Source organism: Eriocheir sinensis, chromosome 15, assembly GCF_024679095.1.
Source record: "Eriocheir sinensis breed Jianghai 21 chromosome 15, ASM2467909v1, whole genome shotgun sequence".
In the NCBI taxonomy this organism is placed as follows: domain Eukaryota; kingdom Metazoa; phylum Arthropoda; class Malacostraca; order Decapoda; family Varunidae; genus Eriocheir; species Eriocheir sinensis.
The window spans coordinates 5,073,009-5,332,580 of record NC_066523.1 but is presented as its reverse complement, the minus strand read 5'-3'; the positions used below and the strand labels follow the sequence as shown (position 1 = coordinate 5,332,580).

Here is a 259,572-nt window from a genome sequence, read left to right as displayed (position 1 = left end):
AGGAGGGGGAGGAGGAAGAGGAGGAGGAGGGAAGAATTACGATGATGAAAGGTAAATAAGACGATGGAGAGGCGAACAGGTAGCGTACGAGAAGAAGATGAAGAAGAAGAAGAAAGAAGAAGAAGAAGAAAGAAGAAAGAAGAAGAAAAAGAAGAAGAAGAAGGAGAGAGAAGGAAAGAGATACAAAAATAGCTTGAAGTCAAAACCCCATGAAAAAAATTGGAAAATGAAATAAAAAGCAAACGAGATAAAAGGGAGATAAAAGATGAAAGGAGAGGAAGGATGGGTGAATGGAGACGAGGGAGAGAAGGTAAGAAGCAGAAGGAGGAGAGGATGAGTGGAATTGCAGGGAAAAAATAAAAGGAAAGGAGATAAGAAGCAGAAAGGGAAGCAAAGGGAAACGAAGAAAAGGGAAATAAGGCAGAGTGGGGAGAGGAAATTAATAGAAAGACAGACAACAAAAGAAGGAAAGGAAAGGAAAGGAACGAGAAAGGGACAAAAGAGAAAATGAAGGGAAAAGAATAAAAGATAAATTAAAGGAAGGGAAAGAAAGGGAAGGGAAGGGAAGAGAAGGAAAGGGTGGGTATGGGAATGGAAGGGAAGGGTAGGAGAGGGAAGGAAAGGGACGGGAAGGGTAGGAAACGGAAGGGAAGTAAAGGGATGGGAATGGAAGGGAAGGGAAGGGAGGGGAAGGCAGGGGAAGGGAAGGGATGGGAAGGGATGGGAAGGGAATGGGAAGGGAAGGGAAGGGAAGGGAAGGATCAAGGATGATATAACAAATCCATTACGTAAAATCCCTTTGACTGACGAATGAGAGAGAGAGAGAGAGAGAGAGAGAGAGAGAGAGAGAGAGAGAGAGAGAGAGAGAGAGAGAGAGAGAGAGAGAGAGAGAGAGAGAGAGAGAGAGAGAGAGAGAGAGAGAGAGAGAGAGAGAGAGAGAGAGAGAGAGAGAGAGAGAGAGAGAGAGAGAGAGAGGATTACAAGGATCAGAGACACGGACAAAGGCAGAAGACAAAAAAAAAAAAGAGAGAAAGAGAAAGACAACAAAGACAAATAGAAACACTCCCCCAAAAAAAATAAGGGAAAAAAATAAACGCCCACGACTTGAAGTTAATTTCGGTTCAAGGAGATAAGAAAAAAAGAAGAAAAGATAAGGAAAAAGAAAGAAGGGTAAATAAATGAATAACAAGAGCTCGCGTACTGAAATACAAGGAAAAAGAGAAGGAAAATGAATGAAAAACGTAAGAACGGAAAGAAAAAATAAATAGAGAAAGAAAGAAAGGAAGAAAGAAATAAAAAAAGGGAAAAATGATGAGAGATTGCTGGGAAATGAGTGAAAGGAAAAGAAAGATAAGACAGAAATAAAGGAGAGATAAAAAAGAAGAAAAGGAAAAGAAAAAGATAGCGAAGAGAACGGAATAAAAAAGAAAGGATGAAAAAGAAGTTAAACAGAGAAGAAAGGAAGGAAAAAAAAATCAAGAAACACAACGCCAAGGAAAACTATGAAGAAAAGAAAGTGAAAAGAATGAAAGAAAAATAAAGTCACAAAGAAAGGATAAAAAAAAAAGAAAAAAAAGAAGCGCACCTAATGATGACTCCATTTACAAGAGAAAAAAATAATGACAAAAACAAACCAAAAAATAAAAAAAAGACAGACAAAGAGAAGATGAAATCCGATAACACTAAAAAGTACGATTTGGGAGCAGGGGATAAAAAGGGAGAGCAGAAAAAAAGCGGCATCTGGCAACTCAGGGGGGGAAAAATTGTGATGAAGGAGAGAGGAGGTAAGTAGAGGAGGGAGAGGGAAGAATGCAAGGGAGGGAGAGAAAGGAGGAGAGGAAGGTACAGAGGAAGGGAGGGAGGGGAAGGAGGTGGAAAGGAAGGTACAGAGGAAGGGAGAGAGAGGAAGGAGGAGGAAAGGAAGGTACAGAGGAAGGAAGGGAGGGAAAGGAGGAGAGGAAGGTATAGAGGAAAAGAAGGAGGGAAGGAGGAGGAGAGGAAGGTACAGAGGAAGGGAGGGAGGGAAAGGAGGAGGAGAGGAAGGTACAGAGGAAGTGAGAGAGGGAAAAGAAGGTACAGAGGAAGGGAGGGAGGGGAAGTAGGATGAGAGGAAGGTACAGAGGAAGAAAGGGAGGGAAAGGAGGAGGAGAGGAAGATTCGGAGAGGTGGATAAATAATGAGTAATAAACGAATGAAGGAATGAAGGAAAAGGAAAGGAGGGAATGGAAGTGTGTAAAGAAGGAAGGAAGGAAGGAAAGTAGAAAGACAAGGAGATCGTGAAGGAGGGAAAAGATCTAAAGAAATCAGTAAGAGAGAGTGGAAAAGGAAAAGAGGGGTGTGAAGGAAGTAGTGGAAAAAGTAAACCAAAAAAAAAAAGCTAAGTAGTGAAAGAAGGAAAAGAGTGAAGGAGATAAGAGGAAAGGGAGGAAAGGGGATGAAGGAAAGAGCAGAGATGGAGGTAAAAAAAAAAAAAAAGGCAGGTGAAGAAAAAGCGGGAAAAAGGAAAATGGATGAAAACAATATGAAGGAAAGGAAGGACGAGGAAAGGGAAGAAAATGCAAAGAAAGTTAATGTGGAAGGGAAATTATGATGAGAGAGAGAGAGAGAGAGAGAGAGAGAGAGAGAGAGAGAGAGAGAGAGAGAGAGAGAGAGAGAGAGAGAGAGAACACCTAGGTAAGGATCTTGGTAATGGATTGGGCAAGGCATAATTCTCTCCTTCATTACTGAGATGGAGGTGTGAAGGGAGGGAAAGAGGAAGGAAGGATGGAAAAGAGGAAGGGGGGCAGAAAATAAAGAAAAGAAGAAGAGAAAAGGCAATGGAAGGATGGAAAAGGGAGAGGAGATCGGGGTAAGAAATGAAGTGCAGGAAACTGAAGGGAAGGGATGAAAAAAAGGAAAAAAATAGAGAAAGAAAGAGGAATGAAAGCAAAAAAAAATAGATAGAAAAGAAAAAAACAATGGAAAGAAGATGGGAAAGATAACCAACAAGGAAAGAAAGGGAAGAATATGAAGAAAAAGTAGGGAGAGAAAAAGAAGAAAGGAGTGGGAGAGAGAAAGGGGGGTAAGAAAAGTGGAGAAAGAGAATGAAAGATGAAAGAAAAGAATTGACATAGAAGGGAATAGGTGGGAAGGAAAGGGAGGACGGAAGGAAACAAGGAAGGAGGAGGGAGGGCAAGGAGAGACAGGAGGAAAGGGAGAGAAAAAAGGAGAAAGGAGTGGAAAAGAGAAAGGGGGTGAGAAAAGTGGAAAAAGAAAGAAAATGAGAGAAAAGGAAAGAATTGCCATAGAAGAGAATAGGTCGGAGGGAAAGGGAGGACGGAAGGAAACAAGGAAGGAGGAGGGAGGGGAAGGAGAGACAGCAGGAAAGGGAGGAAAGAAAGGAAGGAAGGAAGGAGAGAAAAGCCTCATCCATCACGCGAGACAGTAAACAACCCTCATTTCCTCCTCCACTTCCTCACAACACTCATTAATGAGGGAGGTAATTTCTCTCTCTCTCTCTCTCTCTCTCGGTACAAACACACACATAAACAACTCAAATTTCTCAGTTTCAGCAAAAAAAAAAAAAAGGAGTAAAAAAATAAGAGAAAGTTGTTCCTAAAGTGAAATCTACTGAAGGATATACCGAAGAGGAAGAGGAAGAGGAGGAGGAGGAGGAAAAAGATAAAACCCAAAAATAGAAAAAAAAAGTCTCTCTCTCTCTCTCTCCTCGATATCTTCTCCCCCTCCCTTTCTCCCCCTCTTCCTTCCATCCTTCATCTCCCTCCTTCTCTCCTTCCCTCTACTTTATCTTTCCTTTCCTCCTTTCTCCTTTGTTTCCTATCTTTTATTTACCCCTCCTCAACATCATCCTACTTTCCTTCCCTTCCTCCCTTCACTCCTTCCTCTCCCTCTATTTTGCATTCCCTTTCCTCCATTCCCTCATTTTCCTCGACCTCTTCTCTCCCTCTCTCAATTCCTCTCTTCATCCCTTCTCCCTCCTCCTCTCCCTTTATTTTGCATTCCCTTTCCTCTTTTTCCTCCTTTCCTCGACCTCATCTCCCCCTCCTTTTCTTCCTCTCTCCTTTCCTTCTTTGCTCCCTCCCTCCTCCTCCTCCTCTTTTGTATTCTCTTTCCCCACTTCACTGCTGTTCTAGACCTCCTCTCTCTCCCTCCTTTTTCTCCCCTCTCCTTCCTTCCTTTCACTCCCTCCTTTCCTCCCTCTCTCCTTCCTTCCTTTCCCTTCCTCCTTTCCTTCGCCCTCCCTTGCCTAATTAAGCCGGAAGTTATTTTTTTTCTCCTTTTTTTTCCCTGTTGGCCATTAAGTGTTTGTTAGTGTAGTTTACTTTCTTTTTTAATTCTATTCTCTTACGTTTTCTTTATTTAATTCTAGGCTTCTCCCGTTTTCTTCCGTGTACTTAAGAGAAAATAATTAAGTGTATGTAGTCAGGAGGTCAATAATGAGGTTGATATTTTGTATTTATTTGTAACTATGAAGAAAACCGTTTATACTCATTTTCTTTTTTTGTAATCTTGATCTTAAATTGAGGTTCATGTCTTCGTAAAATAAATAAGAAAAATAATAATGAAAAAAAAAATTGATATCCGGTTTTTTTCTTTTTTTTTGGGGGGGGGGGAGGAAGTTTGAATATATATAATTGTTCTAGTGTTTGTATGTTTTTTTCATGTTTTTTTGTGGTTCTCCTTTTTTTCTCTTCTTTCCCTCGTTCTTTTTCTGATTTTCTCCTCTTATGCCTCTTTTTTCCCCTCTCCCTAATCCATTCTTCCACACGTTTCATTTTTTGCTCTTCCATCACTTTTCTCCCTTCACTTTTTCTTAACTGTTCTGGCCTCGATTATATTATTATTCTTGATGTTATTCTTGTTGATGTGGTTTTGACTTATTTTGCTGCCGCTTGTTATTTTTTGTCACTGTTCCTGTTCCTCTATTGCTTGCTCTTATTCTTCAGCTGTAGTTGGTGTTATATGTCTTTAGCTTGATCTGTTGCTGTTGTTGTTGTTGGTATTGTTGTTCTGGGTATTGTTGTTCTTGGTATTGTTGTGCATTTTGTATATTTATTTCAATACAAATTTAAAAATATAATGAGTATTTTGGTATATATATTTTCATAAGAAATGCGGTATTTTATAGGAATTTTACATCTTTATTTTCATACAAATTTACATTATTTTATTAATATTCGGTGTATTTATTTTGATACGATTTTATATTATTCTATTTGTTTTTTGTATATACTTTTTTATACATATTTACATTATTTAAGGTGTATCTTGCATATATATTTTATACAAATTTATTATCTATTATCTATTTTCATACAAATACACATTCTTTTCATGATATTTTGTTTATTTATTTTGACACGAATTTACATTATTTGATATGTATTTTGTATATATATTTTTATATATATGTATATATATTTTTCCCCTCTCCCTAATCCATTCTTCCACACGTTTCATTTTTTGCTCTTCCATCACTTTTCTCCCTTCACTTTTTCTTAACTGTTCTGGCCTCGATTATATTATTATTCTTGATGTTATTCTTGTTGATGTGGTTTTGACTTATTTTGCTGCCGCTTGTTATTTTTTGTCACTGTTCCTGTTCCTCTATTGCTTGCTCTTATTCTTCAGCTGTAGTTGGTGTTATATGTCTTTAGCTTGATCTGTTGCTGTTGTTGTTGTTGGTATTGGTGTTCTGGGTATTGTTGGTCTTGGTATTGTTGTTGTTGTTCCTGTTCTTGTTGTTCTTGTTCTTGTTGTTGTTCTTGTTGTTGTTGTTGTTGTTGTTGTTGTTTCTAGCGTTGTTCATCCGCGGCCCGACAGGTGTCCCCTCCATAAATATACAACAGTTAACACATTCCATTCACGTGTTGACTGGAATTTATACATCGATTCTCGTTCACATACACCGCGCCGCACACACACACACACACACACACACACACACACACACACACACACGCAATTATCTCTTCATGGGTAACAACTTGCGAAAAATTCTCTCTCTCTCTCTCTCTCAGGTAATAACGTGACAGGTTCCACAGAAACGGACATGCACGGAGAACCAAACACACACACACACACACACACACACACACACACACACACACACACACACACACACACACACACACACACACACACACACACACACACACACACACGCGCATTCAATCAATCAAAAAGAATCACATAGCAAGAGCACTGCAGCAACATGAAATTGAGGAGGAGGAGGAGGAGGAGGAGGAGAGGAGGAGGAGGAGGAGGAGGAGGAAACAAGCAAACGTGAAAGCAAGAGAGCAAGCAAGGGAGAGCCAGATGACGCGTAACGAGTCTGTCTGTCTGTCTGTATTGTCTGTCTGTCTGTGTTGTTTGTCTGTATGTCTGTCTGTCTGTCTGTCTCTATTGATCTCAGCTGTTCGTTCACCGGATGTAACGAACTTAAATTTCACTTTCCACATCATCCACACGACCCGCGCGCGTTACGAAACACGATATATTAATCCGGACCGGGAAATGGTTCACGGCGCCGGGAATCGAACCAACGACCGGCTAGATGGAAAGCCACTCCGTTAACCAGTCGGCCAAAGAGGTACCCCCCCCCCCCCCCCCCGGTGAGTGCAAGCAGACCACTACACCGGTACGTCTGCCCGTCACCTGATGAACGGAATAAAGCACTTGAACGGAGATCCAGGAAGCTATCATTCAGCTGCTGTAGTCTGGAAGTAACGACCAGAGTGAGAGATTAATGAGCTTAGGGTTTTCGCACTAACTACTTCAGGAAGGTATTTTACTGACGAATGAGGTGATTTGAAAGAAAAGTGTATTGGCGATGTCTGTATTGCATCGCAGGCCGCTGTTCTGTGTTATCGGGTCAATTTACAGCTTAAAACCTAGGAAATATTGGCATCACTGATCTTTTCCATGCACCTGAATACCTGTAATATGCGTTTCCATACTCGTCTCTTTCCCTGTGTAAAGAGTTTAACCCGGTAGCAGCGACAGGCCAAATTTGTGCCGTGATTTAAACCCCCAAAAATAGATGATACATAAACTGATCACAAATGCTTCGATATATATTATGAAATGGTTTGTGTGTGATGATTTTTTTCTCATTTTTTTCTCGCTTAGAGGTATCATTAAGAAACATGATCCCCGCTGCTTACGGGTTAAGTAGCTTGAGTATATATCTGTCTGACGGTTTCTAAGACGACAGATGCTGTAATCTCTTCTTCCTCCTGTCCTATTTACTCCTCTTCTTTTGACGATTTTCTCCTCCTATACGCCTTTCCTTCTTTTCTATTCCACTATTTCACACATTTCAATTTTTAGCTCTTCCATCACTCTTCTCTTTTCTCCCTTTACATTTTCTATCTTTTCCTCCCTCGCATCTCTGTTTATGGAAAATTCTGGAAAATGATGGACCAGAATTACACTGCGTATTCTAAATGATGTCTCACGAATGGGGGAAGAGGACGAGGACGAGGATCAGAAAGACGAGGAGGTGGAAGGCGAGAACGAGGAGGACGAGGACGAAGAGAAGAATGAGAAAGAGGAGGAGGACGAAGACGGGGAGCAGGAAAAGAAGGAAGAGAGCAAGAGGCGACTCCACAAAGACACATTGGGCAGCATCCTTTGTCAAGAGGAGATGACCTGCAGGCCGCCAGCATCTTGACTTGAGAACCTGAGCACCTGTCTCCCCTCGACGCACCTCACCTGACGCCTCACACCTACACACCTGACACGTAATTTTCCCAAGCCCACTCCAAGGTAAGAAAGTAAAAAAAAGGATTTAAGATGAGGAAAAAAGGGGTAACGAAGGGAGGAGTGAAAGGAAGGAAGGAAGGAAGGAAGGAAGGAAGGGAAGGGTAGAGAAGGGTACGAGAGGGAAGGGAAGAGAAGGGAAAGAAAGGGGAAGGGGAGGTTAGGGTAGAGAAGGATAAGGAAGGGAAGGGAAGGGAAGGGAAAGTAAGGGAAGGGAAGGGAAGGGAAGGGAAGGGAAGAAAGGAAAGGGAGGGGATGGGAAGGGAAGAGAAGGGGAGGGAAGTGAAGGGGAGGGGAGGCAAGGAGGGATGGGATGGGAAGGGAAGGGAAGGGAAAGGAAAGGAAGGGAAGAGAAGAAATATGAAAGAAAGAGATGGGAAGGGAAGGGAAAGGAAGGGAAGGGAAGGGAAGAGAAGGGAAGGGAAGGGAAGGAAAGGAAAGGGAAGGGAAGGGGAAGGGGAAAAGAGAGAGAGAGAGAGAGAGAGAGAGAGAGAGAGAGAGAGAGAGAGAGAGAGAGAGAGAGAGAGAGAGAGAGAGAGAGAGAGAGAGAGAGACAGGTGTGTTGTGTTACAGAATGGAGGAAAGGAAAAATGAGAGATGCGAGGGAAGAAGAAAAATGAGAAAAATGTGGAGGGAGAAAAGTGATGGAAGAGCTGAAACTAAAACGTGTGAAAGAATGGATTAGAGAGAGGGAAAAAAAAAAAAGAGGCATAAGAGGAGAAAATCAGAAAAAGAAAGTGGGAAAGAGAAAAGAAGACAGGAGGAAGAAGAAAAAGTACCAAATAAAACGTTGAAAAAAAATGAAAAAAAATTATGTAAAAGAAGAAAAGAAAAGAAGACAAGGAAGAAGGATCAAAACAAGAAAAGGAAAAACACGATGAAGCAGAAGAGGAGGGAAGGAAAGAATAAACAAAGAGAAAAGGATAAAAGAGAGAGAGAGAGAGAGAGAGAGAGAGAGAGAGAGAGAGAGAGAGAGAGAGAGAGAGAGAGAGAGAGAGAGAGAGAGAGAAGAGAAGAGAAGAGAAGAGAAGAGAAGAGAAGAGAAGAGAAGAGAAGAGAGGAAGAGAGAGGAAGAAAGTGCAATGAAATACAACAAAATACAATGAAATACAACAAAATACAATGAAAAAAGAAAAGAAAAGAAGAGAAGAGAAGGGGAAGAAAAGAGAAGAGAAAGGAAAGAGAAAAATGAGAAAAGAGGAAAAGAAAAGAGAAGAGGAAAAGAAAAGAAGAGGAAAAAAAAAGAGAAAAGAGGAAAAGAAGAGAAGAGAAAAGAGGAAAAGAAAAAAAGAAGAGAAAGCGATAGAAAGCGAGACAAGAGAAGATTGGGAGGGACGGAGGAGAGGAGAGGAGAGGATAAGCGAGGGAGATGAATGACCAAGCTCGAGATGAAGGCGTAAGAAGTTTCCCCACTCCCTCATAAATCTTTCCTCTTCTCCCTCTTCTTCTTCGCCGAGCTTGAGGACTATAAATAAACAGAGACACAAAGAGAAGAAGAGAGAGTGAGACAAAGGCGGATAAAAGGATGTAGACGGCGTGATAGTGGATGAGAATGACTGGAAAGGAAAGAGAGAGAAAACACAGAGAGACAGTGACGGATGAAAGAATGAAGTGTCTGAAAAGTGGATGAGAGACAGGAGAGGAAAAGACGGAGAGAAGAGAGAAGCAGAGACAGGTAAAAGTATGTTGAAGGTGTAATAGTGAATGAAACAGACAGGAAAGAGACAAGGAAAAAAGGGAGAAACACAGACGGATTAGTAAATAGAAGTTGCAAAAGAGGATGAGAGACAGGAAAAGAGAGAAGCAGAGGCAGATAAAAGTATGTCGAAAGTGTAATTGTGGAGGAAAGAGAGAGGAAAGAGACACAAGGAGAAAAGGGAAAAACAGACGGATTAGTAAATAGAAAAGTTGCAAAAATAGATGCGAGACAGGAAAGGAGACGGTAGAGTGAGAAAGAGAGAAACAGAGACGGATAAAAGGGATGTAGAGGCTGTAATAGTGGATGAAAAAGACATTGAAAGAACGTAATGGAGGCGAACAAAGATACATTGAGACAGACTAGATAGAGAGATAAGAGAGGCAAGAAGAAAGAGAAAAAAGAGAGGCAGGACAAAGATAAGAGAGAGAAATACAAAAACAGATAAAAGGAAGGAGTGATTGTAAAAGTGGATATAGAGAAAGGAAAGGAAGGAAAATGGAAATAAACGAAGATAAATAGACAGAAAGACACAAAGAGAAAGATGGAAACAAACACAAATAAAAGAATGTAGAGAGGAAATGAAATGAAAATAAAGATAAAGGAAGATGAACAGACAGACTAGGAAGAGACACAAAGAAAAGAGAGAAACAAACACGAATAAAGGAATATAGTCTGCAAAAATGGGTGAGAAAGACAGGAAAGAAAGCAAAACAAAAATAAACGAAGATGAATAGAGAAAGAGAAATACCGACGGATAAAAGAATGGAAAGGCTGTAAAAGTAGATGAGAAAGAAAGAAAGGAAAGGAAAGGAAGTAAAGCAAAGGTAAACGAAAAGATAAATGCACAGACTGGACAAAGACAAAGAGAAGGAAGAGAGAAAAAAATACCGATAAAAGTAGCGGCTGGGAAATTGAAAGGAAGTGAATGACAGAAGAGGAGAAATACCAAATGCTAGAGAAAGACACAGACGGAAGAACAGATGTAGGAGGGGGAAAAATGGAAAAATGGCGTGTAAATAAAAGAGCAAAAGGAAGCGAAATGAATATGAAGACAGAAACAGAAATAGCCACACAGACACAAAGAGAAACAGAGAGAAACACAGACGGAAGAACAAATGTAGGAGGGGAGAAAAAGGATGGGGTAGACATGAAGAAAGAGAAGGGAGAGAGAAAAAAAAATACCGATGAATACAGTGGCTGGGAAATTGAAAGTAAGTGAATGACAGAAGAGGAGAAATACCAAATGCTAGACACAAAAAGAAAATAGAGACACACACAGACGGAAGAACAGATGTAGGAGCAGAAAAAAAATGGAGTGTAAATAAAAGTGAAAGGAAGCGAAATGAAGATGAAGACAGAAATAGAAATAGCCAGACAGACACAAAGAGAAATAGAGAAACACAGACGGAAGAACATATGTGGGAGGGGAAAAAATGGATGGGGCAGACACAAAAAAGCAAAAGGAAGCGAAATGAAGATGAAAATAGAAACAGAAGTGACTAGAAAGACAAAGATATGAAAGAAACACAGGAGGATAAAAATGATGGAGAAACTATGATGCAAAAGGGAAAGACACAAAAGGAAACAAAATAAAAAGAGTGAAATGAAGCCAGGAACACAAATAAGCAGATAGATAGATAGATAGATAGTTAATTGACCACAGTTTATTTTAAATTACATAGAAAAATACGTGAAGCCTAAAATTCTCACAAAGTGCTGTACAAGGATAGAACTGTATCTTGTAGAAATCACATAAAACACAAATAAAAGAAAACTCATGAAAAACACGATAAAATCAATTAATAGTAATAACACATTAAATTAACATTGACCGACTGTAGTCCAGCTATACACACGAGAACAGAGAGAAAAACTAACAAATTAAAGGATGTATGATCAGAAAAGTAGATGCAAAACAAAAGAAAGGAAGCAAAGTAAGAGGCGAGGTGACGATAGGAAAACGAACTAATAGACACAGACAAAGAGAAGAGGAAGAAACTAATGAATGGAAGGGCGTAGAAACAGGAAAAAAGATGGAAAAAGACACGAAAGGAAGTAAAAGGAAGCGAAATAAGGATGAGGAGAGGAACAAATAATAGTCAGATACAGAAAACAGAGAAAATGAAACGACAAAAAATGAAGTAGAAAGAAAACACAGAGGGAAACTAATGAATGAAAAGAAGTAGAAACAGAAAATGTAGATGGGAGAGATATGAGAGGAAGCAAAGCAAAAGGTGAATGAAGATGGAGACAGGAATAGGAATAGCCAGACGGACGCAAAGAGAGTAGAAAGAGAAGGAGAGAGAGAGAGAGAGAGAGAGAGAGAGAGAGAGAGAGAGAGAGAGAGAGAGAGAGAGAGAGAGAGAGAGAGAGAGAGAGAGAGAGAGAGAGAGAGAGAGAGAGAGAGAGAGAGAGAGAGAGAGAGAGAGAGAGAGAGAGAGAGAGAGAGAGAGAGAGAGAGAGAGAGAGAGAGAGAAAAGGAATGTAGAAACAGAAAGTGTAGATGGGAGAAGACACGGAAGAAAAAATAAAGAGAAATAAAGATGGAGGAGGAAAAGAAACACCCAGACATAGAACAAAAAGAAAATACAAAGGAGAAAAAAGGGTGAAGAAACAAAGTGTGGGTGGGAAAAGACACGACAGGAAGCAAAAGGAAGCAAAATAAATATGGAGAGCGGAACAAAATTAGCCAGGGATAGAAAACCTAGAGAGAGAAAATGGACGTAAGTAAATAAAGTGAGCCGAGAGAAACTAAAAAAATGAAATGGTGGATAAACAGAAAAATGTATATAGGAAAGAAACAAATGGAAACAAAACAAAACGTCAAAAGGAAAGTGGAAATGAAGACATGAATGAATACGAAACGCCCGACAGATAAAAAGACAATAGAAAGGGAGAAACAGAAAAGAGGATAAAAAAGAAATGGAAAGAGAAGAAAAGGTAGTTGGAAAATGACTCTTGAAAAGGATAAACAAAAGGGAAAGGGAAGGGAAGGGAAGGGAAGGGGAGTGGAAGCGTAAAGGGAAGGGGAAGCGTAAAACGAAGGGAAGGGAAGGGAAGGGTAAAGGGAAGGGTAAAGGAAAGGGAGAGGAAGGGAAAGGAAGGGAAGGGAAGGAAAGGGAAGGGAAGGGAAAGAAAGGAAAGGGAAGAGAAGGGTAAAGGGATGGGAGAGGAAGGGAAGGGAAGGGAAGGGAAAGGAAGAGAAGAGAAGGGAAGGGAAGGGAAGGAAGGGAAGGGAAGGAAGTGAAGTGAAAGGAAATGAAGGGAAGGGAAGAGAAGGGAAGAGAAAAGAAGGGAAGGGAAGGGAAGGGAAGGGAAGGGAAGGGAAGGGAAGGAAGCGAAGAGAAGTGAAATGAAGAGAAGGGAAGGGAAGGGAAGGGAAGGGAAGGGAAGGAAGCGAAGAGAAGTGAAATGAAGAGAAGGGAAGAGAAAAGAAGGGAAGAAAAGAGAAGAGAAGGGAAAGGTAGGGAAGAGCAAAGGGGATGAAGACAGGAACATGAAAGCACCATACACACCACCAGTATCACTATCATCACCATCACAACAAATACGACCACCACCACCACCACCACCACCAAAACCACAACAGGACTAACTAAACCAAACCCCACAATCGGTGCATGCATGTATATATTCCCCCGACACCAAAAGCTCTTAAAATATGTTACAGTACACCCCCAAATTCCCCACCCCTCCCCCTCCCACCCCCTCCCGTCCCTCTGAAATAGCATTAAAAGCGTTTTCTACGAGTATGCTTCGCGAATTTCATGCCGACCGAACGTTTTGTTATTTGTGAAAACTGCCCGCACGCCCGCCGCGACCTTTTGAATCTTTCCGCTGTTATTTACGCAGATCGAAACGCGGTGAAAGGCTGCTGTTGCTGTTGTATGTATATATGTGGAGCGAAACGAAAAGGAGGAGAGGGAGGGGGGCAGAGAAGGAGAGGGAGAGGAGAGGGAAAGGGAAAAATTGCTGTATATATGTTGTTGCAAGTGGGAAAACATTTATACCAGAAAAGATGTTTAAAAGAATGAATGAAGTAAGAATGAAGTACGTGACGAAGAGGAAGGGAGGAGACAGGGACAGAGGAAAAAGAGAGAGAGGGAGATGGAAAAATTGGTGTATACATATATATATATATATATATATATATATATATATATATATATAGATATATATATATAGATATATATCTATTTATATGGGTGTGTGTGTGTGTGTGTGTGTGTGTGTGTGTGTCTGTGTGTGTCTGTGTGTGTTGTTGCAAGTGAGAAAACATTTATACAAGAAGATAAAGATGTGTAAAAGAATGAATGAAGTAAGAATGGAGTAACTTACGAAGAGGAGGGGGAAGAGGAGGGAGGGAGAGAGAGGGAGAGAGAGAAAGATCAGGAGAGAGAGAAAGAGCGGGAGAGCAGGGGAGAAAGATGTAAAATTATATATATATATATATATATATATATATATATATATATATATATATATATATATATATATATTGTTCCGGGTAGAAAATATTTATACAAGAAGAAAAGATGCATAAAAGAATGAATGAAGTAAGACGGGAGTCGGTAACGAAAAGGAAGGAAGGAGAGCGCACGAAATAGAGGTATAAATGTGTTGTTGGAAGTGGAAAACATTTATACAAGCAGATAAAGATATGTAAAATAATGACTTTAGTAAGAATGGAGCAGGCAACAGAGAGAGAGAGAGAGAGAGAGAGAGAGACTAATAAATATATAAATAATATATATATATATATATATATATATATATATATATATATATATATATATATATATATATATATATATATATATATATATATATATATATATATATATATATATATATATATATATATATATATATATATATATATATATATATATATATATATATATATATATATATATATATATATATATATATATATATATATATATTTCCGGGTAGAAAAGTGGAAAGGTAAGAGAATGAAATAAAGTAAGAATGAAGAAAGAGTGAATGAATGGAGAAGAAGAGAAAAATACGAAGAGCAAGAATAAGACTAAGAAGAGTAAAAATAAAGTAAAAATTAAGTTAGAAAGAAGAATGGAGTAATGAAGTAGGAATAAAGAAAAGGGGAGTAAGAATTAGAATAAGAAGAGTGGAAATAGAGTAAGAATGAAGCAAGAAGGAATGAATGAAGTAAGGAAGTAGGAAGAAGCATGAGAAAAAGAAAAATGAGAATAAGAAGACAGAGAATAAGAAGAAAAAGAATAGGAAGAGTATGAATAAGAAAAAAATAAACCAAAACTAAAGAATGAATAGAATAAGTAAACAGGCAAATAAAAAAAGTGGTGAAATAAAACACTGAAGACGAAGAAGAAGAAAATTTACGAAGCTTTCAAAATAATAACACTACAACATCAGCTTAAATACAAATCTAATTAAAAAAATCTAAGGCCGCATAAACACCATCATCCCCACAATTATACAATGATAAATCTTGCTACAACGATACCGAACACACACACGTTTCCGTAATTCCCGCCGCTAATATATAATCGGATAGACATCATTAATTAGTAGATTATTTGATCTAGAATTTAATTTACGAGCCGAGTTCCCGGTATTGTGATTTGAATTCTTGACTAGGATTGAATCGAGGGAAGGGAAGGGAAGGGAAGGGATTGGATGGGATGGGATGGGATGGAATGGGATGGGATGGAATGGGAAGGGAAGGGAACGGATGGGAAGGGAACGGAACGGAAGAGTAAAGAGAAGGGAAGAGAAGGTAAAACAAACGAGAAGTCTAAAGAAGGGAAGGGAAAGGAATGGAAGGGAAGGGAACGAAAGAGAAGAGAAGAGAAGGGAAGGGAAGGGAATAGAACGGAAAGGAAGGGAGGGAAAGGGAAGGGAAGAGAAGAGATGGGAAGATAAAGGAGGGGGTGCAAAGGGAAGGAAAGGGAAAGGAGAAAATTAAAGGGAGTGAATAAGAGAATAAATAAATAATGAAATGACAATACCGCAAAACAACCAATAAATAGGTAAAACAATAACGTTAAAAAGCAATAGAACTAGTAAATAAGTAAAAACTGTAATACTAATGACCAGGGTTGGTTTGATTTAAATCAAATGATCAAAATCAAATAAATAAAAATATTATATATATATATATATATATATATATATATATATATATATATATATATATATATATATATATATATATATATATATACGTATATAAGGAAGAAGGAAGTACATGTGATGTATTTGTACAGGAAAAGTATCAAGTCTACTTGTCCTGTACTGATCCTGTGGAGGTCCTGAAGCAAGTCAGGCACCAGTGAGTCATTGCCATCTCTTACAAGAGAAATATTCAAAAGCATAAAAAAAGAAAGTAAGGTCTTTTGCTGATAATAACAATAAATATAATTATGAAGTTTAATGAGCTTAATTCTTTTTTAATGCAAAGTAACATGATTAAATCTAATTTCTTATTAATATGATCCAAATTTGACAACATATAAATAGACAAGTTGGCAACTTGTGATTTTTATGGCTACTTGTGATTTTTAAGTGACAAACTCATCTTCGGTAATGTATATTATACTATGATTTCATTTAACATTGGCCACGTTTAATACAAGAAAATGGCCTCATAAGACTGAAACAATCAGTGGAAACAAAAAAAGTCATTTAAATCAAAAATATATATTTATATAAAAAAAAAAATCCGATTTAAATCAAACAAATCATTTATTGATTTTTTTTTAAATCAAGATTTTTTTCCAACCCTGCTAATAACGCTGTTAAATCAATAACAGGTAAATAGGTGATGAAAAGATAACACCAAAAATAATAGAGGGGACAAAAATAAACACCTGGCTGACTCCTATAAATTCAATAACAGGTAAATAGATAAACAAATGAATTAATAAAACAATAATACCGCAATAAAATCAATCACAAGTAAATAAAGATGACGAAAAAAAAAAAACTACCAGACTCTCCAAACGCCAATCTGTACTTTTTTCTCCCTCCCTCTCCCTTCCACTCCATCCCACTCTGCCCCTTCCCGACCCTTCCTTTCCCTACCTTTCCCTTACTTTCTCTTCCCTTCATCATCTTCAACTGCCTTTTCTTTCACCATGTCACCACTATCCCTTCTCTTCCCCTTCCCTCCCCATCCCTTCGTTCTCCCTTCCCTCACCGCCCTTTTCGTTCCCTGTCCTTTCCTCCCACCTCCCCCTGTTTCTCTCCTCTCCTTCGCTCATTTTCCTTACCTTTCCTCCCTTCTAGTCCCTTCCCACTATTCCCATCATATCCATTTTCTCTTCCCAACCTTCCCTTCCCTTCACCAATCTCTACCTCTCCACACACACCAATTGATCAGTAAAAAAATCCTTAAGACAAAAACTAAAACAGAAGGAAAAAAAATAAAACATCTCCCTTGTACTCTCCAAACACCGAAAATTCATCAGAAAAAAATGCGGAAAATAATAACAACAAAAAATAAGGAAAAGAAAGAAAACTGCATGACTCCCCACACAAGTTATCAGAAAAAATGCTGAACTAAAAAAAAGGGGGGGGAAAAAATACACATGGCCGCCCATCTACACACCAACAAATGACAAGAAAAAAATAATAAAAAAATAATAATAAAAAACAAAGCTAAAAAAAAAAAAAAAACGTGCCAGCCCATCCACACACCAATAATTGACCAGGAAAAATGGGTAAAATAATAACTTTCAAAAAATAGAGAAAGCAAAAAAAAAAACACCTGCCACCCTTTCACACACCTGTTGCCGCGGAAAAAAATGACTAAAATATAACCTTCCGCGTGAAGACTAAATAACAGAGGCGGTGACAGGGGGCACTTTGGCACGGGAGGGGGGGAGGGGATGGGAAGGGGGGTCTCTATATTTCTGTCTCTCTCCAATTCTCTTTTCCATTTTTTTTTTTCCTTTTTGTTCCTTTCCCTTTTCCTGTTTCCTCCTCTTCCTCTCTCTTAATTATTTTTCTTCCTCTTACTTTGTTTTTTCTTTCTCTTAGTTTCTCTTTTTTCTCTCTCTTCCTCTCTCTTTCTCTTAATCTATCTGACCCTTCCCTCGGTATCAATTATAAGAAAAAGACGTAGCAAGAATGAAATAGATACAGATAGATAGATAGAAAAACATATAGACAGATAAAGATAGATAAACAGAGACATATACAAAGACAGACAGAGATAGACAGAGACTGAGAGAGACAGACAGAGACAGAGACAGAGACAGAGAGAGAGAGAGAGAGAGAGAGAGAGAGAGAGAGAGAGAGAGAGAGAGAATGACAGATTGACAACAATGACACAATCCCGGGCCGACGCATTTCATCCACACAAACAACCCGTGAACGCCACTTTGCATATACACGCGAGGGGCGAAAAAATGATATATACACCCTGAAAATATATATGAACAGGAGGAGGAGGAGGAGGAGGAGGAGGGGGGGGGATAGTAGGCAGGGTAGAAGAGAAAACAGAGAAATAGAGTAAGGGGTTAAACGTAGAGGGAAAGAAGGAAAGGAGGAATGAAGATGCATAGATATAAAAAAGAAGAGTAGGAATAACAATAGTGAGAAAGAGAAAGAAGAGTATAAATTAGGAAGGAAAAAATAAACAAAATTAAGAAAGTCTGATGTCAATAGATAATAAACAAAGATAGATACATATATAAATAAATAAATGGGAAAATAGATAAGTAGATATAGAGAGGGGGGTTATGATAGAAATGAAAGAGGTAACGTAAGGTAAGGTAGGGTAAGGTAAGGTAAGGTAATATGAGGTAAGGTAAGGTAAGGTAAGGTAAGGTAAGGTAAGGTAAGGTAAGGTAAGGTAAGGTATGGTAATGTAAGGTGAGGTAAGGTAAGGTAAGGTAAGGTAAGGTAAGGTAAGGTAAGGTAAGGTAAGGTAAGGTAAGGTAAGGTAACGTAAGGTAAGGTAAGGAGGGAGGGAGGTAAGCACGAAGAAGAGAGAATGAATGGAGGAGAAGGTGGTGCATGAAGGAGGAGGAAGGGGAGGCAGAAGAAGTATCTACACACAAGGCAACTAACCCCCAACATCTCCACCCACTCCCCCCCCCCCAGCCCCCCAACCCAAATCATGGTAGACTGAACTAGGATAAAACGTTCCTTCCTCTCACAACTGCCTTTCAGCTCACACTTAACCCCCTCACCCCACTCTCACCTACACCTTCATCTCAACCCCCTCCCTCCCCCCTACCCGCACCTGCCTTTCAATTAACCCTCTCCCCCCTTACCTCCCCCCTCCCCCTACTCTTTTCTCCCACTGAACTCCCTCACCTTTCCCCCTTCCCTCTCATCTCCCCTCTTCACCCCCACTCCCCTCTCCCCTTCTCCACAACTCCTTTCTCCTATTACTGAATCTCGAGCTCCCCCTTCCCCTTCCCCTTCCCCTTCCCCTCATTCCCCCCCCCCCCCAAACAAGCTCAATCAGTTGACTCTTCTAAACAGGCGCGGCGAGCATGAGCCAAAGACCCATTGATTCGGAGGGCGAGGCGAGAGGAGACAAGATTAGGTGGGTGGAAGGGGTGAGGGAGGAAGGAGGAGGTGCGGGACGGCAGGTGAAGAAGAAAGGGTGGGGTGTGGTTGGGAGTGGAGGAGGGAAGGGGTCGGGAGAGGAAAGGCAGGTGAAGAGAGAGAAGGGTAGAGAAAGGTAGAGGTGAGGAAAGGAATAAAAGCGAGGAGAGGAGAAAGGAGGGTGAAGGGAGGGAAGGAGAGGTAAGGGAAGAAAGAAGGTTAGGGAAGGGAGAGGAAGGAATAGAGAAAGGAAAGAAAAGGTAGGAGAGGGAAGGGAAAGAATGGAAAAAAGAAATTAAGAGGAAAGGGAAGGGATAGTGGTGAAGGGAGGGAAGAAAAGGGTATTTAAGATGATGAAATGGAAAAAAAAGGGGGAAGGGAAGGGAAGGGAAGGGAAAGGAAGGGGCAGAGTGGGATGGAGTCGGAGGGAGAAAAGAAATACAGACAGACAGAAACAGTGACCCAGACAGACAGACACAGAGAGAGAGAGAATGCAAATCGACAACATATCATCTTTAACAGTGATTGGCTGCTTCAAATACAGGTTCACGCAGCGACCGCTCTTGATTGGTTGAGCGGCTTTAGGGGGGGGGGGGGGGGGTAAGGGTCCTCATCTCGCCCCCTCCCCTCCCCCAACCAGGTATTACCACTAATTAGGTCTCAGGCAGGTAAGAAGGTGGGGGGGAGGGTAAATAAGAGGGAGAATGAGGGATGAAGAAGGAGGAGGAGGAAGAGGAGGAGGAGAAAGGACCGCAGAAGAGGGATGCAGGAGGAGGACGAGGAGGTAGAGGAAGATGAACTGGCGGGGAAGAGAGGAGGAAGAGGATATGAAGGGAACAAAGAGGGGAAGGAAGAGAGGAAGAGGAGGAGGAGGAAGGAGGAGGAAAAAGAGGAAGAGGCACTGGAAGGAAAGGAGAGAAAGAAAAAGAAGGATGAAGATGAGAGAGAGAGAGAGAGAGAGAGAGAGAGAGAGAGAGAGAGAGAGAGAGAGAGAGAGAGAGAGAGAGAGAGAGAGAGAGAGAGAGAGAGAGAGAGAGAGAGAGAGAGAGAGAGAGAGAGAGAGAGAGAGAGAGAGAGAGAGAGAGAGAGAAATTTAAAGCGACACTCACTCTCAAGTCGGGTGGGTGGTTCACTGCTTCAGAATCAGTCTTGCTTTGAGAGTCGAAACGCTTCGGTCAACAAGAACAAAACAAAAACAACTTAAAATCCACTTAATTCAAAAAGTTGGAATTTTAAGAGTTCGCTTCAAATTATGAGTAAACGAGGAAAACATTTTATTTGTCTTCTTTTTCTTTATTTTTCTTTACTTTTTTCTCTTCATTTTCTCTTCATTATTTTTCTCTTCTTTATTTCCATTTATCATTCTCCATTTTTTTTCATACATAATGAGGAAAAAGGAAGGAGAGGAAAAAGGAAGGAGTGGAAAAGGTCTGTGTGTGTGTGTGTGTGTGTGTGTGTGTGTGTGTGTGTGTGTGTGTGTGTGTGTGTAAATTCATAGCACTCCATCATGTATGAATGTATATATGTATGTTTCAATGTGCATATTTCTATCTCTCTCTGGCGTGCGTTTCAATCTGCCTCGTGTTTGTGTTTAAATTTCACTTAGTTTTTATTTTTTTCATTCGGTCCAGTCATATTTATTTATCCGTCAATTTTATTTACTGACGTGTATTTATTTTGTCTTTCACTGAATCATCTCACTCGTTCACTCCTACCTCCCCTCACTCACTCACTCACTCACTCACTCACTCACTTCATTCCTCCCTCTCTCCCTCTTTCAGTCAGTCAGTCAGTAAGCCACTAACTCAACTAATTCAATTTTAAGAAGAAGATGAAGAAGAAGAAGAAGAAGAAGAAGAGCAGCAACAACAACAATAGCAGCACCAATGATGATGATAATAATAATAATAATAATAATAATAATAATAATAATAATAATAATAATAATAATAATAATAATAATAATAATAATAATAATAATAATAATAATATCCGTCATCATCAACACACTTTATATTAAATTCACAATCTGGAAAACTACTTCATCCAGATCATCTCACTTGTATATCAGCAGCACAAATAAAAATATAATAATAAATCTGATTAAGAAAATAAGTTTAATCCGTGTTAGTAAAAAAGTATTGAAGAATGTGACGAGGCGGCGCTCAAATACATAATAATAATAATAATAATAATAATAATAATAATAATAATAATAATAATAATAATAATAATAATACGATGGGACGAGTATTTTGAATTAGAGATGAATGTTCTGCACTGCTAAGCGTAAAAACAAACAAATGAATAAATGAGTGAATAGAGAATGAAAGAAGGAAGTCAACAAATAAATATCTCGTCCACTTCATTACTTATTTCAATTTCTTTCTTATTCTCTTTTTCTTACGTTATTTTTCTTTCGTCATAGAGCAGATAAAGAATGAAAAAAGAACGAAAAAAGAAAGAGAGAGAGAAGGAAATCAACAAATAAATATATCTCATGCCCATTGCTCTACTTATTTCCATCTCTATTTTTTTCTCTTTTCGTAACATATTTTTCTATTATTACCGAGTTCAAAAAGCCTGAAGCATCAACCCCCTCTCCTCTTTCACCTCTTATCTCCCTCCCTTCCCCCCTATCCTCAACCTCCTCTTCCTCCCAGTACTACCTGTCTTGCCTCCTCCCCATATCTCCTCTCCTTCCTACCCCCTTTCTTTTCCTTCATCTATCCCTCTTACGTTTACTCCCTTAACTTCACTTACTTCTTCCCTTCCTCCCTTCCAATCTCTCTAAGTTTTCAACACTCCTTACTTTCCTTTTTTATATTTCTTTTTTTTCCCTTTACTTCTTCTCCCTTCATCCCTCTCCTTCTCTGCAACCCACTATCATGCATTCTTATACTCCTCTTCACCACCAACATCAACACCATACATCACCATTTACCAACATCACCACCACCACCACCCACAACAAGTCCTCTTCTCCAATTATTTTCTTACTAATCGTCACGTTCCATCACCATTTACCATCAATACCAACAACCCCACAGCCACGCACATTACCATCATCACTACCACCACCAACCACCACCATCACCACTATCCACTATTACCAACACAGTTACCCAAAACGACTCCTCACCACCACCACCACCACCACTAACACCTCGGGAAGCCCTTCTTGAAAGCGGCATAACTCTGATCAACAAACTCTCTCTAAGGGGGAAGACCCGTAACCATGGCAACCAGAGTCCGTAACCTATATATCCCGACTACCTCAACACCACCACCACCACCACCACCATCAATACCAGCCACCATTAAAACCACTGTCGCCAATACAAACACCACCGCGTCCACTTCCACAACCACCACCATCACTACTAATGCCAGTTCCACCAATACCTCTATCACCACCACCATCACCATTACATTTTCAACTCCAATTATGCTCGCCCACACGTCAATCACCGCTTGTTCCATTACCATCACCACCACCACCATCACCACCGACACCAACAACAACAACCATCACCACCACCAGCACCACTATCACCATCATCACCACTTCCACCAGAGCAAGAAATGGTGATAACATTAATATTTTTCAATTTCCTTGCATCCACTATCACCAATATTACCTTCCTCCTCCTCCTCCTCCTCCTTTCTCTCCTCCTCATCCTGTTCTTGCTTCTCCTTCTCATAATACTCTTGTTTTTCATATTCTTCGTCTTCTTTTTCTTCCTCCTCCTCCTATATTTCTTCTTTCTCTTCTTCTTCTTCTTCTTCTTCTTCTTCTTCTTCTTCTTCTTCTTCTTCTTCTTCTTCTTCTTCTTCTTCCTCCTCCTCCTCCTCCTCCTCTCCGACACCCAGCATGGCTTCAGAAACAAGCGCTCCTGCTTAACGAATCTATTAGAATTCTTCCAAGGTATATATAAGAACTGGGATGAGCACATCCCCAGTGATGTTATATACTTGGACTTTCAGAAAGCCTTCGACAAGGTACCGCACGAGCGACTCCTTTAGAAACTACACTCGGCGGGCACTGGAGTCAATACCAACGTGGATAAGAGATTGGCTCACCGACAGAAAACAACGAGTACTACTCAACGGACAGCCTTCCGATTGGCTTCCAGTCACTAGTTGCGTGCCTCAAGGGTCAGCCCTGTGACCCATTCTCTTCATCATATATATCAACTACCTAGAATCAGGACTGAAATCCACAATATCGAAATATGCTGACGACACCAAGGTGGGTGGAAAGGCCCTCCCAAAGACCGACTGCGAAATCATTCAGAAAGACCTCAGTCACATTATCGAATGGACGGAAAAATGGCAAATGTCCTTTAAATGTTGACAAATGCAAAGTCATGCACATTGGGTCCAGAAATAGTAACCACACATACATCATGAATGGGAAACCTCTGCAGGCGATTCAGAAGGAAAAGGATCTTGGAGTCACTATCAGCAGTGACCTGAAGCACGCGAATCACTGTAAAAAATCATATAACAAAGCCAACACTATGATCGGGTTCATAGCGAGGAACTTCGAGTGCAAAACGCCAGACGTGATGCTATCCTTGTATAATTCCAAGACCGCATCTCGAGTATGCAGTGCAGTTCTGGTCTCCTAATTACAGAAAGGACATTGATTTACTGGAGAGGATCCAACGACGTGCCTCGAAGATGAATCCAACCTTAAGGGCTCAACCGTACGAGGAACGACTCAAGCGATTAAATCTCTTTATAATGGAGAAAAGACGCCTACGAGGGGATATGATTCAAGTCTTCAAGTATCTGAAAAGGTTCAATAACGTCGATTACTCCAAATTCTATGAAGTGCAAACCAACTCAAGAACTAGAAATAACGGTTTACCCATCCAGTCGTCGATGTAACACTGACATTGGAAGGAGTTTCTTTTCAAACCGAGTCATCCGCGACTGGAACAATCTTCCCTCAGAAGTAGTAAATGCGAATACCATCAACTTCAAATATAGAATCGACCGTCATTTCGCTGCGTTAAGAGTAAACTGAATTCCAAGGTGCATTAATCTGCTTCTCAGTCCCCAAGTGGCTATCGAGCAGATTAATTCACCAAAGCGGGCAACCTCATAATGAGCCAATGGGCTTTCTGTTGCCTGCATTTCCATGTTTCAATGTTTCCATGTTTCCTTGTGGTTAAATCTTCGTGTCTGGCGTGAAATATTTTTCTCTCTTCCTTTTTTCTCCTCTTCCCTTGCGTCTCCAGGCAGAAATAACTCTCCCTCCCGTTTGCTCAGGTGCTCTCTCTCTCTCTCTTTAAACTGACGAATCTAAAGTACACAGCATATTTGTATTTCGCCGACGACACTTTATGCGATCGTTCGAGTAGCATATGTCACTTTTTCTCGTGCATTATTTTAAAAGCCCTTTACACTTGCTCACTGTGTATTTAGCATCACTAGTGGTGTGGGGCATGTTCTTCGCCACCTGTGAGCAGCCACTTTTACCTGCTGGGTGGACATATCCCTCACTGTTGGCCCTGCTGCAGTGAATGTGTTCCACAGGCGGGACACCCTGGAGGTGAAGGTCCGTTGGTGCTGGCTGGCGCGTGACCTCGGCACCCCGACCTGCTCGTGGCTGGAGAGTACCGTTCTCGTATCTCTCACAGCCTCAGTCTCGCCAGGTGTGGTACTCCTTGTACCTGGGCCTTGTGGAACACCACCAGCGCAGCGACGTCCCGGCGGTGCTCCAGAGTGTCTAGATGTATAATATCCTGAGGGGGCGGCTGGGGGTTGTTCTCCTGTAACAGTCGCTGCACCCGTCGCTCCACCTTGTCCAGTCTCTGCAGGTGTGTGGCAGCGCTGGACATCCAGGTCAGAGCCCCGTACTCCAGGTAGGATCTTACCTGGGCCTTGTAGAGGAGCATAATTCCTCGCTTGTCGAGGAAATTAGCCACTCTACGAAGGGCAGAGACACGTAGGGAGGCTTGGTGGGTGACGTGTTTCAGGTGGCGGTCGAAGAGCAGCTCTCGGTCCAAGTCCACTCCGAGGATCCTGACGTAATCCTGGAGCGGGAGGGTGACGGAGCCAAACATCACCCTTCCTTCGACAGCTTGTGTGGCTGCCGGGGACCGAGAGATCACCATCGCCTGAGTCTTCTCAGGAGCAAAGTTCACCTGCCAGCGCTCCCCCCACTCCCGTATCAAGCGTAGTTGCTGGTTGATCTCAGCAACCGCTTGCTGGCTTTCTTGGCGAGGGTAGGAGAGGGAGAGTGTGCAGTCGTCAGCGTATGCAGAGACTGCTGGCACACTCTTGAGAAGGTCGTCGATGTACAGATTCCAGAGGACAGGTCCCAGCACAGATCCCTGAGGGACTGAGGCACCCACTGGGAGGTCCTTGGACTGCTGGCCGCTGACGACGACGTGGAGGCTTCTTCCTTGAAGGTAGTCGCTCATCAGCATCAGCAAGTGTCCTTGGATGCCTTTGGCACGAAGCTTCTCCAGCAAGCCCGCGTGCCACACCCGGTCAAAAGCACCCGCGATGTCGAGAGCGACGACAATGGTATCCAGGCCGGTGTCTAGTGAATCCTGCCAATCCCTGGAGAGGAGCAGCAGGAGGTCTGAAGTGAAGCGGCCAGATCTGAACCCAAACTGCTGGTCAGTGATGAGGGCGTTGTTCTCGAGGTGGCGGGTGATGGCCTCCACCACTATTCTCTCGAAGATTTTTCCAACTACAGACAGGAGGGAGATAGGCCTCTCTCTCTCTCTCTCTCTCTCTCTCTCTCTCTCTCTCTCTCTCTCTCCCTCATTTCCTTTCCTTTCAGTTTTTTTCTTTTCTTTTTCTCTCCACTGTCTTCTGTTTTCCTCTTCTTTACCTCTTCCTTATTCTCTCTCTTTCCCTTTCCGTCTTCCCTCCTCTCTCTCTCTCTCTCTCTCTCTCTCTCTCTCTCTCCCAAACCAATTTGTCAATCTGTCATTCTACATACGACTTACATTTTCTTTCTTTCACTTCACTTTCACTTTTCCTCAATCTAGGCAACCACTCCAGGCTTCCTTTCGTCCTTCCTTTATTTTTTCCTTAATCTCTTCCTTTTATCATTCGTTATTTTATTCATACATACATTCTTTTCTTTTTCTTTCTTACTTTCTTTTTTCTCCCATTTATCTTTCGTTCTTTTATATAAACATCGATACATTTTCTTTCTTGTTTTCACTTTCGTTTTCTTTCTTTTGTCTTACTTTTTCTTTCTTTCTTCTCTCCTTCATTTCTTTTCTTTTTCTTTATCTATGTATCATTCCTTCCTTCCTTCCTTTTTCGTCCTTTCTTTTTTATACATTTTTTCCCTCTCATTTTTTTTATTTATTTTTATGTCCCATCCTTCCTACCTTCCTCATTTGTTCTTTCTTTTTCTTCCCTTCCTTCCTTTCTTCCTTCCTTCCTTCCTTCCTAACCTTTCTTCCTAGGTCCTTTCTTTTTTCTCTCCCTCTTTCCCTCCTTCCTTCCTTTCTTCTTTCGTCCAGTCCTTTACTTTCTTCCCTTCAAATTTTCCTTCCATCTTACGGTCTTTTATTCATCCATAACCACTCTTCTTATGTTTTCTTATTTCCTATTTTTCCTTATTTCTCCCTTCCATCCTTCCTTCCTTCCTAGCTTCTTCTAATTCCTCACACTTCCTCCACACACACTCTCTTTCCACTCCTCCTTCACTCCATTCTCCTCAACATTATTCACCCTCACCACCACCACCACCACCATCACCACCACCACCACGATCACCACCACCACCACAAAGCCTTCACTCTCCCCACCAAATTTATTCTTTTTAATCGTTGTTTTCCTTCCCCCTTTATCGCCACCTCTCCTTGATAAGTCTGTTTTCATCTCAAGCTTCTTAAAGGCGAGAAAAAGAAGAATGGAGGAAGCGAAGAGGAGGAGGAGGAGGAGGAGGAGGAGGAGGAGGAGGAAGAGGAGGAGGTGAAATTGGAGAAGCGAAAGAGGAGGGCGAGAAGAAAGATGAGGAGAAAGAGGAGGAGGAAGAAGAGGAGCAGAAAATGGAAAATAAGAAATAAAGAAGAAAGAAGAAAGAGGAAGAAGAAGAAGAAGAAGAAGAAAAGAACAACAACAACAACAACAACAACAACAACAACAACAACAACAACAACAACAACAACAACAAGAGAATTGAAAACGAAAGTAAAAAACAAGAAAAAGAAAAATATCAAACAAGGGCAAAAAGGATAGGAACGAAAAGGGAGGAGGACGAGGAGGAGGAGGAGGAGGAGGAGGAGGAGGAGGAGGAGGAGGACGAGGACGAGGAGGAGGATGCGGACGGCAGTAAAGGAGAGTAGGAGGGAAGGAGAGACATAAAGAGTAAAGGCAGTGAGAAGAATTACCTTGACCACGCCCCCCCCCCTCTCTCTCTCTCTCTCTCTCTCTCTCTGCCCCCCCTCCCCCCAAAAAAGATAAATTATTTGAGTCTGTGTTCAAAATTTTCTACGACACAAACGCGACAGAAAATGGGAAAAGGTGAGGTTGAGAATTTGTCCGTTTTCTTATGATTTAGTTATTATTATTATTATTATTATTATTATTATTATTATTATTATTATTATTATTATTATTATTATTATTATTATTATTTTTATTATTATTATTATTTTTATTATTATTGTTGTTCTTACTAATCCGCCCTCCCTATCCATTTATCTCTATCTATCTATATTTTTTTATAATTGTTGTTGTTGTTGTTGTCCTAGTTGTTATTGTTGTTAACATTTCTTTTACTAATTCTCAAACCATTTTATCTCCCTCCCTTTCTACCTTTTCTCCTTCCTTCCTTCATCCCTTCCTTTCTCCTTCGTCTTCTTCTTCACCATCTTTTAACTCCTTCAACTCCTCCTCCTCCTTCTCCCCCCCCCTCCTCCTCTTCCTCCTCCTTCCCCCCCCCCTCTCCTCCTCCTCCTAATACATGCAGATTCACTCCTATATTTTAAGTCACGTTCTGTTCATTCTTCTCAAAGGCAACATTAATATCCATAAAGCGAACGAGAGAGAGAGAGAGAGAGAGAGAGAGAGAGAGAGAGAGAGAGAGAGAGAGAGAGAGAGAGAGAGAGAGAGAGAGAGAGAGAGAGAGAGAGAGAGAGAGAGAGAGTCAACGGAAGCACCTCGACCAGCTTCCCGGTGGAGGCCTCCGTTCCACAGGGGTCCGTCCTTGGACCTATTCTGTGGAACATATACTTTAACGACCTCCTGCAAACCATCCCGGCAGCAAGCGCTTACGCCGACGACTGCACCCTCTCCAGAACATACAAGAGGGAGGAAGCCCAGGACGTGATAGAGTCCGTCAACAGACAGTTGGCAGACATAATGGCCTGGGGAAAGAGGTGGCAAGTCAGGTTTGCCCCTGACAAAACCCAGGCCATGGTAATATCACGTTCTCGGGAGGACGCGAGGCAACTCCACGGCAGACTGAGATTCGGGAATGACACCATCCCTCTGCAGTCCAGCGTCGACATCCTGGGCGTGGAGGTGGACTCCCAGCTGCGGTTTGACCGTCACCTTGAAAGGGTGGCGCAAAAAGCCTCCCAGAAGGTGAACCTCCTGCGCCGCATGAAGAACCTCCTCGATGCTGAAGGCCTGAACACCCTCTATAAGGCACAAGTCCGTCCAGTGATGGAGTATGCACCGCTCACCTGGATGGCCAGCGCCCGCTGCCACCTCAACCTGCTAGACAAGGTGCAGAGGAGGGCTGAACGCCTCATCAACGGCACCCAGCACCACCGACCGAGCCAGTGGGAGACACAGCGACAACAACAACAACAACAACACCCACACGAAGGAAGGGCAAGACCAGCCACGAACCAGCTGAATAGCCTGGAGCACCGTCGCCGCGTCGCTGCCCTGACGGTGCTACAAGGCACAAGTGGGCCTAGTGCCCCACCTGACGGACCTGAGGGCTACCTGAGGAGGTCTGAGCGCAGCACGAGAACGGTGCTGAGCAACGCCTCCTCCTGGAAGTGCCAATGGCCCGCTCCAGCACCCACCAACGTGCCTTCTCCATCGCAGCGGTGGTGTGGTGGAACAACCTCACTGCTGATGTGGATGTGACACAACTGTCCACTCAGCAGATGAAGGTTGCGTCCCACAGGTGGCTACTCCTACACCCACCGTAAATATATATATATATATATATATATATATATATATATATATATATATATATATATATATATATATATATATATATATATGTATAATATATTGTATAATAATTGTATAATATAATCGGCAGAAGCTTTTAAATAGCTCCCCAACGGTCGGGGGAACTTTAGCATAGACAAATAATACTGCCATGTACTAATGTACTGAACACGTTTAAATAAAAAAATAAAAAATAAAAGAGAGAGAGAGAGAGAGAGAGAGAGAGAGAGAGAGAGAGAGAGAGAGAGAGAGAGAGAGAGAGAGAGAGAGAGAGAGAGAGAGAGAGAGAGAGAGAGAGAGAGAGATGGGAGGATAGAATGAAGGAAAAGGAGTGAAAGAAAGACTGACAATGAATAATGGAAAGAAAAGATAAAACAATGAAATAAAAAGACGAAAGATATGAAAACAAGGAATAAAAGAATATAAAAGAATAAAAGAATGACAAAAAAAGGAAGGAAAAATAGAAAACGTGAAAAAATAACTTAGAGAAAGAAAGAAAACGAAGAATAAAGGAAGGGAAAGGCGTGAGAAAACAGACGTAGAGAAGGAAAGAGAAAACAAAGAACGAAGGAAAGAAAAGAGAACTAAGAAAAAAAGGAAAAAGGAAAAGATAGTGTGAGATAATTGAGGTAAGGGAAGAGGAAGAAAAAACTGAGAATATAAGAAAGACAAAATAGAAAGATGCGAAACAAAGATAACGCGAGTGAAAACGTAAAGAAGAAGAAAAACAAAGAACAAAGGAAAGGAAAGAGAAAATAAAAGACAAATAAATTAAGAAGAAAAGAGTGAGAAAAATAACGAAGAAAAAGAGAAATAAAACTAAGAGCAAACAAAAAGGAAAAAAAAAGGAAAGATGTGAAAAAATAAAAATACAGAAAAACAAAGAAAAACAAAGAACAAAGGAAAGAATGAAAGAAAAGAAAAACAAAATAAGGAAACGAAAAGAAAAGGTGAGAGAAAATTGACGTAGAGAAGTAAAAAGAAAAACAAAGAACACAAGAAAGAGAAAAAGAAAGACAAAAGAAAGAAAGGAAGGAAAGGAGGGAGAAAACATAGTGAACGAGAAAGAAGGAAAATAAAGGAAAGAAAAAGAAGAGAATAAAACAGATAAAAAATAAAGGGGGAAAAGATGGGGTGTGAAAAAATGGACGTAACTAAAATCTACTTAGACCAATTATTTCATTAGGCGAAAGAAAAAGCTCCTAAACTGCTTACATAACACCCTCCTCCTCCTCCTCCTCCTCCTCCTCCTCTTGTTCTTGTCAATTTTCTTCCACTTCTTTCCTTCTTTCTTCCTTATGTTTTCCTCCTCACCCTTCTCCTGCTCCTTGTCCTTGTCCTAATCCTCGTCCTCCCCTCCTTCTCTTCCTCTTCCTTTTCTTCACGCTCTTTTCAGTTTTCTTTTCCTTCTTCTTTTTCTTCTTCTTAACTCCTCGTCCTCGTCCTCCTCCTCCTCCTCCTTTTTTAAAACCCAAAAAAACACAAATGCACGTTCTATCCATACGCATTCCAAACACACACACACACACACACACACACACACACACACACACACAAACACACACCATTCCTGACACCAACAGAAGGAAAAACCACACGCATTACCACTCACCACTACCACCACTTACCACCACCACCACCACCACCACCATTGCCGCCGCCGCCAATAGCAACAGATCTTTAGCTTACTTCAATTAGGACGTTTCCCTTTCCACATTTCTTTTTCCTGCGGCACATTTTCCCCCCCGCCCAAGCCACCGTCGGGGACCCTAATTGGAAAGTCGTGGCCGGGAGGGAGAGAGAGAGAAAGAGGGAGGGGAAGGGAGAGAGAGGGAGGGAAGGGAGAGGGTACTTGTGAGAGGAATGGGAGGGGAGAGGGAAGAAAGGAGAAATGAAAAGAAGCAGAGAGAGGGAACAGTGGAAGGAGGGAAGAAAGGGAAAGGGAGTGGGAGAGAGGGCATAAGGAGAGAATGAGGGAGAGAGAAAGGGAGGGTATAGAAGAGAAAGGCAGAAAGAGGGGAAAGTGCAGAAGAAAGAAAGGGAGAGGGGAAATGAAAGTAAAATGAGGGGATGAAGTAGAGAGAGAGATGGTAAAGAAAGGAAGGAAGGGAAGGAAAGAAAGAGGAAAGAGGAGATGGAAAAATGGAATAAAGTAAAGGAAAAAAATGAGGAGGAAAGAGTAGGAGTGTAGGAGGGATAGAAGGAAAGGGGAGAGAGAGAGGCAGAGGATATGAAGGAGGAAAAGGAAAAGGAAAGAGGAGATGAAAAAAGGGAAAAAAGTAAAGGAAAAAATTGAGAAGAAGGAAGGAGTAAGAGTGTAGAAGGGCGAGAAGGAAAAAGGAGAGAGAGGCAAAGGATATGAAGGAGGAAAAGGAAAGAGGAGATGGAAGCAAAGGGGAAAAAAATGAGAGGTGGAGGAAAGAGTGCAGGAGGGATGGAAGGAAAGAGGAGAGAGAGGCAAAGGATATGAAGGAGGAAAAGGAAAAGGAAAGAGGAGATGGAAGCAAAGAGGAAAAAAATGAGAGGTGGAGGAAAGAGTGCAGGTGGGATGGAAGGAAAGAGGAGAGAGAGGCAAAGGATATGAAGGAGGAAAAGGAAAAGGAAAGAGGAGATGGAAGCAAAGAGGAAAAAATGAGAGGTGGAGGAAAGAGTGCAGGAGGGATGGAAGGAAAGAGGAGAGAGAGGCAAAGGATATGAAGGAGGAAAAGGAAAAGGAAAGAGGAGATGGAAGCAAAGAGGAAAAAAATGAGAGGTGGAGGAAAGAGTGCAGGAGGGATGGAAGGAAAGAGGAGAGGCTGAGGAGATAAAGGAGAGAACCAGGCAGAGATGGGAAGGAAGGGAGCGAGGGAGCGATGGAGGGGGATGAGAAAAAGAGGGTGGGACACACGAGGCTGCTGCTGGAACGCCCTTCGCCAATGCACAAAGTAAATTTAACATTCTGCGACCGTGTTTCCAAAGGGTTAAAAATAAAATCATCCATTATTTTCTGGCTCGTTTGGAAGTTATGTGAGTTCGTGCGTGCGTGTGTGTGTGAGAGGGGCAGGAATACAGAGGACTATACATACATACATACATACATACACATATACATATACATAGAAGCATACACACCCTCTTTCCTTCTTCTTCTTCGTCTTTCCTCCCATTCCCTTTCCTTCCCCTTTACTTTTCTATCCTGTTTCCGAAGTGACCTTGAAAAGAAAACCGAAAATGCGACCCAAATGACCTTAATGACCTTTCTTATTATTTTTATTGAATGCTTACTACTAAAAACGATAAAATACGAATTCAAGTACACATGAAGAAGCAACAGACTAGTTTACCAATAAAAAAACAGACGATAGCAAACAGAGAATGGAAAAAATATATATAAAGAAATTAGAAAAGTGATATATGTGAACAGAGAAGGAAACAATAACCAAGTATACCATAGCAAATCGAGTAGTGAATGGGCGAAACAAAAAGAAATAAGAAGGGGAAAAGAAAAGAAAGATAGAGAAAAGACGAGTGCACAAGACGAAGGGAGAGAGAGCAAGTCATATAAAAGACCACGAATGAACAATAGCCTAGAATACCATAAAAAGAAGAGAGTTAATGTGCCAAACGGAAAGCAGACGAAGGAAAAAGAAAATATAAGCAACGAATAAAAACCAAAGCATAAGACGGAGAGATCGAGATAGAGAGATCCAAAGTCGACACAGAGAACGGGAAGGAACTGCTTAATTTATCTGGAGCAGCAGCATTTATGAGACACAGATAGAGTTAGACCCAGAGATATTGGCCCGGCAAAGCCCCCGAACACACGTCCTAGCCACGCCACGCCCACAGACATCACCAGCCACACCCACACCCATACCACACCCACAGACATCACCGGCCACACCCACACCCATACCACGCCCACAGACACCACCAGCCACACCCACACCCATACCACGCCCACAGACATCACCGGCCACACCCACACCCATACCACACCCACAGACATCACCGGCCACACCCACACCCATACCACGAACACAGACACCACCAGCCACACCCACACCCATACCACACCCACAGACATCACCGGCCACACCCACACCCATACCACGCCCACAGACACCACCGGCCACATCCACACCCATACCACGCCCACAGACACCACCAGCCACACCCACACCCATACCATGCCCACAGACACCACCAGCCACACCCACACCCAGACACATACAGCTACAGCCTCAGTTAATATTGAATTTATTGTAGCCCTCTCGTGTGAGGTTGATACTTCCGTTATGTATTGTATTTCGGTCTTTGAATAAGGTGCAGAAACTAATAGCTTCAAAAAAATTATGTAAAAAGTTTATGAGCGAACCCTAGCACATCGAATTTTGATATCAGGGGGGGGAGGTTATTTATGTTAGGTCAGGTTAGTTTAGATTTAGTTAATTTAGGTCATTAGGTTACATTTAGTTGTTAAGTCATTGTTAGTTAATTTAGTTTAATGTTATCTGTTAAGTTTCCGATAAATATGTGGCGTTGGCGATCTCAATATTCCCCATAGCTCCATCTATAGACACAGCCAGACACATCTCCAGCCTAAATATTGCAGATGTGGAGCAAGATGAAGACATATAGACAGACGGACAGGCAAGCAGGCAGAGAGACAGAGACACAGACAGGCCGACATATAGATGACCCAAGGGTGCTTAACCGCTAACCAGTTCAGTCCCACTCGCCAAATCACTTACCGTATAATTATAATCCCCCTCTTTTTTTTGGGGGGGGAGGGATAATATAAGCAATTGTGTCCTTTCGTGTCCCTATTTTATCATTTTCGTTTCTCAGTCTAGCGTCTTTTTCTCCGAGGTGGGCAAGTGCGGTACTTAGTGCGGTAGTGCGGTACTACCGCATCACAAAAAAGTACCGTACTACCGCAAAATTTCTGAAAATACCGCACTACCGCGGACCGCACTAAAAAATCCTGCGGTACTTTTTTGCGGTATTTTGAAAACTATCGAAGACGTCATTTGCAGCGCGGCATGCTCACAGAATTTTTTTTTTTTTTTTTTTTTACAGTGAATCGAACTCAATCAGTCAATCGGTATCAGTCATCAGAATCAGTGATTCAATCATCCTGACTTTTCAGTTATTGTTCAAAATTAAATACTAAATAGACAGACTAAACTACTACACTGCGAGTCTTCTTTAACCCGCGCGGTGCCGGCAATTTCAATCCCGGACCCGTCCGTTGTGCCGGCCGATTTTTCATTGTACTATTTTAAGCATATTTCCTTTGTTTGGATAGCCAGGATAGGCACTGAAGTATTTTTTTTTACTACCGCTAACGCAGTACCGCACACTGCGTACCGCACTGGGAAAGAAAAAAAAGTGGGACCGCACTACAGCAACCACACTACTCCGAAAAAAGTACCGCACTACCGCAACAGCACTACTGATTTTTTAGTACTGCGCCCACCTCTGCTTTTTCTCATACATATTTGTATACCACTTATTTCATTCTTTTATATATATATATATATATATATATATATATATATATATATATATATATATATATATATATATATATATATATATATATATATATATATATATATATATATATATATATATATATATATATATATATATATATATATATATATATATATATATATATATATATATATATATATATATATATATATATATATATATATATATATATATATATATATATATATATATATATATATATATATATATATATATATATATATATATATATATATGTGAAGCTCAGCTTTAACCCTTACCGTATTGAGGAAGCCCACCTTTAACCCCTAATATAACAGGGACCCCAACCATTAACCACCACCCATTACCATAAATAGTAACCACAACCACCACAACAGTCCTCTAGCTAGAGAGCACACGACAACCACCAGAGCCAACAATCACCCCTGATAATATATATACACCTGCAGTCCCCCCTCCCCCTCCCCCTTCCCCCCCTCCACAAACAGCTCCCCTCAATATATTACAGGTGGGAGATCGCGCATAGCAGGAGACAGATGACTGGTGAGATAAATGAATGGGCGGACGGCAGGATATTTATTGCTTTATTGAATTTGAAATGGTAACAGTGATGGAGGAGGAGAGCAGGGGGAGGGGGGGGCGATAAGGTGGGGATAGGGGGAGGGGAGGGGGGGAAATGAGGCAGGTGACGGGAAAATATAAATAGTGGAGGGAGATAGAAAAAAAAATGGTGGTGATGATGTATGTGGACAAAAATTAATGGATTGGAGTTTTGAGAATTGGTGTGTGTGTGTGTGTGTGTGTGTGTGTGTGTGTGTGTAACAGTGATGATGATGATGAAATAGGGTTGGAAATTAATAGTAAAAATAAAAGGTAAAAAAATTGTTCTTGTTCTTGTTGTTACTCCTACCACTACTACTCCTCTCCTCCTCCTCTTCCTACTACTACTACTATTACTATTAGGCCTACTACTATTACTACTACTACTACTACTATTTCAATCACCACTCCTCCTCCTACCACTACTACTTTAACTTTTACTACCTCCTCTCCTCCTCCTCTTCCTACTACTACTACTACTATTACTATTAGGCCCACTACTACTACTACTATTTCAATCACCACCACCACCACCACCACCAGGTCATAGCGCTACCCAGATTTAGCGCCAATAGCCACAACACAACCCGGGAATAGTCTGTGCCACGCTCCTCTGTCGTTACACTTAATCCCTAAGCACTCCCCCTCCACATATCCCCTCCCTTCCCCCCTTCCCTTTCGTCCCCTGCCTTCCCTTCCCCTAATCTCTCCCGTCCTCTATCCCCCAACATTCTTCCTCTTTTTTCTCTTCTTCCCCTTCCCCTTTTTTGTCCTCATCCATCTCATACTATTCAACTTATTCCCTCTCCCATTCCCCTCCTCTTTCCAGTCCTCCACCCCCTCCTCTTCTTCTTCTTCCACCTCATAGCCTTCCCCTCATTCCCTCATTCTCCTTGTCCTTATCTTCTTCCTACCGCTCCTAACCCCTCATTTATCCCCTTATACTCCTCCCCTGTGCTTCCCCATTTATCCCCACTTTACTCCTCTTCTCACCCATTCCCTTCTCCCTCCTTTTTTCAAGCTCTCTACCTCTCAATCTATATATCTCTCTCTGTATACACTCCAACTCCTTTCCATTTCTTTATATTCCCTCCCATCCTCCCCCCTTCCACCTCCCCCCCAAAGCACACAAGCTTAGGTAATATAATGTAATTCAGGTAATATTCGTAAGGTCCCAGGCAATCACCTTTTGGATATTAGCAATCAGCCATTGAGCAGGTGTCCCGCGGCCTCCAAATTACCTGGCTGTATTTAGTGCGTGCCTGGCGTGGCCTAATTAGACATAAGGTGGCTCATTAGGTGTTTCTCTCGGTCTCTGTCTCGGTCTATGTCTGTGTCTCTCTCGGTTTTTGGTATCTTCTCTTCTCTGTTTCAGTCTCTTCTCTTCTTCTTCTTCTTCTTTTCTCTCTCTCTCTCTCTCTCTCTCTCTCTCTCTCTCTCTCTGTCACTCTCTCTGTCACTCTCACTCTCACTCTCACTCTCCTCCTTCCTCTCTTTCTTCCACATTGCTTGTCAAAAAAATAAGTAATAAAAAGTATGTGCGTTGTGTGTGAAATAAGAAAATATCAAGAAAGAAAAATCACACACACACACACACACACACACACACACACACACACACACACACACACACACACACACACACACACACCCTGACCCTTCCCCCCACACTCCACCACACCTCACCAACCAACCCACCCAGTAAAAAAGTCTTGCATGCTGGAAAGTCTCGAAGCTGATTTATGAGCAAATTCCGCGAGATAGCTTCAGGAGACGTGAAAAGAGACAGCAAGACGCATGGGGGTCGAGAGGAGTCACCTGGCGAGCGGGGCGAAGGTGGCGAGCTGAAGGAGGAGAGGGCGGGAACGGAATGCTGAATAATGGGAGGGGAGAAGAAAGGCAAGGAAAAGTGTGTTAGAGGTATGGAAAAATGGAAGAAGTGTAGAAGTGTGGAAGGTGGAAGGAAATAAAAGGCAAGGAAAAGTGTGTTAAAGGTATGGAAAAATGGAAGAAGTGTAAAAATGTGGAGAGTGGAAGGAAATAAGTAAAAAAATATATGAAAAATGGAGTAAATGTATGAGAACTAAGTGAAGAAGGTGGGAAAGGAATGTTGAAAAATGAGGAGAGAGGTATGCAAATCAAAAATCAAGGAGAGAAGGATGAGAAGTATGGAAAAAGTGAAGGAAAGTACAAAAAAAAGATTGGGAAATGAAGGAATGTGGTAAAAGTGTATGGAAAAAGGGAGAATATATGTAGAAAGAGGTGAAGGAGGATGCTGAAAAATGGGAGGGCAGGAAAAAGGCGTGAAAGTGAAAAGGGAAGGAAAGATGTGATAAAAAGGTGTAAAAAGTATGAAAAATGGTGGAAATTACTAAAGAGTAGAAAAATTAAAGCAAGTATGTTAGAGAGGACGAAGAAAGGAATGTAAGGTTAAAAATAAGAAAAATAAAAATTCAGGAAAGTTGTAAAAGTATGTAAAAATGAAGGAAATGTGAAAAAATAGGGAAGCATTAAAGGAAGTGTGTTAGAAAGAGGTGAAGAGGAGGAGGCGGGAATGATGAAAAACGGGAAGGAAGGAGGAAGGCGTGAAAGTGAAAAGGCGAGGAAAGGTGTGAAAAGGGTATGGAATAATCGAGGGAATATGTTAAAAGTGTAGAAAAAAGTGCGTTAGAAAGAGAAGATAAAAAAGGAAAATAACGATGAAAAATAAGGGAGAGGAAAATATACAAAACTGAGAGGTGAGAAAGGCATGAAAAAGAAAACCAAATGTCTAAAAATTATTTAAAAAAAGGAAGAAACAAGCAAAAAATGAGGAAAAATTAAGGAAAAAGTTGGAGAGGTGAAGGATGACTTGGGTCGAGAAACATAAAGGTATAGGCGATAGAAGTTTAAAAAATGGAGAAAAGTTAAAAAAAAAATGTTGGATACGAAGAGGGAAAGCGTCAAAGGTGAGTAAAAGTAAGGGGAAAAGGAGTTGAAAATCTGGAAAGGGTGTAAAAATCGCGGAAAATGAAGGAAAAAGTTGAAAAAAATGGGTAAACAATATTGACAATCGGGAAAATATGAGAGAGAGAGAGAGAGAGAGAGAGAGAGAGAGAGAGAGAGAGAGAGAGAGAGAGAGAGAGAGAGAGAGAGAGAGAGAGAGAGAGAGGGGGGGGGGGGTCCTACGCACGTGGTCGTAGTCTTGCCAGTTTCCAATATCCCTTTCTTACCTGTGGAAGAGAAAAAATACAGTTACTTTCTGCATAAGGAAGGAATGAAGGGAGAATAATAACGCTCTTTACCTTTGATAGTTAAAAAAAAAATAAGGTATTACATAGATTAAACTTAATTTGAAGAAAAACAGATACAGACAAACTGACAGACACAGACACACACACACACACACACACACACACACACACACACAGGCAGGCAGACACAAACTGACGCAGAGAAAAATTTACTAGTAATAATGTGGAAGAGGTAGATCAACAGGCCACAGCACATTCAAATCACTGCGTCTCGTCTGATGACAGTAGTTAAGCAACATCGGGCATTGTGAGCGCTTGAATGAGTGGCCTGGGAACGACAGGTGTTGAAGCTCAAAACGTGGCGTTCCGGGACTGTGACCATCCACGTATTTATGAGACCCAACGCTGCCTGCCCGCGCTGATTAGACAAGCTGTGTATTCAACGTGCTGTGATTTTAGTCTCATCTCATCTACATTCTTCTCTTTCTTCTAATTCACATTATTATCATTATTATTATATACCCCTCCTCCTCTTCCTTCTAAAAAGAGCATTCCAATTTCCACTCAACAACGCTGCCAACCACACACTTCTACTCCTGCTTGTTGAGAGAAAACGACGCTGATGAACCACCTGAACAACACCACAGCCTCAGAACTTTCAGAGTCATCGTCCGCCAGAGTGTGACTATGAGAAGCAAACAGCACAAGAAGACAAATCTAGTCCATTTAAACAGATACCTGAAAAAAACAGAATAAAAAGTAATACTGTTCCCTTCGCAGATGGAAGCGGCGTACCCAGGACAGTAAACACATCGTCGAAATCCTGAACAGACACTTCGGGTTTGCGTTCTCAGTTGAAAACATGAAGTCTGTCCCCGAGAGCCATACTCCACCCCCGTGAATGATATCCCGCAGTACTGGCACAATTTACAAACAAGATATGCAAAAGTACCTTGACAGACTCGACAAGACTAGGTGAACCGTACCAGCATCTGAAACCGATTATTATAACTAAAAAAGGTTCCCGATGACTAGCAACAAGCGAACGTAACACTGATTTGAAAAGACGAGACAAGATCGTGGCCCGTCCGCTGCGATTGGCACGGATTTCGCCTTCACTGGTAGCCTGGTAACATATACTCCCAGGTCTTTATCTGCCTCTGTGGTGGGTAGTGGAGTGTTTCCCATGTGGTATTAAGTATGCTGGATTTCCCTTCCCAAGGTGCATAACTTTATTTTTCTTCATTGAATTGTAGCAGCCACTTATTGCTCCACTCCTGTAGTTTGGTGATGTCTTCTTGTAGGAAATCCGCAGCCAAGGAGTTAAACTACAGGCCTTAACATCATAAGTGGCGGGTAAAATATTCGAGATCATTAGCGACGAACTAGTAAAGTATCTAGAAAATAATAACATCGTCAAAGATCAGCTCGGTTTCAGAAATAAGCGATCCTACTTAACTAATTTAATGGACTTCCACAGCATATAAGAAAGTTGCGATAATCATATCCCCAGTGATGTTATATATGTATTTTTTTACAACAAAGGAGACAGCTCAAGGGCACAAAAAAAGGAAACAATAATAAAAAAAAAGCCCGCTACTCGCTGCTCCTATAAAAAGAATCAAAAGAGGTGGCCGAAAGAGAGGTCAATTTCAGGAGGAGAGGTGTCCTGATTCTATTCTAGACTCAAAAATGACTCTTAACAAGGTGCCACACGAACAAACCCTTATGAAACTTCAGTCAGCCGGCATGAAAACAATCTGAATGCGTGGATAAGATTTTGTTACCCGTTTTAGTAGGCAGTTTATATGTCTGTTTAGGGTAACACGTGTATTAATTGTCATATCTATATAATATACATTACTACCTTACAAGACTGCTGCCTACACCTCCATGTTTCCATAGTTCCTCCACCTCCTATTTTACGTATCCTTACACGAGAGTTCCACATCATTTCCCACCACCACCACCACCACCGCCGCCGCCGCCGCCAACACCACCACCGCCGCCCCTGCCGCCACGGTAAGTGCTGAGGCGCGTCACTTTGCCTCCCGTACGCACGCCGCCATTACCTGTGCGTCAGCGGGCGAGGGAAGCGTAGGCTGAACGTTCCCATTTGGCGGAGATGAAGGGTTTTCCGGTTTCATTTACTTATGCGTTTATTTACTTATTGATTTATCTATCTATTTATATATTTTTTCTTTTTTTTTTAATTGTAAGTATTTTATTCCTTCTTTCTGTCCCTTTTATCATCATTTGTCCATATTTTTTCTTATTTTTCTTTGTTTATTTGCTTACATTTCTTTATTATTTACCTCTGTTAATATTAATCTACTCATTCAATATATATACATTTTCTTTATCAACGTATCAATTTTGCGTTAACCATTAGCTTATCAATTAACTTATTCACTAACATAAAACTAACTAACAAAAACTAACATAAAATAGTAAAAGTTTAGAATAGCGCTGATAAAACTCTTTCCTAATTCTCTGTCTAAACGTATCAATTATGTGTTGGCCATCTTACCCACTAACCTAAAACTAACTAACAAAAACTAACATAAAACAGCAAAGTTTGGGAAGGCACACATACAACTCTTTCCTATTTCTCTTTCTAAACGTATCAATTCTGCGTTAGCCATTAGCTGATCCATTAACTTATCAACAAAAACTTATCCATTAACTAACGGGGCAGTGCGAAAACGATTATCATTGTAAATAGAAGTAAAAGTTTAGGATGGCACAGATAAACCTCTTTCCTAATTCTCTTTCTATGCGTATCAATTCTACGTCAGCCCGGAAGAGCCTTTAATATGCGGGGATTCCGGCTAACGCTTCACTAGTTACTTATCTCCCAACATCCATATCGCTGACGGAAAAAACGCATTAGCGAATACTTAATTGAAAGCAACACAATTACGCCCCGGCTTAAATTCATTTCTAGGGCTTGGCGACGCTCCGGGAAAGCTTTTAAGTGCAGGTAGTTGCGTTATTATTTAGTATTATTTCGTAATGTTAAAAGGGAGGGTTGTGTTAGCGATTTTCACGCTAAATCATATTACTTTGCATATGATTTGCAACGCTTTCAAGAGGGGAGTGTTAAGATGTCCTTCCTACCGAATCTAAACCTATTTTTGTTTATCTATACTTTTTAGCCTTTTTTCTGTCTTTAATTTGCAGTCACATCACTTAGCACAATTTTTATTTTATTTTTTCTTCCTCTTAATCTGCCTGTTTCTGTAGAAAAAGTTGTGTTATTCATAAAGATTAGAAAACCCTCCAACATAATCTGATCCTCTTTCTAGTCTATCTTTACTCTGACTAATTTGAAGAAGGACTTGGCATGTTTCTTACCTCCTTTACTGTATTAAAACTGTTGTGTTTAGAATAGACAGAAAGAAAATATAAAAAAAGAAATGTTAAAAGGTACGGTTGTGTTAGCGATTTTCACACTAAATAAAAATACTTTCCATATGATTTGCAACACTTTCAAGAGGGGAGTATCAGGAAGCGATGTTCATACCAAATAATGTAACTCGTGTATGACTCGTAACATATTCTCGAGGGGAGTATCAAGTCTCCCCTCCAACCGAACCTGGCCCTCTCTTTAGTCTGTCTTTACTCTTTACTTTTGAACTACCTTAAATTTGTAGGAGCAAGGCCCGGCACGCTTTTTATTTATTTATTTATTTCCTTTAAATCTGCCTCCTTTACGATAGAAAATGTGTTGTTCGGAAATAAAACAAAAGAAAGAGAATAAAACAAATGAAACGTTCCACATATACAACAACGGCTCCTAGTTCGGTATCATAAGACATACTCGCTTCTCACATCAGTATTTCTAAAGGTCAAAGAGGAGATTAATTGAGTTCTAATGAGTGTTTCTTTAAGTTCACGGTACAGAAGAAGGGTTACACTACCACAAGGGTCATAAAACTACTCCAGGAAATCCCCCAAAACTCCTACGAAAGCCTTGTCAAATATGTGTCCTTGGGCGGCGAAATATTTACAGTCCGACTAATCTTGGGACCTCTGACGTTTGAAAAAGTTACGGCTATCAAACAACTTTCCTCTACCTCCACGAACACCACAAAACTAGTTCGAAAAATAAATGGAAACAAATATAAAGATAATCTACTACATGTTAAACAATGCCTCGGAAGAAACTACGTATTACAAGCAGGGAAAAGGAGACAAAGAAGAATGGAAAGGATGATGAAAAAAATATATATGAAACGAAGTCGGGAAATAAAAACGAGAGAGAATGATTAAAGACAAAAGTGGATCATGAGAGGGAGAGAGAGAGAGAGAGAGAGAGAGAGAGAGAGAGTGTACGCATTCATCTTGTTCTGTATGAAATCACACCCCACTCCTCTCTCTCTCTCTCTCATGACTTTTCCTTGGTGTGAGAAACGAGTGAGCGAGAGAGTGAGTGAGTGAGCGAGTTTCTGAAGGCATGAAAGTGAGACAGAAATTGAGTGCCACTGTGAAAAGGAAATGAAGAGAGAGAGAGAGAGAGAGAGAGAGAGAGAGAGAGAGAGAGAGAGAGAGAGAGAGAGAGAGAGAGAGAGAGAGAGAGAGAGAGAGGTAAAATGGAGGATTATAAGCACACACACACACACACACACACACACACAAATAAAATCACACGCACAGTACAAAGTTTTAATAACGGAGACGAGAAAAATGTCCTGTATATGTGTGTGTGTGTGTGTGTGTGTGTGTGTGTGTGTGTGTGTGTGTGTGTGTGTGTGTGTGTGTGTGTGTGTGTGTTATAACATTTCGGAAAATCAACAGCGGAAAAAAAAAGTTCGCACAACGGGGCTTCGGGAAACACGAAACGAGGAGAGCCGACAACTTAATTTGCTTAGGAGGAGGAGGAGGAGGAGGAGGAGGAGGAGGAGGAGGAGGAGGAGAAAGAGATGTACGGAGGAAAAACAAGAATCAAAAGAAGAAAAACTATAACTATAACAAAAATAATAACAAGAACAACAAATGAAGGACGAGGGGAGGAAAGAGAAATGGAGGAGGAGGAGGAGGAGGAGGAGGAAAAACAATAATCAAAAGAAGAAAAAGAACCCCAAAACAACTATTACAAAAATAATAACAACAACAAAAAAAGGACGAGGAAGGAAAGAGAAATGGAGGAGGAGGAGGAGGAATAAGAAAAACGAAGGACGAACATATAAAGGAAGAGCAGAGAACGTGAAGACAGGGAACAGAAAATTTGAAAAAAAAGATTCAGAAAATGATGAGGAAAAGGATGAGGAGGAAGACAACAGCGAAGATGGAAGGAGAGAAAGGAGGAGAAAAAGAAGGAAGACGGGAGAGGCAGTTATCCGGACCACCTTCCCTTCACACATCTTTATCCGTTCCTTCCTTTTCCCTCCATTCCTCCTCCTCCTCCTCCTCCTCTTCTCCATTCCTTTTCCTCCTCTCCATCCCTCTCCTCCTATATCCGAAACACTAAAAGCTACGACGCAAGGAGGGAAAACCTGGCACCTCCTCCTCCTCCTCCTCCTCCTCCTTTTCGTATCTCGACTTAAAAATCTTTATTTGCCTCTCTGATTGGAACCCTGGCGACCCGGAAACGTGTATCGGCTACCGGAGGAGGAGGAGGAGGAGGAGGAGGAGGAGGAGGAATATGGGATAGAAGGGAGAGAGAACTAGATGGTATAGGAGACGACTGGAATGGATGGAAGCGAGCAGCCGAAACACACACACACACACACACACACACACACACACACACACACACACACACACACACACACACACACACACACACACACACGCCTGACAAATACAAATGAAGTGCTGAAACTAATAGTAATAGTTTTAATGAGAAACTTTTAAGGAGGAAGGAAGGAAGGCTTTCTTACCCTCTTGTTTTCCATCCAGCTACTTGCCCTTCCTTCCCTCCTTCCTTCCTTCCTTCCTTCCTTTCTTTTCTTCTTCCACTCATCCATTCATTCATTCATTCAACCCTCCTCTCTTTCTTTCTTTTCCTTCCTTCCTTCCTTCCTTCCTTCCTTCCTTCCTTCCTTCCTTCCTTTCTTTTCTTCTTCCACTCATCCATTCATTCATTCATTCAACCCTCCTCTCTTTCTTTCTTTTCCTTCCTTCCTTCCTTCCTTCCTTCCCTTTCTTCCAGTCATTCATCCATTCATTCATTCATTCAACGCTAATTTCTTTCTTTCTTTTCCTTCCTTCCTTCCTTCCTTCACTTCCGTACTCCTAATGATGTTCTTCTTTCCTTCTCTTTAACGTCCTTTTTCCATTTTTCTTTTCTCCTACTTTCCCAATTTATCCTAATTTACTTTTTTTTCCTTTCTTATTTGTTTCTTCCTTACTACTTTCTTTTTCATATATACGTTTTCCTTAAGGTATGTAATTTTTTCTGCCTCCTCCTCCTCCTCCTCATCATCATCATCATCATCATCATCATCATCATCATCATCATCATCATTCTGACCTCTTTTTCTTTGGTTTTAATCTTCTGGTTCCTACTTTCATTCTTTTTTTCTTCTTAATGTTTTTTTTATAAAATCGAAATAGAAGAAATAGTTCTCGAATTCACCTTTTCCCCTCCTCTTTTTCCTCCACCTTAATCTTTACCTCCTCTAATACTCCTCCCTCCTCCTCCTCCTCCTCCTCCTCCTCCTCCTCCTCCTCGGGATTCAGGAAGATTAGTCACGTCCTCAGAGGAAGGTTGGGGAGGAACCGTTACGTGAGGAGGAGGAGGAGGAGGAGGAGGATAGCCGTTACGTGCGGAGGAGGAAGGAAGAGGAGGGAAAAGGAGGAGGACAAGGAGGAGGAGTGGCAAAAGGTGAGAAAGGTGAGGAAGAAGAAGAAGAGGATGAGGAGGAGGAGGAGGAGGAGGAGGAGGAGGAGGAGGAGTGACTTGAAACAAACAAAACACTGCAAGTCCGCCTGTAAGAAAGCCAATACAATGCTCGGGTTCATAGCGAGGAGCTTCGAATACAAGACGCCGGGAGTTATGTTATCCTTGTATAATTCGCAGGTAAGGCCCCACCTGGAATACGCCGTGCAATTCTGGTCTTCAAATTACAGGAAAGACATTGAATTACTTGAGAGAGTACAGCGCCGCGCCACGAAGATGATACCATCACTGAGGACGAAGCCCTACGAAGAGCGACTCGAGCGACTCAACCTCTTCACGTTGGAAAAAGAGACGACTGCGGGGAGACATGATACAAGTCTTTAAGTACCTGAACAAGCTCAGCAACGTTGATCACTCAAAACTCTTCACGCTACAACCTAATCCGAGGACAAGAAACAATGGAAAAACAATTCAAGCAAAGCGATGCAATACCGACATCGGCAGGAGTTACTTTTCGAATAGAGTTGTTCGCCACTGGAACAGCCTTCCTGCAGAAGTGGTTAGCGCAGAGACCATCAACTCCTTCAAGAAACGCATTGATCGCCACTTTGCTGCATCGGGAGTGAACTGAACGTATCCAAGAGTAGGTACACAAGTGCTTTAATCCTTCCCTGCAAGCCACTCCTATGGCAAACGGATTGATTAAATCACTGAAAGCAGGCAGCCTAGTAAAGAGCCAACAGGCTTTCTGCTGCCTGCTAGTCCATGTTTCCATGTTTCTTCTTCTTCCTCCTCCTCCTCCTCCTCCTCCTCCTCCTCTTCTTCTTCCTCTTCCTCTTCCTCTTCCTCCTTCTCCTCCTCCTCCTCCTCCAAACTCCTGGAGGTAGAGAGAACGACTGTTCCCATGAAGACAAGGAGAACAAATAATGCCACAAGCACACCGTGGATGACTACCCAAGTTCGACGGGCGATTAATTTGAAGAAGAGAAAATACAACTTGCTAAAGGAAAACAGCACTGACGAGGCACGCGAACAGTACCATCAAAGCCTCAGAGCTTGCAGAACACTCATTCGCCAGAGTAAACGTGACTATGAAAAGCAAATTGCACGCGAAGCCAAGTCCAACCCGAAAAAGTTCTTCACGTATATAAGAACCAAAAAGAAGACAAAAAGCAATATCGGTCCCCTAAAAGATGAAAGTGACGTACTAACACAGGACAGTAGACAAATGGTCGAAATCCTAAACAGGAACTTCGCGTCTGTGTTCACGGTCGAGAATACCCAGTCCGTACCCGAGAGCCCTTCCCCACCGATGGGAATCACTCCCCTAGAAATTGGTACAATCGACGAACGGGATGTGAAAAAGTACCTAGACAAACTCGAGACAAACAAGTCTACCGGACCCGACGACTTGTCACCCAGGCTGCTCAAGGAACTCAAGCAGCAAATCCTCAAGCCACTCACCGCCATCTACAATCTGTCACTACAACAAAACAAAGTCCCGAAAGACTGGAAACAAGCGAACGTAACACCGATCTACAAAAGGAGACAAAAGTGTGGCCCTAAACTACAGACCAATCAGCTTGACCTCAGTGGCCGGAAAATCCTCGAGAAGATCATCAGAGACAAACTCGTTAGGTTCCTTGAAGACAACAACATCATTTCCGATGCTCAGCACGGTTTCAGGAACAAGCGCTCATGCTTAACCAATTTATTGGACTTCTTCCAAGGTATCTATGAAAACTGGGATAATCATATCCCCAGTGATGTTATATATCTAGACTTTCAGAAAGCCTTTGACAAAGTGCCACATGAAAGACTCCTCAAGAAACTTAAGTCGGCGGGATTAGGCGACGATCTGACAGCGTGGATCAAAGACTGGCTCACTGAAAGAAAACAACGAGTTGTACTCAACGGACAGGCCTCCGAGTGGCTCCCGGTCACAAGTGGAGTGCCACAGGGTCAGTGCTGGGACCCATACTTTTCATCATATATATCAACGACCTAGAACTAGGATTAAAATCCAATCTTTCAAAATTTGCCGACGACACAAAGGTGGGTGGGAAGGCCCTCACGACGGCAGACTGCGAAATTATCCAGAGAGACCTGGACCAGATCACTGGTGGTCAGAAAATGGCAGATGTCCTTCAACACTACCAAATGTAAAGTAATGCATATCGGATCCAGAAACAGCAACCAAATATAACACATGGTTTGAGAACCACTACATGTTGTGCTATAGGAAAGAGACCTCTGTGTCACCATCAGCAGTGACTTGAAACAAACAAAACACTGCAAGTCCGCCTGTAAGAAAGCCAATACAATGCTTGGGTTCATATCGAGGAACTTCGAATACAAGACGCCGGGAGTTATGTTATCCTTGTATAATTCGCTGGTAAGGCCCCACCTGGAATACGCCGTGCAATTCTGGTCTCCTAATTACAGGAAAGACATTGAATTACTTGAGAGAGTACAGCGCCGCGCCACGAAGATGATACCATCACTGAGGACGAAACCCTATGAAGAACGACTCGAGCGACTCAACCTCTTCACGTTGGAAAAGAGACGACTGCGGGGAGACATGATACAAGTCTTTAAGTACCTGAACAAGCTCAGCAACGTTGATCACTCCAAACTCTTCACGCTACAAACTAACCTGAGAACAAGAAACAACGGAAAAACAATTCAAGCAAAGCGATGCAATACCGACATCGGCAGGAGTTACTTCTCGAATAGAGTTGTTCGCCACTGGAACAGCCTTCCTGCAGAAGTGGTTAGCGCAGAGACCATCAACTCCTTCAAGAAACGCATTGATCGCCACTTTGCTGCAACAGGAGTGAACTGAACGTTCCCAAGAGTAGGTACACAAGTGCTTTAATCCTTCCCTGCAAGCCACTTCTGTGGCAAACGGATTGATTAAATCACTGAACGCAGGCAGCCTAGTAATGAGCCAACAGGCTTTCTGCTGCCTGCTAGTCCATGTTTTCCTCTTCCTCCTCCTACAGGTGTGACGTGATTCACCTGCCGCGACGCCTTCAGGTGAACGGATAAATTGGACTTCTTCTTCTTCTTCTTCTTCTTCTTCTTCTTCTTCTTCTTCTTCTTCTTCTTCTTCTTCTATTTCTTTTATTCTTCCGTTTTTTCTACTAATATTTTTCTGCTTTTATTTTCTTCGTTTTATTTTATTTATTCTTCTTCGTCTTCGGCTTCTCCAACTTTTTTTTCTTCTTTTTCTTCTCCTAATTCCTGTTCGTTTAGTTTTCCTTTCTTCACTTATTCTTCTGTTTTGCTTTCTCGTCTTGATCGTCTTCTTTCTCTTCCTATTCTTACTGTTCTTCCTATCCTTGTCATTCTTCCTTCCACCATTTCCTCCTCCTGATCATTTAAACTACCTTCATATTCACCATCCTTCCTGTCCTCTTTCTTTGCTCTTTGCTCTTTTCTCTTTCCTTCCCTTCCTCCTCTTTTTTCCTCTAGTATCACCTCCTCTTCTTCCTATGACTCGTGATTTTCATTATGTGCTCAAGAATAACATTAGCTAACAGACCCAATTCTTAACCACTACCATCTCCATCACCACTACCACCCTCCCCCTACCACCATCAGCTCGTCCACCACCACTACCACCACCATCCCACCTCCATCTACCACCACCAGCTTGTCCACCACCACCACCATTTCCACATACTTCACCCTCCCCTCTCTACCAACATGTCACCCTTCACCGTTTGTCACCATTTCTCACCCTCCCCCAAAGTCACTATCACGATCACGCTGCACTCCACCTCTTCCACTTCTACTTCGTCCTCTACCTCTATCTCTATCCACTATCCTTGGCCTTCCACTGGAGTTATCACTATTCACTCATTCTATTCCTCTTTCTCTTTTCAAACTTTATTTTTATTCCTCCTCCTCTTTTCAATCTCCTATTCCTCTTCCTCTTTTTAGTTTCCTTCTATTCTTCCTCCTCTTTCCAACATTATTTTATTCCTCCTCCTTTTTCCAATCTCATTCTATTCCTCCTCCTCTTATTCTTCACCTCCTATTCCTCTTTCTCTTTCCAATCGCCTCTTATTCATCCTCCTCTTTTCAGTCTCCTTCTATTCCTCCTCCCTTTTCCAACCTCCTTCAATACATCCTTCACATCCCTACCACTAAAAACTCACTTATTAAAACTATCCATCACCTCTTTCTTGTATTCTGTAGCTTCTCTTTCACTGTATTCGTTCTTCACTTCAATGCTACCTCCTCTTCATCAATCACCCATTTTCCACCTCTTCTGATCTTCCTCTCGATCTTCCTCCATTTCTTATCTTTGAACATCCGGCATCATCATCTTCCTAAACCACTACCAGCATCACTATCTTCACTATCCACTGCCTACTATCACTATCGCCATCACCCAGCCCCTTCCTTCCTTTCTTCCTAAATCATCACCTATTTCCAACACCCAATATCACAACAAACACTATATCACCTCCATTTCCTATTCCTCAACACCCCATTTCACCCTTACCCTCACCATCACCTTCACTATCCAGCACCTATTATCACCATCATCCCTTCCTTCCTTCATTACCACATCACCAACAGCTACCATCACCACAAAGTCCACCTCCATTTCCCACAGTTCAACACCCACCCTCACTGTCACTACCACTCAAACCCTTTCTTTCTTTCTTTCTTTTTTTCTTTTTTTCTTCCTTCCTTCCTTCCTTCCTTCCTTTCTTCTTTTTCTTTCTTTCTTGCTGTCTGTCTGTCTGTCTGTCTGTCTGACTTTCTTTCTTTCTTTCTTCCTTAATACCTCCCTTCTACATTACCACTTCTCACCAACACCGACCACCACAAACATCACCACCTCCAATCCCTACCTTTCAACACCCACCAGCACCACCATCCTCGACCCCATCAGCACAGTACACACCATCTGGCCCCACACAGACCATTTCCCTAACAGACAGGCCGAGAGACAGCCAGGCGAGGTGGGACACACAGCACACAGCCTCCCGGGACGCTGGTGTTGGAGCTGCCTACCTATTTCTACCTGTTACTTGGGCTGGGTTGTCTGGTTGGGTGGTTGGGTATGCTCGTGTTTGCTCTCTCTCTCTCTCTCTCTCTCTCTCTCTCTCTCTCTCTCTCTCTCTCTCTCTCTCTCTCTCTCTCTCTCTCTCTCTCTCTCTCTCTCTCTCTCTCTCTCTCTCTCTCTCTCTCTCTCTCTCTCTCTCTCTCTGTGTGTGTGTGTGTGTGTTGCTAGTTGTTAGTTATGTGCTCGACTTTTTCACTTCATTTTCGTTTTAGTTTGTTTTATTATCTTTTTTTCTTAGTTTTCACGTTTTGTTTTCTTTTCTTCTTCGTTTTCTTCTTTTATTTCTCACTTCGTTTTCGTTTTCTATCATTTGTTCTGCGTTTTCGCTTTCTTCCTTTTTTTTTCTTCTTCTTGGTAATGTCTCTCTTACTCCACTTTCACCTGATTTTTTTTTTTTTCGTTTTTCCTTATTTTTTCTCCTCCTCCTCCTCCTCCTCCTCCTCCGCCGCCGCCTTCTTAATCTCCCATGCATCACCTAGATCAGTGTCCTACAATATATTTATTCACAAAAAAGCGACTTCTCCCCGTAACCTAAAAACTTTTCACCAAGATCATAAAAAAAAGAACAAGTCCAACACTACTTTAAAGAGCCACGAAAACACTAAATTTCGTACCGAATACTCAACAGTTTACGATCTTGGCTCACCACACAACACTTGGAGGAAAACTAAGAAATACAAATATGAATAGAAAGAGACATGAAAAGCTGGGCGTAACATGGAGACACAGGAAGGGAGCATAATGGACTAAGGAATAGACAAAGGGTGAAGACACTCTAAAGAGGATTAACAAAAAGTAATGGACTTGGGCAGGTCATATCATGCGTAGAACTGATAGCAGATGATCCACAAAAGTAACAGAATGGCAACCCAGGAATTGTAGAAGCCAGGGCAGACAGACAGCAAAATGAATTAGGGAACAAAGGACAAAAATAGCCTTAAAAAAAAGACTAAGAATGAGAAATGGACTTAGGCAGGTGACATCACGCGTAGAACTGTTAAAAGATAAACAACCAAAGTAAGAGGATGGCAACCCAGGAATTCAAGAAGTAAGGGCAGGCAGAGAGCATAATGGATAAGGAAATGTGCCAAATCTATTTTTCGACTTACCATAGTAAATGTCAAAACCTTGCTTTCTCTAATTCTTCCAGAGACTTCTAGCACCTAGCCAAAAATATGTTATAACTTCACTTCTTCCTCTTTCCCTCCTCTCCTTAACCCTGATGGCAGCACCGCCGTCTCATCTATCTCTAAGGCTGAACTCTTCGTTCAAACTTTCTGTAACAACTCCACTCTGGACGATTCTGGGCATATTCCTCCTACTCATTCCCCCTCTGACTCCTTTATGCCTGTTATTAAGACTCTTAAGAACGATGTTTTCTATGCCCTCTCTGGCCTCAACTCTCAGAAGGCTTATGGACCTGATGGAGTGCCTCATATTGTCCTTAAAAACTGTGCCTCCGTGCTGACACCGTGCCTGGTCAAATTCTTTCACCTCTGCCTGTCAACATCTACTTTTCCTTCCTGCTGGAAGTATGCCTTCATACAGCCTGTGCCTAAGAAGGGTGACCGTTCCAATCCCTCAAACTACCGCCCTATATCTTTACTTTCCTGTGTATCTAAAGCTTTTGAATCAATCCTTAACCGGAAGATTCAAAAGCACCTTTCTACTTTTGAATTTCTATCTGATCGCCAGTATGGGTTTCGGTAAACTTTCTCAGTTGCGTTAGACATATCGAAAGCCTTCGATAGAGTCTGGCACAACTCTTTGCTTTCTAAACTGCCCTCTTTCGGATTCTATCCTTCTCTCTGTTCCTTTATTTCCAGTTTCCTTTCCGGTCGTTCTATCAACAGTGGTGTTTCACAGGGCTCTGTCCTATCACGCACTTTTCCTGTTATTCATCAATGATCTTCTATCCACTCATAAGCTGACGACTCCACTCTGCATTGTTCAACTTCTTTCAACAGAAGACCCTCTCAACAGGAATTACATGACTCCAGACTGGAGGCTGCAGAACGCTTAACATCAGACCTTGCTATCACTTTCGATTGGAGTAAAAGGAACCTTCTGTCCTTCAATGCCTCAAAAACTCAATTTCTCCACCTATCAACTCGACACAATCTTCCAAACACCTATCCCCTATTCTTCAACAACACTCAGCTGTCATCGTCTTCAACACTAAACATCCTCGGTCTATCCATAACTCAAAATCTTAATTGGAAACTTCACATCTCCTCTCTCACTAAATCAGCTTCCACGAGGTTGGGCATTCTGTATCATATCCGCCAGTTCTCTCCCGCACAGTTGCTATCCATATACAGGGGCCTTGTCCGCTCTCGTATAGAGTATGCATCTCACGTGTGGGGGGGCTCCACTCACACAGCTCTGTTGGACAGAATGGAGTCTAACAGCCGTATTATCAGTCAATCTCTTCCCCCTTCCCGCGAGGAAACAAGGCTTCGTGGACCAAACGGTATTATCAGTGACGAGGAGTGTCTTTGATGAAGCGCGCGAGGCGGCGAGCGGGAAAGAAATGAACTAATTTTCTCTCTCCAAGATGAGGTGAAGGCCAGCTCTTCGCTAATTTCTTCGCACATTTAATGCTTTATTACAACATTTTTCCATGTTGCCTTATTATTAATTGAGTATAAGAACAATCTAAGTTTTCTGGGCATTATATTAAAAGTCATACAATGTGAAAAGCAATATTTTTCAGTTTATTCAAGACTTTACGGTTCCTATAATAATATTTAGCCAACACTGGACCACGCCGCCCAACCAGCACGCCCCGCCCTTCACAGTCTCAACTATTCACAACAGTTCTCTTTTTTGAGCGTTTGTAGGGCTGAACCACAAGCATGGAGATTTCTGGGATGAATTTTAAAGTGACGGACCGACGGGCTCCAGCCTCTGGGGTTCATATTTAACAAGTGCTTGACTTCCCACGGCCAATCACCGTTGTCCAAACTCGTGACGTCACCTGTGGGTGGAGCTTAAGGAAAGCTGGGCAGAACAGATGATACCATTTTCCACCCACTGATAGGAGCTCTAAAACTAGTTACAAATATATTTACTCGAGTTAAATAACGAAAGGGAGAAAGATACGTCTCATGGAACAGAGGGAGAATAAAGAAAATATACACATTTTATTCACTAGCGGTCTCCTAAGCTCCGCCCACAGATGACGCCACGGATCGGAGCAGCGATGAATGGCCGTGGGAAGCCAGGCATCATACAGGCTGTGCGAGCCATATTTTTATCCCGTGTGAATATATTATGAACTAGCTGTTTAGGATAAACCTACTACAATATTATTATTTGCGGTTCCATAATATATGCATGTATATTACGTTAGTCTTGTTTTGGAAAATTAAAACAGCTTACTCTAACGACGTCTCCTAAACTCCGCCCACAGGTGACGGCACGAGCAGAAACAGCCACGGCCACGCCACACCACCACGGCTATCAACCAATTAACGCATCAACATAAAATTTTCTGTAATATAGCGTATGTCACTGTATCAAGCACTGTTTACATAAATATTAGCCACACAATATTTTCCTTTATAGAAATGTGCCTAAAATGCATTAATGTTTCGGTTTTCAACGTTTGTTTGATTTGCAGTAGTGCCAACACAACACGAAAACAACGCTTCCAAGGGGGAAGAGAAGCTAGCGTTTGCTAATACCTTCTAACGGAAACACACTCTCTAAGAAACGCTTCGACGAAGAGGGAAGAGGTTTACTGATAATCCCGCCGTAAGGCTTTTCGTCTCATCAGCTCTCCTATTCTTACTGATAGTCTTTTACCTCTTAAATTCCGCCGCCATGTTGCCTCTCTTTTTATCTTCTATCGATATTTTCACTCTGACTACTCTTCTGAACTTGCTAACTGCATGCCTCCCCCCCTCCCGCGGCCACGCTGCACACGACTTTCTGCTCAAGCTCATTCCTTTACTGTCCAAATCCCTTACGCACGAGTTAACCAGCATTTTCACTCTTTCATCCCTTACGCTGGTAAACTCTGGAACAATCTTCCTTCATCTGTATTTCCTCCTGCCTACGACTTGAACTCTTTCAAAAGGAGGGTATCAGGACACCTCTCCTCCGGAAATTGACCTATCTTTCGGCCACTCCTCATGAGTCTTTTGTAGGAGCGTTGAGTAGCGGGCTTTTTTTCATTATTGTTCCCTTTTTTTTTCCCTTGAACTGTTTCCTCCACCGTAAAAAAAAAAAGGAAAAGACAAAGGGCGAAGATACTCTAAAGACGATTAATTTTTTTAAAAAATGGACAGGTAATATGCGTAGGACTGATAACAGACGAACAACCAAAGTAAGACAATGGCAACCCAGGCATTCCAGAAGCCAGGGCAGACAGATAGCATAATGGATTAGGGAACAGAGGGTGAAGATGATCTAAAAAAAAGAAACGATAAAGAATAAGAAATGAACTTGGGCAGGAAACAGCACTCATAGAACTGATAAATGATAGACGATCAAAGTAAGAAAATGGCAACCCAGGAATTGTAGAAGTCAGGGCAGACAGAGAAAGAGAGAGAGGACCAGGAGTGGTTAGATTAGAGCCTTTGCCGGAGCAGGATGGAGTACACTGACATAAGAGAGAGAAGTGTAGTGTTGGGAAAGGCCTTTGTCATGCACTGAAGTGGTAATGGCTGCTGTTGCTTCTGCTAATGATGATGATGATAATGATGATGATGCGTCTGTCAAAGGTGCTTCCCTCCTACGTATAATGAACGTTACCTGTGTTTTCAGTGAGTAATTCCTGAGCCAAGTAACTCTCTCTCTCTCTCTCTCTCTCTCTCTCTCTCTCTCTCTCTCTCTCTCTCTCTCTCTCTCTCTCTCTCTCTCTCTCTCTCTCTCTCTCTCACTTCCGGGCCCCAAGAACAACAGAGTCACCAGGCTCACGCTGAAGGTAAAGCTGAAAGGTAAACGAGAAGTGAGGAGGAAAAGGGTGGAAAGGTGAGGCAGGTGAAGGAAGGGAAGAGGGAAAGATAGGAAAGGGAGGAAGGGAGAGAAGAGGGGAAGAAAGGTCAGAGGGGAAAATAGGGAAAAGGGGAAAAGTGGGAAGACGGGAAAAGTAAAGAAAGAGAGAAATGTCAGAATGTAGGAAAAATATATAAAAAAAAATGTAAGAGAAATGTAGAAGAATGTGAGATATGTTGGAATGAATGTAGGAAATTTATATAAAAATACGTAAGAAATGTAGAAAAATGTAAGATATGTAAGAATGATGGAAAAAAAATCGAAGAGAAATGTAAGAAAACGTAAGATATGTAAGAAAGAATGTAGGAAAAGTATAAAAAAAAATGAGAAACGTAAGAATATATGAAAAATGTATGACAAAAAATAAGAGAGAGGGGGAGGGAGGAGGAGGAGGAGGAGGGGGAAAAGGACGCTAAGGAGATGAAGAGAGAGAGAGAGAGAGAGAGAGAGAGAGAGAGAGAGAGAGAGAGAGAGAGAGAGAGAGAGAGAGAGAGAGAACGAGGAGGGAGAGAGACTGAAGAGAAAGCGGAGAAGGGAAGGAAAAGGAAGGGAAGGGAGGAGGAGAAGAGAATGAAAGGAAAAGAAGGAGGAGAAGGGAATGGAGGGAAAAGGAGGAGAAGGGAATGGAAGGGAAAGGAGGAGAAGGATGAAGAGGAGGAGGAAGAGGAGGAGGAAAGTTAATGAATGGTAAAGAGATTCAGGGCAACAGCTACTTTAGAAGGCCAGGCTAAAGGGAAGGGGGGAGGGGGAGAGGGGGGGAATGGGGAGGCAAAAAAGGGAAGAGAGGGGAGGTGGGAGGGGGGAAGGGATGAAGAGGGCAACATCAACACAACTTACACGAAAATTATGTTAAGTGTCTTCGTGTTGTTTTCTTTCGTTTTACTTTTGTTTCTTGTTTTTTTTGCGTGTGTGTTGATGTTGTTTATTGTGTGTGTTTGAAGTGTTTTTTGGTGATTTTTTTTATATAGTGATTATGTTCTTATGGCTTTTTTGTGTGTGTTATCTGGGTGTGATTTTTTTGTATTTGATTTTTTGTTTTGTTTTAAAGGTTGTAAGAGGTTTATGTGGACGATTGTTACGCTGTTGTTGATGGTGGTGTTGATGTTTTTGTTGTTTATATTGTTGTTATTAATGACGATGATGATGATGATAATGATGATGGTGGAGGTAATGATTAAAGAAGATTATAGTGTTAATCGTCTTAGCTTATACTTTCACTTATACGCTTATGCCATTGTCATTCCTCCTCCTCCTCCTCCTCTTCCTACTACTACTACTACTACTACTACTACTACTACTACTACTACTATTACTACTACTACAACTACTACTACAACCACTACTTACATCCCATTAAGCACACCCACTACTACTAAAATAATTCGAACATCAACAACAACAACAACAACAATACCACCACCACCACCACTCCTAATCCCTTTTCTCTTACCCCCCCTCGCCCTCGTGCGTCAAGGTGAGTCTAGGTTAATTACCGTGATGGCGCAATCAAGGCCGGCAGGTAACGGCAATAACGCAGGTGATTCGCTAATTAATGAGCGGCGAGCGTTAATCCATGGTAACTGTACACCATCATTAAGGGAGCGATTATTTCATTAACAATCTATTACGGGGCGGCCGCGCGGAATGACTCGTCGCCCGTAACAGAAATAACCTCATCCAGTAAGTGGGTTAATAATTAAGTCCATTAGTGGGAGAACAGGGCAAGACTCTGACGATGACAATGATCACAACAACGAAAACAACGAACGATTCTTAGTGGGGAGGCGGTGGTTGTTGTTGTTGTTTTTTTTACAGCAAAGGAGACGACTCAAGGGCACACAAAAATAGGAAACAATAATAAATAAAAAACGCTAAAAAAAAAATCAATTGCAGGCGCGGAGTCTATAGGAGGACACAAGTTCGCGTCCCACCCGCCGCGACAAACAAGGTGGCAATTTTTGACTCACCGCCGAGTGGCCTAAGACTACCCACATGCTGCCCTGACGACCACCTATCAACCCGGACTCTAGATTCTCTGAAATGAAGATCAAAGATGAGCTCCAGGGGGCAGCGTGAGCCAAACAATGTGGAGCCACTATACATAACTGCCTGCGCCATAACGGTCTGAGGCCGACCACCAGGCCCCACAAACAAGGCCAAGCGGCGCCATAGGCAGAACGTTAAAAAAAAAATAATAATAAATAAATAAATAAAAGTTTATGATAGTGATGGTGATGATGATGATGATGATGATGAGCTTTCAGAGACTTTTAATTACCTTTTGTTGACCTTTGGAGGTTTAAAGGAGAGAATGTTAAATATGTGCGCGCGCGCGTGTGTGTGTGTATGTGTGTGTGTGTGTGTGTGTGTGTACGTTCGAAGTTTACCACAATCATTTCAGTGATGACAAAGGGACTCATCACACACACACACACACACACACACACACACACACACACACACACACACACACACACACACACGAACTTTGAAATACATACACAGATCACACTAACGACAAAGACATCACATGACACACACACACACACACACACACACACACACACACACACACACACACGAACTATGAAATCCATACTCAGATCACACTAACGACAAAGACATTTCATTACACACACACACACACACACACACACACACACACACACACACACACAGAGAGAGAGAGAGAGAGAGAGAGAGAGAGAGAGAGAGAGTCATCGTTCATCGCCACACTAATTAAAGAGAATTAGTAGTCACCATCTATCGGCCCGGCCAGCAAACTCCCCTTGATCTCTCCCCCTCTCCCCTCTCCCCCTCTTTCTCTCTCCCTCCTCTCCCACTCTCTCCCGTCCTTACTCACTCACTCCCCCTTTTTCCCGTCTCTACCCCCCCTCTCTCTTTCTCCCCTTCCCTCTCTCTCTCCTTCCTTCCCTCTCTCTCTCTCCCGCCTCTCCCTCCTCCCTCTCTCCCTCTCTTCCCTCCACCTGTCTCCCTCGTCTCCCCTCTCTCCCTTCCTTCCTTCCTCTCCCTCCCTCATTTCTTTCTCCTCAAATTACGATTCCAGCTCTACTTTTTTTTCCTCTCTCTCCCTTTTTTCTACCTCTTCCCTTCTCCTTTTCTCCTTTCTCCCATTTCCCCTTCACCCTTTTCTCCCTAACTTCCTCTTCCTCCCTCATTTCTTTCTCCTCAAATTACACTTTCATCTCTACCTGGTTTCATTTTTCCACTCTTTCTCTTTTTCTTTATCTCCCACTCTCCCTTTTTCCCTCCTTCCCTCTCCCTTCTTTCCTCCCTCATTTCTTTCTTCTTCTTTCTTTACTCATATGCTTTCATCTCTTCCTCTTCATGTTATTTTTTTCTCTCTCCCATTTCCTTCACTTCCCCTTCTTTCCCTCCTTCCTTCTCTCTTCTTTCCTTCCTCTCCTCCCTCAGTTCTGTATCATTTAATTACCTTGTTCCCTTTTCAATACACTTTTATCTCTCCCTGTGCTTTGTTTTTGTTTTTGTTTTTTCTCTCATTTTTGTCTCTACCTCTCCCACTATATTTCTCATTGTCTCATTTCCATTTTCTTCCTCCCTCATACACTTTTATCTTAGTTTGCTCTCTCTCTCTCTCTCTCTCTCTCTCTCTCTCTCTCTCTCTCTCTCTCTCTCTCTCTCTCTCTCTCTCTCTCTCTGACTGTTTCCATCAGCCTCATTATCCTCGCTTCTTTTTCCTTTCTTTACTTCCTCCTCTCTTCCCAGTGTCCCTGTCTCCCTTCTCTCTCCTTCCCTCCCTTCTCCCTCTTTCGTAGTCATGCTCCCATTTCCTCCTCCTCCTCCTCCTCCTCCTCCTCGCTGAATAAACTTGTATATATTTCTTGTCACGTCTTTCCTTCCACCTTCAACGTTTTCTTTCTTGTATTCATTAATTTTTGCCCCTGATGCCTCTCTCTTAGCCATTCATTCCTTCTTACACTCTATTTCTTCGTTTCGGTCATTCATTAATATTCATCCCTTCTGCCTTTCCTTCGGCCATTCATCAATACTAATTTCCATCTTGTCACGTCAGCTATTTTTGTTCGTCTGAGCGTTTTCTTTATGGGTCTTTTCTTTTTCTTCTTTTCTTTTCTTGTTATTCTTCCTTTTATTTTATTTTATTCACTTGTCCTCCTTTTTACTTGTTATACTTCTTTGGTCCTTTTATTTCTTCTACTTCTTCTACGTGTTCTACTTCTACTTCTTTTCTTCTTCTTTTTCCTCTTTTTTTTAAGCTTCTTTTATTTGTCTTTCAGTTTTACAGCTTGTTCTTAATCTTGTTATTTTTCTTCTTGTTCTTGTTTTACTTCTTCACCAGTATCCTCTTCTTCATTCTCCTCTTCTTTAAGCTTCTTTCATTAATGCCTTTATTTTTACTTATTCATCTTCTGGCCGGCACAGTCAGGTGACGGGACATACCGGTACCATCACTTCACCTGTGTCCGTCACCTGCCAAATCATGCCTCACTCAGCACGGATACGCTCTTGATGTCACACTGGCCCTGTATCCCGGGGTATTGGGCTATTCAATCTACCGCTTACAGGCTCAAGCAACGTTGCCAAATTATCGTACTCACTGCATTGCATTTTCGTAGTTTCTGACCGATAACTCAAAAAAAAAAGAAAAAAAGAAAACCATGAATATTTAACCGTTTTAACTATAACTTTAATCTTCTATCGTTATTTGTGTGGTTACGAAAGTCTTGGAGCCTAAAAATGATAAATGAAGTGTTCAAAGTACGACAATTTGGCAGCGCTGGGCTCAAGGGCCAATGTGATGGAGATGAGCACCGGGGCCACGCGCAGCTTAGTATATGCCCCCAACTTTACCTTTTCCCTTCTTTCTTCCCATTTCCTACACATTACTTCATTTCATTCCCCTCCTTCACTTTCCTTTCCATTCCTTTTCTTCCTTGTTCTGGATTCCATTCCCTTATTTCCCTTCCCTTCCACTTTCCTCCATTCCTCCACTTCCACTCCATCAAGTCAGTCACTCCTCATTCTCTGCTGAATACGCTTAAATACACACACACACACACACACACACACACACACACACACACACACACACACACACACACACACACACACGTTCAAAATAGCTAGGAGCGACCAAAATATTGCAAAACTATGAAAGGAAGTGCGAGGGACGGGAAGAGGAGGAGGAGGAGGAAGGGCGGTGATGGCGGCTTTGTGGTTACATCACGTTCTCCATGACAAGAAATATATACAAGTTTATTCAGCGAGGAGGAGGAGGAGGAGGAGGAGGAGGAGGAGGAGGAGGAGGAGGAGGAGGAGGAGGAGGAGGAGAGCATAGCGACGAAAGAGGGAGGGAAGGAGAGAGAAGGGAGACAGGGAAACAGGAGGAGGAGGAGGAGGAGGAGGAGGTGAGGAGAGGAAAACTAGAGGACTGAAGGAGTAAGAAATGGGGGACAGAAGTACGAGTAAATGAAGGGGAAAAGGAGGAGGAGGAGGAGGAGGAGGAGGAGGAGGAGGAGGAGGAGGAGGAGGAGGAGGAGGAGGAGGAGGAGGAGGAGGAACAGGAGAAGGAGGAGGAACAGGAGGAGGAGGATGCATGGAATTCACCTGCGTGGAAACTAATTAAGGGCCGTAATTAAGACGGGACAAAGGTGAGGCGCGCGCTCCGCCTGTCATTGATACAGGTTAATGGCACCCGTGTGCTTGCGTGCGTGCGTGTGCGTGTGTGTGTGGGGAGGGAGAGGGGGGGTTAAGAATGTAGTGAAACGCAAAATGAAAAGTCCGTAGAATTTGTTTACGTGTGTGTGTGTGTGTGTGTGTGTGTGTGTGTGTGTGTGTGTGTGTGTGTGTGTGTGTGTGTGTGTGTGTGTGTGTGTGTGTGTGTGTGTGTGTGTGTGTGTGTGTGTTGAGCGGGAAATGAATGAGGTGGAAATGAGAAGAGCAAGAAAAAAATTGGTGAAAGGGCGAAATGGTGGAGGAGAAAAAGGAGAGGAAGCGGAGAGACAAGGGGTGAGGAAATGAATCAGAAGGCCAATGGATGGAAATAAGTAGAAGGAAAAATGAGACGGTCAGGAGAGAAAGGAGTAACAAAAAAACTGGGACGTGGGGAAAGAAGAGAGAAAAGGAAACAAGAGGAATGAATGAGATGTGAAAAAAGAAGAGAGGGAAGGAAAAATGGAAATGAGAGACGCAGAGAGGAGGAGGAAAAGGAGATGAGGACAGGTGAGGAATGAAGAGGGAATAAAGAGAAAAGAAGAGAAGAGAAGAAAATAACAACACATTAAGAGAAGAAAGGAGAAAAGAGGAGATAATGAAGAGAAGAGGAGAGGAGTTAAAGAGAAGACAAGCGAAGACGAGAGGAGTGAACAGGAGAGAAGAGAACATGAAAGGAGAGGAGAGGAAAGGGACAAAAAGAAGAGGAGGAGGAGGAGGAGGAAAGGAGAGGAACATGAGAACATACTAAGAGATGAAGAGCCGGAGGAGGAGGAGGAGGAGGAGAGGAGGAGGAGGAGGAGGAGGAGGAGGACTAGACAGGACGACACACTGAGGTATTCCATTACAAGAGGACAATGACCATCTTACTAGAGAAGAAAGGTAAGAGGGTAAGAAGGCAGGTAGGTAAGTAGGTATGGGGGAGAGGGAGAGAGGTACTGAGGAAGGAAGAAGAGTAAGGGAGATAGGGAGGTAGATAAAAGACAAAAGGGAACAGAACTGAAGGGAAGGGGAGAGAGACGAGGAAACGGGAGATGATATATGGAATGTCTGGAAATTTAAGGGAAGGGAAGGGAAAGGAACGGAAGGGAAGGGAAGGGAAGGAAAGGGAAGGGAAGGCAAGGCAAGGCAAGGGAAGGGAAGGGAAATGAAGGAAAGAATGAATGGATGGAAAGGTAAGTTAATGGGTAAGTAGGTAGGTCAGTAGGTAAGTAAGTCAATAGGTAGGTCAGTAGGTAGGTAAGTATGTAGGTCAGTAGGTAAGTAAGTAGGTAGGTCAGAAGGTAAGTAAGTAGGTAGGTTAGTAGGTAAGTAAGTAGGTAGGCCAGTAGGTAAGTAGCTAGGTAGGTCAGTAGGTAGGTATGTAGGTAGGTCAGTAGTTAAGTAAGTAGGTACGTCAGTAGGTAAGTAAGTAGGTAGGTCAGTAGGTAAGTAACTAGGTAGGTCAGTAGGTAGGTAAGTAGTAGGTCTGTAGGTAGGTCAGTAGGTAAGTAAGTAGTAGGTCAGTAGGTAAGTAGGTAGGTCAGTAGGTAAGTAAGTAGTAGGTCAGTAAGTAACTAGGTTGGTCAGTAGGTAAGTAGTAGGTCAGTAGGTAAGTAAGTAGGTAGGTCAGTAGGTAAGTAAGTAGGTAGGTCAGTAGGTAGGTAAGTAGTAGGTCAGTAGGTAAGTAACCAGGTAGGTCAGTAGGTAAGTAAGTAGTAGGTCAGTAGGTAAGTAAGTAGGTAGGTCAGTAGGTAAGTAAGTAGTAGGTCAGTAGGTAAGTAACTAGGTAGGTCAGTAGGTAAGTAGTAGGTCAGTAGGTAAGTAAGTAGGTAGGTCAGTAGGTACGTAAGTAGTAGGTCAGTAGGTAAAAAACTAGGTAGGTCAGTAGGTAAGTAAGTAGTAGGTCAGTAGGTAAGTAAGTAGTAGGTCAGTAGGTAAGTAAGTAGTAGGTCAGTAGGTAAGTAAGTAGGTAGGTCAGTAGGTAAGTAGTAGGTCAGTAGGTAAGTAACTAGGTAGGTCAGTAGGTAAGTAAGTAGTAGGTCAGTAGGTAAGTAAGTAGGTAGGTCAGTAGGTAAGTAAGTAGTAGGTCAGTAGGTAAGTAAGTAGGTAGGTCAGTAGGTAAGTAGTAGGTCAGTAGGTAAGTAACTAGGTAGGTCAGTAGGTAAGTAAGTAGTAGGTCAGTAGGTAAGTAAGCAATAGGTCAGTAGGTAAGTAAGTAGTAGGTCAGTAGGTAAGTAAGTAGTAGGTCAGTAGGTAAGTAAGTAGTAGGTCAGTAGGTAAGTAAGCAATAGGTCAGTAGGTAAGTAACTAGGTAGGTCAGTAGGTAAGTAGTAGGTCAGTAGGTCAGTAAGTAGTAGGTCAGTAGGTCAGTAAGTAGTAGGTCAGTAGTCAGTAAGTAGTAGGTCAGTAGGTAAGTAAGTAGTAGGTCAGTAGGTCAGTAAGTAGTAGGTCTGTAGGTAAGTAGTAGGTCAGTAGGTCAGTAAGTAGTAGGTCAGTAGGTAAATAAGTAGGTAGGTCAGTAGGTAAGTAAGTAGGTAGGTCAGTAGGTAAGTAAGTAGGTAGGTCAGTAGGTAAGTAAGCAGATATAGAGATAGAACAGAAGACAGATGGATAGATACAGATTTTCCTTCCTGTCAATCTTTACCTTTATCTATCCTTCAGTTCTCGTTTACCTCTCTCTCTCTCTCTCTCTCTCTCTCTCTCTCTCTCTCTCTCTCTCTCTCTCTCTCTCTCTCTGCTTCTTTCCTTGCAACAACTCTCCCTTCTCTTCTTCAATTCCTCCTTCTCTCCTTCACCCCTCCCTCCCATCCTTCCTATTTTCCTTTCCTTCGTCTTTGCCTCTTTCCTTCACCCTTTCCATATATCCTTCCTACTTTCTTTTCTTTAGTCTTTTTCTTTGTTTCTTTCTTTCTTTCTTCCTTTTCTTTTATCTTTCTGCTCTTTCTTCCCTCCGTTTCCGTCTCTTTTCCATCCCTTCCTTCCTTTCATCCATCCTTCCTTTCTCCCTCCCTCCATATCATATCAGACCTTCACTTCACGCATCACAAACTTAAGCTATAAAGATTAAAATACTTTTCTCACTACTTTTTCCTAACTTAAGTAATATATGTCACACTGTTCACACACTTATTGTTTTCCTTCCCTGGCTTTTACTTACGTAGATAAATGAGGAAGAAGGGAAGGGAGAAAAAAGGAAGAGAGAGATGATAAAACAACCAAGAGGGAATGGGGAAGGAGGGGAAAGGAGAGGAGGAATAGGAAGGGAAGGGAAGGAAAGTGGTGAAAAGGAAAGGATGGGGGTAAATGTGACGGAAGGGAAGGGAAGGTTAGGAGAGGGAAAGAGAAGGGAAGGGAAGGGAAGGAAAGGGACAGGAAAGAAAGGGACGGGAAGGAAAGGGACGGGAAGGGAAGGGTAGGGTAGGGTAGGGTAGGTTAGGGTAGGGTAGGGAAGGAAAGGGAGGGAAGGAGAGGGATGGGAAGGAGAGGGATGGGAAGGGAAGGGAAGGGACGGGAAGGAAAGGGACGGGAAGGAAAGGGACGGCAGGGGTAGGGTAGGGAAGGAAAGAAAAGGGAAGGAGGGAAGGGAAGGGAAGGGAAGGGAAGGGAAGGGAAGGAAGGAAGGGAAGGGAAGGAGGGAAGAGATGGGATGGGATGGGATGGGATGGGATGGGATGGGAAGGGAAGGGATGGGATGGGATGGGATGGGATGGGATGGGATGGGAAGGGTAGGGAAGGCAAGGCAAGGCAAGGCAAGGCAAGGCAAGGCAAGGGAAGGGAAGGGAAGGGAAGGGAAGGAAAAGGAAGGGAAGGGAAGGGAAGGGAAGAGAAGGGAAGGGAAGGAAAGGGAAGGGAAGGGAAAGGAAGGCACTCAGGACAGATGTGCCTAACCCTTACCTTAATGACAAGCCTGTAACTCTCTCTCTCTCTCTCTCTCTCTCTCTCTCTCTCTCTCTCCCCCCCCACTTCCTTTCCTCCATTATCTCATTCCACATTATCCTCCAGTTCCTCCACTTCCCTTTCCTCCCTCCAGGCTAAGAGGTCGTGAAAGAAAGGAAGAGGAGGAGGAGGAGGAGGAGGAGGAAGGAAGCATAATGGAAGGAGAGGAAGGAAAGGAGAAAAAGAAGGAATGGATAAAGAAGGATTAGAGAGAGAGAGAGAGAGAGAGAGAGAGAGAGAGAGAGAGAGAGAGAGGGAAAAGAGGGGAGCAGATGAAGGCTCTCTGCAAAGGCACCTGGGAACCTCTCTCAAGAATACATGCCTAATGCATCTCTCTCTCTCTCTCTCTCTGTCTTCCTCTTTTCTGTCTTCCTCTCTTTCTGTCTTCCTCTCTTTCTGTCTTTCTCTCTTTGTCTTTCTCTCTTTATGTCTTTCTTTCTGTCTTTCTCTCTTTCTGTCTCTCTGTCTTTCTCTCTTTGTCTTTTTCTCTTTCTGTCTTTCTCTCTTTCTGTCTTTATCTCTTTCTGTCTTTTTCTCTTTGTCTTTCTCTCTTTATGTATTTCTCTGCCTTTCTCTTTCTGTATATCCTTCTCTTTCTCTTAATTTCACTTCTCTTTTATTCTCTCTATTTATATATTTCTTACTGACTGACTAACTGAATGACTAACTTACTGACCGACTGACTGACTGACAAAACACAAACACACACACACACACACACATACACACACGATAAGAAAATAACTAATACAAAAGGTCAAATGCAGGTATGTAGAGCAATATCAGACGGCGAAATATGACTATAAAATACATAGACGTGAGTAACGAGCGACAGGGAAACAAAAATACGAAAAGAAAAAAATAACATCATAAAACTGAACCACAAAATTAATTATAAATACCTCATAACCAAAACAGTCAATTCGATACACGAGTTGCAAGATAAACACAAAAATAATGAAATATATAAATACATCATATTATAAAAACGCTAAATACAACGCATATTAATAAATGAAAACTATGACTGCACGGATGAAAGACAAAAATTGAAACAAAATGATGAAATACCGCACAAAAAAAAAACATTAAAACACAACAGCCATAAAAAAATAGGAGTGACAAAATTCAATACTAAACATACTCGTAAATTACCTATCATGAAGACCTGACAGGTGTGTGTGTGTGTGTGTGTGTGTGTGTGTGTGTGTGTGTGAGGGAGGGGGGAAGGCTAGTGAAGTGAAGCGTGCAACTGACGTGGATTTGATGCGGAAACTGCTGAAATGACATACACACACACACACACACACACACACACACACACACACACACACACTCTAAATACACCAAATTCTACGGGCTTTTCATTTCACGTTTCAGTAACTTCTTAAATAAATCCAACACACACACACACACACACACACACACACACACACACACACACACACACACACACACACACTCTAAATACACCAAATTCTACAATAAATCCACACACACACACACACACACACACACACACACACACACACACACACACACACACACACTCTAAATACACCAAATTCTACGGGCTTTTCATTTCACGTTTCAGTAACTTCTTAAATAAATCCCACACACACACAAGGCGATATGTTTGAGAACACATATATAGCTTTGAGTCTGCTCCCTCCCCCCCTTCCCCTATCTCTCTCTCTCTCTCTCTCTCTCTAACCTTTCCCTCTCATTCTCTCTCCCCGCCAAGACGAGCGGAAAATACTAGTAATGCTGAATATCATCGGCTGAGGATGTAGGGGAGGAGGAAAACAGGAAACGTGGAAGAGAAGGCAACAGAAAGCCCGCTGGATCATAACGCGGCTACCTGATTTAGTAATATCCGAGGCGCTGAAGTATACTGCATAACATTTAAATCGCTCCTGTCAAAGTGAAATATGGCTCAGTGCTATTTTGTATAAGCTGATCGCTTCCGCACCAACTACTTGTGCAGAAAGTTTGTTTTAATCCTAATGACTCGATTAAGGAAAACTCCAGCTAATGTCTGTAATGTATTATTATAGCCCCGCTTGAGCTAAAAACAAAGACAAAAAAGTGATATTGAACCTGGCTAAAAACAAGAAAAAAATGATATTGAACTTGGCTAAAAACAAGAAAAATTATATTGAACCTGGCAAAAAACAAGAAAAAAAATTATATTGAACCTGTCTATAAACAAAGAAAAAAAGAAAATCATATTGAACCTGGCTAAAAACAAGAAAAAATTATATTGAACCTGGCTAAAAACAAAGAAAAAAAATCATATTGAACCTGGCTAAAAACAAAGAAAAAAAATCATATTGAACCTGGCTAAAAACAAAGAAAAAAAGAAAATCATATTGAACCTGGCTAAAAACAAAGAAAAAAATTATATTGAACCTGGCTAAAAACAAGAAAAAAAGAAAATGATATTGAACCTGGCTAAAAACAAAGAAAAAAAGAAAATGATATTGAACCTGGCTAAAAACAAAGAAAAAAAGAAAATGATATTGAACCTGGCTAAAAACAAAGAAAAAAAAGAAAATGATATTGAACCTGGCTAAAAACAAAGAAAAAAAAAGAAAATGATATTGAACCTGGCTAAAAACAAGAAAAAAAATTATATTGAACCTGGCTAAAAACAAAGAAAAAAAGAAAATGATATTGAACCTGGCTAAAAACAAAGAAAAAAAAGAAAATGATATTGGACCTGACTAAAAACAAAGAAAAAAAAGAAAATGATATTGGACCTGACTAAAAACAAAGAAAAAAAAGAAAATGATATTGAACCTGACTAAAAACAAGAAAAAAAAGAAAATGATATTGAACCTGACTAAAAACAAAGAAAAAAAAGAAAATGATATTGGACCTGACTAAAAACAAAGAAAAAAAAGAAAATGATATTGAACCTGACTAAAAACAAGAAAAAAAGAAAATGATATTGAACCTGACTAAAAACAAAGAAAAAAAAGAAAATGATATTGAACCTGGCTAAAAACAAAGAAAAAAAAGAAAATGATATTGAACCTGGCTAAAAACAAGAAAAAAAGAAAATGATATTGAACCTGGCTAAAAACAAAGAAAAAAAGAAAATGATATTGAACCTGGCTAAAAACAAAGAAAAAAAATGATATTGAACCTGGCTAAAAACAAGAAAAAAAAGAAAATGATATTGAACCTGACTAAAAACAAAGAAAAAAAGAAAATGATATTGAACCTGGCTAAAAACAAAGAAAAAAAATTATATTGAACCTGACTAAAAACAAGAAAAAAAGAAAATGATATTGAACCTGACTAAAAACAAAGAAAAAAAAAGAAAATTATATTGAACCTGGCTAAAAACAAAGAAAAAAAATGATATTGAACCTGACTAAAAACAAGAAAAAAAAGAAAATGATATTGGACCTGACTAAAAAAAAAGAAAAAAAAAGAAAATGATATTGAACCTGGCTAAAAACAAGAAAAAAAAATATGATACTGAGCCTGGCTAAAAACAAAGAAAAAATAGAATGATTGATGTTATTGAACCTGCTCAGTTACTCGAAGCCCTGTATCAAGCCACCCTGTAGTCACCTCCTTAACACTGTTAGAAAGAAAAGAAAAAAAGGAAAGCCGCTTCAGTCGTTCCTCATCCAGTAACTCCCAAGCCCTACTCATTCTCCACTCGAATTAAACATTTTTTTTTTTTTTACTGTTCCTTTGTTGAATCTGAATTTGTCCGACTTAAACCCATTGCTTCGTGTCCTATCCGTCTCTTTTACCACCCATTAACATCATTCTTATTAAAACCCTTCAGTCATGTGTAAACTTCGACCCTCAGCACCCTTCGCCTCTCAAGAGAATCCATATTTATATTTAAGCCTATCTTTATATGGCAAGTTTCTCAACCCGTGAATCATTGAACGCATCAAGACAAATAGAGGAGGAGGAATGGGGACAGAACAGAAGTAAATAGGGAAAAGGGATACGAATTAATGAGAAAAAGGAGGACAAGGACGAGGACAAGGTCGAGGGCAAGGCTGAAAACAAGAAAGTAAAAGGAAAAAACGAGGAAATCTGAATGTCCAACCGCCAGGAGGAGGAGGAGGAGGAGGAGGGGGAAAGGGAGGGGAAAACTGGGTTCCTAAGAAGGTGAAACAAGTTGAGGAAACACCTACACCTTGTAAAGAAAAAGAGGAAGAGAAAAAAAACACAAGTCAAGTTTTAATTGCATAACTTGTAGGGGACACAGGAAGGAGGGAAGGGAGGGGAAGGGAGGGGAGGGGAGGGGAGGGGAGTGTAAGGGAGGAGAGAAGAGAGAAGGATCTGAGTGGAGGAAAGACAGAAAAGAGGAGAAATGGGAAGTGAAAGGAGGAAGGGAGAAAAAAGAAGAGATAAAAAGAGAAGAGTAGATGAAAGATGAGAGGAGAAAAGAAAGGAGACAAAATGAGAGGAGAGAAAGGAAGAGAAAGTAGGAAAGGAGAAGAAAGAAGAAATGTGAAAATAGGAGGGAAAATGAATTAAACTGAAAAAGGAGAGGAAAGGAGAGGAAAAAAAATTAACGGAGAAAGGGAGAGGAGGAATAATAAATTAGAAGTTGTAGCACAGTCGAAAGGGTTGAAAAAAAAAAGTTTACCATCGATGAAAGAAAAAGACTAACGGAGGCGGAGAAAACGAAGATTAGCCCAAGAGGGGAAAGAAAAGGAAACTTGTGAGGGGAAGCAAACAAGGAAACAATTATAGCCACAGCATAAAAGAACAATTAGAATAAGGTTACGAACACAAGGAAAAAGCGAACCAAGAAGAGAAAAAAAATATGAATGAAAACAAAAACAGAATATTACAAGGAAACGTAAGGGAAACAGAACAAGGAAACAATTATAGCCACAGCATAAAAGAACAATTAGAATAAGGTTACGAACACAAGGAAAAAGCGAACCAAGAAGAGAAAAAAAATATGAATGAAAACAAAAACTGAGAATATTACAAGAAAAAAAGGAAACGTAAGGGAAACCAAACAAGGAAACAATTATAGCCACAACACAAGAGAACAATTAGAATAAGGTTACGAACACAAGCAAAAAGAGAATTAAAAAAAAAAATGAATGAAAAGAAACTGAGAATATTACGAAACTTCAATTAAAAAGAAAAACCTCGCAAAACAAAATGTGAAGTCAGATTGCAATAGAAATAAAGAACTGTAAAAGGATATTTAAATCCATTATATTATATTCAAAATAGAGAGAAAATACATAGCGGGCGCGAGAGTAGAAATTCCAATGAAATAATAAAAAGGAAGATAAAAAAGAAAAGCTGACAATATATTACAGAGAGAGAGAGAGAGAGAGAGAGAGAGAGAGAGAGAGAGAGAGAGAGAGAGAGAGAGAGAGAGAGAGAGAGAGAGAGAGAGAGAGAGAGAGACAGACAAAACAGACACACACACACACACACACACACACACACACACACACACACACACACACACACACACACACACATAAACGCATAAACAAAACAAAAAAACAGAGCTGCAATGAAAGAAAGAAAATAACAGCAAGAAAAAAAAAAAAACCGGGGTGATCAAATGGGAAATTAAACAAAAAGTGGAAACACTCACCCACTCAACCAGAAGCGAAAAGAAAAGAATAAAATAAAACCGTAAGAAGAATAAAGGTCACAGATTTGGCGGGATCTCAACAGCCGCTAGACAAACAGACAGAGAGACAGACAGACAAGCCAGGATTCATTAACACAGCCGGCAAGGAGAAAAAAAATATTATGACAGTGTTCCCTGAGCCTCTACGCGCACGCCAAAGAAAACGGGAAAACGGAACGAAAAAAAATGGGACGGAATCGAAGAGCCGCTTAACAACTAAACAAACTGACAGACAGACAGAGACAGACAGACACAGACATAAGACAAACATATTCTTCACCCTCATCAAATAAAAACTGTTCAAAGAATGCTCTAAAATACACACACACACACACACACACACACACACACACACACACACACACACACAGGATCAATACGGCCGATCAGAAGAACGAAAAAAAAAAGATAAAAAGTCAACCAATCAAATATACGACGGCTCAGCGTTAAGGGAGGAGGAGGAGGAGGAGGAGGAGGAGGAGGAGGAGGGATAAAAAGAAGGGAAACTAAGAACGAAGACGAAGAGAACAAGGCTAAAAATTTGGAGGAGAAAGAAGAGGAAAAAGAATACTAAGATAATTAAATAAAAATAATAATAATAATCAAGCAATAATAAAAATAAAAGAAGGAAGAGAATGGAGATAAAAGAAAAGAATACAGGATGGAAGAAAACAGAGAAAGAGGGAAGAAAGACAAAAATGGAAGGAAGGAAAGGAGGTACGGAAGATGGGGAGGAGGAAGGTAAAAAGGATAAAGAGGCAAGGAGGAGAGAAAACAAAAAAGGAAAACAAGAAAAAAAGGAGGAAACTATGGAGGGAAACATGGAAACGAAGGGAGGTACAAAAAAAGGAAAGAAAGGAAGCAAAAAGAAAAAAAAGAAAAGCAAAGACAAAAGAAAATAAGGAAGGAAGGAAAACAGGAAGAAATGGAAGGAGGAAAACGAAACCAAAAACACGAGAAAACTTACCTTGCTCTTCTTCGCGATTCACGGCGACGGAAGCGGCGAAGGAGACGCAGGAGGAGGAGGAGGAGGAGGAGGAGGAGGAGGAGGAGGAGGCCGACTACGGGTAGATAAACACGCCTTCCCTTACCTGCGGAAAAACACACACCTGGAAATTAGTGAAGGACAAAACTGAGGAGGAGGAGGAGGAGGAGGAGGAGGAGGAGGAGGAGGAGCAGGTGAGGAAGGTTAAGCTTAAAACACTGTAATAAAAACGCTACCTTATTCAAGTGTAAAGGAGTTGTTGAAAGAGGAAGGGAAATAGAAAGGAAGGGAAGGAAGGGAGGGAATGAAAGAGGGAAAGAATAAAGGGAGAGGAAAGAAGGAAGGACAGAGGAAGGGAGAGAGGAAGAAAGGAGAAGGAAGGAAGGGAGACGAGTAGGAAGAGGAGGTAGAGGGAAATGAGGAAGGAAGGAGGGAATGGACAGAAGGAAGAACAGAGGAGGGGAGGGAAGAAGAAAGGGAAAAGGAGAGGGGATATGTAGGTAGGAAGAGGAGGAAGAGAGAAATATGAAGTAGAAAGAAAGCAAAGAGAGAGAGAGAAAGGGGAAGGAGAAAGAAGGAAAGGTGAAGGAGAAGAGGGAAAAAATAATAACAATACTTGAAAAGGGAGAAAATGTGATCACGAGGCATATTAATGCGTGTGTGTGTGTGTGTGTGTGTGTGTGTGTGTGTGTGTGTGTGTGTGTGTGTGTTACGTAAGGAGTTAAAAAAGAATCATAAAGTACAAAGATCAAGAAAGAAAAAGCCTAATCTAACACAAGGATTAAAAATTACTTAGACATAATTAATTTTCCAACATCATCATCATCATCATCATCATTAGGACATGTTTTTTTCTTGTAATATTTGTTGTTGTTGTTGTCGTTGTTGCTGTTGTTGTTCCTGATATTATTGCTGTTGTTGTCGTTTTTCAATGCCGAAGTGAGAAATGAGCACCACGGGGAACAGACAAACAAACAAACAAATACACAAACAAACAAACAATAAATCAGGCGCTAAAGCAGGCAAATAAACAAGAGGAAACGAGGAAGCAAACACAAGTAAATCATGATAGTTTGCCTGCTGCTCCACCTGTTTGCTCTCTCTCTCTCTCTCTCTCTCTCTCTCTCTCTCTCTCTCTCTCTCTCTCTCTCTCTCTCTCTCTCTCTCTCACTTTCTTTTTACTTTCATTTACATCCTCCTTTTCTTTTTCTTTATCTTTCCACCTCTTTTTTCTACCTCTATCTCTTTTTCTTTCTTTTTCTCTGTCTCTAATTCTAACTATATCTTTTTTTTGCTTCTTTCTATCTATATATCTAATTTTCTCTATTTCATTTGTGCCTTTATCTCTCTATCTATCCATCTCCCTATCTATCTATTCATCTAAGTCCATCTATCACTATCTATCCATCCATCCATCTATCTATCTCTCTTCTTATCTCCCCGTCCGTCTCCGCTATCGACACATTACTGATAACTGACACTCACTAACACGGTAAATATCGACGCGGGTAGCGCAATGCAGCACCCAAGGGCCTCAATTCCTTAGCGAAGAGCATTGCACCACATAAAACCGCTTCCTAGTGCCGCTTTTTGTTGCTCGAGACTTAAAATAGAAGAAAAAGGAGAGGAGAACGCGAGATGGTGGAGAGGAAAGGATATAGGTGAGGAGAGGAGAGGAGAGGAGAGGAGAGGAGAGGAAAGGAAAGGAAAGGAAAGGAAAGGAAAGGAAAGGGGAGGAGAGGGGAGGAGAGGAGAGGAGAGGAGAGGAAAGGAAAGGAAAGGAAAGGAAAGGAAAGGAAAGGGGAGGAGAGGGGAGGAGAGGAGAGGAGAGGAGAGGGGAGGGGGAGTGAATATGGCAGAAGAGGAGAAGAAAGAAGAGAAGAAAGGGGAAGAAAAAGGAAGGAACAAAGAGAGGAGGCGGGCGTTTGGGCCACTCCTGCTGCACCGTCGATGTAATTTTTTAGTGAATTGTTCGTTTTCGTGAGCACTGTCTTTTTTTTTTCTTCTTTTTTTACAGTAAAGGAAACAGCTCAAGGGCAAAAAATTAAAAGTAATGAAAAAAAAAGCCAGCCAATCACTGCTCCTATAAAAAGAGTTAAGAGAAGCGGCCAAAAGAGAGGTCAGGTAAGTTTCGGGTAAGTATTTCAATGTTGGATGATTCATATCGGTGGGCGACGATATCAAACTTGTTCAGGTTTTTTACTTTCATTTACATCCTCTTTTTCTTTTTCTTTCTCCTTCATCTCATTTTTTTTACCTCTATCTCTTTTTCCTTCTCTTTCCCTGTCTCTATCTACCTATATCTTTCTCTGTCTTCTCAATTCTGCTCTTGACCTGTATAAAATCCCCCCGCAGTTGATTCTTTTTTTCAGCGCAAAGAGGATAAGTCACTTGAGTCGTTCTTCACACAGCTGTGCCTTCACCTACGACATTTTTTTGCCCTCAGTTAAGCTGCTTCATTTGCTGTAAAAAAATTCGTAGTGCACCGCTGGACTCTTTCCTTCTCGTATAGGGGACAAAAACTGCACTACGTATCCGGGTGAGGTCTTCCAAACAAATTATACAAAGGCAACATTCTCCCGGCGTCTTACACTCATTTCTTGCTATAAACTCCAGGTCATTGATGGTGGTGCCCCCTGATCTGATTCCTCCTGTACGACCGGCAGAAGCTTCACACGCATGTTGTAAGTATGGGGAAGAGAAGAGATGAGAAAAGAAGAGAAGAAAAGACAAGCGAAGAGATGAGAAGAGATGAAGACAAGACAAGACAAAGCAAGACAAGTGAAGAAGAGAAGATATGACAAGAGGAGGAAATTAGAGGAAATTTGAGTGAAAGAAATAGGTAAGAAAAATTTTAAGAGAAAAATTGAAAAGCAGATGGGATGAGATGACATGGAAAGGAAAGAGTATACCAAAAAAAAAAATAGAAAACGAGAAGACGGAAGTGAACTCGGAAAAAATTAAATGCCTCCTCCAACACAAAGACCACAACATCTACAACCCCACACCCAGCAGTAGGAGGCATTAAGGGATCAACATAGACGATCACCGGGCATTACCGTCATCGTTAGCATCAGGAATCAAACGTTTATGCCCGGGTGCTGCGTCACACCACCAAACGACCGCCGCCGCCAATTAAAAGAAACGAAAAAAAAGGAATAGTACTGAAATAAAACGGGCGAGCGAACGAACGAATGAACTATTAAACGAGTGAATGAATGAATGCATGAATGAATTGAATAAAGGACGACAGAAATATAAAAAATTAAATATGCATTCACACACACACCAAAAATGCAGTGCTACCTAAAATTCTTCCTCCTCCTCCTCCTCCTCCTCCTCTTCCACCTCCTACTCCTACTATAGTCCGTTTCATTCCGTCCGTCCTCTCGCGAACGAAGATGTGGCAGCTGCGCATTGGTAGTTCGTGATTGCATGAAGATCAACTTTATATTTTCAGTGATATATTTGAAAGTTTGTGTGCACATAAAACCCTCAAGCCCTCCTTTATGAACAGCAACCATGCCGATTTGTATCGATAATCTACCATAAAAGCACACGAAAGAACTTGTATATCAAACAGTATAGTTTGATCAAACTCGAACGATTATAGCCTTTCAAATACCCGTATTTCATCTCATTCAGGTACATAAAGTAATATCTGGCTCCGCAAGTGTCTATACATAAGGAATTTTGATGTGTTGCAAGTAAATAACATGGGTAGCCTAATATTCGAAATAGCCTAGCATCAGATTTAACAGTTATTATTTGTTATTTCATGTTATTTCGAATATTTATCGTTATTTACATGCAGTAAATTGATACCCTTTATTTCCACTTACAGAGCCAGATGTCTTTTAATATGCGTGAAATGAGCTACCAGTCAATGAATTTGAAAAGATCGTTCGAGCATGATGTGACTAAAGTATTTGATACAAGCTTGGCTTTTGTGTGCTTGTATTTTAGATTATCGATACAAGCGAGTAAGTTGTTTTTTTGTATACATAATCGTTCAAATATATTATTGAAAAATAAGCTTGACTGTCTATCACAACAGTTAATTTTCACGCAGGTGCCACATCTGTGGTGCGGCGACGGCCTGATGAACGAGCCTCCCATAACCCACTTAGCCAGGGGGGTACCTCTTTGGCCGACTCGGTAAGGAGTGGCTCTCCCGTCACGCTGGTCGCGGGTTCAATCCCAGGCAGCCGGCGAATACCCTGATCTTGATTAATTTCTCGTGTGTTTCGATACACGCAGAGGACGTGTTGGAAAATAGAGGAAATAGAAAAATAAGCTCCCTGGGCATGACACATCCATCATAATTCCCGCTTTGTTGGTGGACAGATGAAATGAAACAGACTATACTACTACTATAAAAAAAAAAAACTTAAAAACTACTATTACAAATACAATACCAACAAATACTACTACTACTACTACTACGACTACTATCTCCCTTACCACACCTCCACACTTCACCCCAACCTCCCTAACCCCCCTCAAAAGAAAATCACCCCCCCCCCCCTCCTTTCCACCTCCCACTAAACCAACCCCAAATCCCCATCCACATAAAAAAATCATACAACTAATACTAATAATAATAAAAAATTCAACAACCGTGTGGCGTGCGATATTCTCTTAATGGGTTGTAGATCATCAGTTCGCATTATCATAATTACCTGGTCGTGTTTTATACCTGATAATGGATACGTTAATTATGGGCGCATTCACGTGGTGGGGGCGGTGGTGGTGGTGGTGGTGGTGGTCAGAGTATAATACAGTCGGTAATTAGGAGTTTTGTGTATGTGTGTGTGTGTGTGTGTGTGTGTGTGTGTGTCCAGGAAGGGGGGAGGGGGGAGGAGGAGAAGGGTATATGTGTGGGTGGGTGGGCGTGGGGGGAGGGATGTGGGTAGGGAAGGTGTGTGTGTGTGTGTGTGTGTGTGTGTGTGTGTGTGTGTGTGTGTGTGTGTGTGGTGGTGGTAGTAGTGGTAGTAGTAGTAGTGGTAGTAGTAGTAGTAGTAGTAGTAGTAGTAGTAATAATAATAATAACAACAATAATAATAACAATCCCTACCACTACTACCTTCACCGTCTACCGCCGCCATCCTACATTCGTCGACTGTTGATTTAATTAATCAAAAAAAGATATATAATCATCTCTTCTGCCAACGGTCCAGACACAAATCACCATAACGTAGAACACAATGACCTGACTGATGCACACGCCACAATGATGATGATGATGATGATGATAATAATGAAAGTAATGATGATGGTGACGATACTGATAATTACAATGCTGGTAATGATGATGATAATGATGATAATAATGAAAGTAATAATGATGGTGACGATACTGATAATTACAATGCTGGTAATGATGATGATGATGATGATAATAATAATGAAAGTAATGATGATGGTGACGATACTGATAATTATAATGCTGGTAATGATAATGATGATGATGATAATAATAATGAAAGTAATGATGATGGTGACGATACTGATAATTACAATGCTGGTAATGATGATGATGATGATAATAATAATGAAAGTAATGATGATGGTGACGATACTGATAATTATAATGCTGGTAATGATGATGATGATGATGATAATATAATGAGGAGGAGGATTAGGATAAGAGAAGTAAAGTTAGGTGCACAAGCTAAAACTACGCGTGGCCTTGGTGTTCATCTCCGTCTCATTAGCCCTTGAGCCTGTAGTGATAGGAACTAAGAACACATTACCCCGGGACACAGGAAAACAACAGGGACATCCTACAATAGTTACCGCAGTTTACCTTCCCAAAGTTCCCCCCAGGCACCCATTTATCGACCAGCCCGAAAGGAAGGATTAAAAGCTTGTCGAGCCAAAGCCGGGATTCCAACCAGAGCCCGCGGATTCATGGCGAGAGGTGCTAACGTCTCTCACCACGGGGCCACGAATGATGGTAATGGTGATGATGATGATGATGATGAAAAAACAGAAGCAGAAATGAGAACAGCAACAAACATAATAACAATGGTGGTATTAAAACTGATTTTGATGTGAATAATAATGAAAAGTAGAAGAAGAAAAAGATGATAATATTTTTTTTTTTTTTTTACGTCGCGGCCTATTTCGCCAGTAGGCTTGTTCCCGGTGGGGCCTGATGGTTTGCCCAACCCGTTCTGGCACAGGCGAGTGTTTATAGAGGCACCATCTTGTTTTGGCTCATGCTGCCCCCCGGAACTCATCTCTGACCCTCTCTTTGGAGAGGTTATCTAGAGCCCGGGTTGATGGGTGGTCTTCAGGGCATCATGTGGGTAGTCTTTGGCCACTCGGCGGTAACTGAACAACCTCAACTGTGCGGCGGCCAGGATTCGAAACCGCGTCCCTCCTGGAGCTCCTGAACGCGGGGCCGTCACGCTAACCACTCAGCCACCGCCTCCCCGATGATGATGATGATGAAGATGAAGAAAGAAAAACAGAAAGAAAAAAAAAGAGCAGCTGCAGTAGTAGTAGTAGTAGTAGAAGTAGTAGTAGTAGTAGTAGTAGTAGTAGTAGTAGTAGTAGTAGTAGTAGCATGCTCTCTAAAGACAGATCCGCTCTCTTTCTACACCACACTAAATTCACACAACATACACACCTTTTCCCAAAATTCAAAATTCAAAATGGCGCACAATAACACTGCCTCGGAGTCCCCGCCAGGGGGGGGGGACCATAAATTCCCCCAGGGAGGACTCCCCTTCTGGCTGCCGACTTCAGAGACGTCCTGATAACTCCTCGAACCTCCTCCTTATCAATTTCTGCAACATTCGCGGTCTTAGTTCTACTTTCCATTCTGTGGAACACCATCAACCCTCCTCTAAACCTCACCTTCTTTTCCTCACCGAAACAAAGGTTTCTGAGGGTACTGACAGCAATCTCTACTCTGTTCCCTCCTACTATCTCTATCCTAAATTTCAATCCTCCCGAAATTGACCTCTCTTTCGGCCACCTCTTTTGATTCTTTCTTTTTTTTTTTTGGGGGGGGGGGCAGCGAGTGCGGGCTTTTTTATTATTGTTTACTTTTATTGCGCCCTTGAGGTGTCTCCTTTTTTGTAAAAAAAAAAATAGTAGTAGTAGTAGTAGTAGTAGTAGTGGTAGACAACGAACAGGCCCTATCAAAAAAGCCAACCAAATGAAATATAAAAATAAAAATGAAAAAATGAAACAAAAAAATAGCAGTAGTAGTCACATCAGCAGCAACAAAACGAGCACAGTGAAGTGAACGGCGGTGAAAGACGACACGGACGACATAATTGTTATTCCCGACCACAGGCAAGTTTTTTTTTTTTTTTCCTTTTCAAAACGTGAGCGAGAGAAAATGTCAATGGGAGGCAGAATTAATGGATGTGTTCCTTTAAAAGTCTGGGTGGAGGGTGCTCTCTCTCTCTCTCTCTCTCTCTCTCTCTCTCTCTCTCTCTCTCTCTCTCTCTCTCTCTCTCTCTCTCTCTCTCTCTCTCTCTCTCTCTCTCTCTCCTTCCCTTTCCCTTCTCTCTTCCCCACTCCTCTTCAATCCTCTCTCTCTCTCTCTCTCTCTCTCTCTCTCTCTCTCAGTCCTGCAGACTCGTTTAATTGGCTTCGTATTCAAAGAGCAAGAAGAAAAAAGAAGGGGGGGGGAAATTGAAGGCCAGCAAAAAAGAAAATCAAGAACGAATATAATCAGGATGAGGGAAAAATAATAATGCTAATGTGTGATGAAAAGACAAATAAGAAAAAAAGTAAAAACATATTAATAGAGACAGAAGTATAGATGGATAGATACTGAGAGAGATAAAGATACAGACAGACAGGTAGACATGGAGAAAGACATAGTGTGGTATAGATAAATAGATAGTTAAAGACATAGATAAAAAGATAAAAAAATGATGGATAATTGTGGATAGATACACAAACATACATACATTCATAGAGACAGACAGACAGACAAATATACAAGTACACACACACACACACACACACACACACACACACACAAAGTACAGTGGTGACATTGATAGACAAACACAAACACACAGATAGATAGATAGAGATAGATAGATAGAAATAGACAGATAGATATAAACAGACAGACAAACAGATATAGATGGACAAATTTGGACAAAAGTTTTTTTATTGTTCTATGGCTCTCCTCCTCCTCCTCCAATTCCTCCTACTCCTCCTCCTCTTCCTCCTCCTCCTCTTCTTCCTCCTCCTCCTGATGGCGCGTTATAATCCTGTAATCCCCTTTCCCGATGTCCAATCCCCTGTTCCTGCTGCTCCTGCTACTACTACTACTACTACTACTACTACTACAATTACGACCATTACTGTTACATAGAGGCGACCACTATTACTTTACACACACACACACACACACACACACACACACACACATCAACCACTTAGGAGCTTCTAGTATCAGTTTCAGGTGTGTATGCCTGGGGGAAGAGAGAGAGAGAGAGAGAGAGCGAGCGCGAGAGAGAGAGAGAGAGAGAGAGAGAGAGAGAGAGAGAGAGAGAGAGAGAGAGAGAGAGAGAGAGAATTATCTGTTTTTTGACCATCTTATCCTTCCCTTCCTTCCTTCCTTCCTTATTTAATTCTTCCATAATAGTTTTTTTTTTTCATTTTCATTACTTCAATTTGGTGGTGTCCCCTTTCCTACATTCTCTCTCTCTCTCTCTCTCTCTCTCTCTCTCTCTCTCTCTCTCTCTCTCACACACACCCACACACACACACACACACACACAGACAGGTCGGGTCAGGGCAAGGCAGGGGGACGGGGGGGGGGGAAGGGGGGTCCAACATATTACTGTCATCATTGCCGGGATAATGAAGATCCCGGCGCGTAATTAATGATATAATTAGTGATCTAAATGACCAAAAATAAGCGGCGTCTTCCTCCTAATTACTCCAAAACGGTCTCCTCCTGCTTCATCGATTTTGCTTTTTGTTTTGTTTTTCCCTCCATTCCCTCCCTCCCTACTCCCTCTCTCATTCTCCCTCCCTTCCCTCCCTTCACTTTCCTTCCCTCCCTCCCTCGCTCTCTCTCTCTCTCTGCGTTCCTCTGTTTTTCCTTCCTTCCTTCGTTATTACCTTTTTTTTTGTTTTCCTCTTTCTCTCTTTTTTTCTTATTTTCTTTCCTTTTCTCTCTTCCTCCTTCCCTCTCCCTTCCTTCACAAATATATTATCAACGTTCCTATTCCTTTTCCCCTTCTTCTTCTTGTTTTTCTCTTCCTCCTCTTTCTTTGTGCCATATTCTTTACCTCCTTCCTTCCTTCCCCTTATCCTCTTCTTCTTGTTCTTGTTTTTCTCTTCCTCCTTTTTCTTTGTGCCATATTCTTGACTTCCTTCCTTCCTTCCCTTTATTCTCTTGTTCTTGTTCTTTCTCTTTCTTCTCCTCCGTTACCTCTATCTCTTTCCTTCCTTCCTTTCTTCCTTGTCCACTTTATTTTTCCTTCAACATCGTAGGAACAATCTCTCTCTCTCTCTCTCTCTCAACCCCTAACCAACTATTTTTTTCCTTTAGTTTCCCCAGTATTCACGTCCTAAAGTGCCTTCCGTTTTCTGTTTTCTATGGACGCCTGTAAACCATTTTCTACGCGTATAAAACAATAAAGAAAACAAGACCACGAAATAGATTTAACCACAATCTTAAAACATAAAGTCGTAATTTTTTTCAACCTCTCTCGCGGCTGCCTTTCTTGAACCCTTCCTTCCTCTCTCTCTCTCTTCTTCTTCTTCTCTCTCCTCTTCCTCTTCCTCCTACTTCCATCCAGCTCACGCCACCATCTTCCTCCTCCTCCTCCTCCTCCTCTTCAAAGATTTACCCTTATTCCTCATTTCACTCCTCTTCCTCTTCCTCCTCCTCTCCTTTCTCCTGCTTCCGTACCCTAACCAAAGCAGAAAAGTCCCTCCCTCTCTCCCTTCCCCTCCCTACCCTTCCCTCCCACCCTTCTCTACCCCCTCTTCCCTTCCCAACCTCCCTCCCTTCCAGGCTACAAAAGTTTGAGAATTCGCAACGTTCCTTAATCGACAAACCCCGGTCATTACGAGAGACTGAGAAGAAAAGAGAGGCTGCGAGATTATCTGGAGAGGAGGAGAAGGAGGAGGAGGAGGAGGAGGAGGAGGAAAGCTGAAGGAAGTAAGGGCATGATAATAAGGTGGCGATGATGCGGGGATTAAAAGAAGGAAAAGGATGGAAGTTTGAAGGGGTTTGAAAGGAAGGGAAAATAAGGTAAAAAGAGATAGATGGGTAATGATGGGTAGGGTAGGTAAGTAGTTATGTAGGTAGGTAAGAACAGAGATAGATGGGTATTGATGGGTAATGATGGGTGGGGTAGGTAAATAATTATGTAGGTAGGTAAGAACAGATAGATGGGTATTGATGGGTAATAATGGGTGGGGTAGGTAAGTAGTTATGTAGGTAGGTAAGAACAGAGATAGATGGGTATTGATGGGTAATGATGGGTGGGGTAGGTAAGTAGTTATGTAGGTAGGTAAGAACAGATAGATGGGTAATGATGGGTAATGATGGGTGGGGTAGGTAAGTAGTTATGTAGGTAGGTAAGAACAGAGATAGATGGGTAATGATGGGTAGGGTAGGTAAGTAGTTATGTAAGTAGGTAAGAACAGTGTAGGTAAGGTAAGTAAGGCTAAATGGGTAAACTGGTAGGTAGGTGAATAGGGAGGGAGGGATATAGGCCTATTGTATAAAAATAAATAAATAAATAATGAAAATGTGGGTAAGTAGGTGGATTAGGTAAGTATATTGGTAGGTAAGTTGATAGGTAAGAGTATATGGAGGTGGGTAAGTAGGTACACAAGTAAGTAGGTAGATAGGCAGATGAGTGGAAAGCTAGTAGGTAGGAACACTGTAAGTTGGTAGGTTGGTGGAAGGGTAAGTATGTAGGTATTGTGATAACAGAACTCTCTCTCTCTCTCTCTCTCTCTCTCTCTCTCTCTCTCTCTCTCTCTCTCTCTCTCTCTCTCTCTCTCTCTCTCTCTCTCTCTCCTTTAGTTTAGTTTCCCCAAGAGCAGACGACAAGAGAAGCAAAACCTCTTAAGTCTTCCCCAACTCTTCTTCATCCATTTTCTTTATTTTCCTTCTCTTTCTCTTCCTCCTTCTCCTCCTCCTCTTCCTTATTCCTTCATTCACATTATATCATCAACGTTCCTCCTCCTTTTCCTCTTGTTCTTGTTTCCTCTTCCTCTTCCTCCTGTTACTTGCTCTACCTCACTCTCTCCTTTAGTTTAGTTTCCCCAAGAGCAGATGAGAAGAGAATTTAAACCTCCTATTAGTCTTTGGGGTGGAGAAAACAAAAGCTACACGGATTCAACATAAAAGAATTTGTCTCCTCGCAATTCAGCAAAATAAGAGAAAAATAGGAAAGAAATCACATGAATTACAGTAATATTACATGACTACACTTTTGTACACTGATGACATTATAGAAGACAGAAGAAGGAAAAGATGAAAATAAAAAGACAATTGAATAACCAGAAAGGGAGGCAAGTTGACACGATACTGAAAAATAGAGGAGGACAAAGAGAAAAGGGAATAGAGAAATGAATAAAGGAGGAGGTATGGAGGGAGTAAAAGAGAGAGAGAGAGAGAGACAGACAGACAGACAGACAGACAGACAGACAGACAGACAGACAGACAGACAGACAGACAGACAGACAGACAGAGAGAGAGAGAGAGAGAGAGAGAGAGAGAGAGAGAGAGAGAGAGAGAGAGAGAGAGAGAGAGAGAGAGAGAGAGAGAGAGAGAGAGAGAGAGAGAGACAGACAGACAGACAGACAGACAGACAGACAGACAGACAGACAGACAGACAGACAGACAGACAGACAGACAGACAGACAGAGAGAGAGAGAGAGAGAGACAGACAGACAGACAGACAGACAGACAGAGAGAGAGAGAGAGAGAGAGAGAGAGAGAGAGAGAGAGAGAGAGAGAGAGAGAGAGAGAGAGAGAGAGAGAGAGAGAGAGAGAGAGAGAGAGAGAGAGAGAGAGAGAAAACAGAAACAAACAAACAAACATAGACAGAATGAGAGAAACAGAAAAAGCAAAAACAAGACAAACAAAGACAGAGAAAAAACAAGAGGGAAACAAACAAAAAAGGACAGAATGACAGACAGAAAGACAGACAAACTTACACAATCACACACACACACACACACACATGTACATATATAAAACAAACAGATGGCAGGAAGGAAGAAAAAACAAATGCAAAGTGACAACAGAGACAAAGCGAGAGAGAGGAAACTAAAGCCATAAGAGAGAAAGAGAATATACAACTTTTATAGAGGCAGAATATTATATTGCCTCAGAGGAGAAAGAGAGATAATGAAATAAAGATTGTAATATGAACTGCAGTGAGTGTGTGTGTGTGTAGAGGGAGGGAAGTCACAATCTGGTGCTGTTAAAAGATTTGCAACTGAATACGACAGCAAAATAATGATACACTAAGTGAGTTAAGGAAAAATCTGTCTGTATGTGTGAATGAACTGGAAATGTCAATGAATGAACTAGGCAGAAAAAATAACTTGGTCTATGATGTTTCTGTTATTTTTGTTGGTATTGTTGTTGTTTGTAAATTAGGCAAATATGAATGAAAAAAAAAAAATTCCAAGATGGGCTATTTTTTTTTTTTTTTTTTGGGGGGGGGGGAGGGGGGTCTGTGAATTAGGTAAATATAAATGGGAAAGAAAAACTGAGTCCATGAGGCTTTTACAGTTTTTTTCTTGGTTGTTGCAAAATAAGTATATATATCGTATGACCCACCGTCTCAAAATCCGCCAGTATTACCTAATGCAGTAACACCTGATACGAGAGAGAAATGGGGCAATGACAAGCTAACTTCTCCCACTTAGTGTTCTATTATTTTGCTGTCATATTCAATTATTTTTGTTTTTGTTTTTTGTTTTGTTTTACAGCGACAAAATATAGGTCGGTACTGGTAGAAGCTTTCGACTCTCACAACAACTATTTCCAAAGTTCGAAGAGGGGATTAATCAGGTTCTAATGAGTGTTGTTTTAGGTTCGTGGTACAGAGGAAGGGTCAAACTACAACTAAGGTCCTAAATCTACCCCTGGAAATGACCACAACTCTTACGAAAGCCTTGTCAAATATGTGTACTTGGACGCCAAAATGTTTGAAAATACAGCCCATAGTGACTTCCCACAACACACATGTTCCAATTCATGTAACATCTAAACAGAAGGAAGAGGAGGAGGATCATTGAGACAAAACCTTTCCTAATATACCCAACAAAACTCCAACTAGTACTATTACTCAATGCTGTAAGGACTAAAGAATGAGGAAAAGGGGAGACTGATCTACCCCCCTCCCACCACAATCCACAACTGTTTATATTTTTAGTAGAGAGCTAAAGGACAAAACAAATAAATAAATAAAAACATTGGTGTTGCTCCTGTAAACATTTGATGGTAAGTAGCCTATAATCAAGTCTTGTATTATCTAAATGGAAAGGGGAATAAGAGGGAGCGCGGTATAGTCTCCTAACTTCCCTGGGCCATCCTGCCATGAACCATCACCAGCACACAACACCATTCTTCACCTCGCTGCCTCGTCAGGCCCAATGAGCTACGAGTTAATCTGTGGTGATTGTTATGATTAGCAACAATTTGGCCGCAGAATTAATATCGTAATGGGATTGGGGGGTCACGGAGGGAGGAAGAGGGAAAGGGAAGGGAGAGAGAGGGAGGGAGAAAGGGAGAGGGAGGGAGAAAGGGAGAGGGAGGGAGAAAGGGAGAGGGAGGGGGAAAGGGATAGGGAGGAGGGAAGGGAGAGGGAAGAGGAAAGGGATAAGAAGGGGGAGGGGGAGAGGGAGAGGGAGGGGGAGAGGGAGAGGGAGAGGAAGAGGGAGGGAGAGGAAGAGGGAGGGGGAGGGGGAGGGGGAGGGGGAGAGGGAGGGGGAGGGGTAGGGGGAGTGGAAGAGAGAAGGAAAGGGAGAAGGAAAGGGAGAGGAGGAGGGAGAAGGAGAAGGAGACAGAGTTGACTGATGCACTGTTCTGAGACTGCCACAGACATTCTGCCATGGTGGCCAGATGTGCTGACGGTCACCACCTGGCTGGTGCGTGTTGCTGACGCCACTAACACCTTGCTCCACACAGAGCCACTGTTGCCAGGAGGTCCTGACTGCCCCGCCCCTGATTACATTATGCCACTCCCTAGCAGCTGCTGCCGGTGAGGGTTATGATTACTGACCTGCTGCTCAGCACAGCACAATGCACGCACCAAGAGTTACAGCAGTACATGCTGATGGTGGTGGAAAACCTTCAGCAACTGCTGGAGGTGATGTGAGCCACCCCACCAGTGACCACCACAGCCACACACCCACGATGGATGCCATCAGGTGACACGGTCCGCCATGCAAGTCAGGGAGTGCAGTGTTGAGGAACACCTCCAGTGGCAGGCTTGAGGCCAACTCATCTTTATTTACTATGTAAATAAACTTAGATTCTTTCAAGAGTCAAGTTTCCAGACCAGAGTGCATTTCAATCTGTCTACTGACATTAATTGACCCATCTTTCTCCTGCTATTTTTCAGTCCCTTCATTGCCAACTTTTACGGTGGAAAATAATTGCATGATTTTTTTTCCATTTTCCCTCATGACTCAACATTGCTCCAGAGCAGACTGCATTTCTGTCTCTGAGGAAAAGATTGGACGATCTTGCTTTTGCTTTTTTGCCTTTTTGTTTGTTCTTTGATTGCCAACTTTTTATAGAGTAGAACACAGGAAAATCTATTTTTTTCTATTTACTGAACATGACTTGCTAGGCATCACACTTAAATAGAGAAAAAGAAAAAAGTGAAAAGAATCTCCCTGTCCAGGTAGGCACAGGTCCTCACCTTGGATTGCCGCGGAGAGCTGCATGGTGGAGGGAGTTGAAGCCGTTGTTGTTGGTGAGGGTGATGTCAGCCGCGTGGTCCAGCAGCAGCGTCAGGATGTCATCACGTTTTTTAGACACAGCATCATGCAGAGGCGTGTCCCCTTCGTGGTCCTGTGTGGGGGAGAGACACACATCAGTCATCATGCAACAAGCTTCGTTGTGAAGCAATCACAATGAGGCTGAGTCTGGGATAAGACATGATGAACCATAGCTTACTGGATCAATACAGCAATTAAAACATACAAAAAACAATAACACTCATTTAGGGTAAGCAACAAAACCAGCCAAATTGATGCTTGTTCTATCGACTTATCTATATTTCCATGCCCTGCTCCCCCACGAGAACTTCCCTACAGGGGGTGGCCACAGCAGTAGTGTCTTCATCTCTCCCTGTTCTGGCACGCCCTCCCAGCACACTCAATCCTGCTACTTCCAACTCTCTCGCTCCAATACTCATTCACCATATTAATCCACTTAACAGGTGGTCTTCCCCTGACACCCCCTCCCTCAATCCTTCCCTCATACACTCTCTTCACAAATTCATTCTCCTTCATTCTCATCGTGTGCCCATACCATCTCAATGTACTACGCTTCACCCATTCCACCACTCCACAATCCACCCTCTTCACTGTCATTCCCATACCAAACCTCTCGCACAGGCTTTCAATACTTTCTCCATCCCATCCCAAAACACCACATGCACCTCTTATATAACTCATTTCCACTGCACGTATTCTCAATTGCTGTGCTGCATTCCATGTCCACATCTCTGATGCATACGACAGAGATGGCAGGATAATACTGTTCCTTATTCCCCTCTTTACCTCCATGCTCACACTTCTTCCTCTCATAACTCTCTCCAATGCACATACTACTGATGCTTGATATTACTTGGTAGGTATGTACATGTTGACAGTGATTTAAGATGCCATTTATCAGCCCTGAAAGAAATCCCTAATTCAAACTAACAAAACCCTTAGTATTACGAGTGACTGACTTTGCTGTATCATGTGTTTAGGGGCTGCCCTATGTAGGCCTAGTAATCACCTGAATCCTTTTTATGATCTTAATTTCTTGTGTCTTAGCCTTCAGACCCTTTGGTTTATGGGCTGCCCTGTACAGACCAACCGACGACCTGCAGACTTTTTATGACCTAATGTCTTTGTGTTTTAATGTTCAGACCTTTCAGTTTATAGCAGCTGCCCTTTGTAGACCTAAAGACCCACTGTATACTTCTTATTATCTTATGTTCTAGGATTTTTTTATGAGACATTCCCCAAAACTGACACAAGACAAGCCCAGAGCCTCACCTGCAGGCTGGGGTGGCCGCCAAGCTCCAGGAGGGTCTTCACCACCCCCACGTGGCCCTTGTTCACTGCCACGTGGAGGGGCGTCTGCCGCCTCTTGCTGCGGGCATTGAGGTCCGCCCCGTCCTCCGCCAGTAGCTGCACCACAGCTGGTTCATCCCCGTAAGCTGCGTGGTGGATGGCCCGGTCACCATCCTTGTCCTGGGGGGGTGGAAGGGGGGGTGAGATAACAAGCCACAAGTATTTCATCCCTCTTTGTTAAATTCTTTTTATAAGAGCAACATTCTGAGGGCATTTTTTTCTCCATTTTCATATATAAAACTTTGGTCATCAAGTATTCACATAAAGCACCAAAAACAAACGACAAAAGTCATCTTCATTTTCATTTCCTCTTATATTGTTCTGAATACAAATAGAATATAAAAGATGATGTTAAGAAAACAAATACAGTTGTACCTTTACATCCATGGATTTAACATCCACTGTTTTAAATATCAGTGGGGTGGCCCGTGGATATTAACAAGTTACAGATTAGAGTATCTGGAGGTTTTCATGAGCACTTTTGTGTCCAGCCAAACAGCACACCACCCCGGCACCCCACACACCTTCATTCTCATAATAGCCACACCAGTATTTACTGAAGGGCTTGCACCCCATTCGCCCGCATGAATTTGCAAATTTGAAATTCAGAAAAACAAAAAAAAAAGTTTTAGAGGGGACAGCAGACAACTGTTGACTTTTAATATCAGTGGGTGTCTGTATTACCTAACCCCCGTGGATGTTAAGGTATAACTGTAAATGATCACTACATTTCCACAAAAACACGAAAGAAAACATCACACGGCACCCCTCCAGCTCCCCCTCTCCTCACCTCCTTCTCCACGTGGGCGTTGTTGCGTAGGAGGATGTGGATGACCTCCAGGTGGCCGTTCTGGCTGGCTGCCTGAAGCGCCGTGTGGCCGGCAAACACGCCATTCACATCAACGTCGCCCTTCTTCAGGAGCTCATCAACCTGAGGGCAGGGAAGGAGAGGTCCAGGGGTGTTGTGTAAGCTGCTAATCTTCCTCAGCCTCCTTATTCTACATCTCCAATTGTGCTTCATTTACTTCATCCTCCTTCTCCTCTTCCTATGCAAATATCCTCTAGTCCTCCTCCTACTCCTCCTCATTATGAATTTCCTTATACTCATTCAGCTCCTCTTCCTCCTCTTCATTCACTATCACCTCCTCCTCCTCCTCCTCCTCATCCTCATCTTCCTAACCTTTTCTCTTATTCATTCCCCTCTATCATGAACATAAGAAAACTGTCTACATCAGTATAAATATGATTACAGCCATTGATACCTAATATAAATCCCTTTCTATGCAACAGGATCATGGATAAGTTCCTTCTAAATTCCCATGTTGATTAATGGAAATATACAATTAAGCCAACAGTTCCAAAGAAGCCTACAGCCTCCATCTGGGACATCTTTATTATTCAAGTGGTTCAAGTTGCCTACCTTCTGTGCATCCCCAGTAGCTGCAGCCTTCACCAACTCTTCCGTCAAGTCCCCAGACACATGGGCTTCAAATATCTTCTTCAGCAGAGCACTTAATCTCTCTATAAAGGAAGACAAAGGAGAGGATACATTCAACGCTGTCCGCAACATGCATGCCAGGACGCACACACATTATTGTTATTGTTACTATTACTATTATTCTACATTTTCATCTTTTTGTTAGCTTATTTTTGTTCTAGGTAATTCTGGCTAACTTATACATATTTCTTTATATATATCTTTAACTAACGACTTTCCTATATACACATCAACATAACGTTCATTTCAAACCTCATTCATACACACACACACACACACACACACACACACACACACACGTTTCAAGGTAAATTGGGCAAATATGAAGACAGAGGTAGGACAGTATAATCATGTCTCAAATCCAGTAAACAACAGCTGATTAAGTAAATAAAAATAGGTAAATACACACACTTACACCCTGACTGACAGCCTCTCACACACACACACACACACACACACACACACACACACACACACAACACCAGCACCACACATTTTTCTACAACACCACACACACTCACACCCTGACTCACACCCTGACTGACACCCTCAAACACCCACCCACAACACAGCCAACACACTCTCACACCACAACACACCACCCTCCCAACACCACCACCACCCCACCACACACTTACCCCCACTAGCTGCCCCTGGAACCGCCCCATCGGAGGACACTTTGGTGACAGCAGCGGGATTGTAGGTCCAGGATGTGCCGCACACCTCCACCTTCAGGTCGTTATCGTGGTAAATCTGCTGCACGCGCCCGATCTTGCCGAGTGTCTGAAGGAGAAGGAAAAAGGAGAGCCGTGTGGGAGTTTTTTTTATGCGGCGAAGGAAACGATGTAGTCAAGGGCAGAAATGAAGTACTCAAGGGCAGAAATGAAGTAGTCAAGGGCAGAAATGAAGTAGTCAAGGGCAGAAATGAAATACTCAAGGGCAGAAATGAAGTAGTCAAGGGCAGAAATGAAGTACTCAAGGGCAGAAATGAAGTAGTCAAGGGCAGAAATGAAGTACTTAAGGGCAGAAACAAAGTACTCAAGGGCAGAAACGAAAAAGCGAAAACAAACGCACTCGCTCAATCTTGCCTAGAGCGTCTGAAGGAGGAAGATAAATTGAGGGAGGTGGTGCAGGGGAGGTTCTGTTTTTAATTTGTGGTGGAGCAAAGGGCTCAAGGGCAAAAAACAAAAGCAGAAACAAGCAAAAAAATAAAATAAAAAAATTAAAACGAGCAAAATCTAAAGACAAACAAAAATAGAATAACAAAAATAAGCAAAAAAACAGGAAATAAAAAACAATAACCAAAAAAAAAGGAAACTAATAACAAAAAATGAGTAAAATTCAAAAAACAAAACAAAAAAATACATAAAAATAAAAAACAAGCAAAAAACAGGAAGTTAATAACAAAAAGTGAGTAAAATCCCAAAACAAACAAAAAATAAACAAAAATAAGCAAAAAATATGAATTAAAACAAAAACAAGCAAAAAAAGATATATTAAAAACATAAACAAGTCAAATCAAAAAAGTAAAAAAAAGCAAACAAAAAACAAGAAATAAAAAACAAAAACAAACAAAATAAGAAATAAAAAACAAGAACAAGCCAAATTCCAAAACAAAACAAAAACAAAACAAAAAAATACCAGCTAAACTCTACTCCCACAAAAGAAAGAATGAGTGGCCAGGAGAGAGTTACTGTTGGAAAGAGTGCTGTGTGAGTCCTGTGCCTTTAGTCTTCCTCATCCTTCTCATTCTGCATCTCCTCCTATGCATTATTTACTTTCTCCTCCTCCTCCTACATATTCGCAAGATGTTTCTTCTATACACACTGACACCAATAGCCAGTAGTGGTGTTCTAGGATCATTTTCATGGCACTTAACCCGGTAGCAGCGATGGGCCAAATTTGTGGCTTTACCGCGTAGCAGCGACGGGCCAAATTTGTGGCTTTACTGTGTAGCAGCGACGGGCCAAATTTGTGGCTTTACTGTGTAGCAGCGACGGGCCAAATTTGTGGCTTTACTGTGTAGCAGCGACGGGCCAAATTTGTGGCTTTACTGTGTAGCAGCGACGGGCCAAATTTGTGGCTTTACTGTGTAGCAGTGACGGGCCGGCTTTACTGTGTAGCAGCGACGGGCCAAATTTGTGCCATGACTTAAACCCCCCCAAAATAGATGATGCATAAACTGATAACAAATGCTTCGCTATATATTATGAAATGGTTTGTGTGAGTCATGATTTTTTCTCATTTTTCTCGGTTAGAGGGACCATTAAGAAACATGATCCCCGCTGCTGCCGGGTTAAAATTTCTCTACGTTACAGATTCTGATGAGTATGGAGCAAGGACAAGATGCAGAATACCACTCACCGGGACCATGGCCTCGGCCCACTCCCCGTGGCCACGCTGAAGTATCTTGATGCGCTCCAGGTCGGCACAGATCTGCACAAGGTCCCCCACACTGAACTGTTGGCTGGTGCTGGTCTCGCTGCTCACCACCACACCCCCGCCCACCTTGGTCAATACCGCAGGGTTGAACGTCCACCTGCAGGGCATGAGGTGGTTTTAGGAGAGCACAGCAAGGTGGTAAGAGTGAGTATTGATCTGTCTTTAGAATGTCCACTTAACCCCTTGGATGTGGACTTCCTACAAGAAGATATAAACAAGCTACAAGAGTGGAGCAAAAATTGGCTGCTACAATTCAATGAAGAAAATGTAAAGTCCTGCACCTTGGGAGAGGATATCCAGGATACCAATACCACATGGGAAACACTCCACTATCCACCACAGAGGCAGAGAAAGACCTGGGAGTATATGTTACCAGGCTACAGGTGAAAGCCAAATCCATGCCAATCACAGCGGATGGGTTAAGAGAGGAAGGCACGGGTGTCCAATGCCATAACAGAAGATTCGTTGTAACATGAAAATCCTCAGTCAACTATAGCTCATAGCGTTGTGCTGTGTAATGCCACAGTGATAAACTAGACTGTGAAAACAGACTACAATAAGTTGGGGAAGGTCAAGTCTAGCAGTGCAGTTCTGATCTCTGGTACCAAGAACCTGCCATCCACAACACCTTAATAAACAAATAAAAAACAACAATGAAGCAGCAGACACCCTAATTTTTTTATGAGGCTCATATAGTTTTAGAATGACTTTGCCTACAGCTGTGACTATGGCTGCATCTAGTACAAGGTTATCTGATATCCCTTCTGCCAGACTCTGAAAAGCTGTAAGGAAATCATGACAGTCACCATCATTGTAGCACTCTTAACAGAACTTTCATTTTTACTTTCTTGCTACGATACGAAAAAAATCAGGCTTTTTTTGTATTGTAGCACTCAGTTGATTGCTAACTAATCCACACACACACACACACACACACACACGGAGCAGACACAGACCGTTTCCCGGGAATCACCCCGCTCCCTGTCCTGGTATCAGCTGATCATCATCATCTGGTTACTAGTGTTTACAAAGGCCTGGGCGATGATTATTGTGTTGGGCTCGTCTCCTATTTTGACCAGTTTGTAAGATGAGTGGGAGGGAAAATGATTTGGAGTGGATAGCACCAAGGAGAAAAGGAAATGGAACACGAAGAAAGGAACGAAGGACGGTTATAGGGAGCAGTGAGGACGAGGGTAAAGATGAAAGGTACGAGCATAGTTTTTCTGGATTTGCGAGTAAAGAATCGGCTATATACAAAAGAATTTTGCTTATGAAAAGGAAACTAGACAAATGGATCGGAATAGTCAAGAGCAGAGATGAAGAAGAATTACAAAACAGAGAACTACAAAGGAATCTCCGATCAGGAGTACACAATTTAGAAGAAAGGGAAAAAAAATGGTTCTAGAAAATGAAGAGCTGAAAGTGAAGTTGGCAAGAAAGGAAAATAAAAATCTGAAAGAAATAGTGAGCAAGGAGGAACAGAGAGTCAAAGAGGAGGTGTTGGGTGAAATATATATATATATATATATATATATATATATATATATATATATATATATATATATATATATATATATATATATATATATATATATATATATATATATATATATATATATATATATATATATATATATATATATATATATATATATATATATATATATATATATATATATATATATATATATATATATATATATATATATATATATATATATATATATATATATATATATATATATATATATATATATATATATATATATATATATATATATATATATATATATATATATATATATATATATATATATATATATATATATATATATATATATATATATATATATATATATATATCACTTTTTAATTTGAAATTTAACTTTTTTAGTTTGAAATTCAACTTTTTTAGTTTGAAATTCAACTTTTTTAATTTGAATTTCAACTTTTTAAATTTGAAATTCAACTTTTTTAATTTGAATTTCAACTTTTTTAATTTGAAATTCAACTTTTTAATTTGAAATTCAACTTTTTTAATTTGAAATTCAACTTTTTTAAACTGAATTTCAACTTTTTTAATTTGAATTTCAACTTTTAATTTGAAATTCAACTTTTTTAATTTGAGGGTGAAAAGGTGTAGAAAACTGGAACTACAAGACTACTTAAAGGAAAAAGAGCCCAAGATTGTATGGTTAACGGAAACAAAGCTGAATGAAGTCATTCAAATAGTGTTTGATAATAACTGCAATGTATGGAGCAAGGGTAGGAAGGGTAAAGGTGGTGGAGGAATGATGATAATGACGAGGAAGGAGTTATTAGTGAAATCAGTAGTATATGGAGAAGGAAAGGCGGAAATGGTGAGTGTTAACCTGGAGAACAAAAAGAGAGAAATGACGACGATAATAGCAACCTATGAACCACCAAGAACAAACTCATGGAGCAAAGAAGAATATGAGTCCATGACTAAAGATACCATTCAGAGTTTGAGTAGGTTACTCAAAGCAAACAAAAGAGTCTTGTTAGTTGGAGACTTCAACTGTAAGGAGGTAAATTGGGAAATATTTGAAAGTGGAGGTAGTGCAACGGCATGGGGGTTAAGATTTCTAAGATGGACTATGGTAAACTTGATGATGCAGTGGGTGACAGAGAACACAAGATACAGGAGTGACGACGAACCAGCGAGACTGGACCTGGTACTGACAAAGGGAATGCACTTGTTAAATGAATTAAGATATGGGTCCCCCCTGGGAAAGAGTGATCATGTAATAATAGAGATGGAAACAGAGGAGGAATACACAGAGGGGGACGAATCATATAAAAGAAACAGGAGAAACTATAGGAAGGCGGACATGGAAAATCTTAAGAAATACTATGGAGAGCTAGACTGGGAAAAGTTGAAGAGAAAAAGCAAAGTGCAGGAAAAGTATGATATTTTTATGGAGGCGTATGAAACAGGAGTCATGAAATATGTCCCATTATATAAACCCAATGAAAAATGAAAGAAGGATTAGCTTAATGCATGATGTGCAGATGCAAAGGAAAAAAAAGAGACAAATCAAAGGAATAAAGAAGATTTTAAGATAGCAAGAAATGAATGTGAAAATAAGGAGAGAAGAAGAGAAAGGATATGAAAAGGATATTGTTGAAAAGTGCAAGGATGAATGAATCACCTACATGAATCACCTATATTGTTTTATTGATTCATAAATGGAAAAATCAAAACAAAGGAAAAAATAGAAAGACTGAAAGATGGAAATAAGATAATAGGTAGGGGGGGTATGAACTTGGCGGAGGGACTTTTTTGGCAGCCATAGCCAGTAGCGGGCTAAAGAGTAGCCTATCCAGATATTTTGTTTTTATTTATTAATGATTCACGAGACATCCTAGAGTTAAATCAAAGTATGTGCTTATCTTTGTATTCATTCATACACACACTGGTAATATTTATGTGGCGTCTGATTTACTTGTTTGAGTGAAATTCTGTTGTGATAAACAGGCACCAATTCGGGTCACTAGTAAAAATGAAACAGGTAATGTAAGTTTTGCCTCCATGAAATATACACAAATAGATAAATATGAAAGCTCACAAAGTCGCATTAAGTGACATCACCTGCTTTGCACAGTAAAAATATGCTATTTCAGGAATCTGACACCCTCAAAATGGGGCGTAAGCTGCCTCGGGCCTCGCAGCTACAGCCTCAACGTTGCCAGATTGTTGTACTCAGCCAATTATATTTCCCGACTTCCTACCCCCAAACTGTCTTCTGGGCCCCAATAAGGAAACTAATTTATAGTCATCATTAAAAGTTAGAGAAACAGGTAAATACTATGCTCTGAGTACGACAATCTGGCAACGGTGGCTACACGTACTTCCATATCATTGTTCTTTTGTTTACTGAATGTTGTGTTCAAGAAAAAGAATACTCATAATTTTAGTTAGTTTTTGGTTATAAGAATTCTTTACGAAATATAATTATAACGTTACCTCCTACTAGTTAGGAAAAGTCCTGAATCCTGGATCGGCTATGGTGATGTTAAGTGCGCCTATTAAAGATCCTAAAGACATGACTGAGCTGCTAAACAAGAGGTTTCAGCAAGTTTTTACAAAAGAATCACAATTCAATGAACCACAAGATAAATGTTCAAATGGACTAACTAAAGAGGAGATATATAAAATAAAGGAGCTGGAAGAGAGGAAAGCAGTAGGACCGGATGGAGTCTCAGGTTTTATATTGAAAGAATGCAGAAATCAGCTGATTGGACTGGTATATGATATCATAAAATGCTCAATATCAACTGGTAAAGTACCAAAGGAGTGGCGGAGGGCTATATAAAAGCAGGAAAAAGGAAAAACCTCTGAACTATAGACCAGTATAGTTTGTAAAATATGCGAGAAAGTGATAAAGAAACAATGGACAAAATTTCTAGAACACAATATAATTACAGAAAAACAGTATGGCTTTAGAAAAGGGCATTCATGTGTAACAAACTTACTGAGCTTTTACTCAAGAGTGACAGACAACACAGGAGAGGGATGGGTGGGTAGCTTGTGTGTATTTGGACCTGAAGAAGGCTTTTGACAAAGTTCCACATACAAGACTACTATGGAAGCTGGAAAAAAAGAGAAGGACTGAAAGGGAAAATGGAGAACTGGATGGAAAGTTACTTAAGGGGAAGATATGAGAACAGTGGTAAAGGATATGAAATCGGAATGGAGAATTGTAAATAGTGGAGTGCCTCAAGGATCAGTACTGGCAGCAATACTTTTCCTAGTATATATAAATGATATGCCAGAGAAAGTAAGCAGCTACATGAGCCTGTTTGCAGATGATGCAAAATTGCTGAGACACATAAGAAACAGTAAAGACTGTGAAATTCTGCAAGAGGACCTGAATAAGATTTGGGAGTGAAGTATGAAATGGGAGATGGAGTTCAATGTGAAGAAATGTCATGTAATGGAAATGGGAAAGAGTGAAGGGAGACCAAAATGGACATATAAAATGGTAGATGGAGAAATATTAAAAGTTCAAGAAGAGAGAGATCTGGGAGTGATAATACAAGATAATCAACAGTCAGAGTCATGTAAATAGGATATTCGGAGATACGTATAGAATGGTGAGAAGTATGGGAATGGCATTTCATTACATGGATAGAGATGTGATGAAAAAGATGATAGCCACTATGAATGGACCAAAATTGGAATATGCGGAAACTGTGTGGTCTCCCCATAAGAAGAAACACGTAAAAAAACTAGAGCGAATACAAAGGATGGCAACGAAAATGGTTCCAGAACTGGAGGGATTGTCATAAAAAGAAAGGTAAAGTTGGGGGCATACGCTGTAGCAGCGTGTGGCCTCGGTGCTCATCTCCGTAACATTGGCCCTTGAGCCTGTGGTGGGAGGGAGCCCATTACCCCGGGACACAGGGCCAGTGTGACATCCAGGTTACCACAGTTTACCTTCCCCAGGTTTCCCCAGGTACCCATTTATCGACCAGCCTGAGAGGGAGGATGAACAGCTGGGTGAGCTGCACGCCGACTGCCCGGGCCGGGATTCAAACCCAGGCCCGCGGAGTAGAAGCCAGGCATGCTGACCACTAGACCGCGCAGGCGTATATGAAGAAAGGTTAAAGGAAATGGACCTGCCAACATTAGAACAAAGAAGAGAAAGGGGAGACCTAATACAAATTTATAAATTATGGAATAAAATGGAAGAAGTAGACAACGAGGAGTTACTACTAAGAGAAGGAAGAAACACCAGCAACACACAAGGACACAGTAAAAAATTGAGAGAAGGAAGATGCTTGAGAGACATAAAAAAAATATAGTTTCCTGCAAAGAAACATAGAGGTTTGGTACAGACTAAGTGAGGATGTAGTATCAGCAGAGTGTGCACAACTTTAAGGAAAAGCTGGACAAATACAGATATGGAGACAGGACCACATGAGCGTAAGCCCAGGCCCTGTAAAACTACAACTAGGTAAATACACACACACATACACACACACTGCCTCCTTACACACCTGTTGCCGGAGGGGTAGGCCACCACGATGTCATGATCTTCATCGATGCCCACCACGGTGCCGGTGGTCCCGAGGCACTCAAACATGCCGTCTGTCCAGCCTCCGTGGCCGTGCTGGAGCGACTGCACAATCTCAAGCTCCAGGTCCACATTAACCTGGGAGCAAGATCAGTGAGGTGAGTCTTGAGATTCCGACAACTTGGACTCTCCCTCCTTCCTACGACTCTTTTCTAGAGGGGAGCATCAAGACATCTTTGAAATTAATTTTGATCAATGTCCTGCAGCTTCTTCCTGTTATTCCTGTTATGATTTTCTGACAACTTGGCCTTCCCGTCCTTTCTACTAATGACACGCTTTTGTAGAGGGGAGCGTCAAAACTTCAATGCTGGTCTCTCCTTGACTAGCTTACCTATGTATTTTTATGCAAATAGTTGTCTATAGGGACAGTGTGTATATTTGTTTAGTTTTCTTCATCTGAACTCTTGCATATTGAATGGCTGTATATAAAAACTAAGTTATACACAATGGTCAATACACAATTCTCTCAATGACCTCTCCTTCCCCTGGTTATTTTTGGTTACCTTTCCTAAGTGTTACTCAGTTCATATGTCAAAACAATGAAGGGTATACAAGGATATGAAACTCCTCCCAATTATCTACCATTTCCTTTCCCTAGTAATTTTTTGTCATTCTTATTAGATGTGTCTCAGATAACATGTATGTAGACTATCTAACACAAATATTTTCACCCATTCTTTTTTGGTTCATCATATCTCTTGCACATGAAGGTTACAGCTACCACCATATTATAAAGAATGCTACCCTAAAATACCTTTGCCAAGTTTACCCAAAGTATTGCCACATACAAAATAACACCATGTTGGGCTGACAATGTATGACAACAAGCTTCTCTTCTCCAGCTTCCTTCTTTCTGTTATCTTGCACAAAACTATTACCACACAGAACAGTTGCCTTGCGTACAACTCTTCACCAACCCTCATCTGGTTCATTTACCTGCACAAAATTATGACACCAAACAGTTGCCTTGCGTACTTTTCCCCAACCCTCATCTGGTTCATTTACTTGCACAAAATTATGACACCAAACAGTTGCCTTGCGTACAACTCTTCACCAACCCTCATCTGGTTCTTTTACCGGATGCAGAACACAAGACGATTACACAGAAAACAATACATACTGTCACCTGTCCACAATACCTTCTGTTATCTCAGTCAGCACCAGGGTCAGTCTCCTGCACAGAGTCAGGTTACACAGGATACAAGTTGGTTATACAGGATACAGGTTGGTTATAAGGGGTGGAATGCACAATGCAGCAATACAGGATCACAGAGCTTGCACTCCTCTAGCATGCTCAGGGAACATTAAGGTTAGTAGGTAGGTTATTCCTTATTAGTACAAAATGGCATGAGGGAAATGTTACAGCTAGACTCAAAGTGTATTATCTTTATGTATGGAAGGATCAAAGGTTAATTGGGTAAGTATTGGAGACATACAGGATTTAAATACTAGCCTCAAAAGGTTAATACTCATTCCACAATATTACAGAAAATGTTAGAAGACAACATTACATATCCATTTGAACAAGTTAATTATACTATCCAAGGGAGGGAGTCAGTTAATGCTGTAAAATCATGCACTTAAGTAGCAAGTAGCAAAGATGGATACATGGAAATAAATGAGAATACCTAAGTGCAACTAGGAATAAAGAGGAGGAATCAACAACAACAACCGTGGAACAGTTCTTACACTTACTTGGTCTCCGATAGCAAGGCCGTGGGGCCCTGAGCGTCCTGGGTTTTGTTCCCCCAGCATGGGCAGGTGGTCCCGGTACACTGTTCCTCCCTTGGCGTCATTCACCACCTTCAAGTCAGCCTGGAGAGGTGGTGAAGGTCAGGAGGTTTAGAATTTTTAACACAAGATGAATGCTTGGCCCTGTTATTTTTACCTGCTATCCTTAACCCGGTAGCAGTGACGGGCCAAATTTGTGGCTTTACCGTGTAGCAGCGACGGGCCAAATTTGTGGCTTTACCGTGTAGCAGCGACGGGCCAAATTTGTGGCTTTACCGTGTAGCAGCGACGGGCCAAATTTGTGCCATGATATAACCCCCCCAAAAAATAGATGATACATAATCTAATCACAAATGCTTTGATATATATTATGAAATGGTTTGTGTGAGGGGTGATTTTTCTCATTTTTCTCGCATTAAGATACATGGTCCCCGCTGCTATCCTTAAACTCACTACTTTCTACCAACATAATATATACCCCCAACACCAAACACCACGCCACATCTACAACAGTGCTCCTTGCCACACAACACCACACAACACCCTTTATAAATACCATGCCACCCCATACCACAATTTTATGCATCTGTCAAGCATTTCTTAACAGCCTAAGCCTAACCGCACCATGTAATCACGCAATGTACACCCCAAAACACCTGTTACATCATTTATTCTCATTCTTATATTTCAATTCCACCTCACCCCTTTACCTAAACCTCACCCTTTATTTTACTACCATTTCAATTCCCTCACATCATTTAACCTCCTTCTTATACCTCACATCTACTACATTCCTTCACCGTACCCCCTTCTCACCTCTACCCACATCTCTTTATCTTATTTACCCTCTCCTCACTTCTACCAAACCATTCATCTAACCCCTTCCCATACAAACCGCTCTTTATTTTACCCCTTCCCACACACACACACCTCACCTGACCCCTCTCCCACACACACACACACACAAACACACTCCAGCGCCCCTCACCATGCCCTCAAACCCCACACGGTACAGGTTCTTGGCCCCATTGTCCCATATCACATAGGCGGCCGAGCGGGGCGAAGCAGCTGACCAGTCTTGGATCTCCGACACCTTCCCCCGCCTCCCGTTGCCCCCGTCCTGGTCCTCCCACTGCCAGTCCACGCCCCGCACCACCCTGGCCCCGGGAAAGATGCCCCGGATGCCGATCTTCTTGCTCTTCCGCCTTGGCTCCAGAAGAACCCTAGAATGAAAGAGTTAGAGAGTGAAAGAATGAAAGTCAGTAGATTAAAGAACGAAACAAAAGTAAGAAGGAAGTTAAGAGAGAAAGTAAATGAAGTAAGTGAGTAAGAAAATAAGTAAGTAAAAATTAAGATAAATAAAGACATAAGTGAGTACATATTTTTTCATTCCCCAAACTTTTCAGACATTAGATTCAATACATTAAACATTAAATACTCCCGAAATCACTATCTTAATCTTGCCTTTCTCTTCCCTATCATTCATCAAGACACACACACACACACACACACACACACACACACAGACAACCATGTACAAATCACAATTTCTATCTTACCCATCATCCCCATTACCCTCAACCTATATATACCTCCCATACCCATCCACTTCCATATAATACTCTTGGGAAGACAAATAGTACACACCCTTCATTCCCATTTCCATTCCTGTTGAGTGAATTATGGTAAAAAAAAAGCTCAGTATACATAAAGAGAGGCGGCAATGTGTCTGCGAGGCCTCAGTATATATCTACCTCTCACAGCCGATGGTGGTGATGCGGTAGAAGCGGTGTCTGGGGTTATGCTTGTCACTATGGTAGCACACGGAGCAGAGGTCGTAGTTGCTGCACTCGGCACACTTCCAGCGGATGCCAAAGATGGGTTGCTGCCGGCAGGTATCACACATGGTGCCCTCATGCTTCACACCTGCAGACAACCATAAAGATGATACACAAACTCTATGGAAGGAATTTCTTGAAACATGAAACTTAGAATGCTTGAAACATACTCTAAACAAGGCTGGTTCTGGGTAATGCAAGCAGTCAATTGGGTACCTTTGTCTGTATGAAACCCAAAGCCTTTATTATTTAAAAACAATCAGTTTCTTTTATTCAACTCTCCCCTAAAGGATTTTCGGTAGCAGCATTGTAGCAACACTGGTTATTAATGTCTCCAGTACAGTCATATACATTTCGTGAATAATACAGGACGAACTATATTAGAAGGCCCCAAAAGATAATCTCAAGCAGAGCTCCCACAACACTAGAAATGCATGCTGACTGAAAATACTGACTTATGACTTTTATATACATCAAAAATATAGTTTCAACTTTAAACGTTTGCCAACAAAGAAAAGAAAACAAATTTTATGGAATAACATAGAAATTATTAAAAATAGAAGGCACAGGATGAAGTCACCTAGCCATCTACTCACCTGTCGGGGCTGAGTCGAGCACTCGCAGATCGTAGGCACCAGCACAGCGGTAGTTGGCAGCCGTGCCGTTGTCCCACACCACCACCACCTCCTCAGGAGACTCAAAGTTACGGACAGTGCCCACATGGCCCTCACCACCATCCTGTGGGAAAAAAAAAGGCATTGCATGCACTAACATTAGCAAATAGTCAGATTTATGTGAAGTGACAGCAATGAACCTCTTTAATTCTACATTTTTATTTAGTATTTAGACAAAGTGATATAAACTTTAATTATTTTATTCACTGACATGGTACATTCTTATAGTTATTTCCTCTCCATTCTATTAATTCAAATAAACCAAACAAAAATGAAATTCCTCGCTTCATGTGAAAGTAACCAAAGTCTGTAAATTCACATATTGTTCATCTATATGTATGTGCCATGTCTTTCTTCAGATCCTAAAAGTTCAAATATGAAGCAATATTGATAACTAACCAACATTTTTCAATCGGAAAATCTAATTAGCTCTTCTACATACAAACAAATATTTCATAGAAGGTTGAAAAAATGTGAATTATGACAGGCAGACACAGAATCACAACAAAGTCCAGATTTTCCTAGTCATGAGTCTCATCCCAAAAATAACTTGGAGAATCTGAAAAGTTATATTGTGTTTTGAACAAATCTAACTTTGATTTTCTTTAGAAATTAGTAGTTTATAAGTTATAACCAATTCTTAAACTAACCCAATCTAAATAGTTTAATGTAACTTAAGCTAGATAGTATCCTAGACCCATTGGGTAGATTATAACATACTAAATTAGTAACTAAGCCCTGCCAACTTCCACAGCTCAGTTCATGGGTGTGGCCAGAGTAGTAGTCAAAAAAAGGGGAGTGAAGTTATTTACCAAGAAATTCGGCAAATAAGTCGATGGGTTGCAGTTATTTACCAAGTATATTAGAAAAAAATTGATAAAAATAGTAGTACCGTAAATTGAGACAGAAAAGTCTACCAGGCATACAATTCGACCCCAAGATTAGGTATTAGCTCAAAATTATGGGTTAGGCTTGTACTTGCCATATAAGTCAGCCACAAAAATATGGTAGGCTACTGATAGGCCAAAAGTTAAATGTGGATAGGCTATGGTACAGTATATGGTAACCTGCCACAAAAACATATTGTGTTGGTGCCACACTGGAGCTTATTCCTCTGACCACTTTGGCAGTAGGGGTAATTGGTTGAGGATTAACTCTTAGGCCGCTTTCACACCAAGGTGGCAGGTCGCACGTGGCAAGTGGCAGGTGGCAAGTGGCACAGTAATTTCAGATCAAGGTGGCACGTCGCCACACGTGTCAGGCTGGTGGTCCACTTCACACTGTATACAGTTCCAAGCCTTGTCTTGTTCATCCTTCAAGATGTACTGAGGTGATGTTGTTTCATACAGACATTTGTATTTCGCCACAGCTTCTACAAATTTTATGTTAAATAGTTCGTTCTCTGGGAGAGGCATAGTTGTTAGGGATGTACCGATGTATCGGTATCGGTATCGGTGGTATCGGCACATTTTAAGAGTATCGGTATCAATATCAGCTGATTTTCTGCCGATACTAATGATACTTGAAGGAGTTTTGGACGTTGCATGTCACTCATTGCATATAATTTTGTTCAACAGAAATTGGATTTTCTAAATTGTTAAAAATATATTAGAAAAGTGTAACTATCTACACAGTCTGGAATTTCCCGTGATTTAATTTTCATCACTTTAAACGATAAGATTCATATTACTTTGAATACAAGTATATAATACTTCATAGACAGTAAAGCCTTTGGTATCGCGGACGCATACAATACAGGTTTAGTACTATTAGCTTCAACGCAGGATTGGCGGAGCAACTCCACTCGCCTCATTTGCCTGCCTCAGTCATTCAGACGGTCGCCCCGCAACGGGGCACGCTGCCAGGGTCTGGGGACTTCTTCACAGTCTTCATGACTATGGACACCTTTTTTCAGGCCAGCACTGATTACTTTTTTTTTCTTCCTTTCTATAACGGAACGAGTAGTGGGTCTTTTTTTTTCTAAACATTTGATATTGCCCTTCAGCTGCTGGAATTGTTTTATAAAAAAAAATCAGTGCACAGGTATCGGTATCGGTCAAATATTAGGGTATCGGGATCGGTATCAGTATCGGTCAAAATTTTGGTATCGGTACATCCCTAATAGTTGTGCACGAGAGCAAGAACAAAACACAACTGTTTGTAGTCTGTTTCCTCCAAGACTGCGTGTCCCTCTCATCTGGAAGTGTTGTCAAATGTGTTTGCGCAAATCTGTCTAGCATATTGAAAACTACTCTATATGTGCCATACATCCAAAAGTTTTCATTTTATTATATATTTTGTTATTAAAATTAAAAAAATAATATTATCTTGACTAATAATAAGTTTGGATGTGAAAGTTCCATTAAAATTTGGCATCACAGTCTGGGGTGGCAAGTCGCACACTAAAAAAAACCGGGCATATTCAATCTCGGAGCACCCTGCAAGTCGCACGTGGCACATGCGACGGGTCACGCCACCTCGGTGAGAAAAGTTTCATACATTTCCTGATGTTTATTTTCAAGTGGCATGCTACATGGCATGCCACGTGCGACGTGCCACCTTGGTGTGAAAGCGGCCTTAGACGGCGGCAGTATTTGAGAGAGTAGCTCCCCAAAAAATGAATCACCTATATAGTCACTGCCGACCTTCGGACCGTAGCTTAAATAGATATAGATACACCGCATAATGGATGATTTAACTATCGCCTGTATATAGATTCTACCGCAATCTGGAAGTGGTATATTTCTGCCATACAAAACTGACTGAATTTTGAACTGTCTATATATAGTTCCACCGCCGTCTAAGGGATAACTTCACAAGAGGTGGCTGCCCCTTCCTCAACAGCAGCCCACCCGGACCCCCGCACACACCTGCTTCCCCCACTTCCAGTCCGGGCCCCTGATGACCCTGGCGCCGACCCCCTCCATCATGTATCTCGTGTTCCGCCCGGCGCCCGCCCCTGCAGCCTCCATGGCCAGGCACGCACACACCAGGCACACACGCGCGGCACGGGGCGACACACACGCAGCCAGAGAAAGGCGAACAAGCAGCCTCTCCTCCGCCTCGCCTTCACGCCTTCTTCTTCTTCTTCAGTGTTTGTTTACATTCTTGCGCGTTCGAGTTGGATGGATAAAGTTCATGTGGCCGTTTGAGCATCATTTACTGGATTATTTATTTTTCTGTCATGTTCTCGTTATTTTTAAAATGTGTGTGATGATATGGAAGCTCTGATATTGTGGCTGAAAATACCGAGTGAGCTACAGTCAATTTTCATATGTTTTGTTTACGCTTTCTTTCAGTATATGCTGATTCTGATAAACTTTTAAATAATTATATCCACGAAACTCAAGTTAATTCCAATAAATCCCGAACCGATGCTTGGCCTACTTATGTAATCATTCTTCTCAATGAATACACTCGAATGGAAAAAAGGCGCCACTTTCAAAACTAAATATCTCCAGGGGCCATATATACTATAACCTTTCGGCGCCCCAGTACACATATTTGACACGGTTTTCGTAGAAGTTTTTGGACTTTTCTAGGGGCACTTTTATGACCCTGGTGGTAGTTTGATTATTCCTCTGTACCGTAAACCTAAACGAACACTCATTAGAACCCAACCAGTCTTCTCCTTGGCCTTTGAAAATAGTTGATGTGAGAGGAGAAAACGTCTGAGAATAGCGACCGAGGGCAGGAATCCTTCAATATTACAGTCCATTGCAATACACAGGCCTTTCTAAACGTCATCCATTTACCTCTAATTCTGGTCAATAAACTGCAGGGCACATAACATGCATATCAAATGAGATGATCATTGATTGGCTGATGTATGGGAGGAGCCGAGTGTGCAAGGAGGGAAGTGAATCTACGTATAATTATGGTAACTTGACAATAGACGTGCTTTCGGTTTAGGAGGGAAACAATAAATGCACTCTGCCACGTACCTTTTTTTTTTTTTTTTTTTTTTTTTACGTCGTGGCCTATTGCGCCGGTAGGCTTCTTCCCGGTGGATCCTGATGGTCGGCCCAGCCCGTTCTGGCGCAGGCGAGTGTTTATAGTGGCGCCATCTTGCACTGGCTCATGCTGCCCTCCCGGAGCTCATCTTTAATCCTAGAATCTAGAGTCCGGATTGATAGGTGGTCTTCTGGACAGCATGTGGGTAGTTTTAAGCCACTCGGCGGCGGCTGAAAAATCCCAGCTTGGTGGCACCGGTCGGGGATTGAACTCGCGTCCTCCTGAACGCGGGGCCGTCTTGCTACCTGTTCAGCCACCGCCTACCCAAAATTTTCTATAAACACTATATATCTATAAACACGTATAATTTATATACTGTTCAGTAAATCGCAAGTTGACAAAATACAGTGGAGATAACTTTCATTTTCCCAGTAGTTGTGACACACTTCTGTAGAGTACCCGACATTTATTTGCCTTAGCTAGACAGGCTCCTCCTACAAAGGGTAACGGGTAATAAATGTAATATTGTGATGTCATTAGATATACTTAACACGATTCCTTCCAACTTTATGAGAATAGCGCAACCATAAGGAGGGGAGAATTTTGCTAGACATTATAACGCGCATGGTGAAGCGAAGCGTGTCTTACGTTGTAGTGCAGCTGACTTGTCTGATGGGCGATCTAGCCTCTCGAGACACTTCTGCCACAGTCACCCCCTGGAGGGAAGTTCCCGTGAGGGGGCAGAGCCTCAGAGATATAGATAGATAGATTAAAAGAATAATCGAGTATAGTAGCAAAGTCTAGCCCCGTAAAGGAAAATAAGGACGTTAATGTAATACTTAATACATAATTTCTGTTACTGAAATATATTACAGTGGTATAAGTATAATAGTACTACTAAAAAAAATGCAGTGAATTTTAGTTCACTTTTCATAAAAATTTTTTTAACATCATTAGAGAAATAAAGTTTTTACTCTCCTCTGCATGTATAATAAAGTTAAAGCTTACAGAAAAAAATCAAGTTAGAAAAAAATATTTCCCACTTCCCTTTCTTTTCTCAAAGACATACTACGCCCGACATCTACTCTGCCCGATGAATCTTTGTCTGCCCAAATCTATGGGGCTGTAGCCCCCCCCCCCCTTGTAACCCCGGCTCGTAAGCCTAGCAACACCCCCATGCCTACCGGGGGTGGCTTACTCTCGTTTCGGTAGGTGTCACCTTACCGGCTCCCATGCTGGTTTACCCCTACTAAAAAGTCTTGTTGGGTGTCTGGCAAAGAATTATCCATCTCGGATCCATTACCAACACACACACACACACACACACACAAGGGAACGCTTATTTTTAAGTTTTCGACAGTGGTTACCAAGGAGATTATAGGCCCATGTTCTCAGACACTTTCGGGGCTTACACACCCACATGTCTTAAGTCTTTAGTATAGATTGTGGGTATTTCCTTGGATAGATGTGTAAGCCTAATAGCTTGATAATATTAAGTGTCCTGCACCACGTACAGTCATCATTAAAAAAAACAAATACACCACAACACATCAACATCAACAATTACACTTGATTCACTTCCCTCCCCTGCACACCCGGCTCCCCCGTCCCCCCAACAGCCAACACAAATATGCGTGTTATGCACCTGTACGGGTGCCCTGCGCATTATTCGTCCAGATCCAGGCCCAGATCCAGGTCTATATGAAAAAAAAAATCATGAGAATATCTTTGTGGCTTTGGGAAATACTTGTTCTTTTGTTGTGAGAGCCGTAAGCGTCTGAAAATACGACCGTACGTAAATTTCAGTGTTGCCAGATCTACCGAAATTTCATGAGATCTACTGATCAATCCCAAGAAATCCCAAATTATTCCCGTAATCTACTGAATTGTGATAGGTTCTCCAGAAAATATACATAAATTATGCTTCCCGGCAGTTGAAAATCCATAAAAACTAAATGAGAGAGAGAGAGAGAGAGAGAGAGAGAAGGGGGGGGGGGAAGGTGAGGGGTGAGGGAGGACGGACATCGACTGGTTGGTCTTGCACGCGTTTCATACGTGTAGCCTACATGGAGCAGTGCCACCCGAACACAGGCCGGGCCAGTTGGCTGTTGGAACTTGCCATTTACGATGAGGCGCAGGGCGGTGCAGGCTGCTGCCTGAGCATCTATAATTGACGGTAAGTACTGGAACAAAGCTTACGAGCACCCAAGGGAAGAAGTTATTATAGACAGTGGCGTACCTAGGTATTTATCATTGTGGGGGAACCTGGGGGTCACAAATGACTACGGGGGGGGCATTAGATGACCCGAACAAGGCCTTACAGCTGAAGAGTTTGGTGGGGGCTGGGGACTTAATTACTTTCACTCAAGTGCCCAGACCCCCTCCCCATTCCCCTTGCATATTTTACATTCTGACCAATATCAAGAATATATCGGATGTCGTACGGACTATGGAAGGTTATTAGATTTTATTCTAGGAGGGTGTGTTGAGTACTGTAGGGTATCAGACAATTTTTAAGGGTAACTGGTGTAATTTAGTTATGTTCGTTTTTGTTAAAAGTGATCAATAGAAAGTATATGGGTTTAACTGAGACTCAGAGGCATGTTTCTTTCTTTCAAGCAGAGGAAAAATATTTATTGTTTTTGAGGTCGAGGTTAATTAAGTCATCAGTAAAAATTATTCGTGCATGCTCCCACAGTCCTACCTAGTGGAACACGGTTCACAATTCACATACCACACGGGGTGACACGGCAGCTGTAGACAGTGGAGGGTACCTGGGGGGAGGGGCTTCTCATGGGGGGACATACGTGCCCGCCCATGCCCCCCGTAGCTACGCCACTGTTTATACATCATAAATATTATGTTTTGAGGATTTAAAAAAAAAAATGATGGCCTACGTATACTGACTTACTTTAAATTATCAGTGCATTAATTTTGGCTGATAAAAACATTTGAAATTGTATTTTGTTTTCTAATTTTTCACCAACTATTGTAATAAAATATAATCTTATATAAATTAAAGCTTCCTATAATTTATTTGAATTTATTTCAGAAACATTGCAAGTACCAATACACTATGTGTGTGTGTGTACGTGTGTGTGTGTGTGTGTATATATATATATATATATATATATATATCTATATATATATATATATATATATATATATATATATATATATATATATATATATATATATATATATATATATATTATAGAGAGCGTCTACCGAATTTTTACCTATATCTACTGAATTTTTTCGCAATTTTCTACTGAAATTTCCTCTGCACCATCTGGCAACACTGCGTATTATACTCTCCTTGGTGGCGTGTTGCTGGTATCAATGTCAATATAAGGAATGTCGGGACACGCGCATCGGGGGGAGGGAGTATGAGAGAGGGATGGGAGGTATAGCTGTGACGTATAATGGGTTAGCGATGACAGAAAATGGATGAAGTAATGCTTGATCAGAGACTACAGTAAAATGTCAACTTTTAACGTTTATTTAGTTCTTCCATTAAATTTTTGTTTCTACACTCAATGTAATGTTATAGGTTGATTTTTTTTTATTGTGAAGACTTGGTAATAGGTTAATTTTCATGACGATCAAGAATCGATCGATTTAACAATTCGTTTATGAAAAATTAGATTGGAAAACTGGTTTAACGATAGACTTATATGGTTTCCTTGCTCTTCACATGGGTTTCATAATTCAGTTAACATGAGGATAAGGTAGGACATCTACTACTACAACAATTATAGTTATAAAACTCTTTGGGCCCACTCATTTATTTAAGCCATAGGCGGCGGGAGAGGGAAGCTTTTAGGGCTTCAGTCCCAAATCTTTCATCAAAAGCCCCAGATCTTTTTTTAAGGTGTTGAGATTTTTTTTTTTACTTAATTCATTATACAGTAACTTGATTCTAGTGTAGGACGTATCATAAATTAATTTTGTCATTATACCAAAGTCCCTTATGTCCCCAGAAGTCACTATCTATGTTTTGTTTTTTTCTTCCCAGAGGAGTATACACCCGGACCCCTCCCCTTTGTCAGACAGGGTTTAAGTCCCCGATGTCTACAATGTCTGGCATCGCCCCTGATTACAGCAGAGGATACTTTCTGATGTTGCGCCAGACAGGCTATGTTAGTGACATCACTGTCATCGTAAATCTGTAATTTTGCATATTATATATATATATATATATATATATATATATATATATATATATATATATATATATATACATATATATATATATATATATATATATATATATATATATATATATATATATATATATATATATATATATATATATATATATAACTGCACAAGTGTTGGGCATGGCGTCGAAGGGGAAAAAAAAAAAAAAGTATCGCGATGGCGAGCGGACACGACCGCAACACCACACACGACCGTGACTTCAGAGCGACTGACACGGACCAGTGTTCAGTCTGCAGTGTCTATTGCAGCATGATGACTTGTATGATACAGAGAAGAGAGAGAGAGAGAGAGAGAGAGAGAGAGAGAGAGAGAGAGAGTTTAAGCAATTAAAACAATAAGTAAAATATTATTGATTTCCTTTTTTTGGTCATTATCATTCACATTTCATTTTCACCCTGGATGCATCACGTGAGATTTAAAAATTTCATTTTTAATAAAAAAAAAAAAAAAATTTTTTTTTTGATAATTTAAAGTATCAAAATGGTACTTTTGTACCGTCACTGGGAACCCTGACACGGACTGTGAGCTCTCCTCTCACTCTCCCTCAGCTCAGCCTCAGTGTACCCCAGAATACGTCATGCGCGGGATGGGACGGTTTTTATTCAAAAGAGTGTCCCGACATGTTACTATATAGACATTGGCTGGTATATACGTACAGCGAACGCGTCTGATACCTGTCGTCCGCCACACAACAGTCCCTTGAGTCACTGGTGATAGTGGGCGGGTTATGTGATGATAAGGCTCTGTGCTCTGCCCATTCCTCTGCGCGTCCCGAACCAAGCAAGATCTCCTGTCCGACGTTTTACTACCGATTTAAGGTCAGTCAACATAATCAATTTCGCAGAAAAATATTCAGTTATAATTCATGCACTAAATACCCTTGCCAGGAGTGGGAAAGGTAAGAGAATGTCTACAGAGACTGATAAATTTCTCGAGTAAATAATGGACGAGGGACGGTCAAAGGTACAAGGAAAGAGAGTAACAGGCAGTATACAAGGAAGTACTCACGAGCAACAGGTATAAGGAATGGAGGACGCCAAATTATTATAAGGAGTGCCACTAGTAAATTAGGAGTGCGCTGGGGCTTGTAGTACCGTAAGCGAAAGGAAGTCACTGGCTTAGATAAAAGCAGATAATATCAGGAATATTTTTTATCATTATAAGGCACTAAATGGTTTGAGGAAATGGAGTGTCAGGGGTGTTAAGTAAAATTGAAAAAGGAGATTGGTGTGTGTGTGTGTGTGTGTGTGTGTGTGTGTGTGTGTATGTATATGTATATATATATATATATATATATATATATATATATATATATATATATATATATATATATATATATATATATATATATATATATATATATATATATATATATATATATATATATATATATATATATATATATATATATATAGATATATATCACCATCTGGCTAAGACTTCATTGTCATTCTATTACTAAATACATCTGTGCTGTTTATCTCTCACCTAACTCTACTAACTATGTAAAATTCTTTGACTACCTGACCTCTAAAGTGGAGCACATCTTGACCCACTCTCCCTTCGCTGAAATCTCCATCCTAGGAGATTTCAATGTTCACCACCAGCTTTGGCTTTCATCCTCTTTCACTGACCAGCCTGGTGAACAAGCCTACAACTTTGCTCTCCTCAACGATCTAGAGCAGTTGGTTCAGCACCCTACACGTATTCCCGACCGTCTTGGAGACAGACCCAACATTCTAGACCTCTTCCTTACCTCTAATCCTTCTGCTTAATCTGTCAAACTGTTCTCTCCGTTGGGCTCCTCCGATCACAACCTTATTTCTGTATCCTGTCCTATCGCTCCTGTTCATCCTCTGCACCCACCGAAGAGGCGATACTTCTGGCATTTTGCCACAGCTTGGTGGGACGACCTCTCCAGGAGAGAGACCCCTCTGTGTGTGCACAGCGCATCACAGAGGTGATTGTCTCTGGAATGGAGGCATACATTCCACGTACTTTCTCTACTCCTCATGCTAAAATGCCTTGGCTTAATCATGCTTGTTCTCGTGCTGTTAAAGATAGAGAGGCAGCTCACAAAAGGCTCCAGAGCCTTCGCACTCCTACCAACCATAAACTTTACATTTCAGCCCGGAATCGTGCCAAGTCTATTCTTCGACTTACCAAAGCCTCTTTCATCAATAGAAAGTGTCAACACCTTGCTTTTTATAATTCTTCCCGTGACTTATGACACCTAGGCAAAAATATCTCCACCAATTTCATTTCTTCCTCTTTCCCTCCTCTCCTTAACCCTGACGGGAGCACTGCCGTCTCATCTATCTCTAAGGCTGAACTCTTCGCTCAAACTTTCTGTAAGAACTCCACCCTGGACGATTCTGGGCATATTCCTCCTACTCATACCCCCTCTGACTCCTTTATGCCTGTTATTAAGATTCTTCATAATGATGTTTTCTATGCCCTCTCTGGCCTCAACTCTCAGAAGGCTAATGGACCTGATGGAGTGCCTCCTATTGTCCTTAAAAACTGTGCTTCCGTGCTGACACCCTGCCTGGTCAAACTTTTTCGTCTGTGCCTATCAACATCTACCTTTCCTTCCTGCTGGAAGTATGCCTTTGTACAGCCTGTGCCTAAGAAGGGTGACCGTTCCAATCCCTCAAACTAACGCCCTATAGCTTTACTTTCCTGTTTATCTAAAGCTTTTGAATCAATCCTTAACCGGAAGATTCAAAAGCACCTTTCCACTTCTAACCTTCTATATGATCGCCAGTATGGGTTCCGGAAAGGGCGTTCTTCTGGCGATCTTCTTTCTCTCTTAACTGACTCTTGGTCATCCTCTCTTAGCCGTTTCGGTGAAACTTTCTCTGTTGTACTAGACATATCGAAAGCCTTCGATAGAGTCTGGCACAAGTATTTGCTTTCTAAACTGCCCTCTTTCGGATTCTATCCCTCTCTTTGTTCCTTTATCTCTAGTTTCCTTTCCGGTCGTTCTGTCTCTGCGGTGGTAGACGGTCACTGTTCTTCCCCTAAACCTATCAACAGTGGTGTTCCACAGGGCTCTGTCCTATCACCCACTCTCTTCCTGTTATTCATCAATGATCTTCTTTCCATAACAAACTGTCCTGTCCACTCATACGCCGACGACTCCATTCTGCATTATTCAACTTCTTTCAATAGAAGACCATCTCAGCAGGAAGTACACGACTCCAGACTGGAGGCTGCAGAACGCTTAACCTCAGACCTTGCTATCATTTCCGATTAGGGTAGAAGGAACCTTGTGTCCTTCAATGCCTCAAAAACTCAATTTCTCCACCTATCAACTCGACACTATCTTCCAAACACCTATCCCCTATTCTTCGACAACACTCAGCTGTCACCTTCTTCAACACTAAATATCCTCGGTCTATCCTTAACTCAAAATCTCAACTGGAAACTTCATATCTCCTCTCTCACTAAATCAGCTTCCTCGAGGTTGGGCGTTCTGTATCGTCTCCACCAGTTCTTCTCCCCCGCACAGTTGCTATCCATATACAGGGGCTTTGTCCGCCCTTGTATGGAGTATGCATCTCACGTGTGGGGGGCTCCACTCACACACCTCTTCTGGACAGAGTGGAGTCTAAGGCTCTTCGTCTCATCAGGTCTCCTCCTACTGATAGTCTTCTACCTCTTAAATTCCGTCGCGATGTTGCCTCTCTTTCTATCTTCTATCGCTATTTTCACGCTGACTGCTCTTCTGAACTTCCTAATTGCAAGCCTCTCCCCCTCCTGCGGCCCCGCTGCACACGACTTTCTACTCATTCTCATCCCTATACTGCCCAAACCCCTTATGCAAGAGTTAACCAGCATCTTCACCTTTTCAGTTTAGTTTTTTCAATGGAATGAAGGGATTGACAAGGGCTGTTTAAATTAAGTGTTTACATAAAAAAAATGATGCCAGAACATTCATTAACGGGTATAAGTTGTATAAATTCAAGTTCAGGAAAGAAATAGGCAAAAACTGGTTCACGAACTGAGTGGCGGATGAGTGGAACAAACTGAGTAAGTATTTAGTTGAGCCAAATACAGTTAAAATCTTTAAACAGAGACTAGATGTATTTATGGCCGGAAAGGAATATGATGAGCAACCTATCTCCAGGAGCTATCGTGTGCAGGCCGTCTGGCTATGTGAGCCCCTACTAATGACAACAGTGTTCCTAAGTGAGGGTGGTAATGAGTTCGTTAACCGAGGTGTCACTTTTTTGCAATGAAGGAGGCTTCACACCAAGCCAGCATATCAAAGTCAAACATTAAACACATGTAACACCCAGGAATGTCTTCCTTTTGAAATTTAGTGTATTTTTTTCTTCTCATCTTGTTCAACTTCTGACTGACTTGTAGGTGTCTCTCCCGTTTTGCCGTGGAGTGGTTAGGGACACCTTGTCATCTGGTGTCATGTGTGGCAACTACTGTTAGTTTTTTCTGTATTAGGTCTAAATATCTGTTGACAATCCTATTCATGTACCACGAATGGAATTTTACTTCTATTCTTTACTGCAGCATATAAACCTAACACCCTTATCTCTCACAGGTTCAATGGGGAACTCATCGTCACGCACCAGTAAAGGCAGCCCGCCGCCATCCTCATCAACAAACACCAGCCCGCCGCCACCTCTACAGCCTAGGCGGCCCACCACCACAACTGCCGCAACCCCAACACAACACAGCATTACAAACACCAGCCAGCCGCCACCTCTACAGCCGGGGCGGCCCACCACCACAACTGCCGCAACCCCAACACAACACAGCATTACAAACACCAGCCAGCCGCCACCTCTACAGCCTAGGCGGACAATCACCACAGCTGCCGCAGCCCCAACACGGCACAGCATTAACATCACCACAACAACCGCTGCACCTACCACTATTTCATCACGCCACAGCAGAAAAACATCTGCAGTTTATGGTTGCAGCACAAAAACAACATACTCTGCATCCCATGGGTCGTCCATTTGCTTTTCTCTCTCCCAAAGTCACCCAGTAGCTCCTGAGTTAGCCTCACAAAATGTGAAAAACATGGCCAACAACTATGTAATTCCAGCAACTTCACCAAGACAATCCCAAGATATTGCATCATGTAAGGACAATTCATATGCTAAACTTGCAGTGTGTCCTCAGTACAATGGACAAGGGTGTGTGGCTGAGCCATGCAGAAGACTTCATATCTGCTTCTACTGGGCTACCAATACCTGTGAAAAGGCTACGTGCGAACGTGACCACTCCCTTGACACGCTGCACAACAGAAGGCTTCTTGAAGCTTGTCCACCAAAGATTACCGGACAGCTTGATGTTTCACTAAGTTTTTGGAAAAAAAATCTAAGGTCGTCATTAGATGAAGAGCCACAAATTTGTTTGAATAGTGTTTTAAGGAGGTGCTCAAGGAAGTCTTGCCCTAGAGTACACTCGGCTAAAAATTACTGTTGGGAGGTCAAAGTCGGCAGTAGGTGGACAGAGTTAGCCCACCACCAGGGTAACTATTTAGAGCTGCTTTATAGTCATCCGTCTGTGAACTGTGCGGATCTCATACCTCTCCAGACTCCTTTACCCAATAACGGAGACTTGAGGAAACTTAATAGCATCCTTTCAAAGGAAACCTCTTGGTCTGTGGACTTAGAGGCAATGGAGCTGAGGGGACTTTCATCGGTTCATGATATTAGGAGGCTTTCCACCCCATCAGACCTCATCTCCAATGTGTCGGTAGCCACGCGCTGGATCTGGTACTGGCAGGGTAACAATGACAGCTGGGAGCCTTATGGTGAGGGAATTTTTGCAAAGATTTATTACGTGGCTCTAAGTGACTGCTTGGAGTTATTGCTTCGAGTATATTACAACAGAAATGCCACAATCAAAGTTGGCAGTCATTACTACAGGATTGATGGCGAACAAATGACCCAGACGAACATAACCACCGGTAAGGTACGACGAGTTAGGAGAAGGCCGGCCTGCAGCTTAGTCAGCCGTGAGAGTGTCAAGCTCTACGAGTTATTCCTGCCCTTCCTCACCACAAAGAAATCCCTCAGGTTGCAGGTGATGCCACTGAGCTCAGAGTTCGTCTTTGTAGAAAACCTATTAAGACAAACCATGACAGGGATGCAGGTGGCCAGCATTCACAGGGTTCAAAATGACCACCTGTGGAAAGTGTATCAGACTAAGAAGAGGCTCATGGTTTCCTTGTACAATGGAGATTCCGAAGCCGTCAATGAGCAGTACCTCTTCCATGGCACGAAGCACGATATCATCGATCTCATATGCGAAGAAAACTTAGACTGGAAGCTCTCCGGCACCAACGTAGGCCATGCTTATGGTTGTGGGACATACTTCTCCAACTTGGCGTCGCTGGCTCATATTTACTCCCAGATTGACAAGACAGGCAACAGAGTAATACTGGTGGTGCTGGTGCTGGTCGGGAAGATGACGCGAGGCCACAATAGTATGATCCTCCCGCCTGTAAACGTTGCTGCCGGGAGGACCTTCGACACCACCTGCAATAGTGACACGGATGCCACTATCTTCGTCAAGTACAACAGGGACGAATATTACCCGGCCTATGTGGTCAGGTACAGCCATGAGGACGTGAGGGTTCTGCAGTGAAGAGGAATATTACAGTCATCACTGCTGACTCATTGATTTAGTGCTACCCCAGCCAAAAGTGGGTTATATTGGAAGCACTGTTTCGATCATTTATCTAATAGTTAAGCTTAGATGAATCCCGATTTGATTTCTGAAAAAAAACGATAAAAGTCTACTGTTAGGTGTATACGCTATAGCTGCACGTGGTTGTGGTGCTCATCTCCGTCGCATTAGATATTTGAGCCTTCGATGGAAAGAGCCCATTACCCCGCGATACTTGCCAATGTCAGTCCGGGGTAGCGTCAGGCACAGTCTCTTTGTTGGGAGTTGTCTCAACCCGATCTGTGCATACGCGGGTTTTCTTTACAAACACAGGGTTGACAGATTTTAACACGGTTCCGCATCAGCAGCCGCCTTCCTGTCAGGAGCTGTCCCAATCAATATTTTAGTTTTCATTTTTACAAAACTAAGTAAAAGGAAAGGTTGAGCTAATCTTAATCTGATGACAAATGTTTTGCATTTGAAAAATGCATGAATTTTGAAAGTTTGTTCCTTCATCCCCTGTATGGCAGTAAATGTGATAAAATGAGATAACTTGCAACCCTTGTATGCCAGTGAATGTGATAAATGAGATAACCTGCACCCCTTGTATGCCAGTGAATGTGATAAATGAGATAACCTGCACCCCTTGTATGTCAGTAAATGTGATAAATGAGATAACCTGCACCCCTTGTATGTCAGTAAATGTGATAAATGAGATAACCTGCACCCCTTGTAACATGTCAGTAAATGTGATAAATGCCTTGTATGTCAGTAAATGTGATAAATGAGATAACCTGCACCCCTTGTATGCCAGTAAATGTGATAAATGAGATAACCTGCACCCCTTGTATGCCAGTAAATGTGATAAATGAGATAACCTGCACCCCTTGTATGCCAGTAAATGTGATAAATGAGATAACCTGCACCCCTTGTATGTCAGTAAATGTGATAAATGAGGTAACCTACACCCCTTGTATGTCAGTAAATGTGATAAATGAGGTAACCTGCACTCCTGTATGTCAGTAAATGTGATAAATGAGGTAACCTGCACTCCTGTATGTCAGTAAATGTGATAAATGAGGTAACCTGCACTCCTGTATGTCAGTAAATGTGATAAATGAGGTAACCTGCACCCCTTGTATGTCAGTAAATGTGATAAATGAGGTAACCTGCACCCCTTGTATGTCAGTAAATGTGATAAATGAGGTAACCTGCACCCCTTGTATGTCAGTAAACGTGATAAATGAGGTAACCTGCACCCCTTGTATGTCAGTAAATGTGATAAATGAGGTAACCTACACCCCTTGTATGTCAGTAAATGTGATAAATGAGGTAACCTGCACCCCTTGTAACATGTCAGTAAATGTGATAAATGAGGTAACCTGCACCGCTTGTATGTCAGTAAATGTGATAAATGAAATAACTTACACCCCTTACACATCAGTAAATATGATAAATGGGATAACCTGCACCTCTTGTATGTTCGTAAATGTACTCCTTGTATGCAAGTAAATGTGATAACCTGCACTCCTTGTGTGTCAGTGTATGTGATAAATGTGATAACCTATACTCCATGTATGTAAGTAGATGTGATAACCTGCACTCATTGTATGTCAGTATGTGTGATAAATGTGATAACCTATACTCCATGTATGTAAGTAGATGTGATAACCTGCACTCATTGTATGTCAGTATGTGTGATAAATGTGATAACCTATACTCCATGTATGTAAGTAGATGTGATAACCTGCACTCATTGTATGTCAGTATGTGTGATAAATGTGATAACCTATACTCCATGTATGTAAGTTAATGTGATAACCTACACTCCTTATATGTCAGTATATGTTATAATTGAGATAAGCTGTACTCCTTGTATGACAGTAAATCTGATAAATGAAATAACGTGCACCTTGTATGACAGTAAATGGGATAAATGAAATAACCTTCACTCCTTATATTTCAATAAATGTGATAAATAAGATAAACTGCACCAATTGCATGTCAGAGAATGGGACTGCACAGTATAGTAACTTGTTGTGCAGGCCTTATCTATTGCATCTACTGCAAGTAGACAAATATCTGGTAAATATATCAAGACCGGAGTGATGCTAATACATAGGAAGAACAGACACCAGAAGGCCTGGCGATCCATGGCGAGGGTGTCTGTCTGCTACCTCTACTAATAGTAATCTACGTGTGGTACTGGTAGGACAGGATAGAATAGCGAAGGCTCCCCCCCCCACCTCTCCCTCCGGCAACGTGCCGGCAGGAAATAGTTAGAAGAGAACACCATGCGCCTTTAAGGAAGAAAAGGACATGGAAATTTTTACAGGAAAGAGAAAAATAAGAGGAAATTACTACCCTGAACTTACGCTACTGGTGACCTAAGCTGTGGGGGAAATTGTTAACACGTTAAATCTTCAGGTTGGAGCCGTACTGTTGTGTGTCTGAAATATACAAAAAAGGGTTAGTAAAATCCTATAAGCCTGAAGTACTTATTCAATGAAGACTTGAAGCTATCTATACTCTCTGAGCTAACTACTGCCGGCGGGAGTCTATTCCAGTGATCGACGACTCTAATAATGAAATAACTTTATTTTTTTTTACGTGTACGCTTATAGCGCCAGTAGGCTTGCTTGAAGGGCATGGATGGTAGTCGGCCCCAGCCCGTCATGGGGCAAGCAGGTGTTTATAGTGGCGCCATCTTCTCTTGGCTCATGCTGCCCCCCGTAACTCGTTCATGATTCACTTGGACGGTTTCCTCTAGAGTCCGGGTTGATGGGTGGTCTTCAGGACAGTCGGGACAGCATGTGGGTAGTTTTCAGCCACTCGGCGGTGACTGAAAAATCCGAGGTGGTAACGTGGGGATTCGAACCCGTGTCGTACATCACGCGGTGAATGTGGGCCCAGCATGCTACCACTCAGCCACGCACCAATGTTTTACATCTGTGGCCTTTTAACTTTATACCGTTGCTGCGTGTTGTGGTCTCTCTGAAATAGACTGTCTGGGTTAATGTTTTCGAATCTATTAAGGATTTTGAACAATTCGATTAAGTCTCCCCTTACCCTTCGCTTTTTTAAGGAAAACATACTAAAACGCTTTAAGTTACGGAACTCCGGAATTTGTTTGGTTGCTCCGTCTCTGTATCCTTTCTAGCAAATCTTGATCTTTGATATAATTCGGTGGCTAAAACTGGACGGCATATTCTAGGTGTGGTCTTACAAATGCTGAATATAATCTCTTCATAAGTTCGGGTGATTTATAATCAAAGTTTCTTGAGTTTAAACCGGACATCATATTGACTTTTTTTACTCGCCGCTGTACATGATGGCTCATTTTAAGTGTTACTGATAATGACACCAAGATCTTTTTGTTGTTTTACCTCGCTGAGCTCATGTCTTTTTTATTAAGTCTGATTGAATATTCTCGCAATTTTTACTGTTCGTTACCGTACCTCCTAATTTGGTGTCGTCGGCGAATTTGGCTACATTTGATAGGATACCAGTCTTTAGATCGTTCATGTAAACTATGAATAGTGGTGGCTACAGGACCGATCCTAGGGGCACGCCACTGGTTCAGGTTGCCGATAGGATGCTTCACCATTGAGAACAACACGCTGTTGTCTATCTGTGAGCCAATCTTGAACACACGCGCAAAGATGGTTACCTTGTAGCAGCCACCGCTGAAAGCCGTGTGCTCTGCTTCCCCGGTGACCCAAGAAAATGTGGCGCTGCAGCAAAGACTCGTTAAGTGTATTCGTGTCAATGTTTTTCGGCTTCCCTCTTCTTGTATCTCCTGTGCCGTCTATGTATTTTCATTATCGCTGTCTCGTCTCCCTGTTGTCCGTGTTGCATCATCAATGTTAACTTCTCTTGTTACTCGTTTATCTTCTACTGTCCGTCCTCGTCCTTCTATTGTTAACTCATATATATTGTTTACTACATACACGCACAATCCAATGTCATTCACACTACACTACATCTTCACAAACACATACACACTCAACCACCTCTTTTATGTGTCATGTATATGTCCATGACCTGTGTGATTTTTGTCAATAAAGCAACCCTGACGGATATTGACTTTCTCTATCCGTGAACCGATTAGCACTCGGAACACTCACTACCGCCAACAATTGGTGACCCTGCAGTGTTGCTATGGTTCAAGGTGGCTTGTAAACCGGTGCCGTTTATAATTGCACTCTTTCCCAGAGCGGTAGACCTGGGTCTGAAATGATCCATTCGTCTACCCTCTCCTGGGGCAATAAACCTCAAAATTCTCTTGGGGTTCGTGAGGTTGAGCCCCAGGTCAGGAACAGCATTACGCCGTGGGCGTAGTTGCCACCTTCAGGGTTCTCCCCCGCCCTCCCCCAGGCACCCTCTGTGCCCTCCCTCCAGGCGCCTTCTGCGCCTCCTCCAGGCACCCTCTGTGCCCTGTCCCCAGGCGCCTTCAGCGCCTCTTCCAGTCACCTTCAGCGCCTCCTCCAGGCACCCTCTGTGCCCTCTCTCCAGGCCCCTTCTACGCCCTTCAGGCACCTTCTGTGCCCCCTGGTGCTCCAAACCCCACCGCTCACCCACCCACCCACCCCCACCCCTCCTTCTCCCTGCCCTCCCGCTGGTACGGCGACTGAGACACGTACACCGTGTGACACTACACAGATTCTGTGAACATTCAAACACAGTGCGACACATTACTGAGACACACAGAGCCACACAGACTCAGTGTACACGCCACACAGACTCAGTGTACACGCCACACAGACTCAGAGAGACACGCAAACACAGTGTGACACCCCACTGGGATTACTAGCTGCCCCCTGGATTACTCATCGCCTTTTGGATTTATCACCGCCGTTTTGGATTACCCTTCTCCTGTGGATCCTCATGTACAGTGCAGTGTCTCCAACAGTTCAGTGCAGCAAGTCCCCCCCAACAATTAGTGGCACAGTGTTACCTACTAAGTGTACAGTGTTGTGTTACAGTGCCTTCTTGGACACTGGTTCGCTCCCCGAGCCACCGAGGCCCCTAGCACGCGCCAGCGCCTATATTACACGCAGTTCGTTTTACTCTCACGGACTGCCGCGGCCCCTGGCACATGCTAGCGCCCCTCACTCCTCAACCTGCTGTGGCCCCTGGCACATGCTAGCGCCCCTCACTCCTCAACCTGCTGTGGCCCCTGGCACGCTGGCAGCTAGCGCCTTCACACGCAGTTCCCTCGACGCTCTCTCGGACTGCCGTGGCCCCCGGCGCGTTTACGCCAGTGCCTTTTGCCCATCTCCACACCGTTCGACTTTACCATGCCTGACGACGACAACTTCCTCTACAACAGCGGTGTCCTTCAGAGCACCACTCTTCTGCTCAGGACCCGTCTACGTGGTTCGCGATTTTGGAGTGCGGATTCAAGCCTTCCAGGATCTTTTTAATTTTTTTTTATACGTCGCGGCCTATGGCGCCGGAAGGCTTCTTCCCGTTGAGACCTGATGGTCGGCCCAAGGCTTCTTCCCGGTGGGGCCTGATGATCGGCCCAGCCCGTTCTGGCGCAGGCGAGTGTTTATAGTGGCGCTATCTTGTGTTAGCTCATGGTGCCCCCCGGAACTCATCTTTGAGCCTCTCTTTGGAGAGGTTATCTAGAACCCGGGTTGATGGGTGGTCTTCAGGCCAGCATGTGGGTAGTCTTAGGCCACTCGGCGGTGACTGAAAAACCTCAGCTGTGCGGCGGCCAGGATTCGGCAACTCAGCGCAACTCACCACACACCTCAACTCAACTCAGCGCAACTCACCACACACCTCAACTCAGCGCAACTCACCACACACCTCAACTCAGCGCAACTCACCACACACCTCAACTCAGCGCAACTCACCACACCTCAACAACTCACCGCCACCACACCCACATGAGGCGCACCTGACCAAGCAAACACCGGCGGGCTGATGCCCGCTTTGTACACTTTTTATAACAAATGTATGTAAATACATTTTTTTATTGTATATGTATTTGTGTATCTTTTGTACAATAAACCTTTAAACGGAAACAATAAAGCAACCAGAGACAGGCCAGTCCTCGTCGACGGACCGAATCGGTCGGCTAGATTTCGATCGCCGATAGAGTCGGTCTGTCGGCATCCTGGTACGGGCCGCCAATCGGCTTAGCCCGTGCTACCCCGCGCAGGGAGGGAGCTTTTTTGCACTCTTAACGAGTGTTTGTGTCTTAGAAAAAGGGCCCGTTTCTCCTAGTGATACTAGGGGATAAATATTTAAAAAAAATATATATAATAAAATAAAAAATAAATAAATAAAGCAACCTTGACGGGTATTGACTTTCTCTATCCGTGAACCAATTAGCCTTAGAACACTCGCTACCGATAACAACCTATTCCGTATGAACGCAGTTCTGAAATATGCCTAACGTGGGGAACTTTATCAAAGGCTTTCTGAAAGTCCAAGTAAATTATGTCATATGGGGCTCGGGCTTCCAAGCTTGAGTATACGTCATTGAAGACAGGTAATAAGTTACTTAGGCAAGATCGGTTACTACGAAATCCTTGCTGATTATCAGTAATCAAATAATTTGTTTCGAGGAGAGTGATCACTTTATCCCTGATTATTTTTTCGAATAGTTTAATTAGGACAGACGTAAGACCAATAGGATGATAATTACTGGCTTGTTTTTTATCTCTTTTAAAGATCGGGTAACATTGGCTCTTGTCCACGTTGTAGGTAATTCTAGCTGTTGGCTACATTCTTTTAAAACGCGAGGAGATAACAAGTCAGGTCCTGGAGACTTGTTTGGATTTATTTTTTGCAGGTACGCATGCATTAGAATTTCCACATAATTTCCTTCATTGTCATGGACTCGGGGCAGATAAAAAAAAAAAAAAAAAAAAAAAAAGTCGATCGATGCTCGTTTCATTGATAGGAGCAGTGATTAGCGGGATTTTTTTCTCTCATTTATTTTTGCCCTTAAGCTGCTTCCTTCACTGTAAAAAAAAAAGAAAAAAAATCGACCCGTAGAAACATTACGAAAATTGGTTTATACATAAATTTCCGAACTCAAAATAATCTTGAAACAGGAATACAGTGACATGTGTGTGTGTGTGTGTGTGTGTGTGTGTGTGTGTGTGTGTGTTAGAGAGAGAGAGAGAGAGAGAGAGAGAGAGAGTGCGTGTGTGTGTGTGTGTGTGTTTATATATACATACATATATTCCTCGGTCTCTGAACCAACGCCACCTATACTGACCAGTGATTGCCGCCTGCTTGTGTCGCCAGTCTAAACAGTCATACCAACGCTTTTATACGACCTCTCCGCCTCGCCATCGTCTCATCCCCTTTATACACACACACACACACACACACACACACACACACACACACACACACACACATTAGTTTGTCAGTCTTTGCGTCCATGTTATGATAATGGCACTGGATGTCACTCTACGTATATGCACTGTTGACAGGTCGAGGAGAATAGTATCGAGGTAAACTAACAAGGAAAGGGGATGGGCGACAGTATGACACATGACTCCACCCTGGACGATTCTGGGCAAATTCCTTCTACTCATCCCCCCTCTGACTCCTTTATGCCGATTATTAAAATTTTTCCAAATGATGTTTTCTATGCCCTCACTGGCTTCAACTTTCAGAAGGCTTATGAACCTGATGGAGTGCCTCCTATTGTCCTTAAAAACTGAGCTTCCGTGCTGACACCCTGCCTGGTCAAACTCTTTCGTCTCTGCCTATCAACATCTACCTTTCCTTCCTGCTGGAAGTATGCCTTTGTACACCCTGTGCCGAAGAAGGGTGACCGTTCCAATCCCTCAAACTACCGCCGTATAGCTTTACTTTCCTGTCTATCTAAAGCTTTTGAATCAATTCTTAACCGGAATATTCAAAAGCACTTTTTCACTTCTAACCTTCTATCTGATCGCCAGTATGGGTTCCGCAAGGGGTGTTCTACTGGTGATCTCCTAGCCTTCTTAACTGACTCTTGGTCATCCTCTCTTAGCCGTTTCGGTGAAACCTTTGCTATTGCGCTGGACATATCAAAAGCTTTTGATAGGGTCTGGCACAAATCTTTGCTTTCCAAACTACCCTCCTACGGTTTCTATCCTGCTCTCTTTACCTCTATCTCGTTTCCTTTCTGACCGTTCTATTTCTGCTGTGGTGGACGGTCACTGTTCTTCCCCTAAACCTATCAACAGTGGTGTCCCACAGGGTTCTGTCCTATCTCCCACTCTCTTTCTGCTGTTCATTGATGATCTTCTTTCCAAAACGAACTGTCCTATCCATTCTTACGCCGATGACTCCACTCTGCATTACTCAACTTCTTTTAATAGAAGACCCACTCTACAGGAACTTAACGATTCAAGGCTGGAGGCAACAGAACGCTTAGCCTCAGCCCTTACTATTATTTCCGATTGGGGCAAGAGGAACCTGGTGTCCTTTAACGCCTCAAAAACACAGTTTCTCCACCTATCCACTCGACACAATCTTCCAAACAACTATCCCCTATTCTTTGACAACACCCAGCTATCACCTTCTTCAACACTAAACATCCTCGGTCTATCCTTAACTCAAAATCTCAACTGGAAGCTTCATATCTCATCTCTTACTAAATCAGCTTCCTCTAGGCCGGGCGTTCTGTACCGTCTCCGCCAGTTCTTCTCTCCCGCACAATTGCTATCCATTTACAGGAGCTTTGTCCGCCCTCGTATGGAGTATGCATCTCATGTGTGGGGGGGGGTGTCCACTCACACAGCTCTCCTTGACAGAGTGGAGTCAAAGGCTCTTCGTCTCATCAGCTCTCCTCCTCATACTGATAGTCTTCTACCTCTCAAATTCCGCCGCCATGTTGCCTCTCTTTCTATCTTCTATCGATATTTTCACGCTGACTGCTCTTCTGAACTTGCTAACTGCATGCCTCCCCCCCTCCCGCGGTCTCGCTGCACACGACTTTCTACTCACGCTCATCCCTATACTGTCCAATCCCCTTATGCAAGAGTCAACCAGCATCTTCACTCTTTCATCCCTCACGCTGGTAAACTCTGGAACAATCTTCCTTCATCTGTATTTCCTCCTGCCTACGACTTGAACTCTTTCAAGAGGAGGGTATCAGGACACCTCTCCTCCCGAAATTGACCTCTCTTTTTGGACACTCCTTTGACCTCTATTCAGGAGCAGTGAGTAGCGGGCTTTTTTTTTTTTTCTTTACGCCCTTGAACTGTCTCCTTAGCTGTAAAAAAAAAAAAAAAAACATGAAGAAAAGGGGGAGAGAATAAAATAAGAAAAGGCAGAGAAGAAAAATGAAAAACAGAAGAAAGGATAGAAGCGAAATAGGAAAAAAAGGTACTGTTTGAGCCCCGTCCCTTGTTCAAGAGGAGAGTATCAAGACACCTCTCCACCCGAAACTGGCCTCTCCTTACCTCTTGTTCTTTTTTCTTTTGTTTGGAGCAGCGTCTAGCGGGCTGTTGTTGTTGTTGTTGTTGTTATTATTGTTGTTGTTGTTGTTGTTGTTGTTGTTGTTGTGTTTGTTTTTTGCCCTTCGGTCTGGCTCCATTGCTATAAAAAAAAAAATAAAAGACTCCCAATAGTAATATCAGTCGCAAGCAACCGTAGATTTTTGTTTTGTCGGTCAGAGCTTAGGGTTGGTAAGGAATAATTTTGTTGATAATGAAAAAAACAAACCCATACATTTCCTTCCCTCCTTTTTTTGTGCAGCTATTTATAAGAATGCGTTTGTTTGGATCCTAATATGAAGATGTTATGTTGTGTTTTTTTTGCATGGCTTCCTCTTGTCTTTTTTTTTTTCTTTCTTTATAAGGTTTGCACATCTCTAGCCACTTTCATATACCACATGCAGCAGCAGCAACAACAACAACAAAATAACAACAACAAAACGAACAAGATCGAGAAGAGAATGAACAGTAAGAACAAAAATATCAAGAACAAGAACAACCTAAACAAGAGGAAGAAGAACAAGACAAACAACAACAACAACAACAACAACAACAACAACAACAACAACAACAACAACAACAACAACAACAACAACAAGTCTAAGGATCTTCGTCTCAGCAGCTCTCCTCCTCTTACTGACAGCCTTCTACCTCCTAAATTCCGCCGACATCTTGCTGCACTTTCTATCTTTTATCGATATTTTCAGGCTGACTGCTCTTCTGAACTTGCTAACTGCATGCCTCCCTCCCTCCCGCGGCCCCGCTGCACACGACTTTCTACTCATGCTCATCCCTATACTGTCCAAACCCCTTATGCAAGAGTCAACCAGCATCTCCATTCTTTCATCCCCTTCACTGGTAAACTCTGGAACAGTCTTCCTTCGTCTGTATTTCCTCTTGCCTATGACTTGACCTCTTTCAAGAAGAGTGTATCAAGACACCTCTCCACCCGAAATTGACTCTCTTTTGGCTACTCTTTACTTTTTACTACTGTGGGAGTGGCGAGTAGCGGGCTGTTTTTTTTTTGTTTTTTTTTACTCTTTTTGTTGCCCTTGAGCCGCATCCTTTGATGTAAAAAAAAATACAATCAGTGGTGGGGGGAGCCAAAAATTTCCCGGTTACATCACTGATAAAAGAAAGAGAGGAAGATTAAGATTAAGAATAAGACAAAAAAAAAAAAGAGAACGAGAGATTTAAGGTTGAGATAAAAGTGATAAAGGGTGGAGAAAGCTCTAAATACCTCTCAAGCTTAACCTTACTTACACACACTTCAGCTTGAGGATTATGAAGCATCTCACCTGACACATTGACTCACACTAATGATAATAGCCCAGGTGTACTAATAGGTATACATTCCCTTTCCTTCTCTCTCTCTCTCTCTCTCTCTCTCTCTCTCTCTCTCTCTCTCTCTCTCTCTCTCTCTCTCTCTCTCTCTCTCTCTCTCTCTCTCTCTCTCTCTCTCTCTCTACTTAATGCATCTATGTTTATTTGTTTGTTGTGTATTTTAACTTTTTTTTTCCCTCCCTCTCTGTCCTTCCATTTCTATAATCTACTAAATTCTATCGTCCTCTTTCTCCTTCTATTTCGCATCGCCTTCACTTTAAATTTCTCTCGGCGTCTCAGTAGTAGTAGTAGTAGTAGTAGTAGTAGTAGTAGTAGTAGTAGTAGTAGTAGTAGTAGTAGTAGTAGTAGTAGTAGTAGTAGTAGTAAGGGGAGGCGGTGGCTGAATGGATAGCGTGACGGCCTCGCTTTCGGGACGACGCGAGTTCAATCCCTGACCGGTGCCACCAACCTGGGATTTTTCAGCCGCCGCCGAGTGGCTTAAAACTACCCACATGCTGTCCAGAAGACCACCTATCAACCCGGACTCTAGATTCTAGGATTAAAGATGAGCTCCGGGAGGGCAGCATGAGCCAATGCTAGATGGCGCTACTATAAACACTCGCCTGCGCCAGAACGGGCTGAGCCGACCATCAGGACCCACCGGGAAGAAGCCTTGGACCGACCATCAGGATCCACCGGGAAGAAGCCTACCGGCGCAATAGGCCACGACGTAGAAAAAAAAAGTAGTAGTAGTAGAAGTATGATGGTAGTGGTGGTAATAGTAGTATCAGTAGTAATATCAGTAGTAGTGGTAGTAGTAGTAGTGGTGGTGGTGGTGGTAGTAGTAGTAGTAGTAGTGGTGGTGGTGGTAGCAGTAGTAGTAGTAGTGGTGGTGGTAGCAGTAGTAGTGGTAGTAATAATAATACTTTCTCGTGGTGTCAGTGGTCGGTCTCTTCCTCGTTCTTAATGGGGTGGGGAAGGGAAGAACATGTGACTTTTAATGAATGAATGCGTCTGGTTATTTGAAGTGTGGCATGACGCAGAGCTAAATATATCCAGCACAATAACATCCTCCTACTCTCTCTCTCTCTCTCTCTCTCTCTCTCTCTCTCTCTCTCTCTCTCGTCTTTCCCTTGCCCCACCTCTTTTCCTTCTCTTCCTCTTCTTCCTCCTCCTCCTCTTTCTTTCTCGATCTTTCTTGTTATTCAATTCCAAAACTACCAATATCTTCGAGAACACACACACACACACACACACACACACACACACACATACACACACACACACACGCACACTTTTTATAAATACTCCATAAGCAAACACAAAGAATAATAAGTTTTACCTCTTCCTCAAATAACGTGACCATAAATAAACCGTATATTGTTATTTTTACTATCATTATTGTCATTATTATTATTATTATTATTATTATTATTATTATTTCACTTGTATACACACCTAACTACCCACCTATCTACCTACATACCTACCTACAAACCTACCTATCAACCAGTCAACATACATACATATATACATACATGAATACATCGTGGCCTACGTGACTGCATGCATGAACGCTTGTATCCTTGCTACGTATTGATGCCACTCCCACACCAGCCTCCTCCTCCTCCTCCACCACAAAACATTAATATTCTTCTTTAACTTCAAGAGGCGGTACGTGACCCCTAACAGCATCACTTGTTCTTATACTACTCCTTATTTTTCTTATTTTACTTTTATTACCAGTCATTCCGACTCATTCGTGCATATAAGAGAGAGGGAGGGAGACTGAGGAAGAGAGGCTTATTTGAGTAGAATAGATTAAGTTGCGGAAAAGTGGAAGGAAGCGAGAGATTAACATGGGATGGACACTTGAACGGAGGAGTGGTAGACTGTGTAGGATAAATAATGGAAATACAATATGGATGGGAGATAGAAAGACCGAGTAAGAGAATTTAACGTCATGTTATCTACGGAAGAGACGAAGACAACAAGAAGAAAAGTTCAGATGGAAATTGACACGTAAGAAGATAAGAAGAGTATGTAGAATGAGGAGTGGAAGTACGATATGGAGAGGAAGGAAGAAAGAGGAGACTGAGGAAGAAATGCCTACGAAGTTATGAGAGTCGCAGAAATTACAGGAAGCAGGATTGAGTTGAAATGGACACGTGAGGAGTAGGTAGGATGAAGACTGGAGGAAAGGAGAGAAGGAGAAAGGAGAAAGGAAGAAAGGAGGGGACTGAGGAAGAAGAGATGGATGGACCGTGAAAAATAAAGACATGAGAAGCCAAAACAACGAAAAAGTGAATACTACAAAACAGACTACGGTACAGGAAGCAGACCCAATACACAACGAAAACAGCAATAATAATGGATAAATTCCTCCCCAAATGGATGAAAACAGTAAAACCAAAAAATACATACAATATAATCAACGCAGCAACCTCTCTGTACCCAATCCCTTCTGATATGAGGACTAACCTGCACCAACTCTCTCCTTGCTTGCCCTCTGCCTACCCCGTCCCTCCACTCTCCTCCTGCCTCGCTTGGGTAGCCTGTGTCTGGGGAGGTTGGGGAGAGGAGGGCTGGAGAGACTGTTGCAAGAAGACCCCTCCCCTACCCACCCCTCCCTCCCTTCCCTCTCTCTTTCCCTCCTCCCCAGGTATTGCTTTTGCCTCTAGCGAGTGGCCAAGTTAGACACACTTATTATGCAACTCATCCCAGACTCATTCTTTTTTTTTTTTTTTTTTTTTTTGTCGGATGTTTGATAAGGTCTGCTTGTTTGTTTATTTATTATTTTTACTGTTATTTTTATTCTGTATTTATTCTTACTGTTGTTTTTGATTTTGCTAGCCATGGTATTTGTATGTTTTTAGGCTATTTCTGTACGTGTTTTTATTTTCTGTGTGTGTGTGTGTGTGTGTGTGTGTGTGTGTGTGTGTGTGTGTGTGTGTTGCTTTAAATATTTTTGTTTCTTCCCTCGATGCTGTTTTTAGATTTGACATTTTGTTTTGAGAGAGAGAGAGAGAGAGAGAGAGAGAGAGAGAGAGAGAGAGAGAGAGAGAGAGTGTGTGTGTGTGTGTGTGTGTGTACTTGCTTGCTAGCTTTCGGTGCAATGCGTCAACCACAGGAATACCATATAGGCCTTTTTTTTGTGTGTGTGTATGCGTGAGTACACCCTCGCCGTCACATTCGCGCGGTCAGTGTGTTTGTCTGTCTGTCTGTCTCTGTGTCCTCTCCACACCGCTTACAACGTGACTACATACCGCGGAACCTCACTGGGAAATAAATCAATACTATCCTTCCCTTTTCCACCATTACGCCAACTATCTACATACTCTAAACGCATGACCTCTTTGCGTAACGTACTTGAGGGTGACTGATATATAGTTTGAGGCTAGGAAATGCATATGAAACCTCGGAAATGATGGCACTGTCGGAGGCTATGTTTCGCGTGGTGCGGAGGGAGGGAGGGAGGGAGGGAAGGCTTGAGAGGGAGGTGCCAGGCAGATTTTTTTTTTTCTCTTGTTTGTTCTTGTAATTATTTGTCCTACCCCCCCACCTATGACCCCCTACACCCCCCTTCACCTGAACTGTACCTCCCTCAACGATAGAAAGACGCTCGTTCCTGTATATATTAACAAACTAACACACAATCTATATTAACCCTTATAAACCTAACTAAACTCATAATCATTAAAAGTCAACTTCATACACATCACAAGTAGGCTACAAAGACCTTTACGTGCCCACATTTCCTGCCACGAGCGAGCGAAAACATTACACGCAACTGATTCCCGCTGCGGAAGGAGGAGAACGAAGAGTAGGAGGAGGAGGAGCAGATGAGGAGAGGAAGGGTAGAGGAGGAGGAGCAGGAGGATGGGATGGGTAGAGGAGAGCAGCAGGAGGAGGAGGGGTAAGATAGAGGAGGAGGAGGAGGAGGCAGGGTCACGTGTCTCACCACCCGGGCTGCCTCGTGTTGGTGCCTTGCTGGTGTTGGCGTTCATAATGGTTCCACGACCGTCTCCACCAACGGGCGTCCAAGCTAGCGGCCCCACGATCGCTCCTAGTGCCACATAAACCCCATAGAGTCGAAGAAACTGCGGGTATCGAGCGTTGGTGCGGAGGAGGGGCGAGAGGGAGAGAGAGGGTTGAGTGTTGTGTGCGCAGGCCAGGCCGTGCACACCTTTGCCACGTGAGGTGTGACGTCGATCTGAGGCCACGTGAGAGCAGGTGTGGACGCCGTCGCCCAGCCAGAGCTCTGCAGCGGCCACTCTAGCCAGTCGTTCTATATTCTAAGTTGTGTGATCGTAGTGCAAATTGGCCGTGCGTGTGTGTGTCGTGTGCGGGGGAGAGCCCATTAGGTTGAGGCTGCGTCGCTGACCACAAGATGACCCTATTAGTGCCGTCCGATAAGCTAAGAGAAAATGGATAATTACGAGGACGCAGGCTCCCTCGGCTCTTGCCTCAAAGTGGAGAGGTAAGTGAGTGCCGCCTGCCTGCCTGCATGCCATTCACACACACCTGTTTAAATAGTGATAATAACATACCTGATCTTATTCACTACTGATATTCTTGCCTCTATATCTCTGCCTGTCCCTGCCTACTAATGTCAGTGTCCCTTCAACATACCTTACCTTATACATTACTAATAATCTTCCCTGTGTGTACATCTATTTGCCTCTCTGTCTGTCTGTTAACTCATGTCACTGTCCTTGCAACAAAGCTAACCTCATACACCACAAATATTCTTTGCCTGTCTATGTCTGTATCTGTCAACTAATTTTGTCACTTGCTGCAACAAACTTAACCTCATATATCAATAGTACTGTCTGTGTGTCTGTCTGTCTGTCTATCTGTATACTAATGTCACTGTCCTTGCAATAAACCTTACTTCATACACACACTAATACTTCTTCCTGTGTCTGTGTCTATCTATGTATATACTAACTGTCACTCACTGCTGAACACCCCATCATTCTTAGCAATATTACCGCCTCTTTAATGCCATATAATGTTATCTCACGCTACTGTCACGCCGCTTGTCTTTCACCCACCCATCCATTACCCATCACCGCTGCCACGTGCCATGACTGCTTCTGTTGTGGGAGTGCCATGTTGTGAGTGCCATGCATACCCAAACTGACTGCCTCTGTCTGTCTGTCCTGTTATCAAGAGTGCCGACCCCGCCTCCCTCCTACCCTCCTTCCCTTCCCTGGTGTGCTGTGTTACCGGTGTCGTGTTAGTGAAAGATTATTACCACGAATGTCACGCTCTCATTCATGCCATTCTTGTCTTGACCTGTGTTCATGGTGCATAGTGTAGTATTAAAGTGTGCATAGATTAGTATACTTAGTGTATTATTAAATTTAGCCATAGAAGCATACATCGTCAGTTCATTATGCCACCACACACGACAACTACGATACATAATGATAAATAGATTAGTAAGTACTGCATGTTTATGAAAGCACTGGGCCCACCACCTCACATATTTAACCTAGATTTTTTTAAAGTCAAAGATAAAAACATTGATTATTGTTTGTCTCATTATTCTACCACTACGACAATTTATTAAACATGACACCACTATAGCCTACTCTTAATATATAGGCCTACCATAACCTTAAGGCTTTAAAATAGTAGGCTATATCATTACTACACGAGTCTTTTACCACGGTATAAAAAAAAGCTATATATACCACAAACAGTAATACAATATGTCTGTCTGTCTTCTACTATACCAACAACACAGTAAAAAACACACGCACGCGGCTTAGAGTATATTTTTTGCCCGCAACACAGCAACAGTAACAAGCACACCCCAAAATCAACAAGTGTTACGTAACCACACTCCAACACACACACACACACACACACACACACACACACACACCATCACCTCCGTACCATCCAAGGACTTTAATATTGGAATTTGGTCGTCGTCTAACCTCCCCCCCCAAGCCCCACACACTTCCCCCAGCCCCGCCCCCCTTCTGCTCGTCCCCAGTCCGTCCCGCCGTCGCCATACCACCACCACCACCACCTTCCTCATCTCGGCGCCAACTCAACGACAGACAAACAAAAAGTGCTATAGAAGAATCCCATACGTTCATTCTCATACCCATTAGCATATTATTCCACCCTTCTTCCCTTCCCTTTTCCTTTTCACTATGCTTATTATCATACCGCTCTCCTTCCCTTCCTCTTATTTCCCTTTCCCCTGTCAAGTACACACACACACACACACACACACACCGTTTCCTCATGAATGTAATATAATCGTAATTTATTAATATTTATGAAGCCGACAATGCTCTCTCTCTCTCTCTCTCTCTCTCTCTCTCTCTCTCTCTCTCTCTCTCTCTCTCTCTCTCTCTCTCTCTCTCTCTCTCATTCGCTTAAACTTTCGGTGATGACTGGATTTATGTTTCTCTTCATCTTTTTTCTCAACTTTTTTCCCACTTTTTTTTTTTAATCGATGATGGAAGTTGAGTTTTGGAGATCAGCATTAGTCAGTCAGTCTGTCAGCCAGTCAGTCAGTCAGTCGGTCAGTGCCAGTCATTCATTCATTCATTCATTCATTCAGTCAGTCAGTCAGTCAGTCGCTCAGTCGGTCAGTGCCAGTCATTCATTCATTCATTCAATCAATCACTCAGTCAGTCGGTCAGTCCAACATCCTAGTCAGTCAGTCAGTCAGTCAGTCGGTCAGTCAGTGAGTCGGTCAGCCAGTTAGTCAGTCAGCCAGCCTGCGTTCCCAGTCAGTCAATCAGTCAGACTACCTTCCCAGTCAGTCAGTCAGTCAGCCATTAGTCAGTCCACGTTGTCATTCATTCAGTCAGTCAGTCAGTTCGTCAGTCCAATTAGTCAGTCAGCCACCAAGTCTGTCAGTTCGTCCCCCTGCCCACTCAGTCGGTCGGTCACTATATAGTCAGTCCAGTGTTGCTAAGCGCGTGTCTATCCATGTGAAATAACGACCAAGGTTAATGTATTCTAGCTGTTGCCTTAGTTTATCTTCGTCTTCTTCTTCTTCTCATTCTTCTTCTAATTTTCCTTCTTATTTCCTTTCTAATTATCATTTCCTTTTTTCACTCTCTTTATATTCCTTTAATTATTGCCCTTATCCCCTTTTTCCTCCTCTTCCTTTTCTTTCTTTTCTTCCTATCTATCCTTCTTCTTCTTTCTTCTTTTTTACATTCATTTGTTTTATGATTTGTCTCACTAATTGGGGTCACTAATTATTTTTCTACTTTTTCCTCCCTTGTATTTCTTTCTGTATCTTCTTTTTCTTCGTCTTTACAATCATCTCCTTCAGTAAGTAAATTTCGATTCACTTCTCTTTCTCATCCTTTTCTATGCATCAATGCCATTTTATTTTCTTCTTCTCAGTGTTTCTCCTACAACTACTTTCACGTCCTATCTACACATACCCGGGATCGTCCTTTACATAATTGGTTCATCGTTATCATCCTCATCATCAGCACCATGGCCTTCCCTCTCCATATCCCCTTCCCAAACCCAGCTCTTCCCAGTCATCTTCATCCACAGCAAACAACACACCAGTGACCTCCTTTCCTTACTTCCTTCTTCCGCCGTGTTGATTCCTTCTTCCTCCACTTCACTACGTCCTAATTAAAAACATCCATAGACTTCTTGGGATGTTGTATTTTCATATTCGGGACTTATCTCATTTGACTTCTCCTAACTAAAAAGAAAAAAGCCAAAATAACATCAAATAAGAAAAAAAAGCCTTATATATATTTGCAATTTACATGCATAGATAGATAGATGGATAGATAGATAAAGAGATACATAGGTAGGTAGATAGATTGATTTTATTGTCCACAAAAAAACAAAAATGAATTACATAATATATTAATCCCTCAGTATTTAACAAAAATATCAAGTGTGCAGAATTATAAGACATACATACATACATACATACATACATACATACATACATACACAAGATAAAATTAATATTTCTCACTATAAAAAAAAAAAACTTAATTCCGGACCATTATGCATTCTAAGTTTTATATCATCAACTTTTGCTAGAAAAATATAGCAATCGAAGTAAACATGGCATTTAAACATTTGGGATATAAGAATGTCGTATATGTCAAGATAAACCTGAATCTTAACCTTCTAATTCAGGTTTACACCGGAGTAACTGTCACCTGAGATTATTATTATGGGCCCAAGTGTTCGAGAATTATACGAGACACTTTTTTTTTGGCTTACGAGCCCAAAATTCGTACGTCAAATCCTTCTCGCGTCAATAATAATAATAATAATAATAATAATAATAATAATAATAATAATAGTAACATGAATTATCTATTTCACCAAGGAATACTTTTTGTCAACATTTTCCTCCTCACATTAATACTGGCGAGAGAGAGAGAGAGAGAGAGAGAGAGAGAGAGAGAGAGAGAGAGAGAGAGAGAGAATGTTCCCCACTCACGTGTAGATACATGTGTGTGTGTGTGTGTGTGTGTGTTAAAGCCCCTATCCCCCCTCCTGCTTCCCCCCCGTTATCCACCTCCTCCGTCCCCTCTCCTCCTTACCTCCCCTTCTTACTCCTTCCTTCACTCCCTCCTACACTACGTCATACCTCTCCATTCTTCCCCCCCTCTCTCCCTCCTTCATTCTTCATTCTCAAACTTTTCCTCCTGGCCTCCTTTCCTTTTCAATTCGCTTTCCTCCTTAATCCTCCTCTTCCTTATTTTCGTTCCTAATCCCTTCATTCGCTTTCCTTTATCCGTTCTCTTTCTTTGCTTCATATTGTTACTGCCCTCCTTTCGTCTGTCCTATCTTCTTCCTCTTCCTCTCCTTCCTTCTTTCTTTCTTTCCTTCTTTTTGATTTTCTTTCATATATTTCTTGTTTTTCTATCAGCTTGTTGTCCTCTTCTTCTCCACCTCCTCCTCCTCCTCCTCCTCTTTCTCCTTTCCTCCATATCCATACCTCCTTCCTGTCCCCTCTCTCTCTCTCTCTCTCTCTCTCTCTCTCTCTCTCTCTCTCTCTCTCTCTCTCTCTCTCTCTCTCTCTCTCTCTCTCTCCGTTCGTTCCTCCCTCCTATGCAATTCACCTGTTCCATGCTCTCTCTCTCTCTCTCTCTCTCTCTCTCTCTCTCTCTCTCTCTCTCTCTCTCTCTCTCCATTTTCTGTGCTATTTGAGTTATTCATGGCACGAGGCAGGAAGTGCATGCGTGTTAACACACACACACACACACACACACACACACACACACACGAGAGACATTGTTTATTAATAAGCTTCTGTTGTTACAAAACTGCATCAGTAATAGTAGTAGTAGTAATAATAATAATAATAATAATAATAATAATAATAATAATAATAATAATAATAATAATATAATGATAATGATATATACACAACCCCAGAGCTTCCTACGTCCTCTTCTTTTTATTCTTTCTCCTTCTCCTCCTCCTCTACTTCCTTAGACCGAGACTTCACACACACACACACACACACACACACACACACACACACACAACGAAATCCCAATTAAAAGTACAATGGGCTGTGTGTGTGTGTGTGTGTGTGTGTGTGTTGGCACTGGTATACTTCCTCACCTTGATGGGTGTTTGTTCCCAAAGTTACTGGCGCCGAGCGACACACACACACACACACACACATGTTACACCACACCCCACATCACGATGCGCTCTCTCTCTCTCTCTCTCTCTCTCTCTCTCTCTCTTAATCAACTTTACTTACCCATCGACACACACACACACACACACACACACACACACACATACACACACACACACACACACACACACACACACTAAGGACATGCCTCCTCAAACTTACAAACGAAAATAAAAACACATTATTGAAACAAAGACAAGAATACTAAATAGGTAAGTCAGAGAGAGAGAGAGAGAGAGAGAGAGTGGGTGTGAGGCACGTGTTAACCCACAGCCTGGTGGTCACGAGGCCTCTCACGCTCGCTCTCCTGCTCACCGCCGCCGCCACCACCACCCCCGGCGCTGCTCAATACCGCTCTGACTGACTGTATTTCGGGGCAAGGAGGAGGGCGGGAAGGGTTTTGAGTCCTAGATTCATTAAAGAAATTCGTATACAAGCCTTCCGTACGGGTTGGGCATGTGGTGGCCTTATATGAACTCCCGTAGAGGCGATTTCCTTCCTCCGTGTGTCGCCTATAGTTGCCATACCTCGCCCCGGCCGTCCCCAGCCTCGGCCGCCCCTCGCCTCGGTCGCCCCCCGCCAGGTCACCACACTCCGTGACGTCACCGCGCCGCCCTAAGCCAATCACCGAGCGTGCTACATGATGCCTCAAAAACACTAAGCCAATTACCTACGATTCACGTGTTCGGCTATATATAGATGGATGGATAGACAGGAATGCAAATGGATAGATTCATAGTACATACGCAGTCACACACACACACACACACACACACACACACACACACACACACACACACACACACAGGTATGATGCGCAAGTATATTTTGAGGCTGGAATGGCCAAGGCTTCGTTAGACCGGAAACCTTTGCTTGTCAAAGAAAGTAAACTGAACTATGGCTTGCTCGACCCGTAGACTTTATCAGCACAGTTTCCATCAATGTATACCAGTGCATTATAACCTACATCGCATCCATAGATAATTATGAATGGAGCGCCGGCAGATTTACTACTACGTCATTCATTCCCTGTTGATGAATTAGAGCACCAAGGTACGGCGATGACATATACGTAACAAAAAAAAAAAAATGGTAAAAATGTTAAATGATTGTCCCAGTCTGAGGAGAGTTTAGAAACGTTAACAAATCTAGGCTGTTTTTAGCCGGCTGTGTCTTTCAAGCCATGTGCCTGGAAGCAGTGTTTATACGTGTTAAGGAATTTTCATGATTTTGAGGAATTTGTCTCTGTAAAGCATGATCAGGAATTTTCTCAGGAATTTGTAATTTTAAGGGATTTTAAGGATTATCAGCTAAATTCGTCATAACGGCTACTCTCTCTGTATGGGTTGAAGATGAGGGCATTAAACTTGAAAAAAATATATATATAATTGTTTTTGCTTACTCTCTTAAATAAAGGCCTGATAATAACAAGGATGGTGTAGAGGCACGAGTAAGTTCTCATATAGGTACTGTGTCTGATTTTGGCATTATTTTTCAAATGAATTTTGTTGTCAGTATCACGGTTCTATCATTTTATCATTCGTATATTTGCGTTTACATAAGAATAATAAGATATATAAGCACTATACACAACCTGTAAAAATCTAAGGAATTTTCGTGTAATCTCGGGAATTTCTGAAACTCCCCTAAGGTTGAGACTCTGCTCAGGGTCGTATTACTATAGATTTCGTGGCCCGGTTCACTTATTTGACAAGACTTTCCTAGGAGTTTTGTGCATTTCCATGGTTACTTTTATGACCCTGGTTGTAGTGTGACCCTTCCTCTGTACCGTGAACCTTGGGAAACACTCATGAGAACCCGATTGATCTCCTTTTTGGCCTTTGGAAATAGTTGATGTGAAAAGCGGAAGCGTCTGACAATACCAACGTGTAGGTGGAAGCGCCGGCACCTTATGAAGGGACTATTACACTGGGCAAATTTTCCGTGGATTTTCAGTCAAACCACGATTTCCGCTGGCGTGGTTCTCATTTCCGTGGTTTTCTGACGTGTCCACGATCTTCCAAAGCTACGGTAGATTTCACCAGAGGACGACGGTATTACTCACCATCATCATCATCAGCAATAACAAGAAACAAATGACAACCACGTTTGCGGAAATCGTGGTTTGACTGAAGATCCACGGAAAATTTGCCCAGTGTAATAGCCCCTTAACGCCTCACGCCCCGGTAAGCGCTGTAACATCGATATATAAAAATAAAAAGAAAATGACTCGTGTGTGACTGCAGTCTTTCAAACCCTCATGTCATGTGCAGAGACACTACTAAATGATTATAAACACTTCCTTAGGTCAGATTGTGCTGCAGTGAGTCTTCCATTACGACTGACCTTACGATAATACAAGGCTCACCTGCATGAAATATTTGTGAACATAAACATTACTGTGCTATCAGTAAATTGTTTGCAGGTATAGTTTATCGCACAAAAAAGCGATATATCAGTCAGTCAACCTCGGGGAAATATTCTTGCCGGGTGTAATGGTGAATAACAATAATAATAATAATAATAATAATAATAATAATAATAATAATAATAATAATAATAATAATAATAACAGTACGAACAAGAAAAAGGAGGTCTCATTTCGCCCTGCGGTATATAAATATAGATAGATAGATAGATATAGAGATAGACAGATAGATACATATAGATATAGAGCTAGCGATAGGTATATATTGAAATAGAGATAGAACTAGATGGATAGATAGACAAAGATTAAGATAGATAGACATACAGAAAATAGAGAAGAACTTTACAGAATGGAGACGTCTTAGTTCCCTCGTTGATCACCGTTCTTGTAGTTCCCGAGTGACACTGAACTACGAAACAAAAGTAAAGTGAACCCCATAACCCTTCGTCAGCTTGGTCATAGTCATTGTGAGCGCTTAGGAATGTTGGCCGAATTATACCTCTTGGTGAAGCGTACTGCCAGGCGTAGGAGGTGTGTGTGTGTGTGTGTGTGTGTGTGTGTGTGTGTGTGTGTGTGTGTTATCGATGGGACACAGAAAGGTCATGGGCAAGAAGGTGGTGGTGTTTGTGGTGACTGTGTGTGTGTGTGTGTGTGTGTGTGTGTGTGTGTGTGTGTGTAATGTTTTCCTGTTATATTTTCCGTTATTATTGACCTCTTCTTCTTCCTCTTCTTCCACTTCTTTTTCTTCTCTTTATTATTATTATTATTCCTCCTTTTCTTTTTCTTAATCTTATTCTTATTCTTATTATTGCCATTCTTCTTCTTATCATCTTCTTCATATCATCATCATTATCATCATCATCACCCCCCCCCCAAAAAAAAAAAAGAGCAAAACAAACCTCCCACCACTCACCAAACAAACAGACAAACAAACAACAACCAAACAAAGAAAGAAATACACATTGATCCTCTTTAATAACACCATCCATTATAACGACCTACCGCAACACACACACACACACACACACACACACACACACACACACACACATATCACGTTATCCTTCCCAGTTCGGCTCCGGAAAGGCGAAACATGTGACTCGCTCCTTCCCCGTATACCTGCTTATCCTGGGGCATTACACACTACTCTCTCTCTCTCTCTCTCTCTTTTTCTTTCCTTCCCTCCTTCCTTCCTTCCTTCCATATCTTTTTCCTTATTTTTACGTTTCTTTCTGTCTTTTTTCTTTCTTTCCTCTCTTCTATCTGTCTTTCTCTATCCCTCTCCTCCTCTTCCTTTTCTCTCTCTCTCTCTCTCTCTCTCTCTCTCTCTCTCTCTCTCTCTCTCTCTCTCTCTCTCTCTCTCTCTCTCTCTCTCTCTCTCTCCTCGTGTCAATTAGATATTCAACAAACGTTCTTCTTTATTTCCGTTTTCAATTTTTTCTTCAACACTTAAAAAAAAGTGAAAAGGAAGGGATGCATGCCAACGTGTGTGTGTGTGTGTGTGTGTGTGTGTGTGTTGAATTTGGTCACGAGGTGTAGAGATGACGGTTGAAGCTCCTCTCTCTCTCTCTCTCTCTCTCTCTCTCTCTCTCTCTCTCTCTCTCTCTCTGTCACTCACTTTTTCTTAGTAACCTTATTCACATAACATCCAAATTTATCTTGGTATGTGCGTATGTGCGTGACACGTGTTTACTTTTGAGATGTCACCAGGAACTAATTTTAGCTTTATTTTTATTGGTTTAACTTTATATAGATTTTTCGTGGAGGGTTCTAGCTGACCAATAATAGTATTTAGAAAACGTTACTTTTTTTTTTTTTTACATCGCTGCCTATTGCGCCGGTAGGCTTCTTCCCGGTGGAACCTGATGGTCGGTCCAAGGCTTCTTTCCGGTGGGTCCTGATGGTCGGCCCAGCCCGTTCTGGCGCAGGCGAGTGTTTATAGTGGCGCCATCTTGCATTGGCTCATGCTGCCCTCCCAGAGCTCATTTTTTATCCTAGAATCTAGAGTCCAGGTTGATAGGTGGTCTTCTGGACAGCATGTGGGTAGTTTTAAGCCACTCGGCGGCGGCTGTTAGTGAGAGAAAACTTAGTAAAGCCTCTCTCTGAGTCTGAGCTCCCCTCTCTCAAAGGCAGACTTGGGAGGGATATCACTAGGCTCACGTGGACCGACAACCTCTCTACACGTCAGACTTGGGTACGAATTGCTCTTTTTTGGTGGGAGGGAAAGGGGGAAAGGGTGTCTTGTTACTTGTTCAAAACCCTTCATATATAATATATTCTCCCTTAATAAGCTAGAGAAAAGGTATACGGCAGCTATTTGGTGGGGATATACTTGATTTTAGTTGCTTTTCAAGTATGTAAGGTTATGTTAGTACGAGTTTTTATTGCTTTTAGATTCGCCTTGTTATTCGGTCATTTTTAAAACTTTACAGGAGAGAAAGAGAAAATATAGAGAAGAGTGAAAAGGAAGAAGGGAGAGAGAAAGAGGAAGGAATACAGGGAGAGAAGGATGAAGAGTATAATAGAAGGAGGTGAAGGATTAAAGAGAAGGAAGAACAGAGAGGAAGAAAAGGAAGGAAGACAGAAAAAGAGAAGAATAAAGAGAGACGTCTGCAAGTTGTGAAAAAAAGGTAGCTATTTGAGTGAGAATATACGTATAAATGATATATATTTTTTTTTCTTCTAGTAAGTAAGCCAATATAAGTTCGAGTTTTGAGGTGGTTAGTTATTTGTCCACACTTAAATCTCTTATATTCTTACAAGTTGTGAAAGAGGTATTTGAGTGGGTATATACGTATGAATGATAGTTTTTTGTTTCCTCTAATAAGTAAGCTAAAATAAGTACGAGTTTTGAGGTGGCTCGTTCTTTGGTCACTCTGAAAACCCTTTACTTATATTCATACAAGTTGTGGGAAAGGTTTTGAGTGGATATATACGTATGAATTTTTTTTTTCCTCTAATAAGTAAGCTAAAATAAGTACGAGTTTTGAGGTGGCTCGTTCTTTGGTCACTCTGAAAACCCTTTACTTATATTCATACAAGTTGTGGAAAAGATTTTGAGTGGCAATATACGTATGAACGATTTTAGTGTTTCTTCAAGTATGTAAGCTTATGTAAGGACGAGGTTTTAATGCTTTTACGGGCGGTTCGGTATCTGGTCAAAACCCCTCAGCTATAATGCTCCTTCTGTAAGCTATGTGGTGGTACTCTTACTTTTCCTTGTTTTGCTTTATTCTGCTCTTTCTCTGTCTTCCTTTCTTCTTTTCTTCTTCTCTCCCTTCTTCCTTTCCCCTGTTTCTCTTTATTCTTGTCTTTTTCTCTGTCTTTCTTCCTTTTCTTCTTTCCCTTCTTCGTTTCTCGTCCCTCTTTATTCTGCTCTTTCTCTGTCTTCCTTTCTTCTTTTCTTCTTCTCTCCCTTCTTCCTTTCCCCTGTTTCTCTTTATTCTTGTCTTTTTCTCTGTCTTCCTTTTCTTTCTCTTCTTCGTTTCTCGTCCCTCTTTATTCTGCTCTTTGTCTTCCTTTCTTCTTTTCTTCTTCTCTCCCTTCTTCCTTTCCCATGTTTCTCATTATTCTTCTCTCTTTTCTTGCCCTTTGCCTTCCTTTCTTCTCTTCCTTTCTCCCATCCTTTCTTCTCCTTATTCACCTCCTCCTCTTCATTCCTTCTCTTCATTCTCTCCTCTTACAAGTTAGGAAAATGGTAACTAACTAACTTATACGTAGGAATGTTATTTTTTTCCTTCTATGGACTTGTTATCTTATTTTCCTTACATGACCCATAGATACGTGAGTCCAGTCCGGTCCGACCTTTCACTACAATCCACCGCACAATAAATAATCTCTCTCTCTCTCTCTCTCTCTCTCTCTCTCTCTCTCTCTCTCTCTCACTACGGTATCGAAAAAAGTGAACACAGTATCTAAATTCGACTAAAAAAAGGGTTGTCCTGAGTGAAAAGTGGAAAAATTTGAGAGTGAAAGAGTGAGAGGGGGGGAGGGGAGAGGTCAGGCGGTACGATACTTCCTCCAATCAATAGCGTCGAGGCTCGGAAATTATCGTACATCGTTATCGCCGAGGAGGTCACGTGGCCGCTAATGCTGTCTCTGTGTGTGTGTGTGTGTGTGTGTGTGTGTGTGTGTGTCACTTGTTTTTATTCACCCTTTTTTTTCTCTCGTTTATTCCTTCCCCTCCACCTCCCTCTCTCCTCCTCTTCCTCCTCCCTCCGTGTGTCCGTCCTCAGGTCATATTATTTTTTTTTGTCAAGAGGAAATGTTGTTGACCCTTCCTTCGTTCCCTTCCTTCCCATTTTTCAACAGCCTGGGTCATGCGTAGTAAGGCTCTTCTTCTTCTTCTTTACTACGCCTTATTTCATATCCTTCCTCTTTTCCCATTTCCTCCTTTTTTCTTCTTCACTTCTCTTCCTCCTTTTGCTGTTCCTCTTTCTCTTCCTCCTTCCTTTTTCTTTCTCTCCTGCTTTTGATCCTCGTCCTTTCCTTTTTTCCTCCAGTCTTATTTCATATATACTCTTCCCTTTCCTTCCCTTCTTACCTCACTTCCTCTTCCTCTCCTCCTTTTACTCCTCCTCCTCTCTCCTTTTTTCCTCCAGTCTTATTTCATATTCTTCCCTTCCCTTCTTCTTACTTCACTTCCTCCCTCTTCCTCCTCTTCCCTCCTCCTCCTCCTCTTGGTTGCTGCAATACTATACCTGTAACATGGTGTGGTTATTCAGGGTGACGTGGTGGTGGTGGAGGTGGAGGTGGTGAGGGCCAGGAAAGGCAGGCAACGTGTTAGGGTAAGGAGGAGGAGGAGGAGGAGGAGGAGGAGCGTCAAATATGTATCTTCATGCGTCAGTGTGAGGCGAGATGGTGGGTGCTTACGTCATGAGTCAAGGAGGAGGAGGAGGAGGAGGAGGAGGTGGAAGAGGTTATAGAGGAGGAGTGGAAAGGATAAACGGTGGAATTGTGTTAGTATTTATTGGTCTTCTCTTCTCTTCTCTCTTTCATCTTCCTTTTTTCTCCTCTTCCTCTCTCCCTTCTTCCTTTCCATTCTCTGTATTCTTCTCTCCGCTGTCTTCCTTCTCCTTCCTCTCTCTAACTCTTCCTCTCTCTTCCTCACTTCTCTTCCTCCTCTCTTCCTTTCCCCTGTTTGTCCTTATTATTCTTTCTCTCCTTGTCTTCCTTCCTTCTCTTCCTCCCTTCTTCCTTCTCTTTTTTCTCTTCTCCTTGTCTTCCTTCCTTCTCTCCTCTTCCTCCCTTCTTCCTTCTCTTCCTTCTCTTTATTCTCTTCATCTTGTCTTCCTTCCTTTTCTCTCTCTCATCTTTCTTCTCCTCTTCCTCTCTCACCTTTCGTTCTTCGTTCTCCTATTCCTCTCCTTCCTTTCCCTTGTTTCTCTTTATTATTCTCTCCTTGTCATCTTTCTTTCATCTTCCTTCTCCTCTTCCTCTTTCTCTTCTTTCTTCATTCTCCTTTTCCTCTCCTTCCTTTCCCCCTTGTTTCTCTTTATTCTTCTCTCATTTTCTTCCTTCCTTCTTCCCAGATCTTCCCCTCCCCCCCCCCCTCTCTCTCTCTCTCTCTCTCTCCTACACACACACACACTCACACACACACGGACAGGACCCCATCTGTGTTTTCATAATGAACTATTGTTGAGGGAAGCACGTGTCTGGAAGGGAAGGAAAGGACGAAGAGAATGGGAATGCCTGATGAAAGAAACGGGAAGAAAAGTCGTAAAGGAAAAAAAAATGAGTATGTGTGTATGAGTTGGCTAAGGAAGAAGAGGAAAGGAAGAGGAGAAAGAGATAATGAGGAAAGGAAGAAGGAGCAGGAGGAGGAGGAGGAGGAAGAGATAATGAGAAAGAGAAGGAGTAGGAAAATAAGAGGGGAAAACAAAATAACGGAAGTAGAGAAGAGGAAAATAATGACAGGAAGACTAGACGAAAGAAAATGCTAAGTGAAAAATGAGGAGTTTAAGAAAAAAATATTGCAAAGGAAGAACAACAAAAAAGAAGAAAAGAAGAGGAGACGAGGATGAAAAAGAAGAAGAAAAAGAAGAAAAAGAAAGGACTAGAAAAGAAACAGCAAGATGAATGATGGAGGAGGAGGAGTTGGCAGCACAAAGAAACGAAGAGCCGAAGAAGAGGAAGAGGAAGAAGAAGAAGAGAAGAAACATCACAGACACAAATATAGAAAGCAAGAATGAGGAAGCAAAGAAACAAGAAAACAGGAGGAGGAGGAGGAGGAGGAGGAGGAGGCGTGAGAACAAAGAAAAGAATCATCAACAGAGGAGGACGAAGAGGAAGAGGAGGAGAGAAAAATAATTTGAAAGGTGACCAGGGTACGAGTTTGACAGAGGGGCTATACGGCTATGAACAGAGAGGAGAGGAGGAAAGGAGAGAAGGTAAAGGAGAGGAGACAGAGGAGAGGAGGAAGCACAGTAGCAGGTTATTAATGTGGCTCAGGTCATACGGACGAACAAGAGGCGTGATGAGGTTGCAGTGCATTAGACCAGGAAGATATTACGTAAGAAGAAAGACATAAAAAACGGTGAAGTTAGAGGGGTAGAAGGGAGGCGAGAAGGCAAGATGGGACAGAAGATAGATATGAAAGAGAGAGAAGGAAAGGGGGAGAGAAAGGAAGGTGGAAATAGGGATAGGTATGAAAGAGAGGAAAGGGAGAGAGATAGACGAATGGAAGGAAGAAGGGGACGAGAAAGTAAGGTGGGGTGGAAGGATAGATATGAAAGTCAAGGGAGAGATAGACAGAATATGAAAGGGAGGGAGAAAGGAAGGGTGGGACGGAAAGATAAAGAAGGGAGAGATGGACAGAAGAAGCTAATACATTATCACATAAGGGGTCTGCAAGAGGTCATTTTCTAGCTATACCCAGAGCGCTGAATTCACTACTCTATATGTTAAGTAATTCTCGACAGTGGCTTAACCCTAGAACCACATTGCCGGGTGATTTTCTCCCGACTCTCCTAGGTTACCACGTAGTTAAATATGAAGAAAGCGCGGGAACCAGCTGGCCGCCTGTGTACCCGCAGGGTTGTGTGAGACATCGTGAAGGGTGGGTGTGCGCTCCGGCTCCGTGCCTGGAATTTTCCACGGCGAGGGGAAAACCGTTATTTCGGGAGAATTTCTCCCGACGATGTGGTGGACGTTAGACATTTTACCCGGGTGAAATTCTCCCGACGATGTGTTTACCTGTAACTATTAGTGATATCTTACGTGTGTTTCTTTTCAGATATTTAGTAATTATTACAGATAAACAGAAAATATGGCTGCCCGAGGCAAAGTGCTGACTGAGGAGGAACTTGTGGAGACGATGAACAAATCTGGTTTCCTCTCAGTAAATGATAGCTCAGATAGTGAGTGTGTTGATGACCTGGAAGAATTTAGAGATATTGAAAGTGATGTGGAAGACAATTTTTTATTGTATTTCATCATTCCATGTTGAAAAAAGTCATTATCAGCTCTGGAAAATATATATATATATATAAATCACAAAAAAAATATAGCCACTTTTCGCGTGCATCCCATACAGTTACCTGTGGCAGTAGTGGGCTGCAACTGACTGAGGCGAGGGGCCAACTACCTAGTAACTAGTGTACCAAAGGAGAAGTCACCAGCTGCAGTACTTTTTTTTTGGACATTTTTTTCTAAACACTTTTTCAAATTTAGTCAAATTTAGGTTATTCCTTATTAAGGTCAATATCAATATTAAAATAAAGTACAATTTAAGTTTATAAGTTTATAATCTATAGTTTAAGAGTTCCTTTTTCACTGTAAAACTTGTAATAAACCTTAATTGAAAACTACTATTTTTTTTTATTTTTCAAAACCGGGTAAAATTCTCCCGGCGATGTGGTTCATGTTCCTCAAAAACAGCGATGGGGTTCTAGGGTTAATGAATCACACACACACACACACACACACACACACACACACACACACACACGAAAAGAAGAATATTGAAAAAGGTGAGTGGAAGAGGAAAGAGGAGAGGGAGCAGGATGAGGATGAGAAGGAAGAAGAGGAGGAGGAAAAGATGAGAAATAAAATGATGGAAAACGTAATCAGACCATGATAAATTACACATACAACAATAATAAAACTACAATTTCTTCTTCTACCACTACTACTACTACTACTACTACTACTACTACTACTACTGCAGAAACAACAAAACTACTGCTACTACTACTGCTTCATCCCCCGGCCCACTGCCCCCCTCCCCCCCTCCAGTCGACAGCCCTTCACATTGGTTTGTCTGTTGGTCAATCTGTCAGTCTCTCCGTTCGTCCTTAGCATACTCGCGAAGGTCAACAGTCACTACCCTCACCCCTTACCCCCCCCACACCATCCAGTGCCACGGTCATTTTGTTTGTTTGTCTGTGTGCCAGGTTTTTCTCTCTCTCTCTCTCTCTCTCTCTGTACCCTTCATATCTTCTCTGTTCTTATCTTCTTCTCATTATAGACTTTATCATTTAGCCTTGCCCTTATCAGCTCTTATCCGTCTCCTTTCCCTTTTCATTCTCCTACTCGAGTATTTTCAACCCCTTCCTTCCTTGTTCTCTTTTCTTTCTCAGCAACGCGTTTTCCTCCTCCTTCTCTTTCAGTATTCTCAACTCCGTTTTCAAATTCATTTCCTCATTTTTCTCCTCCTCCTCCTCCTCCAGTATTTTTAATTCCTCCCCCTATTCCCTTTTCCTTTTCTGTTACTCATTTTCTTCCTCCTCCTCCTCCTCCTTCAGTACATCATCCAAATTTTCCTTCTTCTCTTTCCTTTCCCTGCAGCTTAATTTCCTCCTCCTCCTCCTCCTCCTCCTTCAATATTCTCAACTTTCTCTGTTCCCTTTCCCTTCCCGGTAATTCTTTTTCCTCCTCCTTCTCATCCAGAACGTCATCTAACTTTTCCTTATTCTCTTTTCCCTTCCAAAGATCATCCTCACCTCTTTCTCTTTCCCTTCCCTTCCGTATGTCACACTTTTGCTGCCTATGAAAGCCTGTCTGCGTGCCGTTAAACCTTTGTCCTGTTATGATTATCAAGCAACCATCATCTATCTACCCTCACACACCCTTCCCTTCCCTTCCCTTCCTTATTTTTTGTCCCTCTAAACCTTCCTCTTTCTTTCTTTCCTAAGGCTTTTGTTGCCCCGTTTCGTTATCAGTCAAATGCACGCTGCCCCCTAGTGGTGAAACAAGTGCCGTCCCCGTGACCCATCTCTTTGTGGGTCACTGAATGGTTCGAAGAAGACGCAAAAATCTGCTTATATGACGATACTGTTGCCTGGAGTGAAGAGTGTCCGCTCCTCCGCGCTGAGCCTAAGAGAACGGGAGCTTGGAGGAGGGACTGGAGTATTTGTAACGCATAGTTCTATTTCCTGGTTCATGGGGTACAGGGCGCATTAGATGATGGGAGACGGTGTTAGGGAGATGAGATTGAGATGATTTGGACATATGAGGAGGAGAGATGCTGGGTAGATGGTTAGGAGACACTGTGAAATAGATGAGTTTCAGATGGGTCGGAGACATTAGGAGGAGAGATGCTGGGCTGCTTATATTAGAGGAAAGAAAGAGATGCAATATAAGAGATGAGATACAAAAAATGCTGGGTATAGGGGGAGCATGAGATGGTTTGGACATATGATGATGAGAGATGCTAGGTTTAGACATTTGAGGAGGAGGAAAGCTGCTGGATAATTTCAAGTGAGGGATGCTGAAGATGATGCTGTTAAAAGGGTGAAACGAGGAAGATCAAAGAAGAAGCTCATTTGGAGTTTATATTTTCATTTCCTGGTTGACGGGGTGCAGGGTAGCTAAGACGGTTGCCAGACAGTGTTACGGAGATGAGATTGGTGAAGTTTGAGATCATCAAAAGGAGGATGCTGAGGATAGAGATGTTAGTGTTGCTATTTTCATTTTCTGGTTGACGGAAAGCAGGTTAGATGAGACAGTTTGAAGACAGTGTTAGAGAGATGAGATTGAGCTGGTTTAAGATGCTGGATCTATCGAGAGAAGGATGCTGGGGATGGAGATGTTAGGAAAGATGAGATGAAGAAGGCCAAAGAAGTGGTTTATGGATGTTGATAATGGAGACATGTGAGCAGTTGAGGAGACAGACGATGATGCAGAGGACAGAAGATGGAAATGGATGATCCGCTTCAGCGACCCCAAACAGGAACAGCAGAAGAAGAAAGAGAAGAAGGAGGAGTAGGAGGAAGAGAAAGAGAAGCACCTTGGCGAGGCTAAGTGGTTGCTATGATTAATATTTATGGCTCGGGGCTTCTGCAGACTTCATTTATATTGTCCCTGTATGTGTGTTATCCGAGAATGTGGGTCAGAGGCGATTTGTGACGTATAGATAGAAGCTTTAGATAAGTTGATAACCTGTACAGATAGGTGGCGACATTGGTGGGAGGGTAAAGCATGTCTTCTACTACTACTACTACTACTACTACTACTACTACTACTACTACTACTACTTCTACTACTGGTAACTAATGGTGTGTTTTTCGTCGTTTCAGGAGCCTTGGCTTCGGCCCACTCAACGATGACGAAGACTACGGTTACCCGAAAAAGAAGGCGGTCAGGGTGAGTGTTTACAGTGTGTTTGTTTGTTTGTATATGTGTTTGTGTGTGTGTGTGGGGGGGGGGGCGGTGAGTGTGTGTATGGGGTCAGTGTTTCGTGTGTGTGTGTGTGTGTGTGTGTGTGTGTGTGTGTGTGTGTGTGTGTGTGTTTATCCATTGCCCGTGCTCCTAATTTACGTGTATATATGTATTTTGTTGTTGTTACAGCACTCAATTAGTTTTGTCTATAAATGTGTACATACATACATGGCCAACCGGCCTCTTGCAGACTCCTTACGTTCTTATGTTCTTATGTTCTTATAAATGCTTTCACACATACACACACACACACACACACACACACACACACACACACACACACACATGGGCCCGTCATGAACACCTGAACTGGTGTTGTCAGGTGCGGTTTTTTTCTCATCTACACCTGAAATCACTCCACTGTCCTGTCTCTCTCTCTCACACACACACACACACACACACACACACACACGACATAGACACCTGTCCTTACACTATTCAATGTTTTATCAACCGCACCTGTCACACACACACACAAAACACACACACACACAAACACACACACACACAAACACACACACACACTGACTGTCACGGGGTCATTGAGTTCCGCTAAGGAGTACAAAGGAGGAGGAGGAGGAGGGAGAAGAAGAAGAAGAGGAAAAGGCTTAGGAGATTGAAAGGGCGAGGAGGACGAGAGAAGAGAAGAGAGAAGGAGGAAGAAGAAAATGAGAGAGGAAGAAGAGGAGGAGGGTAAACAACATGCAAAAAAATAATTAAAAAAGACATGGAAGAGGGAGGAAGAGGAGAAACAGCAGGACAATAACAATGACAAGAACAACAACAAAAAACAAGCAGAAATAAGTAAAAACAAAAACAAAAAAAACAAGAAGCACACGAAGAGAGAGAGAGAGAGAGAGAGAGAGAGAGAGAGAGAGAGAGAGAGAGAGAGAGAGAGAGAGAGGGGTCACCTACGAGAATTCTTGCATCACACGTGGGTTTTGTCTTCTAAATAGTACCCCCTTCTGACCTCTCTCTCTCCTTCAGGCGCCCTTTACCCCAATGCCCTAATGCTCCAGGATCTAGCGAGTAGGTAAAGGGAGGAAAGGAAGGAAGGGGGGAAAGGTTCAGGATGTGGAAAAAAGAGGTATGAGGGAGGTAAGGGAAGGGGAGGGAGGGAAGAGTGATAGGAAGAGGAAGAAAGGAAGAACATAAGAGATAAGAAGTCTGCAAGAGGCCGGTAGGAGTTGGTTTAATCTACTCTGGAAGGGAGAAAAAAAAAAAGGAAAGAGGATGAGATTGAGGACTTGGGGGTCAGAGAGAGAGAGAGAGAGAGAGAGAGAGAGAGAGAGAGAGAGAGATAATGCATGTGAGGGGAAGTGTTATGAGGGTATGTAAGGGAAGTGGAGGGAAAAGGAGGAGGAGGAGGATGTGGGTGGGCTGAAGAGGACTTATTGATTGGTAAACGGGACGAGGGGAAGAAGAGGAGAAGGAGGAGGAGGAGGAGGAGGAAGGAGACACAAAAATGATCAATGTGAGGGAGGAAGAGGAGGAGGAGGAGGAGGAGAACGGGGGAGGGGGAGGTTGAAGAGAGACATAAGAATGACCAGCGGAGGAGGAGGAGGAGGAGGAGGAATAAAGCCACGTGACGAACGGACACGTTGCCTCTTCCCCCTTCCGCCTCTCCCTCACCTTCTCTCTCTCTCTCTCTCTCTCTGCGTTCACTTCTTCCTCTTATATCCTTTAACCTCTCTCTCTCTCTCTCTCTCTCTCTCTCTCTCTCTCTCTCTCTCTCTCCTCCTCCTCCTCCTCCTCCTCCTCCCCTTTTCTCTCCTCTCCCCCAATAGCACGTTTCTCCCCTCCTCCTCCTCCTCCTCCCCTTTTCTCTCCTCTCCCCAAATAGCACGTTTCTCCCCTCCTCCTCCTCCTCCTCCTCCTCCTCCTCCTCCTCTTCCTCTCCCCTCCTCCCTATTCTCTTCCTCTTTGTATTCGTCGTCGTTCTCCTCTTCCTCCTTCTTCTCCTCCTCCTACACTTCCTCCTACTTCTGCATATTCCTTCTCCTCCTCTCTTCCTCTTCCTCTTCCCGGTCCTTAACCTCCTCCTCTTCCTCCTTCTCTGATTCACATTCTCGCTATTCTCTTTCGTTTGATTGTTGTAATAATAATAATAAAAAAAAATAATAATAATAATAATAATAATAATAATAATAATAATAATAATAATAATAATAATAATAATAATAATAAGAAGAAGAAGAAGAAGAAGAATAAGAAGAAGAAGAAGAAGAAGAAGAAGAAGAAGAAGAAGAAGAAGAAGAAGAAGAAGAAGAAGAAGAAGAAGAAGAAGAAGAAGAAGAAGAAGAAGAAGAAGAAGAAGAAGAAGAAGTATTATTATTATTATTATTATTATTATTATTATTATTATTATTATTATTATTATTATTATTATTATTATTATTATTATTATTATTATTATTATTATTATTATTATTATTATTATTATCATAACTACAACTACTACTACTACTACTACTACTACTACTACTACTACTACTACTACTACTACTACTACTATGTTATGACGTGTATGAAGAGGGGAATTGAGTAGGTATGTGGTGATGATGGAAGAAGGAAGGAGAAGGAGAAGTAAGGAGAGAAGGAAGGAGGAGACTGAGAGAGAGAAGAGAACTTATAATGAAGCTAATCAGACTTTTCCTCTTTTCCTCCTTCTCCTTTTCCTCTCTTTTCTCCTCTTCCTCCTCCCTTATTCCGGTTTTCACATGCATAAGAGAAAGAGAGAGAGAGAGAGAGAGAGAGAGAGAGAGAGAGAGAGAGAGAGAGAGAGAGAGAGAGAGCGTAAGGCAAAACAGAAGATAGAAAACTCAGAAACATGAACAAATCTTTAAAGTACCACATGATATCGGAAGTAAAAAATAAAAAATAAAAAATAAACGTTAACTGAAGGAGACATGAGAGGGGTAGAGGCCGTGAGAGGGGCGATGGATGCTTTTTAATGAGTGGAGGAGAGAGAGAGAGAGAGAGAGAGAGAGAGAGAGAGAGAGAGAGAGAGAGAGAGAGAGAGAGAGATGAGGGCACAGAGGAAGATAAAATGACGAACCTAGCAACCATACACTTAATACATACCATACAACCATACACTCATACTGTCTTCCCTTATTCCTACCTGTAACCCACTTCCCCTTCTCACTATACTAACTAACTAACTAACTGACTCACTACACTAATTCCTCGATTGATAAAAAGGAAAAAGAAAAACTCAAAAGGGACCAAGTGAAGAAGCAAAGAAGAGAGGGAGAGACGGAGAAGGAGAGAGAGAGACGATGCAGGTGTGAGTCTACCGGACGATTTAAAGAAAGGACGTGACGATATGACTTGTATAGCGAGGAGACACTTACAGACAAGACCGGGCGGGAGATAGGCGAGAGGGCGGGCGGCAGAGGCAGGTGGCGGCGGCGGCGGGAGGCTTAGATGGCGGAAGAAGGTGGGAAGAAGACAGATAACTGGTGACGTAAGATGTGGGACAGAAAACTTGACTAACAGAAGATTGCGACGGTGGCGAAAGAGACAGGGAGGAGGAGGAGGAGGAGGAGGAGGAGGCTTGGGGGAGGGTCGAGATGGCAATGAACATCTGAAGTAAAAGAGAGAACAGGAGCTTGCCAGAAACAGTGGAAGGGATGACAAGAAGACGTGAAGGAGGGGAGGAAGGAGGAGTCACTACGTAGAGGCGAGGTGGTAGTGGGCAAGGTGTGAACGGACGACGAGTGAACAAGAAGAGGAGGTCGGGTGGACATCGGGCGGGCAAAGAGGAGGGAGGCTGCGACGGGCGGAGGAATCACTACGTACATACACGGATGCAAGGAAGGGAAGGGAGGCGAGGTGGCAGCGGGTAAGGTGTGAACGGACGACGAGAGAACAAGAAGAGGAGGTCGGGCGGGCATCGGGAGGCAAAGAGGCAAAGGGCAAAGAGGAGGCTGCGACGAGCGAACTGACGGGAGTGCGGGCGACAAGCGAGCGGGCAGAAGATATACGTAGGCCTGTTTGCGTAAGTCACCTCCAGGGACAAGCCATAACGTGCATGGAACTTAACATTCGTGACCGCTGTCTGCCCTTGCTCCTGTGACACGGGCCGAGAAGGAACGAGGAAGGACAAGAGGACACGGAAGGGACGGGATTAGATGAGAGATGCTCGTAAGGGGGGGAGGAGGGAAGAGGGATGCGACTGATAAAGGAGGGGTGTTATGTGAAGAGGTGGGGGTGGGGATGGGATGGGTTGGAGTTTAAAGGGGGGAAGAGTGGGGAATGGGAAGGGATGGGTAGGGTTAGAGGGATTTTAACTAAAAGGGATGGGATGGGAAGGGAAGAGGGGAAGGGAGTGGGGAGAGGAAAAGGATGAGGAGAGAAAGGTAGAAGGGAGGAATGGGTTGGTTAAGAAATGTTCATAGTTTAATTAAGGAAGGGAGTGGATGGGAAAGGAAGAGGGGAAGGGAATGGGAAGAGGCGAGGGATGGGGAGGGAAGGGTAGGTAAAGGGAGGGATGGTCACCACGTGGGAGGTGGACACGTGCCCTACAAGAAAAGAGAAGGGAGGGAGAGAAGGGAGGGAAGGGAGAGAGAGGGAGGGAGGGAGGAGAAAGAAGAGAAAAGGATGGGATGGGGGGGCTGTGGAGTGGCCGCGTACACACACACACACACACACACACACATACACACACCATAACAATGCCTCACAGCCTGTCCACATCCATACACATAATCAGGAACAACACACACACACACACACACACACACACACAGCCTGGCGCTGCGCTGCCAGGCTTCATGGTCTGACAGGGCGGCGGTTCGATCCCGCTCAGGCCAGATTCTATCAGTTGACTAGGAGTGGTTACTGTCCCCCCTTGAGCAAGGGTGATGGGGTGTGTGGTGTGTGGTCCTGACAGTGCCCAGAGATCGACGAAATGAGTACTTGCTCTTTTGAGAGGGTACCTGCTTGCGATTATGAGTCCAACTCGCTATCAGGCCGTGGTGAATTACACACACACACACACACACACACACACACACACACACACACACACACACACACACACACACACACACACACACACCGCTCCGGTAGCTCAATCGGTTAGAGCGCCGCTCTGCAAGGCTTCACGCGGTTCGAGCCCCGCTCAGGTCAGATTCTTTCCGTTGACTAGGAGTGGTTACTGTCCCCCCTTGAGCAATGGGGATGGGGTGTGTGGTGCGTGAGGTCCTGGCAGTATCCAGAGATCGACGATAATGAGCAATTGCTCACGTCGGGAGGGTACCTGATGACGAAAGCGAGTCCAACTCGTGATGAGGCTGTGCTGAATTACACACACACACACACACACACACACACACACACACACACACACACGGTATATCCTTCAAACTCCATCTAATCATATAGTAATTATTTGCGTAAAAGAAGAAGAAGAAACATGTTGTCGTCCTGTTTGTTGTCGTCATTGCTGAGCTCCTCCTCCTCCTCCTCCTCCTCTTAGGACACTTGCAGTAAACTTCGTGACGTTGCTCTGGAGTCTTGTTTCCTTTTTTTTATTTTTTCATTTTTTTTTTCATTTTTGCAAACGTACATCCTCCTCCTTTTCTCTTCCTCCTCCTCCTCCTCCTCCTCCTCTTTTTTTTCTTCTTCGTCTCTTCCCCCTCCTCTTCCTCCTCCTCCGTCTCATTCACCTTCTCCTCATCATCGCCTTCCTCTTTCTCTGTCTACATCTCATATTTCTCGGTTTCCTCCTCATCCTTACTCTACTTTTCCGTTTCCTCTTCCTTCTCAGTCTTCTCCGCTTCCTTTTTTCCTTCTGTCTTCTCCTTTTCTGTTTCCTCCTTCTAACTCTCCTCCTCCTCCTCCTCATTCTTCTCCGTCTGTTACTTCTCCTCCTCCTCCTCCTCCTCCTTATCCCGTTTCCCCATAAAAACAGACTCCTTCCCACATTTTTTGCGTACCCCGTCCTCTCTTCACAAAAAAAGACCCTCCCCCTTTTTTTCCTCTTTGGGTATTTTCCACTCCTCTCGTGTGTTTACCTCATTTAGTTGGTGTACCTTGCTCGTTCCTGTTTGTTAAGGCTGATAAGAAGGGAAGTTAAAAAAGCGGGTATCCTGTTACTGTTTTTTTATTGTTATTAGTTTTATTACCGTCCTCTTTTTTCTACCCTGGTGTTGTTTGGACAAATATAGAACATGGACCAAATGCCACAGACTTTGAAACTAATCTTGAACGTGTTTTTTAGTTTAACTTTTTTTATGACTCGTTCGCTTCGGTAGTTAACGGAGGGATAAATCATTTTCTTTTTCGGTAACAGTGTTCTGAATATGGTTAAGAGGCCATTATAGAGCATTTGATCCCATTAGAAACTCCTTACGTACATCATAAAGAGGTTAAAGAGGTGCAGGACGAAGCCTTATTTTTTCATGTCAAGCTTTTAAACACTCCTGGCTGCTCTTGTACGCTTTCGGCTCTAGCAACAAATATTTCCATTGGCCACACAGATTAGTCAGGTTCTTATCATTGTTTCTTCTCGTTCACGGTGCAGCAGCCTTGTCAAACTATCACAAGGCTCATACAACTAACCTTGGAAACAGTAACACCACAACCTCTACGAAAGCCTTACCAAATGTGAATGTGTGAGCCCCGAAATGGTTGAGAATATGGGCCCGAGGTTCGTTCCCAAAGACAAAGAATATGAAAGAATAATAACTCAAAGAGAAGGATATTGGAGTACTCTAACTTAGCTGATTGTACGTTGACTTCGAGTAAGATAAAGACATGGTTACATTTCTTTCCTTAGATGCATTGAACAGTTAAATCACACTGTCAATATTAGGCTCTCTTAAAGGGTTAGTGAGATTGATAATATACATGAGGAACAAAACGGCCCACGAGAGATATGTGAAACTATATTGATAAATGCGTAAGAAATAAAAAAAATGTAAAAAATGTGTTTAGGGGAATTAATCAGGAAAGAGAACAGTTATGGCGGTAGTGGTAATGGTGATGGTAGTAATAGTAGTAGTAGTAGTAGTAGTAGTATATTATTGTGGTGGTGGTGGTGGTGGTGGTGGTGGTAGTGAAGGTGGTACTGGGGTGGTGGTGGTGGTGGTGGAAGGTGGAGAGGTTGACAAACTGCTTTCTCCTGTGAATGTTGGCCTCAAGGAGTTTTTGCTGGTGGTGGTGAGGTGGTGATGTTGTTGCTTACACACACACACACACACACACACACACACACACACGCACACACGCACACACGCAAACCACATCATAACAACAACAATAACAACAACACAACATACGAAGCTAGATCAAAAGAAAGAAATAATAAAAAAAAACTTACATCCTCATATTTATCCCTTTTTTTCATCTTAGTTTCTTTAGTGTCTATTTTTCAGCTTCCCTCCTCCTCCTCCTCGCCCTCCTCCTGCTCCTCCTCGCCTTTCCTCTTTATTTTCTAAGTGTTTATTTATTGCCGCTAATGATGACAGAGGAAGGGTTGGTAAATTAAATGAGAGAGAGAGAGAGAGAGAGAGAGAGAGAGAGAGAGAGAGAGAGAGAGAGAGAGAGAGAGAGAGAGAGAGAGAGAGAGAGAGAGAGAGAGAGAGAGAGAGAGAGAGAGAGAGAGAGAGAGAGAGAAGATCTGGGAAGAAGGAAGGAAGAAAATGAGAGAAGAATATAGAGAAACAAGGGGGAAAGGAAGGAGAGGAAAAGGTTAGTTTCTGGAGACTATATACTGCCCGGAAAAGTTAAAGTATTGGGTGTTACCTATTGGCAGATGGTATAGTTTTAAGCAACAAATAAAAACAAAGGATAACGTTTTTTGTTTTAATATGCGAATAAGAAACGTTTCTGAAAAAGCTTTTGGAATATGCGTAGAAGAAACGGAATGGATTGGAACGTTCATGGAATATGCGTGATAAAGGAAACTGAAGGGAAGGGAACGCCATGAAACTACTGAACTCTGAAATATATGTAAAAAAAAAAGAGAAAAAAGCGTGGTTGAAGTCACTGAGCCTCCCAGCGGAAAGGAAGTGGGGAAAAGACAGGTATAAGAAAGAAGAATACATAGAATGTAGAGCGAACTAACTCTGTGGTGGAGTAGAGCATGGTGGTGGTGGTGGTGCTGGTGATGGTGGTGGTGGTGATGGTGGTGGTGGTGGTGGTGGTGGTGGTGGTGATGGTGGTGGTGGTGGGGAGAATGAGAAGGGTGAAGGGGATGGAGTAAGGAAGAAAGGATGAACCAGGAGGGATGGGCGGAATGATTAAAGAAGAGCAAGATGAATAGGAAAACTCAGACCTGATGTGGAAGTGAAAATATGTTTGCGGATGATTAGAAATACCATATAACGTGCAACTTTCGTATTAGGTAAGTGGGCAACGACTCCTCATAAAAAAATATTAAAACCTTGGGATAACTAAATAAATGAGAACACTAACTCTTGCAACAGAAAGATGGACGGAATAAGTTACACGTTAAAGGGAAACATACTTCTGTAACTCTCTTGCATTAAGAATGAATAGATTAAAAAATAACGTGGAAATGGTTCACAAATTACTGATATCTTTCACCGTATGAGACTAATAAAAGGCACTACTTCTTAAATATAACAGCCTCTGCGCGTATGTATTTAGAGGAGAAAATAATATAAATTAGAGAGTTTTGTCCGCTATTACACTAGAAAAATATCCCCCGTTTTCCAAAATATATATAAATTCACGCTTGTAATATTTTCTCCTGCGAACTGGACGGAAAAAAGGTTCGCTATTGTATTTTACGTCGGAAAGGTTAAATCTCTTCTCGCTTTTTGGTCGCGACGTATTTCTTTGGGGAGCAGAGCAAGTCAATGTCTTTCTCTCTATATTTTTATGTGAGGCAAAAATATCCTCCCGTTCTTTCGCGAGAGACGGACTGAACCTTAAATATTTACTCGGCTGTTTGTTGTGCCTTGTGTATCTGAAAGACGGGGAAAGGATACTGCCGCTGCCGCCTGTACTTCATTAGGTCTGCGTTTTGTGAATGGAAGAGGAGGAGGAAGAGAAAGAGAAAGAGAAAGAGAAAGAGGAAGAATAAGAAGAAGAAGAAGAAGAAGAAGAAGAAGAAGAAGGAAAAGAAGAAGATGAAATATAATAATTATAATAATAATAATAATAATATGAAATAAAATAAATAAAACAATGAAAACGATGAATTCAAAGACATATATATAAACAACTATCTATCTATCTACCTATCTTCTTTGTATCTATCTAGCAATTTATGTAGTCTTTTCTTCATATTTCCTCCCTGTAAAATTTCCATGTCCTGTTCTATATAGAGGCCACGGTGACACGGGGTTTGCCTCCCAACCATTTCCTGCTTGCACAATGCCCGAGGAAGAGGTGGGAGGGGAGGAGCCTTCTGCTCCATTCTGTCCTAAACTCCATTCACTCTAGCAGGAAAAATAAACCCCTCCCCCTTCTCCACTAAGTGCCTACCATTGGCTAACCCCCAACCAAGCCACGCCCCCTCTCTAACTAAGGCTGATTCTGATTGGTCGATGCTGGGAAAGGTTAAATCTTATTGGTGGATGATTTACTCTCGTGGGTGTGGCCTATTTGCCGAGTTAACGTGAATAGGATACACCACACGTAGTTTATCAGCAGAAGCCCAATAGACACCCTCGCTAGAGACCAACAACTATCCTGGTATCTGTTCTTCCTATGTCTCTTATGTATTCCTATGCACGAATATATGTGACTGAGATCGAGACAACACCTGGGGACGACAAACCATCAGGAACAGAGCGAGACAGGAGAATCACGCGACCCTCCCGATCTGTCAGGCTGCTCGTTTTTATATGCTGAGGCGATGGGAAGGAGGGAAGCTGTGTATGAGGATGAAGCGAGGGAAGGAAGAATGAGGGAAGGAGTAGGAACTGAAGGGAGGAAGGAAGAGGAAGGAAACGAGAAGAATTAAGAAGGAGAAAGGGAAGGAAGGAAGGAAAAAGGGAAGGAGAAGAGGTAAGCCGTAGGAAGGGGATATGGTGTGAAGACATAGGGAAGGAAAAGGGTAGAGATGGGGGCGAATAGTGAGGAGGAAGAGAAGGAAGGAGGAAGGGGGAGAAGGGGATGTGAGGCGGAAGGGAAGGAAGAAGGAGGGAAGGAGAAGAGGTAAGAAGAAAGAGATGTGGTATAAAGAGGAAGAGAATGAGAGGAGAGAGGAAAAATGTCAGAAAGAAGAATGGAAAAAAATAAGGAAAACGGAAAGAAGGAAAAGAAGGAAGGAAAGGAGACGTAAGATGGAAAAAGGCGGAAAAGGGAGGTAAGACGAAGGAAACAGGAGACAAATAAGGAAAGAACAGGAAAGAAAGGAAAGAAAGGAAGGAATAGAGAAAAAGAGGGAAAAAAACAGTGTACAGAGAGAAGCAATTCATTAAGGAAGGAAGGAGACTGAATGAGAATAGAAAGATCAGATGAAACAAACGGAGGTTGAGAAGAAAGAATAGAAGAAATATATGAAGCAGGAAATGATAAAAATAAGAGAAAACAACAAAAGAAACCAAGAAGTAAATACAAAGATGAGGAATAAAGAGAAGCTATTTTCTCTTCCTACGTGTAACAAAAAAAGACTGACAAAGAAAGATACGAGTGAATGAGTTACTGAAAATAGGAAGAAGGAAGAGAGGAGAGTGCAGGGGAAGCTTAAGGGCATGAGAGAAAGAGAAGATGAGGAGGAGGAGGAGGAGGAGGAGGAAGAACACCTGGAGGGAAAAACGCAGGTGTGAGAGAGAAGAAGAGAAACCTGGAGGAAGGTAATGAGAGAGAGAGAGAGAGAGAGAGAGAGAGAGAGAGAGAGAGAGAGAGAGAGAGAGAGAGAGAGAGAGAGAGAGAGAGAGAGAGAGAGAGAGAGAGAGAGAGAGAGGGCAGGAAGAAGAGAAAAAAAATAGAAGGAAAAGAGCAAGTGCTGTGTTGGGAAGAGAAGGAAAGGAAATCAAGAGAAAGGACAGAAAAAAAGAGGGAACAGAAGGGAAAAGGAGAAGCGAGAGGAGAGAGTTGTGTAAGAAAGAAAGGGAAGGAAACAGAAAGGAAGGTTAGAATAACAGGAAAAAAAAGATAAAGAGAGAAAGAGAGGGAGAGAGGGCAATGTCTAAAGGAGAAGAGAGGAGACACGAATGGTTCTCCTCCTCCTGCCCAGCACTAGACGGTCACCTTGGCAGCTATTCTGATGTCCCTGGGTTGACAATGTATAATGACGGCTGCATGGAAGGGAGGGACGGTGCGGCGGGTTGCCCTCTGTCGTGTGTCTGTGTGTGTGTGTGCTGTCTCCCTCACCCTCGCTCTCCCTTCCTCCCTCCCTTCCTGTCCCTCTCTCTACCTCACCCTCTTCCTCCCTCTCCTCCTGTCCTCTATTCTCTATGTTATCGCCAGCACGCGCCCTTGACACTTTGTTTTTTTATGTAATTTATTGTATTATACGGATTCTAAGGCTTTGTTTTTCTCTGTCAGTCTGTCTGTTTGTCGGTTTGTTGGTTTCTCTCTCTCTCGTTTACCTGTCTTTATTTCACCTATCTCATAACCAAGCCATTCACCACCACCACCACCACCATCCCCACCTTCCTTTCTAGCGGTGGTGGTGGTGGTGTTGACAGGTGACGTGGTGGTGAAGGTGGTGGTAGCGGTGGTGATGGTGGTGGTGATGGAGGCTCTGTGTGTGGCATGTGTTTGGGTGAGGGTGTGGATTGGAATACGATAACAGGGGGTGATGGTGGAGGTGGTGATGGTGGTGGTGATGGTGGAGGTGGTGGTGGTGGTGTGGCTGGTAGGAGGAAAGGATGGATCAGTAAGGAAGGGAGGAGTTAATGAAGAAAGGAAAGTTAGAAAGAATGAAAAGAAGGGAAGGGAATGAAAAGGAAAAGGATGAAGAACCAGGGGAGAAAGACGAAGGAAGGAGGGCAGGAAGGGAAGAAGTGAAGTGGAGGGAAGGAAAAGGAGGAAAAGGATGAACCTGAAGGGAAAAAAAGAAAGGAGGGCAAGAAAAGTGAATAAAAAGTGTAGGAAAAAGAAAAGGATGGAATAATAAAATACATAAGTAGCAAACTGTAATAGGAGCATAAAGACATAAAATAGTAATAGTAGAATAAAATAGTAATAATAAAAATAAAGGAAGTAAGATTTTAGCCATGATGGTGGTGGTGATGGTGAATGGCTAGGTTATAATACAGGTGAGATTTAGACAGAGAGAAGAAAAAATGAAGGTCGGGTGTAGAAGAAGAAAAAAATTAAAGTGAGGATAATGAGAGAGAGAGAGAGAGAGAGAGAGAGAGAGAGAGAGAGAGAGAGGTGCATGTATCTTGGTGGGTTTAGTTTCATCACAGTACCTTTTGTTTTGTCTGTGCTGAAGGAAGAAGGGGAAGAAAAGGGGGTGGGGGGGCATGGAAGGGAAGGGGAAGAAAAGGGGGACGGGTGAGGGGGGAGGGGGCAGGGTCAGGCAGGGAGGGGGGGAGGGGAAGGTTGACAGGTTGGGGGCCGGGCTGGGCGGTGTCAGGGTGTGTGTGATCCCTGTCACGTTACTAAGGGAAAGGAAGGGCCACCAACACCAGCAGCAGCGGCACATGTCACACCTTGTCTCGTCTGCTGCCCTGCCCTTCAAGCCGCGTCCCGTCCCGTCGCTCGTGTCATGAAAGGTCTTGGTCTTGCAGAGAGATAAGAAGGGTCGACGGATGAGTTTTGTACGGGGGTGGTGGGGGTGATGGTGTTTTCCTTTTTTTTCCCTTCTTTTTCTCTTGCTCTTTCTATCTATCTATCTATCTATTTAGCTTTCTGTCTCAGTCTGTCTAGCGTGTCATGCAAAGGTCTTGGTCTTGGAGAGAGATAAGGAGGGTTGAGGGGTGAGGGTTTTGTAGGGGGGATGATTTTCTCTCTCTCTTTAACAGTAAAGGAAACGGTTCAAAGTCAGACATTCTGGAACGTTAGTCTTATTCTGTTGCTTCGTGGATTGAGTTTTGAAAGACAGACAAAAAAATATACGAGTAAACGAGAAACTGAAATTAAGAAGGAAAAAAGAAGAGTATATATATTGAGCCAGAAAAGTCGCACATATTTGTATACAGTTGATTCGTGGATGGAGTTTTTTTCTTTCTTTCTCTCTAACAGTATTTCGTAAAGCTATTTGATCGCTTCGGACAATGGCCGCGACACGTCTTTTGTTTTCGCGATATGAAGGACTGTCTGTTATAGCTCGTGACTTCGATGTGACCTCCAAGTTTCGTTTTTTGAATATTCACAATCCCAATAAACTCATTTCTGGACTCTAATTGATCTGACTTTGCATACTACGAAGGACTGTATATAATAACTATGATCACCGGTTTTCACTTATTATTATTTCTAGTCTAACAAAATCAATGCCGTAATAATTTTACAACACAACACACCTGTCACCTGACGGCATCTCTCACATAATCCCGCTTCTTTCTTTGACGGATGTGCCAATTCTCTTCAACTTGCCTATTGTGACATGGAAATGACAGTAAGGTTATCCAGGAAACTTATGATACAACTTCTCGCAGCGTAATATTGCAATGGGTGGGGTTAAGCTTTGATGGGTGTGTCAGTTTTATTCAGTCAGCTTACCGTGACACAAAGCTGAAAGTATAGTAGAATAGGTTTTTAATACATAACGTTATACTTTAAACTTATGGTATAGTTTTTCCCATCATAATATTGCAATGGTTCTTGTAAAGCTTTGATGAGTGTGTCAGCTCTATTCAGTAAGATAATCGTGACAAGAAGTATTAATAAAGTACAAATACACTTACCATATGGTTTCTCGCATCACAATCTTGCAATAGTTGGGGTTGTACATTGATGGTTGTGTCGGTTCTATCAGTTCTTTGTAATCAGCTAATCGTGACATTAATCAAGCCATCAATAGAGAGAAACACAATAAGATTAACACAGCGGCATCTCATATATATAATCGTGTAAGAGTAAAAAAGTTAAAGATCTGATAGATGTCTCAATTATATCCAATCAGTTTATCGGGACAGGAAGCTATTAGTAGAGTAGTAAGTACAATACGGTTAAAACATTACGGCCCCACATATATAATAATCTCGCAAGGGTAAAGGTTAAGCTACGATAGACACGTTCTATACAAATAGCTAATCGTATAACATGTAGCTCTCGATGATAACTTCCTCCAACCACAAGCTCTTTGATACCCTCTGACCACAAACAATAACCTCAACACATAACGTTCCCTCAAATATCCTCTGTTAGTAATGGTCAAGATGAATGGTTGGTGGACGCGTTCTCTACAAGCAGCTGATCGTGTAACATGTAGCTCTCGATAGTAACTTCCTCCAACCACAAGCTCTTTGATATCCTTTGACCACAAGCTGCTTTGGTTAGGTCATCAGGGGAGCTTGCGGTGGATGGACAGACTGACGTGGGTGCATGTTATCCCGCTTATACCGCGACTTCACAGCTTAACGAAACAGTGATATGAAGTCTGCAGAGGGAAAGAGAAGAAAATAGAGCGAACTCAGCGAAGGAAAAGGGGATAAAGAGCAAAGAATGGGTGTAAGGTAAAAATAAAGGAAAAGGGAGGAGGTAAAGTGGAAGGGAAAAAGGAACAGTAAAAGGGAGCGAACTCAGCGAAGGAAAAGGGAATAATTGAGAGCGACGATTGGGCGACTTTAAAATAAGGGAAGACTAAAGAAGGAAAAGGGAGGCGATAAAATGGAAGGGTAAAGGGAATAAGAGAGCGACGATTGGGCGACTTTAAAATAAGGGAAGACAAAAGAAGGAAAAGGGAGGCGATAAAATGGAAGGGTAAAGGGAATAAGAGAGCGACGATTGGGCGACTTTAAAATAAGGGAAGACAAAAGAAGGAAAAGGGAGGCGATAAAATGGAAGGGTAAAGGGAATAGTGAGGTCGTGATAGCCATATATTGCATTAGCTAACGCAACCACAAATACAGAATGAATATATGAAACGCTGATCTACGCGGGATAGTGTGGTGAAGTAAAACGATAATAGTGTTTGGTTGTCACACATTTTACACACTGGATTTATTGACATTTCGCTGGGTAACGCAACTATAAAGAATAAAAAAATAGACTAATTGTGATAAATTTGTAAATGTTCAGACCATGATTTGTGAATATGGGAGAATTAAAGGGACGATAAAGGGGCGGTAAAGGAAGGTCAGGTGGAAGGGTAAAGGGAACAGTGAAGGGAAGGGAAGAGGGGGAAAGGGGAACAGGGAAAGAGGGGAGAGAGGCGAGAGGAGAGAGAAGAGACAGGGATCAGGAGGAGTTGGGGAGAAAAGGGGGAGAGGGGTGAAGGGGTTGAGGAGAGATGGGTGAGAGGGATGAAGGTGAAGAGGGGAGAAGAGGTGAAGTAGGTGAAGGAGTGAAGGTGAAGCTAGTTACAATAATTCCCTTCAGTCACATACTCGTCTGCCCCATCATCATGAAACGAAAGTAGATGGGGTGGTGGTCAGTTCTCTCTCTCTCTCTCTCTACGCAACAAGGATAAAAAGGAATAAAAAAAGAAACACGCAAGAGCAACACAAACATGAATAATCACGAACAAAGCAAACAGAAATAACCGCAGCTATTGAATATTGCAACACACACACACACACACACACACACACACGTCTAACCAACCCACCCACCTTCCACCTCTCTTTTCTAACCCCATAACCTCCCCATTCCCCCTCCCTCCCCCACTCTCTACCCCATCCCACTATATATACAACCCATCCCCAGCTTCTTTCTTCCCCACAGCCCAACCCCACACTACACATCCCTCCCCAACTCTTCTTTTCCCCTTATCCCCAAGCCCCTTTACACAACTAACCCCTAACTATTTTCTATCTCTCTAACTAGCTCATCTCAACCTTACTACTATTCATTATTCTTAATCTCACTAGCTACCTAATCTCAACCACCTTTCTCCCCCTTCTTTCCCTTTCCCTCTCCCCTTTTTCCCTTCACCAATCTCCTCTCTCCCCTTTCTTTCCTCTTCCCCTCTCACCACTCTCCCCTTTCCCCTTCTTCCCTTATTCCTCCACCCCTCTTCCTTTCCTCTTCCTCTCCACCACTCTCCCCTCTCCCTCCTTTCTTCCTCTTCCCCCTCTCCCCATCTCACTAACACTAACACTATCTAATCCCCAACCTCACCAGTACACAATATTCTCCAATCTTTTCCTCATGTCAACGCCTCAATGAGTACGCAGTCTTCCCCTCCCCATCCTTTTCCTTACCCATCTCCCCACTCCCCTCCTCCCCTCCCTTACGTAATCTTCACCTACTTCTCGCCTCTGCTCTTCCTCTGGCCTCTCCCCTCCCCCATGGTACATGCCTACACGGGGAGGGAGGGAGACGGGATGGGGAGGGTTAGGGATGGGGCTGGTGCAGGGGAATGGATGGGACTGGGGGTAGGATGAGGATGAGGATGGGGATGGGACAAGGAGGGGAATGGGGAATGGATGGGGCACAGGTTGGGAAGGGGCTGGGGTAGATATGGGACTATAGTTGGGGATATGGTAGGACCAGGGGAGGGGCTTGGGGCTGGGGTTCTGGGGGACTATAGTGGAGGGGCGGGGAGAGGCTAGTCTTGGGTGAAGGTGCCAACTTTGGGGCCTCTGAGGGAAGGAAGGGAGTGAGGGAAGGGAAGGGAAGGGGGGAAGGGGTTGTTGGCGTAGATGGGTGCGTGGGTAACGTCACCACTCGAACTCACTACACACACACACACACACACACACACACACACACGATTGTTTTGATACGGCTGGCTGGTTGGATGGAGTATTTTTTTTTTCTTTTTTATACTTCTTTTTCTTATTTTTAATACTTTTCCTCTTCTTCTTTTCTTCCTCATCTTCTTTTCTTCTTTTTCTACTTCTTTTCCTCTTCTCTTCTTCATCATCATTATCTTTTCCTCATCTTTTCCTCCTTTTCTTCTTCTTTGCAACAGGAAGGGAAGGTCTGTTGGAAATATCGGAATCTGGCTGACACGTTTAGCTTCTCTCCTCCTCCTCCTCTTCTTGTTTTTCTTCTTCTATGAATCAAGGAGGAAAGTTCTGCTGAAAACATTGGAATTTGAGTGGCACGTTCTAGTTTCTAATGTCAAGTGAATAGCTCGTGTCCGTCTGGCTGACTGGCTGGGAGTTGACAGCTGGATGGCCCAAAAAGATGAGCGCTTGCTTTGAATGAGGAATGACTAAGAAAGATCAATGAAGTACTTTGTCTGGTTGGCTGGGTGGCTTTGTGTCTGTGTGGCTCCCATTATTGTGTGGCTGGCGAACTGGGTGACTGGCTGGCTGGCGGAGTGACTGTTGGGCAGGCAAGGAAGCTATCTGAATGTCTGATTAGTTATCGAGTACGCTAGGTCTAAAAAGCTGGCTGACTCTAGTTCACTCGCTGGTTATCTGGGTGGCTATCTGGTTGTCTGGCTGTCTGTCTGGCTGGCTGGTTGGTTGGCGGGTTGACTGGCTAGCTGAGTGGTTGGATAGCTGGCTGGCTGAGTGTTTGGCTGATTGGCTGAGGATCTGGCTGAGTGGCTCTGTGGCAGGCGTGTCGGGTAGGCTTGGCGGGGGGCGCGTGACTGCCATTACGTATCGCTGGGTGAGGAGAGGCATTACGCCGGCCACAAGCACCTCGACATGCTCAAGGACCAGCTGGGGCCGCGCACGTGGAATGAAAGCGCCCCGGATTGATGGAAAGATTTACACGCCGGCTGGTGCGATCGAGGAAGATTAGTGGGACTGGTTAGCGGCGGGAGAACAACGTGACTGGCTGGCGGGATGGAAAAGCTGGCTGGGCTGGCGGGAGAGGGAAAAATGGCTTGGCTTGTTGGGTGACTGACTGGCTGACTGACTGACTGGCTGGAGAGGAAAAAATGGCTTGGCTAATTAGCTGGCTGGCTGGCTGACCCACATAAGGGAGGTTGTGGCTGGCTGGCTGGCTGACCCACATAAGGGAGGTTGTGGCTGGCTGGCTGTTTGGTTGTCCAGTTTTTTTTACAGTAAAGGAAGTAGCTCAAGGGCAAAAATAAATCGTTACAAAAAAGCCAGTGAAGCCCTGCCCCTTTAAAAGAAAGGTGAGATGAGTGGCCAAAAGAGAGGTCAATATCAGATGGAAAGGTGTCTTGGTCTGAAGGGAACCAAGGGAGGGAGGAGGAACATTACGGGGAAGAAGAGACGGGATGCAAAGGAGGGAGGAACATTTAGGGTGAGAGAAGCGTAAGTGGATGTATGAGGGGATGTTTGATCACTTAGTTGTGCAAACACGTGAAAATGAACAAAAACTGAATTCGTCTGGGTAACGGGCGGACTGGCTGGCTGGCTGAATAACTGACGGGCTGGCTGGCTGGCTAACTGACGGGCTGGCTGGCTGGCTGACGGACTGGCTGGCTGGTTAATTAACTGACGGGCTGGATGGCTAACTAACGGGCTGGCTGGCTGGTTAATTAACTGACGGGCTGGATGGCTGACTAACTGACGGGCTGGATGACTGACTAACTGACGGGCTGGATGGCTGACTAACTGACGGGCTGCATGGCTGAATGGTTGGGTAACTGACGGACTGGCTGGCTGGCTGACGGACTGGTTGGCTGGCTAACTGACGTGCTGGCTGGATGGATGGATGGATGGATGGCTAACAGACGGACTGGCTGGCTGGCTGGCTGACTGACGGACTGGCTGGCTGGCTAACTGACGGACTGGCTGACTGGCTGGCTAACTGGCTGGCTGACTGACTGACTGGCTGGCTAACTGACGGGCTGAATGGCTGGATGAATGGCTAATTGACGGGCTGGATGGATGGATGGCTGGCTAACTGACGGACTGGCTGGCTGGCTGACTGACTGGCTGGCTGGCTAACTGACGGACTGGCTGGCTGACTGGCTGGTTGGCTGACTGGCTAACCGACGGACTGGCTGGCTGGCTGACTGGCTAACTAACGGACTGACTGGCTGGCTCACGAACTGACTGGCTGACTAACTGACTGGCTGACTGGGTGACTGGTTGGCTGAGTAACTGGTGACTGTGGAGAGTGTATGAGAGTGAATGGACATACCTTGAGTTACTGTATGGCACGGTAACTGAACTGATAAGAGAACTGACAGACTGATTCACCGATTAGTCATCCTGTCTTCCCGCCACGTTTATTGAAAAATGTCCTCATGTCTGCTAGCCGGGTGAGTGAGTGTTAGCCGCCTGTGTGTCTAGAGCTGATCATGTGATAGTGACGAAGCGATAATATGACGGACCGAAGGAGTGGTCGCTAGCTCGGGCAAAAAAGAAGTTAAACATGTGACTGATAAAGGAACGCTGTTAGATCTCTGGTAGCCCCGGCGAAGCGATAACGCAAAATGGAGTATAAAATCTGGTGACCTTGCGACCAAATGTTGATTGAGGCGATAGATCACTCAGCTATTCCACTTCTAACTAAAAATGAACGACAGTAAGTTTTCATTAATTGTATATAGCCAATTGAAGAGGAAGGAAAGTAACGCATCGAGAAGGAAAAAGAGCCTCAGAAAAATAAACGGCGTGAGGCACATCATTGGTAAGGGTGACGGGACAATATTCTCGGTCACGTGCACCGTAAAATATGTCCTCATGCACCTTCCCCCTCATCCCCTTGTCCTCGCCCCATTCCCTTTCCCTCTCATTCCCTCATCCCTTTCCCTCTCCTCACCTGTTCTTCCTCCCCACAACAGTACCCCCTCCTAGTGTCACCACTCCCTTCTTCCTCATGCACCCCCTTCATCCCCTCGCCTTCTTCCCTTTCCCTCTCCTCCCCATCCTTCCATCCATTCCTCCCCACAGCAGTGCCGTCTCCTCTTTTCCCCTTTCCCCTGGTGGTTAGCCTCCCTTCACTTACCTCTCCCTTCAACAGTACCTTCCCCCCTTTCCTCTCCCTCCAACAGTATCTTCCCCCCCCTAATCGTCCTGGAAATCCCTCCACCCACTGGCTCTTCGGTCCACCCAACGCCATGCCATGTGCTCTCGCTCTCTGCTCCTCCTCCATACCCTCCCCTCCCTTCCCATCCTCCCCGTACCTTCCCCGACGACTCACAAAGCTTGGGAGAGTTAATCGTCGAATGGATCAGGTGGAGGAGTGGAAGAGACAGGTGCACGTGTTGGATGGGAGGGGATGAGGGGCAGGTGAGTGAAAGAGAGAGGGGGAGAGTGTGTGGGGTAGTGAAGTAGAAGAATGGATTAAAGAAGAAAGGACGGCGAGGATGTGTGTGTGTAGAAGTATGGTGGAGAGGGGATAATGGAACAGGCATGAGGGAAAGAAGGGGAAGAGGGGAGGTGGAGAAGAATTACTAAAGAAGGCTAAAGAAAAGAGGACAGAGAGGATGTGGGATATACTCAGAAAGAAGGGAAAGGAGGAGGAGGAGGAGGAAGAGAGGTAAGGGGATGGATAAAGGGAAGAACAGAAGTTAGCAGTGATAGTAAGGGGAAGAGAAGGAACAGGAGGAAGGAAGGAGTGAACGAGGAGGAAGAAGAGGAGGAGGAAGGAAGGAGTGAACGAGGAGGAAGAAGAGGAGGAAGGAAGGAGTGAACGAGGAGGAAGAAGAGGAGGAGGAAGGAAGGAGTGAACGAGGAGGAAGAAGAGGAGGAGGAAGGAAGGAGTGAACGAGGAGGAAGAAGAGGAGGAGGAAGGAAGGAGTGAACGAGGAGGAAGAAGAGGAGGAGGAAGAAAAGTGGATTAGTAAGGGGGAATAAGGATAATAATAAGACAAGTGCTAGATAGAGGAGGAGGAAGCAAGGGGTGGACGAAGAAGAGGAGGAAGAAGGGTTAGGAAGGAACGGGGAATAATATTGAGAAACCGGGGTGTGGTTATGAGGAGGACGAGGCGTAGTGATAGAAATGAGAAAAAGGAGGAGGAGGAGGAGGAGAGGGGGCGCGAGAAATGACGTCACTAGTGGTCACGTGTCTTGAAGCGCCTCCCTCCACCACCTCCTCCTCCACCCATGTCACCGGAATGTCGTTCGTTCAAACCTCCTCCTCCTCCTCCTCTTCCTCCCTCCTCACTGGCCACGCATCATCGATAGAGGGAATGTATGAGGGGAAAAAATATCTTCCAATGAATAGGGAGAGGAGCAAGAGAGGGAAGGCAGGGAAATGTGGAGTTGAGGAGAGGCGGAGGAATTGCTGAGCTGGGAGCGTGCCAGTGGAGGAAGAGGGACAAGGACGAGGAGGAGGAGGAGGAGGAGGAGGAGGAAGGACAAGAGAGAGTGAGGACGAGGACGAGATGCCGATGAGTATGCAAACCAGGACAGGATAATATCGAGGATCATGAGGAGAGGAAAATGACAACGTAAAAAAGAGCAAAATAAGGAAAAAGGGAAGAAAATGACGAAGAGAAAGCTGGAGGAATAAGTAAAAAGAATTAGAATGAGAACAAGGAGAGGATAAGGAGGAGAGCAACGATGATGAGAACGAGAAGAATGACGTCAAAATGTATAGTGATAATGATGATGATGAGAAGGGGAAGGCAACGATAATGAGGGGCATGGGAAGGATGGCTACTAATGAGACAAAAAAATGAAGACTGAATATGTATACGAGAACGAAGACGAAGAGGAGGAGGAAGACCAAGAAGCGGAGGAGGAGGAAGATGAGTAGAGGGTTAGAAGGCTTCGAAATAGGGTATAAGTTAGCGCGTACTTCCCCGATCCCAGCTCATGGGAGAGAAAAACGTAACAGGAGTTTATATCAAAAGCCAACAGAAGGGTGTTGGCGTTGGGGAGAGAGGTCGGGTAGGAGGGAGGAAAGGAGGAAGGGAGAAGGTGGTGCGTGCCTCCCTCTGCTCCCAGTCACAAGCCACTCTCTTCCCTATGACCTGCGTTGGGAAGGTGGGGACAGCGGGGTACGAGTTTGGGAGTGCGAGGTGACGGGGTAGAGTTCAGGCTGGGGAAGGAAGGACACTGGGACGGAGATTGGGGTCGTGGGAGGGGCGAAGGGGGGCAAAGGGAAGATGTGTGGGGCAAGGGCAAGGGTGTGGGAGATGAAAGAAGGGAGAGGTGAGTGGTGTTCAACTAGCTAGAGGGAGTGTAAATGCATGGCAACCCACGTGCACGGCGACCGGGGTCACGTGTGCCCCGCCCCGCACCGCCCCGGCCCGGCTCCGCGTTCCGCCGGCCGAGTCTGACTGTCACCCTCCTGCCAGACAAATCCGCCTTCTCTCATTTATATTTATATGCATTTTTCCTTCTGGCTGACGGGTTGTATATTTATTGATGTGCTTGCATGTGTACGTCTCTCTCTCTCTCTCTCTCTCTCTCTCTCTCTCTCTCTCTCTCTCTCTAACACACACACACACACACACACACACACCCGGGGCCTGCTGGAGGAGGCTGGCTGGCGCGGCGGATCTGCGGGTCGGGCCCGGCGGGTGTGGGTCTCCAGCGATCGGTGGCACCTGCCGCGGCGGGGCTGCCAGCTGGCCCGATCCTCAGACACCCGCGGGGGCTGCACGTGTCTCCTGAGGTTATGCTGGAGCCCTCGAGTGGCAGGGTGGGGCACACGCTGGTGCCTGGAGACTGTGGGAAGCAGCAAGGGGCACACGAGGCCACAGTTCCACCTCCGCCGCCTTGTCTATTTTGGAGGTGTTCCGAGTGTGGAGCCGCACGTGACCGCCACACGCACATACGCACACACCAGACGAACACGGGAGAGCCGAGCGCTCACACGCGAGGTTCAGTCTGTGGCAGCGCGCGTTGACGTGAGCATCTTGCAACGACCGCTTGTCACCGGACCGCCGCGGGAAACCTGTTCCCTCAGGTGCTGTGGACGCCGCAAGCCATTACGTAGTAGCGCCTATTTTGTGCAGGAGCCCCCGCCGGAACCCTCCCGAGTGTTGCTTTGTGCGGCTGTCCTGCAGGAATCCCGGGCGCGATGCCTGGCACATACAACTTATTTTGAATGAATACACTAATAGCAAGGTTATTGTGATGTTCTGTTGATATAAGTTGCTGTGAAAGTTTTTGTGTGTGGCCTGCGTCGACATAACGCGACACAGGGCACCAGTGCTGTGCCACAGCCACCCAGTGTACGGTGCAGCGAGGCTGCCCACAGCCCAGCCGAAAGCATTAATACACAAGCTTACTTGAGAACGACTCTAGTGTGCGTGGATGTTTGCCTGTGAAGTGGAGGCACGTGTGACTGTTGGCGGGCATTGGCTCCGTCTGGTCCACGTTTCCGTGCCCCGGCCTAGAACACAACCAAGCTTCAACGTGCCCTCCTGTCCCCGCCCCGGCCCCGTCTGGGACCAGGGGTAAGAGGACCGGGTAGGATCTAAGCCCCCGTGGGGAGCCACTGGTAATGGCCACGGTAGTGAAAGAGGAACCAGAGGCACCGTACAGCCTCTCTCTTCTCTTGGGTGACCGCAACTCCCGCTGCAGAACCATGACCGCTTCAGCCCTGGGACCGGGCGCGCCGCCCTCCCCTGCCCTTCAACACCAAACCTGCGGTGCTCAGCAGCTGCAGCAGCCTCCCCAACCACACATGAATGGCGTGGCAGCCTTTGAGAGAGTGCCGGCACACTCTCCCTCCAGTGTGGCCCCCGTTGAGGGCACCAAGAGGCACCCGTCACCCATCAAACCCACGGCCAATGTAAGTATATACCACATCAAGCAACTCTGCTTGTATCCGGAAACCCAACCCGCCCACTCTCTCATTGCACAGGTTACTGTACTGGCATAATCCCGTAATAATCCACCGGTGACCCATACCAGGCCCCAGGAGGCGGTGGGGGCGACGGAGCCTCTACGGACCTGTCGCTTCCTCGGCATCCTAAACATGCCTCAGCATAAAGCTGTGTGGGCGAGAAAGGGGGGAAGGGCGGGGGAGCGGGGCGGGCCACACGCTGCTCCACACGTGACCAACCTCTTTACTCTCACAAGGTCAATCTTCCCGCCGTTCCCGAGTGTCGGTTATGAGTGCCGGGGGGCCAATGGATGCGTTCAAGAGCAGGTATGAGGCGATTTGTTGCTTGAGGGAGTGCTAGAATGAGCGCCGGAAAGAGAGAGAGAGAGAGAGAGAGAGAGAGAGAGAGAGAGAGAGAGAGAGAGAGAGAGAGAGATTGTGGAATGAATGTTCTGTTGGTTGTGCGGGAGTCGATGTCCAGCGCGAGTGACTAGAGGCGAGTAATAAAAGTGGCTATAAGACTGGTCACTAACTACACGTGTTATTTACTGTACTGTTCTGCGAAAGAGGATGAGTAGCAGGAGTCGTGTGGCCGCCATTATGAATTTACACAAGAGCTAAAAAAACCTTGCGATATATCATGAGAGAGAGAGAGACGGTGCTGTTAACCCTTGGAAGTTAACTGTTTGTGAGCCTAAACGGGTTTTTTTCACGGACATTGTTTTTGCCTGCGAAGTATGTCATTGAACAAAGTCTAAATTTGTCTCGACGACGTTGCGAATCATACTAGGAGAGCTACATAATGCGTGATGAGGGTGAGCACGAGGAGGAACAGTAATGGACAGTATTTAGATGAACACCAGCAGGCTTTTTGAGAGCGTGTGGATGTTCTTAATTTAGGAGAATGTGTATGAGCGATGAGGTATAGTGGAGGCAGCCTTGGAGTGTGTGTGTGTGTGTGTGTGTGTAGCCGCAGTGTTGTTGTGATGACCGAGGCTGTTTTTTGTGCCACGTTTGTAATGGCGTTGGTATGATGTGGAGCCGTTGTGGTGTTTGCAGAGGTGATAGCGTTGTAGTGTGGCGTGTTTTGTGAAAGGGTGGCGGAGTCATATGTATGGGGGGTGGTGATGAAGAGATGAAAGAAAAGGGGAAAAAAAATAATGGGACTTAGCATCGTCTTAGTCTTGTAGTGAAGCAAACAACCATGTTCTTTTTCATCTCTTGGCGTTGTAGAAGTGGAAGATATACCATTTCATCTCTCTCCTGTGACGTTAATAAGACTATATTAATGCAGATCAACTAGTTAATTAAGAGTCATTTTAAAGGCATACTGGAGCATGTGTAACTGTAGCACTGTGTATGTAGCTATCACGTGTGTACGAACAAACGGATGTGGCCTTGCATGATGCATGTACCGGAAACGAATGCATGATTTGGCTGTCGAAGGGAACGATCGATTACTCTCAGTCCAACAACCTCGCCTTTTAACTACACGTCAATATGTCATACTTCCTTCAGCTTAGGTATTTGGAAAGATAGAGACGACTAAACACTATAAAAGTTAATCTGACGTCGGATCATATAGTCAAGAAAGCTTACTGAACGTGCTTTTAATACAGTTTACGGTCAAGTTAATCAAGTTCAGCTACAAATTTGTGGTGATAGTTATTGGGTTCAAAGAGTTGGGAAGAATTTTAAGTTGATATCTCCCACAGTAAACTGAGCCTCTTCGAGAATGATAAATCGTTGGCTGCAAGTTATTTTAAGTCGTTTGTTATAAACAGAGCGTTACATCGGGATATTATGAGTATATAATTTAGTCAAGAAACCTAATACTAAATAACTCATGCCACAAGACAGCAAAATCAAGCTCGCATAGAAAGTGTGAGCAAAGGAAAAGTGAGAAGGATTTATTTTCCATGAGTATCAATAAGTAATATGATTTGAGTATTATTAAGTATGAGTATCAATAAATAACTTTCATACTTCAAAATTACCAAAATCAAACTCGTACAGAAAATATGAGCAAATAAAACGTGAGAAGGATTTTTCTAACATATGAGCATCAGTAAATAATAAGTATGAGTATTAATATGTATAAGTAAGTAAGTATAAGTGAGTCATGCTACAAGACAACCAGATCAAACTCGTAACAAATATAATAGAAAGTAAAAGCAAAATGAAACGTGAGGACGACTATTTTTCTATCTATCTATCAGTAATAATAAGTATGAGTATTAGTAAGTAACATTCACGCAGCAACACCACCAAATCAAACCCGTACAGAAGAAAGTAAGAGCAAATGAAACGTGAGGAAGATTTTTTGTCCCCGTCCACATTTGAGTCACGTGTAGCGAGCGGCGGCGGCCATCATCCGGGGTTCGCTTCGCTGCATCAGTCACCAGCCAGCACTAGGAGATAAGGAGGAGGGAGGCCGGGCGGTGCGTCATAATTTTCTTCACCCTCTCTACCTTAGCTTAGACAAAAAGTTTAGGAGCCCGCCCGCCCGCCTGCCTGCCAGGAACCTCCATCTTGCGGCTTTATTGTAGTAATGCGCCATGAAGTCTTGTCGTAGGAGCAGGAGGATGGTGATGGTGGAGGTGCACGTGTCCTTTCCTATCGGTGTCAACAGAGTATTGAAATCCATTTTTTTCCACTACGTCAGAAAATGTCACACACACACACACACACACACACACACACACACACACACACACACACACACAAGATGTTTTACGTAATCAACCACAGCAAAAAGAGAGAAAAAAATGTCAGAGCAGAATGCATTTTTCTAACCTACATATTTCTCAAGTTTTTCGGTGGTCGCGTCCCCCCAACTACCTGTCCCCCATTCCACGTGCCAGAGTCCTGACCTCCCCCCTGACTCTCCACCTCAGCCTTTCCCCACCTCACCCTCTCCTCTGCTTACAACCTACTTGTCACCTGCTACCTCGCAACTGAAATTGGTTCCTCGTCCACGCCTCTCTTCCCCCCACCACTGTGACGAAGCCTGAGTCCGTATTCCCCATCATTTGGAGCTCACATTTGATAAGGCTTTTGTAGAGGTGTTACTAGTATTTCGGGGCCCATATTCTTAAACGTTTCAGGGCTCTCACACCCACATTTGATAAGGCTTTCGCAGGAGTTGTGGGTATTTCCATGGGTAGATTTATAACCCTGTTGGTAATATGACAAAGCTCCTGTACCATGAACGTAAAAAAAACACTCATGGGAACCTTTCTGATAACCTTTGTGGGATTTGGAAATATTTATGGTGAGAGGAGGAAGCGTCTGAGCATACCACCTTTGATAAGGCTTTCGTAGAGGCGTTGTTAGTATTTCCATGGGTAGTTTTATGAATAGCGACAAATTGGCGAGGCCTCTGCACCGTGGATGTGGAAAACACTCATGAGAACTTGTCTAATCTCCTTTGTGGCCTTTGGAAATATTTCTTGTGAGAGCCGAAAGTAAGAATATGGACTCCTGGGCACCTTCTAATGTTTCCCTACCTGTACCCCTCCCCACACACGGTCTAGACTCCCATTAAAACGACACATTGACGGCCACGTTTCTGCACACTCACAGGATGCCACTGATAGCGTACGTGGTGGGGGGCCAAGTCAAGGGCAGCTATAATATGTTATCAGTGTCCTTCTCAATTTGTCTCCTCATCCCCCTTGCGGCTGTCGATGCGTACCTATAGCCTTACACCTTGATACATGAACGGCCTTCATTTACAGCATTGTCACTGTCGGTCAAGGTGGTTTAAGTTTTGCTCTGTGGTCTTGAATTAAATGATTGTACTAACTTTTTAGCTTGCAATTTAATTCAAACAGTATGTACCGGTAGGTAACGTGGAATTTTTACAGTGATGCTCCTGAATAAACTAACCATAATACTATACTATAGAAAAACTTGTAACTGTAGAAAAAAAAAACTAATCTTGCTAAGTAACCGTTTGGGTTATTTTGTAAAGTGAAGCAAAAAAAGTATACAGATACACATTTTTGCAGATGAATTGAAATAATCTTCAATAACACTTTTTAAGGCAGAGATAGAATGACCTCAAAACGGAGATCTAGATTTATAAATGTAACCTAGGATCAGCAAGAATCTGCGTTTGCGGGTTGATTGGGCAATTACCACACCTAATACCTTGCTTGATTAGGATTCCGAGAGCTACGCGGTGGGTCAGACATTGTTGGGAAGGCCTGCAATGTTACCGAAGGGAATCGAAGTGTGGTGCAGGCTTGATAGTGTGGGCGAGGCTCTTCCACTGAACGTCAATAAACCGTGATGTGATGAGGAAAGTTTAGACTGTTGGAAGCCCCAAAGCGTATTGACGGTCTAGGAAGCATGTTTGAAGGGCCTGAGGGAGAGTGACTTGGGTTGGGTGTGTAGGACTGTAGGCGATTATTATGGCAACAGAGTAAGGGGGCAGTACATTAGTGTCTACACGCGGTATGCAACCCAGAAAGAACAAGTGTAATAATAGAAAACAAATGAGGCCGAAAAAGGGAAATACTAACATCCCTCCACCCGAAACTGACCTCTCTTTTTAGCCATTCATCTATACACTCTTTTAATGGGGCAGTGATTAACGGGCTCTTTTTTTTACTTCCTTTACTGTAAAAAAATAAAAGAAGGCTAAAAGTAAAGGCAAAGAAAATTGAGAGGTAAATGATTGAGTAGTAAGTAAAGTGTATGGAGAAACATGGCTCAGTTAATTGTGAAGTATCCAAGTGTGAAGAAGAATCAGGGAGGAGTACGCACACTTATATTATAGGAGGGTACATACTGACTCCTTGCTTGACACCCACCCACTCACCCACCCCACCTTCTCACCCCACCCACGCACTCCCCCAGCATCGACCAACCGCCTCGTGCGCTTTCATATACACACACCACACACACCTGCTGCTGGCTTGTATTCGTCAAGCCAGCACTAGGGCTTCTCTGCCAAGAATAGAACTGGACTGTTGTTTCAAGTTACCGTGTTTCTGTTGATGATTTTACCACTTCCTGCTTCTGCTGCTGTTACTACTACCACCACCACCACCACCACTACTACTACTACTACTACTACTACTACTACTACTACTACTACTACTACACTACAGCACCACCACTACTTATGTCACGTTAAATAAATGCAAGTAAAGTCACGAGAAATGTGTGGGTCTACGTATAGGAGAGTCGAGGTTAGGGCATTGAAAGGGGCATAGGACATTAGATTGTGTAAGGGGGACGTGGGATAGTGCCGGTGTGTTGTTGTTATCGTTCTTTCATCATGGGGTGGTGATATGGGACAATGAGTCATGTTCTAGAGAAGGTAGTTTTTTTTTTTTTTTTTTTTTACAGGGGCTGGGGCTAAGTGACAAGGTATGATATAGTTTTATGGGTCGTGGGGAAGTATATAATTGGGAATCAAACAGTATAATGGTGTATTGTGTTATGATGTACTATTTCATATTACGAGGGCATGTTGTAGCACTATGGCAGTTTTGCAGGGAATGGGGAAGGTACTGTAGGGCGATTGAGATGATAATACGAGGCTGTGAGTATAATAGAGTAAGGACAGGAAGGCCAACATTTTACTACGACATGAAAGCGTACTCTAGATTTCCAGGTGTCCTCATTTTACCTCCCCCCCCCCCTCCCCCCACAACACTACCCCCCCCCCCCCACACCCACACCCACACACACACACACACACTCTACCCTACCTCATCCTACCCCTCCGTACAAGATCACAGATTCATAAACACACACAGACTATAGATTCATACACAACGCGGCGACTAGGGAATCATAAACCACAGGACTAAATGAAGCGAAGGTGTCAGTCAGGTTCCGCGATTTCCACCTTGCCCATCCCTGCCAAACCGCATCCTATTTCACTGCTGACCCTGCCCCCCCCCTCCCCTTACTTCTCCCCCCACCCCCCCTCACCCCTTGCATTAGATTCCCCTATTGAACCCTATTCACCCAAATCCCAACTCACCCCACCGCCATTTCCCATTCTGTATACTCTATCCCCCCCTTATAACGCTCTATCCTATCCTCGTGCCCCCCCCCTACTGTAATTACCCCCAGACCTCACCCCACATTAGGCTCCCCAATTCAACCTTGTCCATCCCTCTCACGCATTTCATTCCTTTCCAACTTAACTTTTTTTTGTTGTTGTTGTTATGAAGGGTCTAGTAAGAATAGGAAGTGGGTTGATGGGGAGAGGAAGATAGTATCCCACCCCCTTCCACCCCCTTGCCCAGTGCGCCGGAAAAGTTATAGAAGAGGGAATAAGACAGTACCCCACATCATTTTTTCCACCTCTTTGCCCCGCCCCTTTCCACCCTCATTGCACCCCCTTGCCCCATACCCCGGCGAAGATACGGAATGGGGAATAGAAACGATGGTATCCCAACCCATTCCACCCTTTTGCCCCGCCCCGTCTTGTTCCTCCCCCTTGCCCCATGCCCAGGAAAAATTAATACAGTAACGGGAATAAGAAAGTTTTCCACCCCTTTGCCCCGCCCCGCCCCTCAATCTTTAATAGGTGACGGCAGCCCGACCCGACCCGACCACCATCTTAGTGCCACCTGGCGGACACGTGACGTCACTCCCGAACGCGGGGGATGCGGCGGTAACGTCAGGGGGTCACGTGACGCGCCAGACTGGTGACGTCACACTCAGGCACGTGAAGAGCAGCCGCCCAGCCACCTCCGCCACCACCACCTCCTCCTCCGTGATCGATCACCCAACACCTGACTGAACGCCGCCCACGTGCAGGTGTTGCCCGCACACACACACACACACACACACACACACACACACACACTATTGACGACGACGACCCGAATGACTTAGTGTGTGTGTGTGTGTGTGTGTGTGTGTGTGTGAGAGAGAGAGAGTGCGCCCCGCCGTGACCTAGGTCTAGAACAAATTTAAAGTGGATGGATGTTTTTTTTAGTGGCGGTGGTGGTGGCGGTGAAGGTGGAGGTGATAAGTGGCAGAGAAAGGTCAAAGCTGCAGTGATAGTGGTGTTGACGGTGATGGTGGTGGTGGTGGTGGTGTAAGTAGTCAGGCGGCGGTAAGGGACACGTGGTAGTGATAACGAGGGTGGTGGGGGTGGTGATGATGGAAGACGGGGCAAGATAAAGGAAGATGAGGGTGGGTTAAAGATAGGGATATAGATAGGGTTAGCGGGGAAGCGAGAACCGGTGGTGGTGGTGGTGAGGATAGTGGTGGTAGAGGAGGAGGAGGAAGAAAAAGATGGAGGAAGAGAAGGAGGAGGATAGTAACTTGATAAAAAAATACACAGATTTGATTACTAAGCTAAGAAAGGAAGATAATGGAAGAGGAAGGAAATGAAGAGAAGAGTAGATGCCATGATAAAAAATAACAATACGGTAGTAATGGAATAAATAAAAAGAACTAACATTTATTTATACTGGGAAAATAAAATAAATACGTATAGCCCTATAAGTGATAATAAAGACAGTGAAAAATGAAAAAAAGGAGAAAAAGGAAGTGGAAGAAAATGGAATAAGTAGATGGAATAATAAACAACACAAACAGGAAAAATACGTAAAAATTTGCACTAGGAAGAAAGATAATGTATTTCCAGTAACTGTGTGTGAGTGATATGAGATAAAATGGAGGAGGTTGATAAGGAAGGAGACGAAAGAACAGAGAAGAAAGATAAATGCTAGTTAAGGACATGGGTAGGATAAATACATATAAATCCAAGTTATTACCAAACGACAAGGGAGAGGAAGGGAGTGACGTTAGATTAGTCAGGAAGCAGTAATAGTAGTAGACAGTTAATTAAGGAAAACGGCGAAAGAAGATGTTTGAAGTGGAGGTAGATAGGAGAGGTGAAAAGGGAGGCAAGGATAGCAGTAGTAGTAGTAGAGAAGCAAAGAGGAAGAGAATAATGATGGAGGTAGAGACAGGGATAGAGGAGGTGACGGCAGAAATAATGAAGGAAAAATAGCAGAAGAAAAAGGAGGAAGAAGAAATAAAGAATAATGAAAGTAGGATATAAAGAAGGAAAAGAAAGGAGGGAATAAGGGAACACAGTAGAGAATATCAGCGAAGAAAGAATACGAGGAGTGGAAAATAGGTAGGAAATGAAGGAGGGAGAAGAAAAAAGGAATAAGGGAACACTAAAACAACAAAACAAAAAGATAAGACAAGCAAGAAGAAGAATACAAGGAAGATAAATGATAGTATATGATAGACAGAGGATGGAAAAGGAGGAGGAGGGAAGAAAAGATGTAAGAAAGGGGAGGAGAAAAGAGGAAGTATAATAAAATAATGAAATAGAAGAAGAGGAGGAGACAGCAGCAGGTGGATGAGGATGTGGGAGAATAAGAGGAAGAAGGGGGAGGTGAGGAGAGGGGAGGGATTACCGTATCAGGAAGGGAGGATAGAGTGGGGAGGGAAGGGAGAGAGAGGGGGAGCATATCCTAGCACATGGCAATTTCTCGACAAAACGTGATGTTCCTCTCCCCCTCTCCCCACCTCCTCTACTCTCCTCCCTACCCCTTCCCTCTCGTGTCTCCACTATCCCTTACGTACCTCTCCGTACCCCTTCACCTCTACTCCCCTACTCCCTTCTCTATCTTTAGCTCTCTCCCCCTCCCCTTCACTTCTCTCCTCCTCACCGCTCCCCCCAGCTCTTACATGTCTTTCTCCCCTCCCCTTCTCTCCTCTTCTTCTTTACTTCTTAATCCTCCCTTCCTCCCCCCTTTCTCTCCTTCTTTCCTCTTTTCATCTACTCTTAAATACTCCTCTCCTCCCCTCACCCCAATGTCCCCAATCACCCCAAGAGGGAAGGTAAAACAAGAACATAGGTGTGAGGGGGTGGTGGAGGGAGAGAGGGAGAGACAAAAAACGGCTCCTTCAGTCTCCCCTCCCTGCAAGCTTCCCCCTGCCTTCCCCACCCCTTTTCCCCTTCCTAATCACTCCCCCATCACCCCAAGCGAAGGTAATGATATTCGGAGTGGGGTGAAGGAATGGGGAGTAGGGGAGAAGAATAACAAGAAAATTACAATAACTGCCATAGTCACTTCGCTGCTCTCACTCGCTCGCTCCCTCCTCCCTCTCCTCACCTCTCTCCCTCTCCCTCCCGTCTCCCTCATCACGTGTGGTCGATGGGAGTCCGAATCCTTCCCCGTAAGTCCTCCTGCCTCTCTCCTCTCCCTCTTACCTCTCTAATCACGAGGCTAACTCATTATTGCTCCTCCTACGCGTGTGAATTAGAGGAGGCGAAGAAGGAGGAGGAGGAGGTAGGTAGGTTAGGTAAGTTGAAAAAGTAAGTGGAAGGGCAAGGAAGTTATAATTATGTGAGAGAGAGAGAGAGAGAGAGAGAGAGAGAGAGAGAGAGAGAGAGAGAGAGAGAGAGAGAGAGAGAGAATGTTACTGACGTCTGAAATAAAGAAAAATATATTACCAGCAGAACAATAATAATTAAAAAATAGAAAAAAAACAAGCAAAACAGTACCTAGGCCTACTTACTCTTTTCCTGTCCTTCGTAGCTCATGGGAAAGCTAACTTGTCTCTTTTCCACTCCTTCCTTTCTTCCGGTCTTTATTTCTCTTCCTTCCTTTCTCCCTTTCTTCCTTCCTTACATTCTTTCCTTCCTTCCTTCCTGTAGTTTATATTCTCTGGGACCGTTTCTTCTCTTTTTTCTTTTTTTTCCCTTTTTCACGTCAAGATTGTAAGAATTTCTGGAACTTTCGCGCTTATTGTGTTGCTTCCTGTAAGACTTCCTTCCCTGCAACAACAAAAATAATGATAATAATAATAATAATAATAATAATAATGTAAGGGTAACCTTGCATAGTTGTAAGCACACGAAATAGTTTAGTAAATACATATTAGTGATCATGCCAAGAGTGTAAGAAAATGTGTAAGTATAATGAGAATGAATGTGCTCTCTCTCTCTCTCTCTCTCTCTCTCTCTCTCTCTTCCTGGTCACGTGGGGCGCCCGGCCGCATGCGCTCTGGAGCATCAGCCGTCTCTCTCTCTGTGCCTGTCTGTCTTGTTTTCTTCCTTTATACACCACCTTTATCATTCTCTCACGTTTATCCATTTATACTTCTATCATGTCATTTCCTATCATCAGTCTTCCCTTTTATGGTTAGATTCATTTATTTATTTATGTTTATCACTAATATTTATGTCCTTCCTCCTTCCCCCTCTCTCCTCCCTACCTGCCTTCCTCTTTCCCTTTCGTCTTTCCTTCCCCGCCTGCTTCTTCCCTTCTGCTTTTCCTCCTTCCTCCTCTCCCTTCGTCCTCCTCCTTTCTCCTTCTTCCCCACGTTCATTCCTTTTTCCTTCTTTTCCCTTCGTTCTCCTTCCCCTCTTCCCTTCTTTCCCCTTCGTACTCATTTCCCATCGTTCTTCTTCCCCGCCTGTTTCTCCTTCCTCCCCTTTTCACCCTCCTCCTCTTCTATGTCACTGGTAAAAGCGGGTAATCTGCAACACCTTACCTCCTCGAAGACATTTTTGGTCCTCTTAAATCCCCCTCTTCATATTTGTTTTCTCACCTCCGCTTCTTAATACCCCTTTCACTAATTCCTCTCTCACCACCGCCTTATCTTTCTCCTCCTCCTCCTCATCCTATTGTCCCGCTCGTCCATGTTCCTCCTCCTCTTCCCCTCTCCATATTCCTTGTTCATCCTTGTCCCTCCTTCCTTATCCTTCAAATCCTTTACTCCATATCCGTATCCTTGTATATGTCCCCCCTTTCACACAATATCCTTCCTTCTCCTTCTCCTGCTTTCTTCTCTTATTTTCGTGTCATTCACCTGTCTTGCCTCCCCTCCTAATCTTCCTCACCCGGCAAATTTCCCCTTTCGTGTCCTTCCTAGAGAGAGAGAGAGAGAGAGAGAGAGAGAGAGTCACGTGCGGGTGAGCGAGGAATGAAGACGGGGAGGGAAGGGGAGTGGGGAACGAGGGAGAGGCGGGAGAGTGGAGGGGGGGGAGTAGACAGACAACTCCCCTAACCTCTTCCTCCTCCTTCCCTGGCTTCTCCCTCCCTCCCTCTCTATCCTCCCCTCCCCAGATTAGATTCACACACACACACACACACACACACACACAAACACACACACATATTGTCAGTAAAACGTGAGATTGTGACGTAGAAATAAATGTGACACGAACGGTACAAGTTAAATGAATAAGGTAAAACGTGTATAAAAAAATGTAACTCTCAGTTCGCATTGTTCAGAAACGGGACAATAAAAAGATAGTTAAAGAGAACGAGCAAATTAGTGAAATATTCGAGGAAGAGCAGATAAAAAGAAGCGGGCAATAAGGAACACGGAAGAGAGAGAGAGAGAGAGAGAGAGAGAGAGAGAGAGAGAGAGAGAGAGACGGGGGAAAGTTAGTTTGTTAGGTGTTGGGTGGAAGGGCGGAGAAGCAGTGGAGGAGGAGGAGGAGGAGGTGGAGAGACGTTCTGGCAGCCAGCAAACAGTGGTTCTCCCCAAGGACCTGAGAGAGAGAGAGAGAGAGAGAGAGAGAGAGAGAGAGAGAGAGAGAGAGAATTGGTTATAACCTGCCAGAGGTCGCCAGCCAGTGTCTTCTAAAAATACTGTAAAGAAAACTGTGCAATTGAGTGGGAGGGAGAATGGGAGGGCGAGGGAAGAAGGAAAATGGGTCGGGGGTTGGACCAGCGACCCTGTTTGACGTGAAGGAGGAGGAGGAAGGTCAAAGGAAAGGGAGGTGGATTGGTGCAGAAGAAGGAAGATTTCGTGAGCAGGAGGAGAAGGGGGAAAGGGAAGGAAAAGCAAGGAAAGGAAAAGGAAAGGGAGGTGATTAGGTGCAGAGGAAGGAAGGTTTCGTGGGTAGGAGGAGGGGGAGAAGGGGAATAGGGAAGTCAAAGTAAGGAAAGGAAAAGGAAAGGGAGGTGGGTAAATGGAAAGGAAGGAAGGTTATATGGGTAGATATAGATGAGGTATAGATGAAGGGGCATTATTATAGGAAGGGGAAAAGGGAAGGGGAATTGCAAAGAGGCTGTGTGACATTTGAGTGCAGTATGGAGACTTATGTTAATTCCTGTCATTCTCTCTCCTCTCTTCCTCTCGCTCCAATCATCAGTCCTTTCCAGTTACCTCCTTTCCTCTCTCCCGATGTGTCCTCTTTTCCTCCCACACGACAGACGGCCGAGCACTAAAGTTGTCCTCCAGCCTGCGGCCCCCTCTCTCTTCTTCCCTCGTTTGCTCCAGTGCGCCTCCTCTTCCTTCCCCTGAAAATCTCCTAAAGTCGCCCGGCGCTCTTTGTGGGTCACAGAGAGAGAGAGAGAGAGAGAGAGAGAGAGAGGCCACCACCAACGCCACACGCCGCCTCTCTCTCTTGCCTCTTCTTCACCTATGGGCAACGACCTTCCCACCCTCGCCCGCTCCCACCTTTCTTTCCAGTTTCTTCCCTTCCCTTCCCTTTCCCGCACTTCCATACGCGACCAGGCTTCAGCGAGGAGATAATACAAAGCGGGAACGAGCAAATGTAAATATCTGTCCACTAAGTAAAGGACAAGGCCATCAAGAAGCAAACAATACGAAGGCTGGCCAGTGTCTCCAGTCTCTTCCCAGCTCACTCTTCGTCCATTTGGCACCGGGAGTTAGACGCGGACAGACGGTGAATCGGTGTAGGTGGTGATGATTGAGTTGGTGGCGGTGGTGGAGACTCGCCCAGCAGCCTCCCAACCAGCCACCTAGAACATTCTGCATCACGTGTAAGCAACGCCTCCAGTCCACACACACACACACACACAGATACCTACTGGGACGCATGGAAGGGCAGCGCTAAGCCTCCCTCCCACAACCGAAGCTGACGTCATACTGGACCTTTCTTTTTATTACTTATTGCTTGAGTAGTGTTGACGACCAAGGGAACAACAGTATAGTCATCAGAGAGAGAGAGAGAGAGAGAGAGAGAGAGAGAGAGAGTCGATATGATGATAATTGCAACAGGTATAGATCAAGAACTGTATATATGTAGAATAAACAGAATGTATATATAATTGTGAAAAAGGGAAACAATGATAATGATGAAAATAATACCATGACGACAGAAACGATTGACTAACCCAATATTTAGTGTACATACGGTTGGTTACGATAAAAGAATACCAAACTACTACGGTAACTACAAAACTACTAAACTTTTAACAGAACTACTAAAATAACCACTAAAAACTAATATTAAAACGTCATCGGGAGGGGGAACCGTAATATCCTGGCAGGGTGGCAGCAGCAGCAAGCAGGTCAAGAAGTGGGGTGGCGCATCAGACCCAGGACATGTTGGCACCAGGCGGCGTTGGGGGCTACTGAGAGGGTAGAGGTTGCTGGGGACATACACTAAAGCAGCGCGTGGCCTCGGTGCTCATCTCCGTCACATTGTCCCTTGAACCTGTTGCGGGAAATACACCCATTCTTCCCCGGGACGCAGGGCCAGTGTGACATCCGGGTTACCACATTTCTCTTCCCAAGGGTTATCGGTTAGTCCGAATGGGAGGAGGAACAGCTGGGTGGAGTGCGCGTAGACTACTGGGGCCGGGATTCGAACCCAGGCCCACGGATTCTTTGTATGGTATTACGGATGACCTTCGATCTTTCTGATGAGTTCTAAGTTGCATATGGGTCACGGTCTTCTCTAGTTGAATAGCAAGTAACTGTACGTAACACTTCCTGTATCCTCTCCTTGGTGTTGACGATACGCGATGCAGACTCCTTATGTCCACATGTTATATCAATTCCTACTGACGTTATGTGATATTATTAAACTAAAAAAAAAATAACTTTCTATGGCGTGTTCCAAGGAGATGATGACCAGTGTCGATCAACCGATGAATGTCCTTTCGAAGCAACTGCTCAGATCGACTATTTCTCTGAATTTGGAGTTTGAAAAGGAATCACCCCCTCTATGATTATTCTCGTGTACTCTTATCACATACCGGTACTTTGCATTTGCTTGATTTATTTGGAGTTTGAAAAGGGATCACTATGGAATTCTACTATTTGATATGATAGCTTTTGTCCACCCCCCTTTTACTGTAGTCTCACTTTTTTTCATATCCATGTCTGCTCATCGAGAGGACTCTGTTGAGGTCTATATATTTATTTTTACTTTCCCTTGATGTCCTCTCATAAATTTCACTACTACTACTACACTACTACTACTACTACTACCACTACTACCACTAATAATAATAATAATAATAATAATAATAATATACACTATCATATTCCTTACACCAGCTTAATATGGAGTTTCAAAAAAATATGAAGTCCCTCTTTTTAATCTCGAGTATACACTTTTATTTTCACTCTCATCGAGGGCCCTGCTGGGGAGCGCATCGTCCGGTCACGTTGTCGGCACGCACACTTAGTTCACACTACCACTTGATCCCTTTGAACCCTCGTCGGGGGCCTCTTTTGAAGATTGTCCCAACGACCCTGAACTTATGCTGGGGTACGTGATGGATATGTACAGATGAAGGAGCTGATCACGAGTTCTCAGGCATCTCTATTGCGTGGTAGTTTTGTTATTCCCGTAGTAATAGTTTACGGCAAAGGAAGCAGCTCAAGGGCAAAAAAAAAAAAAGAAATGTGGGAAAAAAGCCCACTAAACACTGACCCTATAAAAAAAGTTCGGAAGAGTGGCTAAAAGAGAGGTCAATTTCGAGGAGATATTCTCAAACAGTTAGCAACAACTTACACACAATAGACAAGGCTTTCATAGAGGGTGTGGATATTTACCTGGGTAGTTTTACGAGTCTACTGATAGTTTGACAAGGCTTCTGAATGCTGAACGTGAAGAAACACTCAAGAGAACCCGACTTACCTTCTTTGTGACCTTAGAAAATATTTGTTGTGTGAAGGGAAAGCGTCTGAGAAGACCGTACCATGAAAGCGAACGCTCCCTAGCCTAGGTTAATATTTGTTTTATTAAGGGAGCATACGCTATAGCGGCGCATGGTCTTATTGCTCATCTCCATACCATCAGCCTATGAGCCAACCCTGGGGTAATAATTTAAAGAAACTGTACCTGTACCTGTAACCCCCTTTTTGTTGGCACGTTTAATGATGACAGCGAACACGTACCCATAGCGACGTATAAGGCTTTGATGCAAGGAGAGAGAGAGAGAGAGAGAGAGAGAGAGAGAGAGAGAGAGAGAGAGAGAGAGAGAGGAAAAGGGGGAGAAGAGTATAGGTTGAAACCGGGGAAGCATGAAAGTATTCTTGGAGTTCGGATCAGAAGAGGAGGAGGAAGAAGAGGAGGAGGAGGAGGGAGAGGGACGGGGAGGAGAGGAAGTCACGTGTCCGAGGTGCGGCGTACCTCCGTAGCTCCTCCTCCTTTCTCTCTCTCTCTCTCTCTCTCTCTCTCTCCTGCAGTTTGTCAGTATTGCGAGCACCAGCTGTGACCGTGACCCTCCCTGGTAGAAAAAAGAGGAGGCGGAAGAAATAGAGGAGAGAAAGAAGAGTAGCAAGGAAAAAAGGAAGAGGAGGAGGAGGAAATAAAAGAGAGGAAGAGTAGAGTAGTACGGGAAGAATGAAGAGGAGGAGCAGGAGGAAATAGAGGAGAGGAAGTGGAAGAGGAGGATAAGGAGGAGGAGATAAAAGAAAGGAAGAAGAGTAGCAGGGGAAGGAGGAGGAGGAAGTAGTAGGGAGCAGCGGGAAAAGGAAGAAGAAAAAGTCATCACGTCGAGATTTGGAAAGTAGAAGAGGAAGGAAGATTGTTGCCTAGCTTATATATTACTCTCTCTCTCTCTCTCTCTCTCTCTCTCTCTCTCTCTCTCTCTCTCTCTCTCTCTCTCTGTGCCATTCATGTAAACACGCAAACCCCCCCCCCAAAAAAAAATATACATATACAGTCGATACAGAAAAATACATTAAAATACAAACACCGTATAGTTGGATAGCGTGAATGAATGGTGGATAGACTTCAAGAAAGGAAGTAGATAATGTAGACGTTTATGGACAAGGAAATAGTGTTTGTGGGGGTAGTATATTATGTTAGTGAAGGGGGAGAGTGGAAGGGAAGGGGGTTGGAAGGGCTGGATATGTTAACGCTATTTCGAAAACCGAGTCATGTAATAGTGCGTGAATAGTTATTGTTGTGGTTTTCTTGTTATAAATCTGAGCGTGTGAAGAGGTTGGAGTGTCTGTCTGTCTGAGTGCGAGTGTCTGTATCTGTCGGTCTAATCTCTTGTTTGTCCGTCCGTCTCATGTCTAGTACAAATACTTAGCCATGTGATGCTTATGCAAGGAAGGAAAAAAATGCACCAAGGTTATTTTCTGGTCCAATCCGGCTACACACACACACACACACACACACACACACACACACACACACGTATATCCTGTCCATGTGACACCTGGCAGACACCCTGACGCCGTTTTTTGGGTTATTTATTGCTTTCATGAAAAATGCTCTCTCTCTCTCTCTCTCTCTCTCTCTCTCTCTCTCTCTCTCTCGCGCGCGCGCGAGAGAGAGAGAGAGAGAGAGAGAGAGAGAGAGAGAGAGAGAAAATATGACTACATAACGCGCATGTGACCTTCCTTCCCCCCCTGATACCCTACTCTTTTAGTAGTACTCTCCCTCCTCCTCCCCTCTAACACGCACACGAGAGAGAGAGAGAGAGAGAGAGAGAGAGAGAGAGAGAGAGAGAGAGAGAGAGAGAGAGAGAGAATTTTCAGTCTCCAAGGGATTTAAGCAAACACCTGAGAATGTCATTTGGGATTATAACCTGCCTTGTCGTGCCAACACTAATTAATCCCCTAAATTAATCACCTAAGTACTGCATATAATTACTACTAACCTCATTAACATGGGCACGTTTTACTAATAAGTCTCCCCCGATGAAAATTAAACTAAATACAAAATAAATAAAAGTTGAATAATTCCTTTTTTTATCACTGAGAGAGAGAGAGAGAGAGAGAGAGAGAGAGAGAGAGAGAGAGAGAGAGAGAGAGAGAGAGTGTGTGTGTGTGTGTGTGTAAAAAAAAAATGTCACGTGCTTCTATTTCGTATTCAGGTCTTGGTGGAGTTTGTAGATAATGAAGAACCCACCCAGACACCTGCCTAATGGTACTTGTAGTTGTGGTGGTGGGCGGGGATCAGTGTAGGAAAGTGTGTGTGTGTGTGTGTGTGTGTGTGTGTGTGTGTGTGTGTGTGTGTGAAGGCATGTAGAGAGAGTATGACATGTGAGTAGACTACTGTTAATCATTTACTACTACTACTACTACTACTGCAACTGCTACTACTACTACTGCTACTATTACCACTACTACTTCTAATGTCAAGTTTGGGAGTCGGGAACAAAGATAAATTTAGATAAACGCTACAAATAGACAAAGATGCTGCAAGTGTCAGAGAGAGAGAGAGAGAGAGAGAGAGAGAGAGAGAGAGAGAAGGCTTCTATATATAGGATTCAGTTAGGAGTGTAGGAAGGCATCGGGTTAAACAAGACATACACGAACGAGAATATTGTGGAGGAAGGGATGGAATGGGAAGGCAAGGGAAGGGTAGGGGAGGAAAGGGGAGGGGATGGGAGGGATGGGAGGAAAGGAGGTCAATAATCAAGTTAGAAAGGAAGAGAGTGAGAAAGGGAATGTCAGTTAAACGTGAGTGAAAACGTGAGTGGGTGAAATTTAATACGGAACCCTATGCGATTGGAAACCTTATTGAAGAAAACATAACTATCAGCTCTAAGAAGAAGAGAGTCTAGGGCGGGTGGGTTTTAGGAAGCACAAGAAAAGAGAGCAAGCCGATAGAGAGAGCGAGTGAGAGAGGGAGGGCGAGGCACGTGACTGTGTGGGAGAGAGAAGAGAGAGGAGGGAGAGGAGAATGGAAGACCAGGAGGGGAGGTGAGAGGGGGAGAGGAGAAAAAATAAATGGCCTGCTGTTGAATGCGAGCTGTATCTTAGTTTTCTAGTTGTTGTTGCTGGGGAGAGAGAGAGAGAGAGAGAGAGAGAGAGAGAGAGAGAGAGAGAGAGAGAGAGAGAGGAACGAGTGTGTGAGAGAAGACTTGTATTTACCGCGTCAGGAGAGAGAGAGAGAGAGAGAGAGAGGAGGTGGAGGAGGATGGAGCCCACGTGACCCATGGCGGCTGACGTGGCAGAATCTAACCCTTGCTCACGCCAGCCAGCGATCAGCTAGTGAGGCCCGTGAGCCACACATTTGGGCGTGATGGCGAGGGGTACACTGCTGGGTTATCCTTGGGAACCGCGGGGTGGGAGGGTACGAACCGGGGGCGACAACACGTGACCAGCCAGCCAGCCACCTATGTCCCCTCCCCTCCCCTCCACTCCGCTCCGCTCCAGCCTGCCTTCCTCCTCCACCTGCTTCACTGAGTGCTCCTCCTCCTGTCTCCGTCTTCGTCTCTTCCCCCTCTATTTCCACCTCCTCCTCCACTTCTTCATCCTCTTTCCCTCCCTCCACCTCCCTTCCTGCCTCCGCCGCCATTGCTTTATCCTCTCCACCTCCTCCTCCACGCACTAGCATCGCTATTATACCTCCTCCTTCGCCTCTTCTCTCTTCCTCCTTCTCCGTCTACTCTTCCTTCTTCCTACTCCTGCTCCTTGCAATACGAGTTGTCACGGCAGGACTTGCTACTTTACACTACCTATATGTTTCTTACTTTATATCGACTAATTGTGACTATATATTGAAAAGAGAAGGGGAAATGTTAATGAATGGCAGTCTTTGAAGAGAGAGGCAACGGAAACAACGCAGAATCTTTACTTGAAATGGGATAGGAGATCTTTCTTTATCTCTAACTTCCCTTCCTGCTACCTCTCCTTCCTTCCCTCCATCACCACCACCTCCACCACCACGTCACTCATATCCATCACTGGTAAAGGTGCACGTGGTGTCGGCGTGGCCAGGACATGCATACTGAATTACAAACATTAGATGCGAACACAGCACTCCATCACGATTTTTAGGCACGGTTAGACACACTCACCACCAGCCATGTGTATTACAGTGTAGACGGATAATATATATATATATATATATATATATATATATATATATATATATATATATATATATATTATTCGTGTACACTGTAATACACTTTTCTTCATATTCTCGTCACGTTTCTGTCCCTCGTGTGTGTGTGTGTGTGTGTGTGTGTGTGTGTGTGTGTCCTTCAGTCTTCTGATAAAACTGTAGGTATTAGGATTGATATCTTTATTGTTTTACAAGTTTCATAGAGGTGGTGGATTTTGCCTTCAACTCGTGTATGCTTTTAATGTTTCTTCCTCATCTCACGCCTGTATTTCTTTTGTATTACTTTTTATTTTATTTTATTATAGGTAGCTTCATTTAAGTGGATTATGACGATGAGAAACCCTTGTAAATGTTTGTTGCTCCCTCTCCTTCCTACGGCTACAAGTTCCTTCTTAAAAAGCTATTCAACGTACCCTACCTTACCTACACTTCCCCTCCTCTGTATGATACATCCTCTTCTCTCTCCTCACCCACACCTTATATATCTCTTCTCTAAAAGCTGTTCAGCGTACACCTTACTTGACCTCCACCACCTCCCCCACTATCATTACACATTTTCCTCTTAAAACGCTGTTACCTTTCCTTACCTTACCTCCACCCCTCCTAGCCCACACCTACTACATCTCTTCTCATAAAGCTGCTTACCTCCCCTCCCCTCCCCTCCCTCTTCAAACATTATCCTCCCCTTCTTCCTTCTCCTCCTCCTCCTCCTCGACTGAACTCCCTCCCGTCACGTGTCACCTACTTAATTATCTTCCCACCTTCCATCCTTGCTCATGGTCCTAAGTTCTTACGGCGCGTTGGCTATTCGGAGTAAACATCGTTAATCACGTTACCAACACATGAGCTTTGATTATAGGACGTGTAGCCTGATACTCGTGTTTGTGACGTTACATTTGATTTCAGTTGACAGCACATACTAAAGCTGTCTCCTTGCATTATCACGTTTCCCGCACTGGGTCATGTATTATCACTAGTTTCCTTGATTTTTTTCCGTAGAATTCCCAGTCTTTATATTTAGGGCTCCTGCTGGGTTTCGTTAGTATTTATATATTCGTTTCCTCTTGTCTTAATCATATTTACTCTCAGCCTTGTCTCCCATCTCTGTCTTCATTATCTCTTCATTTGTTAACTTTTCTCCTATTATCTCTAGACGTAACCTCGAAGTGTAACTATATACATTTTTTTTCCTCCTCCTTTCTCTTCCTCCTCCTCCTGTTCCACCTCCCGCAGTAATAACGCTTCTCTCTCTCTCTCTCTCCCTCCAGGACCCGTTGTCTCACCGCATCATCGAAAAACGGCGGCGGGACAGGATGAACAACTGCCTGGCCGATCTGAGCCGCCTCATCCCCACCTATTACCTCAAAAAGGGCCGCGGCCGCATCGAAAAGACGGAGATCATCGAAATGGCCATCAAGTACATGAAGCACCTACAGGCCCACGCGTGCAACCAGATAGGTGAGTCCGTAGGTGTGTGTGTTTGTGTGTGTGTGTGGTTAAAGGATTAGAGCAGGAGTACTTCTGGGAATTCTGATGTGTTCTCTCTCTCTCTCTCTCTCTCTTTACACACGAGTCAGTAATGGCAAATATGAGGAAATGAAGTGATTGTGAAAGTCATAGGCTACATTGAGTGACGTATGTATTTTTCTTATATTATTACTATTAGCATCATCATCATCATTAGCATGTCGGTAAACTAGCCTAAGAAAACACAAATCAGCAGTATATTATCATTTATATAATTTATTTTATTTACTCATTTATTTTGTTAACTTTTGCCTTATATTTTTTTTTTCCCAAAGTATACCCTATTCACGCTAAAATGACTAACAAGCCCCGCCCCACAAGATCCTAGTAACCACCAATGCGATTCCACTTTTCTCGGCATCCACCAATCACAAGCAGCCTGATATGAAGAGGGGCGTGGCTTCATTGTGAACAGACCAATTAGGGGCGCTTTCTAGGGGAAGGGGAGGAGCCTATTCGCCAAGTTAGCGTGAATGTGGTTTAATTTCATCATCCGTGTTATCAAGACTGACGAACCGTACACGTGTCGGCTACATACAGATAATCACGGACGGCATTGATTAAGGGGGAAAAATGTGGTACGTGCGTTGGAGTTCATGGCAGCAAGACAGATTGAGTAAAAAAAATCAATATGGACGAAAGGGTAAAGACTGCAATTTACAGTGTGGACTAAGCTTAGTTTTTATGTGTTGTAATGTTAATAGTTAAAATTCGTATAGTAAAGTTACGATACACATTAGTGACAGGAAGGAAGCATCATCATTATTATTTTCATTTAGTAGTAGTAGTAGTAGTAGTAGTAGTAGTAGTAGTAGTAGTAGTAGTAGTAATAATAGTAGTAGTAGTGGTAGTAATAGTAGTAGTAGTGGTAATAGAAACAGCAGCAGCAGGAAAAAGGCTAACAGAAAGCACGTGGGAAACCTAACAACAAATCGTGATCAGTCAGTCGGAAATACTTTGGCGAAATACTCCATAGCAGTCACTGACCTTTCTTTCTCCCCCACCCCAACCCCCCACCAGCCCTCCCACACACCCATGCTGGAAATAGAAACAGGGAAACAAGGCTTCTCCCCATCCCCTCCCCCCCTTCAGGCACACTCACGTTCACAAACACGGTAACACATCTCCCTCTCACACCCACACACTTTGTTCAGTTACACGTAAATATTAACCTGTCCACTCTTCCACACCCACGCACACTCGCTGTTATTCCTAGATCACAGTAACACCCCTATACCTTCCCTCATAGCCTACACCCACGTTGTCCGTCCACGAATACACAGATCAATACATTACCCTTACACGTTGCTCAGTTACACGCAAATGACAACCAGAACTCCCCCCCTCCCCCCACCCACACACACACTCACATTCGTTATTTCCAGCTCACAGAGAAACACATTGTCCCTTAGCATCCAACACCTCACATATCAACACGGTACTCTCCACTCTGTCACCCAAATTCATTTAGCTTCGGTAAACATCATACATACCTTCAAGAATAGACGTTGTTTATGGTCGGCAATTTCCTCAGACGCTTCTTCCGCCTCTCAAGTCAACTATTTTCAAAGCCCGAAAAGGAGATTTATCCGGTTCTCAAGTGTATTTTTCTTCACTTTCATGTTCCAGAAGCTTTGTCAAACCATCACCAGGGTCATAAAACTACCTACCATGAAAAGGCCTTGTTAAATGTGCGTCCTTGGACGCCGAAATGTTTGCAAGTATGGCCGTTATAGGGGGTAGCATCCTTTGTTTTGTGGAGTCGTTTACAAATGCTCTCCTGTTTGTTATATCACGCCAGCACCTTAGTCTTTCTTACCGCGCACACTACTTCGATGTCCCCGCCTGTGGTCTAGTCACGGAAGCCACCAATCGAGTCATATTACGTTAGCACTTCAGTCTTTCCTACCGCGCACACTACTTCGATGTCCCCGCCTGTGGTCTCGTTACGGAAGCCACCAATCGAGGAAGTCAGATTACGTTAGCACTTCAATCTTTCCTGCCACGCACCACTACATCGATGTCCCCGTCTGTGGTCTCGCCTCGAAAGACACCAGTTGTGGGAGTACAGCATTAAGCACGAGTCAACATGGCCACCACAGCCTCAGCCTTTCTTCTTAGCCTCTGCCTCCGCGGTGCTGGACGCAGAGTCGCACTGGTCGACAAGACAGGCTCGCAGGGATTCGACTCCTCGGTCTCGTGTCTCGTGATTCAGGTTCATTTTTAGATTCACTTAGATTTTTCAGTTCGATTCTTTAACCATACTTTTATTTCTTTTATCTTCATACATGGCGTAATTATGGCTCTGAGAATGTCAATTAATATACACGTATACGTCCCAGCTTGTTTTCGTGACTATGCTGAAGATTTATCGATTGAAAAAAAAAAAAAAGAAGAGAACATAACAGCCGTCCTTTTAACAAACGACTCAGTGTGTGTGTGTGTGTGTGTGTGTGCTCCTTAGTCAGTCAGTCACAAACTTTGAAAAATGAAATCAGTTGGGATGGGCTCAGCATATCAACTTGTATTTCAGTTATTTTCATCCCAGCTGTTTGTCTCAGTTCATCTTCAATCTGCTGATATTTTGCACTTCAATGTGATCATTACTCCATCTGTCTGTATGATTCAGTCTTCAAGCAATGTTTAACTTCTCCAGAAAACTGTGAGGTCACCGCCAAGCAGGAGAAGACAGGCAACCAGCTGGAGCAGTTCCACCTCGGCTACCAGGAGTGCATGTCCGAGACGATGCAGTTCCTGGTGGAGAGCGAAGGCTTCTTCTCGGGCGACTCCCTGTGCGTGCGGCTCATGAACCACCTCACCAAACACTGTGACAAGATTCTCACTAGTAAGTCACCTTTTACTGACACTCGAAACTTCATTATAACTCAAAAGACATCAAGGGGCCAGTATGTCTTGGGTCTGGATTCAGTGACCATTCTTCACTTGTAATCTGATTGACCTCTTCTTGTTACCATATTCTCAAAGGGCATCAAGGGTCCAGTATGCCTTGGGTCTGGATTCAGTGACCATTCCACACTTTTTATCTTTGTCCTCTTCTTGTAATTCTATCATACTAATTTGTTCACTGATAAAAACATCTTTCTTCTTGGCAGCCCCAGAGCAGGTGACTAATCATGTTGTGCTTTGCAGGTGAAGGCTACGTGACGCGGCAGAGCGGGGCGAGCTCCTCCTCCAGCGGCTACCATGCCAACAGCTCCTCGGCGGGCTCGTCCAGCGATGGCAATGGCAATGGCTCAAGTCACGCGTCAGAGAGTAAGGAAACTCTTGTTACAGGTAATGCTCGAGCCTCAAGGGAGTTGTTGTTTGTTCCGTGTTGGCAGATTCAACCACTCCTCCAGAGTTTGTACCATACTAGGCTTCCAGACATGCTAATTATCTTACAGGACACCAGTCAATACTCTGGGTAGAGCTGCATGTTATTTTGAGACAGTTCACAGCTTTCACAACATTCTTCCTGATGACTGACCATGCAGCAGACACAGGGGGAAGCTGTTGTGTTTTCTGGATGTGCATTAAGATGAACTGGATCTCTCCCCAAGAGCTGTAGTAATGTTCCTGATGGAGACCTCAGCCTTATTGGTGACTGTTCAGGCCTCAGATAAAGCCATTGTAATTGGCTTGTTTATTCCAAATCCAGATGAACCAGTCAGTACTAAATATTGGCTGCTTGACACAACTGTTACTAGCTGATGCAAAATTTGAACTTTTGTCAAGTTTGGATTTCAACTGCAGTTAAGATGTATATTTCAAAATCTAGTGCAATATACCTTACTGTCCTTGAACACAGCATTTAAGGTGTCCAGAGCCAGAAGGATTAGACTGCCACCCAAGCATTTTTTGTTCACTCTGGGCCACTGTTCTAAGACCCAGTCTCTAGCATTTGATAAGTTAACCTGTCAAGCTAATCAAAAGGCATTCACTTTTCTTTCATATTGGTGTCCCTAAACAGGTACTCTGCCCTGACTTTTCAATGGTTCAACAGAAGCCAGAGAGGTGACATTGCTATGCCATGTTATTAAATAGCGTTCCAGCTCTGTCAGTCAGTAGCTCTGATGCCCCATTCTCTCATAGGAACTTCCATTAAGGGGGAGTGAGTGGTCATAACAGAAGTCTTAATTTCTCTATGTTCCTTGAAAGATTCAGCCTCACCCTTCTACATCTCTCATCATGTTCATAACTTATTTTTAATCTACATACACAGAAGTCTGAGACACATCACACAGAACACAGACGGGGGTCTCTCTCTCTCTCTCTCTCTCTCTCTCTCTCTCTCTCTCTCTCTCTCTCTCTCTCTCTCTCTCTCTCTCTCTCTCTCTCTCTCTCTCTCTATCCTTTTCACATGGTTCCTATTGTGTGTCTCCAGTACACATTACCATACTTACTGAGGCACAAGTCAGAGTTGCTAGACATTTAAGGAAAGTTGAGGTACCCAAGCTCACATGAATGAGGAACAGGAACAAAGAGAATAGAAATTCAAATAATGAGAAAGAAAGAGTGGTGAGGCATATGTAAATTTTGTGATTAAAAATCCTTAGAATAGTGTTTAGCAGTAACACTACTGTTTAATAATCTTTTTAAAATTCATTTCAATTTCTTTTCAAAAGGAAATTTTTCAGTTATTAAAATTCAACTTACCAACACCATTAAAATGGCTATGAATATAAGTATGTTTATATTAAAAATCTGGTTGGTGCAGATAGGTACACTTTCAATGTAATTTACTCAAAACTTGCTGTTGGTCATGTCGCCCTTCTGGCTCCAGATATCTTAAATTTGAAAAGTCTTACTCTTAACAAGTCTGGTAAAAGCCCTGAACTTTGTAAATTTTCAAAATTCACAAGCTTCAAGCTGAGACACTTATGGTTACAAATTGCAATCAACTTGGGCTCTGGCATTCATAACCATGTTAACTTGTTATCTTTTTAAGATGAGAGCAGTCCCACATTGCTTTTCTACTTGTCTTAATTTTTAAAGTTTCCATGTTAATGTGACTTTGTCTCCATAGTGTTTATCCTCCAGACAAGTTACTGCCATACAAGAGAAAGAGAGCTCCAGGCATGAGGCACTGCCTCGCTGCTCCACAAGACAATATAAAATGTTGAAATAAACATTATAAACTGCAGACTTTGAAAATGGCTTTGAAAAAATATACATCTAGAAATATTTTCCACTAAAGTTGACCACTTCCCCCCAGTCTTAGAGATGCCCTAATTTCTGATTTCAGACAAAATGAATATGATAATTTACTTATTACATTGAACACAATTAGCTATACATATTTATTTTCTTATCTTATTTGGTTAGTTTATTTAGGAAGTAAGATTATTATTATATTTATAGCTGATTCAAGAATGCAAGTTTAACTTTTTTCATATAATGATTATATATGCCTTTATCTCTGTTTTGGATGTTTTTAACATTTTTTATATTTATTTCTTAGTAAGATTGTGTCATAATTTTGAAGAATAAGTTTCTTCCATGGTGCTGAATGGAGGTAAGTGTACCAGGTGTGTCCAGACAACACTGCATGAAAGTGGCTGATCAGGGTGTGTGTGGCTCCGATGTGCTGAGGGAGGCTCCAGTCTATATATTGAAGCAAGTCTATGGGGGGATGAATGTGATGCTAGTTCAGAATATACTTTATCAAATAGGTATTATAAGCATCATTAAGTGCTGTTTCATGGTATTATATGTGGAGGGTACTTAAGGCATCCAGTTTATTTATATACATACACCTGAAAGTGAAGTCCACAAACAAGATTCTAACACTTAATTCGTTCCTGTCCAAAATTTCATGTTAAGAGTTTAGATCAATAGTTCTCCATTGAATGTGGTTCAAGTCCACATGCGAAATTAAACACAGATGAGTTATTGTTATAAAGTTAATGTTAAGAGTTTAATTATAATTAGTTCCCCTGTTATAATGTGGTTTTTATATTATCATGGCAAAACTAATAAAATTAAATATTCAAATTGGTTCACCCAATTTATGTATATTACTGCCATTGAAAGACCTGCAATTTGAAAAGAAAAGTTGCCATTTGAAGAAACTGCATTTTGGAAAAAATGCTGAGTCGTGTTACATTAAAAGTATTATGTTTTCATCTTCCAGATGCTTCTGTTTATGGTAAAAGCAGTGTGGGACTGCATCTCTTATTCCTCTTGTCCTATATATTTATATATATCTTAAGTACATACTTTTTACTAAAATTAAAATATCACATAATTATAAGCAGTTCAGTATAAATGATGAAATAACATTTCTACTGTTTAGTGCTAGTGCTTGAGAACTCAAAATATGAAATATTTCCAGAAAATATATTACCACATACATACTTGACAAAGAATGTGCCACTGAAATATTTTGATCATCTGCTGTGTTTGAAGATGAATGAACGTTATGAATCCCCTGTAAATTTATCCAATGTTAAAGACAGCTGAGGACATGCTGTGGTGTTTGATAGCACAAGACCCTTTGTCTCTGCATGCCTGGTTGTGGGGAATGGGCAGGATGGAGGCTTGTTGGTGTGTGTGTGAATGTGTGTGTATGTGTGTGTGTGTGTGTGAAAGAGAGAGCTTTGAGCAGACCACTTAGAACACTAAATTTACCCCCTATTACAAGCACCCCTCTTCCTATTAGACAAAGCATGTATGGTGATTATGGTGACAGCCATTTCTTTACACAGATGCTAAATGCAGCCAAATTTACTTATGTGCATTCATGGAAATGCTCTTTGAATAAAATAAGTTTAAATCTGAAATGTAAACACCATACTTGCTGCCTCACTTATTGAGGCAAAGTTTGATGTCCAGTTTGCTGAGATAAATGTTGCCACTGTAGAACTCCCTTTTTCCTTTCATTCATCAAACTTACTTTTTATAGTAATGTTTGTCCTCATTACTGTCTCAGTTAGTGTGTGTACAGGTTCATAATGTCATAGCAAGTAATGTATTCCAGTAGTATAACAGACAAAGCTTCATGTATCTAACAGTAAATTTAACTTTAATCATAATAAGAATTATATGTATTAGCCACAACTTGTACAAAACTCAAGTTTCATAGTGAAGCCAATTCCTAGTGATGAAGGGAATTAGTGTGCTCAACAATTCCCCTCTTGACATACAGTCATGTGTTTCATGATATTTTGCCACACGCTGTGGATAAGAGCTTTGAAATTGTCAATTCCTTATTGATATTCAATGTCAGACTAGCAGGGCATCCTACAGTTGCATTGAAGCATTATCTTATGTATGTAACTTTTGAACTGAAGAAGGAAGAACTCCTGCAGTGATAATAAAGTCACAAGTCAACATTTTGCGAAATAAGATGGAATACTCCTAAAAAAAAAAAAAAAAAAAAAATGTAGCATGATGTAGAAAATGTTTTTGATGGTAAGCTTAAATGAAATATTCAAAACTTTTAAATGTAAGAGACTAATTTTTTTAACATGAATGACATTATGGATGGGTTAGATTTCCATTTACCAGAAACATAATCAAATGACACGTGAGAAAGAGAATACAAAATGATGTGTGAATTTGTAGGCAAAATTGACATCACCCCCTCTGGGGAATATATGCGTATTAAAAACTTTTGTACCATGATTCATATATTATTTATTATCAAAATACCTATTATATTAACATATGGCACATAAGAAAAAAAATTAAACTTTTTTTGTACCGTATGTATGTGTTAATGAATATGATTTGGTGACCACATTTTCCACTTTTGAGCCTAAACAGTAATGGTTGAGAGGCGGGAGGTTGAATTGTTGAACACCCTAATAAACTTTGATCAACAATTTTTATCCTTATAAATTTACTTGGTCATTATGTACACTGTTTGCCTTAGTCTTTGCAGAGATGTTATTGATGTTTCCTTAAATTGTAGTATTATATTACAATCACGTGGAAAAAAATCACATATTCATTTAGTGTTTTTCCTTGTAGAAGAATCTGCCTACCGCTCTGAGGATCGTCCAGGATCTGATGAAAGGGAGGACAAGCTGGGTGGCTCTTCCTCCCTGGATGGTAGTTCTGGGGTTGGAAGTCAGCTGCGTGAGATCCTCCAGCAACACTCTGGCCCAGTCATCAGTGGGGAGCGACGGTGTGGAGGCTACTCGTCAGGCCTCAGCTCCAACAACTCATCCAGCGGAGATGACAACAACAACACCAACAGCAGCCGCCTCTACAAGTTCAAATCCAACATGAAGCATCGTTTCAGTGCTGACCTAGAACAGTCCCACCAAGTGAGGAAGAAACGAAGGGACTCTGAGTCCTCGTGTGGAAACTACACAGATTATGAAAAAGACCGAGTGACGCCCACCGGCCCAGCGTCCCGTGCCACCCCCTCCCAGGACAGCTTCCCTCCTGACACTGCAAAGCTGCTGGATGGAAAAGACAGTCCTCTGCCTGAGAAGGTCCAGAGATCTTCAACACCTACTCCCAAGTGTGAGGGCCAAATGGGAGACAGCTCCCCTTGCAGACAAGTCCCAGAGATGGGTCCTGGGGGAACTGTTCCCATCTTTGCTCTCAACCAGAATGGCAGCTTCTATGTTCCCTTAACAATCGACAATGCCCTCATCGCCCCCATAATGTCTGGCCTTTCAGACATGTCCCCCGTCCTTCACCCAATATCCATCAGTGTAAATTTCTGTGGCCCATGTCCCACTATCACCTCTAGTATAGTTCCCCCTGGCCAGCCAGGCTGTGCCGGGGCCATTGTACCCAATACCCACCACCTCCTGGGCAGCCGCTACTCCCACATAACTCACAGCTCCCCCCTCAACACCTTTGAGGCCGGGGTGTACAATGGGCGGCCCCACACCAGGGTTCCATATGAAAGGAAGAAACGTGATAGCACACGGCACACCTCCCAGTATGAGGAGCCACGGGGTGGCATGTCAGGGGGGGCGCCAGAGGGTGTAGAGAAGAGGGAGCCCAGCGAGATGGATATGAGGGATCACCACCACCACCATCACCACCCCCTACACCAGGAGGGGCCACCTCGGGAGGCTGGCCAGGACCTCCCGACTTGGCTGGAACACATGCGGGATGCCAAGGACACAAAAGACCAGAAGCCACATGAGGTGAGAGAGATGAGAAATGTGCGGACGGGAAACTTGCGGGACATTCGTGAAGTGAGAGAGATGTGGGAGATGCGTGACCCAGCACAAACAGTTCGGGAGTATATTGACACCAGTGGAAACTACCCTAAAAATGCTCCTTACTCTCGAACTCACCCACACTGGACACCTGCATACCATGTCCAGCCTAAGAATTAAGAGGTTGTGAAAATAACTAGTAATTAGTCATTGTACTGTCTTGAAATAAACTGGTCATCCTAATTCATTTCTACTACAATTGACAGATGTAGAAGTAACAATCTAGTGAAAATAATACCTTCTGAAATGTAATTGAACGAGGGCAACTATGTTCTATTTTGATGAAAAGAATTAGACCACAGAGTTGAAATGATGGAATCATATAAGGAATATAAACAAACCTGATATTACATTCAGTGATTAATCCTATATGTTGAAAGTACATTACTTTAAAAAAGTGAGTGGGTTTAACAAAACAATACCAAGTGCAGTGCAGTGGTGACTCAGAGACATGATCGTTGGTGTTCTGAGAAGTTTTGCTCAATAACATTGTCAATGGCTAGTTGTACTAGTTATGCGAGTGTCCTATTCATCTTTAATTATATACAAATGAAGACAAGAAGAAGATGAAAGGAGGATTCTAAATCACATGTAGACAGTACCTGAATAGCTAGACGCAGATGTGACACAGTTGGTGCAAGTGTTCAGTCTTGCTGGTCCTGGCACGGGTGGAGGGCTGACTCACAGTGTATCTCACCAGTAGTGGACAGCCACTCACAACTCATTACTTATCCTTCCAGTTGGTTTATCTATTACTGTAACTCATTCATCTAAGTTATTTATTCTTTTTATTTACTGTAAATACTGTGCCAAAATTATCCAGATTATATTGTAAGTTATGACTTACAGGTGTTACAACTGTTCAGAAAAAAATTACTGAGTATTTGAAGTATTTTCATTGTTCATACATATCTTAACATATGTACTACATTGCCACATAGAAATATGTAAAAGACTTCCCCTTGTTTGTCCCCCCCTTCCCCTCCCTTCCCCCAATATATTTACCTCATACCTGAGGGAGTACCGAAGCAGTCTATGAATCAAATTAGATTCAAAGAAAATTCGAACAATCAAGGAACATAACAGTGTGATGATCTCCATTTCCATGAAGTGGAGGTTCTTGCCTCCCTTTAAATGCCAGGTTTCTGAAAAGTGTTATCTAGTGATCAGTATTGACCTACACACTATATAGCTGTTTCTTACTAAATTAGGTTAGTTGCATACTTGCCTTGGTATGAAGGGAAGAGATTCAAATAAAAAATAAATTATACAAAAAATCCAGCTGGAGAGACAAACCCAGCCACCCAACCTACTCCAGCTGCTTGTGGTCACAGAGCCAGGAGTCTGCCAAAGTGAGCCTGAGGTGCCCAGCCCGCCAGCCCCCCACCCTTGCCCACCACTGACTACTCACCCGTGATATGTGTGCTGTACATCTGTTTCATTTCTGCTGTAGGAGCTGTAAATATGCCATGCTTTTGATGTGTATGTGCATGTGGTGGTTTATTTAATGATTCTGTAATGTTTTTCTCTATCACTGGTATCCAGTTTAGTCTACAATTGCTGATCACCTTCAGATTGGAGTACATTATATTCCTGCTGGTGGCTGTGCATGCAGTTTCTTCCTTGCAAAATTGTATTTATTAAATTTATTATATTTTTTCTTCAGTAGTTCTGTGAGTACCAAATATGTTTTGTTTTGTGTAGGAAATCCCTGTCATGAGCAGTGGTTCTGAGGACATCGCTGACATTGCAGAGCTACCATCGTTTCCACAATGTTAATATACATACTAGTAATTCACTCAGTGAATCGTGACCCCAATAACATGTGCCAGAACTGTAAATTAGAAGTGACAAGTCTAAGAAATTGTTCATTATATTTTTGTCTTGCACTTCTTACTATGACAACTAGTGTGTGTGTGTGCATATATATATATATATATATATATATATATATATATATATATATATATATATATATATATATATATATATATATATATATATATATATATATATATATATATATATATATATATATATATATATATATATATATATATATATATATATATATATATATATATATATATATATATATTCGTGTAGACTTTCCACTTGCTATTACTTTAAGTTCTCTGATGTTTGAAAGGTATGGAAGCTGCATGTATAAAGTGTGTTGTAAATTCACCTGTACATAAAATATAACATTACAAATCATGTTCATAGCTATATATAAAATATTTTAATCGGGAACAGTGATACTGTGATGGTGACTGTGTAAGGAGCGAGAAGATAACCATTGGGAACTGGGATCAGGATTCAGATGTAGAGGACTTGAGCTTTGCTGAGGCAGTAGATGAACAGTGTAGTAGGACAACAGCAAATATGAAAATTAGTAGTTTTGACCATAGGTGTGAATGAAGTACGGAAGCTGAGAATGGAAGGTATGGCTGGAAAAGAACAAGAGTTTTGAGAAATGTAAGAAGTTGAATGTGTAGAGTTTTGAGAGAAGTTAAGAGGTTTAAAGTGAGACTGAAGTTTGGATGGAGTGAAAAAAAGTAAAATCATAAAATTAAAGGAGTGACAGAAGAATGAAAATTATTTTGTACAGAGGTAGTAAGCATGAAGCAAAAGAAATGTTAAAAGTTATATGATAGGTGTGACAGACACTGAAGCTGTAGTATGGTCGGCCTGGAAAACTTAAAGAGCTAATTCCACAGTCCAACATAGTGTCTTGTAAGCACTTAAACCAAACTGTACCATAATTATACAATCCATAATGGTGAGGTTTTCGATACAGTGTTCAAAACTTAAAAGATTTCTTGTGCATAATTTCCTCAAATTTCTTCATTTATATATGAACAAAAAACACTATAATAAGGAATTTTCAGTCTGGTATTGGTTTGGGAGCTTACTGACTCACCTTGTTGAACTGTGAAACTGGCCCTTAGTTGTTCAGGGAGAAGTGGAAGAGAATGACGTGAGAGGTGAAGGGCCTTGATCCGCCTAAAAAGTTTAAAAACTGTCTATTTTGCTAAGGCTCAGCGATGTGCTTGTTTCCATGCCAAAAGCAGTTTATTCATTCCTTAGTAATAGGTGAAAAATGTGTTTCTGTCCTGATCTGTACCCACTATCAAGGTGTTGTACATATGACTATTATTATATAGTACTGGAAATAATCTAGCACCAAATAAAATTCTTTTAGGAATATGTGCCTTTACTCTGCCATCAATACTGGAGCTGCAAGATTTACTGCAAAATTTACAACACTGTGTCACTTTTTATTATTACTTCTGTATTCTTTGACAACACCCAGCTATCACCTTCCTCAACACTAAACATCCTCGGTCTATCCTTAACTCAAAATCTCAACTGGAAACTTCATATCTCATCTCTTACTAAATCAGCTTCCTCGAGGCTGGGCGTTCTGTACCGTCTCCGCCAGTTCTTCTCCCCTGCACAGTTGCTGTCCATATACAGGGGCCTTGTCCGCCCTCGTATGGAGTATGCATCTCATGTGTGGGGGGGCTCCACTCACACAGCTCTTCTGGACAGAGTGGAGGCTAAGGCTCTTCGTCTCATCAGCTCTCCTCCTCATACTGATAGTCTTCTACCTCTTAAATTCTGCCGCAATGTTGCCTCTCTTTCTATCTTCTATCGATATTTCCACGCTGACTGCTCTTCTGAACTTGCTAACTGCATGCCTCCTCCTCCTCCCTGCCACGCTGCAATCGACTTTCTACTCATGCTCATCCCTATACTGTCCAAACCCCTTATGCAAGGGTTAACCAGCATCTTCACTCTTTCATCCCTCACGCTGGTAAACTCTGGAACAATCCTCCTTCATCTGTATTTCCTCCTGCCTACGACTTGAATTCTTTCAAGAGGAGGGTATCAGGACACCTCTCCTCCCGAAAATGACCTATCTTTCGGCCACCTCTTTGGATTCTTTTTAGGAGCAGCGAGTAGCGGGCTTTTTTTTATTAATGTTTACTTTTTTGTGCCCTTGAACTGTCTCCTTTGCTGTAAAAAAAAAAAAAAAAAAAAAAAACAATGCAACAGCTTGAGCCAAAAGAGTAGAACCTAATCCTGACATACTTAAGACAGAATTAAGGAAAGAGGAAATAAACTAGAAGATAGGTAACTGAAATGAATAAAGCTGACTAACTGATAGGATTAAGCAATAAAGTTTCAGAAAATATTAGATATGTATTATTATAGCTGTGGCTGTAAGCACGCACCCATTGTTCCATAGACACGCGAATCCGTGTGTCACCTGTTGGTCAGGGGTCAAGTATCTACAGGTCTCGCCTGCTCTAAAAGGATTCATTTTACAATATTTGGCTCTTATGATTATCATTCTTTGGGTACCTTTGCCTTAGTTAGCTTTCCTATCCATCTGGCATGCTTTTGCAATCTGTTTGACCTCAAGTTCATTATGTGATAATTTTCCTTCATGATTGCTTTTCCAAGAACATTACCATTTTGTAAAGTGGGGGATACCTGTATCTGCATCTTCCTATTTATTGTCAAGGATAATTACTCAGAGAATATCTTTTATTGGCAAAAAATATCTCTCCTTACATTCTGAACAAGACTGGTTTATCAAAAGCTAGATCAAAACCAAAATAGTAACTAACCCTTCGAGTTATGAATGAGCCTCCTCTTCAGTAGTCAAAGTCCTTTGAAATCTGTTTGTTATTTTCTTCAGCTATGACAGGCTCTGTGGAAGGCGGAGAGCAGGCCGTCAGTACATAGAAACACATGGGATGGACAATAATGTTAAAGCTAAGGTGTCAAATATACGGGGACATTTTAGGTCCCATCCTTGCTAGGAAAACTTTTCATTCGTATCAAGTTTTTTTACTTTTGCAATTGAATCTTAAAAGAATGGTGTATTTGGTGTGCAAGGTGTGTTACAAAAATATAAATGGGTTATCTAGAGAAAGTTAAGCCACTTTATGATGGCACCGAGACACAAACATGGATTGAGCTGGAAGGGCTTCTTGAGAACAAACACAGTCACAGGTTGAAGGATGGTAGAAATATGACTGGTAGAAATGCTGAGTGCTTACCTGCTGGACAGACCTTGTCTCCATACTGCAGGTCCTCCACCACCAGCACAGGACTTGTCACTATATAGTTCCCCTGTCGCCACCCCGATGCCTGCACGGGCTTTTTTTTTTTTTTTTCTTTACGCCCTTGAACTGTCTCCTTAGCTGTAAAAAAAATAATTATATATATATATATATATATATATATATATATATATATATATATATATATATATATATATATATATATATATATATATATATATATATATATAGATAGATAGATAGATAGATATATTTCTTTTTTTTTTTTTTCGTTGGGGATATAAAGGCACCGCCTTCCTCCCTTGGTTTATATCCCCAACGAAAAAAAAAAAAGAAAGAAATTGACAAGTATATATATATGTTTGCCGCGCAACCACCCAGACGGCTGGTTGAGAGATGCCCAATTCTTTCAAGGAGGAGGCCCACCTCTCCACTCCCATGGCACCGGGCAGGTCTCGAACCAGTACGCTCCAGTACCCCACCGGAGCGCAAGGCGGAGACTCTACCACGGGACCACGGGACGTCAATTCCTTTTAAAATATATGTAAATTTCATTATTGACATACACACTTACCTTATTAGTGAGACACGTGAGCAGCGGTGAGCTTGACTGGATTTGAGTATCCACGGTACACTCGTATTAGGAAGAACACGTACTGGACAGGGACAGCCTCATTTGTATTCTTTTCAACGCTTAGCAGTCTTGATCTTTTCTTACTTTTTGTTTTAGTGAGGGTTGAGAACCCTTGTTCACACAAATACGAGGTTGAAAACGGGAAAAAAAAAATCCGAGCTTTTTTTTAGCTATATGTGGGAATTCTTTCTCAATATCAATCCAGAAAGTTTCATGTGACAAATAAAAAGATGTTGATGGATATTGCTTGTCTTTTCTCTCTTTTTACAGGTTGTGCCGATATTAAGCCCTGAGAGCAAGAAAGTGAAAAAGCTACATCTGGGAGTGCCGTTACAAAGGCAAAACTCCCGATCGACAACTCGACTCATTGTTTACAGTTTACAGTCGGCGTCAGACGGGCAGATGGAGAGGGTGGTTGCTGCTAAGTGTTATCCCCTCTACGATGAGGATTCATGAGCACGAGTGAAGTATAGGGAGGCTCCTGCAAGTTAACATCTAGTGTATTAGTGCGGTCAAAAAGTCTTGTGGTTTGGTTTCCTGGAGTAGGAACCTGAAACACTCCAGAACACCACCTTCAAAACAAGTATTCTGCTGTAACCATTTAAGATAATGGTATGTAATGGAAGACTCGATCCACTGGAAGAAGGCTGGTTCATCAGTGAAGGTGAAAGAATTAAATTTCCAATCAGTGAAAATACTAGATTTTATGGGGAATATTCACGAAAGTGTAGCCTACTAATTTCGAGATGCTGACTGCTCATTTCTGGACAAGATATGATGACAAGGATGTGCTGCTTGGGGTGTGTCCAGAAGATGCTTTTCTCGTAGAAATGAAACTGCTGTTTCCTCTGTGAAAATGACACGTCTGTCAAAGTCTTTTAACAGTAATGCAATGCTAGGGGGATAATGATGTGGGTGTTCGTTGATTGTCCTTTTATATAGAAAATCAGATAAATGGTCAAGCAACAGCTGCAGTTATCTTTCTTTTAGGGGATCAATAATGAATACCATAAGTTTTGCGGTACATTGTACACTATTTACAGTGTACAGAGTTAAGAGTGAATAAGCAAGCAACCACCACAACTCACCCTCTCATTGCATTGCCCCATTGCCCTCTGGTTCTCACTGGACCAGAGATGCACTACAGATGTAAACACATTCCTCACACAGCCTAATAAGCTACAAACATCTGGACCTTACATGGGCATGGCTACAAGTACTGAGCAGCTACATTGCAACACACTACATATCACTTCATATTTACTCAGTCAGTGCCTTAACATTTCCTATCACATACTTAAATCCTAACATTGTATGCTGGCAGGGTCTGATTGTACTCAGAAATTGTTAGCAGCCCTTGCTATGGAGTAGGTCTGGCTGCCATCATGGCCAGTTGCTACATCATTACTGCAGACTGGGACCACACATTACTCAAATCTGTATAAATTTGATAATATATATTGATTGAAACTGCTGTTGTTTATTTATTTTTATTTATTTATTTATTTATTTATTATTATTTTTTTTTTACAGAAGTTCCTTTGTAATTGTGGACAGAAGTGATATATGAGAGCCAAGAAATTGAAGACTGAGTTGGGACCCCTCAGCACTACCAACCATGCCAACTGCTGGAGCTATGACCCTGATGTTCATCGGGGTCATCCTCTTTGCTATAATTTTGTTTGTGACCTGTTTTAAGAGGCAGGTGGGCCGCATGAAGAAACGCTCCAGAAGAGACCCTCATGTGCCAGGCTCTGAGGCCAAAAAGGTGAGAAGCTGGAAGTCTATGTTAGTTATTGTCCCAACATGTGCTTTCAGAAAGTGTAAGTATGTTGTCCCAACATGTGCTTTCAGAAAGTGTAAGTATGTGATAAGTTATTGTAAATATGATAAGAAAGAATAGGAAAAAGTTCTTGATGTAATAAAATAAATTATATAAAAAAAAAAAGATCATGAAAGTAAGATGATTTGAAGCAAATTGAAAATTTGGAAGCCTGAAAATATTATGTAATGAGTTACAAAAAGAAAAAAAAAATTATATCATCCCAAAAGCATTGTATGGAGCAGAGTGCAGGGTGCTTCCAAGCATTTGAAATTCAGTACTTGATAAGAATATATAAAATAAGTCTCATGAATATGATCAATAATGAGGTTTTCATCACTGATACAATCTTGTAATGGGCAAGAGATATGCAGAGGAATTGGGCATGTACCAACAGAGAGTGAATAGGAATAGATGACTTCATATAGCATTGAATGGAAGGCTTGGCAATACCTGACCAAGGAGACCTAGGGACACATAGCTGAAAATCTTTCATAGAGTATATAGATGTGTATAGATGTATATTAAGGTATAATGAAAAGACTGAAACACATTGCTTTAACCCAGTAGCTCCAGGGATCATGTTTCTTAAAGGCTCCTCTAAGTGAGAAAAATTATAAAAAAGCATCATTCACGCAAACCATTTCATAATATGTATCAACGCATTTGTGATCAGTTTATGCATCATCTATTTTGGGGGGTTTATATCATGGCAAAAAATTGGCCCGTTGTTGGTATACGGTAAAGCCACAAATTTGGCCCGTCGCTGCGACTGGGTTAAGTGGAGATAAATGGCAAAGATGGCAACAGCATATGCATGACCCTACCTGGAGACCTCCAGAGGTGACATAAGTAAAGTCATATATAAAATTGTACTTTAAAAAATTACAAGCTTCGTACACACTACTTAAAAAAAATATATTTGCAGATCTCAAAACCAAAGTTATTTACATTTTAACCCAAAATCCTCTATTGTCTTTCAAGATACAGTCTGCAAACATATGGATATCTTTGGAAAGGGGGAAGATTGAAGAATGTTTTGGTTGTGAGACATTTAGCTAAAGATGTCTATCAAGGTAGAATTTCTCTAATGGTAAATTAATTTTTTATGCATTTACTGAAGCTTTTGGAATTATTATGTTGATTTGTATTCCTTGTGAACTGCAAAAGATGAGGAAATCATAGTTAAAGCTGTTTTCTGTATATTTTATTTAAAGACATTTTTGCATAGACAGGAAAATGCATGGTCTGTGAAAATCAGTAAATGTTGGCTGTCTAAAGAATGATACCTTTTCATTTTCTAGGCGCTTCGACGTGAAATTGAGCGGCGCCTGGACAGAGTGGCAGACATTTACTTTGAGCCCAGACTGCTAACCCTGGATGTGGACAACAAAGGAAACTCAGATCTGCCCCCATATTACTTTAGGATGAAAGCTGTTGACAATATGAAATATCTTGGTAAGTTGTGTTAAATTTGTTTGGACTATCCAAACACAAGCTTAATTTTCAGAATGTAGTGTTAATTTTGCTAGGATTATCCAGGACACAAGCTTATTTTTCCTTATACTACATGTGTATGCTACATCATTATTGAGCTTGTCTAATTTGTAATTTACATATTTGGGCAATTTTATTTGACACACCCATCCATTGTAAAGTTGCATCAATGAAGTTGCCCATGCGGGCTAATCGCCTGATTTCCGCGGGTACTCACCCAACACCCCTAAATATCAGCATGTAGTACAACTTTTTAGCTATGTCCTATTAGGTTTTGGTAAACTTACCTTCATTGTATTGACTGTGCGGGGGACGAGAAGAGGAGCAACTTGCACAAATCCGACCACTTTCGATTCAGCTCAAAAGTGCACACTATCTTCCTTCTACTCTAGCTGCCAGGTGGGCTAAAGAGCTGTGATTGGCTGGAGAGTATGGCGAAAGATGCTTCTATTGGGTGAGACCAACAGACACCTTCTACGTCACCACCGAGGGGTGGGAAATGCTCACAAAAACACATGTATACGTGTATGTGTATCCCGCCCAGGCTTCTTGCCCAACAAAGGGTTAATTGATGTCATTAATGGTGTATATGTTTTTATTATTCCTGGTTCTAATTGTTATAGTCCATCATATTAATTATTATTATTATTATTATCCCTGAGACATGGAAATTAAGAATGCTAAGTATTCCACTGTGTATCATAAGACAGCTAAAAATACAGGTCTTTAAATGGGAAAGGATGATGAAGATGACTCATTCTATTTATTTCCTAGTGACATCATCTTTGTTGATACAAGTGTATAGCTTGTAAAAATACCCAAAATAGTCAAATTAAAGAATATTGTTAAATTTTAAACTCATATAAACATATCAAATTAAAACTGTCAAGGACTGTATTACTAATTCAGTAATGTTATGATACAACCTACTTTATCTCCAATCAGAGCAGGAGCTGTCCTCCCTGGAAGGTGTGAATGCACGGGGAGCGAGGGAGAGTGTTCGCGCTTTCCTCATGAACTTGACCAGCATTGGGGGGGTGCTGGCCTCTGTAGAGCCTCGCATCATTCATGAGCTCTGTGATCACTATGACCACGCAAGATTCCACCCCATGCAGTTTACAGCCACTCAGTTTACTCCATACCACAGCCTTTTGTTGCGAATATTGCACTGGTGAGTAACCTTTTACCTGCAAATACAGGCAACCCCTACTTTACCTAAAACAAAAATTCACTGAAACCATTAGAGACCAGGTGACGTACTGGTACATCACAAGTGTGATGGACTTAAAGGCCGGGTGAAGTACTGGTACATCATTAAAATTTTGCTGTCAAACATCACACCCAACCACACCATTAAAAGCCACACTATATCCCAGTCCCCACTCAAAAAAATACAAATCACACTTAACCACACCATACCACCACATATCCAACATCACACCATTCCACACACCATACCCAGCGACCCCAAACCCCATATCATACTCATATACACCACACCACACATCACACGTAGCCACAACAACCCACACATCACATCCATGCACACTACACCACACCCCACCCCACATCATAGCGGGGGTGTATTTAGGACCTTGAATCATTGGGGGCTTAGTCCAGCTCAAAATGCTGGGTGGTTGGAGGCGAGAGAAGCGCAGAGTTTGTAGGGAAATTCTGAGGCCTCTGACATATATTAGCCAATTTATGTGTTATTGTATTTAGCAGTAACACTGAAAGTATGGCAAGTATGTCATGATAAAACTCGGTCATTATCAAATTATAGTAAAGCATAAGCACATTTAAGTGCTTAAGACCGATGTATCATACATATAAATGTACTGCACAGACAACTTCAAATTAAAATTTATTCTTTCAGGTACATTTACTGCAGATAACAAGGCACTAAAAAATGATGAAAAGCAATTGGCTGTTTTTACAATGTACTAGTTAAATAAGAAACATCTGAGTAAGTGAGCATCAAGTAATTACCAATCAGAAACTATCATTTTTCCCAAATTCCTCTAGTTTTTTATTAAATTTATTCTGTTACCAAGGAAATTGGTGTATACACACACACACACACACACACACACACACACACACACACACGTTTGCATGACATGAATTAACACACCACCACTTGTGTTGCTGGCATTGACAACGCTGTTTGTTTAGCTCCGAGTACACCAGTGTTGCCAAATCATCGTACTTAGCACATAGTATATTCCGTTTCGTGACCCATAACTATTGCATAAAACATCCCTAATTAAAACGGTTTTAACAATAACTTTAACTGAATATCATTATTAGTGCGGGACAGCGTTGCCAAGCTTGAAAGACCCGAAAAGCATCTATGTGTATCATACTTAAGGATTATTTCGCTTACTTTAACACGGAGATGTGAAGTTATATATATATATATATATATATATATATATATATATATATATATATATATATATATATATATATATATATATATATATATATATATATATATATATATATATATATATATATATATATATATATATATATATATATATATATATATATATATATATATATATATATATATATATACATACATACATACATACATACATACATATACATACATACATACACACACACAGTACGGGGGTTAGGAACCCAGGACCCCCGTACTATTTGAAAATCCGTATAAAATTAGTGCCTCCCCTAAAAACACTCCTGGGCTGCATTTGAGAGAGGGAATCGGAACTCTCGGAACGTCCTGAGTGCTTTCACACGCATGACGCGGCAGCATGAGTTGCCAACTCGGCACGTCCGCTCCGCTCCCGGCTTTTAGAGGTGTGGGCTGCGTTTGAGAGAGCGAGTTGGGAGCTCTCAGGGGCCCAGACCTCCCGAAACCCTCTACCAAACGTTTTTGTGCACCTCTCATTTAAAGTAAACTTAGCCTCGTCCTTGCAATGGTAACGGCGTCTCCCACGCAGCAATATGGCGTACGCTGATCTTCCTGACGATGGTTAAACATGCATCACGAGCTGTCCTGGCCAACGAGCTCCTTGCAATAGAAGATGAAAAGGAAGCTGCAGTGGTTATGGTGGCACAAAGAGGTGAAATGCAATGGAAGCACTTATATGTGTTTGTTTGGGCCGCCATATTTGCTGATAATGTCATCACAGCACGGAGGCGCTCCACCTCTCAGAGCTGGGAGCAAGTGGACGTGCTGAGTTGGCAACTTGTGCTGCGGTGTAACGCGTTTGAGAACGCTCGGGATGTTCCGAGAGTCCCGATTCCCTCTCTCAAACGCAGCCATAGCACTTGGAGGGCCTTTGTGCTGTGATGACGTCATCAGCAAATATGGTAGCCCAAACAAACACATATAAGTGTTTCCATTGCATTTCACCTCTCTGTGCCACCATAACCACTGCAGCTTCCTTTTCATCTTCTGTTGTAAGGAGTTCGTCAGACAGGACAGCTAGTAATGCATGTTAAACGACGCCAGGATGATCAGCGTACGTCATTTTGCTGCAAGTGAGATGCCATTACCATAGCAACGACGAGGCTTAGTAAAAGGATGACCTTTATCTCCACTCCTGCAGCACTCTTGAAGGACTGGCACTTACTGCAGCAAGAATTTCTTTTACACTATGATAGATACAGCAAACACTGCTCTCATTCCTTGGTATGTTCTCCCTTCCGCAATGTAACTCATCCCAAAACGTAACTTCTCCTAAATCTGAATTCTTCTGCAAGGTGAACACCTTTCTCGAATGCTTTGGCGTGCTTTCATATATATATATATATATATATATATATATATATATATATATATATATATATATATATATATATATATATATATATATATATATATATATATATATATATATATATATATATATATTCAGTCTTATTAATGTCCCAGATTAATGAGTTTTTACAGTGCATGTAGGATAACTGTGGTTCTTAACCACCATGATCCTGTCAGCCAAACGTCAGACCCACGGGGGATATTTCCCCGTGGGTCTGACATTTGGCTGATTGGATCATGGTGGTTAAGAACCACAGTTATCCTACATGCACTGTAGTGAAAACTCATTAATCTGGGACACAGAAAACATAATTAATAAAACTGGAATAACTTTACATCTCCGTGTTAAAGTAAGTGAAATAATCCTTAAGTATGATACACATAGATGATTTTTGGATCTTTCAACGCTGTCCCCGCACTAATAATGATATTCAGTTAAAGTTATTGTTAAAACCGTTTTAATTAAGGATGTTTTATGCAATAGTTATGGGTCAGGAAACAGAATATACTATGTGCTAAGTATGATGATTTGGCAACACTGGTATACTCGGATAAAAACAAACAGCATTGTCAATGCCAGCAACACAAGTGGCGGTGTGGTAATTCATGTCATGCAAACGTGTGTGTGTGTGTGTGTTTACACACACACACACACACACACACATTTGCATGACATGAATTACCACACCACCACTTGTCTTGCTGTCATTGACAATGCTGCTGTCTCTCCCATCTCCATGGTAACTAGTCCCTCCCACGCTGACAGAAGAGCTTCCATTCGTGCCAAAATACAACTCTGCAAAGCAATTCTACGAAAACAAAGAGACCAACTACACCTTTATTTTGCAAGTAGATGCAGTGTCATCCTCCCAAGACACTGGAATGCTTTCTTTATCGATACTGTAATCGCGACTTTTTTTTTTTTAATACTGCCACACCACAAAAATAGCTTGCCACAGCCTTGTAGCAGTTTACGGGTTAACATTTTGTATTGGCCTGGCTGGGGGTATTCTAAAAAAAAAAAATAATAAATAAAAAAATAAATAAATAAATAAATTTGAGATCCAAGCCTATTCATAAAACATACAGGGCTATAGCCCCGGAAGCCCAGGCTTAACTACACCACTGCATCACAGCCAGCCACACCATGTGACATATCACATCCAACTAAACCACACCACACATCACATCACTATACCACACCCAGCCACACCATATCACACATCACACATAGGCATACCACCACACCCAGGCACACTACACCATACATCACACCAAGCAATACCACACCATACTTGGCATAACAATTGTGAGAACTTTCAGCTCTTGTAAACAGGAGGTTAGTTTTTTAGGTAGACATGTCAAGTCTTCATTTGATTTCTAAAGCCAAGCCTACAGGCCAAATCATCCCATCCATATTCTGTTAAATAGGATTATGATACCCACCCAATTTCTTCATTTGGAGTACTTGGAACTGTATGCATATTATTTTATTATTGATGATGTATTATTGAAATTATTTATTAAGCATGATAGTTACATTACACATTCAAAATCAATAAAGTGTTAAGTAAAGGAAGGCTCCCATTGGTGGAGTAAATATCCACCCAAAAACTAATAACTTAAAAATAAAATTTGTTGCAACTTTATATTCCAGTGGCAGGAATGGAGAAAAGCTGGGTGGACGAGGCACAGTAACAGCCAAGGCTCCTAGTGACCATGATTCTGCCATTGATGAACCAGAGCACGATCATAGTGGTGATGACGACAACCTCATCATTACAGAGTCAAATGTTGTTTTGCTACACCGGCCAGCTTCACTCAGAGTATCTCCTGATGACAATTTTGAAACACCTGTGTGAGGTTTACTGTCTTAACAACAGGGAAACTTGAGGCTAGGAAAGCACTTTAAAACCTTTTGATCATAATGTCATATGATACTATCATTGTCATCTTGAGATCAGCCAAAACTAGCTAGTCAGAATAAATGGGTGGGAGTTTAGGTGTTACAAATTGTACTGATTTTATTTTCCATAAATATGAAATAATTTAAGATGTTTTTCTATTGTTACTTAAAACTATGAATTTGGATTATAGATCATAGAGCCACATAACAAGAAGCAAGAGATCACAGAATAACATAAGAACGTAAGGAGTCTGCAAGAGACCGGTTGGCCTATACAAGGCAGCTCCTGTAATCCTAACCCCACCTTACCTCACTATCCATGACTTTATCTAACCTCCTCTTGAATGTAGCTATGGTATTCGCACCCACAACATGGCTGTCAAGCCTGTTCCATTCATCTACCACTCTATTGGTGAACCAATTCTTGCCTATGTCTTTGCTGAATCTGAATTTGTCTAATTTAAAACCATTGCTGTGTGTCCTATCTGGCTCTTTTACTACCAAAATCTTATGGACATCCCCTTTATTAAAGCCCTTCATCCATTTATAGACTTCTATCAAGTCTCTTCGCAACCTTCGCCTTTCTAGCAAGTGTAGATTTAAATGCTTCAGTCTATCTTCAAAATGCAAGTTTCTCACCCCCTGTATCATCTTTGTCATCCTCCTCTGTACAGATTCTAACATCTTGATATCCATTCTATAGTAGGGGGACCAGAACTGAACTGCATAATCGAGATGAGGTCTAACTAGTGCTAAGTACAGTTTTAGGATGACCAGCACTCCTATTGCTTACGCTCCTAGAGATGAAACCCAGTACTCTGTTCACCCGATTTTTAGCCTGAATGCATTGGGTCCTAGGACGGAGGTCATCGCTCACTAGGACTCCTAAGTCTTTCACCCAGACCTGCTTAGAGGAGTGTCATTTAAGGAGTAATTGTGTGAGGGGTTACTCCTACCTACACTCAGAATGCTACACTTCTCGACATTGAATTCCATCTGCCACTTCCCTGCCCAATCATATAGTCTGTCAAGCTCATCCTGGAGAACGCTAACGTCCCTGTCTGATTGGATTACTCTACCGATCTTGGTATCATCTGCAAACTTACTGACATCACTACTAATTCCAGTGTCCAAGTCGTTGATGTAAATAATAAAAAGCAGCGGACCCAGCACTGACCCCTGTGGGACTCCACTCGTGACACTGCCCCATTCAGATTTTTTTACCATTGATTTGCACTCTGCTTCCTACCACTAAGCCACGCCCTGATCCAGTTCAAAACTTTCCCATCTATGCAGTGAGCTATTGCAGAATGTTAGATTTGCATTCCACTATATGGATTCAGATATGATGACAAAGATAATAAAGGCAATGATTACACCAAAGTTAGAATATGCAGCAGTGGTATGGTCTCCACACAAGAAAAAGGATGTAAAGAAACTGGAAAGGATTCAGAGAATTGCAACAAAAATGGTACCTGAACTCTCAGATCTGCCATATGAAGAAAGATTGGAATGCATGAACCTGCCAACTTTGGAACAGAGGAGAGAAAGGGGAGACTTGATAATGTTGTTTAAGTTGATGAGTGGTACTGATAAGACAGATAGAGAGGACTTGATGGAGAGAGAGCAAAGGAGAGGACTGAGAGGACAAAACAAGAAGCTGCGAAAGGGAACATGCTTGAGACAAAAAGAAATACAGCTTTCCTCATAGAAGAGTGGAATTATGGAACAGTTTGGAGGAAGAAGTGGTGGAGGCAAAGAGTGTCCACCAAATGAAAGAAAGATTGAATAAAAGTAGACAGAGACAGGACTATCTGAGCAGGACTATCCGAGCCTAGATCAGGCCCTGTATGCTTCAAATAGGTAAATACACACACAACCACAATGTAGGAGGGGGCCGAGAGGACATAGTAAGAAGCTGAAAAAGGGAACACGTCTTAAGAGTAAAAAGAAGTACAGTTTCCCATACAGAAGTGTCGATGAGTGGAAAAGTATAATGAAGGATATTGTGGGGGCAGGGAGTGTCCATCAAATGAAGGAAAGGTCAGACCCTGTAAAACATAAATAGGTAAACACAAATATAGAGATGGGATGGAGTTAATGGCAAGAAAATATTGTGTTATGGAACTGGTTAAGTAAGATGAGTCCAGATGAAACTCTTAAGATGGATAATTAAAAAAATAAAAAAAAGGTTCATTTGGAGAGTTTGGAATTCTACATTTGGCAACATTATCATCTTAACCCTTTCAACACGAGGACGCATCTACTGCGTCTTTGCGTGCCCCGTACCATATCCGAGGACGCGTATACTGCGTCCTGGCTCACTTTAGCCAGCATAAGAGTTATTTCTTCCCGGATATTGTACGATTATTTTTAGGATGTAGATCGGATATGACACGGTGTCTTATTTGACTTTCAATGTTATTATTGTGTTATAACGTATGTGTGTCTTGCGCACATTTGTACTTGACAGTAACAATCAATTCTAACAGAAAATAATAAGAAAGAAATGATATATGTGTATGGAGTTCCTCTTCTCTTGAGTTGCCAAGTGGCTGGCTATATAGTGCATTGTCTCACCACCCCCTCAGCTCTGGGCTCTGGGACACGGCTCACACAGGAGCTGCTGCCTCTCCTCCCTGCCTCACCCTCACATCCATCCCACTGTCATGTTCTTTCTTCCTTCCTTCTTTGTACCTCCTCCATGCAGTGTGTGTGTGTGTGTGAGAGAGAGAGAGGTGGGGGGGGGCGAAGGCGCCTCTTCAACAAGTTACAGCTTGCTGTTCCTCGATCACTCCCATCTATGTGTGTGTGTGTGTGTGTGTGTGTGTGTGTGTGTGTGTGAAAGAGAGAGAGAGAGAGGGGGAGGGGGGAGGGGGGGCACCTCTTCAACAAGTTATAGCTTGCTGTTACTCGATCCCTCCCATCTATGTGTGTGTGAGAGAGAGAGAGAGAGAGAGAAATGTGCTCTCCCTCTCTCTCTCCCTTCGTATCAGTGAGGTGTCAATCTTTTGACCCTCTCTCTCTTTCTCTCTCTCACACACACACACACACACGGCCTTTCAGCCTTTTACTCCGTGAGATCTGTGTGTATTGCCAGTGAATCAGTGGGATATTTTCCATAATCTTACTTACGTCTGTCCTTCCCTTCCCTCTCTTCCACTTTCCTCCACAAATCTATTTCTTTATCAAAATTAATATAAGGAAATACAATTCAGCAGACACACGTCATCTACCCATAACGCAAATTTCTCTGTATATTTATGCATACATCTCAAAATTATCAATTAATTTATGTTTTTTTATGTGCACTATTTAATTTTGCATGTTTTTATATATCATACATGATGATTATGTTGTGTTTATGGCTGAAAACTTGTTATATTCAATAGCAACTTTTGAAATTTGGCGTGCGTGGCCATCCTGGATACGGGGAGGGGCGCTGTTTTGGCCCAGCTATAGTGAAGGGGTTAAGATAATTCAAAGCGGGCTATTAAGTTACTTAATATGCTTTCTAAGCTCCCACCACTCTCCAAAGTATCCTCAAAGGCTTCTTCCTGAGTCTCCTCTATAAGCTTCTCCATCAATTCCAGTTGTGCTAGGATCACAATGCCCTCCAGAAAGTGCTCTTCCTCAGCTCGGACCAGCTGCACATCTCTGAAAAAGGTACCTATTAGGTTAATTCTGCCAGCTGCCCACTTCAAGGGATTGAAGTAAACATGACACATTTCATAATTGTACTGCTTCAGTAGTTTTCACTTAATTTGAAGTAGAAGTCACTTCAGTTTGAGGAAAAATCCCCAGACAGTGTCTTGTCAAGCGTCAGACGCACCCAGCATACAGGGGTTAAAGAGTCATGAATTTAGTTACCTGGTGAGGGTGACTTTCTCTTCAGATAACTGAGTTATGAAACCACTATTCATGCTTCCCACACGAGACTTTAGGCTCTGGCGAGTCTTCTGTAACACACTTTTGATTGGAATAATATGGCCATATTCCTGCAGGGCTTGACACAGGTCCGTGATGTACCAAGAGCCTGTAACAAAAGGCATATAATTATGAATTTGTCTTCAAAATAAAATTAATTTATCTTCTCATATTAATACACAAAATATATTGCAAATACAAATATTCATAAGCTTTATATGCTTAAAGTTTTCAGGAAAGTTCACAATAAAAAAAAAACTAATACAATAATCCTTCCCATTTTCAAACTATTTGGGCAAAAGGGTGTTCAAACATAGGGAGTATTTGGCTACATGAGGTAAAGCCTCTCGCATATCTTCACAACCACAATTGTGAATGATACCAGTCTGTAATTTAATGGGTCCTCTCCCTTTCCTCCCTTAAAAATTGGTACTATGTTTGCTCTCTTCCAATCTTGTGGTACCCTTCCTTCACTCAGGGAGGCACTCATTATGGAGTGCAGTTTCTCTGCAAGTTGCTCACTACATTCCTTCAAGATCCACCCTGATACTCCATCCGGGTCCGTCGCCTTTCTTACATCCAGCTTGTTCAAGCTTTCCTTGACCTCCTGCACCGTTAACTGTATCTCCTGCATAACCCTTCCTCTTTCCTGGCCCGGTGGTTGTACAAATTCGTCTTCTTTTGTGAAAACTCTATGGAAGCTGTTGTTCATCACTTCTGCCATCTCTGCTGGGTCCTGTGTGTGTGTGTGTGTGTGTGTGTGTGTGAGAGAGAGAGAGAGAGAGAGAGAGAGAGAGAGGGGGGGGGGGTCAAAGATTGACACCTCAGTGATACGAAGGGAGAGAGGGAGAGAAGCATCTCTCTTTTTTTTCTTTTCGTTCGTTCTAGCCCGAGTGCACCGGTAGGCATTATCTGCCTTTTGATGTTGTTCAGTTCGACCCCACGCTCACCACCTTATCCACACAGCCACCACCAACACCCACTTTTTCACTCGAATCTTGCCCATGGGTTTCCCAGCAGGCTTGTAAGCCATTGTGCAGCACGTGCGTGGTAAGCGAGCCGACTCCTTGCCGTGCAGGGACTGGGGGGTTGACTAGACGTGTACTCGTCAGGTCACGACTGGGAACCCGCCGCGCCGCCGCCACATTCCGTCACAAAAAATGCCCAATCCTGCCCAACCATTTACTTTCCCTGCCAACCCGAAATTGACAAAAATATTATTTGGCACGCATATTAATGCAATAATTAGTGATGACCAGCCACTTTCAAAGATCTCTCTCTCTCTCTCTCTCTCTCTTGTTAGTTTCTTTATACGCTGTGTCTCTGATTTCTTCCCTTTCGGACTGGGCAGCGAGAAAGACAAAAGAAAGGAAAGGCTCCGGGAACACCAATTTAGATTTTTAAAAGCCAGTTTGCCAGCAGGCTGATGTGCAGAAACGGCCTGCTGTAGATTTTAGTAGGCTAGTAAGCCAGATCGCTTTCTTTTTTGCCTGCCAGAATAGACAGTTGGGCCAGGTCCACTTTACATGAAAAAAGGAGCAAAGGAGGGGGAAAAGATTGATGGGAAGAGATGCGGAGTGGTCGGGGAGTGCATGACTATGACTTGAAATTTGAGTGAGGGTCACGGCAGCCGACTGCAAACCTTCTTGTCTACATCTATAAACTTTGGATATATGATCATTCTGATAGTGAGGGTAATTTGTAACTTACTGAATACAATAATATGCTGAGAGAGAGAGAGAGAGAGAGAGAGAGAGAGAGAGAGAGAGAGTGCAAGGGACACATATGCACGTAAAAAAAGGTGCATGAGAAAGACGGGATAGAAATCCTCCAAAAAACAACTCAACCGCCACCATGAGATTTTCCCCCTTGGAAAAAAAAAATCCAACCTGGCAATTCTGCACTCGTTTGGCCAGGGGAGACTACGAACCACGTCATAGATGGTTTTACCCGCGTGATCTGAACATACGGTTCTGAAACCATACCGTGTCATAGGAAACTGCGCCTTACGAATCCGCATCATACGCGACTTGACTGTATTATCAAACCAGATATTATTTACTGCGTTGAAGATGCAAAGTAACATGCAATAACGATATACTAGAGCTGTATCACTCACCTTCTGTCTGACTCCTAACAGCTGTGTAGCCTTTCACAGTAGCAGCAGAAATGAGGCAATCACTTTCTGCATGTGTAACAGTGCAATTGTCCTGCTGTAGTAAGATTGCTGGGGAAAAAAAAAAAAAAAAAAAAAAAAAAAAAAAAAAAAAAAAAAAAATTGTAAGTTGAAATAAAACTATGAAGAAGTTGCAAGGTTAAAGTGGGTGAATACATTATAGCTGTGCCTGGCTGCGGTGCTCATCTCCAAACTGTTGGCCCTCTGAGCTTGTGGTAGGTAGGAAATGATTACCCTGGAACACAGACCCCAGGTTTCCCCACAAACCCATTTATCAACCAGCCCGAAAGGGAGGATTAACAGCTTGGTGAGCTGCATGCTAACTACCTGGGCCAGGATTCTAATCTAGGCACGCAGAGTTGTAGCCAGGCACACTGTCCATTAGACCACAGAGGTTAAGGGGGCCAAAGCAATGGCTAGAGAGTGTGAAGAGTAAATATATAGGAATATGGCAAGCCTCATAACTTTTAAATATGAAAAGTTTATATATACTGAGACGAAATAAGTATATATTTTCCTTATATGTACAAAGGAGTAATGATGATGGGTGAATAGAATAAGGTGAACTGAGGTTCTAGAAGCATACAAAAAATTTGGAGGCATCCATACATCATACATATGATCAGTTTTTGCATGAATTGGTCAATCAATCAATGGAGGCACAGGACATGAGGCTCAATACCTTGCTCACTCTACGACACCATCCCTGGGTTTCCTCCAAGCTTGACTCTATGCAGGCACCTTTCTCATACTAATAACCTTTCATCAGGATATAGACTTGATCTACCATGTGCTTTGGCCCCCTCCACTAAGGGTTGTCTGTTATAAAAACAACCTGGTGAGCTGGACTGACTTCTGGGTAGCATGCCACATGCTCATATAATCAGAGTTGGCATTCATGGACTATGCAGGTAATAGGCCTTGATTCTGCCTCATGGAGTAATTTGAGTGTCAATATAACAATATCCAAATGATTCTGTTGATAATAAGACACTTATTATCAAAGGCATTGATTAGCATCATCACAAAACTGTTGTGTCCATGTCTCAGCCCATAAAGTAAGACAGAGAGCAAAAGTGATGAAGATCCTAATCTTTGTCCTTCTGCACAGGTATCCACAACACCATATACTCATGTTGAGCAAGTCCATGACACTGTCGACCAAGTCAGCAGCAAGTTTCATTAACTTGCTGTTGTTATATAGTACACTACCAAGGTATGTGATATTGTCCTAGATCTCAGTGTCCTCACCACACACATGAACAGACTATTGTTATAACCAGAAAATCCACTGACTGGAAGAAATTTCTGCAATGCCAACAAACAAAGTTGGTGGCTGTGGTGTTGACAATACAATACTTCTTTCAATTTTGTGTGTTCTGATTTTGTGATATGTCAATTTTGCAACCAAGCTCCAAAAAGGCCATTGTGACAAAAATCTAATTTTGCAATGTAACTCGAGTTTAGCTAGTGGTGCTGCAAAGTATGTATATCTATGTGGAGAGAGAGAGAGAGAGAATATAGATATACAATGGAACTTGCAGTGAATCTGCAGGATCGTGCAGTTCCGACCTAGTTTTGTTATGAATGTCATTTCGTATTTATCAATAATATATTAATAGTTCAAAAGGCACATATTCATCAAGAAAGATATTACTGCATATGTTTCTATTGGTGCAATCTGTTACCTTACATCTCAAAAAGGGTTTTGGTAGGAATACAAAGACAATTACATTCAAGTTAGAACAAGTTAAAAATTTGCCAACGAGCGTGAAGTGCATCACCAAAGAAATGATACCAAGTCCGCGAGTCCCTCCTTGAAGGATTAGGCCCGCCAGCTCTTGTGGGACTGACTATATTTGATCCCCCCATTTAGTCCAGTGAATCAAGAGTTGAATGTCAATGAGAGAAGTTGTCATAACTGATACGTACGCCTGAGTGCCTCCTCTCCACGACATGCTTGGATGAAGTAGAGACGTGGCTTGTTGAGGAGAGCCTGGCTAAAACAAAGTTTTCTCAGGTCAGTGATGGAGATGCAGGAGCGATCATGCAGGTAGATGTGGTCTGTAAAAAATCAAAATTCAATAAAGTACAATACAACTACAATATTGATTAGTTTAACATGCAAAATTATACACAACAGACCCTCAGTTTTGAGAAATCTTTATCCCATTGGTTTTTAGTTTACTAAAATCAAGACACATAATATCATAATTTTTGTCCATAACTGCTGCTTCATACACATTTTTGTAAAATAAAAAATTATTAGTGATAAAAGATTCACCCTTAGTAAACCCATGCTGGGGGCCATTGATCAAATTAAGTTGAAAATATAATCAAATAACATGAAGATCCTGTCAACAGAATCTTGCAAGTGTATTTCCTAGACTGACTGCAGGGCCTACAGTCAATTATATATTTGTTTACTTCTGGAGCCTGCAGTCCAGCTACAATATTTATCTGGACCTCTGCATACATTTGATTTGTCTAACTGGACCTTTGCTCGTAATTATTGAGTAGCCCAGCTCTAGACGATCCCAATGACTGGCTCTGTTTAATGGAAGATGGTGATCAGTAATATCAACCCCTAGAGGGCGGGTGATGGGTTTTTCTGGTCCACCTTTTTTCGCGGTAATTTTGAAGTTTGTGTGGGAATTTATGGGTCAGCCTGACTCCTAGGCTGCCACACAACTTCTCTGTGACATTCTCAGTGTTTCTGTGATGGTAACAATGACAGGAAGAGAGTTTGATGTTCCTCGTCTGATTCTGTCACCCAAGTATCCACAGCCAGTGATCTTGACTTCTCATAAGCCTCCCCTTGCTCCCAAAAGAACTTCCAATGTAAGTGCAATTGGGAGAGAGCTGAATGACTTTTTCAGGCTTTGAAAGTGGTCTTAGCAGTGAAGACAGTGACGGCAGCAGCGCTGAACTCCAGCCACTCAGCAAGGCTGAGCCCCATTATTGTGTAACCTCGCTCTAGTGGCCATCCTGTAGATCTATCTCAATATGGTGATGGTAGAAGTGATTTTGAGGCCCCTGAGGACAGGCATGGAGTATTCAAATTCATTTGAATACTGTATTTGGGTGTATTCTTATTCATATTCGAATAAATATTAATAGAAATCAAAGTATTCTCATTTGTATTTGAATACAGGGGGCAAGTATTTGTATTCTGAGTAATCTGACGAATACTTCAAAATTTATTATCAGAAATAAGTCATTGTTCCTTACAACTGCAGCCTCCTGCTGGGCAGTTGTGTAATCGTCATGTATAGTACAGGGTTTGCAGACTGTGACAGAGCGAATGGACACTAGAGTCTGACTCAGTTGCCACTTGCCAGTGGTAGAGACTTCAGGTTTGTGGCAGAGTGAAGAGAAAGGATGGATAAAGGGAATACCCATAAATCAAAATCTATTGGCTTGGGCAGAGCCGTGAACTTGATAATGGAAAGTGAGTTATTTTCAGGAATACTTCAGAACATTTCCGTATGAGGAGAAATGATTTCATGTTACATCCCCACCTTTTAGGGGTTAAGATGCAGTATTGAAATTAAATGACTAACCTGTTAAAAGATCAGAGGGTTAACAACCACTTACCATTCTCATCACCATGGGTCATGAGGCATACTGCCAGACAAGCCACCACTGCTAGCCGAGCGTCCATGCGTAAACACCGGAAATAATTATGCAGTTGTTGATGATCAGGGTTATCAAAATGCAACACATGAAATCCAAAAAGCTTAAAGGTTCCTGTAAGTCGTTCCTTGTCAATGTCTGAACCATGACGCTCCATGAGAGGAAACTGTTCACAAAAACAAAACAAAAATTAAACCATAACATGACTTCTTGGCTACATTTCCACTGCAAATTATTTGAACTTACAGCATTATTATATGTATCATGCAATCTTGTTTTCAAACACCTTAAACTTGGTATTACCTCTAAGAGATTTGCAGCCCATGCATTTCTTTAAGAGCCAAAACAAATCTTTCTCATGGGTATTTTCTACAAAAAAGTAAAGTACTGATGTACTGAATGAAATCATACTGCATAAGTGAGTGTAACTTACATTATCCTCCATTCCTCTCGGTTTCATGAAATTTTTAATGTTGATGATAACGCATAGGCCATGAGGGTAACCGGTTGGCAGTGGATACATGTCTTCTTGACAAGCTGGCAGATTCATGGGGAACAATTTTGAGGCACTGGGAAGACTAGGTGAGCCTGTAGGAAGTAACATAGATCACCCAGGATGCATGACAGGATAATATCTGCATTAATGTATAATTATTGTCCTGGAGAGCAATATTTCTTTCTTTGACTATCTGATCAATATATGTACAGTTTACATGGATGATTATTGAGGAAGGGTCCGGGCCTCGAGATTTGCTGAGTAACTTTACATTTGCCTCCCATACCATTATAAAAATAAGAGGCATTAATCATGTGTCTGGCAGTGACGTACATCTTCCTTACCACTCTCTGGTGTGAGGGAAGGAGGGTCTCCCTCCCTCCAGTAAGGGTTGACAGTTTGTATGGCCTTGAACAATTTTGCCTAGAATTTCAACTACATCCTTGTGTTTTTGCTCATTTTTGCTACACTACATAATAGGTGGAAAACATACAGGTGGCAAAATACTTCCAGCAGTCACTGATCTCTATATCCAAAATGAAGTCTCCTCTTCCTTTTGGAGTCATTTACCAGTACTTCTTCCACGCACAATAATACTTGCAGCCACGGCCACGTTGCAAAGTTTCGTGCACTGTACAGAGTGACTCATCACCAAGAAGAGTATGTTTTTTTCTTTCAGTTTCCAGGTTATAATGCGAGGGTTGACATCAAACAACCATCTTAACACATTCCTGCTTTTGTAAATGTAATGTACTGGCATAAGGGTGGCTGTGTGAGCATGTGAGTGCGTGAATGGGTAATTATGTGTAAACTATCTAACGTGTGTAAGTGGTTGTACTAGTGTGTGCGTATGTATGTACGTGCATCAATGTATAGGGTGATGGTCAGACTACTTGTTTAACTGCTGGTGACGGGGCGGAAGGCAAGGCTAGGTGAGGTGGTTCGCCTGCAGAGGCAGAAAGGCAGTGGCCTTCCAACCCGCGAATCGCCCTGACGTCCAGTGTGTTTGGAAGGAATAAAGGCCAACAGCATGAGAAGCTTTCATTGACAACCACAGTAAAAAAAAATTGGCTTCCCTTGCTGTTTCTTGGGGTGTGTGACCATCCCCTCTCCATCAGCCTTAAATCAGTGGATCAAATTTCACACAATTCTAAGCTTCAATCCTGTCAGTTTGCAAATTTTGCTATAGTCGGCAACTAAATCGGCAACCCCACTGGTTTTGTTTTGGACCAGTGAGGAGGGTGTGCTGGACCCCGAGGTGGATTAAAAACAAGACCATTCTAAGGGCAGATGACCTCATGTTTATCAGGATCAATGGCCATCCAGTCCCAACTATGGGTGAAATAGCAGGTGGTAAACCTCATACCCCTCCTGCAGCCTTGTAGGGTTTACCTTTTTTTGTTCAGGCAAAGGCTAGGGCCACCACTTAAAATAGGTTGTTGGGTTTGCAAGGGCATGCACCTGGAAAATCTTGCGCCAAAAACTGAAAATGGCTCGATTTACGAGCCATAAACCATCCAACCGCTCATGAAGAGTGAAAACAGATGTTAAATGAAATGATGATGATGATTTGTATGTTTTCCACACATTATGTAATCTAGACAAAATCGTTGAAAACACGAGGATGATGGGGAAATTTTAGGCTAAATTGTTCAAGGCCATATAAACTATCAACACCTACTGGAGAGAGGGAGACCCATCTTACGTCACACAAGTGAGTGGGTTAAAAGATGTACATCACTGCCAGACACACGATTACTGACTCTTTAATTTTATGATGGTATGGGAGGCAAATATAAAGTTGCTCTGCAAATCTTGATCCATGAAGTCTTGCACAATAATCATCCGTGCAAACCGTATATGTATATATATACAGTAAACCCTCGATATAACAAACTAATTGGGGGGAACTTAGTCCATTAATGCTGAAAGTCCATTATAAGCTGCGAAAAAAAAAAAAAAAAAAAAAACGTGAAAGAATACTGACGAACTTAATAAATGGAGGTATATATATTTTTTATTGTGTAGGTTGTGTGCACATTGTCTGTTTAGCCACACAGCACACATGGCGATGGACTGCGAGGCACTGAGGCTGCCAGGTTGACAGTGGGGCCCTGTGGGGGGCCATATAGTTGGTATTATTTTACTTTGTTCCCCATCTCACAGTGGTACTTCTCATGGTAAGCGAGTTGAACCTCTCTATGCAAGCTATTTTACAGCTGCGGCAGCTGGTGCACAACAGACATTGACAAGTCAATCATGTAATGATTTTTGACAGAAACATTTAGCAGATTATATCACAACCCCCCCCCCCCAAAAAAAAAAAAAGTTAATTTGCCAATGCGAGACAGGCGCACTTGTAAAATTTCACCCATGACCGTAACAATATGGCCCCCCCACAGGGTACCACTGCCAACCTGGCAGCCTCAGTGCCCTGCAGTCCATCACCAAGAGTGCTGTGCAGCTATAGACAATGTGCAGACAACATACACAATAAAAAAAAAACTATATACCTACATCTATTAAGTTAGAGGGATTGGAACGGTCACCCTTCTTAAACACAGGCTGTATGTAGGTATACTTCCAGCAGGAAGGAAAGGTAGATGTTGACAGGCAGAGACGAAAGAGTTTGACCAGGCAGGGTGTCAGCACGGAAGCACAGTTTTTAATTAAGGACAACAGGAGGTACTCCATCAGGCCCATAAGCCTTCTGAGGGTTGAGGCCAGAGAGGGCATAGAAGACATCACTATTAAGAATCTTAATAACAGGCATAAAGAAGTCAGAGGAGGAATGAGTTGGAGGAATATGCCCAGATTGTCCAGAGTGGAGTTTTTACAGAAAGTATGAGCGAAGAGTTCAGCCTTAGAGATAGATATGACGGCAGTGCTGCCGTCAGAATTAAGGAGAGGAAGGAAAGATGAAGTGAAATTGGAAAAGTTGGAAAGTTTCGTTTAGTCGGCGCAACATCTGTGGTCATATGCCGGAGAGAGACAGAAGGGGAAGGAATTATAGGAGGGGACAGATTCCAGGAGACGGGACATAACTCCCGATTAATACCTGGTACCCATTCACTGCTGGGTGGACAGGGGCGTAGGGTATCGGAAAAGCAGCCCAAATTTTTCCACTCCACCCAGGAATCGAACCCAGGCTCTCTCGGTTGTGAGCCAAGTGTGCAAGTGAAATTGGAGGAGATATTTTTGGCTAGGTGCCAGAAGTCTCTGGAAGAATTAGAAAAAGCAAGGTTGTGGCATTTTCTATTATTGAAAGTATTTTTAATGAGTCAAAGAACAGATTTGGCACGATTCCGGGCGGAAATGTAAAGATCATGATTAGCATGAGTGCGAAGGCTCTGGTACCTTTTGTGAGCTGTCTCTCTATCTTTGATAGCATGACAACAAGTGTGATTAAACCAAGGCTTTTTTAGCATGAGGGGTAGAGAAAATACATGGAATGTATGCCTCCATTCCAGAGACAATCACCTCTGTGATGTGTTGGGCACACACAGAGGGGTCTCTCTCCTGGAAGTAGTAATCATTCCACGGTGGGTTCAGAGGCTGTACAGGAGTGATAGGAAAGGATACGGAAATAAGGTTGTGATCGGAGAAGCCCAACAGAGAGAGAACAGTTTGACAGAATAAGCTGAAGGATTAGAGGTTAGGAAGAGGTCTAGAATGTTGGGCATGTCTCCAAGGCAGTCTAATAAATGGATGATTGATAGCAAGACCCACCATTTTCACAATTTTTAACAATTTCTTAAATCACAATCTGCTATCCTTATTTTCTCTACTCAGTAGGATGGGACATGATTAGTATAAAATATACTTACGCAATATAAAGGGCTGCAGGCAGGAGGCTAGAGATGTCTGCTCCTCAGCCAAAAGAGCTTGGTGCAGCTGACCAAGACGCAGGTGGTAGTTACCTTCAGTGAGATTCCTAACAAAGGTTTCTTCAAGGGGTCGACCTGTCTCTGAATACCAATCCCTCAGCCTGGTGTGATAAAATTATTATAGATATGAGATGCAACCAGCCTGAATGTAGTTCACTATTTAATCTATGAGTGTTCAAATCAACTATGAAATTGGAGCAGTGATTGCTATGGAAGAAAAGGACCTAGGAGTAATCAATCAAATCAACCCTTAGACAGCAGTAGTATTTGAAGAGCAGCTCCCCCCAGAATGAATTGTCTATATAGTCACTGCCAACCTTAGGACTAGCATAAATATAGTCACACCACATAATGGATGTTTTAACTATCGTCTATATATATATAGATTCTACTGCAATCTGAAAGTGTTGTTAAATTTTTGCCATACAAAACTGACTGAATTTTGGACTGTCTATATATAGTTCCACCAGCATTAAGGGTTAATTGTCTTCCTAGAAAGTCAGTGTAGCTTCTATAACCGTAAAGAACATGAAAATAACATGCTTTAAGACTATTAATATATTGAGAGTTGCAAGTAGTTTATAATGATCAGAAAAACAAATACCTACAGAGTTGGGGTACCACTGGCTGGTGTTAGGAAAAAGTCACATATATTACTGGGATGAGAGGAGAGGAGAGGTTCTGAAGATAATTCCTTTTAATGTTAATGGAATGCATGTAAAAGGAAAGAGAAGGGTAATGACTGGGAGTTTTAAATAGAAGCTGGCTGTGATGGGCAACATGGGGGCCTATATAAAGAGAGATCAGAGAAAGCAGTGAATAATATTTTGAATGTGAGATACAGGATGACATGGAAGGGATACAATTTCCACAAGAGGGGCTAAGATGTGTAAGTGGAAGTGTCAAGGGTGTAGATAGGAATAGACAGATTTTTTTATTTTTTATTCTTGATACCCATAGAAATAAAATTATTGATGATTGTGTCTTGCACAGAGGAAAGGGTGAGCAAAAAAGAAAACCAGAGCTGAAAGAAATATCTATACTGAAGCCATGCCCACCTGGAAATGAGGAGGTCAGCTTGCTCTTGGGCCATGCCAGCACACACAAAGTACATAGCCTTCCTGTCTGGCTCTACTCCTCCTCTCTCTCTCTTGAAAAACTGGAAAAAAATATGATCATATACCCTTCATTAAGATTTAAAAATGAAAAGCAATACATGTATACCACAAAGTAAGTCATCACCTGGTGGAGGGCAGCATTGACAGGCAGTCCAAGGTGGTCCTCCAGTATATCATAACGACCAATGATGTACAGTGCTTCTACCAGTACGCCTTCACCCCCTCCCTCCTCTGACAACTCCACCAGCTGATCAAAGGCTTCCTGATTTCCAAAAAATAAATTAGTGAGAAGTGTTGACCTAGAAAATGACTAATCACGGTGACTAATTTTTTTTTACCATATTCAACCAGACTAAAATTACATTGAACACTCATTATAATAACAGTTTCCATGATCAAGTTACATATGCTCAGGTATAAGTGAGAGAGGGATAAGGGTGACCTTTTCTTGGCCTCCACAGAGGTACTGAGAAAGTTTGTAGCCGTGGCGAGCCAACAAGTTTCCTTGCAGTGCTAGAAACACTATGCTCATGGCCTCACATTCATCCAGCTCCAGCAAAATTGGTGTACCTCCACATCTGGCAAACACAAACCACCAATCTACATACAGAACATGCAAATATATATGCACAACAATATGCAGGCACAAAAGCAAACATGCAAATACAAAGGTACAAATATCCACACAATTAAGCAATTCTGCAAGTTTAACATACACTAACAATATAGAACAAAAAGAGAAATGCATAATCACTGTAACAGTTCCAGAATATTAAATTAGTCAGCAGAATAAAGAAGCTGGAAATTAAGAACATTCAAAATTAATCAGAGTGATTCTCACCTAAGCATGATCTGTGCCTTCATCACAGCTCTGGAGGTGGCATCCAGCAACCCAATGGACGCTGCATCGTGTCCCATAGCCATGATGTTCTTTTAACTTACACAAACCACTGAAGAAAAAAGAAATTGATCAATCTTTTATTGCTATAGATACTCCCACAAACACTATATATATATATATATATATATATATATATATATATATATATATATATATATATATATATATATATATATATATATATATATATATATATATATATATATATATATATATATATATATATATATATATATATATATATATATATATATATATATATATATATATATATATATATATATATATATATATATATATATATATATATATATATATATATATAGGGTTTCCAACTGGTGCCCTATGATGAGTGAAGTCCCACAAGGTTCGATGCTGGCACCAATAATGTTTGCTGTTTATATAAATCATATGGTAGACGGAGTGTCCAGCTATGTGAGTTTGTCTGCAGATGATGCAAAACTACTGAGACGTGTGAATAATGTGAAACACTTGAAACACTTTAATATGCTTAAATATATCATTGAAAAAATTTATATTAATTATTAACATAAGCATCCCATAGGAAGCAAAGCTTTTTGGGCAAAACAGGATTTGTTTACGATGTAACGTGTAATGAAGAACAAGTAAATACCGAAGGAAAGCCAGAAGCTTCCTAACCAACCCAGTTGGACTGTGGAGGCAATGCAAGGGGACCTGGATAGAATATAGGAGTGGGGTGGTACATGGCAGATGGAGTTCAACCTTGGGAAATGTAAAAAAATAGAGTTTGGTATGAGTGGCAGAAGATGCGAATATGATTACAAGATGGGAAGCGAGACAATATGCAGAGGAGTGGAGGAAAAAGATTTGGGAGTGACTGCTTCATAGAACATGTCACCAGACAAACACATCAACAGGATAATGGGACAAACTCTGAATTTGCTGAGGAACATAAGGACAGCATTTGTGTAATTGGATGAGGAGATGATGAGGAAAATAATAGTCACAATGATATGGCCAAGGTTGGAGTATGCAGCAGTGGTATGGTCTCCTCATGAAAAGAAGAATATAAAGAAGCTGAAAAGAGTGCAGAGAGTGGCAACTAAGATGGTACCGAACTTCGAGATCAGACTTATGAGGAGAAAGTCAATAGCATGGGGCTCACAACCCTGGAGATAAGAGAAAGAGGAGATCTGATAGCGGTGTACAGGGTGGCGAACAGAGTGGAGCATTTGGACAGAGAGGACTTGTGTGTGTGGAAAGAGAAACAAGAGGACATGGAAAGAAGTTGAGGGCAACCACGTGTAGGAGAGATGTGAAAAAGTTTAGCTTCCCAAATGGAAGCATTGAGCTATGGAATAGACTGGAGGAGGAGGTGGTCTGTGCAAGAAACATTCATGATTTTAAGGAAAAGTTGGATAAGAGTGGATATGGAGACGGGACAGTGCGAGCGTAGCTCTTTTCCCGTATGTTACATCTAGGTAAACAACTAGGTAAATACCTGGGTCTGGCGTCATAGGGTGGGTGAGGCAAAACGTCCTTGGAAAAAAACACAGATTGATTGATTTCCCAAAAAACAATAGGTAATTGTGTAGAGATCAAAACAATTGTGACCATCGTGGTAAAACTGCAGAACAAGTCCTTCTCTCCCTCAGCCACCCCAGCCCCCTCTACCCCCCAAAACAATAAGCCTGGGGACCTGTGGGGAATCAAGAGTTTAAGGGTGGAAGGCAAATTCACTGAAAAAAAGCCTTCAAAATTTCCCTAAAGAATCCCTAAAGTCTAAGGAAAATTCCCTGGTTTTAAGAGTTTAAGGACCCCCCACCGCCGCCGCCCACACCGCATGTCGAATGTATTTAAACTATCCCAACCTAATTTTACATAATCTAACCTCGACCCCATCTAACCAAAGCCCCCCTCAACCCCCCTTCTAACAGGGGGGGGGGGAGGTCAAGGGAGCTAGAGCCCCCCCTGTTAGCTGGGAAGTCTAGGGGGCAACCCCCTTAGATGGGAGCAAAGCCCTCCTTAGTTAGAGGGGGGTCAAGGAGGGTAAACCCCCTCAGTTAGAGGTTAGGTTATGGAAAGTTCGGTTGGGGTAGTTTAAATATATTCGACATGTGGTGTGGGCCGTCAAACATTATGCAGTGCGGGATGGATTTGGGCAGCGGTGGTGGTGGGGTGGGGGTTACTACGCTGACCATCCAATGAAACGCCCAACGCTCTTCATCAGATTGGCTGCAGCGGCTGCTTGGTTCTGTTATAATAGATTACAAGAGTATACGTTAGGGACTTTCCTTACTTTTGAGACCCGCGAATTTTCCCTATTTAAGAGATTTTTTTAGTGAAATTCTGGAAACCCATTTTTCAGTGATTTTGACTTCCCCCCCAAAAATGCCCTGGTTCCCCACAGGTCCCCAGGCTTATTTAGGGGGGTAGGGGAGCTGGTGTGGTGGAGGAGAAGTAGTAGTTGTTCTGCAGTTTTACCTGTAACCATATTATGAAGGCGTATTCATTGAGAGGGGTGAGTATGGACAAACACTAGAATAATACCAATGTTTTTGCAAAACTGTATTCTGACAATAATGATGACAACAATGCTACGAGACAAATTGTGGGAAAAATACCGCACGGCACCAACAAGTCCTGAGCCACTGCCTCGATCATTACTTGGGGCCACCTTCACAGTTCGCCATGGTGGGCCTCCAAACCAATACCAAATACTTCTAAAGATTCCTTGTGTAGTGTAGTGTGTTCATATTAAGTTAAAAAAAACTGAGGAAACCATACGGGAAATCTCTTGTGTACCTGCTGGTGTTGTATCAAAACTTATTAGTCTTTCTTATATGGAGTCACCCGAGCCGTGGCAGAGCAGCAGCAGATCACGTCCAGGGAGTTGAAGTCACACACACTCACTCGCCATGTCCTTGTGGCTCACCAGTTCCTCGATCCCTCTCTTAATTCTGCCCGAATCTGGTGGTTCTGCGTCACTCGGGAAATATATTTAGACACTTTATCGCTAAACACTTATTGGGATATCGTCTTTTCTTGTACCATCGATATGTACTTCAAGTTTGGACTGTAATGGAAAAAGTATATCAGTTTGTTGGTTAAATTAAAATGAATATACGTCATAATAATAGTGAGTTTGGGGTAATTACGTCAGCCTGTCGGGACTTCCCCTCAACCCGTTTTCTATACAGTGGCATCCGCCCGGTTTATCAGTAACTGTTATTCGAGTTAAGGTTTCATTATAAAAGTGAGAAATTATATTAGCAAAAAGTTAATGAGATTAGAATGTTAAACCAAAAAAATATATATAAGAAAAAATAAAAAAAGAAATGAATGAAGGAGGAAAAATATAAATAAATACAAAAATATAAAGAAAGATGAAAGAAAAAATAAAGAAAATGAGAAAATGAATATATTAATGAATGGAGGGAGAAAGGAAGGGGAAGGAGAGAACTGAGAAGGGGAAGAGGGGAGAGACACGTACGGAGGTAAGAGAAAACGAATAAATGAAGAAAGGAAAAAAAAAGTACGAACGAAAGAAAAAGGGAAAATGGATGAAGGAAGGAGAAAAGAGAAATAGGAAGGAAAGTAATGAAGTTTAATGAAGTTTTAGCTAATGTGTGGGCTGCCATGATCAAGGAGAGAGAGAGAGAGAGAGAGAGAGAGAGAGAGAGAGAGGAAAAACAAGAATATTCCATGCATACAAAAGAAGCCTATAATTTCCTTCTGTTATTGCTTGCTTTATTGTTTGTGTTACTCTAAGTCTCTCTCTCTCTCTCTCTCTCTCTCTCTCTCTCTCTCTCTCTCTGCAGTAACATCCTATTTTTTGTTTCTTTCTCTCCCTCTTTTTCCTCACAAACTCTCATTCGTCATAATTATCACCATTCTCTCTCTCTCTCTCTCTCTCTCTCTCTCTCTCTCTCTCTCTCTCTCTCTCTCTCTCTCTCTCTCTCTCTCTCTCTTAAAACACGCTTCCCATGTCCGGCATTTTAAGGAAGAAGAAAAAGTGTGAAAATAAAGAAAGTGAGATATTGAGAGCACGTTTTGTTTTTGATCTTCTTGTTAGGAGGAAGAGGAGGAGGAGGAGGAGGAGGGAGGAGGAAAGGGAACTGAAGCTGCAAGGGAAGAAATTTGAGAAGAGAGACCGAGGGAAGGAAGGAAGGAAGGAAGGAAGAGAGAGAGAGAGAACGTAACAGAACAGTGAATAAAGAACAGGAACAAACTAACGAAACTGGAAACACGAATAAACAACAGAGAGTAACTAAAACGAACAGAATAACAAAATAAGGACAAGGGACGAGAGAAAGAATGTGATAAAAAAGAACTACAAACTGATGAATGAAATGATAATAAACAGAAGGAAAGGAAAGATAGAAAGGAGAAATGAAAATATCTGCATTGCTCATTGAAGGACAAAGAGGAGGAGAAGGAGGAAGAGGATGAGAAGATGCAGAAGAAGGAGGAGGAAGAGGAGGAAGAGGATAAGTAGGAGGAGGATGTTTCAGCACCATTACCACCACCACCACCACCATCACCACCACCATCACTATCACCACAAACATGAACACTTGACACTTTCCTTACAAGCGTTTGAAATATAAGAGACATACATACATACATACATACATACATATACACTCACACACACTCATACATTATACATATGGTTCTCAGATTTAAAAGCAGCAAAAGTCAATATTAATATGAAGATAAATTTACAATATTAATTATACTCAAGTAGGTTCAATGCACGCACTCTATATGCTATTAAAACTTTATTCTTCATTGTTTTATTTTCCTTCTCCTCTTCCTCCTCCTCCTCCTCCTCCTCCCCTTATCATGTCATTCCTTTCCACACAATTAAATCTCTTCATCGACAAACACGTACGAACACACACACACACACACACACACACACACACGCAGACACCTGCCACTCGTCATAATGAGTTAATGGATCCAAGTGTGAGAGAGAGAGAGAGAGAGAGAACCAGTATGTCATCTGAATAATTTAACCATCTACATCAGACGTTTACAATTAGTGAAATCGGATAATAATAATAATAATAATAATAATAATAATAATAATAATAATAATAATAATAATAATAATAATAATAATAATAATAAAAGAAAAGTTTATTACATTACGAATCTCATCTCTCTCTCTCTCTCTCTCTCTCTCTCTCTCTCTCTCTCTCTCTCTCTCATCGGATCAGAATGGATGTAAAAATTCAATGAAGGTTTTTGAAATATTTACGAGCCGGGATTAAAATTTAACACATGTGGGGCGCCCCGTGTGTGTGTGTGTGTGTGTGTGTGTGTGTGTGTGTGTGTGTGCTCACGGTTATTTGCAGGTCCCTGTTTGAAGGTAAATAGATAAATAATTTGTTTGTAAGTTTGTTTGTTTGTGTGTGTGTGCGTGTGTTTGTTTCAGTGAATGTCGATGTTTAATTAAAATATGGCAACGAGGTGAAAGCAATATGGTGTGCATGGCTGACTACACACACACACACACACACACACACACACACACACACACACACCGTTTACCTTTCTCTAATTCAATCTCATCCATACTCTCTCTCTCTCTCTCTCTCTCTCTCTCTCTCTCTCTCTCTCTCTCTCTCTCTCTCTCTCTCTCTCTCAGTCAGTCAGCCAGTCAGTCAGTCAGTCAGTTAGTCAGCCAGCCAGTCAGTCAGTCAGTCAGTTAGTCAATCAGCCAGTCAGTCAGCCAGCCAGTCAGTCAGTCAGTCAGTTAGTCAATCAGCCAGTCAGTCAGTCAGCCAGTCAGTCAGTCAATCAGACAGTCATGTGGTGAGTGCCAATACGAAAGACACACACAAGAGATAGATAGAAAGATAGATAGATAGATAGATAGACAGATAGACAGAACAGGATAGGGACACGTTGGTTACAGGAGTTGCCTTGAATAGACCTACAACCACCACCACCACCATCACCACCCCCACCAACACCAAAACTGATATTCTCTCCCTCTCTTACTGTCCTCACCACCATCACCACCACCACCACTATCACCACCATCACCACCACCACCAACAACAACAACACCAAAACTGATATTCTGTCCCCCTCTTACTGTCCTCACCACCATCACCACCACCACCACTATCACCACCATCACCACCACCATCACCACCACCTTCGTCCATAACATAAAGAATTCTTGAGACTTCTGGTCGGTATAATTAGACCCTCCCGCCCCTCACCTAAACTATTTCCAAAGGCCAGAAAGGATATCAGTCGGGTTCTCAAGAGTGTTTTTCTAGCTTCATGGTACAGAGGGAGGGTCGAACTACCGCCAGGGTCATAAAACTACCCCTGGAAATGCCCGGAACTCCTACGAAAGCCTTGTCAAATATGTGTGTTCTTAAGCACCGCCGAGATGGTTGAAAAATACTACCCATTCTGTTTTGCAAGACCCTATGCGTACGTTTGTGGACTTGCTCGCCCAAAGTGTGTGTGTGTGTGTGTATGTGTGTGTAATTCCCCTCACCTCTTGGTCTGCTGCGGGTCTCTCTCGAGACAGACAGCCGTTCCCCTACGGAGAAGCACAGTGTTTATAGTACCGATCTTTGGGTAGGGCTGAGACCACTCACACACAACACACCGCGACAACGAGGTCACAACTCCTTGCCTTACGTCGCGTACCTACTCACTGCTAGGTGAACAGGGGCTACACGTGAAAGAAGATTAACCCAACTTATCTTCACTCGGCCGGGGAATCGAACCCCGGTCCTTCTAGTTGTGAGACAGACGCTCTATCCACTGAACTACCGGGCCGTGTGTGTGTGTGTGTGTGTGAAGGACAAACAAGTCGAGATCAGAGTTGCTGGTATTGGAACGCGCACGGCACGTGTAGGCTATTCAGTACCGCATAACGCCCCCACACTCATTCAAACACTATAGTATTTCCATTTTGTATAAATACCCCGACACTGGACAACGTTGTATTCCAACAGTGTCCAGTGTCGGGGTATTTATACAAAATCTTTGTTATTATCCTAAACACGAAACAATCTCAACACTATGACCTTATTAGATTATCCAATCATTTAATTAAATTAATTTAAAGGTATTAAGTAGCTGACATATGAGAGGAAGCGAGAAGTCTTGAGAGTGTGTGGCAGATATGTGGGGCGGGGCTGACCCGCATAGGCCTACACCCCACCGGCCAGTTTCAAATGGAAATACTATAGTACCTTTAGGATAAATTTACTGATAGATAGAAAGGTTTTAAGAAACGTGAGAAATACAGTGCGGTTTGGTGCAAGATGCTCAGGGCTCCAAGAGAAATTGAACCAGAGCTTTGGCCCGAAGAACCGCCGGTGACCGAGAGAACCTGCCAGGGTTGAGGAAGCCGGGGGGGGGAGGGGGGAGGAGGGGAGGTCGACGATAGGGGAGTTACGTCGGGGGGAAGGATGGGGAGAGGGAGGGGTGTCTTCCTCAACAGGAACGAGGTCAGTGGAGCATATCATGGTCATTGTTGTAGATTGTCCTCGTCAGTGTCATGGATTCCGTCAGCTGGAAGGAGCTCAGTGGAGCATATCGTGGGTCATGTTGTCATGGGTTCCGTCAGCTGGAAGGAGCTCAGTGGAGCATATCGTGATCATTGTTGTAGAGTGTCCTCGTCAGTGTCATGGGTTCCGTCAGCTGGAAGGAGCTCAACACTGTAATCCAAGTCGTCTGTATCCTTGGCCTCCTCGATGGGAACGAGTGACGGTGGAAGATTGGGCTCGTCATCTGCAGGACCGTCATTTTCTTCTTTGGACATGTCCAGCGCTTTTACAATGTCGTCATTTTCTTCTTTGGACATGTCCAGCGCTTTTACAATGTCGTCATTTTCTTCCTCCGACATGTCCAGCGCTTTTACAAAGTCGTCATTTTCTTCTTTGGACATGTCCAGCGCTTTTACAATGTCGTCATTTTCTTCTTTGGACATGTCCAGCGCTTTTACAATGTCGTCATTTTCTTCCTCCGACATGTCCAGCGCTTTTACAATGTCGTCATTTTCTTCTTTGGACATGTCCAGCGCTTTTACAATGTCGTCATTTTCTTCCTTCGACATGTCCAGCGCTTTTACAAAGTCATCATTTTCTTCTTTGGACATGTCCAGCGCTTTTACAATGTCGTGATTTTCTTCCTTCGACATGTCCAGCGCTTTTACAATGTCGTCATTTTCTTCCTTCGACATGTCCAGCGCTTTTACAATGTCGTCATTTTCTTCCTTCGACATGTCCAGCGCTTTTACAATGTCGTCATTTTCTTCTTTGGACATGTCCAGCGCTTTTACAATGTCGTGATTTTCTTCTTTGGACATGTCCAGCGCTTTTACAATGTCGTGATTTTCTTCCTTCGACATGTCCAGCGCTTTTACAATGTCGTCATTTTCTTCCTTCGACATGTCCAGCGCTTTTACAATGTCGTCGTTTTCTTCTTTGGACATGTCCAGCGCTTTTACAATGTCGTGATTTTCTTCTTTCGACATGTCCAGCGCTTTTACAATGTCGTCATTTTCTTCTTTGGACATGTCCAGCGCTTTTACAATGTCGTGATTTTCTTCCTTCGACATGTCCAGCGCTTTTACAATGTCGTCATTTTCTTCCTTCGACATGTCCAGCGCTTTTACAAAGTCATCATTTTCTTCTTTGGACATGTCCAGCGCTTTTACAATGTCGTGATTTTCTTCCTTCGACATGTCCAGCGCTTTTACAAAGTCATCATTTTCTTCTTTGGACATGTCCAGCGCTTTTACAATGTAGTCGTTTTCTTCCTTCGACATGTCCAGCGCTTTTACAATGTCGTGATTTTCTTCCTTCGACATGTCCAGCGCTTTTACAATGTCGTGATTTTCTTCCTTCGACATGTCCAGCGCTTTTACAATGTCGTGATTTTCTTCCTTCGACATGTCCAGCGCTTTTACAATGTCGTCATTTTCTTCCTTGGACATGTCTAGCGCTTTGACAGTGTCGTCATTTTCTTCCAAGAAGATGTCTAGCGCTTTTACAATGTCGTCATATTCTTCCTTGGACATGTCCAGCGCTTTTACAAAGTCTTCATTTTCTTCTTTGAACATGTCCAGCACTTTTACAAAGTCGTCATTTTCTTCTTTGGACATGTCCAGCGCTTTTACAATGTCGTGATTTTCTTCCTTCGACATGTCCAGCGCTTTTACAAAGTCATCATTTTCTTCTTTGGACATGTCCAGCGCTTTTACAAAGTCATCATTTTCTTCTTTGGACATGTCCAGTGCTTTTACAATGTCGTGATTTTCTTCCTTCGACATGTCCAGCGCTTTTACAATGTCGTCATTTTCTTCCTTGGACATGTCTAGCGCTTTGACAGTGTCGTCATTTTCTTCCAAGATGTCTAGCGCTTTTACAATGTCGTCATATTCTTCCTTGGACATGTCCAGCGCTTTTACAAAGTCTTCATTTTCTTCTTTGAACATGTCCAGCACTTTTACAAAGTCGTCATTTTCTTCTTTGGACATGTCCAGCGCTTTTACAATGTCGTGATTTTCTTCCTTCGACATGTCCAGCGCTTTTACAAAGTCATCATTTTCTTCTTTGGACATGTCCAGCGCTTTTACAAAGTCTTCATTTTCTTCTTTGGACATGTCCAGCGCTTTTACAAAGTCGTCATTTTCTTCTTTGGACATGTCTAGCGCTTTTACAAAGTCATCATTTTCTTCTTTGGACATGTCCAGCGCTTTTACAAAGTCGTCATTTTCTTCTTTGGACATGTCCAGCGCTTTTACAATGTCGTCATTTTCTTCCTTGGACATGTCCAGCGCTTTTACAGAGTCGTCATTTTCTTCTTTGGACATGTCCAGCGCTTTTACAAAGTCGTCATTTTCTTCTTTGGACATGTCCAGCGCTTTTACAATGTCGTCATTTTCTTCTTTGGACATGTCCAGCGCTTTTACAATGTCGTCATTTTCTTCTTTGGACATGGCCAGCGCTTTTACGAAGTCGTCATTTTCTTCTTTGGACATGGCCAGCGCTTTTACAATGTCGTAATTTTCTTCCAAGAAGATGTCTAGCGCTTTTATAATGTCGTCATTTTCTGCCTTGGCCATGGCCAGCGCTTTTACAATGTTGTCATATTCTTCCTTGGACATGGCCAGCGCTTTTTCAATGTCGTCATATTCTTCCTTGAACATGTCCAGCGCTTTTACAATGTCGTCATTTTCTTCCTTGGACATGTCTAGCGCTTTTACAATGTCGTCATTTTCTTCCTCGGACATGTCCAACGGTTTGACTAGGTCGTTGTTTTCAGCCTTGGTAATGTCCAGCGCTTTCACAAGGTCGGATTTTTCAGCCTTGGAAATGTCAAGCGTTTTCACAAGGTCGTTGTTTTCAGCCTTGGTAATGTCAAGCGCTTTCACAAGGTCTGATTTTTCTGCCTTGGTAATGTCAAGCGTTTTCACAAGGTCTTTGTTTTCAGCCTTGGTAATGTCAAGCGCTTTCACAAGGTCGTTGTTTTCAGCCTTGGTAATGTCCAGCGTTATCACAAGGTCTTTGTTTTCAGCCTTGGTAATGTCAAGCGCTTTCACAAGGTCGTTGTTTTCAGCCTTGGTAATGTCAAGCGTTTTCACAAGGTCTTTGTTTTCAGCCTTGGTAATGTCAAGCGCTTTCACAAGGTCGTTGTTTTCAGCCTTGGTAATGTCCAGCGCTTTCACAAGGTCGTTGTTTTCAGCCTTGGTAATGTCAAGCGTTTTCACAAGGTCTTTGTTTTCAGCCTTGGTAATGTCCAGCGTTTTCACAAGGTCTTTGTTTTCAGCCTTGGTAATGTCAAGCGTTTTCACAAGGTCTTTGTTTTCAGCCTTGGTAATGTCCAGCGCTTTCACAAGGTCGTTGTTTTCTGCCATGGTAATGTCCAGCGCTTTCACAAGGTCGTTGTTTTCTGCCATGGTAATGTCCAGCGCTTTCACAAGGTCGTTGTTTTCTGCCATGGTAATGTCCAGCGCTTTCACAAGGTCGTTGTTTTCTGCCATGGTAATGTCCAGCGCTTTCACAAGGTCGTTGTTTTCTGCCATGGTAATGTCCAGCGTTTTCACAAGGTCGTTGTTTTCAGCCTTGGTAATGTCCAGCGCTTTCACAAGGTCGTTGTTTTCAGCCTTGGTAATGTCAAGCGCTTTCACAAGGTCGTTGTTTTCAGCCTTGGTAATGTCCAGCGTTTTCACAAGGTCGTTGTTTTCAGCCTTGGTAATGCCCAGCGCTTTGACAATTTCGGATTTTTCATCGTTTGAGATGGCTTGCGCTTTCACAAGGTCGTTATTCTCAGCCCGGCAAGTGATCAGCTCTTTGACCAAACCATTATTTTCTTCCCAGGATAAGGAGACGACTTCTTGCAGCCTGTCAGTTTCTTTCCTAGCGTTAGTCAGGTCACGGAGCAGGCCGTTGTTTTCTTCCCGGAATGAGAACACGACTTTTCGCATCCTGTGAATGATCTTTCCAGCCTTATACAGGTCGTTTAGCAGGACGTTATTTTCACGTCGCAATAAGTACAGGTCATCGAGGAGCCCGCTGTTTTCTTCCTCCAGGGCTGACCTTTGCTGTTCTTGGTGTCTCCAAGCCGCTTGTTGAGCCAGCAGCGCCCTGTGTAGGACGCTGGCTTCATCTGTGGCCTGCAGGAGGAGGACGGACAGGAAGGCGTTTTGTCTGGCCAGGTCCTGCATGGCCAGCTGTGTTCGCTCCTGCTCGGCCAGCAGACCGTCAGTCACCCACGCCTTTTGGGCCGGTGGTCCTCCTTCCCCAGACGCGGCGGCGGGCAGCTCCTCGGCGGGCGGGGTTGTGGGGCCGAACCCGATGCTCTCTAGGAGCAGACTGGTGACGAGGGCCCACCACAGGATCGCCAGAACAACGTCGAGGCGCATCGTGATGATGAAAATTGAAGTACAGCTGAATATAAATAAGTGCGGAAGTGAGAGACAACGAAGGGAAGCGAAAGTGAGCTGAGAGCCGGACAGCAAGGAAGGCAGCAGAAGTGTGTCCTCCTCTCCCTGCAGTGTTGCCCGACTTATTAAAGAGAGAGAGAGAGAAGTTGATTGAAGTGAGAGATAAATGAAGGTAACTTAGTTTGATAAAATATCCTCCTCCTTCCTCCTCGTCTTCCTCTTCCTTTTCCTCTTCCTCCTTCTCCTTAAATCTCACCAAGGAATGTGTTGGTTTTTATGTAATTGCAGTAACCTAACCTAACCTCCTCCTCCTCCTCTTCCTCCTCCTCCTCCTCCTTGCGGGCGATGGACAGTTACCGAACACCTGGCGTCTTCCACAGGTATATTAGTACTTACCTCTGTAGGGGAAGGGAAGGGAAGGGCGGGAAGGAAAAGGAAGGAAGGGTAGGGGAGTGAAGGGGAGGGAAAGGAAGGGAAGGGAAGGGAGGGAAGGAAAGGGAAGGAAAGGTAGGGGAGTGAAGGGGAGGGAAAGGAAGGGAAGGGAAGGGGAGGGAAGGGAAGGGAAGGGAGAGGATGGGAAAGAGATGATGAAGGACAGGAAAAGGAAAGCAATTAACAGGTGCGCATTCTTCTTCTTCTTCTTCTTCCTCTTCCTCTTCTTCTTCTTCTTATTATTATTATTAGTTTTATTATTATTTTTTTATTATTATTGTTTTTATTATCACTGTCAAATCTTATGTCTTCTTTCCTTAGACTTTTGCATCGTTGGTCGCTTCAGCATTTATAATTTTTTATATATTTTTAATTTTATCATTACCATCACCTTTACTGCTACTACTACTACTACTACTACTACTACTACTACTACTACTACTACTACTACTACTATTACTACTACCACTACTACTACTACTACTACTACTACTGCTATTTTGCCAAACTCTCGAACATAAACACACGAATTTTAATGTTAACTGAGACTGTACGAGAGAGAGAGAGAGAGAGAGAGAAACCAATCAGTAATTCAAATGGCGGAAAGAAATGCTCCGTCAGGTGTTAAGAACTCTCTCTCTCTCTCTCTCTCTCTCTCTCTCTCTCTCTCTCTCTCTCTCCGCACAATCGTAAACTGCAGGTAAACAATTTGAAGAAGGGAATGCAAACACTTTTAATTTCCTCTTTTGTTTTCCTCTTTCCTTCCTTCCTTCCTTCCTCATTCCATTTTCTATTTATTTATCCTACTTTCTCTCCATTCTTCTTTACTTCACTTTCTTCGTCCTTTCTATCTTCATTTCTCTCTTCTTTCCTCTCTTCTTTCCTTCCAGACTTCCCTTCCTTCCCTCTTTCATTCACTGGTAATAGAAGGGAATGATAGTGAAGGGAAGGGAAGGGAAGGAAAGGAAAGAAAGAGAAAGGAAGGGAAGGTAGGGGAAGGGAAAGGAAGGGAAGGGATGGGAAGGGAAGTGGAGGGAAAGGAAGGGAAGGGAAGGGAAGGAAAGGAATGGAAAGGAAAGGGAAGGGAAGGGAAAAAAAGGAAGGGAAAGGAAAGGAAAGGAAGAGAAGGGAAGGGAAGGGAAGGAAAGGGAAGAGGAGGGAAAGGAAGGGAAGGGAAGGGAAGAGAAGAGAATGGAGTGGAAATGAAGAGAATTAAAATTTTGGGAAGGGAAGAAAAGAGACGGGAAGGGAAGGGAATGGAAGGGAAGGGAACGTCTATTCTTTTCCACAACCGCGACAAAATTAATGAGCTTCGTGATGCGTCGGGAACCACAGAACGGTGGAAGAGGAGGAGGAGGAGGAGGAGGAGGAGGAGGAGGAAACGGAGGGGAACAAGGAAAAGTACTGTAGTGATCTGGTAATTGGAGAGAGAGAGAGAGCAATATAAAACACACACACTGACCACAAAGAATTTATCGACACACACACACACACACACACGCACACACACACACACACACAGGTGGTCATCCTTACCTTTTCGTGATCACCTGTTAATTAGACCTTATGGCTGCTTGTGGTCACTGCTCACCACCACTACTACTACTACTACTACTACTACTACTACCATCACCTTTACTGCTGCTTCTACTACTACTGTTACTACTACTACTACTACTACTACTTCTACTACTACCACCATCACCTTTACTGCTGCTACTACTACTACTACTACTACTACTACTACTACTACTACTACTCTCTCTCTCTCTCTCTCTCTCTCTCTCTCTCTCTCTCTCTCTCTCTCTCTCTCTCTCTCTCTCTCTCCTCTCATTTGATAATTTTTTCGTTCCTTATTTTTTATTCAGTGAAGAGGGGGAGGAGGAAGAGGAGGAGGAAGAGGAGGAGGAGGTGGAGGAGGAGGACCAAAACGAGGCGCCAGGGAGCATAAGAAGAAGGAGGAGGAGGCACAAGGGAGAGAGAAATGGCGATGGAGGAGGAGGAGGAGGAGGAGGAGGCATGAATGAGGCATGAGGAGACGGCTCATAGGGCGATCCAGTCTCCTCCTCCTCCTCCTCCTCCTCGAAAAAGATATGAAAGTTTATATAAGAACATAAGAACATAGGAGTCTGCAAGAGGCCGGTAGACCTGTACTAGGCAGCTCCTTTGAACCTAAGCTCCCGTGTACCTAACCCCACCTGATATCGCTGTCCATGAATTTATCTAATCTATTTTTGAATGCGACTGTTGTATTGGCACTCACCACATGACTGCTAAGCCTGTTCCACTCATCCACCATTCTGCTAGTAAACCAATTTTTGCCTATGTCCCTGTTGAATATAAATTTATCCAGTTTAAACCCATTACTTCGTGTCCTACCCGGTTCTCTTACCAACAAAACCTTATGAATGTCTCCCTTATTAAAGCCCTTCATCCATTTATAAACCTCGATCATGTCTCCACGCACACTTCGCCTTTCTAGAGAATGCAAGTTTAATTGTTTGAGTCTTTCCTCGTATGGCAAGTTTCTTAACCCCTGAATCATCTTAGTCATCCTCCTCTGCACCGATTCTAACATTTTGATATCCATTCTATAGTAAGGTGACCAGAACTGAACCGCATAGTCAAGATGAGGTCTAACTAATGCTAAATATTGTTTGAGGAAGACTTCGGCGCTTCTGTTGCTTACGCTCCTTGAAATGAATCCCAGTACCCTGTTTGCTCGATTTCTAGCTTGAATGCATTGTGCCCTTGGACGGAGATCAGAGCTCACTAAGACCCCTAAATCTCTCTCGCACCCAGACCTGCTTATGGGAGTGTCATTTATGCAATAGTTATGTGAGGGGTGTTCCTACCTACACTCAGAATACTGCACTTCCCTACATTGAACTCCATCTGCCATTTATCCGCCCAGTCATACAATCTGTTTAGTTCTAGCGTCCTGATCCGATTCAGTTACTCTACCGATCTTGGTATCATCAGCAAACTTACTGACATCACTACTAATTCCTGTATCTAAGTCACTGATATATATTATGAACAACAGTGGACCTAATACTGAACCTTCTGGGACCCCCTTCGTAACACAGCCCCAGTCAGATCTTTTTGTATAAATGGTTAGCCTCATTTCCTCCTCCTCCTCCTCCTCCTTCTCCTCCTCTTTCTTCTTCCTCTTCTCCTTCCCTCCCATTCGTGAAAGATAAATGACAGTAAATGTTTTGTCTTCTTTCCTCCTCCTCCTCCTCCTCCTCCTCCGTCACCTTGAACTCACCTCATGACCTTTGACCTCCTGTTTCCTGATTAACCTGTCCTCATGACCTCCTGCGGTAAGACCTCCTCCTCTTCCTCTTCTTCTTCCTCCTCCTCCTCCTCCTCCTGTATTTTTTTTTCTTTTTTTTTTCTTCTTTTTCTTCTTCTTCTTCTTCTTCTTCTTCTTCTTTCTGCATGACTTCACTCTCCTACTTCTCCCCCGTTTGCATGACGTCATTTTCCTCCTCCTCCTCCTCCTCCTCCTCCTCCTCGACCTTGACCTTCTCTTCCTCCTCATAATTTTGCTTCCTATTATCATCTTGTCTTTTTATAATTTCCTTTGTACAGGAGGAGGAGGAAGAGGAGGATTAGGAGGAGGAGGAGGAGGAGGAGGAGGAGGAGGAGAGAAAGTCATAAAAAGGACTATTGTAAAAGTCAGCGAAAAGGAAAATTGAAAAAGGAGGAGGAGGAGGAGGAGGAGGAGGAGGAGGAAAAGAAGAAATAGGATCATGCAGTAGTTACTTCTCTATCCTCCTCCTCCTCCTCCTCCTCTTCCTCCTCCACCACCTCCACCACCTCGCATCTCACGGCCAAGGTTACATCCTCCTCCACCTCCCCCCCTTCCTCCTCCTCCTCCTGTGAGTCATACCGCGTGGCGACAGAGGTAATGGAATGTACTCTCTCTCTCTCTCTCTCTCTCTCTCTCTCTCTCTCTCTCTCTCTCTCTCTCTCTCTCTCTCTCTCTCTCTCTCTCTCTTAATACTTATCTGTTTTGTGTGTTTGTTTGTTTGTTATTGTTTTTCTCTTTGTTTTGTTTTTCTTTAATCTCCTTTTGTTTGTTTATTAATGTATCCTTTTTGTGTCTTACTCTCATTAAATTTTTCTTTATATATCTTTCTCTCCTTTCTTTCTACGTCTCATTCTTATATTTCTCTCTATAGTGACATTCAATTATTTCCCGCATTCAATATCTTCTTTTTTCCATTCAGTAATTTGTCCTTTTAAAGCTCTTTCTCTAATTCACTTGATTCTCCCCTCTTATACTTTCCTTCCCTCCTATATTAGTTTACGAATATATGAATTTATTTGTGGTTTCACGTAACTCCTTTTTCCTTGCTAAGTTCTACATCTTATTTTTTTTCTGTCGAGGTTTTGTGCGTGAGGTGAGATCGGTACCTGTGGATGCGTTTAATTAGCTACAGGTGTTACTAGGATCGCGTATGTTACCTGAAGATTCCTATGTTGAAATGCTACTACTTCTACTACTACTACTACTACTACTACTACTACTACTACTACTATTACTATTACTATTACTACTACTACTACTACTACTACTACTACTACTACTACTACTACTACTACTGTTACTACTACTACTACTACTACTACTACTACTACTACTACTACTTTCTTTGTCTCGTTATCTTAATTTCTTTATTTGTCTTTCTTTCATTCTTTATCTTCTTTTTCTTTATCTCCTTTTACTCTCTCTTGTTTCCTCTTTCTTTCTTTCTTTTCTCTTCCTGTCTTTCTTAATCTTTTTTCTTTTCTCTTTCTTTCTTTTCCTTTCTATCTGTTCCTCTCTTTCTTCCTCTATTTCTTTTTTTTCTTTCTTTCTGTCTATATATTTTTCATTCTATTTCTTTCTTTCTCATTTTCTTTTTTCTTTCTTTTCTTTCTTTCCTACTTTCGTTTTTTTTCTTTTCTATCTTTCCCTCTCTTCCTCTCTTTCTTTTCCTCTTCCTGTCTGTCTCTTTGTCTATATCTATTTCATTGCAATCATTTATTTCTCATTTTCTTTCTTTCTCTCTATTAGAATCGTTATATATTCCAAGTCCTTGACCAAATTTAGAAATAAGCCTTTTCGATAATCCTAAAGTCTACCTAACGTGTTTCCTACTACGTATGTTTCATAATATTAGACACGATCCTGATTCTAAGCCAATGTTCAAATCGCAGATATTCCACTTTTCGGTGATGGTGGTGGTGGTGGTGGTGGTGATGGTGATGGTGGTGGTGGTGGTGTTGTTATAGTGGTGATGCGGGCAAGGTGAACGTTCTCTCTCTCTCTCTCTCTCTCTCTCTCTCTCTCTCTCTCTCTCTCTCTCTCTCTCTCTCTCTCTCTCTCTCTCTCTCTCTCTCTCTCTCTCTCTCTCTCTCTCTCTCTCTCACGGGCTTTTCTTCCACTTATGAAAGGTGATATGAGGCAGGTGTTTTGTTTGGAGGAGGAGGAGAAGGAGGAGGAGGAGGAGGAGGAGGAGGGAAAGTGTTATATGGATTGGTATACGGAAGGAAAGACCCAGGTGGTTTTCTTCAGGAGGAGGAGGAGGAGGAGGAGGAGGAGGAGGAGGAGGAGGGAGCAAATGTAGTGGCAATAAATTATGGAAGAAAAAAAAATAGGTAAGGAGAGAAAAAAATGAGAAAGAAGAAGAAAGAGAAAAAATAGAACGATGAAAAAAAGAAAAGATGAAGTAGTTGAAGAATGAAAAGAAGATTGAAGGAGGAGGAGGAGGAGGAGGAGGAGGAGGAAGAGGTCTTTATCAGGTGTAAAAGGAGACCCAGAGGCGCAGCAGGAGGTAACGAAGAAGGAGAAGGAAGAAGAGGAGGAGGAGGAGGAGGAGGAGGAGGAAGAGGAGGAGGAGGAGGAAGAGGTGGGAAAGGAAGCAGGTGAAGTAGATTATGGAGAAAAAAAAATAAAAGAAGAAAAGAAGAAGAGGAATAAAAAAAAAAAAAAAAAAAGAAGAAGAAGAAGAAAAAGAAAAGGAAGAAGAAAAAGAGGAAGAAGAAAAAGAAGAGGAAGAAGAGAAAGAAGAAGAAGAAGTAAAAGAAGAAGAAGAAGAAGAAGAAAAGAAGAAGAAGAAAAAGAAGAAAATTGTATAGAAGATTGAAAGATTTTATTATTAATGAATTTATAAAGTGAGAATTATATATATGTGATTTTCTCTCTCTCTCTCTCTCTCTCTCTCTCTCTCTCTCTCTCTCTCTCTCTCTCTCTCTCTCTCTCTCCCATCAATCTTTCTTTATCCCCCTCTTCGCTCCGCCCCTTCCTACCTTTTGTTCATCTCCTCCTCCTCCTCCTCCTCCTCCTCCTCCTCCTCTTCTTCCCCCTCCTCCTTTGTTCTTCATATTGTACGTAGTTTTAAATTGGTTGTGATTTAATTGTTGGTATTTTTGTATTCTCTCTCTCTCTCTCTCTCTCTCTCTCTCTCTCTCTCTCTCTCTCTCTCTCTCTCTCTCTCTCTCTCTTGTGGAGGAAGCCTGCACAACTCCTGATGCAGCTGATGTTCCCTTCACCATGCAGGAACTGAAGGGCTGCCTCAAACGTGGTGGCGACACAGCTCCAGGAGCAGATGGAATCTCCTATTCCATGCTTAGACATGCTGGCTCAAGGGCAGAGCACCATACACCTTATTAACCTCTCCTGGTCAGAAAGCCGCATTCCCCAAGCCTGGAAGACAGCAGTGATTCAGCCCATTCCAAAACCCAAAGATCCCGGCTCCTTGCGCCCAATCTCACTGCTCAGCTGTTTAGGGAAGACAGCAGAACGTATGGCACTCCATCGCCTACAGTGGCGAACAGCTGACCTCCACCCATCCCTCTTTGCATACCTTCCACAAAGAGGCGCCACTGACTGCGTAGTTACCCTCCTCACCCACATGCGAAGAGGCCGGGGTATTGCTGTCTTCCTGGACTTGGAGAAAGCATTTGAGCTAGCCTCCCCTCTGGCAATCCTCTCTGCCCTTGCTCGCAAGGGGATCGGGGGAAAACTCCTCGCATGGCTGAGAGAATTTCTCCATGGCCGTGGAGGGCAAGTCCGCTTCCAGGGACATGTTTCGAGGCGCTTCGACCACATCAATGGCACACCTCAAGGCAGTATCCTCAGCCCCTTCCTCTTCAACGTTCTCATGGAGGAGCTGATGAGCGTTGACTACGGAGAGGGGGCTAAGCTCCTCTGCTATGCTGACGACCTTGCCCTAGTCCTGAACCACCGAACCTGTCTCCATCAAGTTCCACACGCCCTCAACCAGCTCAACAGGAAGTGCACAGAACTAGGGCTCAAGATCAACTTTGAGAAGTCCAAGGTCATGCCAGTTGGCATGCCTTCCCTGACCGGCCCTTCCAAATAGCAAACCAGGACCTCGCCTACACTACCACCCACCAGTACCTGGGTGTCTGGCTGGACAGTCACCTTCGGTTCGGCACTCAGGTACGCTATCTAAGAGAGCGCGCAGCAACTCGCACCAACATCCTGCGAGCTCTGTCCAAACAAAACACGGGGGCATCCTATCGTGTCTTACGCGCCTTCTACACATACGCCATACGGTCTATCATAGACTACTGCGCTCCTTGCCTGTGTTCGCTCTCCCCTGCACTCACAAAGAAGTTAGAGGTGGCACAAAATGACGCTCTCCGGGTCATTCTAGGAGCCCCGCCATGGACCCGCCTGACCAACCTTCGCCTGGAAAGTGGCTTCCCATCACTCCACCACCGCATCCTTGCCCGAACATCCACTGTAGTTGGGAAGTTCATGAAGCAGCAACCACACGGCACAGTCTCCACACAGCTGCTTCATGCCTTCCAGAGACCACCACAAGCCACTCCAGACGGGGACTGGATACATGATGCCGCCGACGCAGTCCGTCACTTGGAAGTGGAGAGGCTTGTCTGCAGTGGCTCAGACCTGCCACACCCTGGCTACCACTCCCCTCCACCCTGGGTTCCTGGTCCATTCCAGATGAGCCTCCCTACCACCTCAGCTCCTAGGGCCTCTCACCCCATCACCCTCCGCCAAGAGGCTTTGCAGCGCGTGGCTTCGATGGACAACAGGACTGCCAGCCACTACTACACCGATGGCTCGCTGGGCGCCGATGGGTCTGTGGGGGTGCCTTCGTGTGCGGAACCCAGACAGGACTGTGGCGCCTGCCACCGCAAGTCTCCATCCTGCAGGCAGAACTGGCAGCCATCCTCTGTGCCCTGCGTCACGCCACTACTGATATGAACACCACCATTATCATCCACTCCGACTCGCTGTCAGCCCTCAAGGTCCTGCAGGCAATGAGCGTCAGAGACAACACTCGGCTCATAACCACCATCCTCCATGAAGCCAACACCCTTGTCTCACTGGGCAAGAACATCATCCTGGACTGGGTGCCAAGCCACGTTGGTCTGAGAGGGAACGAGAAGGCTGACCGTGCTGCTGCCACGGCTCGGTCCCTTCCACAGATCACCTTCCCCCTTGCCCCCAGCCTGTCCTACATTAAGAACAAAGCATCCCAGGCGGCCCTCTCACTCACCCGACTAGAACACGAGGCCGTCCTGGTTCAGGGCTCTGCCTCTGCCTCGTGGTACAGCTCGGCCACCCACCACAAGCCTGTCATACAGCTCCCCAACACCACACCCAACACCATCCTCGCCTCCATCCGCCGCCTCAGACTCGGGTTTGCCTGCTACGAGGAGGTGGCAAACAAGGATACCCCACCCTGCCCCCCAGGCTGGCAACCCACCCGGAAACCTCTGCTGCACTACATCCTGGAGTGCCCCTCCACCCCGCTGCACCCGCCCGGCCCACAGCTCCACCCTGACGACGACACGGCTCCCCAGACAGCAGCAGAGCGAGTGAGCCTCACCCAAGACTCCACCCTGGCAGAGGTGGTGGCAAAATTCCCACCTCCTCGATAAGCTGAAAACTGAAGACATCCTCTGACGGGCCCGCCGGCCCGTGCCCTCCCCTGGGAGGACAAATCAACAACAACAACATCTCTCTCTCTCTCTCTCTCTCTCTCTCTCTCTCTCTCTCTCTCTCTCTCTCTTCATAATAATCACCGTTTTTTTCTTTCTTTTCAGGATCCCACACGAGAGAGAGAGAGAGAGAGAGAACAAAAAAACAAAAAAATATGTCTGACCAACCCAAGCCGACGATGAGAACCTAACAGTGAGTGCGTGCGTGTGTGTGTGTGTGTGTGTACGGATGGTGGGGATGAAACAGCTGACGGCCGCCATGAAGGACCCCACCTATATCAACCCCCCCGCACGGACAAGCCCCCTACCAGATTCCGTCAAAGGGGTAAGTACGAGGCACCCATTGTTAGTATCAGGTAAATGGAGGTGTGTTTAAAGCAACCCTGATCATTCTCTCTTCTGTCTCACTATTTTCTCCTCCTCCTCCTCCTCCCTTCTCTCTCCCACTTCTCCCCCTTCCTTCTCTCCTTCCTTTATCTCTTTCTAACACAACCTCATTTTATTCCTCTTCCATCTCCCCGAATTATCTCTTCTCTATCTTCCTCCTCTTCCTCCTAACATCATCCTCTCTCCTACCCCCTCATAAGGCAACCCAGACCCCATTTTCCCTTAATTTTAGAGTAGCCCCCCTTAAACCTCACCCCCAGCAACCCTAACCCCGTTTTCTTTCAGTACCTCTTCCATTAAACCACTGTTCTTCTTTCTGTTAACATCCCCTGACTTAAAACAAAATCCTAACCCTTATTTATTTATCTCAAGAGTAAGTAAATGTATATGTTTTAATTTTAAGGCAACCCCCCCTTAAGTGGGTAGGTGGTTAAGGATAGGTAAGGATGGGTAAAGATGTTAGTATAAGGTGAATGAAGGTGTGTTTAGATGGGTAAGGTAAGGATGGGTAATTGTGTGTTTAAAGGTGGTTATGGGTGTTTGAGGATAGATACGAGTACTGTACAGGTTGTGGGCGCCAATACCATAGATGCATTCGAGAAGAGGTTGGTTAGATTCATGGATAGTGAGGTTAGGTTAGGTTAGGTTAGGGTAGGGTTACAGGAGCTGACTTACCTAACCTAACCTAACTCACTCTCTCTCTCTCTCTCTCTCTCTCTCTCTCTCTCTCTCTCTCTCTCTCTCTCTCTCTCTCTCATTCTGCCTTTTTTTTGTTTTTGTTTTTTTGTTTCCAGTACTTATTTCTCTTCCTCTCTCTCCCTCCCTCCCTCCCTTCTCTCATAGGCCTACAGTTCTCTCCTCTCAGTGTGTGGCAGATATGTGGGGCGGGGCTGACCCGCATAGGCCTACACCCCACCGGCCAGTTTCAAATGGAAATACTATAGTACCTTTAGGATAAATTTACTGATAGATAGAAAGGTTTTAAGAAACGTGAGAAATACAGTGCGGTTTGGTGCAAGATGCTCAGGGCTCCAAGAGAAATTGAACCAGAGCTTTGGCCCGAAGAACCGCCGGTGACCGAGAGAACCTGCCAGGGTTGAGGAAGCCGGGAGGGGGAGGGGGGAGGAGGGGAGGTCGACGATAGGGGAGTTACGTTGGGGGGAAGGATGGGGAGAGGGAGGGGTGTCTTCCTCAACAGGAACGAGCTCAGTGGAGCATATCATGGTCATTGTTTTAGAGTGTCCTCGTCAGTGTCATGGATTCCGTCAGCTGGAAGGAGCTCAACACTGTAATCCAAGTCGTCTGTATCCTTGGCCTCCTCGATGGGAACGAGTGACGTTGGAAGACTGGGCTCGTCATCTGCAGGACCGACTTCCTCGGAGACGACGGGAACAGATTCAAGGGCGGCATGTCCTCCATTTTCAACGTTTGGGATGGCCAGCGCTTTAACAAGGTCGTTATTTTCTTCCTTGAACATGTCCAGCGCTTTTACAATGTCGTCATTTTCTTCCTTGGACATGTCTAGCGCTTTTACAATGTCGTCATTTTCTTCCTTGGACATATCCAGCGCTTTTACAATGTCGTCATTTTCTTCTTTGGACACGTCCAGCGCTTTTACAATGTCGTCATTTTCTTCCTTGGACATGTCTAGCGCTTTTACAATGTCGTCATTTTCTTCCTTGGACATGTCTAGCGCTTTTACAATGTCATTTTCTTCCTTGGACATGTCTAGCGCTTTTACAATGTCATCATTTTCTTCCAAGATGTCTAGCGCTTTTACAATGTCGTCATTTTCTTCTTTGAACATGTCCAGCGCTTTTACAAGATCGTCATTTTCTTCTTTGGACATGTCCAGCACTTTTACAAGATCGTAATTTTCTTCTTTGAACATGTCCAGCGCTTTTACAAGATCGTCATTTTCTTCTTTGGACATGTCCAGCGCTTTTACAATGTCGTCATTTTCTTCTTTGAACATGTCCAGCGCTTTTACAATGTCGTCATTTTCTTCCTTGGACATGTCCAGCGCTTTTATAAAGTCGTCATTTTCTTCTTTGGACATGTCCAGCGCTTTTACAATGTCGTCATTTTCTTCCTTCGACATGTCCAGCGCTTTTACAATGTCGTCATTTTCTTCCTTGGACATGTCCAGCGCTTTTACAAAGTCATCATTTTCTTCTTTGGACATGTCCAACGCTTTTACAATGTCGTCATTTTCTTCCTTCGACATGTCCAGCGCTTTTACAAAGTCATCATTTTCTTCTTTGGACATGTCCAACGCTTTTACAATGTCGTTATTTTCTTCCTTGGACATGTCCAGCGCTTTTACAAAGTCATCGTTTTCTTCTTTGGACATGTCCAGCGCTTTTACAATATCGTCATTTTCTTCTTTGGACATGTCCAGCGCTTTTACAAAGTCATCATTTTCTTCTTTGGACATGTCCAGCGCTTTTACAATATCGTCATTTTCTTCTTTGGACATGTCCAGCGCTTTTACAATATCGTCATTTTCTTCTTTGGACACATCCAGCGCTTTTACAAAGTCATCATTTTCTTCTTTGGACATGTCCAGCGCTTTTACAATGTCGTCATTTTCTTCCTTCGACATGTCCAGCGCTTTTACAATGTCATCATTTTCTTCCTTCGACATGTCCAGCGCTTTTACAAAGTCATCATTTTCTTCTTTGGACATGTCCAGCGCTTTTACAATGTCGTCATTTTCTTCTTTGAACACATCCAGCGCTTTTACAAAGTCATCATTTTCTTCTTCGGACATGTCCAGCGCTTTTACAATGTCGTCATTTTC

The 259,572-nt window shown here is 42.7% G+C and overlaps 6 protein-coding genes and 1 long non-coding RNA gene across 70 annotated transcripts; 3 read left to right on the top strand and 4 right to left on the bottom strand.

The window, feature by feature from the left end:
• Positions 1-86,650: 86,650 nt before the first annotated feature.
• LOC126998821 (E3 ubiquitin-protein ligase MIB1-like) lies at positions 86,651-105,475 on the bottom strand. 2 transcript variants are annotated; one of them, XM_050860942.1, is made up of 12 exons: positions 105,242-105,475; positions 102,294-102,435; positions 101,614-101,785; positions 100,848-101,082; positions 99,818-99,943; positions 98,052-98,206; positions 91,950-92,124; positions 90,224-90,368; positions 89,508-89,608; positions 88,878-89,018; positions 88,010-88,207; positions 86,651-86,810 (listed from the first exon to the last, which is right to left on the bottom strand). In XM_050860942.1, exons 1-12 carry the CDS (start codon positions 105,341-105,343, stop codon positions 86,655-86,657), a joined length of 1,848 nt encoding a protein of 615 aa, XP_050716899.1. In that variant the 5' UTR covers positions 105,344-105,475; the 3' UTR covers positions 86,651-86,654. The 2 variants fall into 2 exon arrangements, with proteins under 2 accessions (XP_050716899.1, XP_050716900.1); XM_050860943.1 differs by having other exon boundaries at positions 99,824-99,943.
• A 9,643-nt stretch (positions 105,476-115,118) lies between these two features.
• Positions 115,119-117,174, top strand: LOC126998818 (protein mono-ADP-ribosyltransferase PARP12-like). Its single transcript, XM_050860922.1, has one exon. The coding sequence runs from the start codon at positions 115,119-115,121 to the stop codon at positions 117,171-117,173; it is 2,055 nt and encodes a 684-aa protein (XP_050716879.1). The 3' UTR covers position 117,174.
• A 365-nt stretch (positions 117,175-117,539) lies between these two features.
• On the bottom strand, positions 117,540-122,905 carry LOC126998819 (uncharacterized). Of its 49 annotated transcripts, none has more exons than XM_050860929.1 (6): positions 122,362-122,901; positions 118,792-122,317; positions 118,448-118,531; positions 118,322-118,405; positions 117,989-118,198; positions 117,540-117,915 (listed from the first exon to the last, which is right to left on the bottom strand). In XM_050860929.1, exons 2-6 carry the CDS (start codon positions 118,992-118,994, stop codon positions 117,540-117,542), a joined length of 957 nt encoding a protein of 318 aa, XP_050716886.1. In that variant the 5' UTR covers positions 118,995-122,317; positions 122,362-122,901. The 49 variants fall into 49 exon arrangements, 15 of the variants coding, with proteins under 15 accessions (XP_050716886.1, XP_050716896.1, XP_050716888.1 ...); XM_050860939.1 differs by having other exon boundaries at positions 117,989-118,156; XM_050860931.1 differs by having other exon boundaries at positions 118,448-118,576; positions 118,867-122,317.
• Positions 122,906-131,945: 9,040 nt separating this feature from the next.
• On the top strand, positions 131,946-205,938 carry LOC126998816 (transcription factor cwo-like). 3 transcript variants are annotated; one of them, XM_050860921.1, is made up of 6 exons: positions 131,946-132,455; positions 150,606-150,672; positions 194,698-194,887; positions 197,613-197,801; positions 198,107-198,250; positions 202,931-205,938. In XM_050860921.1, the coding sequence occupies exons 1-6, from the start codon at positions 132,403-132,405 to the stop codon at positions 204,262-204,264; spliced, it is 1,977 nt and encodes a 658-aa protein (XP_050716878.1). In that variant the 5' UTR covers positions 131,946-132,402; the 3' UTR covers positions 204,265-205,938. The 3 variants fall into 3 exon arrangements, with proteins under 3 accessions (XP_050716878.1, XP_050716877.1, XP_050716876.1); XM_050860920.1 differs by lacking the exons at positions 131,946-132,455; positions 150,606-150,672 and adding an exon at positions 173,135-174,363 and having other exon boundaries at positions 198,107-198,229; XM_050860919.1 differs by lacking the exons at positions 131,946-132,455; positions 150,606-150,672 and adding an exon at positions 173,137-174,363.
• LOC126998817 (uncharacterized) lies at positions 176,984-197,406 on the bottom strand. Of its 2 annotated transcripts, XR_007752997.1 has the most exons (3): positions 196,450-197,406; positions 183,919-184,177; positions 176,984-177,012 (listed from the first exon to the last, which is right to left on the bottom strand). It is a non-coding gene; the product is annotated as an uncharacterized LOC126998817 (long non-coding RNA). The 2 variants fall into 2 exon arrangements; XR_007752996.1 differs by lacking the exon at positions 176,984-177,012 and having other exon boundaries at positions 179,769-184,177.
• Positions 205,939-210,183: 4,245 nt separating the features above from the next.
• LOC126998815 (uncharacterized) lies at positions 210,184-221,414 on the top strand. 7 transcript variants are annotated; one of them, XM_050860915.1, is made up of 5 exons: positions 210,184-210,288; positions 211,411-211,645; positions 213,004-213,157; positions 214,142-214,367; positions 218,653-221,414. In XM_050860915.1, the coding sequence occupies exons 2-5, from the start codon at positions 211,496-211,498 to the stop codon at positions 218,855-218,857; spliced, it is 735 nt and encodes a 244-aa protein (XP_050716872.1). In that variant the 5' UTR covers positions 210,184-210,288; positions 211,411-211,495; the 3' UTR covers positions 218,858-221,414. The 7 variants fall into 7 exon arrangements, with proteins under 7 accessions (XP_050716872.1, XP_050716870.1, XP_050716869.1 ...); XM_050860913.1 differs by having other exon boundaries at positions 210,187-210,339; XM_050860912.1 differs by having other exon boundaries at positions 210,241-210,489.
• Positions 221,415-222,131: 717 nt separating this feature from the next.
• On the bottom strand, positions 222,132-238,220 carry LOC126998814 (caspase-8-like). Of its 6 annotated transcripts, none has more exons than XM_050860905.1 (13): positions 238,183-238,220; positions 237,830-238,100; positions 234,983-235,091; positions 234,584-234,719; positions 234,266-234,403; positions 234,082-234,182; positions 232,964-233,124; positions 229,074-229,228; positions 228,602-228,806; positions 226,937-227,068; positions 224,948-225,055; positions 222,772-222,937; positions 222,132-222,558 (listed from the first exon to the last, which is right to left on the bottom strand). In XM_050860905.1, the coding sequence occupies exons 3-13, from the start codon at positions 235,063-235,065 to the stop codon at positions 222,372-222,374; spliced, it is 1,572 nt and encodes a 523-aa protein (XP_050716862.1). In that variant the 5' UTR covers positions 235,066-235,091; positions 237,830-238,100; positions 238,183-238,220; the 3' UTR covers positions 222,132-222,371. The 6 variants fall into 6 exon arrangements, with proteins under 6 accessions (XP_050716862.1, XP_050716864.1, XP_050716867.1 ...); XM_050860907.1 differs by adding an exon at positions 236,526-236,563 and having other exon boundaries at positions 237,830-238,199; XM_050860910.1 differs by adding an exon at positions 236,526-236,563 and having other exon boundaries at positions 237,938-238,199.
• Positions 238,221-259,572: the final 21,352 nt, after the last annotated feature.

Excerpts from the sequence above, each read along its gene's own strand:
- LOC126998821 (XM_050860942.1), bottom strand. The coding sequence starts at position 105,343 with ATGGAGGCTGCAGGGGCGGGCGCCGGGCGGAACACGAGATACATGATG. Across the intron at positions 89,609-90,223 it reads TCCAGGGGCAGCTAGTGGGG|AGAGATTAAGTGCTCTGCTG; the intron begins GTAAGTGTGTGG and ends CTTCCTTTATAG. Across the intron at positions 89,019-89,507 it reads CTACTGGGGATGCACAGAAG|GTTGATGAGCTCCTGAAGAA; the intron begins GTAGGCAACTTG and ends CCCTGCCCTCAG.
- LOC126998818 (XM_050860922.1), top strand. The coding sequence starts at position 115,119 with ATGGGGAACTCATCGTCACGCACCAGTAAAGGCAGCCCGCCGCCATCC.
- LOC126998819 (XM_050860923.1), bottom strand. The coding sequence starts at position 118,994 with ATGGAGTATAGGTTATCACATTTATCACACATACTGACATACAATGAG. Across the intron at positions 118,199-118,321 it reads CTGACATACAAGGGGTGCAG|GTTACCTCATTTATCACATT; the intron begins GTTACCTCATTT and ends ACAGGAGTGCAG. Across the intron at positions 117,916-117,988 it reads CTGGCATACAAGGGGTGCAG|GTTATCTCATTTATCACATT; the intron begins GTTATCTCATTT and ends CAAGGGGTGCAG.
- LOC126998816 (XM_050860919.1), top strand. The coding sequence starts at position 174,073 with ATGGCCACGGTAGTGAAAGAGGAACCAGAGGCACCGTACAGCCTCTCT. Across the intron at positions 174,364-194,697 it reads CCATCAAACCCACGGCCAAT|GACCCGTTGTCTCACCGCAT; the intron begins GTAAGTATATAC and ends CTCTCCCTCCAG. Across the intron at positions 197,802-198,106 it reads CTGTGACAAGATTCTCACTA|GTGAAGGCTACGTGACGCGG; the intron begins GTAAGTCACCTT and ends TGTGCTTTGCAG.
- LOC126998815 (XM_050860915.1), top strand. The coding sequence starts at position 211,496 with ATGCCAACTGCTGGAGCTATGACCCTGATGTTCATCGGGGTCATCCTC. Across the intron at positions 211,646-213,003 it reads CAGGCTCTGAGGCCAAAAAG|GCGCTTCGACGTGAAATTGA; the intron begins GTGAGAAGCTGG and ends TTCATTTTCTAG. Across the intron at positions 213,158-214,141 it reads TGACAATATGAAATATCTTG|AGCAGGAGCTGTCCTCCCTG; the intron begins GTAAGTTGTGTT and ends ATCTCCAATCAG.
- LOC126998814 (XM_050860905.1), bottom strand. The coding sequence starts at position 235,065 with ATGGCTATGGGACACGATGCAGCGTCCATTGGGTTGCTGGATGCCACC. Across the intron at positions 228,807-229,073 it reads CGAGAGGAATGGAGGATAAT|TTTCCTCTCATGGAGCGTCA; the intron begins GTAAGTTACACT and ends TTTTGTGAACAG. Across the intron at positions 222,559-222,771 it reads GAGAAAGTCACCCTCACCAG|AGATGTGCAGCTGGTCCGAG; the intron begins GTAACTAAATTC and ends TACCTTTTTCAG.